Here is a 256,637-nt window from a genome sequence, read left to right as displayed (position 1 = left end):
CCCGAAAGAAGCCAGAGGGGAAAGGCCTCACCTACGGAGGAGCAAAGGGATGGGTGACGTTCACTCTCTCCCCAGAAACCCCGGGAGAAGGAGGGGTGTGGGGGGGAACAGGCGGAGAGTCGGGAGGAAACCGCCAGCCCGGGGGTCTGTGCACGTGAATTATCCTTCGGGGGTGAAGGAGGGATGAAGACTTTCCCAGGAAACCAAAAACGAGGGGATTTGTCACCAGGAGACTTGTCTTGCAGGAAACATAAACGTTCTTTACGGAGAAGGAAAATGATAGTCAGGAACCTGGATCTACATTTTAAAAAAAGGAAGAGCACTGGAGAAGCAGGAAGTGAAGGTAAAATAAAACTTTCATTTTCCTTAATTGATCCAGCAGATAACAGTTTGCTCAAAATAACAGCAGCAACAGTATATCTGGATGTGCCTGTGTACATATATTTATATGCTTACATACAAGTGAAGTGAAACAAAGGACCAGGATACAAGGGACAGCACAGGGAACTTAGGATCCCTTTCTGACTACAAGGCACTCACACCTGCCATGAAGCAGTAGAGCGTCATCTGAAAGTCGACTTGGGTTAGTTGTAAATGTAGACTGCAAACTCCAGGGCAACCACGAAAAAAAGTCAAAACAGAAGCGTAATGCACATGCTAAGAAAGGAGAGGAAATGGAATCACAAATGCTCACTAAAGGCAGAAAAATAGGAGTAGAATACAAAAATAGGAACAAAGAACAAGGACAACTCGTAGAAAATAGGAGCGAGTACGGTAGATGTTGGTCCATGTCAGTGACCACGGAGTGTCCGTGGCCTTCACGCACCAAGTACAGTCGGCATTTGTCAGAGGGACCAAACACAAGACCCAGCTCTTGTCTCAACTAATGCTGCAAGACGAGAACATGAACAAGACGTACATAGATGGGGAAGGAAGAGGTGAAACTGTCTTTGTTCACAGGTGTAGAAAAATCAAAGGAATTGACAAAAAATCCCTAGAACTAATAAGCAATTACAGCAAGATTGCAGGGCACACAGTTAATACACAAAAGTCAACCTCTTTTCCTATACACCAGCAACGACAATGGGATTTGAAGTTAAAAACACAATAGCATTTGTCTTAGCACCCAACAATGAAATATTTAGGTATAAATCTAACAAAATATGTATGAGATCTATATGAGGAAAACTACAAAACACTCATGAAAGAAATCAAGGAAGAACTAAATAAATGGAGAAAAGATTCAACGTTCATGGATAAACGGCTCAATATTGTCAAGGTGTCATTTCTCCCCGACTTGAGCGATGCACTTCCAATCAAAACTGCAGCAAGCGATTCTGTGGATATCCACAGACTGATTCTCAAGTTTATACGGAGAGATGGAAGACCTAAAACAGCCCACAGGTTGTTGGAGGAGAAGGACACCACCAGGACTTCGTGTAAAGTTACAATAATCAAGACGGAGTGCTCCTGGCAGAGCAAAAGGCACACAGATCAATGCAACAGAATAGACAGCCCAGAAATGACCCTTGTGAATTTAGTCAACTGACCTTCGGCAAAGGAGAAAAGGTCACACAATGGAGAAAAGCTAGTCTTGTCAGCAGTGGTGCTGGAACACATGGGCCTCCACGTGTAAAACAATGAACCAACCCACAGACCTCACACCTGCCACGCGTGTCAACTCAAAGTGGATCCCAGGCTGAAGTGTAAAGAACCCTTAGGAGACAGAATAGCAGAAAATCTGATGACGTTGGCTTTGTTGATGACGTTTCAGGCACATGACGGCAGGCAGAACCTATGAAGAAATCACAGCTGAGCTGGGCTTCATTAAACTTCCGTAGGCTAGCTCCTTCAAAGACGTCATCGAGAGGATAAAAAGAGAACCCACGGACTTGGAGAAGATATCTGCAACAGATACATCTGATAAAAGGCTGCTATACAAAAGGACTCTTAAAACCCAACAGTAAGAAAATAATCCACCTGATGGAAAATTGGGCCAAAGAACTTGAAAGACACTGCATCAAAAAAGATAGGCAGATGGCAAGCATGCACGCAAAAAGTTGCTCTCCATCGCACGGCGTCAGAAAAATGCAAATTAAAACACCAATGAGAGGCCACTGCGACCACGAGAAGGGCCAGAGTCCGGAACTCCGACAACATCCAGTGCTGCTGAGGTTGTACAGCAGCGGGAACCCTCCCCCGGTGGTGGTGGGGCGCAGCCACTTCGGAAGGCGGGCTGGCTGTTTCTCAAAAACGTAAGACCCAGCGGTCGCACTTCTCGGACTGGTATGGACCCGAAGGAGCTGAAGCTTATGTCCACACAGAAAACTGCACACAGGTGTTTACAGCAGCTTCATCCATAACCAATGAAACCGGGAAGCAGCCCAGATGTCCTTCAGGAGGTAAATGGATAAGTAAACTGCGGCACATCCAGACAGAGGAATGTTATTCAGAGCCAAAAGGGCTGAATTATCAAGCCGTGAAAACACATGCAGGAAGCATAAATGCCTATATTACAAAGTCAAGAAGCCCGTCTGAAAAGGCTACGTACTGTACAATTCCAATCCTATGACATTCAGGAAAAGGCAAAACCAGGGACACAGTATAAAGACCCGTGGTCGCCAGGAGCACAGGAGGTTCTCAGGGTGCGACTTTTCCGTGTGATGCCACGATGGCGGACCACATCATTACACAGAGGACGTGTGACGCCAAGAGTGAACTGAGAGGTGAACGGTGCACTGTGGCTGATGCCGAGATGTCGCTGTCGGTTCGTGACTCGTAACGAACGTACCGTCTGGGGGTGGATGTGGATGACTGGGGGTGGGGGCTGTTATGTGGGGGCGGTGGGTATACGGGAAGCCTCTGTACGTTCTGCCTAACTTTCCTGTGAACCTAAAACTGCTCTAAAAATTAAGTCTATTTTAAACATTTGTAAGCCCCAGAACAAGAGGGCCAGCGCAAGCCACGCCTCCCAGGTCCAGCAAGACCCCGCCCTGTGCGGCACTGCTGCCCGCGGGGGCCCATCCCCCTGTGAGTCTGTGCACCTGCTCCTGCCCTGTTGGTCACCCAGGCTCTGAAATGGCCTGGTATCCTGAGCTAGAGAGACAGGGGACACTCCTCAGACACGCGGGGGCCGACACTACATTCAGATCTGCAGCCGATCAGAGACGATGGAGAAACCTAGGCAGTCACGTGAGTCTCTAAAGCAGCCCAAAATGGAAACTGAGGAGCGAAGCAGGGAGGGTGTATCCACTGCCCCGGTGATGGAAGCCTCCTGATTTCCAAACCACTGCAGCCCAGCAGCAGACTTGGAAATCAGTTTTGTGGGTCACACCCAGAATTTTCTAAATAATCAGAATAAAATAGAGCTAAAATATCAGAATGCATGGCATTTTGCAAGGTATTGCTTTGCATAGGTTTTGTTTCAGATACTTGTGTGTGGGGGGGTCACAGTATAAAAAGGTCAAAAACATTGAGAAACTGCAGTTTCAGAAGTTACCGCTGACACGAGGTGGTGGGAAGGTGACCAGGCTCAGAGGGGCCTGTTTTGTCTCCTGTCCTGATGCCAGTTTTATGAAGTTGCCTCCTCCTTCCTGCCCTACTTTTGTCTTTCACCGTCACGGCCCCGGAAGTCAGGAAAGAGGAGTTATGAAGCCCCTTAGACTAGAGTGAATCGGGGGAGCTGAAAGGTGGGTGGCGGGCAGTGCCTGAGGACCAGCTCCCGGGCTTAGAGCATCTTGAGGTCAGAGCACCAGCCTTGTACGTCCCGAGAGCTTCCACTCCCGCCCCTCTGCCCCCAACCTGTCGCCCAGCTGCAGACGTCGGGATGAAATCAGTTTTGATGTTGGCCAAGATAGGATTCTGTCTTTGTCCGCCGAAGGCCTGCTTGTGGCCCAATTACCTTAATAAGCTGGGTGGGGCGTGATTACAGGTGAGGCGTCCTGAATCCCGAGTCCCAGGTTTATCTCTGCACCAGTTGGCCAGTTGACCCCTGCAAGGACATTACCCCAGTGATTTATTTTCTTCAGTTACAACAAAAGGATTTTGGCCTTTGTCTCCTCCGTGTGAAAATACCTGAGCTTTGTTTGAGGATATAAGACAAGAGCCATTCGACCCAGTGGATACATCACGTTGTTATCGTGTTGTCCGTCTGAGGGGGGGTCACTGACGTTGACCCCAGTGTGAATTAAAACAAGTGACATGCTTCACAAACTCCTTTGTCATCAAATGTCAGAAGTCGCCTGAGTCCTTCTGCTAGGAACATATCTTTTTAAGCAGTATCACCTCTATAAGTTTTAGTGGAAACTCCGGTGGGAGGAAAAGAGAGAGAGAATAAGGGGAAAAGAAAAATACTAGGTTTAATGTCAAGGGCTAAACCTGAAAACAAAAACCACCAGCAAGTTGTGTGTGGGGGGAGGGGGGTGGATAGTCTAGGAGCAAAAAGCAGGAGAAAACAATACAAGATAAAGACAGAATAAAAAACACATTCTTCTTTTCAATGATCACTTTTAAATATCAAAAATTTTCTCCCTGGGGCTTCCCTGGTGGCACAGTGGTTAAGAATCTGTGTGCCAATGCAGGGGACACGGGTTCGATCCTGGGCCGGGAAGATCACACATGCTGCGGAGCAACTAAGCCCGTGCACCACAACTAGTGAGGCCTTGAGCCACAACTACTGAAGACCACGCACCTAGAGCTCGTGCTCCACAACAAGAGAAGCCACCACAATGAGGGGCCCGCGCACCACAAACGAAGAGTAGCCCCCGCTCGCAGCAACTAGAGAAAGCCCACACACAGCAACGAAGACCCAACGCAGCCAATAAATAAATAAATGAATAAATAAACTTATAAAAAATTTTTTCTCCCTTCATCATGGGGCCTCCACACACCTAGCTTGGGAACCCAGTGCAGTGAAGTCTGAGAAGTCGATCTGGAACACAGGAAAGGCCCTTCTCTTCTGACGTCAGGCTGATAAGACGTGTAAGCCCTTCTTCCAAGACGTCTTGTCCGTCGAGGAGTTTGTGACATTCATCAGTAACGTCGGAGACGGGCAGATCTCAATGACCCTGTGTTCCCTTTCGCCGTCACTCTGTGCTGGCTGGTACTGAGGAGGAATCACTGAGCTACTGACACAAAGGATGCAGTCAGATGCATCAAAGGGTGCTACCTGCCAAGTGAAAAGGCGCCCTACTGAATGGGAGGAGATATTTGGGGGTCACGTATCTGGTAAGGGCTTAATACACAGAATAGATACAGAAGTCCTGTGACTCAACAACAAAAGAAAACCCAATTTAAAGAGAGGCAAAGAACTCAGATGTATCTCCAAAGAAGGTACACAAGTGCTAAAGAAGCACGTGAGAAGTGCTCAGCATCACCGGTCGCCAGGGAGACGCAAATCAAACCACAACGAGGTACCAGCTCACACCCATCAGGATGTGGGAAAACCGGAACCCTTGTACGTGGCTGCTGTGAATGTGAAGTGGTGCAGCCGCTGTGGAAAACCGCTTGGTGGTTCCTCAAAAAGCTAAACTTTCCACGTGATCCAGCAACCCCACGCCTAGGGATGTACCTAAAAGGATGGAAAACAGGAACTCAGACGATGCTGGTACGCGAATGCTCACAGCAGCCTTCCCTGTAAGGAGCGGTGGAGACGACCCGTGTCCATGTGCAGGTGACGGGTACACGGGGCACCTGCACACAGGACCACGGCACGCGTGACGGGCAGACGCACCGCCAGAGGGTGAGGCTGGAAAACAGGCCCAGCGAGACGCCCCAGACACGAGAGACCATCCTGTGTGAGTCCATGGATACAGGGGCCCCGGCACAGGCAGACGCACAGAGGCGGAAAGCAGAGGGTGGCTGCCAGGGGCGGGGGCGGGGGGCTGGGGAGCTGGTGTCTCACGGTCGTAGGGTCTGGGCTGAGGACGGTGACTCGGGAACAGAACCAGCGGTGCTGGTCGTAGACACTGTGAACGTATTTAATGCACTCACTGGGTCGTACACCGAAAATGGTTAAAATAGCAAATTTTATTATATGTGTATATATTTACCACAATTTTAAAAGTTAATAACACAGTACTCCCCAAACCACGGAATCATACACTTGGAATTGTTTGGTATGTAAGGTAATCTCAACAAGCTGTTCTTTTAAGAGATGTGAAAGCAGAGCTTGGGTAAAACAAAGGCTTGCTCTCGCTGAGCTTTGTAACCTGTGGCCGGAGGGGCCCTGAGGCTGGGCCGTGGCCGGGTGGGTGCGGTGTGTGTCCCTGGGCACTTCCCCGTTTCTAGCCTGTATTTACTTTTAAAGATACTGCTGAGTGAGGCAGAATTTTCTGCAGCCACTTGTATTTTGCTTGGTATTCACTTTCTTACAAAAATGGACAATCGAGACAAAAAAAACAAAGGGTCCAATTACCACTCTTCATTTCACCCCAAAGCAAAACAAGATGAGTTTCCAATTGTTTTCTTTGATAGAAAGCAATGCAGGTCCTATATTACCTCCTTTTCATAAGAGATGTGCTTAAAATGCCCAAGAGCAAAGCATGTTCTCCGAGGCCGAGGGCCTCACCTGTGAAGTGTTGGCTTCCGTCAGTGGGACCCGGCAGGGTGTGGGGGTGCCCCTGGGCCCCGGTCCGGAGCTGTCCCGCTCAGCAGACCCCCCGAAGCAGGACTCTCGGGGGTGCTTGTGATTCTGGGGGCGGCATCAGGCGTCCGCGCCTCTAACCAGTGGTTTCAGGCACCGCTGAGAGCCTGGCGTGAACGCGTTTGCTTTCTCTCCAGACCAGGTGGATGCAGTGACTTGGTGACTTGGTGGGGTGGCGTGCGAGGGTGCCCTGGTGGGAAACCTGCAGTGATGTCTCTCTCCCCCCTGCCTCCCACGTGCTCGGGACCCCTGGTGCCTGGTCGGATCCAGTTAGAACACCTGGAGGCAGCCCAAGCCCCGCTGCCCTGGTACCTGCCCTGGTATCTGTCCTGCTGTCCTGGTACCTGCCCTGGTATCTGTCCTGCTGTCCTGGTACCTGCCCTGGTACCTGTCCTGGTACCTGCCCTGGTACCTGTCCTGGTACCTTTCCTGCTGTCCTGGTACCTGCCCTGGTACCTGCCCTGGTACCTGTCCTGCTGTCCTGGTACCTGCCCTGGTACCTGCCCTGGTACCTGTCCTGCTGTCCTGGTACCTGCCCTGGTACCTGTCCTGGTACCTGCCCTGGTACCTTTCCTGCTGTCCTGGTACCTGCCCTGGTATCTGCCCTGGTACCTGCCCTGGGTCCCTGCCCTGGGGCCTTAAGCATCTCCAGCCCCAGCTCGGACCACCTGCCGTGTCCCACCTTCTAGGCCCCGCCTGCTCCCGGGAGGCTTCCGTGGGAAAGTCGTTACCAAACTGTGACCTGGGGTTGAGCAGGATTTGAAACCAAAGGGCTTTCCTCCTCCTTCAGCCATCCAGCCGTCCCCCATCCCAGCCCTGGGATGTTCTCACGTGGCTCAACAGTGAGACTAGGACGGGTGTGGTGCCCGACTCCTGGAGCAGGTCCTCCGGCCCCACAGCCTCCCTGCTCGGGGCGTCTCGCAGTTGCCCCCAGAGCCTCTGCAGAGGTGCCTCACGCGCCCTCCCCCGCCCCCAGCCTCCCTTTCTCCTGCCACCGGCCCTCCTCGGGCTCCTAGCGCACAGTCTTCCTGAAACGGAGCTTCTCCCCCTTTTCACAACAGGAGGGCTTACTCCAAACACGTGGGGAGAGTAGCCCCGGGGGAGTCACCGCTGCCTGCCGGGGGTGACTGCGCCGGCGACTGCTGGTACGAAGCCCCACGTTTGCATATGAAGACACTGTGATAGAAACGCCTGATTTAAAGATGGGAACATCCTCCCCCTTGACAACCTCCATCTTCAGGTCCCCTGCAGGTGCTCCCAGTTCCAGGAGAAGCTTCCAGCAACCTGAGCTCAGGAAGCATCCAGGCGCCTCCTGACTGGTGACAGTTTGAGTTTTACGAATGTCATTTAAAAACTCACTTATCAACAGATGTTTCCATGCCCTCCACGCGCAGCTACTGAGCTCGGTGCTCAGACGTGGGCGGGGCGGGTGCAGACGAGGAACCCAGGCCCTGGCGGGTGACGGAGCAGAACCTCGAGTGGAAGGGGTGGGGTGCCCGTAGGGTCCTCGGGCCAGGCTGGGAGGGGTGACTTCCCTCCTGGGAGGAAGGACCGCTGGAGGAGGTGGTATCCAGACTCTGACCTGATTCAGATTTTAATCCAAATGACCTTAGATCCAACCCATCCCCCACATAGGAGCTCAGTAAGCAGGATTCTCCAGGCTTTCTTTGCCTTTTTTAAATGAGTCATTAACTAAAGTCACCGTATCTACTCAAATGTCACTTGGATTAATGAAAAATATTTCAAAGTTAAAACATCCGAACTCCTGGGAGGCCATCGGTTTCCCCAAAAGTGGAGAATTTCCCTTCCCGGCTCCATCATTTCTCTCATCTTTGAAGAAGCAGAAAACAGTTGTCTTTAAGGGAATGAGTTTGCAGTGTTTCGTTTTGCTCTTTAAAAGCAAAAACAAAACCCAGAGAGAGAGAATTAGCCCTCATAGAACATGGGACTACTCCCTGCAGGTGATGTTCTCTCTAGGGAGCACTTTGTTCCTCGGGACGAGGAATCCCAGCAAGGAAAGTGTGTCATCACCCACGAAGTTGCTTTCACAGCTGCCTGTTGTTGGTGAAGGACGCACAAGCGGCATTTTCGGAACTGAGTCTGTGACTATTTAAAAAACCACAAAATTAAAATCCTAAGACTCTCAGTCCCCCTGAAACAGCTACTCCAAAGTGTGTGTTTTACGGCGCTCAATAAAAATGCTAAAAACAGGGACACAAAAGGAACCCGCCACCTGGGAGTGTCACCTGACCGCCTTCTGCTGCGCGGCCTCCGCTCCTCCTGTCACCTCGCAGGCTTCAGGACGCAGGCTCAGCCAGGCCCTGTGTGGCCGGATGACGCCGCGACACGTGAGAAGACGTGCCGGCTCCTGAGGTGCTTTCCAAGCAGAAAAACCAAACACTCAGGCCCCGCTTGACATAAATGACCACAAAATGCTGCAAACCAGGAAAATCAACACCCACCGTGACACACGGGGCCTCACAGAGCCACGCGGTCCTGTGGGTCCACAGCCCCCGTCACGTCGCGCCCCCACACGAAGCGCAGGGAGAGCCCAGGAGGTTGTCTTCTCACCGAATCCACCGTTTCTTCAAGAATCCGTGCGAAAATACTGCTGAGGCGAAACTCCATCTGGCAGTCAAGAACTTCACTCAGCACGTTCTTGTCAGGGAGACGTTGCTTTACATCGTCTTCAGTTGTGTCAAGCTTCTGGAATTAGCTCTCGGGTGAAACGCAGGGCCTCGACCTTGGAAGTCCTTTGAAAGGCAGGCACGGATCCTCCAGGCTTCCTGGGTGGCTCCAAGGGTGAGAAATAACGACCCGGCGGGCTGGCCCTGGGCGCTGGCTCTGTGCCTGGCGTGGCCCTGAGCGCGCCCTGCAAACCCACTTCTCCTCCATCCAGAGCCCTCCTCCAGGACGCGCAGTTGGCGTCACCCTCCCGGGTGAAGAGACTCCAGCCATCACTCAGAATCTACAGGGATGCGGGTTTCAGGCCGGGTCTGCTCCAGCTGCAGTGCTCTTGATCACCCCCGGGGCTGCTGTTTCCCCAGGAAGTTGGCAGTTCAGGGCAGTAGAAATGGGTCTCTGCCTCCCGTGTTGGTTCTCGTGCCAATTTGTCCTCTGGCTGGACAGCTCTTCGGGCGCCCTGTTCCTGTGAATTCTCTTCTTCTCCAGCTACTTGTCCCCAACCATCCAAGATTCCTCCAACACTGGAAAGATCAAGCCCCTTTGTCATTGCCCAGGACACACACCTGTACAGCTTGAGCTGGGCACCCAGCACAGCCACACCCGGGATGCAGGACGACGTCTACACGCTGTGATGGAACCGGGGTGGGGGGGGCACTGTGGCCCAAAGTCACAGGCAGAACTCTCCAATGGCATTTACTAAAAACAAACAAAAGTGTGTGTTTCTTGGCCGCGCTGTGCTCTAGTTGTGCAGCTGGCTTTGTGGACGTACGGGTAGGAGCTCACGTTTGCATTTAATCAAGCGCACCCTGAGGCTTTCAGCACCATGTTCTGATGTATCTCAGGATTTAAAAAATCCAATTCTGTGACTCTGTATTTTCCACATTTCTAGCTTTTGGCGTATACAGCGTTGCATAGAGAAAAGGACATCGTTCAAGGTCATCCTAACCTGGGTTCAAATTTCAGCTCTGCCGCTTGCGAGCTGTGCAACCGTCCGGGGGCCCCCTGTAACCTCCGGGGCGTTGTTGAGACAATGCTGCTCTTTAAGAGCGAAATGAGTAAATCCGCCCCCACGGCCGAGTCCCGGGAGCAGCGCTGGAGGGACTGGGGTTTAGGAAGCAGACAGCTGAGCCCCTCGGGAGCAGTGTGTTCAGAGAGCGAAGCGTGACCCTGTGGGGTGTGGGGACACGGCACTTGCTGGAACGGGCCTCTCCCGCCTGCAGGAAGCAGCCCTCCCCAGCGTGGACGCCGTCACTGCCGCCTGGAGGGCGCAGACCAGGGTCGGGGCTTCCTGTCCCCCGTGGACACTGCTGGGCGGCTGCCTGGTGAACACGCTTCGTTCTCGGGTGGGACTAACCGTTGGGGGTGGCCCCCCATGGAATGGCTCTGGGACCAGCCGGGACCCTCCCCCCCAGAGGGAGGCCTCCTGGGGGACCCGCGTCCACCTGGCCTCATCCTCCTCTCCTTCCCCCCTGCGATTCGCTGCCCTTTGCTCACCTGTAGAGAGGAGCCCCCACAGGAAATGGGGCACGCGGGCCTGCGCGCAGCTCTGCCGGAGGGGGGCCGAGACCACGGGCTCCTGGGCCCACTGCCCCCGCCCCGCCCCCGCCCGTGGCCGCAGGACCCCCACTGCGCGGGACCCCCTGCCTGGGCACCGGCCCCGGGGGAGGGGGCAGCCAGCGCCTCCGGACGGCATCGACCCACTGGCGCCTGCCCCGCGGACACAGAGCGTTAGAGCACCTGCTCACCCGCCGCGGCCGTGCCGCCGTCCAGGCAGGCTGGCTGCAGTCCTGACGGGCCGGATTCACACGTTCCTCTGCTTTTCCTCGTCCTCGGCCTTCTGGTCAGCCCAACGCCCTTGGGTCTCCTCGGACGTCGGGTGCCGTCCCAGCGTCTGTGGGGACGTCAGAGACCACACTGACTGGGGGGGGAGGGGGGAGCGTGTGTGTGTGCTGATGTTTTTGCCCGACGTCTGTCTGAAGAATCCTTTCTTTACCTTGAAGGCCGTGAGTGTTCTACACCGGAATTTCCTGAAGTGTGGCTCTTCTGGTGCAGAGTTCTGTTTTTCCACTGGGACAGTGTTCTTGGGTTACGTCTTTGAACCTGTCTTCTGTTTCACTTCCCCGCGTTCTCTCCACCTCGGGTCCTGCGTGGACTCCCTTTTCACTCTCATCTATTAGCTTCTTTCCAGTTGAATTTTCTCCAAGGCGGTACCGGGCCTTTGCAGCGCTCTTGGTCACTCACGTCCGTCAGCGTCCAGCTCTGTCCGTTGCTCTTCTGACCCACGTGTGTGTTGGTGAGGTTTTGGTCCTCCGTGTGTTTCTGTACATCGGCAAGCTCCCTTTTCATCTCTTTCTGTAATGTTTTTCCATGTTGATTGTTCTGTTTACTTCACATGCTTAAGTGATTTTCCTGGAGTTGGAGGAACAGGTGTGAGGAACGTAGTCTTGCTCACTGAGCTGAGTGACCGGGACGTGAGCACGGGGGGAGTTTGTGTTTGCACGTCGGGGCGTGTAGGGCAGGCGAGCCCTCCGTACCCCGTGGGTGACAGCGAGGTCCCGGACACGGAGAACAGCAGAGCCGGGGACGCGGGAGCCTCGTGGTCGAATCCGCTCGAGCCGACCCGGAAGGCACGTTTAGGACTTGACGTGAGGGAGACATCAACTCTGCAGCCTAAATCCACCCCCAGATCCCACCCTGGGGAGAAGGACAAGGGGAAGGCAGGTAATAGAGAGAATCTGAGCTTTTTCTGGAAGGAGAATTTGTGTTATTTTTATAACCCGAAAACTCAGCAATGGGACTTCCCTGGTGGTCAGTGGCTAAGATGCCACACCCCCAGTGCAGGGGGCCCAGGTCCCATCCCTGGTCAGGGAGCTGGATCTCATGTGCATGCCGCAGCTAAGAGCTCACATGCCGCAACTAAAGAGCCTGCATGCCGCAACTAAAGAGCCTGCATGCCGCAACTAAGACCTGGTGCAGTGAAATAAAAATAAATTAAATAAATAAATAAATACATAAATACATAAATGAATGAATATTTAAAAAAAACACCACGCTCAGCCGTGACAGCGGGTCTCCCCGCATCTGTCTTGGTTCCTAGTCCTGACGGTTCCCGCCAGCGTAGCGGGGGCTCCTCGTCCTCCCGTGGCCCTGAGTCACGGCAACCGCATCCCAGCCCGGGCTCCGCTCCATGATGCAGGGGACTCCACGCTGGACACGAGCGTCAGGGGCCCAGGTCTTGTGCGACCCCGGGGGCTGGCCTCCCCGCTCTCCTCCGAAGAAGGGCAGTGCTAACCCTGCAGGAGGAGGTGGCCCTTGGTGGGGGCGCCCCTCTGCCAGCGCCTTCTCCTGAGCCCGGGCCCACAGGCTGCTTCCCTTCTTGCTGGGTCTCCGGTCTGTGCCCGGGGGCCAGCTTACACAGCGGAGGGAACCGTCGGCCGCGGGGGGCGGGGACCGCCCTTGGCCACCGTGGCCGAGGGAGCAGGGCTGTCTGACCGCTGGAGGGGGAGGGGCACAGGGGCTGCCCGTCCCATCAACGCCAGAATCCTCCTGGGCCTTTTCTCAGACAGGGACTGAACACCGCCGGACCTCCCGCTTCTCCACGACAGCAGGGGCCGCATCGTAGACTTTGGAGTTTTTAACGGATTCCGTATAAACCCTGACTCTGTAAATCCCCGAGACGGCAACTCTACAGCAACAAACAAACAAGCCGATTAAAAAAGGAGCGATGGAGGTGAGCAGACATGTCTCCAGAGAAGAAGGACACGCGGCCAACAACCACGTGGACGGGGGGTGGGCTGCGATGGAGAGGCCCCGCCTGGAGGGAGGGGTTTGCGGGGAGGCTGGTGGGAGGGAGGGGACGGCCGGGTCCGCCAGGAGCACGCGGGGGCCCGGGCCCGCGTGCGGCTTGGGCCGACGGCCTCGCGGCTCGGCGCGGCCCCCTCCGCGTGAGCGGGTCTGCCCTCCGGTAGGCGGGGGGCCACCAGGGGCCCGTGGGAGATGCGCTGCGCCGTGCGGGTCGCAGGCCACGACCCTCTGAGGCCGCAAGATCAGCCCCCGGGCTGCAGCCAGCGTCTCGCTCACACGAAGGAGGGCGGGCGAGGCAACCTCCCGGGTCGCGGCGCGCAGGGCCTCGTGTCTTGTGCCTCACCCCCCCCCCCCGACGACGTTTTCGAGCCACCGCTGCCGAGCTGCTGTGCCCCCACGAGGCCCAGAGCGGAGCGGGCGCCGCGGGCTCCCCGGCCCCGGCCAGGGCGGGAGGCGCGCTGGCCTCCGCGGGCGCGGGGGTGAGGGCAGGCCCGCCAGGGGGCTGCGAGGAGGCGCTGGTCCCGCGCGGCCCCCCGGCGCCCTGGGGCCCGCCAGGCGCAGGGGGAGGCCGCCGCCCGGCCCGGCCTGTGGCTGCCGCGTCTGCCTCGCGCCGTGTCCGGGGCGAGACCTTGCCAGCCCTTCGCGGGGCTGCTGTGGGCGGCGTCGCGGGGAGCCGCCTTTGCAGTGAGTGGCACGCGTGCGCGCGGACTGTCCCTAAGCCAGGAGGACGCAGGCGGGAAGGGGACGCGCCTGGGGCACACGGGCGGCCTCCAGACCCGGAACGCGCTTGCGGCAGACTCTCTGCCCTGCAACGTCCGCGCCTGCAGCTGCGCGCCCGGCCCTGGTGTGCGGGGCCCCGGGCTCGGCGGCCGCCCCGGGCGCTGCCCCGCAGTCGCTCTCTCGCCGGCCACCCGGAACCAGGTGCCTCCCTCCTCTGAGCCTCGGATTTCTCATCTTTAATTGGGGGTGATTACACCGGCCTCACCCGCCTCTCCGGCTGTGAAACAGGGTTGCAAGTGGTAAACTGCCGCAGTGCGGCTGTTATGGCTACTATTAATCCCAATCACAGCCTTGCCAGGCAGGCAGGACACTCACTCATGCTGTACGTGGGGAGACGGGGCCGGCCGTATTGGGGTGGGTCAGATGGTGTCACAGCTGCCGGGGAAAACAGGACAGAACCCGGGCTTCCGGAACGTAGTCCAACGCTGTCTTCCCTATAACACGGTGGATCTTCAGCTGACGTTTTATTTAGGTTGATCATTTAAATGTAACCAAGATGGTTCGGTGTTTTTTTCTCTCCTAAGCCATGATAAGAGACTTGGAGAAATGTGCTCAGTTTCTCGCCATAATAGTTTTTCCATCATAACTGGATATAGTCGTGTTCTAGATATCGACTTTTACAGCTCAGTGGCCAGGAAGAGACCAGAAGAAGACACAGAAAACTCACAGACAAGACCGCTAGCAGTGGGGAGTGATCACCAACTATCTCACTCCTCTTCACGTTGCAAACTTCCTTTTGAGAAGTTTAAAATCCCCGGAAAAAGTGAAGCCACGATATCCACCCTCTCCCCCTCTCCCCTTCTCTCTCCCTCCCACCCCCGTCGCCCTCTCTAGTTGAGTTTTGATCTAGCCCATGCTGCCTGGAAAAGCGGCCTGGCTGGCACACTGCCTGGTACGTCGTGGGCTCTCAGCACCTGCTTATGAATAAATGACTGGTAGAGCTGGGTCGCATCAGCCCTAAAGGCACGAGGGGGACGTGGACGTGGACGTGGGGCGGAAGGTCAGAGGCCTCGACCGCAGTGCCGGCCCCGCCGCCCACCAGCTGTGAGGTCCTGGCTGCATCCTGGTTTCACCATGTCATCTCCCCAGGTGTCCACTGCTTCTCTAAAAGGAAAGCGCAGGACTCGATCAAGGGTGGCAGATATTCCAATGCCAGCTGCCGTGAGTTGGGGCTGAGAAGGCCGCTGAGGGCCGTGGAGGGGCGGTCTCCGGGGGCCTGGACACAGGGCAGACACCACCATCGTGGACCGAGTCGTCTCTAAGACCTTTCAGTTTTATAAGTCTGTAACCAACAGGGCGCTTGGACTTGGTAGAAACCGAATTTTAGAATTAACTCCGGTAGCACTGTGTGATTTCCGTGTTTTATGTCTGAAAGCTTCTTTTGCTGTGGTTCTGGGATGCAAGAAATGAAGACTCAGAGGACTGTACTCGGGGCGTAACTGGGATTGGGGGTTAAGACAACTTCTGCGACGTCTCCCCCGTCTCTAGGATGTAAAGGGAGTGCAGTATTGTTTGCCCCATTTTACAGGGCGAGGATTTGAGTCATAGGAAGTAGAATTATTGCCCCGGGTCATTTGTAGGTCTGGGCATATATTCAGGTCACTTAACTCACTCATGCTTTCCCTCCCAGAAAAACGGGTTCTAGCTAGTTCAGCGCACGCCCGCCTCAGCACCGCTGGGTGGATTCTCACCACTCTCCCCCGGACCCTTCATCCCGGTCGCGGTGATGACCTGCGGCTGCTCCTGAGAAAGGCCTGGGTTTGTCCCATCACCACCCAAGACTCCACCCCGTCGAAACTCGATTCTGCTCTGGAGCTTTGGGGATCAAACCCAACACCCTCCTGCCTTGCTCAACTTTTTCCTTTCACACCACAACTCGCGAGGGAACACCTAGTCAGCAGCTCATAAATGCTAACGGGCCACTTTGTACGTCAAAGTGAAGCTTGGCCCCTGGGGAGTGACCGTCACTTGGACAAGCTACATGTTAGAATGTGCGAAGACTTTAAGCTAACACCCCTGGAAGCCACAGCTTCGCAGCAGAAAACAGATCAGAGTTAGAGCTGAATGTCCACCTTGGTTTGACTATGTATCACCTATATGATTGGGTTTCCTCAGGAGTAAAATGGGGATAATAAGGATGGTTGTGAGGGAAAAAAGGGCAGAATTATATAAAGTACCGGTTACAACCCTGTGCATCACAGGGATCCAGTAGGTGCTAGTTTCTTTCTCTTTATAAAATAACTTCAAAACGTCACACACCAAAAAGTCCCCAAATTAAAAACACCTGGGGCCCTCACGTCCGGCGATTCCAGCTGTGTCCCCAGAACCCTCTGGAGCCGGCCAGGAAGCCAGGTGGGGGCCGGCGATGCCGTTGCAGGAAATCATTTAAACAAAAGCCCATGAGTGGAAATCCGCCCTGCGAGTAGGAGATGAGCCACGCCGGCGGGAGGGGTGCTAGGAAGTCGTGTCACTTTAACGCTCTGCTGAGGTGTCATCCGTGGCCAGGAGCAGGACAGTCTGCGGGGGAGGCCTCGGGGGGATGGCCGCCTGAGCCCAGCAGAGGGACCCTCTGAGCGTCACGCTGCCCATCTGTCCTGCTACAGGGACAGGTCCAGCTGTCCCAGGAGTGGGTCTGGGTGACCTGAGGGGCGCATCCTAGAGAGGACAGGGGCCCCCAGGATGGAGGGAAAGGTGGAAGGAACACTGACCTTGGCCCAGGCTCACGGCCACCTGGTCCCCGTGCGGCTCCATCCTCTGTAAAGGGAAGGCATGGGCGGGTGGGCTGTGAGGTGCTCCTGCGTGAAGCCCCGTGCTTTTCTCCGTCAGCATGGGCTTATGTTCCGCGAGTCAGAGCGTCGTCTGTGGTTACCACTGGTGTGGGATCACGTGAGGCTGTATCATTTTCTTTTTCTTTTTTTTCTAATTTATTTATTATTTTTTGGGGGTACACCAAGTTCAATCATCTGTTTTTATATACATATCCCCGTATTCCCTTCCTCCCTCGACTCCCCCCCACCACCCCCATGTATCATTTTCTTTAAGTATCTTTATTTTTAAAAATTCTATTCTGCACTTAAATGGTTTAAGTGACTATAAAATTTAAAATTTGAGTTAGTCTTTCTCAACTCTATGTATGTTGATTTCCTAAACCCATATAAAATTTGTGTTCGAGAAAGAGACTGTATCTTATTTTACTCAACTATTTCCACAAAGAAAGCTTATGTGAGATAAGGTTAAATGCCCGTGGTTTCTGCCCCGACCCTAAACCTCTAAACATATTTTAGTGAGTTCTGGGGCTAATGCGTGTAGAGGTAATACTTGCATTATTTCTTATTTTTTCTTTTTAATTTTATTTATTTATTTTTGGGTGCAGCTTGTGGGATCTTAGATGCCCGACCAGGGACTCACTGTGTGCCCTCAGCACTGAAATTGCAGAGTCCTAATCACTGGACTGCCAGGGAAGTCTTTTTTTTTTGGATAATTACATTATTTCAAACACACTGTATTCCTCTGTTGACATGGCCCATTGGTGACTGATTTATTCCAGCAATGCTTTCTCGGAAAAAGGAGCACGTGCTTGGGAGTCAGATGCTTGAGCGTGAATCACAACGTTTTCACCCACGACCATGAGATCTGAGTCACCTCACCAGACAATGGTTTATCAGTGAGCCTTGGTTTGCTTGCTGGCAACAGGAATAATAATGTATGATGTGTAAAAAAAAAATCAATCAATCCATTAATGTGAATTACTCTGCAAATTGTTATTTTTTTACATCTTTCTTACATTTGAAATCTTCACTAAGACTATATTGTAAGTATGTTTTATATCCCTAAACTCCGGGAAAATCTGAGCACTGGCGTGTTCAGTGTGAGTAACGACATCCTCTGTGCTGAGGGCTCTGTGCGCAGCTCCCCCACGCGCAGCGGGGCCTCCGGGAGCCTCGCGGGGACGGCGTCCAGGCCTGAGGGGGACACGCACAGCCCTGGGCCCGCAGGGGCCTGTGCTCACCTGGGCGGCGGCCGCAGGTGCTCCGGCGGGTCCTACCTGGGCCGCGGCTCAAGCGCGAGGCCCCCACGCGCCGCTTCCTCCCGCGGGAACCCAGCGCATCCCTTGTGCGCGGCGGGCGCGGGGCGCAGGCGGCCTCCGCGCTCAGAGCGTCAGGTGGGGACAGAGTGCGGGCCGCGCACCTGCGGGGACACGAGGACCTGGGGCGTGGGGGGGACGGTGTCTGGAGAGGCGGCAGCCGGGGACCCCTCCTGAGAGGGGAGAAAGGAGAGAAGCGCCCACTGGGCGGGACTGCGGGCGCTCTGGGCGCAGGGCCGGCAGCCCAGCTGCAGCTCTCTCTCCTCCCGGCTCCTCCTCCTCCTCGTTCTTGTCTTCAGTGTGGCCAAATGGGCATAAAACCGACCATTTCAACCACCTTAAGTGCACAGCTGAGGGCGTGAAGTACACGCACACGGCTGTGCAACCATCACCACCTTCCCTCTCCAGAACCCTTTCATCAGCTTCTTTTAAAAAGCTCTTCCTGTCTCTTTCTTCCTCCTTTCTACACACTCAAGTAAAATTAATGGAATTTGTTTAAAATTGTATTGTTGAATGTACCTAATAAAATTCTTTGCAGTCCTTCACTTTGAAATCGTCCAAACAAAGCCCCCGGTGAGTTCAGTGTACACTGCTCAGTTGGCTTTTTCCCCCGGGGAGAAGGACCAGCCTCTCCCCAGGTGTAAAGCCAGTTGTTGGAGGGGGGACATTTATCAGTTGCATTTATCAGAAGGAGTCTTTCAGAGAACACGACTCCTCCCCGCCCCCAGGGGACACAAGGCTTCCTGGACAGGATGCAGGACCGCGGGCATATTTAGCAGCTGGACAGATGGTGGGCCAATGCCCAGAAGACACGTTACTCCCTCTCACACGCTGACGTCCCCTGGCCGTGCAAGACCACAGCGCTGACGGATGAACTCACAGTTGCGTTGCACTGCGTGCTGAGAACACCTGGACCGCACACTTGTCCCGCCTTTTGGGTGACTCGTTTTCCAAACGACAAATCAGTTATTCCAACACCACGTACACTGTGAGCCATTATAAAAACTGAATTACCATATATACCTAATTTTGTTTCTAAATTTCCTCCTCTAGTCTGTTGATCTAGCTGTTTCTACATGAGCACCATCTATTTTATTATTACAGTTTTAACATTCAGTTGAAAATATGATTCTTCTTTTAAAACTTTGATGGAATTTAAATCTAGATTCACATTACAAAAGCATCCCATTGGGATTACATTAAACAACTATAGTATAATGTGGAATGTTTCCATTTTTGCAACATTAAGTCTTTTATTTACCAGCATGAAACGCGGCTCTCCAGTTATTCAGGTCGTCTTAAGGTTGATCCAGTAGATGTGACTTTTACAATCTAGTGAGGAGACTAACAATGAAAAAACAACTTAATAAACTGCGATGAGGGTCCGCAGGGGAGTGTCCACAGGACTTTGCAGGTCGATGACCGATCACTTGTGTGGCCACACACACGTGTGCACATGCGCGCACACACACGGACACGCGTGCACATGCGCGCGCGCACACGGACACACGCGTGCACACACGCACGCATCTCTACGCTGGTCGCCCTCACGCCCCTCGCCGCCGCACCGGCACCCGTGCCTGTCCTGCTCCTTCGACGTGGGGTGCCGCCCCTCCCTCCCCCGTCCTCCTCCGCGCCCCGGTGCTGTCCCGCAGTGACCCCTGTGGCGCTCCCCGCCCCCGTCCCTGCGCGCAGGTCACGGCCACTCGGGTCACCTCTGTGCTGGCCGCAGCCGCACCCGCACCAGGCGCGCGTGGGGCCCGGGAGTGCTTTCCCTGCTCGGACCCTCTGTGGCCCGCGGGCGGGAGGCGCCCACATGCAGCCCCCGCCCAGTGCCCGCCCTGGGGGAGGCTTCAGGAGAGGCGGCTAAGAGGGGCCGGACCAGGTGAGTTCAGCTTGCTTCCTCCACGCTCTCTGCGGTGAGGGCTCCACGGGGTCCGGGCTCATGGCCGTGCTGTCCTTGGCCGCACCTGGAGGAATAGGCCATCCTGGGTGGAGAAACGGGGGGGTCTCCAGAGCAGACACCCCACCGTCTGCTTTACTTCCAGAACCTCTCCCTTCGCAAAACTCTGCCTAAAACAAGAAGAGCGCGGTCAGGCTGGCCCTGCCCTCCCCCAGCCAAATGCCCCTCTCCCCTCAGGCCCAGCACGAGCCCTTTGTCTCCGATGGGACCGGCCCAGGCCTCAGCGGGAAGGATGCCTGCCGGCCCATCCAAATATTAGCTGTGGACACGTTCCTCCTCTGAAAACAGGAGGTGCTGCGCCGGGAGCCTCGCCTTCCAGAGAACACAATCGCCTGCTTTCCTTTTTCCAGTGGACTGAGGCTGACACCGGCCGTGACCTTCGCTTCACTTTTCCCAAGGTTTGGAAGCCAGGGCTTTTCCCTGCCTGGGCCCAACAGCAGGAGTGAAACCCGAGAAACAGGAGAATGCCCAGAGGGTCCACAAACTTCATCATGTCTCTGACGGGGAAACCTGCCCTAAACTGATGTTAAGTTAATGTTGTGCCTCCTGCACACCTGGCCTGAAGATTGATTCCAAGATGCGGCTGTAGCCTGTCACCAAAACCAATATTTTTCATGTCACTATCTGATCATACAATGCAGCTCAATTTATCAAGTTAGAAAAATGTTGCACAATGGGGCAATGTTGAGTCATGGCTTTTTAAAAAATACTAGACCTGGTTAAAGCTAGACTGTGGCCTGTCAGGTTGGATTTTCTCAGGGTAGATTTTAAAGCAAGTCGACAAGTGTGTCAAGAAAAGTGAAGCTGACGTCCAGCCGTGCGCAGTGTTCCATGGGCAGGATTCTCTGTCACGGGAGGGTCCCTTGTAGCAGCACTTGCCGTGCTCTGGTGCAGAGTGCCTCCTTCACGTGTCACCTCCCCCGACCCCCAGCTCCGCCCCCTTCCTCGTCTCTGTCCCCTTCGCAGACGGTCTCCACTGGACGTCTGTGATCGCTACCCCCTGCCCCCTCCTGTCCCTGTGGCATCCCTTCCCTGTCCTCTTGGTTGGCCACTCCTGTTTCTCACTACACTCTTCCCTGTTTCTGTCCCATCACACTCTCCTTACCACTCCTCCGCGGCCTCCTTTCCTTTCTTCCTTTTCCAGCCTGACCTCTAAACACTGGCGACCCTTGGCCTTGGTCCCTAAGGCCCCCTCAGGCTCCGCTGCTAATCTGGATGGGCGGGAGGTGGGCGAGGTTTCTTTGTATCCAGGGTAATCTTGGTAATCTTAGTTTCAGTATTCGTATGGAGAAAGGCTAACAGGCCGGGACACAGATAAGACAGGACTTTAACCCTCTATGCGGCCAGTGGCCTGATTAACCCCCGTGTGCTTCAGGGACAGCCGGCCAGGAGGGGAGATGGTGAAGGATGTGGCCATGGTCGGGTCTGGAGAGCCAGGGGGGCCCAGCGAGGGCAATGCTGGCACCAGATCAGCAAACCCTGAGAACCCAGCACGCAGCATGGGCAACCTCGCAGAGGATGGTGTGTCTGCTTCCGGCGGCAGCCCAGCTCTGAGGGGCGTGCTTCCCCGTTAGACCCGTTGCTCACACGTCAAGTAACCGAGTACAGGGCTGCCTGGGCACAGCACTCACCTGCCCTCACGTTCTCTTCTCCTGCTCGGACTGGAGGCTCACTTGCTGGGCGACACGGAAGAAGGATGCCAGACACCCCACTTGAGTTAGGAATTCGACTGTGTCCCCCTCCCCGCCCACCAGAGCCCCAGACAGAGCAACCCAGGCTCTGAAGATGGGAGAGCGAGAGAACGGCCTTCCCTCAGTGGTTAAATTAGATCAGGTGGAGGTTCACCTTCCCTCTCACCTCTGAACGTGCCTTCAGGGAAGCTTTTAATTGTCTTGGTACCAAGCCAACAGTGAGACCACAGTGGGTGGGTCATTGTGCTGATACTGCAGATGCTCTCGGTTATGCGCCAAGAGGCTGGCTGGGCGGCCATAGGCCTGGCCCAGTTTTGCTATGTCTCAGCTCCCAGGATGAATTCTGTTAAGAGCTGCCTTAATAAAACCTCCTTCTCTTCCCCGAGGGGAGCGACGAGCTTCGTGTGTGACTTCATTCATCCTCAACTGCTGAAGATCGTCACTGCTGCTCGTGTGTGAGACCAGGGTTGGGCTGTGTCAGGAGGGCTCAGCTCCAGAACAAGCCACTGCAGCTGAGTTTTAGCAGAAGGAGATTTATTGTAGGATACACAACAGCTTACAGTAATATTCATGTAAGTGCTGAAGAAACAGGCTCAGGTTCAGGGGTGATTCCCAAAGCCACACCTCAGAACCTGGCAGCCAAGGAAGCTGCTGCCTCTCCTTGGATCTGGAAGCTTCTGGCCCAGAAAGCCTCTCTTCTGCCTCCATCAGGCCCAGAAGCCACACCTGCTCTCCTGGCTGTGACTCACATCACACTGTTGGGACCTGCAGCAGCACGCAGACACCTACCTCCCCACCTTCTCCCAGCCCCCAGCTTGTCCTGGGCTCCTCGCCTAGCTGGGACCCCTGTGACCATGGCTGCCAGGGCACAGAGGGGCATCCGCCTCACCCAGGCCCCAGTGCCCACAAATCAGACCCAGGTCCCTAACGTCAATGGGGCTAGAGAAGGAGATAATGAGCCCTGTCTGCTGACTTTTTAATTTGGGCACCATTTTTTTCTGATTCTAGAACTTCCATTTGTTTTCTTGTTGAAGTTTCTAGTTCTCTGCCAAGATTCTTTATCTCGTGGCTCCCTTCACCGCCTCTTTCTTGTGAATCCTTTAACATATTGGTAATAGCTGTTTTAAATGGCTCACCTGCCAAATTCAAATGCAAGTTGTCTGTAAGTCTGTTCCTATTATCTTGATTATGGGTCACACTGGTTTTTTGTTTGCTTGCTTTTGCTTGTCTAGTGCCTTTTTAAACATGACTGTTGTTTGGGAATTATGAATGATGTGCTGTGGAGACTTCAGGTTGGATCATCTTCCTCTCCCATGGGTTATATTTTGCTCGGGGAATGGTCAGTTCCTGGCTGGGCTTCAGGCCTGTGGGCTCCAGCTGTCACCTTTCAGCCACTGCTGGGGCTGTGGTCCATCTTGTTTTTCAGGAACAGCCTGCGAGCTCACTGAGCCCTGTCCCTGAGCTCAGGCTCTGGGCACCTGGGCCTCTGCATCGCCCTTCCTGATGGGCTCCTGGTGTCTCCCCACACGGGCTGCTGAGGATGAGGACGGAGAGGAAACTCGCACTGATTCCATGCTTCCCCCTCCATCCACCCTGCTTCTTGGGATGTTTACCCTCTGTCTTCAGCCTGATTCAATGACCACTTTCTGCTCCAGCACCTGGGCGGCATCCCGGGGAAAGGCTGGTCCGTGTGGAGCCGGCCGGGGTCCTGTCCTCCCTTCAGGGAAGAGGCTGCGCCTGCTCCTGCCCTTCAAGCCATTCGTCTTCATATTCTGCCCAGTTCATCATGGTCATGAGGATGGTTAGTCCTATATGAGCTCCCCTCCCATGGCTGGGATCAGAACCCACCTGAGCAGCTTCGAAAAGTCTGGATGTTGTGTCTACACCCCAGACCACCTACATCGGAGTTTTTGGGTGTGGAAGCCAAGCGTCGGTATCTTTTAAAGCACCCGGTGATTTCTGTGTGAGCAAAGTTACTGGAAACGTTTATTGAGCCCTTGCACGTCTCAGTATTCTTCACGAATCATTTTTCTCAATTCTATGGTAGCCTCATTGTTTTCATACAAGGGTACTGAGAGTTACATGAGCAAATGTTCCAAGGTCACGGCGAACGTCCCAGAGCCAGGACTTGATGTGGCCAGTCTGACCTCAGACCTGTACGTTAACTCCACGCTTCACCGCGCTGCATGGGGAGGGCAGGCTCGGAGGGGACCAAAGCTTAGTTTTGAATGAATAGGACTCTGTCACGTTGCCATCATTTACTCTGGAATTTCCCCTATTGTAGGAGAGTCAGGATTTGTCAACGTTTTTACTATTGTAAATTATTTGGCATAGAATATTTTGTACCTAAAGCTAAGTATGTCTCTAATTGTTTACTTGGGATAAATTATCAGAAGAGGAATCAGGTTGTCAATAGATAGAAATGTGTAAAAATCTCGGTACATATTACCAAAACCCTCCAGCAACGTACACGACTGCTGGCTATACCAGACCTCTGGGGAAATTTTTCACTGGGAAATAAATAATGGGATTGTTTTTATTTTAACCTGGTCATCTGGACTGGGAAATTTGACCTCTAGCACATCTTTCTTGTAATGACCTTAAATTTACTGAGCTTCACATCTGCCCGTTGGAATGTGCGTGGGCTTCCTGGTGGGACGGTGGCAGCGAGAAGAGCGTGGAGGGGGTGTCCGTGTCCACAGCGTGAGCACACCTGTCCTCAAACAGGAAGGTAGGTCTGCAGCTGGGGCTGAGTCAGCCAGGGCCAGGCGTCCCTGAAGCTACCTGAGTTTCTTTGTCATCGTTACCTTTTCATAATCCTTTGCCTTATTTACCCTTGGAGTGATTTGTGAGTGTTGATGAAGTAATAAGATGAGATTAAAAAAACAAACAAACTTGTTCCACCCTTTCTGGACTGACTGCCTCCTTGTTTAGTGGTGAAAAGCAAGAAAGGAAGGGGAACAGATGGCAGGTGTGCGCAGGTCTGATGTGCCCAGGACGTGCTCGGGAGAACTGACCGGTGCTCTGAGTTCTTCCTTTTTAAAAACATGTGTATGACAGACAGATAAATGGCATTTGTAGATATTTTCAAAGCACTGTTTCACGTAGAAAATACAATGTAAATCGAGTCAAGTTTTCAACACACACAACTCTGCAGTGCAGTGTCCTGAATGTTCCTTCCTTTTCCCTTTTTAAAATGCCCTGTTCTGGAGCAGCTCCTCCCGGGCAGAGCAGCGTGACACGGAACACTTACAGTCAGGCTGAAAGTGCTTCTACGGGTAAATCGGGGATCTGCCGAGAAATCAGAGCAGCTTTCTGGCTCTCAGTATGAACATGTACTAAAACCAGGTGAAAAGGAATCTGTTCAATATTTTTTATGAAGTTTACTAAACTCAGAACCAACCTCTGTCACGTCCACAGACGTGGAGGAGGTGGTGCCTTCCCCGGATGACCAGTCACAGAGATGCCGCTGTTGTGTCCATCAGCCTCACGGACGTGTGGTTTACATACAGCCAAGCGCACACGCTGAAGCCTGCAGTGTGAGTCCTGGCGACGTGTGTGCCGGGGACCGCCACCCGCCCAGGCGAGACGTGGGCACCCGCCATCTGTGCCCGGCCCTGTGTCCCAAGCGCCGTCAGCAGACACAGGCCTATGTTTTGGTTACAGCACATGTTTAAAGCTCGGGGTCTGCCACCCCGTTTGTGTTCCGGGTCTGCACTCAGAACCGAGGTGCAGGCATCTTGGCGGACACCCTCTCAATAAACCTGTGACGTACGCTGCGTGCTTCAGGTGTACTTTTTAAAGCAGCACCACCTCACCTTTTCTGGGGAAAATACTTTCTGCTGAGAAGGCAGAGCAGACGTAAAGGACTTTGGATGAATTGCGGTTTACGTTGCAGACAGACACGCCAACCTTTCAAAAGTCGGCCTGCCTCCTTTTCCTCTGCTCCGGGGTGCGGCGGGCGCTCTGGGGAGGGGGTGAGGCCTCCTCCCCTCCCGGCGGGACCCACCCCCGCCTCCTCCCGCGTCTGCGGAGCTGGGACGGGCCCTCCCTGGAGAGGAGAAGGGGGCGCCGGGCTTCGGAGGCTTGAGGCTGCCTGTCCCGCCCGTGCTGTGGAGGCGGCGGCCCGGCGCCCCCGGGGCTGCAGCACCCGCCCGGGTGCGCTCGCCTCCCGGGACCGCGCGTCCTGTCCGGGTCCGCGGCGCAGGGAGCCCGACGGGAAGACCCCGGGCCAAGCCTCGTGGGCCAAGCTCTCGGGTGGTCCGCAGTGGGCTTTGGGAAGGGGGAGGCCTCGGGGACGTCCCGCAGCCCCGCTCTCGGTGCCGACCCACCGCCCAGGGCGGAGGGAACGGGCCGTCCTGCGGGCGCGGGCGGAGGGGCCGCTCCGTCTCAGCCCTGAGCCGCGAGCCGCCCGCAGGACGCGACGAGCGCAGGCTGGGTCCCCGTCCCCTCCAGGGCTTGGTGAGCCCGTCACACGGGGGGCAACCAGAGGGCCGCTGGTGTCCCCGCAGGCTCGGGGGACGCACACGCCCAGGGGTCTGCAGGCGCCTGTGGGCACAGCGGGCGGCGGGGGCCTCGAGGGGACACGGGGAGGGGGCCGTGGCCCGATCGGAAGGCCGGGCGGGTCCGGGCGGGGCGCCGGGGAGGCCGCCCTCCTCCCCACGTCTGGGCGCGGCCTCCCCGACCCCGCGGCCTGGGGCCTGGCGCTCCTTCCCTGTCCTCGCACGAAACGAATCACACGACAGCTGTGTTGTGCCGCGAGGGAGAGCACACGGCTGTGACCCCGGGAGAAGAGACGGCTGCACCCTCCTGCCCGCGCACAGCGGGCACGGGCCCACCAAGCTGGCAAGGCCGGCGTGCGTGGCCGGGCGCTGGGAGAAGGTGCAGACGTCCACAGACAGGAGGCCTTCTCCCGGGCCGACGCCAAGCTGAGCGCGCAGGGGGAGCGAGGCCCCGTCAACCAGAACCCGTCTCTGAGGCTCGCGGGCATGTGTCCCGGCGGCCGCCCTGGGGAACCAACCCCTGGCCCGGCCCGTCAGGAGTTCGAGCGGTGCCCTGTTTCCTGAAACAAGTCCTTCGGAACCAGAACACTCACTTTCTCATCCTTCGTGGCCGCAGAATAGCCACCTTTGTGCATTTCTCCCCGGAAGACCCAAATTTGGAGAGTGAACTGCCCGCCAAGCTCTCTTCCTACCAAACTCCCGATCGGCTGAACACCAGTTAGACGTAACCCAGGACCCCGTAAACCGTGGAATCAGTTGGGAACACGTTTGTATCAAATAGTCCCACCCACGGGGGTCATTTTCTGTGAGGCTTCGCCCAGAGCAAGTCACACATCCTATCTCACGAGGATGCCCCAGCCCCAAGAGAGCTCAGATCCTGTCCTGTGGTCTCACAACGAACAGTGCCTTCCAGGCTGTGACAGAGGACCTCGCTCATCCTCCCAGCTGTTGTCCCCACGATGCCCAGGCACTGCCTTCTGAGTGACTCTGCCATCGATGGGAACGACATGTGGGACCTACAGACAAGGGGCAGGCAGCCCCCGGGGTGGGGACGTGGATTCCACCACCAGTGCTCAGCCCTGCGGCGGTTCTTCACAAGTGCTGCCGCGAGGACTCAGATCAACAAGAGACAACCTCTGAAGCAGCTACTTTGGGACAAATTCTTGTGCTACCTCGTTCAGGCTTTCCCCTGCTCACTGTCTTTTTTAACGAACAAGGCTTGATTTGGGGAATTTGGGCAAGAAATTTGCAGTTACAGCAACAGAGATGCTGAATTCCTGCGAGCAATTCCTGAGAATTGCTGTGGTGTTTCTGCCCCTAGAGAAGGACTCACTCAACAAAAGGACAGGCCGAGACTGACAGCAGGAGAAGCACCTTGCGATCAGCTTGACGCAGATGGCCGGCCACCCGGGAAGCGCGGGCCTCGTTCAGGGCCCTCCCCCTCTTTGCTGTTAACCAGTCCCTAGGTTGCCTGGGAGACACATCTGTGCTTTTCCTAAAAGTAGAGCACAGGAAAGAGAGGAAAGAACAGGCTTTGAGGACAGACGGGCCCGGGTTCTGGTCTCCTTTGCAAAGTGAATAAAGTCCTTCTCTCCAGGGCTGCTTTATGGACCAAAGGTCACGTGTCCATCGCAGTGTCAAGAACATGGTCGGTGTCAGTCAAGTGGGAAAGATTATTATCTGGGGCAAGGAGGCCACAGGTTAGGCCCGGCTCCTCCACTGGCCAGCTCTGTGACCCAGTATCTTAGTTCCATCTGCAAAGTGGGAATAAAGATGGTGAAGACAGACGGGGTCATCGCTGATAAAGTATAAAGCGCTGCACCTCGCAGGGTGCTATCTGACCTTGGAGACTCCTTCTGACTCCAGCAGTGTGATTTGGCGTCTGATAGAAGGGTGGTCTTGGCTCTACTGTGGTTTAGAGTGAGACGAGAAGGTTTACCAACTACTAGAGCTCAGTTGCCATGGCAACGCAGATATTACTTTCAAAGTAAGAGCGTTAACATCGAGATGCCTATCTTCTGTGGCATCCCGGTGGGTTCTCCGCTGCTGATAAAGAGGAGAGACAAAGCTGTGTTTTACGATCAGAGCACTAGAGCGAAACTAACACTCCATTAAGCTGGGAAAACTAGCTTCCTGTGGCTTTGGTAACAAGACGTAAAACACTCTACTTGTAACGCTTTGAAAACACCAAATTCTCTTGTAGAAAATGTCAAGCACCATCGAAATATTGTGCTTTTTCACCCTCTCCTCACAACACCCTCTTACCACAGCAAGCAAGGCCATCCATTATGGAGTGAAAATAAGGTGACGTGGTTCTATGGCTCTAACAACTTCTGAAGCTGTTCAAGAGAAAGAGGATGTGATACGTACACGGGAAGAGAAGGGAGCGGAGAGAGAGCATGTCATATACAGAGACATAGTTATATGCAGAATACCCTATATATGATACGGATAGAAACTGTGTTATATGTAGTTATATAGGCGGTATATACTGCATGGGGAGGGATACGGATAGATAGACAGTGACTATGTTGCGTGTATATCATGAGATCTTCATTATTGGGAGGACTGAATGTCCATACGGTCCTATGGGAAAGAGGAAGAGAGCTGAGCATCTTCCCAGCAGCTGAACAAGGCATGCTTTACTCAGCTGTGCAGGGCGTCTGAGTGGAATAAGCATTTTTCTAAAGGATTTATTGTGTTAAGCACAGTAACAGCAGGGGCCCTAATACTTGGAAGGATGCCTAGTTCAGGTGGCTTGTGTTTTCCTACGCTATGTCAGAAACAGTTCTCCCAATTCTTAGTCTTATAGAAGAATTATTGGCTCAGTTTTCAAAGGTTCGTTAGTATCAAAGGTAAGCTTTTCTTGTGAAACGTGAACTTTCTCACTTGGTCGAGACCGTTTCCTTAGCACGGGCCCTCACGGACACTGGCTTCCAGATCCCAGACTAAAAGAGAGATGCTTCTTTACACTCTTTCTCCTTCAGGTCACGCTGCCAGCGGCAGGTCTCTGAGCCGTGTAAATGTCAAACCTTGAACCAGGTCCAGCTGGACAAGGCTTTCATGGCAAGTGTAACACGACAGGACTCAAAGTTTCCAAAGAGCTCAATTTACTCGCATCCCACGTATTTGGAGAATTCCTTTTCTTCCCGATGGAAAGTACCATCTTCTTGAAACATAGCTGCGCTTCCGACTGCATAAGAAGAATCCCATAATCATGAGGGAGGAGACCGCTCGGATCTGCTGTAACAGGGGGGTCTGGAAAGGCCGGGAGCAGAGATCAGCAGGGCAGGAAACTGGTTCACGGACTGACAGGGAACCAAGGGTTCTCAACTCAACATAAGAAAGAACTTCCTAGTCAAGGTCCCCAAGGGTCAAGGGGGTAGGAACTTGTCTTTGCGGAGATTTCAGGAGGATGTCAGGTGGGTGGGGGCACTGATGTGTCACTTTGACACGAGTCGTGCTGTAGCACAAACTGGTTGCTTTTCTAACTGACGCAGAGCGAGTCCAGCTGTCGGCTCTGGGCCGTGCACACGTGGCTGCCGAGGTTCGGGAAGCGTCCTTGCTTGTGTGCCCTTCCTGGGCTTTTCAGACTGTGGCCCAGATTCCTCACATCTTGTTTTGGCTCTTCTACATTTCAAGAAGATTTTTGTGTATGCATTTCTTGTTTGTGCTCAGTGGAGGGTTGTTCCAAGTTACCCAGACAGTCGTTGCCAGAAGTGGCCCAAAGTGCACACGTCGCGTTCATTTGTTGGTGGGGCCAGGTTTGTTGGGAACCTGTTCTGTGCAAGATGCCGCCAGGAACGAGAGGGTGAGCGACCCCTTGCCCCCTGCAGCGGGCCAGGGGTCGGACGTGCGACTCCGCAGCTGCTGCACAGAGCAAGGAAGGGACGCACGCGGGCTCAGGCGGAATCTCACGGGAACCGGCAGAGGGACAGGAGGGCTTCAGGGAGGAGGTGGCACGTGGGTGCGCGCTGGGCAGGGCCGCACACGTGAGGTGGGAGGTGTTACCATCCTTGCCTTCAGCCGCAGCTGGTCCCTCAACCCCACAGAGACTCGGGAACACAGCCTCCCAGCACCAGCGGGACCGGCCCCACGACCCTGTCCGCGAGGGGCTCTGGGCCCAGCCTGTGGGCCCGTGTCTCCTAGGCCACACTCTGCACGTGAGTGCAGCCTCCCCCAGCAGAGGACACGTCTGCCGTCCAGTCGCCTCTCTGGGGAGCCTCGTAGGCGCGTCCTACGAGAGGCCCGAGGGTTAGCAGGCAAACTCGCGTGTGCTGCGTGTTTCTCTCCAGTAGCTTCTGGAGGGGAAGAGGTGGTGGAAGTGGAGTTAGTCAGGAATTATTCAGGTTAAAACCACACCCCTCCCCTTCCCGCCCAGAAAAAAAAGAGACAGAGAGAGAGACAAGAAAAGAAAAAAAGAAAAGAAGAAAGGAAAAGCACGGTGTATGTAAGGACACAAAATTAAAAGGCATTTTTTCCAAAAAGGTGAATGGGTCACTTCAGATCCTCATGGAAAAGAACGGAGCGTGTCCGCTGCCGGCCCGGGCCTGGGCAGGACCCCGGCCCCCGCGGGCCAGGCTGGTCGGGACCCAGAGCTCGAGGCCCAGGGCCGGCGGTGCTCCCGAGCCCCTGAGCTGCAGGCCAGCAGGTGCCGAGGGCTCGGGGGTGGGGGCCGGAGGGGAGCCAGGACTCCAGCCAGAGGAGTGAATGCTGAGTGCTGTGTTGGGAGAAGGGCCGTGAGATCTGAAAAAAGCAGAAACTCCAGGCCAAAGGGAAGGGAACAGAGCTCTTATGTCAGCAGAATACAAACGACCTCCCTGCAGAGCAAGGAAACAGAAAGTCACCACCTTGAACGTGCCTTGGGGACGCAGGCGCTTCCCCTCCCCCAGCGCTGGATGGGTGACACTAAGCCCTTTAAAGGACAGGAGGGACTTCCAGGCGAAGCGCCGGGCGTCCCTGTGATGCTCGAGTCCTACCTGTCTAGAGCCTTCTGGGCAGGTGAAGGTTTTTTTTAGGGGGGTGGGGAGCGGGAGGGGTGAGTTCTCTGTTTGCTGTAGAGCCGAGTGCGGTTTGATCCAGCCCAGAAAACCTCCAGGGACGCCCGGCCCGGGCTAGACCGAGCCAAGCAGGCGCTGTCCGAGCCTGGGGCCGCGGGACCCTGTCCAGGAAGGCGCCACGCGGCAGCTCCTCCAGAGGCCCAGGTGGCCCCGTGCGCTGTCCAGGAGCAAGGCCACGGCCACCGCGGAGGGAGGGCGGCGAGGGGGTCCAGCCCGGGAGGGTCCCCAGGGCCAGGAGGAACCTGGGAGGAGCCCTGGGCTGGCTCGGGGGCGCCGACAGGCTCGCCCAGGAGCGCCCACGCCCTCCCAGCCCTGCAGCTGGAGGGGGCCCCGGCCCACCCCCTCCTCCTGGCTGGGCCGGCTCGGGGGACGCAGATGGAGGACGCACGGGGCGGCCCCGAGGGAACGTCTGCAGGCCCTGGCCCCCCTCCTGCCCAGAGCTGCTCTGCGACACCCGCCGGCGGACCCAGGGCCTCTGCCCAGCCCCCGTCCTGGGCGCGGCCCCACAGCCCGGGGTCACCCCGTCCCCCTCACAGGCGCCGAGACCGCAGGGCTGTGTCATCGTCACGTGTCTGCTGTGGTGGCGTCCGTGGGTCGCCCGCTACCCTTGGAAGGGGCTTCCTAAACACAGCCGACCGTGGGGCCGACGGCACGGTGGCTTCTCACCAAATGACAGAGCTCAGACCACAGTACCTGCCTACGTACCACGTGACCACCGTGGTCACTCGAGGGACGGCGTCATCCGGGTCACCGTCTTCCTCAGAAGGAGCAGAAGAAAAAGCCGTCTTTACGGAATCGAACACTTTTATTTGCAATAAACATGAAGAAAGTGAGGGGAGTTGCCTGATACATGCAGGGCCACAGAGGCCTCGGCAACAGCTCGGAAAGTCATTATGAGAAGATTCTGCAGCAGATTACAACAGCGTGAAACCACATCACCGGCTGTGAACTGTATCCACGTGTGCTCACACTAGAAACAGTAAAATCTTCAGACGATTTGCTCTCTCGCCTGCGGGGAGGTGGCGGGGGCAGGGGACGCACAGCCCGCAGACCCCACTGCAGCCGTGACCCCCGCCCGGGCTCCACCGCGTCGCCCGCCAGGCCCCGGCGCCAGGCCATCGGGGGCCGGTGATCGCAGCCGACGGGCTCCGGCGCGGCGCCCGCGATCGCAGGGGCTTCACTGGGGCTGCAGCTGGCTCTTCAGCTTCGAGAGGCTCGCGAGGCACCGGTCCCGCCACTCCCTCCGGGCAGCCAAGTGCGCGGGGTCATCTGGAACGCTCCCGCTCATGGCCTGGGATCAGGAAAAGAAAAGAGACGCAAGGGAAAAGCAGCATGAAGAGCAGCGCGTCAGCAGGAGGGACGCGACTCCCGCGGACGCAAACTCTGGGTCTGCCTCCGGAGGCACGGGAAGCCTGGCACGTCCTCGACGGACGTGACTTTCCAAACCCAGAGAGGCTGACGGCTCCTCCCGTCCAGGCAGCGTGAGCTGCCAGTTCCCCGGTCACAGCGCTCGTGGGTCCCCCGCGACCCTGACAGCCCAGGGCTGTGGACAGCCGGGAAGGTGGAACCGCAACGTCACGGCACAGATCCTGGCTACACACGAAACCTCGCCTGCCACCTGGCACAGAGTCTACACACCTGGTGCATTTTTTCAGCTGTGGCCCCGGAAAACTCTGGAACGGGTCCAAAAGTCTTCAGGACACGTCTCATGCCTTCGGCATACCTGTCGCAGTAGTTTAACATACCTGGAAGCAGCGGAAGCAAGAACCCTCACGTCAGAGAATGTCTCCGCGCAAACCGAGGCTGCGTCGCAGGGTCCGGCCCCGCGGTCACCCTCCCATGGGGGCAGCGGGACTGCGGGTGCGGCACGGCCGCTGGCAGCACCGGGCTCCCCGCTCAAGCTCCTCTTGGCAAAATCCAGTCCAGAGAAGCCACCTGCCCTGCGGGCCTCGGTCAGCGCCTCTCAGGGCTGCTCGGTCGGCCCACGTTCCGGCGCTGATTCCCCAAATGTCACAGTCATCCTGTTTCCACCACACATGTCTCCTGCAACAACGTACCTGCGAGGTTACTTGTGTACGTGGCTCGAATGCATTTTCTAAGAGCCAAAGATGTCACGTTCAACTAAATCCACTTCCCACTCCTCTCTCATCCACAGAGTCTCGTGGGCACTTGACCTCCACAGGCTGCTAACCCCACGGCAGGCCTGCATCTGCTCCCCACCCCCCGCCTTGGCCACACCGCTTCCCGCTACACCTGCGGAGAAGAGGCTTATCCTGAGGTGGGGGGGGAAGGGGAGTGCCACACTTAGGAGCAACGTGGGGCGTGCGTGATCGAAGCCGATTTTCTTTTTCTTTTAAGAACTTTTATTGAGATACAGTTAACATACAATAAACTGCATATATTTATTTATTTATTTTTTTTAATTTTATTTTTTTTGGCACACGGGCTTCGTTGCTCTGTGGCATGTGGGATCTTCCTGGAGCTGGGATCGAACCCGTGACCTCTGCATTGTCAGGCGGATTCTTCACCACGGCGCCACCTAGGAAAGCCCTAAACTGCATATATGTAGAGTGTACAACGTGGTATCCCAATCTCCCAGTTCATTCCCCCCGATCCTCCCCACTTTCCCCACTCGGTGTCCATATGTTTGTTCTCTACATCTGTGTCTCTGTTTCTGCCTTGTAAACCGGTTGATTTGTACCATTTTTCTATTTTCGAGGCCGATTTTCCAAGAGGAAGCCCGTCAGCAGCCCACACGCAGGGCAGGCTTGCCTGGACGGGCGCCGGGCACACAGACCGGCCATCCCCCGTCTCCCGCCCCTCCTCCCTGCCCGCCAGGCGTGGGGCTGGGCCAGCGCGGGCCTGTGCGCTCCAGGCAGGTTGCATCAAGAGCCCGGCCCCGGCCCCCGCCCCACTGAGCTGCCCTGGCCCTTTGCCAACCTCTTTCAAAACCAGGGAGACTCAGCACTTGGTCCGTCAGGGTAAAAAGATAACAAGGGAAACAAAACTGCAGGGTTTGCAGAGATCCAGAGCTGGGCTCTCCCCCACGCCACGAAAACTGTGTGATTCATCTAAAATAAAAATGATCTCTACTAGATACACCTTAACAACGAGAAAGAAGAGCCACTCCTGTGGGGCTAGTTTTGGTGCATCTACACTGACGTGAAAGCCCAAAGTCGCTGATTTCAACTGCGTTTGCCTCAAATCGTTTTCCCTCTCTCTGAGGGGGATACCGTGATACCCACTTTGCCTTAGAAGAGAAAGTGGTTCGAAGGGTGGAAATTCAAACATACAACTTTTCTGGCACCTGCAACGAAGGGGTGGACACTCCCTTTTACAACGAGGGGTTTTACCACGTTTGCCAGACGCACAAGGGATGATCCGGAGCTCAGGAACGCCCCCCAGGCGCTCCGCATCTCTGGAACATGGAAAACGCCCCAGACACTTACGCACTTCTGGAAATTAAGTCTATGGACGCCACTGTGCATATTTGTTGGTTTATTCAAACTAAAGGGGATAAAATCCAGGCAGAAACCTAGCTGACTCGTCTTGGGGAAGCAGAGACATTTACCTGAATACGCTGGAAGGACTGCGTGAGGAGAGAGCGGCAGACGTGCTGCAGCTGTGAACTCACCCACTTCTGGGGAAACAAGCTGCCCTGACCCCCGCCTCCCCACCCCCACAATGAGCCGTGGGACTCCGTTCAGGGGCTGTGTTTCACCTCTGGGTTACTTTACGTGTTCTGAACCAGTGTCCCTCTTTCACGGCCCCTGTGAAGTCATCTGAGTCTCCCTGGGGCTTTCTGGAGCCTTTTTTTCCCTCCTGCCTTTTATACAATTTGTAGTTTTAAAAGGGCTTTTATTTCTTCTGAACAGAATAAAATATGGTGAAACTCTTTACAAATCATCATTTCCCAACTTGTTCAGAAAACCAATTAAAATGTCCCTCTCGTAAACGTAAGAACACTTTCTCTAACACGCACTCAGCTCTCGGGGAAACAGCCTGTGTCGCGGCGGGGCTGGGAGCCTCCCCTCGTCGGACACAGGAAGTTCACGGCGACGTGCAGTCCGGCTCCGTGTCTGCCGGACCCACCGCTTTCCAATGAAGGTACCGCTGTGACGACTATGTGCAACACCTCCCCTTCCGTTAGAGAGTGAAAAAGGAGGGTTTTAATTATTTTCAACAATAATTTTGGCTTCCCTACACCATGAGAGGTGAATTGAGTGGGAATATTTCTAGGAGAACAATTTCATTGAAAATGGAAAGGGAAAAAACCTCTCTGCCATTTTTGCCACTAGTCTGCCCTTCCCCCATGTCTTCTTTACCTCTGCTCTGTCAATAATATCCGCTTCCAGAAACTCGCAGAGCTTAGGTTTTTAGAAGACTTTGAGGGAATTTCCTGGCGGTCCAGTGGTTAGGGTGCTGCGCTTCCACTCCCTGCTCAGAGAACTAGGATCCCACAAGCCACAGGGCGCGGCCAAAAAAAAAAAAAAAAAAAAAGGGAGGATGAAGACTGAACCTAACTTCTTAAGAGATCTTTTCTTAAGAAAAGATGCGGGGAAACAGATGCTCATGAGATTAGATTTCACTCATCTCACTGATTTCTAACTTAAGCCCGTGTCTCCACCCAGTTTATTCTCATGCCACCCCCATGAGGGGTTACTGCTGCTACACCCATTTTACAGGTGGGAAAACTGAGGTGCAGTGAACTGACCTGCACAAGGTCACCTGGCTTGCAGGTCTGCGGGGCGCCAGCTGGCTCCACCGGCCAGACCCACCACTCTGAGAGCTGCTACTGCACACGGCGCTGCCTTAAAAAGCAGCCAAGGGCGGAGCGGGCATGCTAGTCTCCTGCTTCTCAGGTGCTATTTTATTAGATTAGAAGCAAATCCTAAAATATCTCCACCACTTCCAGATAGACTGTAGCTTTTAAGACGAGCAACTAGCCTTAACCTGAGATGCTGGCTTTATGAAAACTATATCCAGAAAGAAGCATTCTTGATATATTCTGCTGACACTGTGGGGAACAGCGAAGCTTCCACAGGCCCCGAGCCAGACCTCGTAACTGTCTAGCTGGCCTCTGGAACGCTCTGAAGTGGAGAAGTCCGTCTGTCCACCACTCTCATATTAAGCCAATTAGGTTTTCTTATCATTTCTGCTTTGTTTGGAAAATTGTTGTGGGCCTCCTTCCTGTCTGCACACTATTCGATTCTTGAGTTTCTGGTTTCATCGGCTTCTGTTTCTATTTGTTTGAGCGTTAACGCTGTTCTCAGGCTCTCCCTATCGATTTCTTGTGATACCTGAATTATCTTATTTTTCTCAAGAAAAAAAAAAAAGGAAGAAAGAAAAAGGAAAACATGACGGTTAGCAGGCAGTGTCTACGTACATTTCAAATGCTTAACTATGTTCCTCACTTTTAATGTTCTGGTTGGAAAAACACTGGAAATTTCCCCAGACTTCATTTTAACGAGCGTGGGAGCCCCTGCGCGGCCGCGCGCGCAGCGCTGCCCTCTCCCGGCTCCTCCGCGGGGAGGACGCACCACTCACCGCACCGCTCCTGCAGCCGCGCTCGCCCAGCCCACTCGGGGGCACACGTGCGCGGCCGGGCACCAATGCGTCGAGGAAACTGTGCAACTTACTCACTGGAAACTATATTCCAATAATTACTGTGGTGAGAAGGGACTGAAGTATCATGAAAACACCAAGGAACTCTAAAATCGACAGCAAGGCTTCCCTGGGGGCGCAGTGCTTAAGAATCCGCCTGCCCATGCAGGGCCCACGGGTTCGGGTGCTGGGCCTGGAGGATCCCACATGCCGCGGAGCAACTAAGCCTATGTGCCACAACTACGGAGCCCACGCACCACAACTACTGAGCCCGAGCGCCTCGAGCCCGTGAGCCCCCACAAGAGAAGCCACTGCACTGAGAAGCCTTCACAGCGCAACGAAGAGTAGCCCTCCTCGCCGCAGCTAGAGAAAGCCCGTGCGCAGCAACAAAGACCCAACACAGCCAAAAATAAATAAAAAATAAAATTTTAAAATAATAATAAAAAAATAAAATCTACATCAAATAGACGTAGGGGTCACCTCCTCCGACCCCCGACCCCTTTCCCCTCAGCCTAAGCGTCCGTGGGTGGGCACCAGCTCCCCTCCCAGCAGGGCCTCTCTGCACATCAGCTCCAGGTTCCAGAAAGTTCCGGTTCCACCCCCCACAAAAGACACGGACAGAAAGACAGACACATACTACTCCGGTCACCTTCTTCTGGATACGCTCCAGTTTCTCAATATTTTTGTTACGTGCAGACCATGGAGCCGAACACAGCATTTGTTTTTTCTTTCTACGCAAGCTTTACAAGGTAGTAACATAATAATGAAAACAATACACGATAACTGTAGAAATTTATGACAACATGAAAAAGCACAAGGGTCATTTCAACATCGAGACAACAGCAGCAATAACATGTAGGTGACACGTTACCAGATTTTTATGCATAGCTTTTAAAATGTATTTCGTTTTAATTTATGGTAGGTTTTATTGCTTGTTTCTCAAATGATGCCTTTTTTTCCCATTGATGAACGTCTGGTGAACGTTTCATTCTTGGGAGAGTCTCACCTCCTCAAGCGATGCTTCCTTCAGAGTCGCCGCTCGCCAGCTCTCCCCCCCCGCCCCCCAGCACCGGGAGGCCGGCTTCCGGGGCAGCTGCCACAGCCCCCCTCCCGCAGGAGCCCCCCTCGGGACGCGCCCGCCGTCCGGGCGGAGACCCACGCCCGGCAGACACCGCCGGGAGCTGCTGCTCTCTGGGCAGAAAGTGTGTCCGGGAGAGGGTCCGGGGGTCCCGTCCCCAGGCCTGTCTTTCTTCTTCTTGCCTCTCTAAAGCACTCTGCCGTCTTCCTCAGGAAACACAGCTCTGCCCGCCCCGGGCTGGAGGGGCCGCGGCAGCGTCGGGGGCGTCTGCCCCCCACCCCGCCCCCACAGCCCCCGGTTCTGGCCCCACGGAGGCGGGCGGAGCCCACGGGGACTTCCACCCCAGCCCCTCCCTGGGAAGGACCAGACGGGCCACCGTCTCCTACGCGATACGTTTTCTATTCCGTTATAGGAAAAGGCGAGATGGTTTACAAGACCCCGAAAGCACCAAACAGCACAGGACCCCCAGCTCAGCCCCGACGGGAAGAAGCCTACCTTCTGCGTTGAGGTGCATGGTCTCCAGGGGCCCGATGAACGCGTACCGCATGCCCAGGCCGTCCGACATGACGAGGTCAAGGTCGCCCGGGGACACCACTCCTTCCTAAGGGGAGAGGACGGGGCAGCACGGAGGTGAGTTCTCGGGAAAGGCACGACCCCTGCCCCCGCGGAGGGCCCCGACCACGCGCCAATGCTCTGCGACAGGTTTCATCACACGTGGCCTCACAGAACCACAACACAGGGAACAAATGGACCCTGAAAAGAGTATGCTGTGAAAGGATGGAACCCCAACTCAACGGCTGTCCCCTAGGCCCCCACCTCCACAGCCCTCCTCCCCTCGCAGCTCTGGGGACGCGACGGGGGCGCGGGGGGCACGGGGCGTCGCAGGAACAGGCCAAGACGGGCGGAAGAGCTGGAGACCGTCCTCCAGGCTTCGCCCGCCTGCAAGCCCGGCCTTGCTCAGCTTTTAATGCGTCTGTAAAAAAGTGATAATCTTTGATGAAGTGCAGCTTAGACCAGGGAGCGGGTCTGCAGAGGTGGGGCCTGCTGCCGCCCCGGGCCTGCTCCCAGGACGTGCTCTCCCTGCACCATCGCCTTCGCTGCCGGGATGCACCCGCCCACCCCGCGCCCCCACACCTCCGCAGGCAGAGGGCGGCAGGTGGGGCGGGACGGCGGCGCCTACCCAAGGGGTACCTGCCAGGCCGGCTGCCCCGAGCGGCGGGGGTGGAGGGGAGCCGGGAGTCGGGGTGGAGAAAGCCCCCCGCCCGGGCCCCCAGCCCCAGCGCACACGCCCCCCGCCCAGCGCCTGCCCCTCCCCCGGGCAGAGGCGCCCCCGCCAGACTCCAGGTCCCCACGGGCCGCGCCCCCCGCCCCTGCCGCCTTGCCATCCAGCCCGGGGAGAAAGCAGCCCCTCGGCCCCTGTGGGTGTCTGGGAGACTGGGGGGCGGGGGGGCACGCAGGGCAGGGAGATTCGGGGCGACGGAGGACGTCGGTGAGAAGCCCTTTCCGCGCGGCTGTGCGTGTGCCCGTCTGCACGCACGTGTGACGTGTGTGTGACCCAGGAGGACAGCAGAGGTGCACGCGGAGGGGCGCGCCGCCCCACCTGCACGCCGTGGCCCGGCCCCCCACCTCGCCCGCCCGACGCACACGTCCGACCCCTGGCATAAGCAGTCCCCCACATTCCTGGGCCGTGCAGGCTGCATTCTGCCCGTTTTTCATCTTCTTGGAAGCGAAGTCAGAGCGCGCGCTCTGCGGGCTTGCATCTTCCCCTCAACCGCGTGCCCTGAAGGTTCCCGCGAGCCACGCGCTGCTGGGCGTCCATCCTCATCCCCCCTGCTGTCCCTGGACGCCTGGGCTCCTCCAGCTTCCCCGGGAACGACCGCAGAGCCGCGTGCTCCCGGTGGGCAGATGTAGCTGCACCCACGTCGCCGTCCCCGGTGCCCCGCGCCCGCCCGGTGGTGTCAAGCCCTCCCCGCGAGGCGGCTGGAGCAGAGTCTCCGGGGCTTCCTCTTGGTTCCAGCCCAGACCGGGGGCCACTGGACGGCTAATGAGAGCAGATCAACTCACTTCAGGCAGATGCTCACCACGCGCCCTCCCTCCAGTGCCCGTGGCAGAGCTGGGCGGGGGGACCGGCAACGGGAGGAAACAGCGCCCACAAGGCCGTGGTGCCCCCCAGAACCACCGAGACGTGACTGCTGGAGCGCAGGGCACCGCCGCCTGCCTGCCCCCTCCTCCCTCCCTCCGTGCCGCGTCTTGGGCAGGAAGGGGGGCTCCTGTCCTCGCCCCAAGCCGCCCGCAGCCCCCTGCCGCGGCATCCCTGTACCCGAGGCTCAAGGCTCACTACGCCACGAGAGGAGCCCCCTCGCCCTGGCCCCCGGGTCAACGTTCCAACAGTGTCCACTGCAGCACCGGACTGTGAAGGACGCACGCCTGGAAGCCGGCCTGGGCCTGTGATGCTCTCTGCCTTGGCTCTCCCACAGCTGTGTTCAGTACGTTCCGAGCCGCCTTCCAAAGATTTCAAAATACCCAAAAGTGAGCCACCCAAGAGTAGTTAATTTTTGATGTGTAAGTGCTAACAGTGACCTGACGAATTGGAGCATTCGCAGGCTTCTCCATCCCCCGGCACCTGCACGTCGGGGGGGACCCGGGGGGGACCCGCCCCGCCCTTCCCCCCGGTCCCCCCGGCTCCGGCTTCCTCCGCAGAGGGTGGTCAGTTTTGTATTAGTTGCTGTTCATTAGCTGAATAAGTTAGAAAAGGGGAAAAGTGTTAATATCTCCTCTTCTTCCTAACTGCTTCTTTCTGCCCCATTTGGATTTCCCGTGGTAGATTTTTACCCAGAAGCTAAAGCCAAAGAAAAGAAACAGCTGTGAGTCATTTGGCCAAGATGCTCACGGATCAGGGCTCCACCTCGCTGAGGCTGCTGCACTCGCACAGAACGAAAGCTCCACGTTTGGGACAGTCTGAAGGGCAAGATGTGCTCTGAGCTCCACTCCAGCCAGAGCTTTAGTGCCACCTGTGGCCCAGATGTTAACATTATCATTCATAACTAAATAAATCCTTGCGATGGCATAAAAGGCAGGCCAAGTGCTTGAGCTGAACAGGTCTGGTGATGCGTCCTTGGACAGAGACAGGGCCCCCGCGGCCGTCTGAGGACTGGAACCCCCTCATTCCAGTGTGTCTGTGGGGTCGCTACAGCTCCTGGTACTTCCTCCATCTCGTGGTAAAATTCTCAAGTCACACGTAGAAGGAAAAGCCCTAAGTGGTAAGAAGTTTCCTAACTCTCAGAGCAACGAACACTGACCACTGCTAGGTCAAGAGCTGGTGTGCGTCACGTCCTGAAGAACCACGGGGCGAGGAGGGCACAGCCAGAGCGGCAGGAGCCCGTCCCGCCTCCACTCCCCGCCCGTAGCTGACATCTAAGCCTCGCCGCCACCCGCCGACACGGCCTGGGCACACGCTGCGCGCCTGGCCCGCTCACAGTGGGCGTCCAGACCGCCACCCGCATGCAAGGTGCGAACTTCAAGTGCAGTGAAAGGCCTGGGGGTGTATCGGTTGGGGTCCCGCCAGAGAGACAGACCCCGTCAGTTATGGAGACGCAAAGAGACTCGCGCCAAGGCATCGGCGTGCGGGCGCCGGCGCGTCTGAGATCCGGGCAGCAGCCGCTGGTGGAAAGCTCAGCTCTGCCCTTAAGGCCGTTCCACGGATCGGATGAAGTTTGCCCAGATTACTGAGAATAGTCTCTTCACTCACGTCGACTGACAGCAGCCACTAATCCCATCTATAAAACACCTTCAGAGAAACAACAGCAACGCCAGCCTGTGCGGAACTGAGTGACCAGCTCTCTAGCCCAGCCCGGCCCAGCCAACCCGCACAGCGGACAGAGCAGACGTTCAAAGCACGGTCCTCACCCTCGGTGTCCTGGGTCTGGCAGCGCGCGGCCAGGAAGAGGCGCAGGGGAGACACGTCTACGACAACCACCGTGGCAAGTGGCCCGGGCCACGTCTACGACAACCACCGTGGCAAGTGGCCCGGGCCACGTCTACGATAACCACCGTGGTAAGTGGCCCGGGCCACGTCTACGATAACCACCGTGGCAAGTGGCCCGGGCCACGTCTACGATAACCACCGTGGCAAGTGGCCCGGGCCACGTCTACGATAACCACCGTGGCAAGTGGCCCGGGCCACGTCTACGACAACCACCGTGGTAAGTGGCCCGGGCCTCTGGGGAGGCGGCGGGGGTCTCGCCTAGCTCAGGAACGCGAAACCCGGGGAAGGAAGGCCTGGGACTGTTTCCTCTGCTGATCACCAGCTGCCCTAAAGTATTTCTCCTTCCAACCACCCCATTTTCATATTAAATTTTCTTGCTCAGTTCACGTATTTTGGGCATGACCTCGTATTCACTGGCTTTTCTCACGTTGTTCATGCCATCTTTCCCTGTCTGGTTCTTTTTTTTACTAATTCCCAGCTTTTGAACTTCTTCTACGTTGTTCTGCTCTACTTTCACTACAGTTGCTTCTGAATTTTCAAGTTTTTCTTGTGCAAACACTTCTGCACCTTAGCACCATCACCACCAGGAACAGACCTCCTCCTCCCCCCGTCCCCCCGCCGCCCCCAGGAATCTGGACGAGGTTATACACAAGTTCCCCCAACCAGAGCTGTCCAGGCTTCAATCCGATGTCTTAACTGAGACAAAAAAAGTTTACGCGTCAGATGATGAAATGCAACATCCGAGGGCGTGAAGGACGCCTGCGCTGGCCCAGCACCCCCGTCGGAGGCCCAGGAGAAGGGGCTGCGGAGAAGGGGCCCCCTCAGCCTCAGCCCCGGGTCCCCAGAGACAGTGAGCCGGGCGCAGAGGTGCTCAAGCGAGTGGGAGCACTGACCCTGCTTTAGAAAGTCCATCCCTGCGGCCCTTACGAGCAAACAGGACAGAGCGGCGTGGCTACGACCGTGGCGTTTAAACCTGGGACTATCACGATGTTGGGGGTTGGGTTTTCCTCACCAGAAACCAGCTAGAACCACGAGTGGGTTCCCTCCACTCACGCACACACACGCGATATGAAACCGGCTGCAGAGCAAGAGTGAAAAGCCCCATCCGCCCGTCCCCACCCACACTCCCCTCCGGGCGAAGAGGCGCGGCAAGGAAGCGCGGGACCACGGCCCGCCGGCCTCTGAGCTGCTGGGCGCCGCGCGGCTCCCTGGAAGCGGGGCAGGGCCATTCCTGTGGGATGTGGTGGGCGCGGCGTGCGGCCCGGAGAAGAGCTGACTGGACACGTTTAGCTGATGCAACAGGACACTGAATCATGCGCGCCCAACACCGGCGCTCAGCCCCGCAGCGCGGACGCGGGGGAAGGCGGCGAGAGCCCGGGGTGGGCGGCCCGGGAGCGGACGGGCCGGATCCGGCGGAGCCCGGCCTGACCCCCCTGCCCGAGCCGTCCTGGGAGACCCGCGTGCAGACAGGCGCTGTAAGGCAGAAAACCTGAAATGACCTTAAAACCACCCACAGCCGGCAAAGGATGAGATGTTTTCAAAAGGATCAGTGACATGAAATATCATGAAGCCATCAGAAACGAATAAAAACTCGAGGAGAGTGTTCTTAACAGAGACAGGAATGCAGGAAAAAAAGCAGTTTGACTCAGGGCAGGGAACATAAGCGGTATTTTCCCTTTGAATATTTTTAAGAATAAAGCTTTTAGTGGAAATAGACCCAAACGTGAAAGGGCAAGAGAGGAAAGATCTTGTCTTAATCCCAGGGACAGTCCAGCGCTAACTGGGCCACAGCGCTGACACCCTCCTGTGCTCCTTCTTCCTCCGCTGTGCTTGGAACAAAGCGTTCAGGGAGAAAAACACCAGTATTACAGAGTCCAAAACAAAGAAAAGGTCTGGACCTGGATGACAACCACAGCAAGAGGAATCCCGTTTGTGCAAACATAAGTGTACTGCGGCTCAGTGAGGCGGTGAGGCCACACCTGGGGGCCTCCAGGAATGGAGCTCCTTACAAAGAGGTTTGAAGCAAGCACTAGAAGCCCCCGGCCCCCAAACCGGGCACACACAGCCCGGCCCTGCCCGCCCCCCGCCACCACCCAGAGCTTCGTGCCTCCAGGGCCCAGCCGCCCTGCACCTCGGGAAGCAGGATGACCTGCCCTCGGGCTCCCCGTCCCCGCTGCCTCCTGCAGCCTCCCCTCCCTGCCTTCTCTCCTGGGGACGCCTTCCCTCCTCCGGTCCTCCACCAGAGGCCCAGCCCTGCCTGTTAACTGCCCAGCCCACACCAGGGGAGCTGAAGCCCATCACGGCCGATGCCCTGTGGGGGAGGGTTAGCCGCAGGTGTGAGCGTCATAGCATTTCATTTCTTTTTGTTTTCCTTTTTAAAGTTTTTTTTTTTTTGGATGTGGGCCATCCTTGACGCCTTCATTGAATTAGCTATCATACCGCCTCTGCCCCGTCCCCTGGTTTCCTGGCCCCAAGGCATGTGGGATCCCAGCTCACGGACCAGGGATGAACCTGCATCCCCTGCAGTGGAAGGCAAAGTCTCAACCACTGGACCGCCAGGGAGGTCCCTCTTTTGTTTCTGAGTTGTTAGAGTTGTTAGAACGTGGGCATAGATGCTTCGGCTTTAAACACTGCCGAAGTGATCCCAGGCACGCCAAGCAGGTTTTGTAACCGAGTACGCAGTTGGTGTTTTCGCTATGTTTATCTGTTCATGGGGCCGGAGGTGTCTCTAAAACAATAAATCAGCAGGTTCTCTCTTTTCAGTAGGGTTTTACCGCCCGCCAGCGTGGCTCCTCAGAAAGTCACCTCCCATAAAATGATAAACGCTGTTATAAAAATGGTCTGCTTCTTACAGACCATCGCTACTGGATGACTTCTAAGTAACTGATGATTCCCAGACAGCAGGTCACGTTTCACGGCTGGACCGCTCTGGGAGGCCCTCACAGGGTCCGCGGGCCGCAGCCGGGCCGGGCCGGGGGGAGGCTCGGGAGAGCTGGCCGTCCAGCTCCGCGCACAGGAGGCACCAGCTTCAGAGATCAGACACCCGTCTGCACAGAACCACGGCCAGCAGCCCTCCAGCCCCACAGTCTGTCACCCACACGTCGGCTATGAGGGGCCTCTAGTGGATCTGGTCACCTCCCAGGGGTCCGTGCAGGACATTAAACACGTGCGGAGCCGTGGGTGCGGGTTCTGATATAGTTCGGGGCTCCTTGAAATGCTGAGGCCCTGCGTCCTTCCCAAGCCGCCCCGTAACGAGAAACGTCTCCCTCCCCAGCGCAGGAGGCTCTTCCAACTTACAGCCGAGAAAGCAGGTCTCAGTTAACTTGGAGGATGGTGCTGACGAAGCGGGGGGTGAACACCTGCTGCAGAGGCCCTGTGGACCCGACAGACACGCCCGCTGCCGCGCGCCCCCGAGAAGCAGGCTGTGCGGAGGAGGACGGCGGTGCTGGGTCCACCGTGGGCTCGGTGAACTCCACGGGAGAAAGAGCCCTGCAGCTGGAACCCGGAGCGCTCTTCGGTGTTCCCTGGGGATGGACTTCCTGCCACGGACAAGCTGACCCAGGCTTCAGGAGGCAAGGCTGAGGCCGGGTGGGCACAGGGACGTGGACCAGGGCTGCACGGTGAGCTCCAGGTGCCGGGGGAGGACGGTTCCCTGAGCCTTGTCCAGGCGATGTTTTCAGGAGGGAAAATAAATAATGCATAAGGGCCAGGAAAACGTCTCAGAAAAGGTTTCGCTGGGTGAATTTTGACCTAGGGCGCCTGGCCACGGGCAGTTGGAAGACTCGTGGACGTGGGAGCAGATGACCTCTGAATAGGGAAGGACGGGGCACTGGGGGCGCAGGGAGCCAAGCCCCACGTGAGGCGGGAGAACCGCCCGGGCCCCGGGTGAAGGCCGCTAACAGAGGCAGCATCCTTCCTGGAAGGACTGAGTCTCAGGGCCATGGGAGGAACAGGAGCCACAGGAGAGGCACTCACTTTATATGCTACGTCCTTAGTTTAAAAAAAAACCTAGGGAGTTTCCTGGTGGTCCAGCGGTTAGGACACGGCGCTTTCATGGCTGGGGCCTGGGTTCAGCCCCTGGTCGGGGAACTGATATCCTGTAAGCCGTGCAACACAGCCAAATAAATAAATACACACATGCATAAAATAAAATAAATTTATTTTTTTAACCCCTAAACTTTTTTCTTTTTCCTTTTTTTTGGTGGGAGTGACAGCTTGCGGGATCTTAGTTCCCAGACCAGGGATTGAACCCGTGGCCCCAGCAGTGAAAGCACAGAGTCCTAACCGCTGGAGCGCCGGGGAACTCCCAACCCCTACACTTTTTAAGTTTAAATTTTAAAAGACGTAAAAGGTAGAAATCCTGTGGCCAAGGGTGTGGTCGAAGGGCAGGAGCCTGGCCCTCTCTTGGCTCCTTTAACTTCCCTTCACATCCGTTCACAGGACCCTTCGTGCCAAGGGCACCGACGGTGTCGGTAAGGTCTGTTCCGTGCCGTTTTGCTCAAGCCTCAGCCTTTTCCTACTGGCCGCACTCCAGAGGCACCAGGCCTGAGGCGGTCCTGCGTTTCTGACATCTTCCCTCTAAAGAAAGCCTTCTGAAGTAGCCCCACCTTCCACCTGCCTGGACGCACGGCCCTGAACGTGCTTTCTCTTGCCGGGCCGCTCAGGCCCCCGAGCGTCTGCAGCCTCCCTGACCCCAAGCCCGCGAAGCAAGTGACTCAGCCCGACCGGCTCCTCTCCTCCTCCTCACGGCCTGCTTCTGCCATCTGCTCTCTTCCAGGGTCAGTGGCAGGTCCTGCACCCACGCGGCCGCAGGGCACCTACTCAGGGTGACATTCACGGAAAAAAGCCCCCCGGACTCGGGAAAGGACGGCTGCTGTCTGACATGGCTTCCTTCTCAGAAGGCTGCGCGTGTGAGACGCAAACCTCCGGGCATGAACTTCAACTTGGAGAACCGGGCCGAGGCTCACCGTGGCTTCTAAAAGGAGGGCAGGAACCCAACCCCTGCCTCCCTCCACGCGACCACAGCCCAAGCGAGAGGAACCCAAGAGGCCACTCGGGCAGTGAGTCTACAGTGGCCGGTCACCTTCCCCCAGACTCCGCTCAGCCCCGTCGGTCCCCCGGCGTCGCCCCCCGTGAAGGAGCCGGCAGTCCGCTCCAGATGAAGTGCGGCTTCACGACGCGGCTGGGGGAGCTCGCGGCCCAGCCAGCGGCGCCCGCCCGGGAGCGCCGGACGCTCGGTGGCTGGGGGGCTGCCTCTCAGGCCAGAGCAGCCGCCGCCCGTAGAGGGACCCCCTGCTCACGCAGGCTTGGGACTAGGTGAGGGAACCAGACCACGCTCGGCGTCCCTGCTCTGGAAATCAAAGGCTACACGGGGATGGCTCTGGTGTGACCGCGGAGACGCCGTACGGGGAGCCTAGCGTTTGTTTGTTCTGACGTGTTTGTGCTTTCACCAGAAGCGAGCTACAGCTTTTTAAAACATCAATTTTCATATCTCTGGGCGGATATCAGGGGTACTCAGTGCCAGAAGTCCGGGACTAGGAATCGGGGCCACGTAGGTCTTTCTACGAAGCAAAGCTGATGAGAGCCGCATGTTTAATGATCCAGATGCTGCCAAGAAAGCGACGATGTTAAAATGCAAAATAAATAAATAAATACACAAAAGTTTATCTTAGAAGAGATGGAATTTGATACATCAAGACTGAGCCAAGGGGACTTCCCAGGCGGCACAAGGGCCCAGAACCCGCCTGCCAGTGCGGGGGACACGGCTCCATCCCCGCGCCGGGAAGATCCCACATGCCGCGGAGCAGTGAAGCCCATGCGCCACAACGACTGAGCCTGCGCTCTAGAGCCCACGTGCCACAACGACTGCGCCCGCGTGCCACAACGACTGAAGCCCACATGCCTAGAGCCCGTGCTCCGCAACAAGAGACGCCACCGCGCTGAGAAGCCCACGCACCACAATGAAGAGTGGCCCCTGCTCGCCACAACTAGAGAAAGCCCGTGGGCAGCAACAAAGACCCAAGGCAGCCAATACATAAACAAACAAACAAATAAATATTTCAAAAAAGAAAAAAAAGACGGAGCCAGGGTCTCGGGGAGGGAGCCAAGGCTCCTCCGCTTGTCCTGTGCACACGAGCCCAAGTGGGGTGGGGCTGGGGGCTTGATGAACGCAGAGCCCAATTCTGCAGGGCTGGCGGGGAGCGGGGAGAAACGCCGAGTCTCCAACAAGCCCCCGGTGAAGCCCGTGCTGCCATCCTCGGGCCTAGGACCTCACCTGTGCCGCTGGCACGTGAGTGCTTCAGCTCCGAGCTAACTCACCCGTGAGCCCTTACACCCCTGGACTCCGGGATTCAGAAAGCTCGGTGGTCCCTGTCATCACTGGAATGCGTAACAGCGACTCAAGCTTTACTCCCCGCCAGCCACATTCTGAGCCCGTCACACACATAACTCACCCAGAGCTCGTGGATCTCAACAAGGAGCAGCCCACTCTCCCCTCCACGTACACGTGCAGACGCCGCGGCACGGAGGCCGCACAGCTCTGAACCCCCGCCAGACCGGGACATGGGTCAAACCACTTACTGTTCTTATTACTAATATTTGGCTGTGTCCAGTCTTCATTGCTGCGTGAGGGCTTTCTCTAGATGTGGCGAGCGGGGGCCACACTTTAGTGTGGAGCACGGGCTCTAGGCATGCAGGCTCAGTAGCTGTGGCATGCGGGTTCAGTAGTTGCAGCACGCAAGCTCAGTAGTGGTGGCACACGAGCTTAATTGCTGCACGGCATGTGGGATCTTCCTGGACCAGGGCTCGAACCCGTGTCCCCTTCGTTGGCAGGCAGATTTTTAACCACTGTGCTACAAGGGAAGCCTTAAATCACTTAACACATAAAGGCAAAAATAACAGTATTTCTCTCATGGTTTTAGGACTGGATGATCTGAAAAAGTTGAAAATCACGGGACGTGCAGGAAGGCACTCTGCAAACTCTCAAATATTATATCAAACTGAAGTCACTGATGAGCAGTGATTCTGCACGGTCTGTGCTGCGACTCCTCGTTCCTGGGCCTCACAGTCAGCCCTCCGTATCCGCGGGTTCCACATCCTCAATTCCAACCAATCGTGGATCAAAAATATTCAGGAAAAAAATCCAGAAAGCTCCAAAAAGCAAAATTTGAATTTGCTAGGAAAGGCAACTATTTACACCGTTGTTACATCATATCTAGGACTAAACAGCACTGACATTGTACCCAGAGCTGTTTACACAGCACTGACGTTGTATGAGGTATCGTAAGTAACCTAGACGTGATGTAAAGTGTGCTGGAGGGACCACTGTACTCTCCTAAGTTACATCCAACAGAAACCCTTCTATGACTTTACTACGAAAAGCCTTGTCTGTTAATTTTACCACATGATCCTTGAGATGCACTTTGGCAGCTGAAACAAATCCTCACAACAGCTGCATTCGTGTCCGGAATAAAGCTGGACCACAAAAGTCTGGACTCCCTCGAAGGGTCCCGTGCAGGCTGCCAGCCACAGCCCCTGAGCAGGCCTCTGCAGCTCAGGGCCCAGGGAGCAGACGTCTACTTGGAGGTTACATTTCTCAGAAGGGTGAGCAAAACCTGAGCTGAGCAACTGAGAGCTCGTTACCGCCCGCATTCCGACGGGCTGAGCGTCCACGGGAGGCGCCGTGATTCACCCTGCCCGCCCCACGGACCCTCCCTCAACGGGGCGAGAATCCGTGCGCCGTACAAGCTCGGCTATTGTCTGGGCGAGAGTTTATCATCAACGCTGCTTCCCTCAATGTGCTCATCAGCCTAAGATTGACTGAAAACCACTTGCCTGGCCAGCAGGATCCCGTCACCCAGCGACCTAACCTCGGATGACGAGACGGTCGCCGCCGGCGTTTCCCAGCCGACAAGGCTGCTCCACCCAAATGCTGCAGCCAAACGGGCCAGAGGAAACGGACTGTGCGGCCGTGAGCGCCCCCAGGCGCTCGGTACCAGGGCGCCTGTCCCGCTCCCACAGTCCTAGCCGCTCGGGGTCACGGGCCGGGATGGGGCAATGCGCCCTGTGCAGCCTCTTCCCGACCCTCCGCTGGGCTCCCCTGGTTCCCCGACAGACGGGCCCGTGCAGGGACCCCCTCCAACACCAGCTCCCACCCCGTCTTTCCTAGAATGCCCCTCTCCCGCTTGGCTGCAAGGGTGCAGAGGCACACCCTCCCTCCGGAGTTACTGAGACTGAAGACAGGAAAACCACAGAGGGGGAAAAAAATCAGTGAAACCAAAAGTCTTCTCTTCAAGAAACTGACAAACCTCTAACAAGAAAAAGAAAGATAAAAAGAGGAAAGACGTGAATCACCCACAGCAGGAATGACCCCAGGGATGTCACTACAGGCCCTGCGGCCACGAAAAGGCAGGCCACCACCGGCAACTTCACACTCATAAATCCAGCGACGCAGAAGAAACGGGCCAATTTCTCAAAAACCACAAACCGCCAAAACTCAGCCAAGATGAAACAGGCAGCCTGAATGGTTCTCTAACCGCTAGAGCAGTTCTGTTTGTAATTAAAGACCAAAAAGGAATTCTTCAGGCCCAAGTGGTTTTACTGGAGAATTCAACTAAGCATTTAAGGAAGAATTAACAGAAAACAGAAGGGGAAGGAAAACTTCCCAAGAACACAGAAGGGGAAGGAAAACTTCCCAACTCCTTCCCTGAGGTGGCTTGCCTCATTTAGATGAGAGGAAGCACAATTCAACAGCAGGGCTTTTCTTTATCGCTTCCAGGCACTAAGACAGCTTATAAATAAAAGTGAAAGTTGCCCTAAAACCTCCGCAGTGTTTTACTGCAACTGTGAATTTTTCTTGTGGTCTATTAAGTTGTTCCCGTGCTCCCATATTGTAAACAATCTCCAAGGGGGTGTTTTCACGTCAGTGTTTCTACCCCCGATTGACATTCCAACACATTCTCCCGTTGCCAAGAAATTAAAGCTGCAAACTTCGGCGTGGGAATCCCAACGTGTATCTTAAAGATGCAGGAGCGTTCACTGGATTCACACAGTGAGGACGCAGAATTGCAGCTGCTGTGAGCAGTCAGGCCAGCCGATGGACCCAGCGGGGATGTGCCCCAACACCAGGGCCGGCGCGCTGCGGGGGACCGTGTGCCTCCCGCCCGGGGAGGCCGAGAGCCAGAGGCGCCCGCCCGGCTCCCCCCGTCTGTCCCAGGCGGGGCTGGGCAGGCGCTGCGGGAGTCAAGCCTCGGGGCTGAGGACCCACGGCAGGCGAAGACGACCGAGCCCAGCGCCCCCCTGCCTCGAGCGCCCGGACAGACCCTCGCTCGCTCTGCCGTGTCCCGGCGGCACAGATGTGGGCGGAGGCTGAGGACGCATCCGGAGGCGAGGGACGGAGGCCAGACCGGCTGCCCGCACCCCGGACCGTCCGCTCCCGGCGGAGCTGCTCTGAGGTCACCAGGCCCGGGGGCCCTGCACGCAAACGCTGACGGGCGTGCGCGCGGCCAGGCAATTGCTTAAGTGACGCGTAAAATCTTTTAATTCAAGGATGACGTTAAATATACGTGTAAAAAGATGTATATAAACTTAGTGTGTACAATCTCCTGTCTGTATGTTAGAGAAGCAGACTCCTAACACGCTGAAAGGTCATCCGCTGTTTCTTCCTTGAAATACATTGGGTTCCTTCAGAGGATACACGTTTACTCAAAATAGCATTTCTTTTCCCTCCTGAAAAACTATAACCCAGGGGTGGGCGGGGGGACAGAACCCGAGACCTTGGGAAGACGCAGCGCGTCACGAGACGGTTCCGCGGTGATGACAGGGAAGGGAGAGAGCAGGGTCCGTCGTCATGTCCGCGTATCAAGGGACTCGCCCTACAGAGGCTCCCGGACACGCAGAGAGGAACCGCTGGCCCTGGGTCTCCCCCCACCACCCGCCCCCAGGACGGCGGCAGCGCACGCACCTCCACGAGCCTCCAGGCCTCGCCGATGACCGCGAACTGCAGGCGGTTCAGAGCGAAGCCGTCGACCTCCTTCAGGAGCCTGACCGGGGACTGCCCGATCCGCCGCATCAGGGCGTAGGTTCTGTCCACCGTGGCCGGGGCCGTCTCCGGGTGCGGGACCAGCTCCACCAGCGGCACGTGGTAGGGGGGGTTGACCTCGGGAGAGAGACAGAGGGGCGCGTCAGCTGGGGGGGGCAGGTTCAGCGCTGGAACGAAGGGCCCCTCGGGGTTCAGCGCCCAGCGACAGGAAACTCGAGGAGCAGAGTAATTCACACAGCGCGAGAGGAAGAGAGACGCTGAGCGCAGAACTGCCTGAACCGTGACCAGCCCTGAGACTGATTCGGAGGTGCAGACGGCCGTCCCGCACGCGTACCGCTCGTCTCCAACCCCCGGCCTCCCTCGGGATTTCTCTACCAGCTGCCTAGACCCCGCGGGCATCTACCTACCCTGCCCCAGCCATCCTCTTCCCACAACAGCCATTGCCAGCCTACTGTGTCCGTGTTAAAACTACTGGCAGTGTCTTCCCTAAACCTTGTATTTCCATAGCTTCTCCATGTTGAGCCTGAAACACCTGCTTCCCCAGTCAGATCTTACCGAGAAGTCACACCCCATCAGAAGCCGTCTACAGCCTCAATACCGCGATGGGGTCTAAGGCACAAAGAGAGTCTGTCCACAGTGGACATGTTTGCCCGCCCAGCACTGAACCCCTGGCTCTGGTTTTCTTGGTTTGCTCTGAGAAATCATTCTTGAAGATTCTCAAAGAGAATTCTCCCACATCTAAAGAAAAGGCTGTTTGAGGGACGTCCCTGGCGGTCCAGTGGTTAAAACCCTGTGCTCCCAATGCAGGGGGCCCAGGTTCAGTCCCTGGTGGGGGAACTAGGATCCCACATGCTGCACGGCGCAGCCAAGGAAGGAAGGAAGGGAGGGCTGTTTGATAAAAGGCTGCTGGCTAGCCTTACCGCTGAGCAAATGCACACGGAACCGTTCCCCGAAGGATGCTTTCAATTGTTTTTCCTCCAAGTATGGGTGAAAATTGGTAGAATCTCACATTTACCAAATAACTTCAAGAAACATCCATTTTGAAATGACTTCTACAGAACACAGAAGCATTTATTTCCCCTGGGACTGCCTGGAGGGCAGAGGGTCCACACACTTCAGAGGCGTCCTCTGCTGCCAGCCTGTCCTGGTCACGCTGGCTCAGCCTCTTAGAAAGCAAGCGAGGAAAGCACCTGTTTCAAATACACCATAAACCAATGCCTTAGATGTGTCATTGTCTCCTGCCTATAAGCACGGAATCCTTACGAAAATGTTTAACCTCCGGCCCTTTTAAAGATCAGAACTGTAAGAACTGGAAGCACGTCTCCCCTCGCTGATCTTTACTATAAAGCAGGGACGTGAGGCTTCGGGTCTCTTCAGGGGTAACTCTCGTGGGGAAACGAGCCGTGAGAAGGCATCCGTCCGCCTACGACGCGCTGGGCTCGTCGCTGTCTCCCCCGCAGGCCCTCCTCCCGCCCCCGCCGGGAAGCGCGGGGGCTCCCGGGCCGCACCGCGGGCCGCCGTCCCCGTGTCCACTCTCAGACCCGCGCGCGAGACCTCGTCCGCTCCGGGGCACTGCTGCCCCCAGGACGCTGAGATCTCCCCGGGGGCCCGCCTCCCACCCCGGCCCACGGCGGTCCCCGGGCCCGGGACACGCTCCCCGGGCGTCCCACGTGCGCGCGTCACCTGCCGGGGGGGAGGGCGTCCTGGGAGGCCCGGGGCCGCTAAGACATCACAGCCCCTGAGAGAGCGGTCCCTGTTGCAGGCTCGTGGACGGATCCGACGATGACGGCCGGTGCCCCTGAAGCGCGGAGCGGAGGGGACGGCGAGACGACGGGGGAGCGGCTCCACAGCGCAGGAGGGCGCCTCCCGGGACGCGGCCGCCCGCGCGGGTCTGAGAGCAGGCCTGACACACAGGCTCCCGAGAAGCAGGCGGGGTCCTGCAGGGCTCAGGGAGGCGGCCCCGGGCAGCAGCCAGCAGGGCCGGGCCTTGCCGGAGGCAGGGGAGGGGCCGAGGCCTGCGGGGCTCCGGGGGCTCCGGCAGAGCCTGCCCAGCCCCGGCCCGGCGCCCGGGGCGCCTGTGGTCCCTGCGGTCCCTGCGGCGCAGCGGCTCGACGCGCGCTTCGTGGGTTTCCTCTGCAGCAGGTGAAGCAGGCTGAACCCTCAGGGAAGACGGACCGTCCCCGCTCCCAGGAAGAGGCCGCGGGCATCTGCCATCCACTGGCGGGGGCAGGGGGGCGTCCCACGCCGGTGAATCCTCGTCCTCAAGGAGGCTTCTTGATGGCAGCTGGTCGCGAGGAGTCAGCCCTCGGTGTTCTGATAACTGACACGGTCCTTCCATCAGCGACATCTCCACCCCCCACCCCCAACTGTCTGCCTCTCTCAGAGAGAAAAAAAGCAGCCCCCCGCATGGCGGGAGCTGCCGTCTGGGGACGCGCAGACACCTACAGCCTAGACAGCAGACCCCTGACCAGGACACTCCAGTTGCCACCAGCACGCGGGCAGGTGGTTTCAGGGCCGGGTGGGCGCACAGACACGGCTGCAGGCGTGGGGGGGACACCCCCGCAGGCAGGGCCACGGCCGACCGGGCACCGGGTCAGAGCTGCGCCTGCAGGAGCTGCCTCCGCTCGAGGCCCCAGTCCCCGCACATCCCCCCCGGGCAGCCCCGGCGGCACGGCGTCCGTGAGAGCGGGAGCGGCTGCGAGAGCACCTGCCCGGCTAAAGGGGCCCCAGCACCGCCCGCTGAACGCGCCAGGGACGACGGGCAGCAGCCTCTGTGCAGCGTGGCCGGAGCGCCCCGCGGAAAGCGGTGCCGTTCTGACCGACCGCTAACACGGTTCCTGCTTCCCACACAGACCCGCGCTCAGTCTCCAGCAAACACCTCCTGCCACCAGATGCCCCCCCGGCCCCCCACCTCCAGGGAGACGGGGAAAGGCAACAAAACCCCCGGCGGGGCGATGTCGGGGCAGAGGACGGGCGCATCACAGCTCTGCCTGAGCCGGACGCTTCTCCCGGCAGGAGGCCGGGGCCCACGCTGAACCCCCTCGGGAACCACCTGGGCGCTGAGAGAAGAGCCCACCCGCGCTGGGGGGACCTGAGGGCCCCCCCACCAGGAGAGGCAGCCACGGGAACCCGCAGCGTGGCCGGCGGCCCCCGCGTGCAGCTGAGACGGCGGCGTTGGCCGAGCACCCGCGCTGCCCGTCCTCCGGAGGCGCGGGCCTGTGTCCCGGGCCCCCAGGTGAGGGCAGCGCCCGCGAGCTGACGCCCCAGCCCCTCCGTCCACCCGGCCTGAAGGTGAAGGGACAGCTCCGCGGCTCTTCAAAGTCGTACGTGGTTCTGGATCACTCGGGTTCTGCCCGTCCGGCTGAGACTGAATTTCTCAGGACACCTTTCTCCGCTCCGCTGGCGGTCGCTAGAATGATCCAGAAGTGGGCAGCGTGGGCACAGAAGGGATAAAAGTCCAAGGACAGTCAACTTGAGCCATTCGTTTTGCCTTAACTAGTGTCGGTTTTGGTTTTAAATTATTTATAAAAATAATGAGAGATTAACTTTTGAAATAAGGTCTTACTTGGACTGCGCTGTTTGTGTTTGGTTAAGTAAAAGCCAGCGATACTAGAAACAGGAGAAAGGTGTGGCTATTCCACAGCGACTGCCTGGGCTCGTAGTCGGGGGGCCCTGCCTGCCACGTGCACCAGGCAAGAAGGTGAACGGAGTGTGGTCTCGCCCATCGGTGGTTTGAAATGAAGACACGGGGTAAAAGTCTTGTCGGAGGACTTAGGGGGTGTTTTCTGAACAATGTGATTCAGTTGCTCTTTAAATTGACTTAGAAGTAAAAACACTGGTTAGAAATGGAAGCTCTTGACTAAGAGACTCGCACCTTTCACTGAAGCAACCAAGTAACAACCTAGTAAGCGGCTCACGTGTCTAAGAGGCTTTTTATGGACACACACACGTCACAGGAGCAGAGACGAGACGTGCTTTGTGGGACGTGGCATTTGGATGCTGCAGTTAAGGCGCCTTTGGTGCCGTTCCCACCTGCATGGAGTGGCACCTAAACGCCTGCTTTTCTTCTCTGTTCCCTGGGTCTGAGTCTCCTTATTTTATGACCATTCCTTACCCTTTCAGTTAAACCCCCGCGTGAGGACATTCGAACCACGCAGTCACGTAAGCGGTGGTCCAGGCCGTCCCTGTGCTCAGCACGTGAGACCCAGCACACGAGGGGCACCACAACCCTCTCGGTCTTCACCACCGTCACGCGGGAAGAGGACCGTCCCTGCTCTCCATCCGAGGGCCCCTTGCCTCCGTGCGCCCTGGTCCCGCGTGCTGGGACTCTTGCCCCAGGTTCTGTGCAGGAGCTGCCCGTCTCTCTGAGCCACCCCAGTCCAGAAGGGACTTTCGGGTCACCCTCCAGAGGTGTATCTCCACCTCGTCACCACGCTGCTCTGTACCTAGGCCAGTTCTCATTCTTCAGAGTAACTCTCAGGATTCTCCACGACCCGAGCGTCCCCGAGCCTTCCACCCTTCTCCTGCTCTTCCAGGCAAGCTGGGCTCAGGGTGATTCCGCCCCCATGCTTCTTCTTGGCCGGGGTCTCTGCGTACGCGCCTCCCAGCCTCCCTCATCAGTCCAGTCCGGCCCCAGCTTCTCAGTGCAGCCCTGCTCAGCCTCACCCCCTGACGGTCGGTCATTGCCATCTGCTGTCACACGGACGGTGGCTTGAGCTACATCCGCGTTTCTGTCCCAGCAGGCCATCCCGCTTCTCCAAGGTCACGTGAGCGCCACTCGGTTCTCAAACATCCACCGAGGGAGCCCAGAATCCCCACTTCAACTCCCCTTTCCTGACACTGACACGTTAACTGCAAAAAGATTTACCGAGTGCCTGCATGAGACTTGGAACGCGTGGTCCATCACGCCTTGCCGCGCACGCCTGGTGGGTGAGCCGGCCCGGTCAGTGACACGCCGGGTGGACGGGGCCACAGAAAGGAGGGTTTAAGTCAGAGCTGCTGCACCAGAACCTCTGCACATCAGCACAAGCGACCCCACGCTGAGCTAAGTTCAGGAAGCCTCACGGTACAGGTGGCCCACCTGCCACGTCCCACGTGGTCTAGGCTTGCTGTTAACATAGCACGTCCCCCGGCAGGAGTCTCCCTCCTCAGCCGCACGGGGAGCTACTCGCAGGTGGAAGCCTGTACGTCCTGCTCAGTCTCCCCCCGGTGCACAAGGGACGAGATACGAGTCAAGGAATTTGTGGATAAAATTCTTTGTAAAATGCTGATATTGTACAGCTCTCTAAATATACTAAAAACCACTGAACTGTACAAGCTGAATTGTGTGACACGTGAATTATATCTCAGTGAAGCAGCTGAAAAGCACTAGTGGATTTGTCCAAATGTGCCCCCCCCCCCCGGGAACCCAGGTGAGACTGAGGCCCCTCCAGGCCTGACACACTCACGGGATGGGCCACGAGGCACTGCTGCACGTGCGCCAGGCCGGTGAACAGCTTGGAGGGCAGCAGGCAGGAGCTGGAGCTGCTCAGGACCACCTGGTCACCAACGAGTCCATCCAGCTGAGCGAAGAGCCGCTTCTTCAGCTCGAGGTTTTCCGGAACACACTCCTGAAAAGGCATCTTCCCGTTACTACTCAGATCACCGCACTCGGGCCCCAAGCAAAGCCTCTCACAGCTGAGGCATCTCTAAAATGGACCGATTAGAAAACCACCAGCAAAATTTGAGAACAGGGGAAAAAAAATCCTGCCGAAAGGTATGACACATCTTGGTAACTCTGGTGACTAGGTGAAGCGTATGTGGGAACTGTATTTTTTAGTTCTGTGTCAGGCTGAAAAGCCTCATAATAAAAAAGTCCTTCATAGACATAGATACCCTACCAAATGTAAAACAGATAGCTAGTGGGAAGCTGCTGCATAACAAAGGGAGATCAACTCGATGATGGGTGATGCCTTAGAGGCCCAGGACAGGGAGAGCAGGAGGGAGTCGCAGGAGGGAGGGGATATGGGGATATATGTATAAATACAGCTGATTCACTTTGGTGTACCTCAAAAGCTGGTATAAGAGTGTAAAGCAATTATATTCCAATAAAGAGGTTAAAAAAAAAAAAGAAAGAAAGAGAGAGAGAGAGAGAGAGAGAGAGAGAGAGAAAGAAAGAAAGAAAGAAAGAAAGAAAGAAAGAAAGAAAGAAAGAAAGAAAGAAAGAAAGAAAGAAAGAAAAAGAAAAAGTGCTTCTACTGTCTGGGGGTGGATTCTACAAACGGAGCACACAACAGCGCTGCCGGCAACGTGCTGTAAACATCACTGGTGTCACCACGACTTGTTTCTCCTGCTCATCAGATCAGCGTATCCCCAAGGAAACAACCCATCTTCATGAAATGAGCAAACACGTTACATCCATAATTCCCAAAAGGCTTCTTGAGAGTCCGCTGCTACCTGGAAATCCTTTGGAAAAGACCCTTGTTTCTAAAAATCTAACATTCCTTTAACGGGTCAGGGAGGAGAGCAGAGAAGAAAATTCGGATTAAACACCCCAGATAACAACGGCTCTGAAATTCTGATTCTGCGCAGAGTGGGGGTGGGGCCAAGAAGACGTTCTCAGACCCCAAGCGCAGCATCCCCGCCCCAGGTCCCCGGGCGAGGCACGTCCCGGGACGGGGACGGGATGCTCAGCGCAGGGCTGCCCTGCAGCGGAAGGACGGAAGGGGGTCCTCGCCGCGCGTTCCAGAGCGTCCTTCCCCCCTGCCGCCGCCGGGAACTCACACCGGGGGTCACTCCCACCCGAGAGGGTCCCCGAGCCCCCACGGCCCCTGCGGAGTCGGGGTCTCGGTGGGCTTGCAGAGCAGGCTCGACGGGTGCTCGTTCGAGGCGAGAGCTCTCGGGCGCCCCCGCCCCGGGCCCAGACCCGCCGGCTCAGGCCCTGGGCCCGCGGCCCCGGCAGCTGCATTTTCACCCGACACCCTGATGGCTCTCGTGCGCGGACGTCTGAGACCCACGGCGCGGAGGAGGCACCCCGCGTGGGGGCCGGCAGGACTCTCGGGGGTCGGCTACCAACCCCGTCCTCGGGGGCCTCCCGCTCCGGGGCCGGGCTCGCCACCGCCTTCCCCGCCAGGCACCGGCCGAACGTGCCCGGCTGCTCCGCCAGCGCAGACGGCGGCAGACCACGGGAAGCCCGCAGGCGGCACAGCGCCGCGCACACCTACTGCCAGGGACTCTGCCAGAATCGCCCCTCGGAAACAAACGGTTTTCCAGCTCAAGGATATCTAATAGCTGATATCTAATATAGCGAAATGAGCTGCGTAAATATTATCACATGAATTCCATTTCTATTACCATCTGCAAGATTTTTAAAGTTTTCCGCTAAGGGTAAGGAGTCAGTACTGTGTTTGTTGGTACTGTGAAAAAATATATTCAAAGCATGTGAAATTTTATTCCGAACAAAAGGTCCCATAAGCACCACATCTCAAAGACAGGAGAAAAAAAAAGGAGTCATTTAAGAACTGTGAAGCCCATTGTGTGAAGTCCCCTTATCACAGAGGAAAAGCTACAGTAGCTGGCTGGTGGTATTGAATAGTTCCTGGGTCAGTTAAGCCTGCACGTTGGGTGAAGGCTAAATGGGGCCTTGTAGTAAAGCCAGGGGCGAAGCGTGATGTAGATACTGGCCTAGCTGCTAAAAGGGTCCTGTGAATGGCCTCATTGTGCGCCTGTCCCGCAGATTCTCCCCTGAAACTCTACGCCTTTCTTCAGATCGTCTGATTATCAAAGAGGCAAGAACACTTGAACCAGAGGAAACCCAAGCCTGCTACAATTATGTAAGGGTCTGACGGCGCGTCTGCTTGAAGTTTTACTGTTGTGCTGCTGTTAACAGTGACCCGACTGTGTCCCGTGGGCTGGGCCAGGCTCACGGCGCCTCTGCCCGCGTCAAGCCTTGGGCTCACCTCCTTGCGGTTGCTCTCGGCTTGTGCGAGAAAGGGGGTCTGCAAACTGTCCCCAGGAGCGTCATCACGTGGCTGGACCACAACGCTGAGAGCGGCTGCCGCCCTCTGTGCCCAGGGCCGGCCGGGAGGAGGGCAGCCGCGAGACACACGGCGCGCTCCCTCCCGACCTCAGCCGTGGGCCGGGTGAGAGGCCTGTCTAGGGAAAGCCACCAGATGAGACGTGTCAGCGAAACTTCTCTCACTGCTGAAGGTAACTAGCTGGACTTTGCTTCATTAAACTCTGACAGCATTTTCAAAGCAACAGCTCTTATTTGTTTGTGTTTCATTTTGAGGTGGGAGATGCAACCCACAATAAGGGATATTCTCACGCACAACCACCAGCTCAGATTCCGACAAGGCTCTAAGGAACTCTCCAAGCATCACAACTGCTAACAGCACATCGGAAGCGGCTCACTCGTCACAAGCAGCACCAGACACTTAAAAGGGGGGGTTACGTTTAAACACCCCGCTTCCCCTCCATTCTTGAAAGGAAGAGACTGAGTGATGGCGTTACAGGTCTAACTTTTCATTCTCTCCCATTTACCTATATTTTTCAAGTAAATCATTTACACACTTTAGTGTTTTATTATCAGTAGACGTCACCCATGACAGCACTCGACTGTTTTGGAAAAGCGAGGCGGCCACGCGTCGGCGGACTGCATGACCCCAGGCGAAGGAGGCGCTGGGCGAGAGCTCACAGCTGAGGTTTACCCACTCGCGAGCATTTTCCAAAATAAATACTTTCATGAGGAAAATGAAATTCCATTGATTTTTTAAAGTCAATTCAGGCATTTTAGATAGGAATCCTGTTGCTAAAAAATCTACATTTGCTGATGCAAAATATCTGGAAGCAGTCTTCAATGTTCTTTCCAGAAAGAAAGAAAAACTAAATTAGAAGACTTCGGTACTTAAGGTATTTTAAGGTATTTTAACTTACGCAAGTAAGTTCTTTTAGCCAATTTTAGCGGGAAAGACATGGCAAGAAAGGAAATTTGAGCTAAAATCCCATTGTAATCACGGCAGAAGGGAATTCATTCTTAACTTGAAGATGGACATGGTCTACATGAAAAGTACTGTCTCTCAGCACTAATTACATCTCTTGCTTCGAGCTGTTGAATCATCAGCAATTCCTTTCCACTATTTCTTGCAAGAGCACAATCTTTAAAATCTACCAGATCAATAGACCACTGTGACTAGTCTTCTCAAGAGGTGAATGTCATCATTACAAAAAAAAAAAAAAAGACAAACCTTCTTGCTCTAGGAGAAAGAAACAGTATGTGTTAAAGAAAAAGAAAGGAAAAGTACACATTTTCAATATCACAGGCTATAAACGGCACTGTGCCCTAACCAGAAGCTCATAATTTTCCTTAAAAATCAAAATAAAGTTTTTTTGAAGCATATTATAAACCCTAAAAAGAGTTCTACAATAATCTAGAACAAATTACGCCCAATCAAGAGAGACCTCTCCAAAGTAAAAACCAGTGCGGACAGTACTGAGGAACGCGACTTCCTGGGAGTAGGTGTCCGGGTGACCAGGACGACTGTGGTTTGCTTTACACAGCAGCCCTTTCTTGGGTGACTGCAGGGACCGGAGGCCAGGAGAGGGGCACAGACATTACTTGCTGTCCTGACGGTGTGTGTATTCCCATCCTCATTCCAATGATTTTCTGTACCTTTTATGACATCATTTATTTACAATTAAGTTAAAATGCTTGACAGGAAAAAAATATGATAATTTAAACTATCCCACGTAAGCCCACCATTAGCATATAGTTCTACAGTATTTCTATATAACGTGAGTACACGTTCTTGGGGTCACACACGAATCACTGGGGTATTACGACTGCCCTGCCCGTCCTGCTAAACGTTCAGGAAGCCATGTGCTTCTTGCCAGATGCCGAAACAGAGCCACGTCCTCTCGCCTCTGGCCCTTAAACATGAGTCTTCCCATCCCAAACCCGGAGGGTCCGTCACCTGCAGCACTGGGCCTGACTCAGTCCTGCAGCCCTGATATGCTACCTCCCAGTCAGAAAAGACAACAGTGTGTGTAGAAAGATGGTTAATGTAAGCGTGCGTATGCACTCATTTATTTGGTTTGTCTGTGTGTTTGTTTACTGAAAACCGATCTGTGGCCTACAAAAGAATTTAGATAAAAATAGGCCCTCGTCAGATTTCTCCAATTGGTACCACAGCGACTGTTAAAAAAAGAAAATGTAGTGACTTCCCTGGCGGTCCAGTGGTTAAGACTCCTCGCTTCCACTGCAGGGGGCGCAGGTTCGATCCCTGGTCAGGGAACTAAGATCCCGCATGCTCCGCAGTTGCAGCGAAAGAAAAGAAAGAAAGAAAGAAAGGAAGGAAGGAAGGAAGGAAGGAAGGAAGGAAGGAAGGAAGGAAGGAAGGAAGAAAGAAAGAAAGGAAAGAAAGGAGGGAGGGAGGGAGGGAGGGAGGAAAGAAAGAAAGAAAGAAAGAAAGAAAGAAAGAAAGAAAGAAAGAAAGAAAGAAAGAAAGAAAGAAAAAGAAAGAAAGAAAGAAAGAAAGAAAGGGAAGGAAGAAAATGTATATAACCCTGAAAAACAAAGGTGCATAGGCAAATTTATGCTACATTTTTTAAAAGTTAAAAAAGACAGTATGTGTGCTAATAAGAGTTTCTCCCGTAAGCTGATGGAGACCCCTGCTTCTGGTCACGTGGTGATGGACGAGGAGACCTAAAAGTGCTCCCTCCACAAACTGGGTCACTCCATGGAAAAGACGTCATCATTTTCAATGAATAGCTGAGCTCTCAGGAATGTGAGGAAAACCAGAGCGGCCAGCGCTGGAGGGATCTGTGACCGTCAGGAGAGGGGGGACGTTCAAATGGCCTCAGGAAGGGCCACGCCAGGGCCCACAGCGTCCGGGGAGCTGCAGTCAAGGTCCCTGGGATACAGCTGAGACCCTCAAAAGGCTGCACTTTGAGTGAACCAGCTGAGAAAGTTACATGAACACCCTCCCAGGTCAGTGATAACAAGACCAGGAGACACACACTCAAGAAAACCCTGGAGGGGGCTTCCCTGGTGGCGCCGCGGTTGAGAATCCGCCTGCCAATGCAGGGGACACGGGTTCCAGCCCTGCTCCAGGAAGACCTCCACATGCCGCGGAGCAACGAAGCCCGTGTGCCACAACTGTTGAGCCCACGTGCCACAACTACGGAAGCCCGTGCGCCTAGAGCCTGTGCTCTGACACAAGAGAAGCCACCCCAATGAGAAGCCCGCATACCACAACGAAGAGTAGCTCGCCGCAACTAGAGAGAGCACACACGCAGCAACGAAGACCCAATGCAGCCCAAAAAAAGTTCTCAAAAACAATAATAAAAAATTAAATTAAATTAAAAACAAAAAACAGTACTGTAAAATAGAATTCAAAGATGAGAGCTCCGTGAGAGCAGGAATTTTTACATTTTGTGTACGGCTCTATCCCCCGCTCCGAGAACAGTCCCTGACACAAAGAAGGCAGTGAGCAAACGTCTGTTGAATGAATGAATGAACGGATGATAAATTCTGTGCCGCAGTGATCAATTTAACACAACCTCAGCGGTCGAGTATTCACTGCCCTCCGTCCTCACAGTGCTTGAGAGGAAAGGCGGGAAGTGGGCTGAAGAGCAAGCACAGGTGGCCCGTGGGGCAGCCCTAGCCGCGCCTGGACCTGTGTGTTCAAGACAGACTCCCACCTCCCGAGCACCGGAGCTCTGTTCTCTCCCCCGGCGTCTTCCTGACCTACACTGCTGCTCCGCTGACGTCCAGGCGCCTGCCTGCGCTGCCCTGAGGCTTGAGGGGGGCCCGACCCCCGCCTCCGGGACACGGGAGCGGATGGGCGCTCAGCCGCTGGCACGGCCCGTGAGCAGGGCCCCCGCGGCCTGCGGACGCTCCTCCCATTTGCTCAGCTCCGAGCCCCGCTGCTGGTCCCACAGACACGTCTCCACTACAGGCGCGACCTCTGGCATTTTTTTAACGGAAGAAAATTCTCTCGCCTGCGCCCAACGCAGGGACTTCCACTGACTCTACAGCACAAAACAGCACACTGTGCCCCGTCCCACGGAGAAGCCCGTCCTGGTGCACGTGACTGCGTCCTGGTCTAGAAACACCCTGGAACCCTGAAGAAGCCGATTCACCGAGGCGACCGGGGGAAGGTGGAAGTATGAAATTGACTGACAAGGCACGCGACATCAGCTTTAACAAGCGAATTCAAACACAACGCTGCTGAGGAATGAGTCTATGCGAGGAACTTTGCCAGGAAATAGAAAAAGAAGACGCAGTCCCTGCTTTTCAAGAAGCACAAGTGCTGGACTTCCCTGGTGGCGCACTGGTTGAGAATCCGCCTGCCAATGCGGGAGACACAAGTTCGATCCCTGCCCCAGGAAGATCCCACATGCCACGGAGCAACTAAGCCCGTGTGCCACAACTACTGAGCTTGCGGTTTAGAGCCCGTGAGCCACAACTATTGAGCCCATGTGCTGCAACCACTGAAGTCCACGCGCCTAGAGCCTGTGCTCCGCAACAAGAGAAGCCACGGCAATGAGGACCCCGCGCACCATAACAAAGAGCAGCCCCTGCTCACCGCAACTAAAAGACCCAGCACAGCCCATAAATAAATAAATAGATACATAAATAAATTTATATTTTAAAAAAGATTATAATCGTAGAGTGATGGCATTAAAAGCGATTTTTTTTCTCTATGTTTCAAGTTTTTTTATACTAGTTTTAAGGGAGGGCCATGTTTAAGGACAGTGTCGGGAACGATAAAGAGCCGAGATTTTTGCTCTATCTGCAGGCCAAAAAGCTAACCTGCCACCGCTTCAGATGCTCACAGACGACACGAGACTCGGGTCAGAGACAAAAGACTGTTATGGCTATCAAGCAGCACAGGCTTCACATCACATTAGTTCCCTTCATCCCCAAGTCCCACGGGGTGAGGCAAAGGGACCCCAAGTGGGCTCTGGGTTTGTGCCACAGCCTAGGGAACACAAATCCTTTACACCTAACCACAAGCAAGCTGGGTGACCTATGGCCCAGAGCAAGACACTGCCTCTGTCTTCCAGGGCGGAGGTGTTCGAGCATCCCTGAAAAGCTGGTCCAGACGAAAGGGCCTCCGGCGCCTCTGCTCACAGGATGTGCAGAAACACAAGACCCGTGCGGAGTCATCTCCCAGCGGCCAGGTCCCCGTGTAACTGAGAAAAAGGGTTTTCTGGTCTCTTTTTCCCATGTGCACTGAAAAGAAAAAAGGCAGTGCGTCTCAATCTAAGATAAAGAGTGTCGGCCCAAGGATGACTTTGAGAATAACCTGCAGTCCTACCCGCGCCCTATGCCTCTTGTCTGAGGAAGGAAACGCTCCCTCCCTGCCGAGGATTTTAAAGGGTTTCACAAGCACTCGCCGTTCCCCAATCAGAGGCTCCGGTCACCGCGAAGCTCGTCTGGGAAAACAGGTGACGAGAACGCACACCCCACCTGCAGCCACGCGTTCCATCAGAGCCTCTGAAGTAACAAGACTGCAACCGGTCCTGATTCAGAAACAAAGCAAACGACACAACACAGAACTCCTGAAGCCCCGAGTCACAGCCTTAACGTACAAGGGGACACGCTCTATTTGAAGAAGGGACAGCCCGGTGTGAGAAGCAGCTGCCGGCAGCCCTGCTGCCCACTGGCCACCAGCTGGTGCCCGGGGCTGGCCGGCGTCCCCGTGCGGCCCACGGAGGAGGCCGCCTCCTCCTCCAGCGAGGCCCTCGGGCGCAGGCGCGAGGCCGTGCGGACCCTGGGGCGGCGCGTGGCCGCGGCACCACTGCACTAACTTCAGCCACGTCCTGGCCACCGACCCCTGCGGCCAGCTCCACGACAGGCCCCGCCGGCCTGGCTGCTGACGTCCACACACCTGCCCCCTGTTTAATCCAACCGCAGCGTCGGGAAACCTCCTTGGTACGGCTGTGATAGGAAAATATTAAATATTTTAAGCTATTAAAATGGTGCTTACTAACTACTTAAAAAAAAAGAAGTCCTCTGTTGTGCCAAAACCATTTTATAATTTAGCGTTTAAATTTTTAGCAATCATTTCTTTCAAGTCTACATATATGCCAAAAAGATTAACCTGCAGCTGAATTTTTCTGTTCATGTTACAACAGCTTCTGGTGCTGAGAACAGACCGGCAACATTACTCCCGTGGCACGAGAGCTGACAGCCCTACGAGGACACGACGAGGGCCCCTCACGTCCCAATACTTAGGACTCGTCTCAGACATCAAGTTCTCAACGTTCAAACGTCAACAAGAAAAATCTAAGGGAGATAATCGGGAACAGTTGCGGTTCAACATCTGACTCACTCAATACGTGATAGAAATACATCTTCATCCACTGACGTGACGGCGGACAAAAGCACAGAACCCTGCCACTGCTGAAAACCCACTGTAGGTGGGGGAAGGGAACTGAAATAAAAACCCGTATCCCTGGCGGCGGAGAGGAATGCACGCTACATCCCCCTCATCTCTGTCCCCCCCCCCTCCATCCCCAAGCCCCAGGGACACAGTGCCTGCCTGAGACGGAGGCTTAATTGGAGCCCCAAGGAAAGACCCTTCCCCAGGCCAGCAAGTATTAAGTAACGAGTAACAGAAGAACACTTCTGGGAAAGGACGGCGGGGAGAACGTGGAAAGAGATCCCCTCTGAGGGCAGTGCAAAGGGAAGAAAAGCATTGAGGGGAAAAGCCCCTGGCCAGCCCGTCCTCATCTTAATCATGAAGTATTGCTAAAGGAATCTGAAACCTGTATGCACCAAGGGTGACTACAGCCATTTACAGCCCTTAAAGCCTGCCCAACTCCTAACTAGATTAACTCAAATCCTCGCAATGAAAGGCCTACGGGGGAAAGGCATACCAAATCCCAGGCGTAAATCTGCTCTCCTACTCAAGATGTCTGGCTTTCAAAAACAAAAAATTACGAGGCACAGAAAGAAGTGCACACCCAAGAGACAAAGTGAGCATGAGAGCCGGACTCAGGCATGATTCAGAAGGTGGCACAATCTGACAGCGGATTTCAAATGACTGTGATTAATACAGTAAAAGCTCTAATGAAAAATGAGGACAACATCATATGGGTAATTTCAGCAGAGAAATAGAAACCAGGCGAGGATATCAAAGAGAATGCTGAAGACAAAAAACGAAGGAACAAAGGTGGAGACTGCCTTTGACTGACTCAGCAGTAGACTCCACACGGCTGGGAAAGAATCAGTGACCTTAAGGATCAGCCAATGGAAATTATCCAAAGTGAAAAACAAAGAGCAAAAAGACTGAGAAGAACGTATAGAGCATCCAAGCCCTGTGGGAAAATGTCAAATGGTCTAACAGATGTGTAATTGAAATTCCAAAATTTCTAGAGGCAGGGAATGGGGCAGAAGAAAACATTCAAAGAAATAATGGCTGAGAACGTTCCAAAATGAATGAAAGTCCCAGAGCACATAGTCAAGACGCGCAGAGAAGGATAAATACCCCTTTACCCCCAAATCTACACACATCTAGGTGTATTATATTCAAATTGCTGAATATAGAAGAGGAATACTGAAGGCAGTCAGAGAAAAAGTACAATATATACAAGGACAAAAGTAAGGGTTGCAAGACTTTTTGAGAGGTCATGGAAGATGGAAAGTCATGGGGTGACATTTCTAAGTGCTAAAAGAAAAAAAGCCTGTCAACTCAGAATTTTAGAGCTAGTAAAAATATCTTCCAAAAATGAAGAAACAAAAACTTTTCTGAGAAAATCAGCAACTTAGGGAATTCATTGCCAGCCAGCCTGGGCATGCAGAAGGGGAAACGTACCCAGACAGAAAACTGGATCTATACAAAGAAATGGATAAGCACACTGGAAATGGAATAAACAAAGGTAAAATAGGTGTTTTGCTTTCAATTGCTCTCAAATATAAGTGACCGTCCAAAACAAAAATAATAGCAGTGCATTGTAATGGATTACATGAATTCATTTTCAAGTACTGGACAAGCCTTGCACACCTGGGATAAATGCCACTTGGTCATGATACAGAATCACCTCTGTATTTTTTTAGATTGGATTTGGCAATATTCTGTCAAGGATTTTTACATCTATGTTAAGGAGATATAAGTCTTTCCTAGACCTCCTCCTCCTACCTAAAATGTGTTTTTGTAATAAAGATTGGATATAAAACTCTAACACTCGCTAAGTCACCGTCAAAACAACAGTGCCGTATACAATATATCCACCAGCCCCAGAGAAGCATCTCTGAAGGAGGTAAAACAAAACTGGTCAAGAAGAAAATACTCAAGAAGGTTCTCAAAGGAAATTGTAACATCCATTGGAATTAATCTTTAGACCAGATTGTGCCCAGAGGTCACACACAGTCACCATGTGATTAAGAAAATCTGAGCCAAGATTTAAAAGTCAGAAATAAACCTTCCAACTCCTCCCTTGCTTGGTTAATGTGAAAAATCAGAAGGTCCGGGCCATTCCAGGTGTCCTTCCCAGGGCTGAGTGCCACCTGTTCCCGCTGGAAGGGACAGCGGTCAGGCCCCCTGCCCACCTGGTCGGTCTTTCTAACGCTGTGAGGACAGCTGCTGTGGAAACGAGTTCACAGGAAATGCAACGCACATCCAGTCCCAGGATCACGATGGAAAACACATCACTCGGGCCTGGGGCACTAACGGAGCCTAAGACCTTACATTCGTCACTTTCGCTCATAAATCCAATCCGATACGAGAAGATAAATCCTGACATAAGCTTGGTCCGCTCGGCTCCCTGGACTGTAAGTGGGGATACAGCCCCCCTCCGAGGACTGAGGGATGAGCGCGCTTTGCCGGGCGCTGCTCGAACGCAGACACTCAGCTCTGGTGACAACGCGTGACAATGGAGGGGCTGTGGGCTCCGCTCTCCCCTCACCTGACAGAGGACGAGGCTGAGGCACAGAGATGCTGGGCGAGGCCGCCGGCCTCCAAAGCCAGGCTCTTCAAGTCCACGGACACCGAGTCAAGTTCTAAAGGTCTTTGCAGAAAGCTACAGAACATTTTGATTCATTCATTTACAAATTAATTACAGAAAGAAACTCCAAGCACCAAATAGGTCAAGGGTCAGATAATACTGTGTCATCTAATCTGCATTTTCCCCTTAATGTTTCTCACGCTGGAAGGTGCCTTACAACCAATAGCATCGTCAACACGGTCCCATACAGCACGTTCACAGGGAATTCACCCAAGCATATTCCCAGAGGTTTGAAAACAAATGTGCTAGCAGAACCACAGCGCACAGCTCTGGGCAGAGGCTTGGTCAGCCGTGCGAAGGTGAGTCAAACAAGTGCTTCTTTCCCTTTAAAAAGGGGCCAGAAGGGCAGGCCCTGCCCAGGGGACGGCGGGGACCATGGGTAACGGATCCAGCCCAGCGCCAGGGAGGCCCTACGCTCCCGACCAGCCGCCCCGCAGAAATGCAGTCTGAGCTACGTACGCAGCTCTCCGCTTTCTAGCAGCCTCACTGAGGAGCAAAACGAAACCAGCAAGCTCTATTTACCTGAATATACCCAAATATTGTCATTTCCACATGGACTCGGTACCATACATTACTGAGATGTTCTACATGCTTTTCTTTTTTCCTTAGAAAGTCTTTGAAATCCAGTGGGGACTTTACACCTGCGTCAGTTTGACCAGCCCATTTCAAGCGCTGGAGCCACTCAGGACCTTCAGGGTCCACCCGGGGGCAGGCAGCCCTGGGCCCGGGGACACCTGCTAGCAAAGCAGCCACCGGCGTCCCTTCTGCCGGCAGCCACAACCAAGAGTCACAGGGCAGATCTCTCTAAGCCACTTAAAACACGTGTTCGATCTCACCCTTTAAAAAAACGCGTAAAGAGGGCTTCCTAGGTGGCGCCGTGGTTGAGAACCGGCCTGCCAACGCAGGGGGCACGGGTTCGAGCCCTGCTCCAGGAAGATCCCACATGCCGCGGAGCAACTAAGCCCGTGCACCACCACTATTGAGCCTGCGCTTTAGAGCCCGTGAGCCACAACTATTGAGCCCGTGTGCTGCAACTACCGAAGCCCATGCGGCTAGAGCCCGTGCTCCGCAACAAGAGAAGCCACCGCAATGAGGAGCCCGTGCACCACAACGAAGAGTAGCGCCCACTCTCTGCAACTAAAAAGAAAGCCCACGCACAGCAAAAAAAAGACCCAACACAGCCAATAAAATAAATAAATAAATTTATTAAAAAAAAAACTAGTAAAGAAACAGACACTGCAACAAAATCAGAGATAGAAAGTAAGGGTCCATCTGCCTGCCCCCATAACCCAGCCTCCAGTGTTAAAACACTTTAGTTAGCGGTTTTTTCTAGTTTATGCAGCATATCAGTACACATACAAATGACTTGGATTTTTTTTTCCACAGAAAAGTTCCTACTGAGTATCTCATCAGCACCGGAGCAGGCACGCGGCCCCCACGATCGCGTCTCCCTGTGCGGACGTTCGGGTGGTGTCCTCGTCTTTGTCATCACTGACGGCGCTGTGATGACGTCTTTGCACGACAGCGTGAGGTCCCCAGAAGCACAGGGATTCACTGTTTAGTCTTTGCCGCTACCTGCCAAGCGCACCTTCCCAAAGGCTGTGCGGAGGGCAAGGGGGTGCCGAGGGCCGGGCGGTGCCGCCCCGGGGGCGGGGGCAGGGCCGCCCCAGCAGCGCCCGGGCCGCCTGTGCAGGTGCGAAGACGACAGGCACGTGTTGACCGCCTTCGGAGAGGGGGGCCGCGTGCACGGGTGTGCGGCGAGCCCAGGCCTCCCGCCGCCGGGTGCCCTGCCTGCCGGCGCTCGGGGCTCGCTGACCACGCGGCTCGCCGGTCTGCGGGCGGCCGTTGCCCTGGGGGGCTCTCTGCCTCTTCCCCACCGAGGTCTCTCTTTTTCCTGGGACTCGGACGTTGCAAATATACTTCCCAGCCTCCTGCGACACGGAGGGTCTTTGGTTTGGTTTCGTTTTGCTTGGTTTTTGCGTTTTTGGCAGAGGTTTAATTTTTATCCACCGGGCACTGCTCCCCCGGGTGCAGGGGGCTCGCCCCTCGCTGGGTGCGGCCCCCTGCGGCACCTGTGTCACAGGAGCTTTACTGCTGTATCTTCTGGGACGTGACTTGCTGACTCCACCTCACGTATATACGGCACCCAGTACGCTTTGTCGACCCTCATTCACGCGCTGGCGGTCCCCCTAGACACGGGGCTGGGCGCCAGGGCATCACACACGGCGAGCTGACGCGGCCTCGGCCTCCAGCAGCTCATCACCAAGCAGAGAAGCACCCGAATAACCAGACCGCCCGGGGCCGCAGGATGCGTCCGCAGCGAGGGTGGCTGGCGGGCCGGCGGCGGGCCGGGCCTGGTGCCTCGGCCGGGAGCGGAGCCGGAGGGAAAGCAGCAGCTCCCCCGGCACCGGCGTGTCCGGGGCCCCTCCCGGGCTCAGGCTGCGCGGGGGCCGGGGCGCGGGAGCGGGGCCGGGGCTGGCAGACCGGGCGGATGGGGGGGCTGCTCAGAACAGAGACCCTACAGCAACAGCGCGGCGAGGAGAGCTGCACCCAGAGCCACCCCAGGAGGAGGAGCAGGACCCGAGCTGGCCCTGGGGGCCGGGGGCGGGAGGCCAGGGAGAGGCGGAGGCGCGGCGGCCCCGGGGCTCTGGCCTGGCGCCCGGGAAGCGTCCGGAGGGTCGGGGTCGCAGACGCGACCGGCGCGCAGGTGGGTGTTTAGTCGCAGGGAAGCGGTGGCCACACCCGCTGCCTGAGAACAGCAACAAAATAAAGGACGGCAGGTGTGAGCGCTGCCCTGAAGAGGGTCCGGGGCCCCTGCCCGGCCTCCGGGGAAGGCCGTGGGGAGGTGCTCCTGGCGGCTCCGCCGGCTGCGGGGCCCGCCCAGCCCAGGCCGGCCGGTCCGCGCGCGGCGCTGGGGAGCCGGGCCCCCGCCGGCCACCGCACAGGAGGCCGCACGGAGCCCCAGGCTGGTCAGCTCCCTGGTGCTGTCACCCTCCTGGAGGAGCGCGGTCCTCCCTAAAGCGACAGACCCACCACGTGGCTCTTCTAACACGTGCAGGAAAGGTACGTTCACACACACGTCATGATCAGAAGTACAGCCAAAGTTGCCTACCTCAAACCTAAATACAAAAAAAGCTTAAGAAGAACCGCTGGCCTGAGAAACCCGGGTATTTCCTGAGCATGTCGACCAGTACCTGGTATGTGGTAGCCACTTTGTAACCTTTTCATGTAATTCTCAGAAAAACCATCTTCGCCTATTATCCACGTTTTAGAAACGAGAGGCCTGTTTCATGCAGAGCTGAGAACTTGCCGAAGCGCGTAACTAGGCAGAAACAGAAGTGGGACCTGAACCCACGTCTGTCTGTCCCCTAAGGCCGGGTCTTGACGGCTCCCCGCTCAGCTGCCCTCAGCGAGCCTGCCGGAGGACCAAGGAGAAGGACAAACCTCACAAAACTCCGCCTCCAAGAGATAACCATTTATTGGCACTTGTGTCTTTTCCCAGCATTTTCCCTGAAAAATCAGATCTCTGCACAACTTGGTTCAGGCTCTGCAACTTTCCAGTCATTGTAGCAGAAGTTTGGTTAAGACACGTGGCTTAATTGCACTCAAGAAGCAGATGTAAGAAGACTCCTCCTCCTCCTCCCCCCACCCCTTGTGCGCCCCGGAGGGAGGCCGTGACAAAGGTCGGAGGTCCTTCACCCTCGTCCCCCCGCAGCCGGAGACGCCCCCCCGGCCCCTTTCTGAGCCACGGTTACATCTGCTCCCAACCCCACTCACTTCCCAAGGGGAGGCGGAAGCTTCTCAAAGGCAAAAGGCCCCACGTACTCGCCAGGATGAGGGTCTGTCCCCCTGTGTCCTTGAACAAGGACAGGTGACAGCCGGGCAGACGTGCTCTCCATGCCTAAGTCATCTCGCCCCGATAGGAAAGGTGCCAGAGTGACGTGACCCTCCTCTTCCGTCATGTGAGAGCTGGGCCCCAAAAGAGAAAACGGGCTTTCCCTGGAGAGAGTCCTTTCCAGCCGAAACCTCCCTGCGTCCCCGGGCACAGCTCTCAGGCCACGAGGACATCGCACACTTGGTCCCAAGGATGCGACCTCCTTACTCTGTGAAAGAAAACGCACCAGGGAGACAGCAAGGCAGCTCCGACCCGACGCTGTCCGCAACTGCAGACCACAGCCCTTGCTGCATCGTGTGTGACCTCAGGGCAGTGACGTAAAAATCTACCCAAAACTGACCAAACACGTTACTGAAATCAGTGTCATAACCATGGGCGGGGAGGAAATGGAAAAGAAAGTACAACCAGTTTCTAAAAAAGCACTCGTCAACAAGAAAAGGACTAACAACCCAACAGGAAGATGGGCAACAGGTAGGAACAGGTGCTGAACAGTGAACAGCGGAGGAAAGACACCCAACCGACCGAGAGAACGCTGAAAGCTGCACCACTGGAGTGTTAACCGCGGAAACGCCATGAAAACCATGACCTGTCGTTTCACCCTCGACAGACGGTCAAAAAGTAAACGGAGTGATGGTACCAAGTGCTGAAGAGGATGTGGGGAAACTAGGAAACCCAACCCAGTTGGAAACTGTGAAGTGACGTAACCACGTTGGCCATCGTGACAATACGACAGTGATATATGACAACACCTAGCGGAGCCGAAAGGGCACAGACCCTACAAGCCGGAAACGTCCCCTCTGAGCGCATACGCACGGCACTCCCTCCCGTGTCCCTGAGGCCGGCGGAGGCCGTAGGCAGTACCGTTTCTAAGAGCAGGAGGCTAAAACGACGTCTCCATCATCAGAGACCGTGGAAATTGTGGCATTTTCATAGTAACCGAAATTAACATAACTAAGATTAAAATGAATGAAAAGGAGTTCCTGTGTCAACAAGAATAGATCTCAAAAAAGCATAAGACTGAGTGGAAAGAAATTTCATTTCTGTACCTATGAATATATGCATTATGAAAATTACATGTTACGTTTAAATGAAACTTTAAAGCACACAAAACTTGTCTACAGCTGTCAGAGATAGGTACTGGGGACCTCCCTGGTGGGCCAGGGGTTAAGAAGCCGCCTTCCACTGCAGGGGACATGGGTTCGATCCCCGGTCGGGGAACTAAGGTCCCATGTGCCGCAGGGCAACTCCTGAGCCCTCGCACCACAACAGAAGATGCCACGTGCCGCAACTAAGACCCGAACGCAGCCAAATAAATAAAATAAATTCTTTAAAAAATTTTTTTAAAAATTAAAAAAAAAGGAGATGTGTACTAACAGTACGAAAGTAAGGACAGAAACGGTACTCATCAAACGCGAGGTAAGATTTCCTTCAAGGAGAAGGAAAATGCCATCAGGGCTTAGAGGGAACGCTGGCTATATTTACGGTGTTTTCCTTCAAAGAAATAAAGGAAGGATTCGGGAGCAAAGAACACATGTCGGGCATCTGTCAGTTTAAGGTGGTGGGTGAGAGGCCATTCTATTTTTAAAAGTTTTTCACAATTTACAAAAAAATAAGGCAGTAGGGTAGAGGGTGACGACAGAGAACTACTGTCCCCCAAGAACACGTATCCGCACATCCCATCAATGTTTTGATGCGTCTCCTGTAAAGCAACCCAACGGATAGGAAGGACGTCTCGAGAAAGGGCCGCTCACACAAACAGATGCCTTCACTGCTCAGTCTGCTTTCAGAGGACGACTCCCAACTGTGTGCAGTGGGGTTTCTGCATCGTTTCTTCTGTGCTTAAACATGACACACACACACACACACACGTCACACACACACCCAAGGCGGCGGGCCCACCTTGGAAAGAGGGACCGGCCAGGTAGGCGGAGAGAGAGGAGACGGAGACGGAGATCGCTCCTGCTCTCTGGACCCACGACATCCTTCCGCGTCCGGCTGGACGGGCGGGGATACCTCACTCCTCAGGGCTGTATAATACGTCATCAGATAACTACCCCACGGTTGTCGACGCTCCTTGTGAAAGACGTTAAGGTAGTTTTCAGGTTTCTGTTACTACAAACAATGCTGTGAGCAACAGCCTTGATCGGATTCTTTTGTGTAAACAGGACTATTCCTCTGGGGCAGAATCCTAGGGGTGAGGTTATAGCCTGTCCTGGGTTAAAGCAAACGGGTGCAGTGGGTTGAACTGTGCCCCCAAAAGATACGCTGCAGTCCTTGCCCGGCCCTGGTGGACGGGCCCTTATCTGGAGATAGGGCCTTTGCGAACGTCATCGAGTGAAGACGTGGTCACAGTGAGTGGCCCTAGGTCCAGTGACTGGTGCCTTTACGACGGACAGGAGAGGGAGGCTCGGGGAGACGCGACGGGGCAACAGAGGGACGCGGCCCCACCTGCGCCTTGACCTCCAGAATTATGAGAACAAATCAGCTGTGGAAGGTCTCCAAGTCTGCGGTCACCTGCTAAGGCAGCCGTAGGAAATCACCGCAAATCCCCCAAATGCACCCAGGGTGGAAGACCACTCCCCACGCTGCTTTGCCAGTTTCTGATGTTTCCAATTTTATGGGGAAAAAAGGCTTAGATCTTTATACTTTCTTTCTTTCTTTTCTTTCTTTCTTTCTTTCTTTCTTTCTTTCTTTCTTTCTTTCTTTCTTTCTTTCTTTCTTCCTTTCTTCCTTTCTTCCTTTCTTCCTTTCTTTCTTCTTCCTTTCTTCCTTTCTTCCTTTCTTTCTTTTTGGCTTTTGTATATATTTTTGTGTGTGACTCAGCAGTTCATAACATCTGACCCTTTTTAACACGGGGTCTCTGATGTCTTCCATGATTTGGGCAGTTCTTTGTGCGTTCACCTTCCTAAAGCATGTTTTTTCTTCTATGAATGTTCTCCTAACCTGCCATTTGCTCTCTGCTTCTGTTTGCTGTGTCTGCCTCACCGTGTTTTAATCGAACGTAGGTTTGTAAGATTCCATTTCACGCTTAGGAAAGATCTTACAGCTTTCAAGAATATAAAAACCCTTCTTTAGGACAAAAATGTCCTATACGGGGGCCACCTTCACCACAGCCCTGAAGGAAAGCCTCGATATCATTTTCAAAGCCACGTGCACAGCTCCGACAGGACTTCCCTGGACGGGAACCCTTCGGTCAACTAAGATTTAGAACGTTTACTCCACGTTCAATTTGCTCTCCTTTTTGGACAGTTTAGAGGAGCAGAGTGATCTACCCAGCTGTCCCTTACAACATCTGAAAGCTGGACAATTTCCACAGCGTAAGAGACACCAGATTTTTCCATCCCAACTATTCACTAAACATATCCAGAAGGGACCTAAAGGCCAGATAAGCACAGTTTCACAGCAGGAAATAGCTTGGAACTAAACAAAAAACTAGCCTGGGCGTCACAGAAACCTGGACCCACTCCCCCGACCTGCTGTGTGGTCCTGGGCGGGTCACCTGACCTCCACGGAGCTCTGAACATCAGAGAAGTAAATACAGAGTTATTTAAGCAACAAACCAAAACACAGGGATGTCAAAGTCTCCCCAGGGCTGGACTTTGATAAAAAGCTCCCAGGACCCCCGGGGAGTAACCTGGAGGTTCGGCTTCCTTGCTCCCTTGTGAAAGGAAGTCATGGGCCAACGGCTGAAAGCATCACTGCAGGATTTTAGCAAGGACGAGAGAAAGCAGAGGCAGTGACCACGCGTGGCTTCATCATTCAAGGGCAGGGACCCACTGTGCCCCACTCTGCGGTTTATTTGAAGACCCTCTACTCAGCCAGGCCTGGCAGGGGCATTTACAGAACACTGAGCACAGGGACACAACATGCCTTCCTACAGGCAGCCCTCCAGGTGCCCCGACCTGCAAACAGGGGACAAGGATTCTTACATAAGACTGAAAAGGCACAAGATATAAAGGAAAAGGCTGGTAAACTTGACTGCATTGAAATCTTTTAAAAAGTATGTTCATAAAAAGACGTTATAAACCAAGCAAGAGAGCCTGCAAACTGTGGATGAATATTAAAGGATTTTGCACCGGAAGTTTCTACAGAACTGCTACAAATCCATAAAGAAAAGTGAAAGTGTTTTGCTTACATGGGCAAAGAGGACAACAGGCACTCGGGGAGGGGGATGGAACGCAGGGCGCGCCTGCTCGGACAGGGAGCACGTGTGCTGAGCCAGCGGGTGTGACGTGCACAGTCTCCAATCCAGTCTCCGCTTTCCTGAGATTCGGATGTAAGAAATATCCCACTTTCCTCTCCATTTTAAGGAATACCATGCAAAACCGTACCATCGGCCTCGGGGCTCAGGATGAAGGAAGCACAGGGCGACGGGAACAGCCTCACAGATGCCAGGTCGCCCGATTCTCAAGAGCCCCTGGAAGACGACACTGGACGTGGAGACACCCTGAGCCTCGGTCTGGGCGGGGGTGGGGAAACGCAGTAAGGACCAAACGAAAACCAGGTAATCTGCGAGGGTGGCAGGACTCAACTCATTTTCCACTTCTCACTTTCAAAACAATGACTCTCACCTCGTCTCTCTAAAATGTGGGGAATAACGTCTCCGGAAAGTACCCGAAACACATCTGGTTAACTGGATCTAAGTAACAGGGTGGTTCAGGTGTGCTCACAACGCTCTTAATAAGAGACATCCGTTTCAATGATGTCTTTCAATTAAAAGTTTCGATGTTTCAACTTTTAATGTCTAAAGAAGGGGACTCCCTGCTTAGGGGTGAGGGAGACAGCAGACAGCTAATAAAAGCATCAGGGTACAGACGGGAAAGCGCGGCACGCGGCCCTGGGTCTAGGAAGAGCGGCAGTGCATCTCAACCACCGCAGCTGAGAGTTGCTCCGCTCCAGGACAGAACACAGTTGGAGCTGCAAGGTGGTGACAACGTGTGTTTCATATTTTTCTGCGCTTTCAGCCGTAACAGCCAGCTTTATGCAGAATTAACGCGTGGAATTCCACTCACACAAGTGACTGTCCCTAGTCACGCTTTCCCACAGCCAAACCCAGTACTCCAAGGGTCAGTTTAGCAAAGAACTAGAGGACGACTTGGACTAAACACGGCCTCCTCCCCTCAGGCGTGGGGGAGCTCCCGGCAGGTGAGGCCAGTGGCTCCCACAGGGGCGCAGGAAACTCCCTCTCCCCCCGCAAAACCCCAGCCCAGAGGGACCTTCTGCAGAAACCCTCCCCTGCCTCTTACCTGGGCCCCCCAACCTCCTGCCCGAGCTGCCCCCACCTCCAGGGAGACGGGCGGCTTGGCAACCTCGCACCTATGGGGTTTTCCTGTTCCGAGCCCAAAGGCTCGGGAGAGGCCACGTGGCCTCAGGGTCAAGTCAGCTCAGAACCCCTGCTCTGCCCATCCCCCCAGCTCCTTGGCCACGGGTCTGGCACCCGGAGCCACGAGGGGCCCTGGGCACACGGGGGTCACTCAGTGTGGGGGGGCCTCCCCAGGAGGGGACAAGCCCCACCCGGCCACCAACTCACATGATGAGAGGTGGTGGCTCACTTGAAGCAAAGCAAGGAAGCGTAAACGGCCCAGGACACTCTCCGTAAGACATAGATTAACAGCAGGGAGAGTCGCCCTAAAGGGCTCTAAGTAAGTGTGCAAGTGCCTCCTCCAGGAAGGCCTCCACCTCGGCCTGGCCGAGTCATGCCCTTCGCAGGCCCCCCCATCCGCACACAACACGCACCATCGGTCAGGGCAACCTTGGCCAGGACAACCTTGGCCAGGACGACAGGTCCTCGGTGTCACGTACAAACGTGCGGCTCAGCGCGTGCTGGTGACCAGGCTTCGAGGGACAAGCGGGCAGTCTCCCCAGGAGGCCGGGTCTGACCCAGCACAACCCAACTCCTGAAAGGTGACCGTCACCAACTCAAAAGAAACCTTCTGATTTCTTCCCCAGCTGTTCAAACAGATACGCTGGGCAACAAGTCCTCGCATATTGACTTTCAAATGAAAATACTCCTCACAGTGGCTCAGAGCAAGCAGATCCAACCCTGACGCCTGTGCCCCAGGAGAGCTGGCGGGAAAACAGACGCCAGCCCGAGCCCCCATGGCTCCCGCTGCGGGACGCCGCGCCCCTCGGGCTAAAGCCCCAGATTCCCTCGTGTGCTCACAGCACACCCCTGAAACTGGCAGGACCCCTGGAGGTGCGGCGTGGTACCTAAGGTTCCCGGAAAACAATGACCGCCCGCCACCAACAGCAACAGGGGAACAGCTAGAGGCTGACATGACAGTTGTGGAAGTGTCTGCTATTTCCCAAGTATTAAATATGCACGCCGAGGCTACTTTCAAATGAACTCACCATGTTTTTAACTGAGCGATAAGATTAAAAATCATTTCCCTAGTTGGTATCTATATACTCCATCTAACAGATTTCATAAAACAAAAATGTTTATATTAGACACTTGATTGACTCTGAGTATTAATTTAGCAACCTACAACCTCTAAAGCACAGGGGATAACTAAGCTTCTATCTATAGAAAGAACAGTGTGGATACATATAGATACCTAGGTTTCTATCTACATTTATATTACATACAATCAGTGCTATGTCAGCTCTCCAGTGTTTGTTATAATGTCATCACCCCATCTTTCCAAAAGAGTCCTGCAGTGCTCTTTTAAACAGAGATCTGAGCTTCTATTTTTTTAAAGTTTAGGGGGAAGTAGGACCACTCATTCAGTTTCACAGTAATTTTGGAACCAAATTAAAAATGCCAATGTTGGGACAATGACATGTTTGTTGTTACAAATCTGGATAATGAAACGCCTGTTTTCAATTATCAATTTAATAAGCATCTTAAAGATCAAGTACCCAACACTGGCGAGCCTGAAATCCACTGCCTTAACGAGCTGCTCTTACAAGGGTGCAGGGAATTCACAAGCCCAGCAAGAGGCCACCGAAGGCCAGAAAGGGGCCTATATGTCGTGGTTCCACTTTTCATGAACCTTCCCTTTCAAGTGTAACTCAAAATACAGAAGAACGACACACAGTGACGATCAGCCGAGTTACACGGGTAAAAGCAAAGCACTGGACGCAGCAGCGAGGTCGCCGTTTCCTAAATGGCGTTTGATTTCCATTGACCGATCCCACACGTGCAGGGGCCTCACAGAGAGAGAGCCCGAGACGGACGTGGACAGACGGGTCCACCTAGGGCACTGGCGCGGGCCGCCCCGACATCCAGTTCTGTCCAACATCCGGATCTCTCTCTTTTGTCGTCAGTCTTACAGTGACATCATCAAGGTGGTGGGACAGGAAGCCAGAGACCAAACCACGGCAACAGCCTCGGCCCAGAAAGCCGCTGTGAGAACGCCAGAAGCCAGTGAGGGAGTCGCAGGGCCGGCGGCGGGGGTGCGGGGATGCAAAGCCAAGAACATGCGCGTGGAGGCGGCCGTCACCTACGAGACCCCTGCCCTGAGCCGGCACCGCTCAGGACCAGGGGAAAAGGCCTGACCCGCAGCCTCTCCTCCCGGGCAGGACGCTGCACACCCACGTGCTGCCTCCGGGGGCCGCGAGGCGCTGCTTTCCGTCTACCTGCCTCCGCGCGCGGACAGGCCGGCACACCTGGGATGCTGGGGGGGCCACTGAGAGCAAAGGGGGCTCAGTCCCGCTCACTGAGGCGCCGGGGGCCCTGCAGTGCCGCGCACGGACCCCCGGGGGGGGGGTGGAATGGGAGGGGAGAGAGGACGAGGGATGTTGCGGAGAAGACGCCTCTCCAGAGAAGGACCGAGAGGCCCCCAGCCTCCAGCCAGGCCGACCGGCGAGCCCTTCCCTGCTTGGAGCCAGGCCGCAGCGGTGGGGAAAGAAAGCCCTCCAACACGTGGGCGCGGGGCCAGCAGACCATCACCAGGCCTGCTCAGCCCGTGGCCACAGCCAAGAGTGGCCTGTGCAGTTCTGAAGGCTGTGCTCAGCCCTCAAGCCTGCAACAGTCACTGTCTGGCCTTTCAGTTTTAAAGAATTTGTCAACCCTTATATGAGCGTAAACCTCCTTAACACACAAACATTCAGAGGCCAACAACACACGATGTGTACTGCCTTACTTTTTATTCTTAACCTTCCAACTATAGAGATTATTTCAACGTGTTAAACTGTTTTATTTCTAAACATTCATGTTCAACTGTGAAAACACATTATTTAGCTAATAATTGAACAGTGTACAAATAAATGACTTCCTAACCTATAGAAAATACATGACTAGGTAGATCAGTATGTAAGGACATGGAAAAAAACAGCCATAAAATAATATTATTAAGTATAAAAATCAAGTCATAACACACGACATCATCATAGGATTCCTATTATGAAAATGTTATGATTACAAGCATTGTAGAACTCTGGATAAATAAACTCCAAACTCTTCACAACAGTCACCCCCAGGGATTGTGAGGTGAAGGGAAAAGGGATTTCATGTTCAACTTCATATACATCTTTATGCTTCTTTTTTTTCCCCCAAGTCTGAACCATTTCTGAAATTTTAGGACAACAATAAAATGTTTGAAGAAATGCTATTCCTGTTTTAAATATAAACGTGTTCCCGTTTATAAAAACAAGGGTAATAAAGACCCTGTGAGGACGTGAAAGCTGGGGAGAACTTCACTCCCACCTTCAAAACGAGGAAAAGCCAGATAAATGACCAAATCATAACTTTTCTTGGACGTAGCTGGGATCACAGAACAACCCAACAGCCTGGAAGCCAAGGAGAGGCCGGAGGCTCGGTGCCTGGGCAGAGCTCCGAGGGAGACGCTGCAGGCACCAGGGAAGCAGGTGAGAAGTCAGCCCAGGTGAGACGTCAGCCCAACGCCCGCCCAGCAAACTGCTGAGCGTGAGCGGGCGGGAGGGCCTCGGCCACCAGGCGGCACAGACAGGGCGCAGCTCGCGCCACTCGCAGGCGGGGCAGGACAGCAGGGAGCCCTCCCCCCACACCCCGCAGGGCAGGCCCGGAGGGGCGGCGGCCACAGCTGCGGGCGGGCACCAAGCCCAGCAGCCCGATTCCCGGACAAAAGTCAAGCCCCTGTGCGAGGGGAGCAAACCCTAAGGGCCCCCTCCCGCTGGGGGTGGGGGTGCGGGGTGGCAGGAGAAACCCTCACCAGGTAACGGAGAGTCCCAGGCCGTCAGGACAGTGGTCCTCGTCCGCGTTATGTGACGACGTCAGGCGGCATCACCGGCTGTCAGAACTGGAGGGGGGGCCTGCCTGCTGGCCCCATGGCCAAGACGCCGCGCTCCCAGGGCAGGGGCCCCGGGCTCCCTCTCCGGTCAGGCAGCCAGAGCCTGCACGCCGCCGCTACGGCCGCACGCCGCAACTGGAGACGCCCGCACGCCGCAATGAAGAGCCCGCGTCCTGCCACGAAGACCCAGCACAGCCAAAATGAATTAATCAGCTAATTAATTATAAAACAGGGACTGGAGGGGGTGCTTCGTCACCTGGTGGGCGGGGGTCACGGGGAGGCCCCACCACAGAGAACGGCCCAGCCCCGCTGCCAGCAGCGCCGTGGCCAAGAGGAAGGGGCAGACAGCTCTGCGTGGGTGAGGCTCCCCAAGACTCCAGGTAGGACTTGGCTGCCGCAGGGAGGAGCGGCGGGGCCCCTGAGAAAGCTGCACCCAGAGGCAGGGTGCACGGAGCCGGCCCAAGACCACAGCTGACCTGACGGCAGTGCGCCCTGGGGGAGGGGAAGGGCACGGAGAGAGAGAGAGACCCCCCCCCACCCCACCACGGCGCCGGGGCGACAGAGAAGCTCAAAGCTGAGAGCAGGCCGGGAGCACCGAGAGAGCCTCCGCAGGCACCAGACGGCGCTCCAGGAGTGTAAAGCGGGGGACGCGCTAAGGGGACCGCGGACGACACAAGCGCAGCCGCGTCCTGACCAGAGGGACGCAACCCCACACCCACCATCCAGCAGCAAAAGGCACGTCCACCGCTCAGCCCAGGCTCTCCTGCTCCACACACCACGTCCGCATTCAGCGAAAACGCGTGAGGAACACACAAAAGCAAGAGAAACCACCTCTTGTCAAGAGACAAAGCACGCGGCAGAACTATCAGAGAACTGCAAACAACTGTGACTCTACGCGTTCTATACTCCGGTGGCAAAGTGTACAGACGGGGACTTTCAGCAGAGAGATGGACACTGAGCCCTTCCTCCGTGTACCCCCCATGCAGCCCAGGCCTGCCCCGGGGAAACTGGCAGCACGTGACTCCGGAGGCCAGCGTTCAGCATGTGCTCTCCGCAATCCCTCGCCTGGGACCCTCCGGGCAGACCCACAGGGAGGTCTACATGGGGAGGAACCACAGCTTCCTGCCCATCAGTTTGGCAGCCAGGGCAGTGACCGATCTGGAAAGCGAACCCCCAGCCACACCAGGTCTTGGACGACAACCCGCCCCTCGCCAACATCGTAACTGAAACCTCAGGAGACCCAAAGCCAAGGCACTCCCGAGATTATACACGTGTGTTGTTGTTTGAAATGACAGACAGGTCAGTAGAAATTACCTAAACACAAACGCAGAGAAAAAAAGCTGGGGGCGGGAGGCGCGAGGTGGGGCAGGGGCAGAACAGAGAATCCAAAAGCTCTGGCCATCATGAAATAACTCACCTACATGTCACTGAAATCCCAGAAGAAGAGAGAATGGGTACCAATAAAAAAAACTTGAAGAGATACAGGCCAAGATATTTCCAAAATGAACATAAAACCACAGATCCAAGAAGCTCAAAAATCCAGGAGAAGTTGGGGTTTCCACATCAACAATGAAGAGTGTTGGAACAGTGAAAGTACAGGCACGTGTGACGTTTACTCTTCGTTGCTCTGCATGTTAGCTGCCTACGTGAAGAGAGAGTGGTGCTGAATGTGCTGCCACAGGACGTGTGAAAGGAAGATCTCCGACAGCAGCACAGAGGGGGAGGTACTGTGGTCAGGTTCTCACACGACACAGGAAGGTAGACCACGACCCGTTAAAAGAGAACTGCAGAAATCCTGTGGTGATCACCAAAATAATGAACCATCATGGAAATTAGATGATATGATAAAAAATATTCAATCTAAAAGCCAGGCAAAAAGCAGCGTGGGGAGAAGAACGAAAAACAAATGGAACAAATGGAAAACAAGAAGCAAGACAGTAGGTTTTAATCTGCTGTATTAATCATGACATTCAATCTGGGGACCTCCCTGGCATCCAGCGGTGAGGACTCCACGCTTCCACTGCGGGGGGCATGGGTTCCATCCCTGGTCGGGGAACTAAGATCCCGCACGCCACGCGGCCAAAAAATTTAAAAAATAGAAAGTAAAAGACAGAGTCTGTCAGACGGGATAAAAGCTCAAGACCCCACTATGTGCCTAGTTTGAACTAATTGAGGAATGAATCCGTAATTACAGATGTCAACACTTCTCTCAACGATGGATAGAACAGTAGGCGGAAAGTCCGTCCGGACAGAGCAGCCCCGGGTGAATCAGTAAGCAGCGTGACCAAGCTGGTGTCTACAGCTCGCTCCTCTCAGCGACAGCAGAACATGCATCTTTCTCACCTGCACATGGAATAGTCACCAGGAGAGACTACATCCTGGGTGATAAAATACGCCTCAACAAATTAAAAGAACTGAAATCACATAAAGTATGTTATCGTGGATTTAAGCTGGAAATCAGTAACAGAAAGATGAATGGAAAATCCTCCCAAATTCAAGTGAATTAAAGAACCCACTTTTAACGATGTCACTGGGTGCAGCAAGGTACCCTTCACAGCAGCAGCCTGAACCCTGACGTGTTTACGTGTGAGTCTCACACAGCACGTGCTGGCTCACCTCGGGAAAGGCCGAACCACAGGGGCAGGACCAGGCCGGCGGCTGCGGGCCTGGGGCGGCGTGGGGAGGCTGCGGGCCGAGGGGAGGGGAGCTTTGTGGGGTGACGGAGCTGCTCTGAGGCTGGAGGGGGACACACTTCTCAAAACACACAGAACCGACCACCAAAACTGCCGGATTTTATGGTATGGAAGTCACACCTCCATTAACCTGATTTTACAAATTAAAACACACAGACAGAGCAGGAAAAATGAAATTCAAGTTTCAGTGTGCACCCTCAGTGCTGGCCTCCCGCTGCGCCCACCCCGCCCCCGAAAGGAGGATCATTCTGAGCCCCAGTGGACCTAGACCAAAAGTCCAACAAGTCTGCATCCTTGAAGAAAATGTACAAACTTATCAAAATGACGAGCATTTTCTAAATTTTACAGGTAAGGTTCAGATGCACATTCTCACATCTACGTGCATACACATCATTTTTACTTCTAGATCTCAGCTGCTGTCCCGCGTGTGTAAGGAAAGTTCACGTAAAGCTCATACTTCATTCTGTGACCGCTCCCAGGGATCCTACCAGCTACCTCGACCTCAGGTCTGAAATCACAGAGATACAGCCTCTGTACCACAGCGAATGAGCCTCAACCCTCTTGAACAGGCAACGCTTCAGACGGGCTTTCAGAACAAACTTATTTTCCCGGCACAGTAGATTTTCCGGCCAGGCAAGATTTGATTTCAAAATTGCACTATGTTCTAGAAATTCAGGTTCCATTCCTGCACACTCCCACATTTCAGCAGGGTGTGAGGAAACCTTCCGACTCAGGCTCCCGCCTGCTGGGCTTTGGGTAGAAGACAAACCGACCGCAGAGAACTAGGCTCACATTTCTGGGGCTGTGACCCTCAGGACTCAGCAGATCCCACAGCTGCATGGTTTGTGGTTGAAGAATTGTTTGTAGGAATTCACATGCTCTGCGCTTCCTGCCTTTGGACAATTCCCTGAAGCAATGAGTCTCCAGATAGCCTAGGTTAATTTTTCTACCATAAGACTTTTTCCTTTTATAAACGGGAAAAAGGGAGGCATAAAGAGTTGCTAAGAAGAGGCGACCAGCAGGACGTCTCCGGGCACCAGGACGGGGAGGTGCCACGCGGGGAGCAGATGCAGCCCTGGCCTTGGCCCTTCAGCTTCAAGGTCATTTTTAGATGGAAGGTTCTCTCAGGTTAGATATCCCGTGATAAACATAACAGTTTTTTTTAAGTCCAGAAATTATACTTCTATCAGATAGAGTCAGGATGACAAGAAAGGTTCTAAGTCTTCAATAAAAAGCATGAGACAAAATTCTATGTATGGTATTAAGTATGTTAGAGAAAGAGGGAAAATAAACAGGAGAAATGGAAAGAAATATAAACACACAAAAAAACTAAAACACTTCTGGACCTAAGCAGGATTCTCCTAAACTTCTTTATTCTTTAAAATAAAAATTTAACGTCCCCAGAGTGTTGGAAACTTAATATAATTTAACAAACACGTGGTATCACACCAGGCAGGTTTGGATCTGGGCGACTTATTTTCTTGTTTGTTTGGTAAACATATGGTGAAATTAAGACGCATTAGTTGCAAAATTTGAAAAACCAAGTTTGCCCCACGTCACAGAAAAATGTGTACACATGCCAAGAAAAGCAGTCAGGGCAGCGGAGAGAAATGGAACTCTGATTCCTCTCAAAGCCGCTTCCCGCCTGCCGTGGCCGCACCGCTCCCAGCGCCGCAGCAGCACGGGCCCTGCACCTACGAGGAGGCGTCCACGGCGCCTCACATCACGTCCCCAAGACCCACAGCAGCCCCACCGCCACACACGCCGCTCCTCTCTTCCTGAGGCACGGCCCCGCCTCTGCCCCCAGCCCCCACGTCCCACCCTCCCTAAGCCTCCCCAGTCCTGCCCTCAGAACTGTCCCCTCCTGGCCGCTCTTCGTGGTGCTGCAGGTAGAAACAACCTGAAGGGCAGTCTCCCACCAGCATTAAACCAGGGGCACCCACACCACCTCCCCGCGTGTTCCTCTCCCCACGGCCTGAGCCAGGGCTGCCTGGCATCGAGGACGGGGCTGGACACGTAAATGTCGCGTAGACACAGCCACTTAGTCCACGCAGTCGGGACGGCCCTTGAAGAGCCGTTTTCCGTACCCACGCTGCCCAGAACAGCATATATCACCCCATATCGTTTATCTTGTAAATTTATTCAGCATTTCCTAGGAGCTAAGCACTCTCCATGCACTAGACGTTGAGAACAGCCCCCAAACTGTCCTACAGAAGAACTGGCCTTATATTCAGATCATTATGTTCTCAGATGATGGAGGGCTCTCCATTTTTTGAAAAATAATATACGCTTTCTTGGGGAAGAAACAGTAGGCTGAACTAATTCAGTTGTGCTCGTATGGAAATCATCAGATAGAATCTTTTTTTTTTTTAAATGGGACCAGGAGACAAAGGAGTTTAACAAGGACATGTTAACTACTTTCGGGGCGTGACTTTGCAACGCAAGCGCTGGAAAGTTTATAAGAAGCTTCATAAAAATCACTTTAGAAAAATAACACCGCCAGCTGTGATCACGGGGAACATATCACGCTGCTGCAGGGAGGGAGAGAAACACCTGAGGCTTGAGAATTCGTCGTGGAGGCTGGAGATGAAACGTCCAAAGCCGTCATCACACACGGATTTAAAAAGCACGTAGCAAACATCTCAGAGGAGAGCAGGAGGCCTCTGGAAGCCGTGTGGAGAAGCAGCCCGTCTCTCCCGCGAAGACCGCCGCCGCCCGGCAGGCACCGCTCCAAGGCGGGACGCGCGTGCTGCGAAACGCGCGGTCCCGCCGCACGTGCCCGCGTCAGGCCACGCGACGCGTGTCGTTACAAACGTTCGTTTCCACCGTGCAAATATTATACACCAAAGTGACCCCAAAAAGGAATTTCTTAATGTTCTCATTGCAAGCAGCGTGGCCTTGCATTCGGGTCACTTGAGGTGACCACCACCTCCCAGGGCTGGGCGTCGCGCCCTCGGCGGACCAGGACGAGGGGCTCAGGTCAGGACGCCAGAGAAGGGCCCCGGCCGCTCCGTGCAGGGTGGGCAGCTCGAGGTCTGCTCTGGGCCCCGCGCCGCCCCCGCGGGGGGTCTCTGAGGCCCCCCTCCTCCAGCAGGATCGCAGAAGAGCTGACGCTCTCCTTAACCTCAAACTAGCGGTGCGTGGAGACCCTCCTCCACGGGGACCGTGCTGGGGGGACCCCTGGGCGCCCACGGCCACGTCAGGAAGGTGGGCCGGACCCTGCGGGGGCACCGAGCTGCCCCCAGGACCCCCGAGGCCACCCCCCACAAGGCCTGGGGCGTCCTCGGCGGCGGAGACAGGGCCCCCCGAGAGCCCGCTTTTTTAAGTGACGTTGTTGGAAACACTAAAGGCAAACGCTCCAAGAAATGAAAGGGGCTCCTTTAGGTGATTTATGTAAGCTTTTACACAGTTACATATGAGAACAAGAACATAATCTCTCATTCAGCGAGAAGAAACACAAGTGTTAGCTATCCAGAAAATGTATTTTTGCTGGACATTGTAACACCCCTGGGAGATAACACTATTCCAGCGGTTTGACGAGAGCCCCGGGACAGCCGCTGAAAGACGGCGCCCTGACCTGCACGCACACGGCGCCCACGCCTTCCTTCCACGGCCTGTGACCCAAGATGCTGGCAGACGAGCTCGCCCAGCCCGGCGGCCGGTCCCACTCACCTGAACGTGCAGGGCGCCCTCTACCGCCTCCCGGATGTCAGAACAGCCGCGGATGAGTGACAGCTGCTCCTCAGCGCCCAGCGGGCCTTTCAGGGAGCCCGACTGCTCCAGCAGCTCCATCTCTTTTCTGGAAAGCAGTGGAGAGCAAACATCAGGGACAAGTCAAAATCCACAGAGGTCTGCGTCCCTCAGCCGGGAACAGCATGTCAGACCCACGTCACACGTTAGGGGGTGACAAGGAAACGAAGAGGGAAGAAACCAGTGCCGGCCAGGATGTGGAAAAGCCGGACCCGGTGCACTGTGGGCTGGAAAGTAAAAGCTGCAGCCAGGAGGGCCAACGTTGGGCGGTTTCCCAAAAAGTTAAAAATAGGACTATCAGGACTTCCCTGGTGGTGCAGTGGTTAAGAATCTGCCTGCCAACGCAGGGGAGGTGGGTTCAATCCCTGGTGCAGGGAAGATCCCACATGCTGCGGAGCAACTAAGCCCGTGTGCCACAACTACTGAGCCACGTGCCACAACTACTGAAGCCTGGGCACCCAGACCCTGGGCTCTGCAATAAGAGAAGCCACCACAGTGAGAAGCCTGTGCACCGCAACAAGGAGTAGCCCCCGCTTGCGGCAACTACAGAAAGCCTGTGCACAGCAATGAAGACCCAACGCAGCCAATAAATAAATAAACAAAGGTTTCTGTTTTTGTTTTTGTTTTTAAAGGTCTATCATAAGCCAGTGACGCCACTTCCGGGTCTATACCCCCCAAAAGTTAAAAGCTGGGACTCTGATATGTGTACCCCCACGTCCAGAGCAGCAGTGTCCACAGGGGCCGAAGGGTGGGAAGAGCGCAGCGTCCACAGACGGGTGACCGGGTTCACAGCCACGCGATGTGGTGTCAGTCGGCCTTGAAAGGGAGGAAGTCCTGACACCCGCTACGCCACGGACATACCTCGAGGCCACCGTGCTCAGTGAAACACACCAGTCACAAAGGCACAAGTTCTGCGTGACTCCACTTGTACGAGAGACCAGGAATAACCACCTTCACAGAGACAGAGAGAGAAGGGGGGCTGCAGGGGCTGGGGGGGGGGGCTGTTGTTTAATGGGACAGAGTTTCAGTTTTGCACGATGACCAGAGCTACGGAGACGGATGGCTGTACAACAGGGTGCCTGTACTCAACATCACTGACCTGGACACAAAGATTATTAAGATAATAAATTTTAAGTTATGTGTATTTTACATTTAAACTTTTTTTTATTTTTAAAGGGTGAAACAAGGCCCGTGAGGGGTAAAACCAGAACGCAGTGGTTGCTCAGCCTCAGTGGGTCCCTGGGGAGAAGAGCGCTGAGGAGGCACCTTGTAACGTGGACCAGCCCCCGTGGCCGTAACTCACGACGCGTTAAATACACAAGGCGAGCACACACGTGAACACACACAGGCTTTCCAGAACATTCTCAGCCACTTTCACATGGTTTCAGGCCGCGGGTTTTATCTTCAAGCCGTCAGAGTCCTTCAGAGGGAATAAGCTGGGCTTGCACCCCCGGGCGCAGGGTGTCACTGGGGGTCGGGAAGGCCCGAGGGTGGGGCGATGGCTCGAGCGCGGCCGCTGACCTGCAGGGTGTGGGTCTCGGGTCAGTGGACCCAGTGCTGCAGGAAAGGGAGGCCTCGGGAAGGCCAGGCACCAGCCGTGTGAGCGTGTGGCCTGGACGGCAGAGACGGCCCCGGCGCTGGTGTCTGCAGGGCAACCCTGAGCCCAGGTGACCCACAGGCGGCCCTGCTCATCCTGTCCAGCCGTGTCCAGCCCTGTCCTGTCCTGGGGAGGCCACTGCTCTTGCAACACCAGGGCCCACGTGGGTCGGCTGGCTCCCTTGTTCTGTTCCTTCCTTAAAGCTGTGCATTTTGCATTTTGTATTAGATTTAAATTGAGGAAGAGAAACTTCCCTGATGCTGTTACTGTGAAAAAATGGAAAGATGCGCTGAAATACAGATTTCTTTATTATCTTCAAAAAAAAGAAGTTCCAGGGCTTCCTAGGTGGCGCAGTGGTTAAGAATCCGCCTGCCAATGCAGAGGTCACAGGTTCGATCCCAGCTCCAGCACAATCCCACATGCCGCGGAGCAACTAAGCCCGTGTGCCAAAACAAAAACAAAAAAAAAAGAAGCTCCAGGCAAAAAGAAGGAGCCCACAACCTGTCAGGCGGATGCAGCCTCTCCTGCTTGTGGGACGGCTGCGTGGAGAAGCCCTCAGGCCATCACCATGCAGGGGACTCTGGCTTCAACTTTTTGAAAGGAGACAGAATCTGTGAGATTTTTGTCATATAATCATTTGGGGGACTTCCTAGGTGGTTAAGAATCCACTTGTCAATGCAGGGGACACGGGTTCAATCCCTGCTCCGGGAAGACCCCACATGCCACGGAGCAACTAAGCCCGTGTACCACAACTATTGAACCTGCACTTTAGAGCCCATGAGCCACAATTGTTGAGCCTGTGTGCCACAACTACTGAAGCCCGTGTGCCTAGAGCCTGTGCTCCACAGCAAGAGAAGCCACCCTGGTGGCACAGTGGTTAAGAATCCGCCTGTCAATGCAGGAGACACAGGTTCGAGCCCTGGTCCAGGAAGATCCCACATGCCACGGAGCAACTAAGCCCGTGTGCCACAACTACTGAGCCCATGCGCCACAACTACTGAAGCCCATGCACCTAGAGCCCATGCTCCGCAATAGGAGAAGCCACAGCAATGAGGAGCCCACGCACCACAATGAAGAGTAGCCCCTCACAAGAGCTGAGCTGCAGTTCCCTGTAAGCCGTGTGGACCGCCTCCTGCGACACGGTCCCTACGCCCATCGCTTGAGCTCATCCACCCCCGTGTTCCTGACCGACATCCTCAAGTACCTGACGGCCAACATCCAGATCTACTGAGTAGAGAGGCCCTCAACAACCACAAGACGCGCATCACCCTGGAGCACGTGCAGAGTGCGTTAGACCACAACAAAACCCTCAGCAGCCTCTTCGAGCGCAGTGCCTTCTCTCAGGCCCCTGAACTGCCCCCGCCCCCGCCCGAGGAGCAGTGATGCCCAGGCCCCGGAACCCATCCAGACCTCAGCAGCAACTTCATTTTGCCCCGAAACTGCCCCCCAGATGAGGGAGGCCTGGTCTTTTGCCATCCGCATGGCTACTAAAGCGTTTAAGCCCATGGAAAAAAAAAAGAGTAGCCCCTGCTCACCACAACTAGAGAGAGCCCGTGTGCAGCAATAAAGACCCAACGCAGCCAATAAATAAATAAATAAATAAATAAATAAATAAATAAATAAATAAATAAAGAGGTGCTTTCTTAAAAAAATAATAATAATAATTTGGAAGAGCTGTAGTGTATCAGCTAAAAAAAAAGTCAGTTACACTAGTTCTTATATTTTTTCACTGAGTATTCTGGAAGAACTTCTGCCTCAAGCTCTGCAGAGAACGAACATCAACATCTGGAAAAGGTAAGACTCTAAGCCGGCTTCTCAGCCTCTCGCACCACCTGCTTCAAGGTCAAGGATGCTGTTCGGCCAGAGAGCCTGGTAAGAGGCTGCAGTGCACCAGCTTCTCCTCTAGAGGTCAGCCCAGCACCAAGACAAGACAATTGCCTCAAACTTCAGCAAAGTTACATTTTTATTTTCAATTTGGAGGAAAGGAAATATTAGCAATGGTCGGCGTAGGGTACCATATGGGTGGCCTTTCTGCATTTCTGTTTCTGAGATTGTATGCAAAACAGGCGTTTATTAATTTTAAAAAATAAGAACTTATCAAAGAAATAAAACACAAATATTTCCCAAACAGAAGAATGTGTTTCCAGGTCAGATCCTAAGCCCCAGTGTAGGGACAGCAGACAGAGGCTGCAGGCTTGGGTTATAAACTGCAGTGACAGCCGCCTCCATGCATGCGTTTCCCTAATTACATTGTTTAAAATGTAACAATCTTGGCCTTTGGCTGTGCTAGAGCATCCCTGCTGTCCCGACCTCTCTGTGCTCTGCACCCGCCCGCAGGCCCATGCCCCAGCCCTCACTGCCTGCTGCCTGTCTGTTGTCAGCCTGTTAGCAAGGCCCAAGGAGACTTCTGGCAGGCTTTTCTGCTTCCCCCTCTTCCCCCAGGGCTGAGGCGAGGAGGCTGCGGACGATGGAGAGAGTGTGGGAAGGACAGAACCGGGCGGGACCGAGCTCACGCACATGAGTCCAACTGGCCTCCGCCAACAAAAACCCTAACTCACAGGCACAGGGCGGAGGCTGGGAAACGAGAGGCCGGGCCAGCGGGGCCCCAGGGCCCAGGGATGCTCGAGCCCCCATGAAGGATCAGAATCCCGAATCCCGTTACGTCGCTGCGACGGAAAGCGTGGGGACAACGTCCAGTGCTGTCCACTCCTGCGGTGGAACGTCGTGTGGACACTTTTTTTTCACTCTTTCATCTCATTTTTATCATTTTGAACGTTTTTTAAGTGGGAAAAAAGAGGCAGAATACGAAGGTTTATTAAAAATAGGAGCCCCAGACTTCTTTTGTTTGACAGCACCAGGCCTTTAAAATCTGGAATCCCTTCCACCAAAGCTGCCCCCCACCCCCCACCGCTGGCCAAGGGCTGCGCCTCCCCGACCCCCTCCTCTCCCCATCCCTTCCTCACCCGGTTACAGGCCCAGCCCCCCAGGCGCCTCGGTCTGAAAACCTCTCAGGAAGTAAAGTTCAATCTGCTGTAGGAAGAAAGTCCCTCGTCTGTCCCACTCGGTCTCGTCCCTCGGGCGGGAGACACCCTGGGGGGCAGAGGGCCTGCTTCAGCCTCCATCTGTCGATTCCAGCAACGTTTTCCCTGGAGTATCAGGCCTTAGCCCGGTTAATAAACGTGTCCCCTGATCTCCCGTTTGTTGTTGCGGGAAGCCTCGCGGGGAGACGTGACCGATGTCCACACGCTACTTAAGTCCACGTGCCCTCCCTGGGAACATGTATGTCCACATGCTCAGGCCCCGAAGGATGAGGATGTCACGTGAATCCCCGAAACCCAGCAGCAGTCACGCCTGACCCTGCCCCCCACAGACAGCCAAAGTACTCTGATTTCTCCCCAAGTGTCAATGTACAATTAGCATATGCAATGTTGACAGATCAGAGAAAGCAAAGCCACTCCTGATTGGGAAGAAGAGTAAATAGCTGACGTGAAGCAATCATTTGAACAGTCTTGGTGACAGCCAAGGGACAGCATGACCCGTAAACACACAGACACATCAGGTCCAACAACCCGCCCAGCCCACGGCCCAACAGGGTCAACCTGTGGCGACAGTACCTGGTCACTTCGGAATGTCTCGGCCCAGGTAGGTCTGGTCCACCGCTCCCTGCGCTGCCTTGTGAAACCCCTGCAGACAGGCTCCTGCCCGCTGCTTGAGTCTCCTTTACTGGCCTGCAACACACTTGAAAAATCTCTCCGTGGATGTCTTACACGTGTTTCTTACAGTTACACCTGGCTTGCATGCATTTTCTGGTAAGTGCAGCCGACCCGGGTGGGAGCCGTCTGTCCCATCCTGGCATCTACGACCCTCAGTTACTCCAGCCAAAGCTCTGTGGGCAACGAAAAGTCAGTCTCAAACCAGCACAGACCAACCCAGAGGAACCAAGAGCAAAACTGGGTTCACGATGTTGAAGGACGTGCAGAGATCTGGGTGGCGAGGTAAAGACGGGTTCAGAGGACCAGTTACTGGGAGGTTCAGTTACTGGGGACCCGGAGCCCAGGCAGCTCCCCAGCTTCAGAGGTCACTTCTGCTGGTCTATTAGATCCGCACCCGTGTAGAAAACTGACTCATTTTAGTGGACTCGCGTTCAGAATGACCATCTCCACATGGTAGACACGGCAGTAAAGAAACTGAGAAGAGTTCACCCAAAGACAGCGATTTCCAGCCAGACGGGCAGCTGGTCCCCACTCTGCAGTGGGTGGTCACTCAGGGTCGCGATGACCCAGCCAGGGGTCCTGGTCCCATGAGGCTAGAACGGCCCCGTCACCACGTGGAAATGAGACTGAACCCAAGTCATGAGAAGTCCCGATCCCTGGGTCCACATTACGACTTTGTTTGCTTGGTTTTTGTTTTTCTACTTAAATTCTTGAGCCCTAATGTGTGCCCAGCATCAAGCATACAATGGAGAAGAAACGCCAAGCAGCGAAGCCTCTGCTAAGGGGTTTTCCAAGGTCAAGTTCCCGTCCTATTACAGGAGTTAAACACGTGAGGTTTTAAGTGGCTCATTTTGCCACCCTGTTAGAAAAAGATTAGTCTTGGATGACAGCTTTCTTATTTTTTTTTAAATTCACTAAGAACTCTTGGCATGACATGAGTTGTGATAATAATTTCTTTAATCTTCTAACGTTTTAATAGTTCAAAAATCAACTTCACCCAGTTTAAATTCAGTTTTACAAGTTCAGAATCGAGATGTACCATTTCAACCCACGTAAGATTTGCGTTTAATGGGTCTAACACACGTAGAATGTTCATGCAGGAGTAATGCGTTTCAACATTTTATTTTCTACTATAGGGTGTTCAGAAGAACCTGAGTATGGTGAGGGAGCCAGACTGCAAGGGCGGGACACGTGGCAGAAAAGTCTGAGAAAAACATAGCCACAGACTCTAGGAAAGGTTCCTGTGACTCAATTAAAACAATTACTGAGCGAGTGCACATGTTCTAGGCTCTGGGGACAAGAATCGCTCTATTTCTTGGCACAGCCTGGCTGGCACACAGCTAAATACCAAGGGGCGTCAAGAGGAAGTCACAGCTCTGTCCTCACCTGTGTGACAGCGAGAACAGGGGCCACAAAAGGATGCTCCTTGAGCACAAAGATGACCCAGCAGTCAGTTCAACCCCGTCGGGAAGAGACCCTGTTTATGCTTCTTGACTAGAGGATAAAGTTGGTTCTCCTTACACCTCGTGCCTAAGATGTGGTCAGGGACACTGCATCCTGGGGTCCTGAACCTCTCAGGACCACAGCCAACACCCAGTGCTGCTATCAGTGTGAGCCGACAGCCATTGCAGCCTGTGGGCTGACGGTTTACTTACTGAAAGAGGCAGCGATAATTCTTTTCTGGCTGAAAAAATTGTAACACTAGGAACTCCTATTCCCGACCAAAATATTCACGCAAGTAAGGTCTGGATTCGAACCTCTTAACTTGGTCTCCCTGTGCAGCGACGGCACATTTGAACATCTCATGATTTAAGAAAGGGGAGGGGGCTTCCCTGGGGGCGCAGTGGTTACGAATCCGCCTGCCAATGCAGGGCACACGGGTTCGAGCCCTGGTCTGGGAAGATCCCACATGCCGCGGAGCAACTAAGCCCGTGTGCCACAACTACTGGAGCCCACGGGCCTAGAGCCCGTGCTCCACAACAGGAGAAGCCACGGCAATGAGAAGCCCGCACACTGCAACAAAGAGTAGCCCCCGCTCGCCACAACTAGAGAAAGCCCGCCCGCAGCGATGAAGACCCAACACAGCCAAAAATAAATAAATAAATAAATTTAAAGAAAAAAAGAAAGGGGAGCAGATGGCCTTACATAAGTCACAAGACCTAGAAAGGAGAGGTGCTCCCTGGGAGGTCCCCCAGGAGGACCCGACGGCCTCACCCGCCTCTCCCAGAGGCTCTGCAGTAACACCCTGGGCAGAGCGGTCAGGTCACGAGGCCTGGAATCCACTTCCTGCCAGAGAAGCACAACCGGTTCTGCATATCAAAGCGAACTCAACTCACACGCATGTGGGTTATAAAAACAAAGCCACCCTAGGAGGAAAGAGCGGTGGTACTCAAGTCTCAGACACAGAACAATTCAGTGCATTTGCTTTTTTATAACAAGCCTGCTAACAGCAATTATTTTGATTTGGTTTTTTTGGTTTGGTTTGGTGTTTTGGTTTTGGTTTTTTCTTTTTGGTTTCAAAATCTTATAGACTGATATCTAAAAGTTCAATCTAATTGGCCACTAATAATATTTAAAAACATTAGCTCTTAATTAAGCAAAGTAGTAGGAAAATAGGAAAACCTTTAACCTGGCCTAAAAAAAAAAGAAAAAAGAAAACCCTATTTTCAATTTCCCCACGTTCTCCCTGATGGCTGAAAGGACTTTAAAAGGGGCCAAGATCTTTAATGAAACACCTAGAAAATAAGGCCTATCAATACAAATACCCCAAGAAGTAGGACAAAGAACTTTTCAAGTAGGAATCCTAAGAGTTTTCTCTGGGTTACAGCTGCGTTGGGACCGGGTCTACAAAATAAAAGATGACGCGATAACAGAACTGAAAAGTGCAGAGGTCAGCGACCGCGGTCCGCTGTTGCCAGAAGGCCGGAGAGAGAAGGATGATTTGTACATTTTTACGTGGTTGAAAAAAATAAATCACGTGTGAAAATTTTGTGGACCCCAAAGCTCGCGCTGACGGCCTGCGTGTGCGGACGCGGCCGGCCCTGGTGCGCACGCGGGCTGGCGGGCCCGGCTCCACGGGGCGGGGCCACGGAGGCCACGGAGGCCACGGGGGCCACGTGACCCGGGAGCCCAAAGCCCCGCCTCCGGCCCGCGAGCGCCCCGGCCTGCAGCCCCCACGCCCGCTGGCCCGGGGCAGCCTCTCCAGCCTGGGCCCCCCCAACGCTGGGCCGGCTGTCGAGCTAACATCTCAGCTCCAGCCCCCCCACCAACACGCTCCCCAGAAAACCAGGGGAAGGCCCCGCACGTGCGGCCCAGCACGACGGTCCCCACCGTCCCCACAGGGCCTCCCTGTGCGCGCCGCAGAAAAACCACTAACGTGGCAACAGGAGATGAATTTATCGCATTTGGTGTCATTTTGCCACCAACTCCCCCACGTTCCCTACCCCGTGTCCCCAATGGTGTCTACACGGTCAGTAAGCGCCTCCTGCTCCCTACGTCACCCTGATGAAATAAAATTCATGTTATGACAAGACAAGGACAATCTAGACATAAACGTCCCTCTGCCCGACTGGGCCTCCTCCCTCCCCTTTAGTGCTTCGTGCACCTGAAATAACCTCGTCTCCTCAGCACGGAACCCTCCTTCCGCTCGCTTCAACCCGGAGGACCTGCACTGTGTGAACTGTCAACGCGTGTCCCCGTTTCTCCTTTGTAGGAAACGGGCTTCCTTCAGCCTCCTTGACCTGCCCTGAGTTCCAAGGGGCAGGTTCAAACGGCTGCTCATGAGGGAAGGGAGGGGGGCGGAGACAGGGGAGGAGCCGTCCGGAAACATGCGTGCAGCCTTGGGGCAGCTCCTGGTACCCCCCCCCCCCCCCAAGGGACACACAGAGCTGTATCTTCAGCTCTCCTACGGAGCGAAGGCCCCCACCCAGTGGAGGATGGTAACTTCAGGCTGAGCTCAAGATTCCTGGATGCGACAAACAAATAAATATCGTATGTTAACGCATGTATGCGGAGTCTAGAAAAATGGTAGATCAACCGGTCTGCAAGGCAGAAACAGAGATACGGATGCAGGGAACAAACACATGGACACCAAGGGGGGAAAGCGGGGTGGGGGGGACGGTTACATGGGATGAATTGGGAGATTGGGATTGCCATATATACATTACTAACAGGAAAAAAATATCAAATTGTACACTCTAAATATATGCAGTTTATTGTATGTCAATTATATCTCAATAAAAGTCCTTAAAAAGATTCCTGGAGTCCCGGCCTTCACCTCACCACCAACCAATCAGAAGGAAGTCTGCACACAGTGGGAGATGACAAAAACTCTGAACCCCTCTCCAAAGGATTCTCCCTTTAATAATGTCACGGTCAAGGAGACTCTTCAGGTATTTTTTTATTTTTTCCACGAGTCCACCTTCTCCTTACATTGCCGGCCTCCTGAATAAAGCAATCTTTCCTTTCCAACCAACACCTGTCTCTCCAGTACTGGCTTCTGAGCAGTGAGTTTGGTAACAAATGTGTCCTTTGGTGTGTAACCCTTCATTCCAAAAACTTACATAACTGTGCTCTGACCTCTAGCGGGAGGAACAATCCTCAGACTATCTTTTATTTTTAAGCTCTTTATTGGAGTATAATTGCTTTACACTGTTGTATCAGTTTCTGCTGTAAAGCCTCCCTCCCACCCTCCCTATCCCACACCCCTCTAGGTCATCACCCATCATCGAGTTGATCTCCCTGTGTTATGCAGCAGCTTCCCATGAGCTATTTTACATTTGGTCGTGTGTATATGTCAATGCTACTCTCTCACTTCGTCCCAGCTTCCCCTTCCACCGCCCCCCCCCACCCCCGCTGTGTCCTCAAGTCCATTCTCTACATCTGGGTCTTTATTCTTGCCCTGTCACTAGGTTCATCAGTGTCATTTTTTTAGATTCCATATATATGTGTTAGCATACAGTATTTGTTTTTCTCTTTCTGGCTTTCTTTGCTCTGTATGGCAGACTCTAGGTCTATCCACCTCACTACAAATAACTCAATTTTGTTGCTTTTTATGCCTGAGTAATATTCCATTGTATATATGAGCCACATCTTCTTTATCCATTCATCTGTTGACGGGCATCTAGGTTGCTTCCCCTCCCGGCTATTGTAAATAGTGCTGCAATGAACACTGTGGTACGTGTTTCTTTTTGGATTATGGTTTTCTCTGGGTATATGCCCAGCAGTGGGATTGCTGGGTCATATGGTAGTTCCATTTTTAATTTTTTGAGGAACCTCCATACTGTTCTCCATAGTGGCAGTAACAATTTCCTCAGACTTTCTGAAAGATTGTCTCCTGGGTTATAATCCTCAGGTTGGCCCAAATAAAATTTTCCATTTCTTTCTTAGATTAACTATCAATTAATTTTTTTCATCTACAACCTCCACTAAATCAAATACTAAGTTCTTTGTGCTACCTTGTTCCTTCCATACCTTTGAAACCATGCACCTCAGTTTGGAACTTGAATCCACGTGGCTGGGACTCGAACCTGGCCAAAACCCAAGGTCTTCCACCTGAGATCACACACCTGGTTTCAGGACTTCATGAAGCTCAGGTTCACAGAAGGAACTCAGTGAGAGACAAAGTGATAGGTAAGAAGTTTATGTAGAGATTTATTTAGAGAGAAATGCACTCTGCAGACAGAGTGTGGGCCATCTCAGGAGGCGAGAAAGGCCCCAGGGGATGGTCAGTTATTGTAAGGGGGAGGAATTCCATAGGCTGATCGGTGGGCGGAGGATTCCAGAGGTGGGCCACCGCCCACTTTCGAGCCTCATGGTCCTCCTTGGAACCGTCATGGCGCCTGGAAGTCGACTTGTCCACCATCTTGGACCCATTTGGTTCTAATCAGTTTATGTCCTGTCCTCAGGCTGTGTCATTCTTTCAGAGGTTGTGCCCTGCCTCCTTCCCTCCTATTTCACCTTCATGCCTTTTAAAAACACGCTGACTCAGTCTGAGGTTTATGATTGGTCAAGAGGGTACTTTCTCAAGAGGGTACTTTCTTCTGCATCGCAACAGCATTTAAAGACTTTTGAAGACTCCCACTTCCAACGCAATGGTGGACCAGAATCTCTGATGGGCCTCTGTTTACAAGGTCACAGGATCCTGCATAAGAATAACGTCTGTGCATCAGGGAGTCACAGAAAGCAAGGAAAATTTTCAAGGCTCCCCCTTGAAATAAAGGATAAAATATAGAGAAAGAACTTGATATACAAACAGCCAAAAGACATATGAAAAGATTCTCTACATTTGTCATCGAGGAAACACAAACTGAAACAATGAGATAACACTTCACACCTCTTAAAATGGCCAAAATCCAAAACACCAACAACACCAAAGGCTGGTGAGGACATGGAGCAACAGGAGCGCTCATTCGTTACAGACAGGAATGCAAGATGTGCAGCCACTGTGGCAGACAGTGTCACAATTTCTTACAAAAGCAAGCATACTCCTACCCTATTGAAACAGGAGGGAGGGGCAGGGCACAACCTCTGAAAGAATGACATGGCCCAAGGACATAGACCTATTAGACCCAAACGGGTCCAAGATGGTGGAGAGGTCGACTTCCAGGCGCCATGACGGTTCCAAGGAGGACCATGAGGCTCGAAAGTGGGCGGTGGCCCAACTCTGGAATCCTCCGCCCACCGATCAGCCTATGGAATTCCCCCCCCTTACAATAACTGACCATCCCCTGGGGCCTTTCTCGCCTCCTGAGATGGCCCACACTCTGTCTGCAGAGTGCATTTCTCTCTAAATAAATCTCTACATAAACTTCTTACCTATCACTTTGTCTCTCACTGAGTTCCTTCTGTGATGAGACATCAAGAACCCGAGCTTCATGAAGGCCTGAAACCAGGTGTGTGATCTCAGGTGGAAGATCTTGGGTTCTGGCTAGGTTCACTCGTCCCGGCTGCATGGATTCAAGTCCCAACCTGAGGCACACGGTTTCCATGTGACCCAGCAATCACGCTGCTCGGTATTTACCCAAAGGAGTTGAAAACATGTCCACACAGAAGCCTGCAGGGATGTTTATAGGAGCTTTGTGTTTGTCAAACGTGAGAGCAACCAAGACGTCCTCTGGGAAGTCAGTGGATCAATAAACTGCGGTGCGTCCAGACAAAGGAATATTACTCAAGCCGAAAGGAATGGTTATGAAAAGACATGGAGAAAACTTAACTGCATACTATTAAGTGAAGGAAGCCAGGGTGAAAAGACCATGTGCTTCTAACCATATGACATTCAGGAAAAGGCAACACTACTGAAACAACGAAACAGTATCAAGATCAGTGGTTGCCAGGGGTTTGGGGGGAGGGAGCCCAGGTGAAACGGAGCTCGACCCTGTGGGGCCCCCCGGGTACAAAAGCCTTCCTGTGTCCCCTGTTCTCGTTGGCAGGAAGAGTCCCTTCAGCCTCACAGACCTGCCCAGAGTACCAAAGGGCAGTTTCAAACACTTGCTAATCAGGAAGGGAGGGGCAGCCTTAGGGCTTTCCTTGTCTTCCAGCAGGTAAGACTCAGAGCTCCCAGGGCAGGGGCTCCATCCCTGGTAGGGGAACTAGATCCCACATGCATGCCGCAACTGAGAGTCCACAGGCCGAAACTAAGACCCAGCGCAGCCAAAATAAATAAGTAAATACTTTACATTAACTAAATAAAAAGTCATGGCTAAAAAATATTAAAAAATATATATATGTATTGCAGCCTTGGTGCAGGGTCCCAGTTCCTCCTCAAGGAACATAACGCAGCAACACCACTGTGCCCTTCTGCAGAACCCAGGGGGTGGGTGATAACCTCAGGCTGCACACAAGATTCCTGGAGCTCCAGCCTGTGACCTGTGATCACCAACCAATCAGAGCAAAGTCACACACCCTGAAGCCCTCACCCCAAATTTTGCCTATTAAAAACTCCCTAAAGGGACTTCCCTGGTGGTGCAATGGTTAGGAATCCGCCTGCCAATGCAGGGGACTCGGGTTCCATCCCTGGTCCGGGAAGATCCCACATGCCACAGAGCAACTAAGCCGTGCGCCACAACTACTGAGCCTGTGCTCTAGAGCCTGTGAGCCACAACTACTGAGTCCACGTGCCACAACTAGAGAAAGCTTGCACACAGCAATGAAGACCCAACGCAGCCAAAACAAACAAAGAAAGTCCCTAAAAGCCACCAGGGAGTTCGGGTCTTTGTGAGCCCCCCACCCCCATCTCCTTGCCTGGCCCTGCAGTACACCCCTCTCTGCTCCAAACTCTGACCTTTGGTTTACCGGCCCTCACTGTGTGTCAGGCACACAAAGTTGCGTTTGATAACACAGGGAATTTTCAGGGCAGTAACTTTTCTGTATGATTCTATAATGGTGGATACACGTCCATTTGTCTGAACCCACAGAATGTACAGTAAGTCCCCTATGTGCGAACGAGTTCCATTCCGAGAGCGCGTTTGTTAAGTCCAGGGGTAGCCTGGGTACCCAACTAACACAATTGGCTGTATACCGCTGCTTTTACGCTTGCTTCCAGACATCCTGGGCTAGAAATAAAGATACCGTCCTTACTACTGTACTCTGTGCAGTACTGTATAGTAAAGCACACGAAGGCACAGCCACCTGTAGACGGTGCACGACGTGACAATGTACGCCAGACACCTGAACTAACTCACGTGACCGGACAGGCAGACACACGCTCACATCTTTGAAGTTCACAGCTGAAGGTTCACACGTAGGGGGCTTCCTGGGCAACGCGAAGCGTGAACTGTGACGTAAACTGTGGTCTTTGGGTGAGGGTGATGTGTCACTGCAGCTGTCACACACGCACCCCCGGCGGGGGATGTTGATGACAGGGGCTGTGCGTGTGTGTTTGCGGCGGGGGGTACGCGGGACGCCTCCGCACCTCTCCGCAACTTCGCTGTGAACCGCCAACCGCTCTAAATAATAAAAGCTTTTTTAAAAAGAGAAAACCTAGGACTTAAAAAGGAGCTATTTAAAAATATTTATCAACTAAAAGAAATAAAAGAACTGAAGCCAGCAGAAGGCAGGGTTGCCCTGAGGGTGCACGCACGAGGGGCCTGTGCCTGAGACCCCGGGTCAGGAGTGAAGGAGACACCATCAGACCCCAGTCAGTCCCAGAGCCAGGCGGGCAGAGAGAAACCCCCAGCGGGGAGTTTACGCTGCCCTGCACGGCACCAGGGCCGGGGGCGGCTCTCCACAGATTAGGGCTCAGAGACCACCAACCACACAAGGCCACAAAGGGGAGCAGCTTCTTCTCGCCCCAAAACACGCCCCCTCGGCACGAGGGCCCAGCAGGTTCAGGGAAAGCTCCTTCCTTCCCCCTCAAGGACCTACAGTCACACTGGAAGGCGGGCTTGGGTCAGAGAGATGGTTCTGCCTGGGAAACACTTGCACCACTGGGCAGCCTTAGTTACCCCAAGGTCTCCCCTCCTTCCGGGGACAGGCCTTCCCTCCTCTGTATCCTGATCCCCCCCCCCACCCCCCAGGCAGGGTTTACAGAAGCCTCAGCTGCCTGGCTGCCCAGTCACGGCTTTCTCTCCCGTGAATCGGTCTTAGATCAACTTAATCATTAGACCAGCCAAAGAACCTAGAAGGGAAGACGGGAACATTTTTCTGCCCCGACCGTGGAAAACCACCGCCAAGTTTATTTTTCTTCTTAGCCCTGTTACTATGGTGTGTTTGCTCTTCCAAGAACTGGCACAGAGCTCCTAAAAACCCTTGGAATTTCCTGCGAAGAGAGCACCCAAGGTGACTTTGTTATGTTGATGAGGTGACCTTGGAAAGCTGCCGCGGCACCCACCCAGTAAGGACAGTCCTGCCCCGGACCTGGGGGAGGGAGAGGAGCGGCCAGTGATTCAACTGATCTCACCGACAGTGCCTGAGTGATGCAGCCAAATAAAACCGATGTGGGGGTGAGAGAGCCTCCGGGCTGAACGGGTGGAGATGGGGGGGGCGGGGCGCCCAGAGGGCAGGAGAGCTCCACGCCCCTCCACACGTGCCCCTGTGCATCTCTTCTTCTGGCTGTTGATCGCAGCCCTCATACCCTAGCACCTGCATTACCGGTACTGAGAAACCCGTCGTGAGTGCGTCGCTGGTCTCCGGAGTCTGTGAGCTGCTCTAGCCAGCTAAGCAAACCCAAGGAGGGGGCCGTGGGAACCCTGGACCCACAGGGCGGAGCACAGGCGACCACTGGACTTCGCTGGTGTCTGAAGTGTCGGGGGCTGGGGGGGGGGGGGCAGTCCCTCGGGACCAAGCCCCTCACTGCGGAAGCGGATGGCATCTCTGAGCTGAGCTGAGCTGAGCTCCGGGACGCACAGCTGGGGCCGGAGGGCTGCTTGGTCTGGGAAAACCCACGCTCAGGGGTCTCAGCTGTGACACACGCGGGGGGAGAAACGTCTTCTGTAAAGGGTCTCACAGGAACATTTGAGGCTCTGTGGCCGCATGAGGTCTCCGTTACACATTTTTCGTCTTTTTTAATCCTTAACAATGTAAACCCATCCTAGCTCGTGGGAATTACCGAACTGGCCGGAGCCCGGATCTGGCCGGACGTCGCCCCGTTGGCCGGCCCTGCTGCCGAGACGCCAGGCACGTCAGGGACTCCGTCCGGACCGCGTGCTGCCCTCCTGAGGGCCTCCGTCGGCTGTGTTTACCACTTCATCGCAGCCTCCGTGCCCAGCACCCAGGAGGGGCTCCGTCAGCATTTGTGAATGAATGAAAGTGGGACTACGTCGGTCAGGAGAGAAATGTTTCCCCCTCAAGCTCCCCTCTGATATCTTCAGTGCAGGCGCTGGGGTCCCCCCAGGTCTCCCCGAATTCCCTTTACCAGCCCACCCCCCCCAGCCTGTGAACCGCACCTGCCCCTCCCTCAGGGCCCCGCCCTGGACCCGGAGGCCGGGACTCGCCCCAGGCAGCAGTGTGAAAGCAGCACCCTGCTGAGCCTGGAGCTCCTCCCCAGATCACACCTTCCTTATCTGACCCGGTCTCTCAGGGGTTTCTCCCAGAAGCACTTTTTATCTCAGGAATCCAGGTCTGAGGAACCTGATCTAAGACAACCCCAGGGATTGATTGGAATTATCAGGTATATGATATAAACCAATCATATATTGGTTTTAAATGCTCAAAGCTTTGAAAAAATGGAACCACAAACAATCAGCAAACAATGAAAAACTATTAAAAATCAGTAGGTATAGGGACTTATGGTGGTTTCAGGTTTTGGCTTTTGCTCCTTTTGTTATGTTTTTCAACTTGACATTTCACCTCGTCAGCAGCTACAAGTTACTCTAGGTAAGAAGCAACTTGACTTCTCTGGGTTTTGGGTTCTTATCCATTACACAACAAAGTTGGACTAAGGTCTATAATTTCTTGATGCTTGCAGCCTGACATCATACCCTATATATTATTCCCTTCAAAGAGTCAACGATAGGGCATCTTTTGTTACACAGAAGTGCACGTTCAAGTTAACGATCATGGCTGTGCCCCGGAGAAGGAGAGGAACCACCCACCAAGCCACACCTGAGCGGGTCAGAACCACGATTGGTGATGGTATCCTGGCGAGGCCGAGGGTGGGGGCGGCAGGCGGGGATAATGTCGTGAATCAGTTTGGTTCTTCTGTCTTTGGCCTCCCTGTTTCGGCCTTTTCCCTTTGGTTCCTATTCTTCCTCTTCCTGGGACGGTCCCTAAAATGCCACCCTCTGCGGGCTGAGGGCTCCGCATTTGCTAAGTCCACCTACCGTCGCGCCTTAAACAATCGTTATCACAGTTGATTCTGGTCCTGCCAAGTCGGAGCAACAGGTCAGAACAAGCCTCGGGGCCTCTGCTGCTGAAACGCAGAGTCCACGCAGCATAAAGGGACACAGGCCAGCAGTTCATCGACTCACTGGGGCTGGACACCAAGGGTCTACACTCGGTTCCTCTACTCCCCTCACACGTCTTCACCACCCTAGGTCCTGTCCTCACAGTCTGAGCCCCTGCTCTGCTGTGAACCCAGTTCCCCATCAGCCCGGGCTTCACCAGCTCCAAGGCTGCGACACCAGAGGAGAGTGAAAGCGCAGGGCTTCACAGCCTCGAGGACCCGGGAGACGAGACCCCCTGAGGCCACGGGCCGCGGTGCAGGGACTCACCTGATGCTGTGCAGGGCGTCGGTGACCTGCCGCTGCTCTATGTCGTACAGTTTCACCTTGAAGCCTGCGCTGGTGAACAGCATGGCCCAGCTCCGACCGATGAGGCCGCTGCAGGGAGAGAGATCCAGAGGCCGCCGTTAGCTTGAAATCGGAGCCATTTCCATTCCTGGCCCAGGAGGAAAGTTTCAGATTACACGGCATCGCATTCCTAAAATATTTGATATCTCAAAACTACACATTTTGACAGCGGTATTTACTCAAAATGTTGCTTCCACGCAAGGGCTCCTGTGTCCTCACTCCAGTGCCCGCCCAGGCCCCGCGGGGAGAAGGGCTGAGACAAAACCCCAGCAGGGAGCGGGCAGGGCCTCCAAGCCCTGGTGACCCCCACTGACCACTCAGCCACATCATGGGATCTGAAGAACAGGGACAGCATCTTCCCTCTCCTCTTCAAATAATTTCTGCTACCACCACCAGCACTCGAGGCAACGCTGAAACTGTAAACGTCTTGCCTCTGCCAATCTTACGACAACCCTACAAGCTTAAGTGCTATTGTTATGTCCATTTTACACGTGGGAAAACTGAGGCACAGCAGGGTCCCAGCTACACAGGCTCCACGTGCCAAGGTGGACCAAGGGGTCTGGCTCCTGAGTCCTACCTGCTGGTTCCTCTGCCCACCGTTTCAGACCCAGCAGGAAAGGAAAAGATAAAAAAAGGTTAGCAGTGCCTGTGTGGAGCCCTGGGAGCCCAAATCTTGGTTTCTGGCATCATCTCCAGTGAAGGAAGCGGGCTCAGTGGCCCTCCCCTGAAGCATCCTCTCCGCAGGGATCCGCCTGGACCCTCCACGTCGCCCCGTGGGACTCTGGGGAAAGGGGCTGCTCAGCTGCCGGCCTGCAGTGCTCTCATGTCTCCCCAGCACTCGGGAAACGGTAACAAGGCACATCATTAGTTTCCTGGTAGACGGAACAGACAGTCCACAGGCTTCACCGTGGTGACCATGTGAGCTGCTCGGGGAAGGGTGCTAGAGCCGCAGCTAGGGGATGGGCCCCAAGAAGGGCTCTCTCCACCCTGCCCCTCAGCCCGCCTCCCCCCAGCTCAGCTAATCTACGGTTCAGGTTCAGGTTCAGGTTCAGGTTCAGGTTCAGAAACGTTCCCAGCCTCAGAGCAGTTGAAGGGAGGAGCCTCCTGGTGACCAAGCTCCTTCCTCAGCTCCCGGCTGCTCAGCCACAAATCCACGCCAGGTGGCCTGGGGAGGTGTCTGGTTACAAGTTACCTACATGAAGCCACTGGTCCCAAATACCGAGTGCAAACAACTAAAAGCACCTCTACTCAACTCTTGGAGATGGGAGCAGCATTCCCCAGCAGATGGTACCCCAGAATCTACTGCACGACACATGCCTTCTAGAATTGAGGTAAATGTACTTATTATGTATGTACAAATTTTTTGTTAAACCCTCAGTGCCCTCCACCTGCACTGTCCAATAAGGGGGACTCCAGCCACATGCAACTATTTACATTAACAAAAATTCGATTTGAAAATTCAGTTCCTCAACAGTACAGACCCGTTTCAAGTACTCAACAGCACATGTGATCGTGGCCACCTCCTTGGACAGCAGGGGTGGGCAGAATATTTCCATCCTTGCAGAGCTGCTCTAGAGCATAGGAGGGAAAAAGAAGCCCTGCAGAGCACAAGCCAGAGTCTGAATGAGGTAGTCCTGCAGGAAGACATCCTCCACCTCTTCACACACACTCACTCTCCAAGCTGCAAGGCCCAGGTAAAGGCCAGGACCATTCATGCTGGTCACCCCCGTTGACCTGCCAGGGACTGGCTGGTCTGAAGCAGGATGCACTGCAAGTGTAGAAACATACTGGATTCTGAAGACTGTGCCCAAAAAAAGAATGTGAACTCTTTCATTAATACTCTTTATATCACTTATTCATTGAAACTATAACACCTTGGAAATATTTTGCTAAATAAAATATATTACAATTACTTTCACCATTATTTTTTTAATGTCACTACTAGAAAATTTAATTACGCATGTGGCTTGCATTGTTGGTCTAAGGGTCAGTGGCAACTTAAACGATGTCTAGAACTGTAATTCCATCATTTATCCTTGTCTTTTGTCATCGGGACACCTAGTTCCTCCCTGACGATGCTCCCAGCCTGGGCTCACACACAAGTAAGTCACGTGTCACATCTGCAGGGGGCGGGGGGGGAGGGGACAACGGGACAGGCCCCCTGGAGATGTGTTTCCAACCCCCCCATCAAAGATGTTTCCACAACACTCAAGCCACCATGGTGCTCCCGTTTGGATACCGGCTGCCAGGTACATTAACTGGTCTTAATAACCTTGTTTATGGCTAAACGATCAACATGAGACAAATGGCCAAAAGGAAATAATGTTTACAATTGATAAATACACACAAATAGCAACACACTCAGAAGTAAAAGATGAACATGCCAAACAGAAGGGGGGAACCTGAATAAAGTATGTGAACAAACTAACTGAAAAACATACTCTACTGCTTTAGTTCAAGGATAGCAGACAAAACCCTGTCAGGTGACACCCCCTCGCCAGCTCTGGGGGTGGGTGGGGGCGTGTATACATTGTCTAAAGTCTCTGGAGGCAGTAGAACAGTGTATCAAACTGTGTGTATGATACTGGACCCAGGGATTTTACTTCCAGAACTTATCTTAGGTTAATATAAGCAATGCACAAAAACAGTCACTCACAGTAGAATCTATACTCGCAGAAAAGTAAAAACTACCCATCTCCTATTCAGAAGTGGTTAAATAAATCACATACAGAAAAGGCACACATAGCAAACTTTTTAACCGTTGTTGACTACAGAGGTGGGAATGTGGCTATATTCTTTTTTCTGTATTTCAGCTCTTCTGTGTTTGAGAATTTTCATAATAAAAAGCTGGGGAGAGATGAGTTATATACCACACAACAGGCATTAAAGACAAAGTGCGTTTATTTTTATTGTCATGGGTTTCAAGGTCTGAATGGCCCCTGTTCCTCTAGAGGAGGGACCATGAGCAGAAAGCCTAGCCCTGGGGACCCCCCGCTGTCAGTTATGATGAGTGGACGAGATGTGGACACCAGCACCCTGTGCTCGCAGAGGCCCGAGCGCCGCTCTCCTGAAAGCTGGAAGTCAGCATCAAGCAGTGGGGTTGAAAGATGATGACGTGGGGGAGGCAGCGATGGGGGGGGACCAGGGGGTCTCCAGCCAGACCCGAAAGCGGGGCAGACAGGCTCACAGCTGGCTCGCCAGTTTCAGACGGCTTTCTGGCCCCCAGCACCACCTTACCTGGGGCCCAAATACAACTAGCTTCCCGTCCTTAGAGCTAACGTCTCCTGAATCCCTACAAACCTGGGGACCACACAATGAGCCCTTATCATCCTGACGAATGCCTCAAAGCTTCCAATGCATAAACATGGATTGTACTTCAAAGGCTACTGCCAGGTGAATTTACCCTGTGGCATAGCAGCAAAGCCTCTGGGGAGAAAGGCGAAGCAATAAGATTGGTTCCATTCTGATTTTATCATTAACGGCACTTAGCTTTGAATAAGTCCACCCTAGATACTTTCTAAAGTAACTTTCCTTCTGCAGTTACTTAGTTACCTGGCAAAAGCTGAAGTAAAACAGTTGATCTCAGTCGGCTATGGAATATTTGCCAATGAGAGCTATTAAGGGGCTTCCCTGGTGGCACAGTGGTTAAGAACCCACCTGCCAAGGCAGGGGACACGGGTTCAAACCCTGGTCTGGGAAGATCCCACATACTGCGGAGCAGCTAAGCCCACAAGCCACAACTACTGAGCCCACAAGCCACAACTACTGAAGCCCGCGTGCCTAGAGCCCGTGCTCCACAACAAGAGAAGCCACCACAATGAAAAGCCCGTGCACGGCAACGAAGAGTAGCCCCCGCTCACCACAACTAAAGAAAGCCCACGTGCAGCAACAAAGAGCCAACACTGCCAAATAAATAAATTAAAAACAATAATAAGAGCTATTAAATATTTCTAGGAAAGGCTCGCTTAGCACTGAATTGACAACAGAGGTAGCTGGAGTGTCCTAGGGTTTGCTCTGTGTGTCTGTGTATATGTCTGTGTGTCTTGTCCTTTAATGCAGAAGTAGCAGGAAAAAAATGTACGCCTCAGGAAATTTCTTATAAAGAATGTACGTAGTCACCCCAGAGAAAAATTCTGGAATAAGTGAAAACAAGTTCAGGGGATGCGTAACTTGATACACGACAACACCCCAGCAAGCCTTCCCGCTACACATCTGCTATAATAGCTCAAACATCTGTCTACTAGGACCAGGCATGAGGGACATACAACTGGCGATGACACAGTTTCTACTCTAAGGGGAGAGGCCCAGAGGCAGAACTTTTCCTGGAGGAGGTGGTCCCTGAGCTCAGTCCTGAAGGAGTGTGCCCAGCCAAAGAGGGCAGCAAGAGGGCACAGGAGGCCCTAGGAAGACAGGCTGGGACCTGGGACCCACGCCCCTTTGCCCCAGTGTGGACACTTGAACAAGGTCTCCTCCAGCAACAGGATACAAAGAAACTATACGGGGCCAAAAATACCTGCACGCAGGGGCAGAACAAGATACACAAAGGCCAAAACCCAACTGCCGCTTCTGAGGTGTTGGCACAGAAGCAGGTCCTACGCGTGACCGCTGCGCACACACCTCCAAGGGGGTGGGCTGACCACCGAAGCCGCCCCTCCAGCTGGCCACGGATCTGTCCCCATCCTCACCCTATGAAAGGGACCTGCCCCCACCCCCACCCCTCCCTGGCTCACCCTCTGCTGCTGCAGCTCGAGTCCCAGTGAAGCCTGGCCTGAATGTCTCCTCTGGCCTCTTATCAATTTCTGCTGATTAAAGAGCCCAAGGACCCTGACGGGTAACACCAGGAATACAGCCACGCGGGCCCTCCTGGGCAGGTCCTAACTTAAAACAAGCTCAAGGCCTAAAACCTCGGTAAACACAGGGCAGCGTGTGTCTGGACGCAGAAATCACATTCTGGCTGCGAAACACCAGGATCTGGTGAGCTGAGGGGGCCCAGAAACGAACGCCCAGCAGCCCCACGGAGATGGCTTCGGGAGACGCATGTCTACTCCCGTTTTGTAACGTGCCCTCGCCAGATCTTCCCTCTTCCGTGTTCACACAGCCCTGGACCCAAGGGGCTTTTCTCTCCTTTCTTCATTCTTCAAAAACACACTCTTACTGTCTCGGGCCCACCGCTCTGAGTGGGCCCGCCTTGCATGCTCTCCAGAAAGCTAAGTGCCCTGAGGAAGAATGACCTTGACGGAAAGATCAGTGGAAAAGAGCTAAATAGAGGCCGTATTCCTAGCAAGCACCTTTAAGAGGGACTCTGGTAATTATTAAGAAAAAATAGAAAAACAATGGCCCAATATGTTTCCAAAACTTTGAAATATGTTTATTTCGGTCTGTTGAAATCCAGGAACAAAACTCGACCAGGTTCTAGCCAGTTAATTCACACTCCCCAGCCCCATCTTTTAAATGTATGTTTCTTGGAATCACATATGGGCTTGAGAGAGAGAGACAAGGGGTACAGGAGGGGAGACAGGAGAAAGAAAGGGACCAGAGGGGACGGAGGGGCAGGGAGGAGGGAGGAGGAAGGGGAGGAAAACAGGTGATGGGTGCTTTCTGAGGTGCTAAAGGTGTGGGGGAGACAGGACTTGTCTCCTAATTCCTGCGGTCAATAAAGTTTGCCAACCGTGTCTAATTCCTTGTCAACCTCCCTCAGTCAATCAGAAATAAACTGACTCCCGAATCGCAGGGCCTTCCGGCAAGAACCATAGCCGCAGATGGGCACAGCTGACCCTGGAACGACAGGGTCTGAACACCACAGGGCCACTTATATGCAGGCTTTTTAAAACAGTAAATCCTACGGCACTTGGGATCGGCGGTTCGGTACCGCTGGTGAGAGGGAACCGGCGGTCAACCACACGGGCTTTGCCGGTGGGCATGCACGGGGGCGGGTCCTGACCCGGGAGTGGTCCAAGGGCCACCTGTACAGTCAACGCCACACTCCACTCCACAGTGCTGGGTGTGGGCAGGACACCAGCCCCAGGCCGTGCTTGATACACACTGGACCCTGGACAAAAGGTGCAAGGCAAGCACAGTCACCTCGCCCGGGACAAAGTACACTTCTTTCTATATTTCATATCCCTCCAGGAGGCTGCCGCACGCCCACGTGCCCGGGAAGCGCAGGCGCACGGGTAACTCCACGCCTCCGTGTCGAAGAAGCAGACGCACAGCATCCTGGCTCCTTCCTCTGAGGGGCCCTAAGGAGAGACGGGGCCCTCGGGGACGGGGCCAGGCAGGCCGGCACCTCGGCGGCGGAACCGGGCACCGAGCCACCCACCAGGTGCTCCTCACGACCCGCAGCAAGTACTGACAGGTGGCTGGATTGCTGTGCTAGCTCACCCACGGAAAGGTGCTCGTGGTCGCCTTTCTTAAAAGCTGAAAAGAGCAGTTGTTTTAAAAGAGGGACGCAGCACAAACCGCGGATGGAACTGAAGCTGCTAAACCGACACACACGTCCGGGCGAGCCCGGATGCCCCCCGGATGCCCCCCGCACACCGCCCCCCGCCCCCCGGGTGCAGGGGGGCCCGGCGACAGCCTCGGGCCCAGCGCGAGACCCTCCCGCCACGCGGCCCCGCTCGCCGACCCAGACCCGGGCCCCGCGGCGCCTCCGCGCGCCCATCCCTCCGACCGGAACACACTCGCGCGGCCCCGCGGCCCGGCAGCGCTGCGTCCACGCGCAGCCCCGAGCGCCGCCGTCGCCGCCGGGCCCGCATCTCCCAACCCCGCCCGCAGCCCGGCCGCCGCAGGAGCCACACCGAGCCGCGCCCCGCCGTGCGCCCCCGCCCGCGCCCCGGGCCTGCCGGGTCCCGGGAAGGCGCCGCGCCCGCCGGAGCCAGCGCCGCGCCCGCCCGCCAGCCTCCCGGGCGCCCGTGCTCGAGCCCCTACCTGCCGATCACCGCCACCCCGCCGGGCGCCGAGGACGCTGGGGACGCCATGGCCCGCGCGGTGCCAGAGCCCGCAGCTGCAGCGCGCGCCACCCGGGCACTGGCTCCGCCCGCCACGGAGCCGCGACCGGGCCCGGGGGCCCGGCCCGTGGGTGGGGCGCGGGCGGAGCCTCCACCTCTCCACGCCCCGCGGGCGCGCGGGGCTCCGGGCGGGGCTCGGGGCGGGACTCGGGGCGGGCAGGGCGCTTGGCACCGCGCAGGGTGAGGGGGGCCGCCCGGCCCGTGGCGGGCGCGCGGAGCATCCACGTCCCCTCGCTCCGGAGCGCGCACGGGAGGAGCTGCGGGGAGGACCACACGCACCGGGCGCCGGGTGGCAGAGCAGCCACTTCGGGCTCCAGCAACTCACTTTGTTTTGGCCAATTCCCAACCGCGCCCCTGAAGTCGGTGCACGGGGAGGGGACACCAACAGACCAGGACAAGGCGCGACCGCTAAAGGACTCCCCCAAGTTGCCCCTATAATTCCCTTCCCGTGTGAAGACATTAGCAGCACTTCCGTCCACGGCCGTTCAGGCTGAGCGGAGCACGGTTGTTGCTGGGTTCTCACTGGTAGTTTCCAGGAAGACCCCGCCTTTCTCCGCAGACGCGGCCCAGGCCCCCGAGCCTTGGGACGGCAGATAGACAAGCTGGGGGGCGAGGGGGGGCGAGGGGGGGCGTCCACCCGGCTGGAAGGCCTGGAGCCCCTGCAGCCAGGCTGCGCTCCTCCGCCCAGAGGCCCAGCTGGTTTCTGTTCCTGGAGAAGGAAATGTCACCGCGCCACCCCCGGCTCTGTTGGAAAGTGCATCACATGTCCGGTGACAGCCACAGGCGCGCGGCGCAAGCGGGGACGGTTAGGCAGCGCTCGAGCGGAAACACATGGGAAATGGAGCCCTTCCTCTGTCCTCCCGGGTCAGGAACGGGGAGGGCACTGTCAGGGCCAGAGCCGTCTCACAAGGTACCAACAAACATTCGAGAAGGCGCTCAACTCACTTAAGAGAAATGAAACGTGACACCACAAAGATGTCCCCTTTCGCCCATCAGACTGGTTGAAATTATGAAGACTGATGACGGTCCTATATTGGCAACGAAGTCTTTCAGAGGCAACTCTCCTGCACAAACGCTACAGTACGTGCTTGGGAGACGTCAGGTCCGCATCTGGCACCCGGTGCTGAGTGTACCAGACTGCAGGGCTTCCCCAGCCCAGATCCGAGCCCTCCCTGTCGCCACACAGGAAGCAAGCGGGTCAAGGCGGTGCAGAGTGAGTCCCCTGCAGGGCACACTCGGGCTCGGGGGGGGGGGGGGGGGGGGGGCGGGAGAGGGGGAGGGGGGCAGCCGCTGGCCTGCGTGCTGCTGTGCAGTGCTGGCTCAGTGCTAAGAAGGTGCTGGTCCCTGGGCCTGTGGCAGTGACCCATCACGCAAAAAGGCAAACATCGAAAATAGTGCTCAGCCTCCGGTTTTCAGCGAGCCGTTATGGGGGCAGCGCACACCCCAGGCCAAGCCTCCTCCCCAGAACTGCACTCAGCCTCTCGGCATCAGATGCCAGAGCTCTGAACTGTGGCTGTGAGCGTCAGTGCTTCATCTCCCTGCATGTGGTGCATCCTAAGGTAACGGCTTCTTCGATTTACCGATTTCGGCCTATGGAAAAAAAACTCATGGGAATGCTCTACTTCCACAGAGTAGGAAACTCAGACCTATGATTCATGTCACATGTGACTCAAGAAGAGACTTATCTAATATGTAAGGACCGGAGATGAGGGGCTGTCTAGCCTGAGAGGGCAGGGGGAGGTCGCACTAGGGGCACAAGGGAAATTTCGCATCAGTAGAAGTATTCTGGGTTTTTCCTTGGTGGCGCAGTGGCTAAGAATCTGCCTGCCAGTGCAGGGGACACAGGTCCAAGCCCTGGTCTGGGAAGATCCCACATGCTGCGGAGCAACGAAGCCTGTGCGCCACAACTTCTGAGCCTGCGCTCTAGAGCCCGAGAGCCACAACGACTGAGCCCATGAGCCGCAACTACGGAAGCCCATGCACCTGGAGCCTGTGCTGTGCGGCAAGAGAAGCCACCGCAATGAGAAGCCCCCACACCACAATGAAGAGAAGCCCCGCTCTCCACAACTGGAGAAAGCCCGCGCACGGCAACGAAGACGCAACAGCCAACAATAAAGAAATAAAAATGTTGCCTGTGGTGAACTGTGGCTCCCTGCCACCAGCGCCACCTGCTGCCCCACCCCCCCTTTCTCTGTTACCTGTGGGCCCTGCTCTGCAGCCCCCCAGCCTCGCTGTGCGGTCCCCACCGGCTCCTGCTACTCGGGTGCTGCCTTCACCTGCCAGGCCCTTCGGCCCTAGCTTGGGGCGAGCAGAGCTGCCCCCCGTAGAACTAAAGCCGTTCCAGGAGTATCGAAAACTAAACAGCAACCTTGGGGGACCTGGGTCATCACAAACTCCTCCAGCTGGAAGGTCTTTCTCTGGCCGCAATTCCCGTCTCAAGGCCCCACCTTCCACCGACAGCGGAGTTTTCTGCACCCAGCGCATCGACCTCCACCAGCAGGCCTCCCCACCAGCTGCCCTGCGCTGGATGCCAAAGCCTTGGGAGCGGACGGGGCCACCTTCTTGAGAAGGGCCGCCCCGAAGGGCAGAGGAGCCTGGGTCCCGGGGGGACAAGGAGCCTGGGTTGCCCCCACCCCGCTGAGGGGGGTCCCTTTGCCCCCCACCCCCCGGGGCTTGTATATAGATTATAAATACACAAGGGGGACAGGGGCGGGTGCGGAAGGGTCGTGGGGCTGGGGCCTCACTTCCCCTCCTCCTCCCTCCCCTGGTCCCCTATCCCTGGGGCCCTTTATTAAAAAAGAATAATAAAAGGATTTAAAAAAAAAAAAGAAATAAAAATGTGTAGTTGAGAAATTAACTTAGACAATTTTTAAGATGAAATCTTCCTAATTTTTGGCACATTTTGGGAACATCTGAGAGAACTTTAGAATCACTTCAGGATCATTTGTAAGGTTTATTTACTAGATGTAAGAATTATTTAATATTGGGGATTTTTTATGATGTCAGACCGTTGAAATATACAGAAACTAATCAAATACTGTAAAGTTATGTGTAGTTTTGGAATGCTGTGAAAGTATTCAAGTAACTTAATAAATTCAAAGGACTCTTAAAAGTGATTGTTTAAAGTTTTGATGTATTTTTAAATAAGAAAAGCTAGCCTGGGACTTCCCTGATGGTCCAGTAGGTAAGACTCTGTGCTCCCAATGCAGGGGGCTCAGGTTCAATCCCTGGTCAGGGAACTAGATCTCGCACGCTGCAACTAAAAGATCCTGCAACTAATACCCAGTGCAGCCAAAATAAATACTTTTTTTTAAAGGAAAGCTAGCTGACCTTCAAAATCTAAGGGAAAATTCCGATATTGCAACTTTAATAAATTGAATATTAATTATTTAAGTAAAAAGTAAACTATTAAATCATGTTTGCTATATACTAAAACAACCCCAAAACTCCTATCAATGGTGGAAAATGAGGCTACTTCCTGAAGATAAGGCCCCAAATCCCAAGGACTGCCCTTGAGATAAAGACTGATGCAAACCTCCTCCATCACAGAGAAGCGACTGTCACCACGCCCGCCCCCAGCCTGAGGAAGCAGAGCTGGGCAGAAGGGACCAGGTCAAAGTGTGAAGCCCTTGCAGACACGGTGGAGACCTTGACCCAATGTCCAGCCTGCCTCCTCACCTCGGGGCAGTCAGGGCCAGGTGCACGCAGCTCAGCATCGTTCCACACAGGCAGACCAGCCCCCCTGGGAAGGGAGCCCAGGACAGGATCTGTCCACCTGTGTGCCTTCCAGGCCGTTCTTGTGGGGAAGGCGGGGCCGTGGCCCAGGGACTAGGAGGAGTTCACTGGGCAGCCTACGGGCGGAGGTCCAGGTGGGGCAGACTGCAGCTGCAGCCTATGGGCCCGGCTGCGTCCGAGGCTCTGGTTGGGGCCGCGACTCTCTGTGCGAGTGCATGGTGTGGCTAATTTGCATAGGTAAACGGGCACATTTACCCATGAGAGGGCCCCTGGGGTGGCAGCGGGGGCACGAAGGACTCAGCGTGGTCCATTCTCCCTCCGTGCCCTCCACCTGGCCAGGTCCTGGGGAGAGAGGCTGCAGACCGAAGGTGACGGGGCTGGGATGGTGATGACGGCGTGGGGCGGAGGGCTCCGTGCCGCTGGCCAAGCACGAGAAGGGCTGGGAACGTGACGTGCCTTCTGGTTGGTGTGGAAGATGCCAGGCCCCAAGGAAGACTCGATAAGCAGGCATTGTTTCGGGTCCCGCAGGCTTCTAGGGGGGTTGATGCTGGTTGCATCTAGCCCTCCAATTTGGGGGTTTATGACGCGTAGATATTTTTTAAAATTGTGATTCTCAGTATTTCGGGGGATAGGCCCAAGCTGTGGTCACCGGCAGGAGTGACCAGGCAGCAGTGACCAGGGAGGGGCTCTCCCACCTCCAGGGCAGACATGGGGGACTGGGGCGGGGGGGGGGGGCCTCACGGGAGAATCCAGGTGTATTATGCAGGCAATGGCCCGAGCCAGTGAAATGTGAGTCCTTTCTATTTACATAATCACGTTTGTTCGCATAGTTCCAGGTGCCCGGGGAAGCCAAATTGCAAGACTACCTCACGCTAGTGTTGCTCTTCTAGTGTAAGTAATGTCACTTCCGACCTCGTCTGAGCGTCAGGATCTTTTAGCTGTTGTTTTCCTCCTCTTACAGAGGAGAAAACAGGAGACCTAAGAGGCAAGTTCATCAACTTTCATGTATTTAACCTCATTCACTAAACATTTATTGAGCACATCCTGTGTGCAGCCACTGTTGTGAATCAGTGCGTCCAGAACATCTCTGCTGATGTGGCTTATGACAGCCGTTCTACTGTATTTAGTTCCAGTTAATTCTGATTTGCATTAAATAGCCACGTGTAGCTGCTGGTGTCCTGTTAGACACCTCGGTTCTCGACATCAGAGACATGGTGAAAACAGCAGATAAAGATATTCTGGTGAAAGACACAGAAAACAAACAAGGAGACAAAAAAATAAATGCTATGATATGTAAGGAAATGAAAATTCAGGTCATGATAAGTGCTGTGTAGGAAGGAAGGAAGGTTGAGAGTGATGGTAGGGAGGCAGATGTGTTCTGAAATCAGTGGTGGGGAAAGGCCTCTCCTCTCTTCTAAGATAAGGCTTTTTTTGTTATCTTTTGACAGCGCCAGCCACGTGGCATGTGGGGGTCTTACTTCCCTGATCAGGATTCAACCCCACTGCCCCCTGCGGTGGAAGCTCAGAGTCTTCATCACTGGACTGGCGGGGAAGCCCCTAAGATAAGGCTTTAAACGTTCAAATAACTATACGGGTCTATAATGAAACCCCAGCTCCTATGCTGTCTTCACCACAAATTATCCAACAATTTCTCTTCTGTTAACGAGCCAAGCCCCACTTCGTCTCTGAGGCTGTGACTACTTGATGTGATGATGGGCGACCACCCTTTTCCTGAGCCCCTGAGCCTCCCATAAGCACTTCTTGGGACAGTGAGTCATTCATTCACTCAGGGTTTTATTGTACAAGCCATTACGTTAAAAAAATGCTTTCTGTTTAGTCTTCAATTAAATTGTAAACTTCTTAAGGTTAAGGACCATGCCCCCTCTCTCCTTGCTAAGCACATACTCTTTAATGATGGTTTTGAAAGCTTCCTTCTGCTTATTTCCAAAAGCAAGGGAAGAAACACTTAATTCTCCCCATTTTCTTGTGTTTATTTTTTCAGTTTGAGATGATGCTGTACAATACAGGACATGGATTCCAACTTCAGCTGAAAGCAATAGATTCCACCTCCCAAAAAGAATGCAAAAACAAACCAACAGCCTCAAAGCAAAATATGGAACAGAAAATGGGATACAGAAAAAGAACAAAGGATGATTTCCAGCACAACCTGAGAAGAAATAAAATTCAAAATAATGAAAAGTAACTTGTCTTTCGGAGCCCTGCTTAAACACAGAGAATGAAACTGCTTCAGAGTAAGTCTTTTTTTTTTAATTTTATTTATTTATTATTTTTTGGGGGGTACACTAATTTCAATCATCTGTTTTTATACACATATCCCCGTATTCCCTCCCTCCCTTGACTTCTTCTCTGTATTGTTCCAATTTCAGTATATGTGCTGCCAAAGCAAGCACTGGAGTAACAGTCTTAAGAAATAATACCGCCACCGTAAAAAGAACAGGGACAAAAAATAGGTCATATTAGCAAAATATTATACCACTTTAATGTACTATAGCATTATTTTAATAATTGGAAGACATTGTTTACATTAGATGAAACAGATGTGGGGTATGTTATAGCAAGAGAAATGTCAAGCTTTGTAAAATGCATCTTTTTCATAATAATAAACACATTTAAGAAAGTAAACTGTAGAACTCATTTATAGAAATTAACTGTTTAGTGTAATGTAAAGCTCTCTGTACAGCACATGTGAAGTTCATTGAACAAGAGCTATTCATGGATGTAATCAAAGCTCAACTATAGGGAATTCCCCGGTGGTCCAGTGGTTAAGGCTCGGTGCTTCCACAGCAGGGGGCACAGGTTCCATCCCTGGCTGGGGGACTAAGATCCCACATGCACACCCTGCAGTGCGGGAGGAAAAAAAAAAAAAAGAAGCTCAACTTTATTTTTGTTCTCCCCTCCCCCCATTAAACTTAGTGGCCCTTGCCCTTAATTAAAGAAACTTCAGGCCCTTGACTTTTCCAGCCACATTCAGGGTAATTTAAGTTGCAAATATAGTGTTTTTGTTTTTTTAATGAATGAATGAATGAATTTATTGGCTGCATTGGGTCTTTGCTGCGCGCAGGCTTTCTGTAGTTGCGGAGAGCAGGGGCTACTCTTCACTGCAGTGCTCAGGCTTCTCATTGTGGTGGCCTCTCTTGTTGTGGAGCAAGGGCTCTGCGTGCGTGGGCTTCAGTAGTTGTGGCTCAAGGGCTCAGTAGTTGTGGCTCACGGGGTCTAGAGCTCAGACTCAGGGGTTGTGGCAGATGGGCTTCGTTGCTCTGTGGCATGTGGGATCTTCCCCGGCCAGGGATTGAACCCATGTCCCCTGCATTGGCAGGAGAGTTCTTAATCACTTCGCCATCAGGGAAGTCCGCAAATACAGTCTTAATTAGGTGGTGAAGTGTCCCTTCCCCAGCTTTGAAGGTGAAGTGGTCAGGTTCTTTGTCCCCCCGTCACCTCCTGCCAACACTCCCAGCTGTCCTTACTCCTGTCCCCAGGCTTGGAGGGGAGGTGTAACTGAGCAGGCCCTTACGGGGCCTTCCCGGGACAGACCCCCTCTCCATGTCCTCTGCTGTAGCTCCTCTCTGAAGAGTTTTTCAGATGCTAAAACCACCACCAAACAGAAGAAATGACCTACTTGAGGACCGGGAGCACGTAGCCCCCAGACCTCCTGGCACCTAAGGACTGCCCACCATCAACCAAGCAGCCCCTCGTGCTCGAGCTGATCATGTACCCGGGAAGCCCCCTGCCTCACCTGGCCTTAAAGATGCTTTGCTGAAACCTTTGGGGAGCGCAGGTGTCTGGGGCATGAGCCACCCCTTCTCCTTGCTCGGCGCTCCAGTAAACCTTCTCGGCTCCAGACGCCCGCCTTTTGGTCTGTGTGGCCTCCCTGTGGGAGAGGCACACAAACTTGCTCCCTGCAACACAGGGTGGGCAGACGGAGTGGGGGTGTGTGTGAAGATGATTCTTACTCTGCTGGTACCATCCTAAGACGGCTTTGTGATTTCTGAAACTCCTGGATATTTAAAGCAGACTCTTCAGAGGGGTCCCTCTGGCCGTTTGGACCGTAACTCCCACAGTGGGGGAGCCCTTTGACCCTAAACCCCCGTGCCCGCAGCCCCAGATCTACAAGCTTCTCCCAGAGGGAGTCCCACTCCCGGGGTTTCCTTGCTCTGCAGATGCAGGCAGCTCTGTCTGCCCACGTGGCCACATCTGTGTCTGCTGGGCTGATGCCAACATCAAGGCTTTTATCCCACCCATGGCTTGCCCCACAGTTTCCTGCCTCTAGATTCCCCTGGCAGGAGTCAAACTCTTATCCTTTCTCTCCTGAACCTCAATTCTCTGGGTGGTCTGTTTCCATCCCCTTGCCCCTCTGTCCACGCACAGTCCCCGTGGGATGTAGGAGAGCGTGGCAGCTGCTCCTCTCCCAATCCTCCTCCCGCCTCCTTGGAGTCCCACCTCTCCATCCTTAGCCCCAAGGCTGGTCAGGGACCAAAAGTTCTAAAACACTCTTGACAGCCTACTTTGGAAAAAGATAGACTTGGTTGGGCAATCCAACTTTACATCTGATATCCGCTGTCAGAGTATTGGCTGTAACCCCCAACTGAACAACTTGCTACGCAGGTAATATCAATAGTTACACGTCAGTATCAGAAAGGCCAAGTTGTACAGTGGTCAGAGATGTGGGCCCCAAGGTCAGCCGCCAGGGCTTCAGTCTCAGATTCTCCGTTCACTACTGTGATTTGGACCAGTTAATTCATTCCTCAAAACTCAGTTTAATTCACTCCTCAAAACTTTTTTTTTTCCACACTGTGTGGCTGTGGGATCTTACTTCCCCGACTAGGGATTGAACCTGAGCCCTCAGCAGTGAGCGCGCAGGGTCCTAACCACCGGACCACCAGGGAAGTCCAAGACTTCGTTTCTTCCAAGTAGAATGGGCACAAAAAAGAGCTCCCTCCGAAGGTGGTTACTGTATTAGCTGATGTAGATGCCGTTGAAAACATGCGGGTGGTCAGTGTCATGAGACGTGTGTCCACGCCCTCCTTTGGCAGTGCTTCCCCCTGCTCCTCCGGAGGCCCCTCGGAGCCTCCCTGCAAAGCTGGGAAGCTGATTCAGCCTTTACCCTTCACCTGAGTGTCCGGGACTCTCGGAGGCTGAAGGAGATACTGAGTCAGTTGGCCTCCAAATCTTGGATCAGAACTTTTCTTTCCAGTTAAGATGCCCTGAGTTTTGTATTTATCCTAAGATTGAACAATGTTTCTCAAAAGATTTGAAATTTGAAGCTCAATTCTGAATTTTAAAACTCAGGAATAGTCTCCAGGAACATCCAAAGGCATTGCAGGATCTTAGCAGATGGTTTCATACTGTGCGCCCAGGACACTGCCTGCATCTGCTCCTGCCCCGGGAACACCCCGGGTACGAGCTTCACCCCCCCATCCCACTGCTCCACAGCCTTTCAGACATCCCAGCTGACACCATACATCAGTATAGCACTTCACAGTTTATACAGTTTCCTCACCACCCATTGCCTATATTTATTTTGCTTAAAAGAAAGGAAGGGAGCGAATTCCCTGGCGGTGCAGTGGTTAGAACCCCAGACTTTCACTGCCAAGGGCATGGGTTCAATCCCTGGTGACCCCACAAGGTGCACGGCACAGCCAAAAAATATATATAGAGAGAGGGACGATAGATTCTGAAAGTGGATGAATTGTAAGAGAAATGTCACCATGGTAAACGTAACGTCATTCACTCGGTGCCTGGCCAGAAAGACCATAGTTCTCATGACGACAAAATGCTTTAAACATACCACAGAATGAATCAGGAACTTTTTTCCTCTACAACCTTTTTCTCCTTGAAATCACAGTAGTTTGTTTGTTTGTTTGGGTTTTTTTGCCACCCCTTGTAGCTCATGGGATCTTAGGTCCTTGACCAGGGACTGAACCCTGGTCATGGCAGTGACAGCACCGAGTCCTAACCACTGGACTGCCAGGGAATTCCCCAAATCACAGTAGTTTATATATATATGTATATAGTGTGTGCGTTTTGGGGGGGAGGAACCAAAGACTCAAGATCGTTTGTATATTAAGGGGGAGACTTTTGGGGAGACAGAAACATGTACCTCAAAACTAAAGGGTTCCTCTCTATTTTCATAAATCACATTTCTACCCATGGTCCCATGAGGCCTAGGAAAGCTTAAATTACACGATATTATTCATACTGTATAACATATAATATATTGATACTATTATTTTAACAAAGAGTTGGCATTTTGGAAGCTAGAATTTTAAACATCTTTGATTCATTTTCACCAGTGATAGAGGACTGATTCTGTACAGGACCTGAAGCAAGTGACAAGCCAGTTCACACCTTCGTGTATGTGACGAAAAGGTGCTTCTTCCTCAAGACACAGTATTCCCATCTGCAGAAAACTGTCGTAATACACTGATTTTTTAGAACTAGATACTTTACTGCCATCTTCTGGAAAATTGTTTTTATTATTATTACAAGCACCAAATCTATGATACCTATTATGTGCAGATCCCTCCTTAGATGTGTCCCCCTTGTGCAGTGCACAGCCTGCACAACCATACGTGACAGACGCCGCGATGCATATAACACTGTCTAGGGAATCCACAGGCTTGAATGCAACTGTGTCCAGATAGATCATAGCTCCTTGTCAGAAACTTGTTTCATAACCATTATAATCACTATGGCTTCTTTCCAGATGATTTCTGAATTCACTCAGAGAAGATGTCACTCAAGGATTTTACCTTTGTGCTCAGGATTCTGGGGGTGGCAGGAGGCTCAGGGTGAGAGACCAAGACAGAAGATAAGGGACTCAATCATCCAGCAGGGGGTCTCACTTAAGCAAGCAGGACAATTAGGACCCTCACCCTGAGTGACACTTGACCTTCTTTACTGGGGTTTTAGAGAAAGTACTTACATCTCCCTTTCAAAGTTATTGCTGGAGAGAGACACATTTGTAATAAAAAAAAGAGAGTTTCTTCTCACCTTTTGGCACAGTTCAACAATGTATACCTAAGCCACCTCAAAAAGACAAAAACCTGGACTTCCCTGGTGGTGCAGTGGTTAAGAATCTGCCTGCCAATGCGGGGGACATGGGTTCCAGCCCTGCTCCAGGAAGATCCCATTTAGAAGAAAAAAAAAAAAAAAGAATCTGCCTGCCAATGCAGGGGACATGGGTTCAAGCCCTGGTCCGGGATGATCCCACATGCCGTGGAGCAGCTAAGCCCGTGCGCCACAGCTACTGAGCCTGTTCTCTAGGGCCCACAAGCCACAGCTATTGAGCCCACATGCCCCAACTACTGAAGCCCACTCACCTAGAAGCCTCTTGCTCTGCAACAAGAGAAGCCACCGCAATGAGAAGCCCGCGCACCGCAATGAAGGGGAGCCCCCGCTCGTCACAACTAGGCAAAGCCCATGCGCAGCAACTAGAGAAAACCCAATGCAGCCGATAATAATAAAAAAAAGACAAAAAACTAACATCTTTCCAAACCACCCCCACATTCCCCTGGAATTAAACAAACTCACCCAAACAGGAACCAAATGAATGTGGTGACTAACAGTGTTGCAGTAAAACGACACCTAGTTCTTCATACGGAGAGCTTCGAAGAGCACATGCAAACACAGCAGTAATTCATTTCTCGGAAACTCCCTGGCGGTCCGGTGGTTAGAACTTGGCGCATCCACTGCAGGGAGCACAGGTTCGATCCCTGGTTGGGGAACTAAGATCCTGCAAGACGCACGGCACAGCCAAAAAAATAAAAAAACAAAAAACAAAGCAATAATTCATTTCTCAACACTCTGTGTTGTATTATTACAGATATTTAGAAGAATTTATCTCACACTTCTCTAAAAAACTACTATCAGGTCACTAACGATTCTTTAGACCAGGCTTGGGCTTACAAACAGCTACAATTTATTCCAATTGTTTTCAGGTGCAATCAGGTGATTTCAATGTTCCCTGCATCCCGTCCGCCCCCCCCCCCGCCCCCAGCACTGCCCGCAGGCCCCTCTGTGACGATGGGAAAGTTCTGTACATGTGTCTCCAACACGCACCTGTGGACTGCAGGTAATGAGACTAAGGAACTAAGCTTTATATTTGATTTAAATTGATTTAAGTTTTATTTTAAATAGTCGCCTGTGGCTGATGTCACCATATTAGACAGTGCAGGTTACACACCTTCTTCCACCTCCCCGGAACGCCTCATTTCTGGCTTCTCCATCGGTGAAACCCCCACCGTTGAATAAATGAGTGGACAACTGTTACCGTGAGGCCCTGAACATAGCTGACACAGAGCGATGAAAATACTTAATGCTGACAGTAGAAAGCACTTACTGTCACTGTTTTGTGCTGTCAAATATCCTTGGACATACTCTAAAGGAGTTTTGGTTATTTGAGCTTACTTGCCTTTTTGCGATTTGGATGAAAGAGTGAGTGCTTACTTTGGATTGAATAAAAGTTACTGGTTTTCTCCAAACCACATTCCAGCCTTCACTGATCCTACTTTGGTGCTGAAAAGCTAAATCCCCCTCTGTCATTCTGAAACATTTAATTAGCAATTCATGCAAGTACAGACGATTGACCTGTCCCACAAGGCGCAAGGCTTCTGAGAAGCAAGCTCCTGAAGCAGAATAAGGAAAGCGGAGAGACAGAGGTTTACCCTGCACACACGCCGCGCAAACCGCCCTTTAGAACTGGGCTCTGGTGAGGCCCGAGCGCGAGGCTGGGACAGCGGCCGGCGTGTGCAGCTGGGGAAAGGGCCAGGCCCGCCGCTCTGAAGGGACTCTTTCAGCCCGTCCTGCTTGGCGCCTGAGCCCGGCCAGGACCACGTGGGCCACGATCAGAGGTCCTCGGTTCGCCTTTTACTAGTTTCCGTCCGTGAAAGTTGTTGGAACGTTTTTGGTATTTTTTCACTTTTCTTTTCTCCCTCTGCCCTACTCCCCTGTGTTAATCAACGATCTCCTTTCACGCTGAACACAGATTTCTTACCTTAAAACTCGGGCTCTCTGCTGACTTTTAAAAGTGAGAGATTCCTGTGAAGGGAAATCTTACTTTCGAACTTAAATATATGTTAATACTAAGGAAATTCCCCTTAACCATAGTTATGTAATTACTGTATAGAATTATATGCTTATATAGTTAGTTATATAAACATTATCAATCAAGAATGTCATGGTTATTGCTAATTATTATACTCAGTGTAGTGGACTCGAATTATTACGTGTGTTTGGACTCAGATAAACAAGCTTCAAGGGTCAGATGAAAGAACGTTCAGGTCTGAACATTTTATTGAAGCTGTCTGCAATCCTTTACCAGTAAAATTTTTTCAGTATTTTTTTAAAACTTCTAATTTTCTGGGACTTCCCTGGTGGTCCAGGGGTTAAGACTCCGTGCTTCCACTGCAGGGGGCGTGGGTTTGATCTCTGGTTGGGGAACTAAGATCCCGCATGCCGCCTGGCCAGGCTGAAAAACAAAAGCCAAAACCAAAACAAACAAAAGCTTCTAATTTTCTTTTTATAGTTGAAAAGCCAGGACAAGAAAAAAATTATTCTACATACGCACGGAGTATGCCAAGAAATATAAGGCCCGGCCCCTGTGGGTAGAAATAATCAACAGACGATCTAGAATAGCAACAGAAAACAGTTTTATTTGAGCCAAACTGAGAACTATAGCCCAGGAGACAGATCCAAGAAGCACGCGAGTCTTACAAAGGCAAAAACTGCAAAGCTGCACAAATTGTCAAGGATTATAATTAGAGCTGGCAAGAAGTAAAGGTGCTTGTTGAGCAAGGATGGGTTGGGGTCTGAAAGAGTCGCATAGTTACGAGGGGAGACGTGGTGGCATAAGGTGGCAGTTACTGGCTGATACTGTTTTGTTGTTGTTTTTTTATAAATTTATTTATTTATTTATTGGCTGTGTTGGGTCTTTGTTGCTGCGCACAGGCTCTCTCGAGTTGCAGCGAGCGGGGGCCACTCTTCGTTATGGTGCGAGGGTTTCTCGTTGTGGTGGCTTCTCTTGTTGTGGAGCACAGGCTCTAGGCATGTGGGCTTCAGTAGTTGCGGCACACGGGCTCAACAGTTGTGGCTCACGGGCTCTAGAGTGCAGGCTCAGTGGTTGGGACGCATGGACTTAGTTTCTCCGTGGCATGTGGTATCTTCCTGGAGCAGGGATCGAACCTGTTTCCCCTGCATTGGCAGGCGGATTCTTAACCACTGAGCCACCAGCGAAGTCCCGCTGATACTGTTTCGACAAGGGCTGGTGGTGACCTTGAATCTGACACAGCTCAGAGAACTCACGTTCTCAGTGATGCAGGAAAGCGTCTGAAACCACATCCATAAGGGCCACCCAGCTCCATCCCAGGTGCCTGAACCTCAGTTCATTTTGATTTTTAAACGCATTCTTTTCTTGAACGGCTAAAGCAGATGGACAACGCACATTTGATAGGCCACACACCAGGCTGTCCTGCTTAGCCCCAAGCTTGAGTTAATCCTGTGTAAGGCAGAAGCACTTCTCCATGCCTGACACGTGAAGGCCTCGTCCATCCCTGCCACCTCCAGAAACGCACACTGATAATATCAGTGAGGACAGTAACTGACGGTATCACCTGGGAGCGGGAGGCAGAGCAGAGTGGCTTCTTCTAAGGTGCCTGGCGGGCTGCCGCATCCTGAATGAGCAAGCACAGCAGAGGCACCAGGGCCCTGACCCAGCACCTCACACCCGTAACAAGACTGCATCCTGACAGACACACGGGTGTGCCCACACGACGCCCGGCCAGTTTGCCCAGATTTGCCCAGAGCTCAGAGACTCTGCGCTCCTAACAGACCTGCTTCTCAGAGTTTCTCTCTCTCTCTGTTTTTGGACATCTTAGTTCCCCAACCAGGGATTGAACCTGGGCCATCGGGCAGCGAAGGCGCCAAGTTCTAACCACTGGACCGCCAGGGACGCCCCTGAGTCTCATCCCCAGAGCCCAACTTCCGATCTGGACCAGGTTCCTTGCTTGACGGTACACCTGTGCTCTACACGTCACCTTGGCTTCCAGGGTCTTTACTCTCCTTTACCAAGAAAATAAGGCTAGAACTACATTTAAGTGGAAAGATTTTTTTTTTTGTCCAGGAAAAAAAAAGAGAAAAAGAGAGTAAAAGAGCAAGAGAGAGACTCAAAGAGAAAGAAGAGGCAAAATGCTCTGTACTGATTGCGTGACCAGCACGAGTGATTTCGTGGCCAAGATCACTCATTTACTTTTGTTTATTTTTTGGCCATGGGGCATGTGGGATCTTAGTTCCCAGACCAGGGATTGAACCTGTGCCCCCTGCTCTGGACCGCCAGGGAAGTCCCTCATTAACTTTATTTTTATGCGTATCTTCAAGCTGGGTTATTTCACCATCAGAAGGCGAAGAGCTTGCCTTTTCCATCCTTTAAGAGCCATTCTTTAAAAAGTCATGATGTTTAGTCGTCAGCTATCTTGACTACTAACTCCTCTTTGGCCAACAATATACTATGAAATTAATGGTCAGACTTTAGTGAATACTCCCTGGTTATAAATTAGGATTCCTTACATGACACTGGGCTTCATTTCCTGTGCTGCCACCGGGGCAGGTGACGGTGTGGGTACAACTTGAAGTGCCTCACGCTGCCTTGTGTATTACCTATCGATTTCAGCTAGTTAAGGACTGTGGTTTCTGTGGTGTGAATGGACACGGGGTAATTCACAGTCCGATGTCCATTTATTTTAGAACAGATTGAAATTATTGGCAGGGTCAAGTTAATTTGTAACTTGCAACTAAGAAATCTTGCGAGCCTGAGTACAAACCGTCTACCCACAACTGAGGGTTTAAGGGTCCTCCCTAAAGTCCCTGAGGATGAGTTCTCTGGACTTGGTCCCAGTTAAAATGCTTTTCATATTAAGGAATATGACTCTCACTTAGGGGGCTCTAAAGGGAGACAGGACAGTACATGTGACGTAGAATATGCAAAATTAGGGCTACTCACTCTTTCTCTTGCACATTTCAACCCAAAGAGAACCCCCGATAAAACACCTGGTGGAGTACAAGTCGCTGCCGTGTCTCACAAACAGCAAGATTTGAAAGAGGGTCTGGAACTTCAGTGACTGTATTTTCATGACATTGAGTGGCAATGATCCTCTTAAGTATTGAAAGGATGATAAGTTTTACTGGTCATCGACCTCGGAAAAGTATTGGTCTCAGTTATTCAAAAGATGAGGAGAAAAAAATTTGCTCTACTTTTTCAGGCTAATTTGCTTTTAGCCTTTAGGGTAAAAAAAAAAATCCCATGATAATTTTAAATATGTAACAGGCAATCACTGCATTTCATGGTATTGTTCTGGGCAGCAGAGGTGAAAGGCTTTCACAGTGCCTAATAAATTACTTATTAGATACACCAAGTGTTGCCAAGCTGGGGTGGGAATCCAATGGTGATAGCACCTGCGGTGTACCTGAGTGAACTTTTACAAATCAACACTCACTGTAAAGCTGGGTTAGGAGCCCAGACAGTGGCTGACCCACAGGAGCTCACATACACCAGGTGTTAGGGACCCAATCATGTCCCCTAAATTCAAATGTGGAAGCCCGGGAAGTCACGGCATTTGTCTTAAACATGGCTGGCTGGCATTCCCACTGGGGGCTCTGACCCAGGAGGGAGGCAGACAAAGGGCAGGACGGTGGGAAACGCTCACGGTGGCTCTGATGGGACCAGCGTCTGCTGGGAAAGTGGAAGGTGCCAGATCACAGAGCACGGCGGGTGGCAGTGCGCCCACCGGCGAGAAGGCGGGTCTCACGGGGCGGAGATGGCTGGGCCTGCAGCAGCAGACCAAGCAGGGTGACCAACTCGTCCTGGTTTGCCCGGGGGTTTCCCAGTCTGACCCTAGGGAATCCCACGTGAGTCCTGAGCTAATGGGGAGGGTTGGTCATGACTTGGGCAGCGCGCTCCTGTGGGATGCTTTTGGCTGTCTTATCTCCCTGACGTCCTGTTGTTTTTCCAAACCTTGTTCCTCATCCTCTCTGACAATTCTGAGTTACCCGATATCGTACCAAAAAATTCCTTTTCTGCTTCAGTTAGGGAGAATTGATTTTTCTTGGCTGCAACAAAGAATCCTGTGTCCTGACCCCTAAAGGGCCTTGTAAGTCACAACACGGAGTTTAGACTTTGTCCGGAGGTCAAGGCCAGGAGGGAGAGAGACACCAAAAGGTGGCGAGCAGAGAGGAAGGTGATCAGATTTTCACTTAGGAATGATGACCACTTCTGCTGCAGAGAATGGACTGAGTGACAGCAAGAGAGAGGATGGAAGAGTGACGAGGACGCAGTGAAGAGTCGGGAGGTGGAGGAAACCAGGCAGCAAGAGCCCCCTCAGGGCCCCCTTTTAACTTAATCCCTCTTTAAAGGCCCGTCTCCCAATACTGTCACATTCTGAGGTCTTGGGGGTGGGGGGTCCCACACTGGCACGTGGGGGACATGATTGGGTCCCTAACACCTGGTGTATGTGAGCTCCTGTGGGTCAGCCACTGTCCGGGCTCCTAACCCAGCTTTACAGTGACTGTTGATTTGTAAAAGTTCACTCAGGTACACCGCAGGTGTTATCACCACTGGAGTCCCACCCCAGCTTGGCAACACTTGGTGTATCTAATAAGTAATTTATTAGGCACTGTGAAAGCCTTTCACCTCTGCTGCCCAGAACAATACCATGAAATGCAGTGACTGCCTGCTGCCCAGCCCTCCAGGTGGGAGGGACGGAGACAAAAGTCTCTGTTCTCCCTGGAGCTTATATGTTAGCAATACAAGCTATGTGACCTTAACATTTTGTCTGGCGACGTGGCTGCGTGCTTCGTGAATGGTCGCTTCATCACAACATTTAAGATGAAGGAGATGACAGAGCAGCCCCTGGGCCAGGGACTGTATCACACGCTCGAAGGGCAACCGAGTTTAAAGGAACTTGAATTTGTTTCCAATTAAAAACAAATTGAGGGAGCTGGAAATGTATAGCCTGGAGGTGTAAAGAGATAATGAAAATGGTTTCCACGTATTGCAGTGCAGTGATTGGAAAGGCTCTACAGTGTTCAGGAATTAACTCACGAAACATGCAGTGAACAGCTGCTCTGAGCCGGGCTGGCTAGGTAGCTACTCTTAAGAACGGTGTAAGACCTTACCGCTGCCCAAGCTGACCAGCTGGCAGGGTGACCTGAGTGCTGACAGAAAGCACCTGCTCAGAGACAGAGGCCCTTGTTGTCACACTCCCTCCGCCCACTCGCCTCCCCATCCCCATCCCATGGGCACAGCCCAGGTGGCTGCCGCCCACATGCAGTGAGTGTCACAGCTCAGGGACCGTAAACACAAAACTTCAGTCTTTCATTTTTTATTTTTTAAATATTTTATGAATTTAATTATTTATGTATTTATTTTTGGCTGTGTTGGGTCTTAGTTGCGGCACACTGGATGTTCGCTGCGGCACGTGAGCTTCTCTCTAGCTGCGGCAGGCAGGCTTAGTTGTCCTGCGGCCTGTGGGATCTTAGTTCCCAAACAAGGGATGGAAACCACATCCCCACGTCCAGGCACAGCAGAGCAGGTGCTTCACCACTGGACCACCAGGATGTCCCTAGGAAACCTCAGTCTCTTATGGTGAAGTGCAGGCCAGCAGGGTGCTCAGCCTTGGCCCTGGAGGCAGACATTACCCCTAACATACCAGAGGGCCACAGCCCGTGTCAGCGCTGCTGGCAGAGAACTATCTCGGTCTTCCAAAGCTGCCCCTATGCAGACATCGACAAAAAACAGTGGCAGAGTCAGGGTTCTGCAGACACAGAGTGGAGAGAAACTTTACGGAATCAGCTCACGCAGCTGTGGGAGCAGCTGGGGACCCGGCGCAGTGCTGGCCTTGCAATTAGGTCTTTCAACTGATTGGATGAGGCCCGCCCACATTACGGAGGACAATCTGCTTTACTCAAAGTCTACTGATTTAACTGCTGTTAACTGATTTAACATCACATCTAAAAAACACCTTCACAGCAACAAGTTGACTGCTGTTTGACAAAAAACTGGGTACAGGGGCCAGTTGACAATTACATTCACCACCACAATGTCCAGAACAGAAGCAGGAGACTCATGGAGAACTGTCTTCCAACACGTATTTAAAGTGTAAAACTCGCTAATTACTGGTATCTTTAGACGCCTCCCTGCCAATTTATCTTTCTTTTTTTTTTAAAGCCATGTGAAATTTTTTTAAATTAATTACTTAATTTTTGGCTGCGTTGGGTCTTTGCCGCTGTGTGACGGCTTTCTCTAGTTAGCAGAGATCGGGGGCTACTCTTCCTTGTGGTGAGAGGGCTTCTCATTGCGGTGGCTTCTCTTGTTGCGCAGCTGGGGCTCTAGGCATGTGGGCTTCGCTAGTTGTAGCACGGGGGCTCAGTGGTTGTGGCTCGGGGCTCTAGAGCGCAGGCTCAGTAGTTGTGGCGCACAGGCTTAGTTGCTCCGCGGCATGTGGGAGCTTCCCGGACCGGGGCTCGAACCCGTGTCCCCTGCCTTGGCAGGAGGGTTCTTAACCTCTGCGCACCCAGGGAAGCCCCCATTTATGTTCCAACTTTCATGACGTGCCCCGGTTAGGAGCTTCACCTCCCGTTCTCTTGTTGAGCCCGCTCTGAGCTGGGTGCCGGCCTCCGCCCGTCTCAGGCCGCCCTCGAGGTGCCCAGAGCAGGGGCACAGGACAGGCCCCCGAGGTGCACGGGGCCCACAGGCGGCCTGGGCTCCAGCCGGGCACTGGGGCAGCCGCCGGGGAGTCCAGACCGCCAGCGTGGGCCGCACGCGCTTCCGGGCTCGCAGGCTAGGGCGGCGGCCCCCGGAGCCATCCACGGCAACCAGCAAGCTCCGCCGGTATCCGCCTTCCAGCGAATTCATCAGCGTCTCGGAGACGTGGGCTTCCTCCCGGACCTGCCCAGCGCAGCGCCCGCCAGGACCGCCCCCGCTGGGTCCCCCGGCGCCGGCCCCGCCCCTCTCGGCTCAGGCCCCGCCCCTGGACCGGCCCCGCCCCGCCCCCAGAGGTTCGGCCCCGCCCCCTCGCGGAGCACTGTGGGAGCGGCTTCCTTGGAGCCGCGCGTGGCAACGCTGCGGCCGCGCAGCTCCCTGCCGAGTACCAGGAAGGCCGCGCCGCCCCCGCCGCGCTCGCGGTGGCCCTGCTCCCTTCGCCGCGAGGTAGGCGAGGGGTCCGGGGCGGCGCGGGTGCCCGCCGCCCTCCGAGGGGGCCGTGGGAGGCGGGGCGCGGGGGCTCTGCCCCTCCCCCGCCCCCAGCCCGTCGCCCCTCGCCCGCCGCCGCGCGCGGCCCTCGAGTCCCTCAGCCCGGCTCCGTGACGGGAAGCTCCGCGATCCCCGGGAAGGCTCGGCGGGCGGGGGTGGGGGGGGGGCCCGGCGGCGGGCGTTCCCGCGCTCAGCCCCGGCTCCCCGGGCGCCGCGTCCTCTCCGCGTGGGTCCGGCCCGAGGCACCCTCGGACGTGCGCTCGCCGCGCCTGGTGGCAGCCGGGCGGAGGGGCGCTCGGCTGTGAGAGCGGCGTGTCTCCTGAGGGGCGCGCAGGCTCGACGGGCTCGGGCGGGACGTGCGGCAGAGGCCCCCGGCCCTCAGCTGTGGCCCCGGGCCGCCGCGTCAGCGGACTCGCGCGCTTGTCAGGAATCCCCGGTCCGAGGGTGGGCGGTGGTGATGGCTCCCCCTGAGGCTTGGGGAACTGGAAAGTGGCGGTGCAGGGCTGGCAGCCGACGTTAACGAGCCCTTGGGGTTCTTCCTTTTTAATTATGAGTGCAGTGTAGACGGTGGTGGTGTGTTTTGGCCACGCGGCGCGGCACGCGGGATCCTCTGTCCCGGACCAGGGATGAGCCCACATCCCCTGCAGTGGAAGCCCCAAGTCCCAACCACTGCACCGCCGGGGAGGTCCCAGCCCTTGGGTGGGACACACGCTGACCTTTGAGAACCCCTGGTTTCACGTTACCTGACCTAGAGCTTTTTTTTTTTTAATACATTTATTTATTTATTTATTTATTTATTGGCTGTGTTGGGTCTTCGTTGCTATGCGCCAGCTTCTCTAGTTGCGGGGAGCAAGGGCTTCTCTGTGTTATGAGCGCAGGCTTCTTATTGCTGTGGCTTCTCTTGTGGAGCACAGGCTTTAGGTGCACTGGCTTCAGTAGTTGCGGCACATGGGCTCAGTAGTTGTGGCTTGTGGGCTCTAGAGCACAGGCTTAGTTGCTCTGCATCGTGTGGGATCTTCCCGGACCAGGGATCAAACCCGTGTCCTCTGCATTGTCAGGTGGATTCTTAACCACTGTGCCACCAGGGAAGTCCCTTTTTTTTTTTAAACTGGTAAATTTATTCGTTTATTTACTGGCTGAATTGAGTCTTTATTGCTGCTCACAGGCTTTCTCTAGTTGTGGAGAGCGGGGGCTACTCTTGGTTGCGGTGTGCGGGCTTCTCATTGGGGTAGCTTCTCTTGTGGAGCATGGGCTCTAGGCATTCTGGCTTCAGTCTTTGGGGCACGTGGGCTCAATAGTTGTGTCTTGAGGGCTCTAGAGCGGAGGCTCAGTACTTGTGGTGCACAGGCTTAGTTGCTCCACAGCATGTGGGATCTTCCCAGGCCAGGGCTCAAACCTGTGTCCCCTGCATTGGCAGGCGGGTTCTTAACCACTGTGACACCAGGGAAGTCCTGGTGTAAATCTTTTTGACCTTGGATTAGGCAGTGGTTTTTTTTTAGTTGTAGCACCCAAAGCACAAGCAACCAAAGAAAAATATGTCTAAATCATCAAAATTAAAAACTTGTGTGCTTCAAAGGACATTGTCAAGAAAGTGGAAAGACAGTGTACAGACTGGGAGAAAATATTTGCTAATCATTTATCTGGCAAGGTCTAGTATCAAGAATGTATACGGGGACCACAGCTGGAGAGGAGCCTGCATACCGCAACGAAAGGTCCCATATGCTGCAACTAAGACCCCACGCAGCACGCCCCCCCCCAAAAAAAAAAAGAATATATAAGGAATTTTTTTTTTCTTTGTCCATGCTGCATGGCTTGGTTTATGGGATCTTAGTTCCCTGTCTAGGGATTGAACCCAGGCCCTTGGCAGTGAGAGTGTGGAGTTCTAACCACTGGGCCATCAGGGAATTCCCAAGGGATTCTTATATATAAGAGCAAAACCCCAATTTTTTAGAGATGGGCAAAGCATCTGAACAGACAAAAAGATACACAATTGTCAGTAAGCATATGAAAGGATGCTTAGCATCTTTAATCATTAGGGAAATGAGAATGAAGACCATAGATAGCATTTTACACCTCCTAGCATCGCTGTAATCAAAAAGAGGGACGAGAGCAAGTGTTGGCTAGGACAAGGACAGATTGGAACCTGCAGTCACTGCTGCTGCGGTGTAAGATGGTGCAGCCACTTTGGAGAAGTCTAGCAGCTCCTTCAGAAGTTAAACATAAAGTTGCCATGTGACCCAGCAATTCCATTCCTAAGTATATACTCAATAGAATTGAAAATACATGTCCACGCTAAAACTTGTGCATGGATGTTCACTGTTTATAGTGCAATCTTTTTTTTTTTTTTGCTGAGCCTCAAGGCTTGCAGGATCTCAGTTCCCTGACTGGCGAGAGATTGAACCTGGGCCACAGTAGTGAAAACGCCCAGTCCTAACCACTGGACTGCCAGGGGATTCCCCATGGTGCAGTAGTTATTTTTAGTAGTCAAAAGTGGAAACAATCCAAGTGGTCCTTAATTAATTAACAGACAAAATGTTATATATCTTTATGATGGAATGTTATTCAGCCATAAAAAGGAGTTGAAGTACTGATACGTCCTATACTGTGGATGACCCTTGAAAAAATGCTGAGTGAAAGAAGCCAGACACAAAAGGTCACATATTGGATGAGTCCATTTTCATGGAATGTCCAGAATTGGCAGATCCTCTGAGACAGAAAGTAGGTCAGTGCCATGGCCGGGGAGGGGGGATGGAGAGTGACAGCTGAAGGGTCCCACGTCTCCACGGAGGATGAGATGTTCTGGAACTGGGGAGTGGTGATGGTGGCACAACCGTGTGAACATACTGAAAATTAATGAATGCTACACCTGAGAAGGGTAAATGTTGTGGTATGTGAATTATATCAAAAAATTAATAATTTTATTAAAATAATATTAAAAGTTGATGAGTAGCTGCATGTGTTTGGCATTGTACTGGGCAGTAAGATTAAGCTGAAAGTTTTGTAGGAATTTACTGACACACTTAATATTGTACAAGCTTTAAAGAAAATATGTATTTTGAGTTACACAGAGTAATTCAGTAGTACATTTCTTGGGTAACTAGACACCTCCTCTCCCCAAATTGCCAAAAATATTGACTCAATTTGAATGATTGTTCTTCTGGGAAGCCTTCCCCAGTTCTCTAGTTATTACACATTTATAGTATATACACACAGTAATTATGAGGGTGTCAAAAATTATCCGCACCCTGGCTGTAGAATTTATGGAAGTTTTAATATAACTGGAGTGTGGATAATTTTTGACTCACTCGCATACATTTCTCCCTTACTTCTATTTTACTTTGCTTGACATCTATTTCATTCTGTTTTGTAATTTTTTCACATTTTATTATGAAAATGTACATACCTGCAAATCTACAGCGAAGTTTAAAGAATTTTTCAGTGGACATCACACCTGCTGCATAGATTCTAGCATTAACATTTTTCTCTACTTGCTTTATCATTATCTATCCATTTATCCATCTTATTTTTACACATTTCAAACTAAATTACAGATATTAAGCTTGCCCTTAAATACTTGAGTATGCATATTAATTATAGTTCAATATTTATAATTTTTTCTTTCAAGAAAAAATTTACAAACAGTAAAAAGCAGAAATCGCAAGTATGCATTTACTGAGTTTTCGCAAATGCATACATCCGTGTAACCCAAGCACCTGTCGAGATATATAGAACACTTGAGAAAATTCTGTCATGCCCTTTTCCATTCGTCCCTACCCCGCCTCTAAGAAGCAACCATGTTCTGTTTTCTGCTACAGTTTTGCCTGTTCTAGGACTTCAAATCAATGAAACATACACAAGGTACTGTTTTGTGTGAGGCTTCTTGCATTCAGCATAACAGATTTTTACATATTGTTATAAATGTCATTAGTGCACTGTTTTTTATTGCTAAGTGGTATTGATCCTTCGTTGCATTAAATATGCCACATTATGTTTATCCATTCTATTGATGGGTACCTGGTCTGTTTCCAGTTTTTGGCTATTGTGAATAAAGCTCCTGTGAATACATTTATACAAATCTTTTCATAGACGTCATTTCTCTGGGTAAATACTTTGGAGTGGAATTGCTGGGTCATAAGAGATGTATGTTAATTTTATGAGACCGTCAGAGTTTTTCCCAAAATTGTACCATTTTACACTATCACTAACAATATATGAGTATTCTGATTGCTCCGTGTGCTTGCTGACATTTTGTGTTGTTGGTCTTTTTGATTTAACCCTGTGGTAGGTGTTCAGTGATGCTGCCTTGCGTTGTAATAGACTATTACATATCTTTCTTCTGCATTTGATACTAAACTCCTTGAAAATCAGTACAATCAGCTGTGCCTGTCACTTTCCTTTTAATGTAGTGGGTGTGGAATTAATGTGAAACAAGGGCAATGAATGAATGTTTTGACACCTAGTTTTTTGTTTGATTTTGTTTTTTGAGGTGTAATTGATGTATAACATTGTATTATTTTCAGGTGTACAACAAAATGACTAGATAGCTGTACATATGGCAAAATGACCACCACAATAAGTCTAGTTAACATCCATCACCATACATACACATTTTTTTTCTTGTAATGAGAACTTTTAAGATTTACTCTCTTAGCAACTTTCAAATATGCAGTCAGTTTGTTAACGTATAGTTACCGTGCTATACTTTATATCCTCATGACTTATTTATTACTGGATATTTGTACCTTTCGACCACCTTTACCTATTTCATCCACCCCCTCATTCCCCACCTCTGGCAACCACCAGTCCCAGTCTGCACTCTGTATCTGTGAGCTCAGTTTTTTGGGGCTGTGCTGCATGGCTTGTGGGATCTTAGTTCCCCGACCAGGGACTGAACCCAGACCCCGGCAGTGAAGGCGCCAAGTCCTAACCACCAGACCACCAGGGAACTCCCTTGCTTTTGTTTTTAGATTCCACAGATAAGTGAGATCATGCAGTATTTGTCTGTATCTGGCTCAGTGTCACGCAGCATAATGCCCCCTAGATCCATACATGTTGCTAATGGCAAGAGTTGCTGCTTTTTTTGTGGCTGAATAATGTTCCATTGTGTGTGCTCTTGTGGCGTGTGTCTGTGTGTGTGTGTGTGTGTATCACGTTTTCTCTTTCCATTCATCCGTGGATGGACACTTTAGGTTGTTTCCGTATCTTGCCTATTGTCAGTAATGATGCAGTGAACATAATGGAGCAAGTACTTTTTTGAGTTAGTGTTTTCATTTTCTTCAGGTAAATACCTGGAAGTGGAATTGCTGGGTCATATGGTAGCTCTAGTTTTAATTTTGGAGGAACCTGTTTTCCATAGTGGCTGTGCCAGCTTACATTCCCACCAACAGTGCATGAGGGTTCCCTTATTTCTAGTCTTTTCTTTTTTTGGGGCCATGCCACACAGCTCATGGGAATCTTACTTCCCTGACCAGGGATTGATCCCAGGCCCTTGGCAGTGAGAGCAGGGAGTTCTAACCATTGGACAACCAGGAAGTAACCATCTCTAGTCTTTTTGATAATAACCATTCTAACTAGTGTGAGGTGACACCTCCTTGTGGGTTTGATGTAATTTCCCAGATGATTAGTGATGTTGAGCATCTTTTCATGTACCTGTTGGCCATCTGTATGTCTTGTTTGGAAAAATGTCTATTTAGGTCCTCTACCCATTTTTCAGTTGAGTTTTTGTTGTTGTTGAGTTGCATGAATTCTTTATATATTTTGGATATTAACCCCTTATCAGATATATGATTTGCAGATATTCAGTAGGTTGCCTTTTCATTTTTTTTTTAACATTTATTTATTTGTTTATTTTTGGCTGCATTAGGTCTTCGTTGCTGTGTGTGGGCTTTCTCTAGTTGTGGCGAGCAGGGGCTACTCTTTGCGGTGAATGGGCTTCACATTCTGGTGGCTTCTCATTGCAAAACATGGGCTCTAGGTGCTCAGGCTTCAGTAAAAATGGCCCGTGGGCTCAGTAGTTGTGGCTCACAGGCTCAGTTATTGTGGTGCATGGGCTTAGTTGCTCCACAGCGTGTAGGATCTTCCCAGACCAGGGCTTGAACCAGTGTCCCCTGCATTGGTAGGCGATTCTTAAGCACCACGCCACCAGAGAAGTCCCTGCCTTTTCATTTTGTTGATGGTTTCATTTGGTGTGCAAAAACTTTTAATTTTGATGTATTTATCTCTTTAGTTTTGTTGCCACTGCTTTTGGTGTCAAATCCAAAAAAATATCACCAAGACTAATGTCAAGGCACTTACCATCTATGTTTACTTCTAGGAGTTTTATGGTTTCAGGTCTTACGCTCAAGTCCTTACTACATTTGAGTTGATTTCTGTGTATGGTGTAAGGTAGGGGCCCAGATTTATTTTTTGCATGTGGCTGTCCAGCTTTCCCAACACCTTTATTGAAGAGACTTTTACCCATTGTATATTCTTGGCTCCTGTTTCTTAAATCAGTTGACCGTTTATGCGTGGGTTTATCTGGGGGCTGTCTGTTCTGTCCCATTGACCTACATGTCTATTTTGATACCTAGTTTTAAGAATTTGACATGAAAAACGTTTAAGCCATAAACACATGTGGAGATAAACCTGACGGAAAAGATTGTTAAATAGTTACACTTTATTTCAGTTAAGAGTGAGCCCTTACTCCAAGGCTGCCGCACAGCAGCGGGTCTCATAGGCGCAGATGATGCAGAATGTGCACCTGGCCCCAGAGACGGATGAAGACGATCTTTACTCTGGTTACAATGACTACAACCCAACCTACGATGCTGAGGTAAAAAAAAAAAAAAAAAAAGATTGTTTTTTTTTGTTTGTTTGTTGTGTTCTTTTTTTACATTGGTCTTTGCTAACCAGCTGGTTCATGAAAATTTTGGACTTGAGGGTTCTGCTTTAGTGTGCTTTAGATTAAGTTAATTAAAAGCCTAGAGAAGTGCTATTACTGAAGACTGTACTAACTTCTACCAATAGTAATGATTGCAGCAGAAGGGAAAAGCATAGAGACATGGAAAAGGTTATGGAGAAGAGTTAGGATCAATTATGTACTTGTATTCTTCTGCTTTAGTTATCTGAATATGTAAGTTAAAGACCTAGGTCACTTGAAGTACCTAAAATCAGTTTTTTTTTAAATGCTCTAAATTTGAAATATATAGAGTTATTTTTCTTTTTTGTATTAAATTATACAAGTATTTTATAGAAAAATTAGAGAATAGAAATATAAAGAAAAATTAAAATCATAGGAACTGTCACCACCCAGAGATAAACTTTAACTTATAGTGCTTAACGTTCAGTGTTTCCCTCTGCATGTACATGTGTGTGTGTGTATGTATACTGTATCTCTATATGTTTTGGATAAAATGGTATCATATGGTATGCACTGCTTTGTAACCTGCTTTTTCCCTTTTATGAATATCCACTTATGTCAACAAACCTATATTTGCTTAATATTTAGTAGTATAGTAGTTATAGGGTGAAAGTGTTACTAAGACAAATACTTGAATATTTTAAATCCGTTTACATTGTCGTGAGAGTTACAGTTTCCAAATTGTAAAAGACAAAAACCAAAACAAACCTCTTTATAAAGTTATCTTGAATTAGTGTGTGAAAAAAAGTAAGGATGAAGGATGTGGGCATTAATTTACTTGCCAGTATATAAGAATCAAATATTAGCATTTAGAGGACTTTAATTCAGGAAATCTCATTCTATTCTTGAGTTTTTCATATGGCTTTCAGTCATTTTTGAATTGTTTTTTCCTCTGGAGAAAAATGATGGCCTGTGAATTTGAGACCTAGAAGAAAGCGAGAAAAGAAAATAGAAATCCTTCATTTACTCTCTATGAGAAAAATCTAGGAGGTACTATTCATCATAGAAAATTTGAAAAATACATAAGATTGGAGAAGAAAATAAAATGACATAAATACTGTTACCTGAAGACCACCTGTGTTAGCTGTCAGCTGATGTTCTGCTGTGTTCACCTCCCTGTACACACACTTACACACACACACAGGTATGGTTGTATAGACTAGTTTTCAAAAATTTGTATTAAAACATGGACAGTTTCCTAAGTTAGTATAAATTATGAAAACCATTGAATCTCTCCCTTTCTCCCAGTCATAAAAGTTATATGTATAAAAAAAAGTATATACTCATTGCTGAGAAACAAAATTACCCATAATCCCAGCAGTTGGAAGTGACCACAGTTGGCATTTGTTGCTTTGTCTGTGCCTTGTGCATACACATACAGTTTTCTTTCAGCAGGTTTGGAATTGAACTAATGTTTACTTTTCTGTTTGCTTATTTATGTTTGGCTACATCATAAACAACATCTCATGGTACTAAAAATCTAAATATAACTGTAATGGCTGCATGACACCGACTATATACAGTTGATTATTTTCTGACTATAGGATAATTATTTATAGTTTTCTGCCCTATTAATAACAACAGCACAATGAACAATTTTATGCATAATTTTCTATATTGTGATCAAACATTTCCTTGGGTAGAGTCCCACAAGTGGAATTAATAGATGATCATGATTGTTTTTAAAAACATCAAAGGAACTTCCTAACTCTTCAGGTCATCACAGTGTGGCTTCATTATTTAACTTGAAGCACATATTTGGAATATCATACACAAAAATAAATTATACAGTAAAATAAAAAATTTGGTTTACCCATGGTTTTCTTTTAATTAATTGGAATAAGTTAATATATAACTGAGTTACTTGAAACAGTTGCTAAGGTGTTCATAGATCATGCAAATTGTTAAATCATGAACAAAGAAAAAAATGACAAGTTGTGTTAATTTGGTATTTGTAGTTGGAGCATTTGTTGACGGCTTTTAGTCTGTCAGCCTTCACTGAGCTGATTAACCGAACTTTACTAATAATTTAGGAATATTAGAAGACTTCCTTCTCGAAGGGTATTCCAGAGCAGGGTGCTTACGCTGAGGGGAGCCCTCGGCTTGTGCTTCATGTGGGAGTAGCCTGGTCCTGCGGCTGCAACGTGTGCACTCACTTCATTTTATGTAGTTGATATGGAGAGCTATGAAGATTATTTGAAGTAAAGTTAAAGAAGAATGCTTGTACATGATCATGTTTAAAGCCCATTGTATTAGTATCCTGGTTATATAAACATTTTACTTTAATTGTCTCCAGGGTTTTAAGAAGCTAATTGAGGGCTTCCTAGGTGACACAGTGGTTGAGAATCCGCCTGCCAGTGCAGGGGACACGGGTTCAATCCCTGCTCCAGGAAGATCCCACATGCTGCGGAGCAACTAAGCCCGTGCATCACAACTAGTGAGACTGCGCTTTGGAGCCCGTGAGCCACAACTGTTGAGCCCATGTGCTGCAACTACTGAAGCCCACACGCCTAGAGCCCATGCTCTGCAACAAGAGAAGCTCTAGCAATGAGGAGCCCACGCACCACAATGAAGAGTAGCCCCCGCTCACCGGAATTAAAAAGAAAGCCTGCGCACAGCAAAAAAAAAAAGACCCAACAAGCCAACTAAATAAACAAATTAATTAATTAATTAAAAAATTTTAAAAAAGCTAATTGATAATCAGCTATTTTTTGTGTATTGTTTGTGTTTGGGTTTTTTTAATTAATTAATTTATCTATTGGCTGTGTTAGGTCTTCGTTGCTGCGTGTGTGCTTTCTCTAGTTGTGGTGAGTGGGGGCTACTCTTCATTGTGGTGCGCGGGCTCCTCATTGCTGGAGCTTCTCTTGTTGTGGAGCACGGGCTCTAGGTGCATGGGCTTCAGTAGTTGCAGCACATGGGCTCAATAGTTGTGGCACACGGGCTCAATAGTTGTGGCTTGAGGGCTCTAGAGCACAGGCTCCGTAGCTGTGGTTCACGGGCTTAGTTGCTCCGCGACATGTGGGATCTTCCTGGACCAGGGCTCGAACCCGTGTCCCCTGCATCAGCAGGTGGGTTCTTAACAACTGTGCTACCTAGGAAGTCCCCTCTGTTTGTTTTTAAATAATCAGCAAGTATGTCTGTGTGGGAAGTAGATTGCAGTAAGTCAGGCGAGTGTGAGAACCGCGCACAGATGTGTGGGGGCTGGAGCCGGAGCGCGTGCTGGTGAGGAGCAGAGAGAAGGCTGGCAGGACTAGCAGTTGGAGAGGCTCGATGCTTTTGAGAGAGGCTGCAGTGCCGTGTTGTCCAGGAAACTTGGGGACACTGGCATCTTGCCCTTGACTAACGTTGCTTTCCTCAGATTCCCGAGGGAGAATGTGAGCATAGGTCAGGAATCAGCAAAGCACAGTAACGTTTTATTTCAACAGAGGCTTTGGTTCCAAGTGGCATCACAGGTTGGACCTGATGAAGCCTAGGCTGGCTCCAGTCTGGACCTCAGACTTTTCCTCTCCCGTGAGATGAAAAGCTATTTTCACTTGGGCAGGTCGAGGGGGAACCAGAGAAAGTGTTTGCCCCATTTCTGGGAGAGGACGCAAAGGCTTTCTCAGGTCGGGCTTGTAGCCACCGTCCCAGCATGTGGAGTTAGAGAGCAGGGGAGAGAGGCAGAAAGATGGGGTGTGAGTGCTGACTCTCTGTTCCTACTGCTCCAGCTGCTTGGAAGAGAGAAGCGGAAGAAAGGCCACATCCTTGCGGCCCTGATCTTTTAACCAGGACTTGATCTTTTAACCAGGCGTCTTGATAGCACCCACTTAAACAGTAGCCAGTGAGATGGCCTTAAACTTGGCTGACATTGTCAATCTCCTCTCCCTAAGGGAGGAAGGAAGAGGCTTTGGCATTCCTCCCTAAGGGAGGAAGTGTGAAGGGGGGTTTGACGACAGAAGTCCTTGAGCCCTACCTGGACGCCAGCAGGTGGAGGAAGGTGGATTGTGGAGGGTTGTGAACACCAAACAGTAGAGGGTAAACAGTTTTTAAAAACTCACTTCATGTTGAATGTTAAGTTTGCCTTTTCATTTTAGGAATTGGAGAATGACACAGCTTTTCAGCAAGCTGTGAGAACTAGTCATGGCAGAAGACCTCCAGTAAGTAATTTTTTTGTATTGTGGTAAAAAACACATGACATAATTTACCATCTTACCTGTTTTTAAATGTACACATTGGTAGTGTTAAATTAATTCCCATCGTTGTGAAACAGATCCTAGAACTTTCCATCTTCCCAAACTGAACCTCTGTCCCCATTAAGCAGCAACCGCCACCTCCCTCCGCCAACCCCTGGCCCCCACCGTTCCGCTCTCTGTCTTTATAGATCTGACTATGGTAGGTGCCGCATGTATGTGGAATCATGCAGCTCGTGTCCTTTTGTGGCTGCCACAGTGTCCTCAGGGTGCATCCGTGGTGTAACCTGTGTCAGGACCTCCCTCCTTTCTGAGGCTGAGTAACGTTCCGTTGTTTGGATGGACCGTGGACATCCACGCACATGGACGTTGCTCCCACCTCTTGGCTGTTATGAGTAGTGCTGCTCTGAACGTGGGTGTGCAAATGTCTTGAGACCCTGTTTTCAATTCTTTGGGTATGTGCCCAGGAGTGGGATTGCTGGGTCATATGGCAGCTCTATTTTTAACTGTTTGGGGACCCTCCACACTGTTCTCCATAGTGGCTATAGCATTTTACGGTCTCACCGACAGTGTCTCTACATCCTCAGTAACACTTGTTATTTTCTGTTTTTTTGATAGTAGCCATTTTCATTGGTATGAGGTGATTCTCATTGTGGTTTTGATTTGCATTTCTCTGATTAGTGATGTTGACTATCTTTTCATATGCTTTTTGCCCATTTGTATATTGTCTTCGAAGAAATGTCTGTTCAAGTACTTTGCCCATTTTTAACTGGGTTTTTTGATTTTTTATTGTTGAGTTGTAGGATTTCTTTATTGGATATATGCTTTGCAAATATTTTCTCCTGTTCTATAGGTTGCTTTTTAAAAATTCTGTCAATTGGGTTCTTTGCACAAAAGTTTTTACATTTGAGGTAGTCCCATTTGTCTGTTTTTGCTTTTGTTGCCTGTGCTTTTGGTGTCATCTCCAAGAAATCATTACTGAGTCCAATGCCATGAAATTTTCCCCTCATTTTTCCTAGGAGTTTTATAGTTTTAGGTCTTCTTATGTTTCGGCCTTTAATCTATTTTGAGTTCTTTTGTGTGTGTGGCATAAGATTAAGGGTCTAGTTTCACCCTTTTGTGTGGATACCCCATCTTTCCCAGCACCACCTGGGAGAGACTGACCTCTCCGCTATGTGGTATTGGCCCCCCTGCTGAAACTCAGTAGACCGTAATTGTGGTTCTCTGGGCTGTTTCCTTCTGTTGGTCTCTTGGTGGTCTTACGGCCAGCACCACATTGCTTCCCGTGCAGTTGCTTTATAATATGTTCTGAAATCAGGAAGAGTGAGTCCCCCAACTTTGTTCTTTTTCAAAATTTTTTGGCTATTCATGGTCTCTTAAGGTTCCAAATGAATTTTAGGATGGATTTTTCTATTTCTTCAAAAAACGATGTTGGGATTTTGGTAGTGATTGCATTGAATCTGTAGGTTGCTTTGGGTAATACAGATATTGTAACAATATTAGGTTTTCCAACCATGAATACTGGAAGCCTTTCTGACTTCCCTGGTGGTCCAGTGGTTAAGACTTCCAATGCAGGGGGTGTGGGTTTGATCTCTATTCTGGGAGGTAAGACCCCACATGCTTCAGGGCCAAAAAAAAAACCCAAAACATAGAACAGAAGCAATAAAGACTTTATTCAATAAAGACTTTAAAAATGGTCCACATCAAAAATCTTAAAAAAAAAAACAAAACAAAACAGAAAGAAAATTTGCCTTTCAAACTTTTCAAGTTATACAAATATTGATCCTTCAAAACACTGGGGCTTAAGTTACAAGTTCCTCCTTTTATTTTTTTTTTAAGAACTTTTATTGAGATATAGTTAACATACAATAAATTGCATATATTTAGAGTGTACAGTTTGGTATTTTTTTTTTCTTATTAGTAATGCATGTATGGCAACCCGAATTGGGAGATTGGAATTGCCTCCTCTCTGGCATAATGACCGTCCATCAATCTGTCTTCCACCAGTACACACGTGTAGAGCGATTTTTTTCAGTATTGTGATGAATGTTTCTATGTCACACAGAGAATAAACTTCTGCCTTCCACAGTCGTGAAGCCTGCCAGGCTGCTTTTGTGGTTGAAAATAAGCAAGGTTGGCACTCAGTAAAAGAGCAAAGTCCAGAAGGTTCTGTGCCTGATGATCCTTTTAAAATTGCTTCTCCTCCCAGCCTGCAGCTCCACAGCAGTGGGTCTCAGTACTCACCTCCCACCTGCCCTGGGGCACCTTGGGCCTGGAGATGCTTTTGGTTCTCACACCTTGGGCGGATGCCATGGCATCTCGGGGGCAGCAGGCAGCCCCGTAGTAGAGAGTTACCTGGCGAAGGGCCAGGGGTGCCCAGTTGAGAGGCCGCTATGGAGCATGTCCTCTGCCATGGATGGCGTGTCCTCCACCCTCACTGCGTCACGGTCTACTCTCCTTCCCCCCCCCCCCCCCCCGCCACACTTACTATTCAGCAGCAGTAGATCAACATTAAACCACTTCAGATGGAAAGGATCTTTTTTGTTTGTTTGTTTTTTGGCTGTGTTAGGTCTTCATTGCTGCGCATTTTAGTGTGGTGGCTTCTCTTGTTGTGGACCACGGGCTCTAGACACGCAGGTTTCAGTAGTTGTAGCATGCGGGCTCAGTCATTGTTGCTCCCAGGTTCAGTAGTTGTGGCTCTTAGGATCTAGAGCACAGGCCCAGTAGTTGTGGTCGTGGGCTTAGTAGCTCTGAGGCATGTGGGATCTTCCCAGAGCAGGGCTCGAACCCGTGTTCCTTACATTGGCAGGCGGATTCCTAACCACTGCACCACCAGGGAAATCCCAATGGAAAGGCTCTTGCCTGTCATGTTTGTGAGGCTCCCTCCTCACAGTTAGAGGACACAGCCGTCTGCGGGACGGTCCTCGCTTCTGACACCAGCTGCAAAACCCCCTTCAGCATCGGTCCTTTACTGAAAGGACCTGCAGAACTCGCTGAAAGCTCTTATACTTATGGTTTATTACAGGGGAAGGATACAGGTTAAATCTGCCCAGAGAAGAGAGACACGGGGCAGAGTCTGGGGGGGTCCAGACATGGGTGGTGGCGTATGTGCGGAGTACTGCCGGCACAGAGGCCCCCCCACCACAAGGTGTCCAGCGTTCTCGTGGGGCTCCACCACGCACTGTCCTCAGGGCTGCCCCGGGGGTCTCCAGCTAATTCATCCGGAGGTTAGACTGTGTGGTGGCCAAAGCCCCCAGGCAGACAGGGGTGTGTCAGGCAGGACATTCCAGGGGCCCGCACGTCTCTTCCTAATGGTGAAGGGCAAAGCCAGACCCCTCTTTGGGTGAAGTCAATTCTTGACTACACATTCCAGAAGCTATATTTTAATTTTAAAGGTACCTTCATTATGGAAAGAAAAATTGTAGGATAAGTTCTTGTACTTGGCTAATGACAAGACTGTGAGCTTTTTGAGGAGGCAGACTGTCTTATTCATTGATCTTTCTTTGCCTGCTGTAGGTGCTCCACAGATCTTTATCACATGACTTAGTAAGTAAGCAGACATTGTCTTCAGTTTAGTGATTCTGGGTATCAGACAGGTGATCATGTCTCCAGGCTGGCCCTTCATCCATATTTAGAAGTGACCTCAGAGATCCTCCTGCTGTAGATGAGGGAAACAAGCCCGGGGAGGCGAGGTCTCGTAGTCACCTGCAGTTCCCTATGGCCAGGACAGAGCTCAAGTCTCCAGCCCCGTTGAATGATTGTTTCATCACCCTACTTCCTACATTAAATGGGAAAAAATTGTGGAACTTGTATATGAAAGGCACTGGGCTCACTTAAGAGGGATGAAATTCCAGCTAGCTCCAGAGGAACTTAAGGAGGAGAATAAAACGGACAGAAATAGAAAATACAAGGCATAATGTAATATGTGTTGTAAAAAGAGTATAAATTGCTGTGGGACCACAAAGAAGTTTTTAACACTGGTTGGGACAATCAGAGGAGGCTGCTTAGAAGATAGATTTACAGTTGCATATTTAAGGATGTGTATAATTAAGATTGCCCTTGGAATCTGTGAGGAAAGGCACAGTGGGTGAGGAGAAGGTGAATGAAGAAGGAGGTGACCGGGGATGCAGTCTGACTAGGAGATCCATCCTCTGCCAGAAATAACCAGAACCACAGGTCTAGTCATTAGTGAGGAGTTACCGAGAAAAATGGTCTCTTTCCTTCAATCTGTTCTCACAGAAAAATATTGCTGAGACCCACATCCTTCCTTTCCATGTTTTTCCAAGACCTGTTGTGTCAATTAGGTCAAGTTTGTTAATGGTTTTGTTCAAATGTTCTATATTTTTACTGATTTTTTTTTGTTCTATTATTAATGAGAAAAGTGGTTAAATCTTACACTATGTGGTTTTATTTTTTTAGGTTTTTGATTTACATATTTGGAGTAAAAGCATTTAGAATTGTTGCACTTTTGTGTTGCATTGAGCCTTTTATTGCTGTGAAATGCCCTCTGCCTCTGGTAGTGCTGTTGTCCGTTCTGTCAAGCGTCAGCGCGCTGCTGTCGCCGCCTGGGCTCCCTTCCGTTGCCTGTGTGCCTTTCCCGGCTTTTTACTTTCAGCCTTCTCATGTCTGTGTATTTATTAGCAGCGTGAATACAGGTCTGGTTTTTGTTTGTTTGTTTTTCATTTTGTCAGATAAGCTTATTCTTGTAGTGAAGCATTTAGTCTGTTTACATTTAATGAAATTACTGATTTGGTGTAAATTTATTGTCTTAGTATTTGCTTTTTTTGTTTTTTCCTGCCTTTTTATGTTTCATTTTCTTTCATTTCTTAGCTCCTTTTGTTTGATTATTTTTTATGTTTCCATTTCTCCCTCTGTTATCTTGGGAGCTTACATTCTTTAGCCATTCTTTTAGTGTTTTTTGTAAAGATTACAATACTCATCTTTAACTTAAATCAAAGTCTAATATAATTTAGTATTTTACTACCTTCTGGACAATGCCAGAATTTTACATTCAGTTTTCAGTTCTAGAATTTTCATTTATCCATTTTTTATAGTTTTAATTTCTCTACTGAAATTGTCAATCTTGTCTTTTAACTCGCTGAACGTATTGGCCATAGTTGTGTAAAGTCTGCTGTTTCCATCGTATGTTTTCCCTTCTGCGTGTCTTTCCATTTGTTTCTCTTGGTTTGGGGTTAGGTGGTCTTGTTCCTAGGTGTCTGATTGTTTTACACTGAATTTCAGGCTTGTAAATGAAAATTTTTAGAGATAATTTAAGGCTGTCTAGTATGTGGCTATTTACATTTAAATCATTTAAAAGTAAGTAAAAATTTAAAATCCAGATCCTCTTGCCTGAGCCACATTTCAAATGCTCAACAGCCACGAGTGGCTAGTGGCTGCCTTATCAGGGCAGATACCTTTTACTAGAGAGAATTTACTTTTTCTGATGGCCGCAGAGATGCTGGCAGCCCTGAATCACCTCAACACAGTTGAGTCTGAGATGGTTCTGTGTTGGCTGCAGGTCTTACCAGGGCTGGAGGGCTTCTGACCCACCTTCCAGTCTGAGTGTAGCCTTTTGAGGCCAGTCAGGTCTGCAGCCTGGAGGAGTCCTGGGGCTGCCCCCTCGGCAGGCCCCACTCCTGGTGTGTGCCTTCAGCCGCGGGAGTCTGTGGAAAGCTTTGTTCAGCCTTGGGGCCAGGCCTTTGGGATTCACAGACACCCCCGAGAAGAGCAGCCCAGAGGTGGCTCAGCCCTCGTCTTCCGTCCTGTCCCTCATCTGGAGACCTTCCTTGGCCTCTATGGTTCTCTAATGCATTCAAATTGGTTTTTTGCAAAAATACTTTTGTCCCCAGCTGCCTTAGTTGTTCTTAGAGGTGAAAATGTTTAAAACAGCAGTCCATGGAGCCAGAAGCAGAAGGCCTCTAAAACTGAGGTTTTAATCAGATGCTTAAATACGCCCACCAGCTAACATGTTTAGCACACTTTCACCTTCATGGGCCTATTTCATTCCAATTACAACTTTGTGATCAACATACTTTGTATCTTTATTTCAGAGGTGAGAACATTTAGGTTCAAAGATAAAATAAACACAGCAAATAGAGGGAGAGCTGAGATTCAAACCCAGATCCCCTGACTTCAGATCCTGTGTCTGTCGTTAGACCCGGTGTCTAACAGTGATAACCATGTGAAGTGAGCGGTAGGTATGACCACAAGGACTCACCTGTATTATTGGTCCCTCAGGTCGTTCCAAAGTCCCTTTTCTCCTCTAAGATGAGTTCCAGGATAGGCCTCCTTCTCAATACTTAAATACTTCAGCTCCTTAATATTTAGAATAATTTAAAAGAAATTATTCTAGATATTATATAAATATTTCCTGTAGATGAGCCTATATTTTCTATTTCTTTTCCAGTTTTATATTATATAAGTTGATCTGAATTCTATTAACTATGTTTTTTTTCCTCCCCAAGATAACTGCTAAAATACCAAGCACAGCAGTTGCTAGACCTGTAGCTACTGGATGTGGGGTAGGTTTCCTTAAGCTGAAGAAATGAAGATGCATTTTCTCGTACATAAGTTCACTGTAGGCAGTTAGTTCTCAGTAAGTTTGGCTACCTCTCAGTCATGACCTGGATGTACTTTCCATTTGGGTAGTGATGAACATTATAAGTTGTTGGTTCATAGCTTTGAATAGTTTAGTCATTTTGGTTTTAAGTAAAACAGAAAATATTTTATTATCTTTTCCTATCTGTAAACCTTGTGTTTGTTGATTGACTTTTCATTTTCTATATAATATAACCAAGTGTCACGTGTATTCCGTTTGTATACTTTATGTGACGTTAGATGTTATTTAAACGTAATGTTTATAATTTTTAGAAACTTACTAATTAATACATGAAAAGATAAAATTTAAGAAAAATTTCAGAGGCATATATTTGGGTCTTGCTTTTATTTGAGATCTTTGCAGGAAAGATGCTGTATAAAAATCTGTAAAAGAAAAATCCTTTAAATCTTGCCCAAATTACCTACAATTTGGATATTTTAGCTTACATGAAATAATAGAGGAATGGGAGAAAAATGGAGGCATGAGGTGAAATAGCGTTTCTTAGTCTTTATGATAATATTTCTTAGGGGTCATAAAAATGGCTTCAGAACCTGGAGGTCCCAAGCACTTGTCCTCCAGTTGTCCCTTCCTGTGAATGTAGTGGCCTTATGCGTATGATAACAGTGTATCCTGTGACGCACACCAAAATGGGTATTCGAAATTATTAATACCTTATCATTAATATTAGTAATAAATTAATATTAATAATAAATCATTAATCAACCAAAGTAGGTATCACTCATAAATTTGTTTTTTGGTGATGTTTCAGAACAGGAGACAGCAAGTTTTTCTGTGAAGGGCCAGATGGTTTAGGTTCTGCAGGGCCCGGCTCTGCATTTGTAGAGAAGCAGCCACAGACGATGTGTGGACAGGTGGGGTGTGGCCGAGGGGCTCAGTACAAAGGCTGAGGGTTGTAGTTTGCCGATGCCTGCTCTAGAGTTTTATTGTTTGATCCTATACCCTCGGGAGATAAAAGCAAAAAAATTATCTTTAGGTTTACTTGCCAATAGAATGAAGGAAAAAAAGTTATAAAGAAAACTTTTATACCTTTGTTTATAAAATTAAATGTAGGTGTTTTTTGGAATCTTTTTAACTTAGTTTTTTGTTTACTAGTCCAAGACATCCCTGGCATCATCAATGGGAAGACCAATGACAGGGGCTATTCAGGTATCACCATTGCGTGGGTGTTCATTTTGGGCCTTTCCTGTGACTTAGAATATTATTACCAAAGTGTTTTAAAGAAGATGTTACTTATATAGTGACCCTGATTCTTTAACTGTGGGCAAAAGTTTCAACTGTTTGAAATTTTTGGTTACAGAGTCTCTTTGGATTTATTTACTCAGGTCTCAAATGAAATCCCACTGGGTAGTGGACGTAGGCTTGACAGTTTGCTTGTAGGATGTACTCTGGGACCCAGTTTTCCTTTGCTGTCATTTACAGCAGTTTCTGTGGTTTCTCTCATAGGCATATAGGAGACCAACCAAAAGTAGGGGAGTAACCAGCTAATAAACTATATAAGGTACTATCTAAAAATCCACGAGTGTTTTTCTTTTCCAACTGGGAGTTAGTCCGGTTAGATCAAGGAGTTGAAATTTGATAGGGGAAAGGGAAAGTAGGACAGGGTTGGTGAACAAGGAGGCAGAGTGCGGAGCAAGTAGGTAGGGATTAAAAATCACCATTACAGACTGGGCTTTATTACGGTGTGTTGTGTGCAGAGCCGTAGAGGTAGGTCTTATTTAAGAATGCTTTTTAAATGATTCTTATTCTCCTAAGGATGGAGTTACTAGACCCATGACAGCAGTGAGAGCAGCTGGTTTTACCAAAGCAGCTTTGAGAGGTTTGTTATATTATTTCAGCTATTAATTTTTTACAGATCTTTTAATTTTTTAAATGTTTTTGTATGTGTAAATATGTTACCATGTTAAATACAGTCTCCCATACCATTGATTATTTTAAGTGCTGTTAAGAAAGGGACGGGGTGGTGAACATGTCCTACACCGCAGATGAGGATGGTGGTAACACTGGCACGTAGTCGGTCAGTGTGCACCACGCTGCACATTTAAAATCTGTATGTTTGTGAGTTAGAGCTAAAGAATTAAAGGTGAAAATAGTATTTAAATATATGACAAGTTAAGTAATGATGTTAAGATAAAATTATTGTGACAAAAATTAGTGTTTATTATACCAGTAATGGAAAATTAAAAAGTCAATACTAGGTTATTAGTCACAGGATTGACAGTTTAAGAGTTCCTACTAGGGATAGATTACTGTGGGAGAGAGCATTTATTCTTGTTTTTGCGTGGTAACACACAGTTTTATTTACATGGTTTTATGTATGTTAAAAATCTTACCAGTTTCTCAATATATAAAATATTTATGTAAGCATAAAAACTGTCCATTCCATTTAATAAATAGGTAAATTAAATAACATGTGCAGGTTTCACATTTCCTTTGATTGTGTTGGATTGCACATTAAACATGAACTCTTGACTGTCTCAGGCTCTGCGTTCGACCCCCTCGGTCAGTCACGGGGCCCTGCACCACCGCTGGAGGCCAGGAACGAAGACAGGTACGCAAGTCCTGGCTGCTTTGCTGTGGTTGTTGCATGTTTCCAGTTTTCACTGCTCAAATACATGATCCTTACATATTTTAAAAGTTTGCGTCAGCAGAATAGTAGTGAAAGCATCCTCCCTGGTTCTCGGAACTAGCTAAAGAATCAAGTCTAAGAGAAGCAGCCGTGTGCGTCCTGTGCAGCTTTACTGTGATGTCACTGACTTGGTGTGTCTGATTTTTGTGGGTGCCAGTGTTGAGTCTCTTGAAGGCCACATGGGCTTGTGTACGTAATAAGATATTCTTACTTTAGAAAGATATTTCAAAGAAAAAATTAAGAAAATGTGTAAGTTAGTTTGTCTTATTGATATTGAGAAATTTAATTTTATTAGCTTAGTTTGGTGCCCGTGGCTATAGAGTAGCTAAAAAGCTGTGGTGTGAATTCCGCTGTGTACGTTCACTGGTGTGTAGGCGCCGTTAGTTTACACCCTTCACAAGTGGGGACAGCAGCCAGCATCTGCGGAGCCTCACTGTGCGGTCCCTGCGCGCTGGCTGTGCACCGCTTCCCTGAGGTTCGGGGGAGGAAAGCGTGGCGTGCTCATGGGGTCAGGCTAGCACATGGCAGGACCAGGACTGGAACCCAGGCGGTGTGCTTCCAGGGCTCATGTTTTTAAATTATAATTCTTAAACCCAATATTTGGGCTGTTGTATAATTTGCATAATTACCCTTTTTGACTAATAAGGAACTTCCGTGGAAAGTCAGTTTACCTTGTATCCTAGTTAATGACAGCAAGTTTGCTAATATATGTTATCTTATTTAAACACGTCATTTAGAATCCTTTCAGCTGCTAACAGCTGAAAACATCAGAAAAACACACACAACAGGAATGTTTATCATCTCCCGAAACAGGAATTCTGGAGGATGGTTAACTTAGCTGCTCAGTAACCTCACGTGGCCTCAGCTTCTCACTGATTCTCTTGGCTTTTCTCAGGAGCCTGCCCGTCCTCACGATTCCAGGGGGACCACAGGCCTTCAGAACCTTCCTATAGTTGATAAAATCTAGAGTCAGAAAGTGCCCGGTCTTAGGTCCCCTTTAAAAAGCAAAGATCTTTCCGGGAGACATCGGCCCCAGGCAGACACGTCTTCATGTCTCATTGGCAGAAATTCGTCACACACGCCTGATGGAACCAAACAGTTAGCAGGAGAGTGAGACTCTTCTGTAGCCTAGCTTCCGGGTGCAGGGACGCAGGGTGGGTGGCAGACTCCTGTAGGGGGTGTCCAGCAGTGTCTGCACAGAGTTCCTTCTCCTGGCATTAGGGAGGGATGGGGGAGTTACTTTGACTGTCTTCATAAAGTTCTCTTACAGATTTTTAGCTTTAAAATTTTATATTGATATTTTAGGCTTAATAATAACAATTTGTAAGCAACATTTAAAGACATTTATTAGTGTTTCAGACAACTTGAAAATGGAATTCTGTGCTTTGAATTCTGAAGTTTCTAACCTTTAGAGAGCCACCATCTATCATTAGAATTGTGCAATGTCTATAAACTAATAAAATTTGTTGTCTTAATCCCAGGTTTTACTGAGAAATATGATTTTATAGATAAACCTATACTATTAAATTTATTCCTGTATTTTTTGACATACAATGAACTGCATATATTAATTTATTTTTTAAGAGCTTTTATTGAGATACAATTGACATACAATAAACTGCATGTATACAATTTGATATTTATTTTCTTATTAGTAATGTATATATGGCAATCCCAATCTCCCAATTCATCCCACCCCATCCTGTATTCTTTTTACAGGTCCATTTGTAGAGAATTAAGGGAATTGATGTTTATTCTGATATATTTGTAGTAAAAGTTTATTTAGGCAGTCATGTACATTTAGAGTATTGTATTTTGTTGAAAGAAAGTGGTAGTAAAACAACACTGATGTTACTTTTGAAATATGACTGATTTGGGGATACTTCATTTGCTACTAATGGAGTCAGGATTTTTAGACTTCTTCTCTTCGTTAGAAGTCTCTGTGGGGATGTCCCTGGCGGTCTAGTGGTTAAGACTCGGTGCTTTCACTGCCATGGCCCCAGGTTCAGTCCTTGGTCGGGGAACTGGGATGCTGCAAGCCACGCAGCACGGCCAAAATATAAAAAAGTCTCTCTGGTGTCTATTTGGTAGTAAATAATAATAATAATAATAATTTTGTCTGTTTTGTGGGGGCTTCAGTTTTTCTAATCATAGATAAAGTTTTCATTTGCAGTAGGAGCTGCTTTCCTTTGAGGATGGGGCCCTAGAGTTACCTTGTTTGTGTTTAAGTCCTGGCTCTGTCAACCACTAGCTGTATGATTTCAGGCATAGTACTTAACTTTCTTTTTTGGGTTTTTTTTTTTTTGGCCACTCTGCATGGCTTATGGGATCTCAGTTCCCCGACTAGGGATTGAACCTGTGCCTCTGCAGTGGAAGCAGGGAATCCTAACCACTGGACCTCCAGTACTTAACTTTCTAAACCTCAGTTTCCCTGTCAGTGAAATGAGATAATGATAGTACTTGTATCATGTTATTATGAAGATTAAGTGACATAATTAGGGTAAAGCATTTAGCTCAAAATTAAATTACACTTATGCTAAATCAGTTAGCTATTTTTACTATTATTATGAATAATTACATAATGTAGTTATTAAAAACGGTGCTACGTTTATTCTTTAATGCCATTTATGTATTTGCCATATCTGTGACCTCCTCTTAAAGTTTATAAGCACACGATGGGCAATGTTAAAAGCAAGTTAAATTTTGTCTGTATTATCAGTGGTTGAATGATTCAAAATATACTTGCTTTTTTAACAGTCCAGAAGAAAAGATTAGACAGTTAGAGAAGAAAGTAAATGAGCTGGTAGAAGAAAGCTGTATTGCTAACAGCTGTGGAGACTTAAAACTGGTAAGTCCATGCACTGCTGAGGTCCAGGATTAAGACGCATGTGCGCATGTATGTGCTTTTACGTGTACGCCCGTACAGACATGTGTATAGACACATGTTTTCATTTTGCTGTGGACTGGCCTTAGAGTTTTCACTGAAATAATTAGTTTGAGAACCTGCAGTTGTAACTCTGCTTCATAAACTCTGATGTCAGAACAGTTGCCTGATTTTGTAATTTTTCACATGGTCATTTAAAGAGGGGAACAAATTTTGATGTGTCAGTTGCCTGGTGAACTGTTGGATTGGACTCAGCCTGCTGGAGGCTGAGCTGCCATGATCCACACACAGTACTATGGGCTTTTTCTTATTTAAGCCCAACCACCCTAAAATATTTTGTCCTGAGAAAACTGCAGAATCATGGTTTGCTTTTTGGGAATCCAACTCTGCCGCTTTTTTTGGTTAATTAAATCTTTTCTCTTAGTTTGTTTTGTTTACATTACTTTGATCATCACACCACACAAATATAATTTCTGTGACTTAGTTTTAAGATTAATGGACACCATTAGAAAGAAATGTGCAGTATAAAAAGCTACTTTTATTGCTCACAGAACCTGTGCTTTTTTATCTAGTTCTTAAAAAAAATTCCGTGTTGAATTAATGTGACTGTGGTCAGCCTCTCAGTGGGTATCAGTAGAGGGTTTTCGGCCTCCTGAGTGAGATCTGAGCGAAACTGAGGATCTGTTGTCATGTTGGGTCGCAGTTACCCAGGACGCGTCTGTATTTTGAGCATCCCAGAAACCAAACAAACCCACCTAATTCCAATCTCATGAGATTGGATTAAAACACCAAAGATTCAGGAGTTGGGAGGAAAGAAGTAGCTGGACATGGTCAGACCTAAAGGTGGTGGGAGGTGAGGTGATAGAGCTGGACGTGGGGCAGGTGTGCTTAGGGAGGGCTCCCGTTTAAACAGCAGGAGGGGAGTTTCTGGTAGGAGCACGTCAGGGAACCCCGGGATACTGCAGCCGCCCCGCTTCCCACAGACACCTCCCGAATGAATGCACGAGTGCCATGTGCATACTCGACAGCGTTTACATGGTGTGCACTCGATTTCAGGCCTTAGAAAAGGCAAAGGATGCGGGAAGAAAAGAGAGAGTGCTGGTGAGACAACGAGAACAAGTCACAAGTCCAGAAAACATCAATTTGGATTTAACTTACTCGGTAAGTATGAAGTGCCTGTTGAGTACCGTTATTTTGGCGAGAATTTATAGATTCCAGAAGTCTTTTTTTCTTTTTTCTTACTTGTTTTCTCTTGTTCTTTAAACCTTATTGGACTTAAGGTGCCCAGAATAGATTAATAGTACTCTTTAGTTCATGGGACTGCTTTCATCTTCGTACAATGATCTTTTTAAATTTAGTCATTTTTAATGTAGTAAGTACTTGTAAACCCACCAGCCAAGGACTCGAAGATTGCTAACACTTGGGTTCTATTCAGTGTTGTTACTTTAACGAGAGATTCGTTTTGTTTTGTTTTGAGGTATAATTGGGATACGGTGTTCTGTTGGTTTCAGGTATACAACACAATGACTTGATATTTGTATATATTGTGAAATGATCACCATATCCGTCACCAAACATAGTTAGAAAGATAATGAGGTTCTAATATGGACTTTTTGGCCTGTGATTTTAGAGAACTTCAAACTATGTGAGTAAGGTAATATTCTGTGAGGATAGTAGGGAAAAAGAAAACAGCTAATTTCTAGCCAAATTTATTCAATTCTGAAAAGACTGTTCTTTGATATTTACACTGCTGTTTAAAGGAGTGTGTTTTCAGTAGGAAAAGTCTTCATATACTAAACAAGTGGAAAAAAGGACATTGGAACTTAGAGTAGGAAGAATTTTTAGATGTTTACTATATATAGCTAATATTTTTAAATTTCATGGAAATTTAGATTTGGGGGTAATTTATGATGATCATTTTTTCCCTCTAGGAACATAATTTACTGTAACTTAATGATTTAAGTTATAAATTTGCATATATAGTAGTGATACTATACAAATTAAGGTTTAGGTTATTCCACAAGCTGTTTTACAGAGAGTTTGGTCCACTGTCTTCCTTATTCCTTTTATTACCAGAAATAATAATAATACACATTTATTCTTTGTGGGCCTTCCTGAGATTAAAGGGTAGCAAATCCATTAATTAGGAAGAATACATAGAAAATTAGGTGAAATTTAGAGGGACGCTCCACCTGGCTTAATGTTCTGATTCATATTGGAACGCAAGATATGCTCTGTGTAATTCATTGCCTAATGAGTTGGGAGTCTTGACAGAAGCAGGTAACTTTGTTACAGTGTTTTAATCTCTAGAAAGACTAAGGCAAAAGGGGCCTAAAATGATCATTGTGTGTCTCTTTGCAATAATTTTTTCCTTAGGTTCTTTTCAACTTGGCCAGTCAGTATTCAGCTAATGAAATGTATGCTGAAGCACTAAACACGTATCAAGTTATAGTGAAAAATAAGATGTTTAGCAATGCAGGTAGGTGTGTGTAGTCAGTTTTCCCAATAAATATTGTTCTTTTGTATTATTAAATTACAGTTTCTTCACTTTATGCTTTCTTATAATGAAATGATCTGTGCTCTAAGCAAATTTGTGATAGAGGTGTCCTGCTTAAAGATATAAAGATTCACACAAATACAAATGAAGAAACACAGTTGGTATAAGATATATGGCCTGAAAGTAAATGAAAACTGTATTCTGCATCACAGGTAGGATGAGCCGTGGCAGCCCCACAGAACATGCTTTCCCTTGTGTAATTTATCTACAAGACTGTTGTTTATATTTAGCATTTATATTGTTATAATTTTTTTGTCTCAGTATTGAAGTTAATCAGAATATCATTTTCTTTAATATCATATTAAAATAATACATCATATAATTTAAACTAGGTGTGTGCACTCTTTTTGTTCCTGGGCTACAGGAGTCTTCATCCTGGGCCCTGGGGTGGGCCCTGTAGAGCTGGGGAGGGGGATCAGGGTTATGGAGAGCTAGGTGCTTTCTACCTAAGATCCCCCGAGTCTCGGTGAGAAGATGTGTGGGATTATTTGAGTATGAGTATTCATCAGTTTTTTTTAATTAGGTCGGTTGAAAGTGAATATGGGAAATATTTATTTAAAGCAAAGAAATTATTCCAAAGCCATTAAATTCTACCGAATGGCCTTAGATCAAATTCCAAGCGTCCATAAAGAAATGAGGTAAGTTTGTAAACTTTAAATGTCGTTCTTCTTCTTCTGACGTTGCCAGTGGCCTGAGTGCTTTGCCGTGTGTGTACGTGAAAATGTCAGATTCTCGTTGTAGCTGTGGCGCTTTGGCCTGTCCCCTCTGACTCCTTGTGTACGTCTGTGTGATGGAAGTTAAAGGTTGAAGGCATAAGATGTGATCAGTTGGAATAACAGTAAGCTGATGGGCGTCTCTGGGGAATAACCCTGCAGGCCGTTAGCTCCGTGATGCAGTTACTGCCAGCACCAGGTCAGGCTGACTCCAGAAGGCAAAACTGGACATCAGGACCTCATTGCATTCTTACTGCCGCCTGGGAAGGGAGTAGTGAAGGGGGAGGGTTACTGCGGGCTCCTGAGGGGGTGGATGCTGGGGTGTTTCCTGTTCTCTCAGTACTTCAGGAGCAGAAGCAGTAAGTCACCGTGTGGCCTGGTGGTGGCCCTGGGGATGTAGGAGGTTTCCAGGCCGGTTGCCGGTTGTGGTTTCTCCTGGGCGCTGACAGCACAGTTTCTCTGTGAGAGCGGCCTTGTTTGTAGAAGCCGCTGTCTGCGATCGTTTGTTTCTGAGTTATATCTCATTGTCATCAGCAAGATCTAACTTACAGAACACCCTTGAGGTACTTCTAACCCAAGTGAGGCCAAGAATTTGAGCAGTTTAGGAAAAGGTAATAGTATTATATAGTGTCTGTTAAGTGCTTACTGATCCACAGTCAAGAGGTAGGATAGTAATTAAGTTGAAGGAATGATTCGTGAGAACAGGAGAGGTCACAAGAGGCTTGGTGAAGGAGGTGTACTTGAGTTGGCTACTAAAGTGAAGACAAGCAAAGGGGTCGCATTCCCGACAGAGGGAGCACCTGTGGGAAGAGTTGGGGAAATATTGTGAACTGATCAGAGAATTAGGAATAAAAGGATTCAGTTGAAACGGGATTATATTGAGGAGTGGTTAGAAATAAGGTAGGATCACATTCATTAGAATGGCTATAATCAAATACAGATAATACTTAGTGTTGAGGAAGATGTGGAGAGATTGGAATCCTCATACATCGGGATGTAAAATGGCACACACACCTTGGAAAATAATTAGGTTGTTTTTTAAAAAAGTAAACACAAATTTACCACGGGACCAGTTCCATTCCTAGGAATATACCCAAGAGAAATGAAAACTTATGTTATCACAAAGGATTGTACATGGATGTTTATAGCAGCATTATTCATAATAGCCAAAAAGTAGAAGCAATCCAAATGTCCATCAGGCCATCAGTGGATGAATAAAGCATGGCGTGGTCATACCACAGGGCACTATTCAGCAAGGAAAGGAATGAAGCACGCTTACGTGCTGTAACACGGAGGCGCCTCAGAAAGATGAGGCGAGTGGCATGAAGCCAGACACAAACTATCGTATATTGTAACTCCATTTATATGCAGTGTCTAGAAAGGCAAATCCAGAGAGACAGAGAGTGAGTTACGGTTTGCCTGGGGCTGGAGGTGAGATTGGAGAGTGACTGCAGATGGCACAGGTTCTCCCCTCGGGGACGGAAGTGACTAAGAATGTGGTTGTGGTTCCACAACTGTGTTAATGTAGCTATAATTATTGAATCATAAACTTAAAGCAAGTGAATTTTATGCTGCGTAAAGTAAACCTCAGTAAAGCTTTAACAAAAAAACCAAAAAAGTAAACTGGGAAAGAAAAGAAGGAAATTATTTGTGGAATGTCTTGATTGCCATACTAGGTAGGGAGTTCAGACATTTAAAGCAAATCCATGTTTCTTTTTCTTTAGGATTAAAATTATGCAGAACATCGGGGTTACATTTATTAAGACTGGGCAGTATTCTGACGCCATCAGCTCCTTTGAGCACATCATGAGCGTGGCCCCAGACCTGAAGGCAGGCTTCAACCTGATCCTCAGTTACTTTGCCGTTGGAGACCGAGAGAAGATGAAGAAGGCGTTCCAGAAACTGATTGCCGTTCCGTTAGAGATTGACGAAGATGACAGATACGTGTCACCGAGCGTGAGTATGAGGAAGGCCGGTCCGCGGCCAGCCCCTCGTCACCTGTGCTTCCCTGTCTCCGGGAGTCAGAAGGTTGGAGCGGAAGACGCTTCAGGTTTCTCCCGCCCTGTATTAATGTGTTTGATCGTTTCCATTTGTTATTTAAGTTAGGTTGACAGTGGGACTGTTGAAGTAGGGCTAGAGATTATGGTTACATGGACTGCATGCTTTTAGTCAAAAAGCAAAAAGGAGAATCTTAGGAAAAATTGTCGTTCTTTAGTGTTATTTTATATGAAGTCACACCGTGTGAAGTTAATTGCCTGAGTTGATAGATCACAATTGTATGGTAATGTCACTTCCATATACTGAACTAGTAGGTTTTCTTGGTAGACTATAGGGATGTCACAGTGCAGTGGTTGGGCTCCTACTCAGTGCTTATTCTTCTTGTTCCTTTCTGTTTAAAATAGCACCAATGACAACTACCTACCGTGTAGCATTGTGAGGGTTAAATGAGGCAATGCGTGTGAAAGGGTTAGAAGAGTGCCTGGAACGCAGTGAGTGCTAAGCAGGCGTTAACTATTGTATGTAACTGTCATAGTGAGCAGCAGCCAAGTTGTGAAAGAAATCATCTGTGTTTTCAGTCAGAAGCAGCGATAGGGACCATACTAAGGAATTGGTGATGATAAAAGCATTTATATTTGAGTTTAGAATGTATGATATCACACATTTGCACTAACAACCACAGCTTCTGTGTATGGCCCTGTGCCTTCCAGCCTGACCTTGTATCAGCTGCTAGAATCTATGTTAGTTCAGTGGAGAATGTGATAGGTAATCAGAAGTAAGAAGAAAAAGTTCTGCTTTACATAAGGGAAAATAGAAAGATTAATTTACTCTCCATTTGATACAACTAGGCTTGTAGTGAGGTTGATTAGAAATCTAGTCCTTGGTTCTTATTCTGAATCACTCATTTTCCCCCCACCAGGATGACCCACATACTAATTTAGTGATTGAAGCTATAAAAAATGATCATCTAAGGCAAATGGAACGTGAAAGGTAATATTTTGGGTGCTTAATGATTAAAACTCAATAATGTCTTAACTTCTGTAAGAGAGTTGAATGTGCATTCTGATTATTTCTTTCAAAACTTGTTGTATTCAGTATATTTCTTGAATAGTGCTGTTTGTTCACCGTTTCTGTACTCTACTGGATTCTCTTTTCTCCTTCAGGTTAATCTCAGTCCTCATGCTAATCCCAGTTATTTTTACTCAGTTACTCTTACTATCTCTCTGTAATTTGCTTTCCCTCTGCCTCTGGTGCAATATTAGAAATTTGTTCATATTACCTTTGTTTAAAAATTTGTCTCTACACTGCAAAGAAAAGTAACCCCCACTCACTGCAACTAGAGGAAGACTGCACACAGCAACAAAGACCAAACACAGCCAGTAATAAATAAATAAATAAATAAATAAAGATATTGTAGTAGAAAACATTTTATGTCTCTGTATTTTTTAATTTATTTATTGGCTACATTGGGTCTTCCTTGCTGCGTGCAGGATTTCTCTAGTTGTGGTAAGCGGGGGCTTACCTTTCATTGCAGTGGCTCTCTAGTTGCGAAGCATGGGGCTCTAGGCACTCGGGCTTCAGTAGTTGTGGCACATGGGCTCAGTAGTTGTGGCTCATGGGCTCTAGAGCACAGGCTCAATAGTTGTGGCACACAGGCTTAGTCGCTCCATGGCATGTGGCATCTTCCTGGACCAGAGCTCGAACCTTTATCCCCTGCATTGGCAGGCGGATTCTGAACCACTGAGCCACCAGGGAGGTCCAGGATTTCCTTCCTTTTTAAGGCTTAATAATATTCTATTGTATGCATGGAGGATGCTCAATCTTTAGGATTTAGTTTAACAATAAAAATTAAACTTACACTTCTGGGAAGATGGCTTAGCTGTACTTTTCCATGTTCTTCCCCCTAAGTACAAATAGAAACCATGGAAATTGTATATAAAACCAAATGAAACTTGGTGTACCCCCCCCCCCAAAAAAAAAATATACCAAATGAGAAGAAAGGTGGAGACAAGAGGGCAGATCACAAGGGACCCGGGGGCTTGAGGACCAGCATGGCAGTGATTCCCTCACGTTTCTCAGACTCGGAGCTGAAGAAGCTGGCAGTCAGAAAGCCAGGGACTGCATTTTTTAAAAGGTTCTAAGAAAAGCCAGAGGACAAGGTGAGGGGTAGGCTAGCAAGACAGAAAACTTTTAGACAAATACCACAGAAAAAAGCTGTGGTCCCACCCCACATGTGCCAGCAAAAGCCGTGTGGCAGCCCAGACTTCCACCCTCACAAGGCTGTCAGGAGACACTCAGTGCCCCAGGCAGGCCCGCCGCTGTTACTCTGGTGTCGGTGGACTGCACGCGCAGGGCCTGGAACTCCACCCCACCCAGCGGTAACAGGGCAGTCCTGACCCTCCCTCCTGCATGGTGTCGCAGGGGACAGTGGGGAGCCAGGGCTTCCCTCAGACTCAGCGGTAACAAGGCCACCCACCACGGTGTCGGTAGGGACCAGGGGACATGGGCACTCCCATCCCACCCAGCAGAAACAAGGGCTCCTCCCACCTGGGTGTCAGAGCAGGCTGCGTAGGATAGTGGACCTCTCCCTTCATCTGGCAGGCGGTGTGGTGGTGTCAGAGAAAGATAGCTAAAATAGGAGATTTAAATAAAATTCAGTCTTTTTTTTTCTTCTACATATCACTTTTTTTTTCACAATAAAATACAGAAGTGTTCACCTCTGTAAAATACATTACTTCCCCAAATCCTCAAAATCAGGGTGAAAGTAGTATTGAAGAGCCTGATGCACATTATTTTATTTTTAATTTTTTATTGAAATGTAGTTTATTAACTGTATATATATTTATTTTAGATTTTTTCCCGTAGGTTATTACAAGATATTGAGTAGAGTTCCCTGTGCTATATAGTAGGTCCTTGTCGGTTATCTGTTTTATATGTAGTGTGTGTATATTTTAATCCCCGACTTCTAGTTTATCCCCCCCTTTCCCCTTTGGTAACCATAAGTTTGTTTTCTATGCTTGTCAGTCTATTTCTATTTTGTAAATAAGTTCATTTCATTTGTATCATTTTTTTTAGATTCTACATACAAGCAATATCGTATGATATTTGTCTTTGACTTACTTCACTTAGTATGATAATCTCTAGGTCCATTCAAGTTGCTGCAAATGGCATTATTTCATTCTTTTTTATGGCTGAGTAATATTCCATCGTGTATATATACCACATCATCTAAAATTTGGTCTTATGATGCAAAAACGTCCAAGTTTCCTTTTCTTTCCTTCTTTCTTTCCTCCTTTCTTTCTTTTCTTTCTTTCTTTCTCCTTCCTTCCTTCCTTCCTTCCTTCTTCCTTCCTTCCTTCCTTCCTTCCTTCCTTCCTTCCTTCCTTCCTTCCTTCCTTCCTGTCTCTCTCTTTCTCTCTCTCTCTCTCTCTTTCTCTCTCTCTCTCTCACTCTCTCTCTCTTTCTGCCATGCTGTGGCTTGTGGGGGATCTTAGTTCCCCAGACCAGGGACTGAACCTGGGCCATGGCAGTGAAAGCCTGGAATCCTAACCACTACGCCACCAGGGAACTCATCATGCCAAGAACCAGGAAGATCTCAAACAGTGAAAAAATAGGTCCATAGGTGCCACTGAGATGATAGAGATGTTAGAATTATCTGACTAATTTTAAAGCAACCATGATAAAAATGGTTCAATAAGCAATTATGAACACGCTTAAAATAAATGACAGAGTAGCCTCAGGAAAGAAATAGAGGGTCTCAGCAAAGAAATGATATAAAGAAAAACCAAATGGAAGTTTTAGGACTGAGAAGCATAGCAGCTGAGATGAGCAGCTTAGTGGCAGGCTCAGCAGGGGAATTAGGGAGCAAGGAAAGAGCCGGTCCCTGGAAGGGAGAGTGGAAGTTATCCGATCTGAACAACAGAGAGAAAGACTGGAAACCAAAATAACCAGCGCCTCCGGGACCTCTGGGACGATTACAGAAGATCTAGCGCTTGTATCATCAGGTGTGGGAAGGGATTAGGCTAAAGAAATAATAGCTGATAACTCCTAAATTTGGCAAGAGAAATAAACCTGCAGTTCAAGGAGCTAAAGAAATCCCAAGGAGGACAAACCCAAGAAAATCCATGTCAAGATAAAACATGATTAAATTTCTGAAAATTAAAAACACAAGGTCTTTTTTTTTTAATATTTATTTATTTTATTTATTTGGCTGTGCCAGGTCTTACTTGCAGCATGTGGGATCTTTGATCTTTGTTGGCATCATGCGGGATCTAGTTCCCTGACCAGGGATCAAACCTGGGCGCCCTGCACTGGGAGCGTGGAGCTTAACCACTGGACCACCAGGGAGGCCCCTAAAGACACAGAGTCTTGAAAGGAGGCAGAGAAAACAGCGCATAAGGAAAAAGCAAGTAGCATGACAGTGGGAAAGTCTTAAATCAATAACCTAAGCTCCCAGCTCAAGAACCTAGAAAAAGTATAAAATAAATAAGCTATAAGGATGTATTGTACAACACAGGGAATATAGCCAATATTTTATAACTGTAAATGGAGTATAATCTTTAAAAATTGTGAATCACTGTGTTGTACACCTGAAACTTATATAATATCGTACATCAGCTGTACCTCAATTAAAAAATAACCTAGAAAAGGAAGAGCAAAATCAACCCAAAAGAAGCAGAAGGAAAGGAGTAATAAAGAAAGGAACAGAAATCATTGGCATTGAAGAGAGAAAGTGGAGAACACGAGTGGAGCAGCCAAGTCTTGGACTAGGTCAGCAGAGCTGACAGACTTCAGACAGGACGAGGAAGACACATTACTGGTGTTAAGAACAAAGTAGTGGCTATCACTGCAGACCCTGCAGACGTCAGAAAGATAATAAGGGAACCCTGCAAACAACCCTGTACACGTGCATGTGAAACTTAGACAAAAATGGGCCACTTTCTTAAAAAATACAGACTACCACAACTCACTCAATATGAAATAGATCATTTGAACAGCCCTATGAATGTTAAGGAAATTGAATTTATAAGTCAAATCTCCAGATCTATATGGTTTTACTAGAGGATTCTACAAGGGTAAGTCAAAAATTATCCGCACTCTGGCTGTAGAATTTATTTTAATTAACTTTTAGAAAAGATAAATACATCATTTTTGACACAATCTCCTTGCTTTTCAGTACACTTTGTCCATCTGTCAACAAGCTCTCATAGTCCCTCATTAAAAAATGTTTCAGGCTGAGCCGCGAGCCATGAATCCACTGCTGGCTTCACTTCTTCACCAGAAGTGAATCTTCGTCCCCATAGGGCTGCTTTCAGGGGACCAAACAGGTGAAAGTCCAGTGGAGCAAGATCAGGACTACAAGGAGGATGCTTTAACTCCTCAAAACGAAGTTTTTGCAGAGTGTTGACAGTGTGGGCAGAAGTGTGCGGGTGTGCATTGTCACGCCAGATCACAACGCCCTTGGAGAGCAGTCCTCTGCGTTTAATCCGAAGTTTAGGCTTCAGCTCTTCAATAAGCATCTCACTGTAATGAGTACTGTTGATGGTTGAACCTTTTTCCTGATTGTGTTCCAGTACTGGCCCTTGAGAATCCCAGGAAACTGTAAGCAGCGATTTTCCAGCTGATGGTTGACTTTTGAACTTTTTCATGGTTGACAGTTGGGGACGTTTCTGTTCCATACTTTGCCGTTTACTCTCAGGATCATAGTGATGAATCCATGTCTCGTCACCAGTAATGATTCTCTTTAAGAAACTTTCACCTTCCTTAGGGTATTGGTCCAAATTTTGTTTGCAGGTATCCCCACGCTTCTGTTACGCTCTTCTGTGAGTTGTTTTGGTACCTACCTCACACAAATGGTTTGAAACCTAAGTCTGTCGTGGATTACTTCCTTTTGAGGTGTTAAAGCATCCTCCCTATAGTCCTGACCTTGTTCCATTGGATTTTCACCTGTTTGGTCCCCTGAAAGCATCCCTACAAGGATGAAGATTCATTTCTGATGAAGAAGTGAAGATAGTGGTACATTCATGGCTCGTGGCTAAGCCTAACACTTTTTTTTTTAATTTTATTTATTTATTATTTTTTTGGGGGTACACCAAGTTCAATCATCTGTTTTTATACACATATCCCCGTATTCCCTCCCTCCCTCAACTACCCCCCCACCCTCCCTCCAGTCCCCCCCACCCTCCCCGTCCTAGTCCTCTAAGGCATCTTCCATCCTCGAGTTGAACTCCCTTGTTATACAACAAGTTCCCACTGGCTATTTTACATTTGGTAGTATATATATGTCTGTGCTACTCTCTTGCTTCGTCTCAGCTTCCCCTTCACCCCCCGCCCACCCCCCCAAACCTCGAGTTCTCCAGTCCATTCTCTACATCTGCGTCCTCGTTCTTGTCACTGAGTTCATCAGTACCATTTTTAGATTCCGTATATGTGAGTTAGCATACAATATTTGTCTTTCTCTTTCTTACTTCACTCTGTATGACAGATTCTAGGCCTATCCACCTCATTACATATAGCTCCATCTCATCCCTTTTTATAGCTGAGTAATATTCCATTGTATATATATGCCACATCTTCTTTATCCATTCATTTGTTGATGGGCATTTAGGTTGCTTCCACGTCCTGGCTATTGTAAAGAGTGCTGCAATAAACATTATGGTACATGTTTCTTTTGGGATTATGGTTTTCTTGGGGTATATGCCCAGGAGTGGGATTACTGGATCATATGGTAGTTCTATTTGTAGTTTTTTAAGGAACCTCCAAACCGTTTTCCATAGTGGCTGTACCAGCTTACATTCCCACCAACAGTGCAGGAGAGTTCCCTTTTCTCCACACCCTCTCCAACATTTGTCGTTTCCAGATTTTGTGATGATGGCCATTCTGATTGGTGTGAGGTGATACCTCATTGTGGCTTTGACTTGCATTTCTCTAATGATTAGTGATGTTGAGCATCTTTTCATGTGTTTGTTGGCCATCTGTATGTCTTCTTTGGAGAAATGTCTCTTCAGGTCTTCCGCCCATTTGTGGTTTGGGTTATTTGCTTTTTTGGTATTAAGCTGCATGAGCTGCTTGTATATTTTGGAGGTTAATCCTTTGTCCGTTGTTTCATAGGCAACTATTTTTTCCCATTCTGAGGGTTGCCTTCTAGTCTTGTTTATGGTTTCTTTCGCTGTGCAAAAGCTTTTAAGTTTCATGAGGTCCCATTTGTTTATTCTTGATTTTATTTCCATGATTCTAGGAGGTGGGTCAAAAAGGATCTTGCTTTGATGGATGTCATAGAGTGTTCTGCCTATGTTTTCCTCTAGGAGTTTTATAGTGTCTGGCCTTACATGTAGGTCTTAGCCTAAAACATTTTTGAATGAGGAAATACGAAAGCTTGTTGACAGATGGACAATGTATTGAAAAGCAAGGAGATTATGTTGAAAAATGATGTATTTGTATTTTCTAAATGTTAACTAAAATAAATTTTACAGCCAGAGTGTGGGTAATTTTTGACTCACCCTCACAGAAAATGTTTAAAGAAGAATAAACATTATTTCTATATAATCGCTTCCAGAAAATAGTTCATTTTATGAACTAGTATTACCCTGATACCAAAATAAAACAGGAGACAGAAAACTACAGAAAAATATATCATGACTATAGATTAAAAATTCTCAAGAAAATATTAGCAAACCAAAAATACTAAGAAAATGGAAAAAGAATTATGCACCATGACTAATTGGGATTTATCCCAAGCCTGCAAGATTGGTTTACCATCTAAAATTCAATTAATATGATACAGGGTATCAGTAGAACAAAGGACAAAAGCCACATGATTGTCTCAGTAAACCAAAAAAAAAAAAAAAAAAAAAAAAATTGGGCGGGGGGGCCAAAATCCAATATGCTTTCATGATAACAAACAAAAAAACCTCAGCAAGTGAGGAGTAGGAAGGAAGTTGCTCCATCCGATAAAGGACGTCTCTGAGAAGCTCCATTTGACGTTGTAACACTTAGTGGTGAAAGACAGAAAGAAAAGTAAGTAACAGACATCCAGATTGAAGAGAAGTAAAACTCTCTGTTTAAAGATCACATGATTTTGTACGTAGAATCTCCTAAGGAATCTACTAAAAAAATTTACAACTAATAACGAGTCAGCAGGGTTCCAGAGTAGGAGATCAATATGAAGAATCACCAGGATCCTGTAGAAGCGTAGTTTGCACTACCAGTGAGCCATCTGAAGTGAAGACAACAGTTACATTTACAACAGCATAAGCAATAAAGGATTAGGAGTAAGTTTACACTTGATGTTAGCCTGAAGGCCTAGAAGCAATAGGAGCAAGTGTAACAAATGAATGCAGCACTTGTACTCTGCGAGTGATAAAACATCATTGGAAGAAATTCTAAATAAATGGAAAGACATCACGTGTACGGATAGGCACTTGGTGTTGCTTAGATGGCAGTGCTCCCCAGAGCACAGATTCAGTGTGTGTAATCCCTGTCAAAATCCCAGCAGTGTTTCTGCAGAAACTGACAAGTTGATCCTAAAACTTATACGGAAATATAAGGAGTCCAGAATAGCCAAAACAATGTTGGCAAAGAATAGAAAAGTTAGAGGACTCAAACTACAAAGCCACACCAATTAAGACAGTGTGGTAGGGACTTCCCTGGTGGCGCAGTGGTTAAGAGTCCTCCTGCCAATGCAGGGGACACGGGTTTGATCCCTGGTCCGGGAAGATCCCACATGTCATGGATCAGCTGAGCCCGTGCACCACAACTACTGAGCCTGTGCTCTAGAGCCCTCAAGCCACAACTGTTGAGCCTGCATGCCACAGCTACTGAAACTCATGGGCTTAGAGCTCGTGCTCTGCAACAAGAGAAGGCACTGCAGTGAGAAGCCCGCATGCCGCAACGAAGAGTAGCCCCTGCTCGCTGCGACTAGAGAACGCCCGTGTGCAGCAATGAAGACCCAACGCAGCAGCAGCAAAAAAAAAAAGACAGTGTGGAGGTACTTTATGTTAGAAGCATAACAGTAGACATAAAAGTCAGTGGGATGGAACTGAGAGTCCAGAAATAAACTCTTATATTTATAGTCACTAAAACTGTCGGGACAGTTCTGTGGGGAAAGGATGGTCTTTTCAGCCAACGGTGCTGGAACAATTGGATGTGGTCGTGCGGGAGAAGGAAGGCAGGGCTCTCACACTAGACACAAAATCACTTCCACATGTATCACAGACCTAAATGTAACAACCAGAATTACAAAATTCTTAGAAAAAACAACGAAGCAAATATTATCGACCTGTGTTAGGCGATGGTTTCTTAGGTATGGCACCAAAAGCACACCAAAAGAAACAAATAGGTAAATTGGACTTCATCAAAATGAAAGACTTGCGTTCTTCAAAGGGTACCATTAAGAATGTGAAAACACAGCCTCATGAATGGGAGGAAATATTTGCAAGCCATGTATCCAAGAAGGTATGTACTTCTACAGTAGGTAGCAGAACTCTTCCAATTCAATTACAAAAAGGCCAAAACCTAATTAAAAATATACAAAGGATATGAATAGACATTTCTTCAAAACAGATACTCAGATGGCCAATACGCACATGAAAAGGTGCTTAACTTCAGTACTCACTAGGGAAACGCAACTCAAAACCACATTGCGATACCACGTCACAGCCACTAGTGTGACTGATGAAGAAGAGAGCAAGCAAGTGTTGATGAGGCTGTGGAGAAGCTGAAAACGTGTACACTGATGGTGGGAGTGTAAACTGGTGCCGCCACTTGGGAAAACCCTCTGCAAGTTCCTCACATACTTAACGTGTGACCCAGCAGTTTCTCTCCTGGGTACATACCCAGGAGAAATCAGAGCATACGTCCACGTGATAACGTACACACGGATGCTTGTCACAGCCTTACTCGTGTCCATGTACAGTATATGATCCATCCATACCGTGGAGTATCATTTAGCCGTGAAATGAATGAAGTACTGACATGCTACAGTACACACGAACCTTGAGGACATTAGGATAAGTGAAAGAAGCCAGTCACAAAAGACCACATGTTTTGAGATTCCGTGTGTGTGAAAGGTGAGGATTAGGCACATGTAGAGAGATGTGTAGCAGTTCAGTTGTGGTATTTACCAGTTTCTGTAGTGGCAGTCTTCACTCTTTCCCTTCCACAGACAGGGCAGGTTATGCAGCTTCAGCTGCAGAGGCCTGTGTCCGCCTCTCCCGCCCCCCGCCCCCATCCCTCCTCAGAGTGCATCCCCAACCAGGGACTGCTGCCCGCAGGCCCTCGTGGCTTGCTGCTCGCATTTCCCAGCCGTGGTTTCCGACCTGATTTGTGAACAGATCGCAAGGCTGCCTGGACACACTTTTTACACTTACAGTTTAAGAAATTGAAACTCTTTTTATACTGTGTTTCTAAATAAAACTTTTTTGTTTGCTATAGGAAAGCCACGGCAGAAAAATACATCATGACAGCTGCAAAACTCATTGCCCCTGTAATTGAAACATCTTTTGCTGTAGGTTATGATTGGTAAGAAAAGTTCAGTGTCACTGGGTGGACACGGTGTTTTCTAGTTTATACTTTAATTGATTTAAAATTTTGTTATTACAAAAGTGAATAAATAATTGTGAATGTTGATTTCTACTTATGAAACAATATTATATGGTAAGACTAGTATAGGCTGCTCTAAAAGTTCTAACATTTTTATTGTTCATGTCATTTTGTAAATTAAGTATAAGGCAAGCGTGCTGCATTTGATATGTGGATACAGAATTGTTTTCTTGTATAAATTCCAGGCTGTGCCCTCATCCTCTTTATCTTTTCTCCTTATCTCCTTTTTCTACCTTAAATTTGTCGGTACTACTACACTGTTTATCCTAGTAATACCTGTCACACCTACAAAGGTTGTTGTCTGTGGATAATATATTTCCCAGATAGGAGTGGAGGGTTTTAGAGCTGGAAACATCTTAGGTCGTTTGTTGAACGAGTATTGAATTTGTTTCTTACCTCCACCCAGCCCGGGAACCCCCTTATAGCATCCCACGTGGGTGCCATTCACCCTCTGCTTGGCTTCTCACAGCGTTCAAATCATTTACTTCATTTCTGAACATCTCTAAAGGTTAGAAAATTCTTCGTTGTGTTAAATCCATAGTTGCCCTTTATGAAACTCTTTTCTATCGTCTTTCGAACAAACGTCGAGCGAGTCTGTGACCTCTTCTGCATGGTGCTCTGCCAGGACTTTCAAAGTCCAAGATGCATGAGCGTGGTTAGGAAACTAAGTAAGAACAGAAGAGTCACAGCTCCATTTTCTAATTACTTTTCACGTTTCTTCTTGGTGGAAGTCGCACGTGCCTTCTTTCCCACATCCGTACGAAGACTCAGATTCTTGCCTTGGAATCCGTTGTCTCCCTGGTTTAGCCTGTACCAGAGGCCTCCTCTTTGTCCCAAGTTTGTTCTTACCGGTATTTTCTGTGTGTCATCCATCCTTGCTTCTCTCGGGTTACGTGGTGTTCTCCCGGAGCCTCCCTGCCGCAGTTGCTGTGAGCTGTTTGCTCTCGTAGCCGGGTGTTGAATGTTATCTGGGGGTTTACCTTCATTTCTCTCCCAGGTTGGGTCCTCTTTCTTCTTGAACATTTTATTTTTTCCTTGATTTCATCCTGAATTAACCCCCAGGATCTGTCTGTGCATGTCTGTAAATGTCTAATTCTGTCCTCATTCTTTTTTTTAAGTATTTATTTTTTTATTATCTATTTATTTTAAGCCATTAAGTTTTTTTAAGGACTTTCATTGAGATATAACTGACATACAATAAACTACATATATTTAAAGTGTACAATTTGATTTGTTTTCTTATTAGTAATGAATACATTTTTGTTTATTTTTATTGGGTGTGTTGCCTTTTCATTGCTGCGCATGGGCTTTCTCTAGTTGCAGTGAGCAGGGGCTAGTCTTCGTTACAGTGCACGGGCTTCTCAGTGCGGTGGCTTCTCTTGTGCAACATAGGCTCTAGGGTGCACAGGTTTCAGTAGTTGTGGCTCGAGGGCTGTAGAACGCAGGCTCGGTAGTTGTGGTGCACGGGTTTAGTTGCTGTTTGGCATGTGGGATCTTCCTGGGCCAGGGATCGAACCCGTGTCCCCAGAGGATTCTTAACCACTGCGCCACCAGAGAAGTCCCTCTGTCCTCATTCTTTTTTTTTTTTTAATAAATTTTTTAAATTTATTCATTTATTGGCTGTGTTGGGTCTTCGTTGCTGCACTTGGGCTTTCTCTAGCTGTGGTGAGTGGGGGCTACTCTGTTGCCGTGCTCGGGCTTCTCGTTGCGGTGGCTTCTTTTGTTGCAGAGCATGGGCTCTAGGCACGCAAGCTTCAGTTGTTGTGGCACGTGGGCTCAATAGTTGCGGCTTGAGGGCTCTAGAGCACAGGCTCAGTAGTTGTGGCGCACAGGCTTAGTTGCTCTGTGGCATGTGGGATCTTCCCAGACCAGGGATCGAACCCAAGTTCCCTGCCTTGACAGGCAGATTCTTAACCACTGTGCCACCAGGGAAGTCGCTGTCCTCATTCTTGATGGATCACTTATTTGATCAGGTATAATATTCCAAGTTATAACTTATTATAGAACTCAGAAGGCATTTCTTCATTGTTAACTAGCACTGCTGCCGATTAGAATTCTAATGCTAGTCTCATCCTTGTTATTTGTAGGTAACCTGTAGTTTCTTTCTGGTAATTTTTATAGTTTTCTCTGTAGCTTTGTTGTTCTGAAATTTCATGCTGTGTTTAAATTTGTCTTTTTTTTTCTATTTTCCTCCTAAGCACTTAATCGGCCCCTCAATTTGCAGTCTATGTTTCTGTTCAATTTAAGAAAATATTATATTATTTCTCTGCTAATTTACTTCCTTCTCCAGTTATAAATTTATATCAATTGGATTTGGACTTTCTTGTCACTTATCTTTCTTTTATTTTCCAACTCTGGTTTTGCTTTGCTTTCTGGGAGACTTCTTTGAATTTCTCATTCAACTCTTCCGTTGTTTTATTTTACATTTCCAAGAGCACTTTCTTTTTCTCTGGCTGTTCTTTGTCACTGTTGAGTGTGAGGGGAGGTCTGCAGGCTCCTCTGTCCACTGTCTGGAGGTGGCGTTCAGTGGTTCCGTCACAGCCACTGCCGCGCTCAGTGCAGCTTTCCCCGTCCCTGGAACCCAGGCTCCCCCGGAGCAGGAAGCACACGTTCTTTTCCTGCTTCATAAGCCAGCGGGGTTTCCTCTTTGGGAGATGGTATTGCTCGTGGGGTAGGAATGGGAGATGAGTGCATGTCTGCTACCATTTTGCTACTGTTTTCCGATAAACAGTTTCAGTTTCTTCATCCATTTCAGATACGGTGTGTTTTTCTAGAATGGCTGGTTTTCTCCCTGACTGGTTGCCCACCTAGTTTTTAAACAGGTTCCTTAAAATGTGTCCCTGTATCTGTACACATACTCCACATGTGTTTTGATCCATGTATAGTACAACAAAATCACAGTATCCCTTTCTGTGGACCCCAAATGTTGGTTGTAACCTAAGATCTCCTTGATTTGGGAGACAGGCATCTCACAGTAAATGAACTCTGTTCATCTTTAATTATACTGAATAGTAAATGTTGTTTTACTATGCTAAATCTAACTTGGATTCTCTTAATGTTTCCTAAAGCATGTACATTTAATTTTCTAATGTTTTTAGCTTTTTAAAAAGCTGATTATAGCTGTGTCTTTGCAATCTAGGAGTTGGTATGTAAGTGAAATTTTAAGCCTTTATAGAATGCCAACCAGTCTGACTGAAATTTTCCACTAAATTAACATTTTAACTTATCAAAACTATTACTTTTGTCATATTAGACTTAAGATCAAGCCATGCTAGATGCTTCTACTCATGTATCATCTTATACCTAAGTATGTGTTTATCTGAATATGTCAATTGTAAAATGATAGCCTTGCATAAAAAAATGGTAAGTTTGCTTAAGAAATGTTGACAGCCATTATGAAGTATGAAAGTGAGCATATTAGAATTTATTTTAAAAGATAGATTTCAGGAGGTTTTTGGTATGGATGTTGATATAATTGAAAGAAGGAATTTAAGAAGACCACTAAACAAACCCTTTTTTTTTTTTTTTTTTACTGAGGTTTCAGATTTACCCCCACATATTGTTTTATCACAGCTCATCTTTCCCCTTTATTTTCTTCAGCTTTATTGAGATATTGTTGACATATAATATATAGAAGTGTAGGGTGTATAATGTGACAATCTGATACATATATACTGCAAAATAATTACACACGAAGCTTAGTTAACACCTCCGTCCCCTTACATAATTACTTTTTTTATATGGTGGTAAGATTTAAGATCTAAACTCTTAACTTTCAAGTACATAATACAGTATTGTCCATTATTGTCATAATCCTGACATTAGATCCTAGAACTTAGTCATCTTATAGCTGGAAGTTTATACCCTTTAACCACTACGTCCCTATTTCCCCCACCCCTTCAGCCCCTGGCAATCACCATTCTATTCTGTTTCTATTTTAGATTTCACATATAAGTGTGATTTTTACAGTATTTGTCCTTCTTTGTCTCACATGTTTCACTTCACGTGGCGTGATTGCCCTCAAAGTCCATTCATGTTGTTGCGAACGGCAGAATTTTCTTCTTTTTATGGCTGAGTAATTTTCCATTGTGTGTTTGTGTGTATATATCAAATTTTCTTTATCCGTTTATCCATTAATGGACATTTAGGTTGTTTCCATGTCTTGGCTGTTGTAAATCGTGCTGCAGTGCATGAGTTCACTTCCTTTGGCTGTAGGCCCAGGAGTGAGACCCTGGATCATGTGGCAGCTCTGTCTTTGACTTTCTGAGGAGGTCCCATACTGTTTTCTCTAATGGCTGCACCAACCTGCATTCCCACCAGCAGTGTACGAGGGTCCCTTTTATCCACATTTTTGCCAACACTTATCTCTCATCTTTTCTATAATAGCCCTCTGACAGGTGTGAGGTGATAGCTCACAGTTTTGATTTTCATTTCGCTGATGATGAGTGGTGTTGAGTATTTTTTCACGTACCTGTTGGCCATTTATTTGTGTGTGTTCTTTGGGAAAATGTCTATTCAGATCCTCTGCCTGTCTTTTAAACTGGCTGTTTGTTTTTTGGCTCTTGTGTTGTTTGATTTCTTTATCTATTTTGGATATTAACCTGTTATCAGATAAGTGATTTGCAAATATTTTTTCCCATTTAGTGGATTGCCTTTTCATTTTGTTGATGGTTTCTTTTGCTATGCATAAGCTTTTTAGTTTGATGTAGTCCCAGTGGTTTATCTTTTATTTTGTTGCTTGTGCTGTAGATGTCGTATCTGAAAAAGTCATTGCCAGCGCCTATGCCAGGGAGCGTTTTCTCTGTTTTCTTGTAGGAATTTTATAGTTATCATTTCTGATTTTCTTTATTTGAGTCTTCTCTCTTTTTCTTGTTAGTCTAGCTAAAGATTTGCCAATTTTATCTTTAAAAAAATCTCTTCATTTTGTTGATATTTTCTTTTGTTTTTCTGGTCTTTATTTCTGCTCTGGTTTTTGTTATTTCCTTATTTCTGCTAACTTTGGAATTTTTCTAGTTTCTTATGGTGTAAAGTTAGGTTATCTGTGATCTTTCTTTTCTACCTATGCATTTCTTGCTTTAAGTTTCCCTCTTGGAACTGCTTTTGCTGCATCCCATAAGTTTTGGTCTGTTGTGTTTCCATTCTGTTTGTTTCAAGATTTTTTTTTTCCTTTTGATTTGTTCTTTGGCCCATTGGTTGTGCAGGAGTAGGATTTTTATTTCCTGCATATTTGCAAATTTTCCAGTTTTCATCCTGCTGTTGACTCTGTGTTTTATAGCATTGTGGTCAGAAAAGATGCTTGATATGATTTCAGTCTTCTTACATTTGCCAAGGTTTGCTTTGTAACCTGACATATGCTCTGTCCTGGGAAATGTTCCTGTGTGCTTGAGAAGAAGGTATTCTGCTGCTGTTGGGTGAAATGTTGTGTTTGTCTCTGTTATGTCCATTTGGTCTAAAGTATAATTCAGATCCAGTGTCTCCTTACTGATTTTCTGTCTGGATGTTCTGTCCATTGTTGAAAGTGGGCCATTGAACTCCCCTGCTGTTACTGTTTTGTCTCCTTCTGCCTTCAGGTCTGTTGGTATTTGCTCAGTACATTTAGGTGCTGTGACATTGAGCACATACATAGTTACTGTTGCTATATCCTCTTGATGAATAGTCCCCTTTATCATTTTATAATGACCTTCTTTGTCTCTTTCTACAGTTTTTGCCTTAAAGTAGGTTTTGTCTGATTTAAGTATATCTACGCTTGCTCTCTTTTGGTTTTCCATTTGCATGAAATCTCCCCCCACCTCCCCTTCACTTTGAGCTGATGTGTGTCCTTAAAGCTGAAGTGGGTCTTGTTTTTTAATCTATTCAGACACTCTGTGCTTTTGATGAGAAGTTAATCCATTTACATTTAAAGTAATTATTGATAGCTAAGGACATTGATAAGTAATTCTTAGTAATTGTTGATAGCTACTTATGCCATCTTACTGCTTTCTGGCTGTTTAGTTCCCTTGTTCCTTCTTCCTCTTTTCCTTTCTTTGTGGATTGAGTTTCTGCAGTGGTATGCTTTGCTTCCCTTTTCCTTATCTTCTGTGTATCGTCTATAGGTCTCTGCTTATATAAACATCATATATATGTGTATATGTATAAAACAGTCAATATATATGTCTTTTTATACTGTTTATCCATCAACAAATTATTGTAGCTATAGTTGTTTTTAATACTTTTGTCCTTTCACCTTAGTACTAGAGTTAAGTGATCAACACAGCACCCCATTATAATATTAGTCTGAATTTGACTATACAGTTCTTTACCATTGTGTTTTGTATTTTCATATGTTTTCATGTCACAAATCACTGTCCCTGTATTTCATCTCGAAGAGCTCCTTTTAGCACGTCTTGTGAGGCAGGTTTATTGGTGATGAACCCTCCCAGCTTTAGTCTATTTGGGGAATTCTACCTCTGTCTCATGTCTCAAAGACCACTTTGCTGGGTAAAGTATTCTTGGTCGACAGTTTTTTCTTTCAGCACTTTGAATATATCGTTCCAGTCTCTCCTGGCCTGCAAGGTTTCTGCCGAGAAATCCACTTTTAGCCTCTGTGGGTTCTCTTATATGTGAGGAATTTTTTCTCTTGCTGATTTAAAAGTTCTGTCTTTGTCTTTGATTTTAGATAGTTTTATTACAGTGTATCATAGAGAAGATTGTCGAGTTGAAATTTCAGAGTTGTCTCTTAGCTTCATGAACTTGGATGTCCACATCCCTCCCCAGATTTGGGAAGTTCTCAGCCATTATTTCTTTCTTTCTTTTTTTTTTAGAAATAAATAGTTAATCTTTTGTCTGTGTTGGGTCTTAACTGAGGCATAAGGGATCTTTTGTTGTGGTGCGCAGGTTCTTCGTTGCAGTGTGTGGGCTGCTCTCTAGTTGTGGTGCACGGGCTTTTTTAGTTGCAGTGTGTGGACTCTTTAGTTGTGGCATGCGGGATCTAGTTCCCTGATCAGGGATTGGACTCAGGCCCCCTGCATTGGGGGCATGGCATGTTAACCACTGGACCACCAGGGAAGTCCTAATTTTTTTTTTTTTCTTTTTTGGCTGCATTGGGTCTTCATTGCTGCTTGCAGGCTTTCTCTAGTTGTGGCAAGCAGGGGGCTACTCTTCACTGTGGAGCACGGGCTCTAGGCGTGTGGTCTTCAGTAGTTGTGGCGTGTGGGCTTCGGTAGTTGTGGCATGTGGGCTCAGTAGTTGTGGCTTGCGGGCTCTAGAGTGCAGGATTAGTAGTTGTGGCGCACGGGCTTAGTTGCTCTGTGGCATGTGGGATCTTCCCAGACCAGGGCTCGAACCCGTGTCCCTTGCATTGGCAGGCGAATTCTTAACCACTGCACCACCAGGGAAGCCCCCCAGTATTTTTAAATTACCGGTCTACACCAGTGGCTTCGAAACAGTTTTGAGCTGACCCTTAGTGAGAAAATGATGACGCACCCTTGCCCTTGTCGTGCACAAGGCCCTTTGGCATCTTTTCTCTTCTGTTGTTTGAAAGGTCATGAGCCTCAATTTGAAAAACATTACTCTTGGTGCAGTGGGTTTTGGGAGCAACAAAAATTGGGTTCAGATTCTTACTTGGCAGCTTTCTGCCTGTGCAATATATATTATTTATTTATTTATTTGCTTATTTATTTATTTGGCTGTGTCAGGTCTTAGTTGCAGCACGCAGGATCTTTCGTTGCAGGCGCATGGCTCTAGAGTACGCAGGCTTCATTGCTCTATGGCATGTAAAATCTTAGTTCCCCAACCAGGGATCGAACTCACGTCCCCTGCATTGGAAGGCGGATTCTTAACCACTGCACCACCAGGGGAGTCCCTGTGTGATCTGTGTTTGTATCTGTGATGTGAGATAATGCCTGTCTTTCAGGGCTGTGTTGAAGACTAACTGTGATGGTGCTTCTAGGAGCTGGCATGGTGCCTGAAGTTTAGTTAACAGTAGATGTTCTGTGTGCCCTGGGCAGCAGATCTGTGAGCGTCTGTTCAAGTTTGGACACAAAAAGTTAAATATATTCTCAAGTTCTGTAGAATTTTTCTCACCATCAGAGCATTTGAGATGAAAAAAATATATAGAAATAGTTTTACCTGTTACGAATTGAAGTTGTTTTATTAGTTAATTTTAAAATGAGAATTTTATTTAAAGTACCATAAATAATTAGAAGTGGCAACAGGCTAATGAGAAATTGGTTGAGAAAATTGGTCTGGAACTGAAGTTGTGTAACAATGCCTGCGTAGAAGGAGTCAGGTGCTCAGTCCTACAGAACACCAGGGACACTTTTAAACACTTTTGAAAAGTCACATTTAAGAAAACCTAGATAAATTAAAACAAAATAAAATAACCTTCTTTACACTCTACTTTATAGGTGTGTGGAAGTTGTGAAAGCCTCTCAGTACGTAGAGCTAGCAAATGACCTGGAAATAAACAAAGCAGTTACATACCTGAGACAAAAGGACTTTAATCAGGTAAGTTCAGAACACGTTTGGATGGAGTTTCACGTGACTGGTTGAAGTGAGCTCACTGTGCAACTCCTTTCTGGAATACCTGTGTTTATTCCCGAGTTGAGTAATATTTTTATTTCTGTCTTAACAGAATTTCCTTTAATATAGCGCGTTTTTAATTTTGACGTGTTTGTCCTGTTTCTTTTTTTTTTTGGCCACGTGGCATGCAGATCTTAGTTCCCCGACCAGGGGTTGAAGCCGTGTCCCCTGCAGTCCTGCAGTGGGAGTGCAGAGTCCTAACCACTGTCCTGTTTCTTAAAATATAAATACTTGCTGCGTAAAACATGGCTGCTAAATCACTAAACCACATTCCATTCCAGAGATCCACTTTCCCCAGAGGTTTTCAAAGAGCTCCCTGAAGCTGGGAGGCTGTTGAGAGTCAGGGGTGGTACCCGGGCAGTTGGGGGGCAAGAGCCGGGCAGAGCCTGGGGCCTGAGCACCTCTCCTGCCTCTCTGTTGCATCTGTGATTTCCTCGTTGACACTGCATTGGGCATAAAGGACTGGTCCTGCCACTGGGGTGGGCTGGAAGGGCGCGCCCCTTCCACAGTCTGCCTCGCAGGAGACGTAGCTGTGACCAGAACAGAACAGTGTTTTAGAAGGTGGGGGTGGGGGGGGGGAGTGGAATCGCCAAGGAGAATAAAGAGAATGAAACGTGATGCCCTAGTTTATAAACCAGTGGTTAGTGGCATGTGTGCCTGCAGTGTGGAAAACTCAGCTTCTCCATGTTTAGACCCAGAGAGTGTGGGCCAGAGGGAGTCCCCAGTGTCTTTCCTGCATACTCTCCTGAGCCAGTTTCCTGGTTTTCTTCCTAATTAAGGACCTTCTTCCATTTCCCCAGAGACAGTGGAAGTAACTGCCCCCTTGTCCGAGCGGAGGGAGGAGGGCATCTGTCCTGAGAATGTGAGTGTAGATGAGGCAGCCTGGTGCTCACAGCCTCGTCGAGGTGCATGTGAGCAGCACACGGGCTGGTCCACTGTGTGCATGGTTCAGTGTTTTATTCTTTAGCATTTGTAAAGCATAAAAAGACTGTTCAGGTGTCTTTGTGTCTGTTCTGTCGTTTGGTCATCACACCCTTGGTCATTAAAAGTGCCACAGGTAAAACTCTGATCCTGTTAGGATGCTGGAAAGGGGAAGTGAAGTGAGACAGCTTGGTCTTTGCTGTCTTGCTGGAGTCATCTATGCATCCAAAAAATAATTTTGTGTGTGTTTGAGAAGTGCTGTTGTTACAGATGACAGGATAGAAAAAGCCATTTTGTGAGTTTTCTCTTGATACTTTGAAGTGGTTTTTAGAAAGGCTCAACACTGTGTTATCGTCCATGTTTTAAAACTATGTTCACTAAGGAATAAACCCGCTAATTTCTTCATATTAAAATTCATTTAACCCACATCATATTGTTTGCTGCTTTCCTAGCTATTCTCATTCAAAATATTTTTTGTTCCATTTGCCTGTATACGATTCTTATATGTTTTCTGATGTTTTAAAAGTCATTTCTGCTTGCTTTTACATCGTTGCTTGTACTTTGCGTTTCTTCTGTTGTGTATTATAAGTATGACGAGGTGGGTATAGCACACCCTTAGTTTGGAAGGAACACTTTTAGGTTAAAAAGGATCAGGTTGACATCACTCATAAAGATCATTGATGAAGACACTTTATTTACAAATTGGCATAAAAATTATGTCTTGTAGAAGAATATGATTCTCTAGTTAACTCTAAATACATTTTTTAAGGAAAAATGCTGAGATTGAAATCTCAGTATGGTTTTTTGTGGTGATCGTGTTGTTTTGTAGTCACCTTTGTAGCAGAGAAGGAAGTGCGTTGAAGCCACGGGCCGGTGGGGCGAGGCCGGTGGTGGGGTCAGACGCGCGAGGACAGCTGAGGCCCATAGTGCACGGTGTCAGCAGGAAGGGAAACCGAAACGCGATTTATCTATTTTCCTAATGCTTCTTGGGGAAGAAAACCCAAACTGACAATGTTTATTATCATTATTTATTTTGCCATTTACCACTAAATTTTATTAAGGGAACTTTCATCTGTTTCATTTATAAAGATTTATGTTATTTTACTTTTAAAACCAGAAATATTGGAGATGCAGCCATTGAATGTGTGAGGAACAGTATGAAGACAGCCTATTTCAGTAAAGCAGAGATACCTGAGAATGACCCTTCTGTTGGAGCAGTTACTCAGCCTTTCAGGGCAGTTACAGTTTAGAAACTTAAAGTACAGAACATGTCCTAGTTCTGCCGCCTGTGTTGATCTCCTCGTGATGGTGCTGGGTTGCGTTGTTCGGGTTCGTGGCAGCCTTTTGTGGGGAGAATAGGCAGTAGTGCGGTGTTGTTATTGATGAGCCACAGGTGAACAACCAGAATTTAAGATCCAGCACATCCCTTCCTACAACATGAAGAGCTGTTGTGGAAAGAAATGACATAAACTGCTGTTTTTAAAAAATCATCGTTGATGTTAGTTTGCTTTTGTCTTCTGCTTTGTGGATGTCAGAACTATCAGAGAGCAGCCTTCTCCCCTCTGCACTCTGCACACTGCCTGAGTCAGAGAACTTAATGGATGTGTGAGTTATGCCTGTTCACATGCCTTATATTTTATTTTAGTAATTAATTAAATTTTTTTTGTCCGTGCTGCACAGCTTGTGGGATTTTCGTTCCTCCACCAGAGATTGAACCCATGCCCTCAGTAGTGAAAGCGCTGGACTGCCAGGGAATTACTTATATTTTAAATTAGCCCATGCATTTATTGTGACACAATCTGAAAGTAAAGATGAAAACATCTCAATTCTTAATATGCAATGCAGCTTATACAACTGAGGCTCGGAAGAGCAGGGGCTTTTATGTAAGGGCTCGGGGTGTGCAAAGCGTTGATGAGGTGGCTTCTGCAGGGGAGCACTTCCAGGTAAGTTGTAGGAACTTCTTGTTATGGGAGAGCCTTCCATAAAGAAAGTGAGAAAGGGGGTCTCAAGACAGAGGGTGCGGTGCTTGGGTTTTTCTCTTCCAGATTCTACTTCTTGGGGTTGTAAGTGAATGACCTGGAGACTTCCAGTGGTTTTCTCTCAAGTCATCGGGACCCTTTGAGAGAGCAGGTCTTCACGCCTGTGAGCGGGTATGCAGGTCTCCTGCCCTTGGCCGCAGGGGTCACGTGCTCGGTGGCCCAGCGCAGGGCTCAGACCACACGGGTGTCCAGCAGCAGTGGCTGCGGCCCCTGCAGAAGCTGAGAGGACTCTGCTTGGACACAGCTGTTCCCCAGGAGGCAGCGGCCATGCATTTTCTATTCAGTAAACATATTTTAAAGGAAGGAAGGAAAACCACGTCTTTTTATTGTTTCCGGTGCTTCTCCGTAACTTCTAGGTGGAGAACTCATTCCAGGTGTCCTGCCCAGTTGGGACATCTCGACTTGCCAGGGGGTAAAAATGTGCTTTAAATTCCTGGTGGCTTCAGAGTGTAGTTACATTTGGATCTGCGTCAGGTCACTGCGTGATGTCCCAGAATCGCTCTCTGTCCCAGTTTTGAGAGTTCTTTCTCACCAGTGCTGATCATCAGGTGGAATACTCACCTGTCCTGAGCACACTGGGCACCCCTCTGTGCCCTCCTTGGTCGTGTCCCCAGACTTAAGCCTGAATGCTGTCACATTACAAGGGTCATAACTTGCAGATATTTCATTTCTAGGCTGTGGAGACCTTAAAAACGTTTGAAAAAAAGGACAGTAGAGTGAAGAGTGCAGCTGCAACCAACCTCTCATTCCTGTATTATTTGGTGAGCTCTGCTCTTCTCAACTACGTGTTGATACTGTGATATTTTTATGTTGCTGCCCGAGGAGAAGCTGGGTGCAGAAGGACATTGGGGGGTGGGGTCTTGGTGGGGCTGGGCTTGTGGACATGGGTGCCAGGGGCCGTTTCAGGAGTGGGGCGGAGGGAGGAGCTGTGCAGCTGATCTCGGGTGGGGAGGCAGGGTTAGAGACAGAACGGGTGGCAGTCTTTGTGGAGGGTCAGGCTTTGAGAATAGATGCCACGACCGGGATGCTCATCTCCCCAGATGCGAACTTGAAGCCCTAACACCCAACGTGACTGTGTTTGAAGGTGACTTAGGTTTAGCTGAGGTCGTGAGGGGGAGCCCCCAGGATGGGATTAGTGCCTTTATAGAAGAGGAGACCAGAGCCCTGTGCTCTGCGAGGACACAGCAAGGAGGCTGCCTGCAGATCTGGACGTGGCTCCTCGTCAGACACCAGGCCTGCTGGCCCCCTCGTCTCTGACCTCCAGCCTCCAGAATTGTGGGAAGTAATTTGTTGTGGAAGCCCCGTCTCTGGTTCGCAGACGGCAGGTGGTGTCTCCAGGGTGCGAGCAGGGCAGACATCAGGGCCCGGAGGCGAGGAAGCCAGGGTGCGTGTCAGTGGAGGAGACAGGAAAGGAACTGACAAAGCCTGACAGCTCTGAAGGGAGTGGGGCAGAGAGACAGGGAGGGAGGCCCCGGGGTGGAGGAGGGCCCCCCAGGGTGGAGGAGGGCCTCTGGGGTGCAGGAGGCCATGGGTGGAGGAGGCTGCGGGTGCAGGAGGCCGTGGGGGTGCAGGAGGCCCCAGGTGGAGGAGGCCCTGGGTGGAGGTCTGGGTGAGCTGCGAGGGGAGCGCCTGGCCCGCCCTGCAAGACGTCCTGCTGGAACAGTGCTCCCTTGGGTCTCACAGCAGTGTTCGTGGGCCAGGGTCCCCGAGAGCAGAGCCTAGCATGCAGGCGCTCACCCGGCCCTTGTGCGCGTGGGGTTCGTTGTCAACTTGTTGGGGAGCCACGGGATGGGGGGATGGAAGGCTGGGGCTGGTCCTCGGCGGCTCCTGTGTCCCGCTCCCCCCCCCCCCCCCGTCCTTTCCCTCCCCTCCCCTCCGTGTGCAGCTGCCCTTCCCTCCCTGGACCAGAGGTCGTCCAGTCACAGCACAGGCTCAAAGGCTGCTTCCCACCTCCGCGAGTGGCTCGTCCCCTCTCCAGCCTCCATCCGCAGCCCCTCACTGCTTTTCTAAGCTTTGCCCGCAGCCTAATCTAAAAGGCAGCACTACCCCGGCCAGTGTTCATGACCGCAGCACCCTGCTTTGAGGGAGTCCACACGTGCACGTTCAGAGCAGCGTTACTCATGGTAACCAGAGTGGGTGGAAACTACCCAGGTGCCCGTGAACGTGGCGGAGAGGTCTGTGGGACGCAGCTGCCGTCTGTGGTCCACAGCCCAGCCCGGTGCAGATCTGGGAGGAGGAGCTGGATGTGGGGGGTGGGGGGTGGGGGGTGGGGGGCGAGGACGGGCCGGGGGCAAATCTGCACCAGCCCTGCACCTGGAGACCCGGAAGGGCCTTCAGAGAGTAAGGTGCTGCCGCACATCCACGCCCACACTCCCGGAGTTCCCCTGGCCGCTGGACAAGAACCACGGGGGACGGGAGGTGGGAAGCAGGGTCCTCCCTCAGCCAAGCTGACGAGGCACCTGCAGCTACAGCGTGAGCAGTGCCGGCCGTGTCCTCATCAGGCACTGGCGGTGGGGACGGCGCAGAGGCCCTGGACTGTGCCCGCGCAGCCGGGCAGGAGGGCAGTGGGGCGTCCATGGCTGGGTGGGCGCTGCCGGTGGGGGATCTCACACCTGCAGGCAGTGATGGTGTCTGAGTGGCGTTGCTGTGCAGACCAAGACTGTGGAGAGGTCAGTCCTAAGGAACTTCTTGATGATTAAAAACCTTTTGTAGAATGAGTCCAGCAAGACCAGGATGTGTGAAATATGTGTCTGTAATCTCAGAAGAGTCAGAAAAGGTATGATGAACTTCAGATAATTGGTATGTTTTTGTACTTTATTTAGGAAAATGAATTTGTACAAGCCAGTAGCTACGCAGATTTAGCTGTGAACTCTGACAGGTACAATCCATCAGCTCTTACTAATAAAGGGAATACAGTTTTTGCAAATGGTGATTATGAGAAGGCAGCTGAATTCTATAAAGAGGCTCTAAGAAATGATTCTTCTTGTACGGAAGCACTGTATAATATTGGTAAGTAAAACAGGCAGAATTGCCTTTTTTTTTTTTTTTTGCTTAAAGAGCTCCAGTTCATTGAGAGGAATAAGAAGTTGAAGACTCTTGGATTATAGACTATTTTTAATGGAATTAATGACTCAGAATCTGTACATGTGTGAAATTTTGGTAGATGTTGCCAAATTTCCCTCCAAAAAGACTTCCAGGTTCTTCCCACCGTGATATCAGACTGTTTCCCAAATTCCTGCTAATACCAGATATTATACTTCAACTTTTCCCAAACCGATAGGTGGGGGAAAAAAATCTCATTTTCTTCCTTTTTAATTATAAACAATTTCAAAGGCTTTAAAAAAAAGAGAGAGAGAGAGAAATAGCTCTGTACCTATTATAACATTTTGTCATTTTTACTTTGGATTTTGTTTTCCATAAATGGTTACAAGACCTGAAGGCTCACACCACCCCATCCCTCCCCTGCTTGTCAGAGGTCACCTGGCCCAGGCGATGCCGTCTCCCTGTCGTGTCCCCGCCCCGAGTCGTGTCCCCGCCCCGAGTCGTGTCCCCCCGTCCTGAGCTCTGCTGTTGGAGACACACATCTTGATGCAATGCAGGCTCACATCTTGGCTTTTTAGTGAAGTTTCTTCAGAAGTTTCCTCCCTGCTGTTTTTATCCTCTCTCTTTCCTGTCACGACCTTTCCTGCGTGTCTGACGAGCCTGGCGTGTCTCCTCGTATTTAAGAGTTTGCAGCCGAGGCTGAGTGGGGCCTCTGAGGCCTGGTCCCCCCTCCCCCCCCCATGGGGCCGTCTGTCTGATCTGTGTCCTGGGGGAATCCAGGCGGCTGGATGTCTCCTCCCCGGGCTGGGGATGGGGCGGGGGAGGCAGGGAAGAATTAGCAACTTTACCTGGAAAACAGGGTGAGTGTGGAGGCCTGGGTGCAGGAGGTCACTCGCCAGGCGCCTGTCCACTGAGCCTCTTCATATGTTTAAACGCCTCTCCTAGTCCATTGCTTAGAGGAGCTTTATAATTTCTTTTGTGAAACACAATTTTCTCTTCTTTATGGAGTCAGGTTTGGGTTTTGAAAATTTGTGGCTTCATTTGTTTATTGCTTTATGAAGCCCTTCCCTACCTCAGGACTACAAAATCATTTTCCTGTATTTTCTTTTCATACTTTTATAGCTTTGTTTTTTCTTTTTAGTTTTAAAATAAAATTTGAATTTATTTCAAAAAGGAATAAATTCAAGAGAGGAATCTGTGGTATTTTTGTCACGCGTAGTTACTTGTCCTCGCACCATTTACTACTTGTCCCTTAGTCCTCCTTGACTTTATTTTTTAAGTTTTTAAAAATATTTATTTATTTATGCATGTTGCACTGGGTCTTAGTTGTGGCATGTGGAATCTGGTTCCCTGGCCAGGAATGGAAGCCGGGCCCCCTGCATGGGAGCGCGGAGTCTCACCCACTGGATCGCCAGGGAAGTCCCAGTCCTCCTTGACTTTACGTGCCCACTAACTAGATTCTGTCACCCAGCCCATCTCTGAATTGTTTGTTCTCTTCTTTTAATGTTTGTCGTTCCTGCTCCCCCTCCAATACTTCAAAACATGCCCTAAAGCTCTCATGATTGAGTGTCTGCCAGACATTAGTGGAATTTCCTGCCGTGGCCTTGTTCTTTTTTTTTTTTTTTAATTGTGTTCATCTTTATTTTCTCTTCTGGGTGAATATTTACCTATATTTAAATATTCATTCTGTTACTTTGAGAAAATTACTACCAGTACCAGTGCTTGTAGCTTATCTCTTTTTCTTTTCTTTCTTTTAAAGGCCTTACCTATAAGAAGCTAAACCGGCTTGATGAAGCTTTGGACTGTTTCCTGAAACTTCACGCAATCCTAAGAAACAGCGCCCAAGTCCTTTACCAGATAGCAAATGTGTATCTTACATGAAAAACTTAAGGACAGTTGTTAATTCACTCAGTTGGTGCTTAAGTACCACTTATTAAATAAGCTGAACCAGTGAAGTAGTTGGTGGGGGTATATTTTAAAACCTAACCATCAGACTCATACGTGATGAAAATGTGATTTGCATGATCCTGTTTGAAAGGGTCATTTGCACTGTGGGAGGGATTATTTAGAAGTTGCAACTATTATTAATTTTTAGAGATAATAATTGAAGTAATTTGGGGTGATGTCGAGTCCACACAAGATGTTCACTGAGCATAAATTAGACCCTTCAGGGAATCCCTGGTGGTCCAGTGGTTTAGGACTCCAAGCTCTCACTGCCGGGGCCTGGATTTGATCCCTGGTCAGAGAACTAAGATCCCGCAAGCGATGTGGTGCAGCCAAAATAATAGTAATAATAATAATAATAATAATAATAATAATAATAATAATAAATGTAAAGTATTGTCTCCTGTGCTCCTGGTAGGGTAGATAAAAATTTTTTGATAAAAAATGTTAGTCTTAGGGCATATAGTGCCACAGTTATTTCTTTTAGACTTTTTATTTCATCCATTTCATTTCTCTGAAGGGGCCGCTGTTGTGACCTGCTGGTGCCCAGCTCCTGATCAGTTTGGATCCAGTTTGAGGCTGTTTAAATACATTTCCTTATTTTTGTTTTTCTTGTGGTATCACATTTGTCATCATTAAAAATAGAAGGCTTCTTTTTCAGTGAAACTTTGGATTGAAATATTTTCATTTCATTAAGGCAGCTAATATAAAATAAATGTAGTCAGTAAGTATTGGTGTGAACAAATTATTTGAGTGTATGCAGAGGACTTACTAGGCACGAAAGCTACAAAAAACTGTCATGGGCTTGTAATACAATTAGGGAAAACTCACTGGAAAACATGTGGAAGCCGTTCCTTGGAAATGTCAAGCGCGTTCAGAGAGGTGGGGTGATTGAACACAGCGTTCAGGCTTTTTCATTAAGGACACGTTTTGGACAAAGCTTTGAATAAAACAGCGCACTCTTAATTCTACTGGAGGTGTGGCAGCTGATTGTGGTGGGTGCTGATGAAGTGAAAGGAGAAGCAGGGTGTGGATGTGTGGATGTGTCTGTGGGGCAGATGTGTTGTTTCCAGCATGACCGCATGTTCATTCTCATCCCTGACAAAATCCAGAGTAAACAGTGCCAAGTAGCCCATTAGTATAGATGAAGAAACAGTTTTTCATAAATTTATTTATGTTTTATTTATTTATTTATTTATTTATTTATTTTTGGCTGCGTTGGGTCTTTGTTGCTACATGCGGGCTTTCTCTAGTTGCGGTGAGCGGGGCTACTCTTTGTTGTGGTGCACAGGCTTCTCATTGCAGTGGCTTCTCTTGTTGCAGAGCACGAGCTCTAGGCCTACGGGCTTCAGTAGCTGTGGTACACAGGCTCAGTAGTTGTGGCACATCAGCTTCGTTGCTCCGCAGCATGTGGGATCTTCCCGGACCAGGGATCAAACCCGTGTCCCCTGCATTGGCAGGTGGATTCTTAACCACTGCACCGCCAGGGAAGCCCCTGTGAAACATGTCTATGAAATGTTGGTTTTACGTTTGCTTGTCAATGAATGAATTTAGAAAGCTGTGTTCGCCTTAATTGCGCTGCCTCAGATATGAGCTGATGGAAGACCCCAGTCAGGCTGTGGAGTGGCTGATGCAGCTCATCAGTGTCGTCCCCACCGACTGCAGGGCCCTGTCCCAGCTGGGGGGCCTGTACGACAGGGAGGGGGACAAGTCCCAGGCCTTCCAGTACTACTGCGAGGTGGTGTGCTGGCCTGCCTCTTGCTGTTAGCCTTTCGTGAACTGTTATTAAAAAGACAGTGGGCCTTTAGTTTTTAAAAATTAGAAATGCTTATTAGCTTTTAAATGAATAATGATTTAAAATAAAGCATTTGCGGAAGATAAAGTTAGTTTTTGATTATTTTAATAAAAAGTAAAATAAAAGGTACAAATGCATTTTTCTCTTGAAGGGTGATTTTGTCCCTTTTGAGTCTATTACATATTTAATTTGACTCAGATTATTTATCAGTACATCAAAAAGATGTTTATAGATAATTGAAAAATGTGTCAAAGAAATCTTAAGTTTTCCAAATCTCATATAGTTTCAGAACTTGAACAGTGCTTGTGACAGCTCGTACTTTTTAACTAAGAAATGTCACACTGTGTGAATTAATGCAGCTGGTAGGCAGAATGTTGGGGAGTGAACTGTGTGTTGTAACTGCAGTTCTGTTGTCGCACCTCACTCTCCAGTCGTACAGGTATTTCCCGTCCAACATTGAAGTCATCGAGTGGCTCGGGGCCTATTACATCGACACCCAGTTTTGTGAAAAAGCCATTCAGTACTTTGAAAGAGCTTCTCTTATACAGTAAGTAACTGTTAGGATTTTATGTTTAGTTAAATGTCTACAATCTGATAGACATACTGAGTTCATGAGCAGTTATTAGTGAACATTCACGTATCATTTCCATTTTCTTGTATTATATTTCATTTGACTTGGTCTTTATGATGATAAATATATTTCCTTTTTACGCAAAAGTTTTTTTAAAATACCTTCTTTAAGGTACTTTTCTGTGTTTATTTTTCTTTTTCACATATGAGCAAACAAGTATTATTTCTTTATCAATCAGAAAATAATATCAAGTATTATTTCTTCATCTCAGTCCAAAGACAAAGTTTCATTTCTGAAAGAGTCCTAATCGACATGTTTCATTGGTCTCAATTTATAATTGATATACATTATGTATTAAAAATTAAACTTTTAAAGATATCTTTAAGTTCATGTTAGAATGTTTTACACGTTATTTGAAAATACTTGGGATATATCATGTTGTGCTTTGTACTTGGCCACATTGAGTTTTAACATTGAATGTGGGGAGGGGGGAAGGACAAGGCAGGGGTAGAGGTTATGAGGTACAAAGTGCTGCATATAAAATAAGTAAGATGCAGGGAGGTGCTCTGCAGCACAGGGAGCACAGCCAGTATTTTATAGTAACTTTAAATGGAGTACCATCTATAAAAACTTCGAATCACTGTATTGTACACTTGAAACTAATATTGTAAATCAGTTCTACCTCCATGTGAAAAAAAGTAAAGAGAAGTGAGGAGAGCATTGAATTATTCCCTAGTCTTTTATTTCTCCAAATTTCATTTTTCTTAGAAATTTTTAGTAGTAGTCTAGAAATTCTGGTCATGTTTATTTTATTTTATTTTATTTTTTTCTTTAAGAACTTTTATTGAGATACAATTGACATACAATAAACTGAATATATTTAAAATGTACAATTTGATTTTTTTTTCTTATTAGTAATGGTCATGTTTATTTTAGGAAAGAAATTCTTTTTTTTTTTAAAGGGGAAACAAAAACGATGAATTATTTTTACTTTCTTTTAAACTGAAGTCTGATTTTTCAAACACGAGGTCAAAAATTGCCTCTTGCATACTAAATTTGCAGGCCTAAACCTAGGTTTCTAAGTCTTAGGTACTAAGTACAAGATATGGCAAAGGTAATAAAAGTGTTTAAAATGGGATACTGTGGTCTTTACCCAAACTGGTGAGGCGGTTCTTATAAGAATATCTAAATAAAGGAGTGAATTAGATTGAAGGACTCTAAATTTAAATTTCCTAATATAAATGACGAAAATATATGCTATTTTAAATAATAAAGATAATCGAATGTCAAGAAGTAAGTGAAAGACAGCACAGATGTGTAGCTTAGCGTTATATAACTGTTTGACCATCACAGATTATTTTTGTTTCATCTCTAATTTCATATAATTTATTTCTTTTACAGGCCTACACAGGTGAAATGGCAGCTGATGGTAGCTAGTTGTTTTAGAAGAAGTGGTAAGTGCTTTAATTCTCTTCATTTTAGTACATGTCGCGTCTTTCCATTGTTTCGGTGGCTGTGTGTATAACTGTCCCAATTGCGCACTTGTTTATGAAGATTGACTTCTGATAAGTCACACACCGAGCGCTGCATGAAGGACACAGTGGTCACTGCACGCAGGAAAGCGTCATGTTCACAAAGCTGGTCTCAATCCTGTTTTCTGCCGCCACTGCCAAAAGTCATTTCTCAGAGTTAACACGTACTCGTTTTCAAAAGGTAGCTGCTGAAAAGTAGGCATTCTCTACACAGTGACTCATGTGTTCATTTCTAGTCACCTTGTTCCTTTTTTTTTTTTTTGGCTGCGCCGTGCAGCATGTGAGATCTTATTAGTTCCCCTATCAGGGATCGAACCCACTTCCCCTGCATTGGAAGCGTGGAGTCCTAACCACTGGGCCGCCAGGGATGTGCCACCTAGTCACCTCATCCTGAACATCCTGTGTGCTCTGCCAGACTGTGAGCCTCTCTCACACCTGAGAAGCCGCCGGAGCCCAGAACTGGGGCTGCGGGACTCGATTTTGTGCAGTAGACGTCACCCGGCATCCTAGCGGTGTTGCCAGTGACTGTCTGCTCTCCTTCCTGAGCTGCTGGCCCTGTTCTGCACTGCCCTTGCGTTCATGGTTTGGGACTAGCTGTGAAGTGAGTGACACTGTTAAAATATCAAGATTAACTAGGAAATAAATGTTTTTTAACATTATTTTAACTAACATTAACATAAATTATTTAACATTTAAATAACTTTTTTTTTAACATTTTAACACTGTCGTTAAAATGTTTAATGTAGTTAAAGTAACACGTTAATGTAGTTAAGTATTAAAAATGCAGTCCCTCTTGTAGAGCAAACGGATGGCCAGGAGGAGAAATTCCTCACCCAGGGAAGCACAAGCTGTGACGTGCTGGTAGTGGTCCCCGAAGGCTGCTAGGTGCCTCTCTCTGACTCTGAGAGCCCCTTCAGGCAGCAGTGGGACAGGGCTGCAGTGTGGCCTCCAGTCATTTAGCAGGTTGATCTCTAATGTTACCGTGTTTCCTGTTGGTGGAAATACTGTATATACACATTTTATCTACATCAGGGCAAGTTCGGAGTTACCTGCGTTCGTGGAAGGTCTGTCCTGTGAGTTCCTCTGATTTGAGCTCTGAAGGGCAGGTTAGCAGAAGAGGGGCTGCCTTAGCCAGCCCACCCCGTGCTGGGCGCTGCGCCCAGGCCTCCGAGGTTTGCAGGGCCGCCCTCTTGTACGGTGAGGCCCAGACAGGAGGGCGTGACTCTCTCCTGAGGTTTAGCAAAGATCTTTGATCCAAAATTCCTTTTTCCTATTCTTTGCTGCCATGTGAAGCTAAATTATTTTATTACAAAACAATGCTTTCTATAAACTTTTCAGTGTTTCAAAATAAAAACTGCAAACAAGTTATTTTTTCATCTTTTCCAAGTGAATGACATTGAAATTAACGTGAGTCTATCACTTAAATTATGTTAAGAAGTAGAACTAAGTTTCAACCATCACCCATTTACTTCCATTCTACCCCCTTTTCAAATTTATCTTATCTGTACATTTTCTTCCAGAAGTTATATTGAGGGACTTCCCTGGTGGTCTAGTGGTTAGGACTCCACGCTTCCACTGCGGGAGGTGTGGGTTCCACCCCTGGTCGGGGAGCTAAGCTCCCACGGCCAGGTGGCCAGAGCAGACAAACAAACAGCAGCCACAGGTTATGCTGGGAGCAGCCATCTGTGCTTGTGGCAGACATGCAGGTCCTCCTCCTAAGCCAGTGAGATGGGGCCGGCATGTTGAATTTAAATTAGTGTTTTGCTGAATCCTGTTAATTTCTGTAATCTGCTACTGTGTTTGTTTTCTCTCCTGTACTTATAGGTAACTACCAAAAAGCATTAGATACTTACAAAGATATTCACAGAAAATTTCCAGAAAATGTTGAATGTAAGTGAGACTACATTTTGTAACTTTGAAAGTATAAGTTCTCACATTTTATGTCCTAATATTCATTTGGCCATATTAATATTAACAGTAATCACATACATAGATACCAACCTATAATCTGTGGTACATATGTTTAAATATGTGGTTATAGGATCAGAAAATTTGACTGTGCAAACACACATTTGTATAGAATTTAATTGTTAATGGACTTAAATATACCACTGAAGTCGCTTCAGTAGTAAACAGATCTATATTTCAAAGCTTTATAAAATTTTAAGAAAAAATTTGGGTTTATTGTTTATTTTTTAAAGTTCTTAAACTGTGGTATTTTATAGAAAAGGCATTTAAAACTATCCATTTATTTATAACTTTTGGAGATTGAAAAAAATCCCTTTAAAGTTTATGGTAATAGAACACTAGTAATCTCGCTGATACTGATAGCAAATTCATTGTTGTTAACATTAATTTTATTCATACTTTTTTTTTTTTTGGCACACGGGCTTAGTTGCTCCGCAGCATGTGGGATCTTCCTGGAGCTGGGATCGAACCCATGACCTCTGCAATGGCAGGCGGATTCTTAACCACTGCGCCACCTAGGAAGCCCAACATTAATTTTAAAACGTGTTATATGAACTGATTTTCCTTTCATAAGGTTGGCTTTGTAGAAAATACTCATTTGTTCCAACCTTGTTGCTCAGGGCGCATGTTCTCACTGAAGTGTGTCTGGCCTTGAGTAGCTTTGTGGCTAAAGGAAAGACAGAAAATGCAGTTGGTTGTATAATGTTTACTATTTATGAGGAAATAAAAAGCAGTTCCTTGGGAAGAAGAAAATGCTTTCAACTCTGCCGTCAGTCGTGCTGAGACAGCGGAGGGTAGATAAGGTCATAGCTGCTACCATACTAACATCCTTGCAGCAAATAATTAAGGCAGTGGTTTGAAAAGACCATTTCAGATGTTGTCTTTCAGTGCCCAGGGGTTAGATGTGCTGCATGTTCCTTCAGTAATATTTTTCTCAATTTGGCTTTTGTGAAAGCAGAGAGCTTAGAATTACAGCCTTTGTAAGCGCCTGGGGTGAGAGCGGTTTTGTAATGCTGCTTAGATGTGGGTCCATGAGCTCACAACAGTTGCCAGATGCCAGTCAGAAAACAGGATACATGGGAATTACTTGTAAAACTTGTAAAAACTGCAAAGCTGTAGCCCAGCCTACAGAGATTCTCATTCAGGTTTTCAGTGGACCTGGATATCTGATTTTTTCTATTTCTTTTATAACAGCTTTTAATGTGATTCTTCTTAACCTTGGTCACATGGGGGAACTGATACTGTAAGGTTAAACGAGAGCAGTAGTAGCTTTGGGGAGTGGAGACCCAGCTGTCCACTAGGCAGCGTTTCTCAGCTTCTGCACCGTGGACATCTGGGATCAGATAGTTCTGTGTCGTGGGGCCGCCCTGTGGATCCTAGAACATTCTAGCAGCATCCCTGGCCTCCACCCACTGGGTGCCAGGAGCACAGCTCCTGTCACGACGTTGCCGGGTGTCCGCTGGGCCGCTGTTGCTGCGGGTTGAGAAGCCCTGAAGTAGCTGCAGTACCTCCACACCAGACAGCAACGGGAGCCTCTCCAGCAAGGCCACTCTCCTTTCTGCAAAGACAGTTTGAGACTCACTGTAAAAGCTGAATGATTATCTGTGCCATGGGGAGTGTCCAGGATACTTTGGCCTGTGTAACTTTCAAAACGGGTGTCATCGGTAATCTTTCTTAATGGTAGTGTAGGAGAAACACTTGCACCCGTGTCAGGTCTCACTTTGAGCAGAGTACTTTTCTGATGAACCCAAAGGGTGATTGTCTTAAAATACATTCTTCAGTTATCAAAAATTGACCTGCTCTATAGTTACAGGTGACATACTAAGTTTCAGAGGACATCTACTAAAAACAGTGGTTTTTATTTTACATTAAATATTCCTAAACCATGCTTTCTAAGGATGGGTAGATAAGAGAGATAGGTGAGTAGTATTTGTAGAAAATATAAATTACCTTCTTGTGAATTATCAAGGTAAATGTATACATAGACAATTTACACAGTAATAGTGTGTGACATTTTAGGTTATTTTAGTACCATTACTTTTGTAATACATTAATGGCCACGAATTAGTCCCTTACTTACCAATTCTCACGGGCTGACTGCAGTGCTAGTGCCCAGCGCTGCTGCAGCCCTGTGGACGAGGCAGAACACCAGACAGACGAAACTCCTGGCCTCGTGGAGCTTGGATTCTAGTGTATAATGTCAGCGGTCGTAAGCGGTGGGAAGGAGAAGCAGGTGTGGAGAGAAAGGCTCGGGTTGTAGGTGCTGAGGTCTCGCTGCAGGGCAGGCAGGCAGAGGCCCCCCCAAACCCTCTTCCAAGGAGGTTGGCGCTCCCAGGGCCAGGAATGCAAAATGTAGCGATTTTTCAAGAGAAACAAGCAGTTTGTGAGCACCACTCCTACCTGTGTCCCAGAAGACTGTTTATTAATTTATTGCTCTTTGAACAGCATGTATAAATACTTTTCTAAAAAATATTTTTCATAATTTAGGTCTGCGTTTCTTGGTTCGTCTCTGCACAGATATTGGATTAAAAGAAGTTCAAGAATATGCAACAAAACTCAAGAGACTGGAAAAAATGAAAGAAATCAGGGAACAGGTATCTTATGTGAGCCAAAAACCGCTGTCAGTGTTGAAAATGTCAGCCTTCTGTAGCCTAGCTGAGTGATGTTGGGGCTTCTGTCAGTAAACCTAAGGTGAAATTATTTTTCTGCTCTGGCATAAGAGGAGGAATAACTAAAATTCTAGTTTTAGGATAAAATTCTGTCAAAATCTGGTTCCTAATTGGAGAAAGTGTAGTGGATTCAGTGTAGTCTTTAGTGGGTGTCTACTAACAGAGTAACGATTGTACTTTTCCCCAGTACAAAATAACTGCAGGTTAGTTGAGAGACCTAAGTTCAGTCGGAGGGTCTCGCGGCCTCGGAAACTGGGAGGCAGCTGCTTGCGTCCAGCAGCAGTTCTGTCTCGTTGGGCTGCTCTGTTGTCTAGGGTGTGGCTCTGGGAATAGTGCCGATACACAGAGGCTTTGAGTGTATTTCTGTGTTCCCTGCAGTGTTTTACTTCTGTAAGGGAATAATCTCCTGTATTTGAACTTAGAATATTTAAATATTTAACAGGATTTCTGAGTATCTGTCTTTCATAGAAAATTCTTTAAGCTTAAACTTTTTCAAGAATTTAATTACCTTGGATAATTACATCTAAATTCCATATTTGCTTCAAAATGTGGTTATCTTGTTTTTACCTTGAAGATGTGAGCTGATTGTTTTATTCTTTTTTTTGATCTGATTGTTTTATTCTTTTTTTTAAAGTATCAGCTGTAAAAGCATTATGAGCACAACCTAGATTTTTACATTAAAAATCCTATAAAACATCAAGTTGCTATTATAGTTAAAACCTGCTGTGAAGACCAGCTGAATACCACATATCAGTTGCTTATTTAATTAGATATCGAGTGTGAAAGTTTTATAAAATTAATCTGGTACAAATTAGAAGTTCAAATTCTCATAATTATCATCATTATTATTACATTTGTTTCATTAAAAAGAATCAAAAAGAAGTGTGTGTGTATATATATATTTTTTTTTTTAACAATTTGAAGGAAGTATATATTTCAAACCACGAAATCCTTTGGAGCTCAAAACTGGTTGTTCTGTGAGTTACTTAGTATTGGTCCGTGGGTGCGTGTGGAAGTCTTTGTAAGTTTAAGCATCCGTGGTTTGTCAGCTGCACTGAATGGTGCACACAAGCTAATGCAGGTTCTGGATCCCACGTGGGGCCTGTGCGCTGCCCCCGCTGCGCCTGCCCCCGCTGCCGGGTTGTGGGGGTGGGGAGGGGGCCTCCCGGGTGCACCCCTCCCCATCCAGTGAGGAGCTTTCCACCTCCCTGCTTCCGGGGGCCTCACTCAGGCTGTAGGAAACACGGATGCCAAGGACTCCCTGGGAAGTAAGCCTGAGGAGTAAAGACAAGACTCGTGCCCCCCAGGCAGCCTGCTCAGGGCCCCCACCGAGCCCTCCTCTCCTGCCGAGGCGGCTCCATCCCCTCCTCCCCTTCTCCGACCCCTTCCCCCTGCCCCGACGGCTCTCTCTTACTCATGGGACCTGTGATTGTTCTGCTGTAAATGAGGAGCGACTGTCATTGAAACTGCTTTTCCTTTCTAGTTGCTGCTCAGCCTCCTGGTTCCTTGTTACCACAGCATTTGTACGTTGATACAGTCAGCTTTTTTGTGTGTGTCCATAGACCTGACCTCCCATCCTTATGCTGTACTCTCTGTGGTGTCATCAAGAATGCTTAGCAAACTCAGACGGGTTACTGCTGATGCGTTTAAGTTACCAGAGCTTATCCTACCTACTTACCAAGTTAGTGCTGTCTTGCTGTGCTTGAGTGGTGCTTCTCTTGGTAACACCTTATCCCGGCCACCTGTGCCTGGGTACAGAACCCAGCGTCCCTTAGAGACTCCCCTCATCTTAGCGTCTCTTTCCCTCAGATGTTGCCATTCCTTAGTCTTGCCTTAAGTCACAGCACTTTCTTTGAGTTTCCTTGAAATCGGTTTCTCCATTGTTCTTCGGGACTGCTAGCTAAATCTCACATAAAAAGAAACATTTTCTTGATGTTTTCTCACGTGTATTTTGCTTGTAAACACAAGATGGAGGGGGAACATTAGTGGCAAAGTTCAGTCCTAGGAAGAAGAGTGGAGGCTTACAGAGAAAGAGTCCTGTGGGTCCAAGAGCAGCTTTCTTGGGAAGTTGCTGCGCGTCCCTGTCTGTCTGTCTAGATTGTGAGCCATGGGGCTGGCACCCTGTTTCCTGGTTGCGTGGTACACGAGACTATTAGTCGTGAAACAGGGTGTCACAAATAAACTCCTGAACTAAGGGTGCTGTCCTTTTCTAAATTTGAACTTAAAACTTCTTGTTACTCTTCCTATGTATTTCCTGTTTAGAATCTGTCTCAATGCAAATACCTAACATTTTTCTTCCGTAGTCAGGATTTCTTCATAAAATCATTGCTAAGCCCTGTGTAATATCTGTTGTACAGGTGTATCTTGATTTCTTTGAACATTTGCACATAGGTATCTTTTTTCCAGTTGTTGACTTTCTACAGTCTGTCTAGTTTCCAGGTGTTTCTTGCTAAAGCTCTGTGGGCCTCTGAGTGTGTGTAGGCGAGCTCGTCCGTATTTTTAACTGGAGATGTTTGGGAGATGGCCACGGGGTTGGGGCTGGGGATGTCCCGAGTAATCACGTCACACCTTCACCTGAGTTGCTAGGAAGAGTGCAGAGCTGAGCCTCAGTCTTCACCCCGTCTTTTCCCTGCAAGCGCTGACAGTGGCAGAAGCCTGGCAGCAGAAAGGAAAAGCCAGGAGGCTGGGTGGCCCTTCCTGATCTCCCCGCTCTGGTTGGAGTTTCCCCTCCTTCTGCCTGATGACGTCTGCTCAGCTGGGCATCAGCAACCAACAGTGCGGCACGCAGCGCGCAATGGCCGCAGGCCCCGCTCTGGCCCTTTGCACGCACGAGCTCATTTAATCATTGCAGGAGTCCTGTGCTGTGATGGCTATGATGTTGGATGTGGTTTTATTATTACTGTTTTTTAAGATGAGAAACCTGAGGCCATGGTTGCAGAACGACCTTCTCCGGGTCAGACAGCTGTTGGGGGCAGACCTCGGGGTCCCATCCAGGCCGGCTGGCTCTGGAGTCTGGGCTCCTGACTGCCGTGTCCTGCTGCCTGACAGGCAGTAGAAGAGAGGGTCATTCTTCCCCGTCGGTCTGTCGTCCTTCCTTCCTCTGCGTGCAGGGAGGTTGGTAACGCATTCCATGAACTAAACTAAAATGTGCCCCCCTCACTCGCTCTCATTTCACCAGGAGCGAGGGTCTCAGAACATGCGTTCCAGGTGTGGTCTGCAGACCATCAGCACCTCTGAATCGTGGGGACTTCTTACAATTACAAAGTCTTGGGCCCCACCCCAGACCTACCCCAACCCCAGAGTTAAAATCTCTGAGTATGGAGCCCGAGAATCTATGTGTTTTTTAAACCAGTTCCCAAACTCACTTTTGTTCACAGACACTCAGGAAGCCGTGGCCTGGGCTCCCTAGAGTCACCTTCAGTGACCAAACACCAGCTCAGGATGTGAATCTGCTTCAAGGGGAAAAGTAAACACGAATAAATCAGGCCGGGGACTCTTAAAAGCTGTTTTTAAATGGAAAGGGATCTGTGTAGACCTAAGGAGGAGAGGGGAACAGGAGAGGGGATCGTGTGGACTCCCCCACCCTTGCTCCTGTTGTGAAGTAGTAAAGCGAGAAGTTTATTTCTATGGACTGACTTTTCAGAGAAGTGCGTCTTCTTCTGGAATGTTTATGGGGAAGGGGACGGTTCTCTCCTTTCTGCTGGGGGCCCACGTTCCTGGACTAGGAGAGAGCTTTGCGCCCTGTTCCCGGGGCGGCAGCAAACAGTCCTGGGCACGGGGCCGAGATGCATCTGGACGCCGCAGCCCCCGAGCAGTGCTGGGTTTTAAGAGATGTTTGTGTTTCCACTTCACTGAACAAAAAAACATTAGCTGCAAGGAATTCTTCAGACTGCATTGTAGAACTGGAAAAGAGCAAAATGGGAAGGCAGGAGTTGAAGGCTAAGTATTTTATTTTTTCATTTTTACAGATTTTTTTTATTGGTAATCTTTTATTATTTTATTTTATTTATTGGCTGCGTTGGGTCTTCATTGCAGTGCATGGGCTTTCTGTAGTTGCAGAGAGCAGGGGCTACTCTTCATTGCAGTGTGAGGGCTTCTTATTGTGGCTTCTCTTGTTGCAGAGCACGGGCTCTAAGCTCGTAGGCTTCAGTAGTTGTGGCATGTGGGCTCAGTAGTTGTGGTACACGGGCTTAGTTGCTCCGCGGCGTGTGGGATTCTCCGGGCCCAGGGCTCGAACCCGTGTCCCCTGCATTGGCAGGTGGATTCTTAACCACTGCGCCACCAGGGGAGTCTGAAGCCTGAGTATGTTAAATATGACAAGGAAGAGAAAAATACCTGCCCAAACTAAAGAGGATTAGAGAAGAAAAGGAAACAATTAGGGGGCAAAAGAAAATGGGGAAAGAGAGTATTCACAAAATACAGAAAGTTTTAATTGCTCATCCACAAATGAAGTATGTGAATAATTTGTTCCATTTTAAAAATCGAATTTCTAAATTTTCAGAATATTTAAAAAGACAATTCCTGTCCCAAAGTCTGCCATTCCTCCCCCCGCCCCCCCAAAGAAATCAAATAATTTCAAGAAATTCTTTCTTTTGGCCAACTTAAAATAATATGTGACATTCAAAACTAATGTAAAATATAGTTGGTACTTATCCCCAAATTTCTAGTTAGTACCAAAAACTAGTTGAACAGAAACCCTTTTGGTTATATTTCTTAGGATGAAAAAGATTCTCTATGAAGGTCTCATAAAGGCATAGCTTTAAATTGTGAAGGAAAAATGCACAAATTTTAAAGTTAACATGGTAATGAAAGCTGCAAGAATGTTTTGCACATTTTATATGTTGTTGCATTTCCAAATTCAACAGAAATACAGAAGATGACTCACAGTGTTCCTCCCGGGTATCAAGTAGGTGGTGATCTGGGCCTTGGCAGGTTCCAGGGTGAGACTTCGCGATGTCTCCTGGTAGAGGCCACAGGGCCCTCGCCTGCTCTCGCCGCCCTGCGCGGGGCCCTCAGGTCACCTGTTTGGGAGGCACTCGGCGTGGACAGGGTGCTCCTGGTGCTCCTCACGTGGTGGGAGAATGAAACGAAGGCAGGTTGCTTGTCGCCCGGCACAGAGACATGCAGCCTGTGTACTGGAAGGGGTTCAGCCCATGACCGGGGGTCCGAGTGGTTCCCAGGGGAAGTGTGGCTGGACCTCGGGGCCTGGCGTGGAGACAGGAAGATGTGAGCAGAGCTCTGAGGGCAGGAAGGTTCGGCCACGTTCGTGGGTTCTTTGGAGTTGAAGCTCCAAAAAAGTGTTTTCTCTTGAAGTCACAGCCAATCTTCTTAAGGATCCTTAACTAGGTAACAGCTGATCCTTGTTCTAAGACAAAAATCTAATTTTTATGGGATAAAAGCCCAGAATGGGGGTTGGAACCCTGGGCTTTTCTCCTTCTTGACCTGTCTGCTCTGGACCTGGTTCTCATCAGCTGTAAGATGAGAACAGTGTTCTCCATTGACCTTTGAGAACTGTCCACAATGAAGTTAGGTTTGTCCCAGTCTGTCACCAGCGTTGCTAGAAAATGATCACATACTTGAATGTCAGAAACGTCAAATCGCTGTGAGAGTTTTCAGCCTTCACCCTCGGGTCCTGTGACCACTCTCTGGGGGCAGGTGACGGCGGCGGGGGCGGGGGCATGGGTCCAGGAGGCTCTGCCTGTCCCCCTGAGGGAGAGCAGTGTCGTGCGTCCACGGTGGGGAGGAGACACTCTTCCAACACTTACCTGTTTAATTGTCCCATCATTTTATTTATATCTGCTTTGCTCCTCTGTGTACCTTCTTCTTTCATTTTCTCCCCCAAAGCGGGAATGGCATCTTTTTTTTTTTCATATTATCGAAAAAACAAATGTTATTCTAAAAATTCAGGTAGGTTACTTTTGTAAGTAACATTTCAATTCAAATAAAAATGTATAAAGAAAAAAGTGAAAATCATTCATCCACCACTTTGAGGTTGCTGTCAGCATTTGCTGTTTACCATCCCAGGCACTTTTACAAATATATACGAACAAATATCAATAAATTTTTTAAGTTTTTTAAACTCTTTTTTTAAAGAAAAGTGGAATTTTACAAAAATACTGTCTCGTACCCTGAGTTTTCCCCTCACTTAGCAAAATAACCGAGGCAGCTTCCCGTGTCAGCAAGGGCCGACCTCTGTTGTGTCTGCCCCTGTCTGAGGCTGTTTCCTTCACATGTCCGTGTTGCTGTGATGAGAATCGTCCTGTCAGTCCTGCCTCCATACCTCACACCCTGCAAGTGAGTCTGGATTCCGGGAACTTTACGAGGTGTTGAAACTCTGAGAAGGTGGCACTGTCTCCTGCTGGGCATGGACGCGTACCACCTGCTGAGAACAAAATGTGACATGTGTTACAGTCGCTGAAATGCACCTTTGTGGGAGGTGTGGGCCTGTGGTCCACCGCCCCACCCCCCAGGCCCCGCTGCGTCCGTGGAGGGGCTGGGGCTGCTCCCGTTTACCCCAGCCCCTCTCAGTAACGTCTTGTTGTTGTACCTACTTTATTTTCAGAGTTTCGTGTTCTCTTTCTCGAGAAGGTTCTCCCAAACTGGACCTCACCCTGACTCCCTCCGGTCACAGAGCTGAAGCGTCCCTCCCCCAGACCCACGATGGCCGTGGTGTGAATGTCGTGGGCACTCCGTACTTTCCACCCTGCCTGATGGAGCCCTGCCCTGTCACCCCCTCTCTGCCCCTTTAGTTCCTCGGGCCCCATGGGGGAGGATGGCGGGGCCTGACCCCCTGAGGGCTTCCCCTTTCCATCCCCTGAGGAGGGAAGCAGGCGGTGGCTGAAGGCCCCGCCACCCGGCCTCTGGGTGTGGGTGGTCTGAGACGAAGGCTTGGCCAAGTCTCCACAGGCCACGTTTCTCTGAACGTAGAGCCTCATCAAGCCTGTGTTCTCATCTGACTTGTGACCTTGCTGTCTCTGTAACCTCCACGCGGACTCACTGCTCCGGCTGCCGTAGTGATGGGGACACAGATTGGTCACAGTGGGGTTTATTGATTTCCAGCGGCACATGGGTGGAAGAGGATAAGAACTCTGACCTCACCCATAGGCGAGTGAGTGGCGTCGCGGGGCCCCGGGGAGTGAGGGGGCTGGCTGGAGTGGCCATCAGCGCTGGGGGATGAGCCCACGGGGAGGAGGCTGCACCGGGGATGGGCACGTGGTCCCGGGGCGAGGAGCACAGAGTCTGAGCCCGTGGCAGGCGCCCGTCCACGGGGCTCAGCTGAGGCAGCCGGCTCTGGTTCTCCCGGGGGTGAAGCAGGCCGCTCGGGGACCTGGGGGTCCTAGTGCAGATGTGCTCGTCGTGGCAGGAGGCTTCCAGGCTGGAGAAAAGTGAGGATTTGAAGGGGTGAATGAGGCAAAGATGGGTGAGAGCCAGAGCACTGGGAAGTCCTAGATGAGAGCAAGGAGCAGGGTGACGGGGAAAGGCGTGGTAATCGTGCAGCGTGCTCGCTTTCCTAAACTGTCCTGTCCTGAGCGTGCGGTTTCTTAAGCAGGATGTCTTTATGGGTTATTTTATCGTTGTCTAGGTGTTACAGACATGCTGGCAATTACTAATCTATGGATAGATGAAAACCAAGTTTTGAAATAAAATCTGATTAAAGATATTAAAATTTTTATTTTCTTAACATCATTTTCTTTCATTTGTGAAGGCAGAGGAAGAGATGGGGTTCCAGGAGAGGTTTCTTTTTAATAGAAAAAACTCAAGAATGTTTACATATATTTGAAAGTCCCAAGTTTTTGAAGAGTATTTCATTTTACAGAAATGAATCTTAAATCATTGAAAAAAATTGTTTTTTCTTTCTTGCACACTACAATGTCAGTAGCCCCATCCATGACCTGATAATTTATAAACACCTGGGGAGTTGTCAGGGCTGAGGGAATAAATGGTGTCCTTTGAATTAAATATGAAATTATGTGTATGTTATTGAACATGAGAATAAGATATCAAGCTATGTTAAGAAATTTTAATTCAATTGTAAACAGTTGTCAAAAGCCATCTGTTTTTGTTCCCTGACCACCCTCATCTCTAAACGAACCATTATGCATACAAAAACCATTATATATACATACAGTGCTAGAGGCAGATTCAGTGTTTATACAAAAATTCTAACTTAGGCAAAACACAGAATCACCATAAAATATAAAAAGAAACCTGAGAATTCACAGTTCGGAGATAATTCTTATGTTTTAAGGGTGAGTTTGTATCTAAGAAAGTAGGCCATTGGGCAGATCTCAGGTATTTGGTGAGATTTAATAGTGCCTTTATTGTGGCAGTTGAATTTCAAAACCCCTGAGCTAGTGAAGGTCCAGTCCTGTCACGTGGGGCTACAACACAAGCACCTCCACCCCTTCAGCTGCTGCTTTAAGACCTGAGCTCTCACATCTGGGAAATACTTGGTGTTGAAGTTGTCTGCAGAAGCAAGGGCGACCCTGCTTCGCGTGTTTGGTGGGACTGGCCCTTCTCAGCGTCTCCCCCTTTACTTACAAGACAGCCCGGGCCTTCCACCTGTGGGGCCGACTCAGGGGCCACTGTGAGCCCTGCCTCAGGAGCTAGGACAGTAAGGCTCGTTTCATGTGTATTTTATTTTATTTTTTTTTCGTGTGTATTTTAAATGCCCTTTAAAATTCAGTGCTTGGTTGTAGTTGACCTTGAAGGAATATCATTTGGTCCTATTTTCATGAGAGTGAAGTGGCTGTCCGGTGTGTCCTTGTTCACTGTCGTCTTCTTGCTCTAGCGTGTCAAGTCTGGCCGGGACGGCAGCGGTGGTCCCCGCGGCAGGAGAGACGGGAGCGCTGGCAGTGGTGAGTGTCCCCGAGCCCTGGAGGTGCTGGGCTGACAGAGTTCCGGTACACGGGCTTCCAGAAGCACCTTGAAGCAATCCAGAAGCGTCCTATTTGTTTGTTTTATACACAGTAAAGCCTCAGTCACTCTAGTTACTGTGCGAGCACCGGCCTGCTGTGTGATTGAGTGTTTATAGGTGTTAGTGGGTGTTGGTTCTTCAGTGACCGGACCTGTTCCTGCTAACAGGTGAGCACAGGTCACGTCGGGTGGACTCTCAGGGGTGTCCGTACCAGTGGATACTGCTGTGTCACGTTTGTTAGGTTTACGTTGTAAGGAGGCCCCACGGGAGGGGGTTGGTCTGACAGAACGTGACAGACCTTTACACGTTGGGTGTAGAAGTGGTTCTGGCCTGGGCACTGGGCAGCGTGGCCCTGGTCCAGCCACGCAGATGCGGTTGCTTTGGGCGATTCTGTGACTGCTTGTCATGTGGTTGCTTAGTAAGAAGGTTTGTTACATTTTCCTCAGCTTTTTCCCCATCAACAAAATCTACCTTCTTTCTCTACTTCAGGGAGTAGTAGAAGTAGTATTTAGGGGAAATTGGGTGGTTTTAAAGAAACTGATCAGAAAAACAAATGCTGAATTGGGATCCGTATCACGTCCACACTTAGCACCGTCGTGTGTGCAGGGCCCGACTTCATCCTGTGTTGTCTGCGTGTGGTCCAGGAGTCACAACAGACAGATGTGGCCCTCGGTCAGGAGGCCTTTCTTTCATTCCTTCATTTATTGGATGCACGCTGGGTACCAGGGAAGTGGGATGAACGAGACGGGGCCCCTGCCCGTGAGAAAACCAGGGTCGACTTGGAAAGACACTGAGCCCTGGTCTGCGGAGGGCGCTGCCTGGTGGGGGTGGGGACGCGGCTGGACAAGACGGTCCTCGAGGGTGCGGTTCTGCTCTCCAGGTGCCCGCAGCCCACGGGACCTCTGGGTTCTCCGAGGCTCAGTCCCACTGCTCCTGGCCTGGCCTGTGTCCCTGGTGCCAGGGGCGTCACCCGGAGCATGAGGCGTTGGAGGAGCGGCCCTGAGCCTGGGCCCCGCGTGTGCCGGGGCTGCCCGCACCTCCCCACTTCTGCCCCGCCCCACGCTGCTGGAGGCAGCCGGGTCCTGGTCTGCAGCCCTGTCCCAGCAGCTCTCCCTCAGCCGGAGACAGCCACGCGGGCGGCAGGCAGCCCCTTGTGCCGCGGGCCCGCAGGGGGTGGATTCCAGCACTTTTTGGAGTTTAGAAAAGTATGTGTTGTGTGCTCGTCACATACCCTGTGACACCCACGGGGACCCCTCAGGATCAAAGGCGTCTCAGGACTTCAGTGAACCGCAGGAGCATTCACACGGAGGGTAAGTGATGACCCAGATGAGCGTCAGGTCGCATCCGGTTTCATTCTTGACGCGAAATTGTAGTGCCGCCTGGAAGCTGGGCCTTAGGCTCTTCGGGATTCGGATTGTAGGGCAGGGGCCTGGGCCCGCATGTCCCTGAAGCGGCTCGGAGGCCAAAACGTCACGCAGGCCCTGTGCGTCCTGCGGAAGCAGCTGGGGGAGGGTCCCGCCCGCCCTCCTAGGAAGCTGGGCGCTCTTCTGAACTCAGTGTCCCTGCAAGGAGCAGCCGCCCGGGAAGTGCCAATCATTCACTCAATTCTAGGACCAGACCCACCCTCCGCCGAGGACCCCACATTCCCGCTAAAAATCCTGAGTTCAGAGTAACCACGGGCCCCCCACACCCACCACCAGCCCTGCCTTCGGTCCGCAGGGCCTTCCCTGGTCACCATGGGCTTGCGAAGGTCCTCACCTTGGAAGCCTACCTTGGAACTCTGGTCCTCCTAGGAGGTGCCCCGAGCGCTGCTGGTGCTGAGCTGGGGACCAGGGCGGCGTCCACCCCAGAGGGTGTCCCCAGGCCCACCTCCAGGCCCGCGGGGGGGGGGGGGGGACATGGGGGGAGGGGCCTCCCGGCCGCCTGCTGCCATTTCAGTCAATGTTCCTTTCTCTCATCCAGCCCGTTTCAGCAGTCCTGGTGCACGACAGCCAGGCTTCCCTACGGGCCAGGGTCGTGGGCCTGGCTTCTCTCTCTGACGCTTGCCTTTTGCTTCCTGGTTTCCCACCGTCGCCGACACCTCACTTCCTCCCGGGGCCCCACACGGTGCCCAGAGTCAGGCCGTCGGCCCCCCTCCAGCTCTCACAGGCCGGGGGCCAGGCCCACCTGGCTCTGGGGTCTGAGCCCACCGGGCCTCCTCCTTGCTTCACCTTGTGGTCCCCAGAGCACCCTGGGCCCCGTGGACGCGCCTGCCCTCAGCGTCCCCTCCCCACAACCACGCGCCCCTGGGGGGCTCCCCGCACAGCCTGCCTGCTGGAGGGCGCCAGGGCCCACCACTTCCACCTGTGCCCGGGAGACCCAGCGACCATGTCTCAGCCTGGAGACCTCTGGCCCTTCTTTAAGTACTTGAAATAAAAATGCATTATTCTTAAAAGCAGAATTTTGGCTTCATGTTTTAACAGCTCGGTGCTAAAACATCGAGAAAAACAATCGAATCAAGTCCACGTGCACAGGTGGAGCTGAACTCCCAGGTTCAGGGTCCAGATGGCCGCCCCTCCTGTCTGCGGGCGTGAGGGGTGGGGGGGCGGCGTGTTCCCCAGGCTGGGAGCCGGCGGGTGGCCTCTCCTGCAGCCCGGTCTGTCGAGGGACAGCAGGTTTGCTGACTGACCCTTGGTACTGGGCTCATGTTGAGATTGTTAGTTGTTTATTATGTGTGACATTTAATGGTTTACTGTGTTTTTAGTCTAATTTTTATTCTGTTTGGGTGTGAACTTCTCTTATGCACTATTTCCATTCCATATTTGGACTCTATAATTCTTTTAAGGTTTTTCCTTGTATTGGGCCAAACTCTGTCCTCCTCTGCAGTGCAGATCTGACCCCTCTGTACACGTTCCCCAGACTTGTGAAGAGAGTTGGTGGGGTGTGTCCCTGGCCAGACTTCTGGTCTCTCCTTCTCCTCACCTGCCGAGGCCAGTGGCCCCTTCCCACCGCCGCGCCTTCTAGCTACGGGGTGTCTGCTGTGTTTCCGAGCACCCGGTGGGAAGGACCTCTGTAAAGACTACGCTCAAGTGATGCTGTGACTATGTTACAGGTTCCCAACAAGAGATTTCTTTTAAATTTCAGAAAACAAGAATTACATCCCTCAGAAATTGGTGTCAAATGAAACAGCCTTCCTGTTTCTGGACAGAGAAGTAGACTTTAAGACACATGATGCAGTGTTGAACACGTGTGCTTTTGTTTCAGTGTTTCCAGACAGCGGCCATAGCTGCAGCGCCGGGAGCAAAGGTGAGCGACTCAGCGCCCAGCTCCGGGCCCTGCCTGGGACGGACGAGGCTTATGAGAGCAGCAGCAACAAGGAGCTAGGCAAGTGCGGGCCGCAGGTCTGGGCAGGACGTGGGGGCGGGGACACGTGTCTGCCTGGGCGTTAGTGAGAGTCTTCCAGCACAGGCAGAAGTGTCACATGACCCGGGAGAGTGCTTCCTGCATTCTGGGGTGCTCAGTTTTGATGCTGAGACTCATGGTTTCACGTCTGCTGTTTTTCCCTGTTCCTCTGCTGTGACCGTCTGTTCTGAAACCTAGATGCCTCCTACGTGGACCCACTTGGCCCTCAAATAGAAAGACCCAAGACTGCGGCCAAAAAGAGAGTCGACGAGGATGATTTTGCTGATGAAGAGTTAGGAGATGATTTGCTTCCAGAATAGTATATATTTTAATATATTATTTATTAAAGGAAAGAAATTGCCTTATAATATGTTAAACTTTGGATTAAATATCCAAACTTCAATTGTGCACACTGTCAAAACTTTAAATACGTGTATTCTGTTCTATGAGCATGGATTTAGGTTTTGTTTTGCTTTCAATGGAATAAAAACATATGAAAATAGTACTTTAGGCCATCGACTTGCCCTTTTGAAAACACTGACCCACAGGAAGAAATAAATCTTGTAGCACTACTTTGTACCTCCACACAGGTGTAAGTATTGTTACTTATTATGACAGTGTGCTGCTATTTTCTATAATTTCATTAAAACAAAGTATGAATAATGAAAGCATTATATATATATTTAACATATCAGCATTTAAATATTGATCTTATATTTTGGCTGCCTGGGGCCTTAGCTGCGGCACGCAGGATCTTCGCGGTGGCGCACGGGCTTCTCTCTAGCTGTGGCGTGTGGTTTTTCTCTTCTCTAGTTGTGGCACTTAGGCTCAGCTGCCCCGTGGCAGATTGTTTACCACTGGACCAGCAGGGAAGCCCCCAAAACACTGCATTGATTTCACGGTTTGCAGCTTGCTTGGCCGTACCCTTGACGAGCCTCTGTTGAAGCTACATTGCTTGGAGTTTGGACACTGAGTCTTGGAAGGTCTGCTTGGTGGGGACTGTGACACTAGTAGAGCAGCTGTGTTTTGGAGGCGGTAACGGGTAGTGAGGGAGAACTCAGGCCACGGCCCCTTGCTCTTCCCTGGAGTCCCTTCAGCCCCGAGTGACCGGCAGCCTCGAGGATGCTTCCTGTTGAGACGCAGGGTGTGGGGTCGAGGCCAGGACGGCCTGCGCCCTTCTTAGCAGTGTGTCGGGCTGGCGGGCACTGTCCAGAGGACCTGCAGAGATGGGCAGTCAGGGGAGACGTGGCTCGTCTGTAAGACTTCACGAGAGAGGATGTTCCCTCCACCTCCGTGTGCGTTGTTTCTGCAGTGCACACAGCCATTAGGTGCCGGAGAGGAAGCACCAGAATTAGAGCGCATGCCCTGCTCCCAGGGAAGGTTATGCTCTGATGGGGCAGGCGTTCACCAATGACACTAAACGTCTAGTGTGTGTGAGATTCTGGGGGTACGGTCATGACAGCGAGGCCCTGCCCTCAGCTTGAATCCTGGGGAGACAGACAGTGGGTGTGTTTTTAATGGGTTTTTAGGTGTTATTAAGGGCAGTTAAGAAAATGAAGTGGAGGAATGCCACAGGGAGTGCGTGCAGCGGGGGGAGCCCCTCCAGGAGAGCACGTGTATCAACACCAGGAAGATGCCTGAGGGCAGCGGTGCCCTGGGCAGAAGGAGTCGCAGGTGCAGACACACGGACCAGAGCTCTGAGTGTGTTGGGGGCGTCTGTGTGGGCAGGAACGCAAAAGGGGGTGGGGTCCGCCAGGAAGGCAGGGGCACGTCATGTAGAGCCCACAGGCAGAGTTTGGGTCTCATTCTGTTATAGGAACAGCAGAGACGCCCTTGGAAGGTTTTGCTCAAGGAGGGCGAGTGCTGTGCTTTGGTTTCACCTCTAGAACAGCGGCCAGCTGGCTGCCACGGCGACGGGTTGACTGAGGCCTGAGGCAGGCAGGTGGGTGCAGGGGGCTCGGACCTATTGGCTGCGGCCTGGCCGAGAGGTGGGGGTGTCGGCCAGACTCAGCACACAGTGAGGAGGTGGAGCGCAGGAGGTTCCCTGGCAGGTGGGGGTGGGGATGGGTGGGGGTGGGGGCCGTGAGGACCAGAGGAGGGAGGCTGAGGCAGCCAGTGCAGCCGCGGAGCTGAGCGCCTGACGGCGGTGCTGCTTCTGTCAGGCCCGGGGGCAGCAGGTCAGTCACGGGCCGTCCGTCACAGGAGGGCTGGGGGCAGCGAGGCCAGAGGGAATGCGTGGGGAGCACGGGTGAGAAATGGGGAGTAGAAACCTGAGGAAGGAAACGGGAATCCGCCATCCTGGAGAAAGAGAACGTGACTCAGAGAGTGTGGTGGACACGTGTGCGGATGGGGCTCCGCGTGTGCGGTCCGCCCCGGGGTGTGAACTGAGCAGGCTTGGGGTTATTCCAGGCGGACGTGGCAGTGCTAAAGAGGAACGAGGGACCAGGGGGGTCTACAGGGACGTGGTAATAGTGTCGAACCACGAACTCTATCCCAGACGGGGACGGAAACTAGGACTCGCGTCGGGTGGCTGGTAAAGGGGCAGGATCGGAAAGCGAGGTTGGAGGCTGCAGGACAGATGCGGAGAGAAGGTGCTGGGGCGGATGGGGAGCAGTTATCGGTTCTGATCCCATGGCGGGGCAGTGAGCTCGTGCTTCCAGAGTTGAAAGGTGATGGGGGGGTAAAAGGCAGGTGGGGCTGAGGTAGCCAGTAAGAGGCCAGGTGCGGGGTGACTCCTCCGCAGGCGTTACAGGTGCGGGAATAACGTGCAGGGGTGCTGGGAGCCCCAGGTGCTGACCGAGAAGACGGCAGATGAGCAGAACTTGCGGCGGCAAGACCTGACCCTTACAGGAGGGGAGGAGGCCGGGATCCGTCAGCAACCTGGGAAGGTAAGTGGAAGCAGTCACCCCTGCCCCGGCCCAGAAGACTTTCCCACCCGCCTGGCCCCTGCCAGGGAGCTGCAGCCGCCTGGCGCTGGGGGCTGAGGGTGAGGTTGGGGCGATCACGCCTTCAGCGGAGAGCCCTGGAGAGGCGTGAGCTTCCAAGGGGACATGCTGAGGCTGCTTCTGAGTATTTTGTTGTCTTTTTCTCACTTGTCTTAATGTTGGATTTAACTATTAACATGCTTATTTTACATGTTCATCAGTGTGTTCAGGTTTGAGGGCAGTTGATTAGGGACAGCATTTTGCACCTGTTGAGAAGATAGTTTCTCACCTCTGCTTCGTACCACAAAGACGAATGTTATGTTCTATCACGTGGGTGGGCATTTTCAGCAGTTGATGATCTTTCACAAAATGAAAACTGTTGGAAAGTAAATATTTTCCTTTCCAAGTAACAAGGGAAGAGAGAGAAATTGCCGTGGTATGAGACAGGGGAAGGCATTGTGTTGAACAATATGCAGAACGAGCAGCCTGGTGCTATATCGCCTTACCTTTCAAAGGATGAAACTGCCGTCTCTCCTAGAGGAGTCCCACACTTCTACCAAATAAGAAAAAAAAGTGTGTTTGTGCACTGATATGTTTATTCCCATTCTACCAAAAAGAACACAATTTATCGACTAACCAGAAAAAGTTCTGTAACCTAAAAACAAACGTTTACTCACCAAGCTGTAAATTGCTTAAAACGCTTTAATTGGAGATTTCTGTGGGATTCTTAGCAGTAAATAGGACAGTTCCGAAACTCTTCAGTTATAGAATGTTCAAGGCTTACAAAAGTGTTTTTCTACACAGCATAACTGAAATGTAGTTTAACCAGTGATTTACAAGGCAGTCAAATACCAAAGCTGGAAACCATTTAGGGAACATAAATTGTGTATTTTCTATCCCTTCAAAAACCTTTCAGCTGTTACCGATCTTTTGTTTTTATTGGTGAAGTACGACTGCTGGGTTTTCACAAGCCTGCCACCTAAAAAGCATTAAGCGTTAATTTACAGAATGAACGAACCAGCACGTTTGCTTCTGTTCTTGAAATAGAATTCCTTCTGTAAGTAGACTTTATTTACAAAGTATTGGGCTTATTTTACACGCTGCTCGCGTGTATAGTCCCGTCGCCACGAAGAATCCCCGACACCGTAGCGCCAAGGATGCCCGGTTCCAGCCGTCAAAGACCAGGTTGGGTAGAATGTTTGGTGTTTGGATTTCGGAGTTGCTGAGGGGGCAGAGAAGGGCCGTTCCCTGGCGTTTGCGGGAAGGAGAAGCGGCCTCCCCACCCTTCTCAGAACCCTTTCCACCTCCAGTCCCTCGGAGGAAGTCGTGGTGAAGAGGCTGCTTTCAGGCCCCGCGCGCCTCTCCAGGTGCCGTCCCGCTCCCGCGGCGCCTTCGTCCGGGAGGCTCTTCCCGGCGGCCGGACCCACCGACTTCCCTTCCAGCCGAGGCGCCTCCTTCCGCTCGGCGCCGCGCGGCTCCGCTCGGGACGTGTCCGCGCCTCCGCGACCACCGGAGCCACTTTGGGGCGATGCTGGGGCCGCCGGTGAGTCCCCGGGCGCCGCCGCCGTCCGACCCGGGCCCGGGCGGCCTCGTGGGGCCCGCGCGCCCCGGACACGCGGGGGCCGCCCAGGGGCCCGGGCGCCGTCAGAGGCACTCGCAGCCCGCGGCGCAGCAGCCCGGCCGGCACACGCACACGCGCACCGCGCACCCGCGCCCCGGGCGGACCCCGGCGCGGGGCGGCGGCGGCGGGGGGCGCGCGGGCCGGCGCGGGGCAGGGCCCCGGGGTCCCCGCGGGCGGCGCGCGGGCGGGGAGGGCGCGCGGGGGCCGGCGTGGTCCGCACCCATCCTCCGGGCGGGGGCGGGGCCCCGGGGGCGCGGGACCGGGGCTGGGGGCGCGGGGCGCGGGACCGGGGCTGGGGGCGCGGGGCGGGGCGGGGCGCGGGCGCCTCCTCCGCGCGGCGCTGAGCGCGGCCTGTCCCGCAGGTCTGGGCGCTGGCGGCCGGCGTCCTGCTGGCGCTGTCGCCGGGCCGGGCGGGGGGCGCCCCGAGGGCGGGCCGGCGGCCGGCGCGGGCGCGGGGCTGCGCGGACCGGCCCGAGGAGCTCCTGGAGCAGCTGTACGGGCGGCTGGCGGCCGGCGTGCTCGGCGCCTTCCACCACACGCTGCAGCTGGGCCCGCGCGAGCAGGCGCGCAACGCCAGCTGCCCGGCCGGGGGCAGGCCCGCCGACCGCCGCTTCCGGCCGCCCACCAACCTGCGCAGCGTGTCGCCCTGGGCCTACAGGTGAGCGGGCGCGCGGGGGGCGCGGGGCGCGGGCGGGGGCGGCTCCCTCCCGGGGGGCCCGGCGCCTCCCTCCCCGGGGACGCGCGTCCCCTGCTCACCTTTCGGTCTTCCAGACGCCCCAGTTGTCTCGAGCACCTGCGCTTTGCCAGGTACGTGGCTGAGTGGGGTCCACGCGGGCCCAGCCCAAGGAGCCTCGGTTAATTGTCACAGGACTTCGCGCGGGAGGCCTGTGCGGGGTCTGACGTGGGGGTTCGCGGCCGTTTCTCGGGCGCCTGTGCTGGTCAGGCTGCCGCCGGGCACGGACCCTCGGAAGCACACGCTCGGGACCCGTGGTCCACAGGAGGGGTGGTGGCGGTCATCGGGGGGGCAGACGAGGCGGGGCGTGATTGGACACGAAGAGTTAAGTGTGCGTGGGGTGGGGGGGGCGTGAGGCCGGACCGGCATCGAGCTCGCGCTCGCTGGAGAACTGGCGTCCTTCCCGGGTTGCTCGGGAGAGCGGTCACCTGCGAGGAAGGGCAGAGCGTGGCTGGGGTCCCCGGCACACGTATGACCGTCCCCTGCCTTCCCCGCTACCGTGCGCGGTGTCACCATCCCGAGGGCTCATAGGCAGGCTGGAGAAGGTGGGCCCCCTCACCGCCACAGCCTCGGGAAAGGGACGGGTGATCCGGAGGAAGGGAAGAGGGAGGAGCCCAGGCGTGTGTGTGTGTCTGTGGGCGCGCGTGTGGCGGGGAGCGCGAGCGCGGGCGCGGGCCTGGGTCTGGGTCTGGGTCTGGGTCTGGGTCTGGTTCTGGGTCTGGGTCTGGGTCTGTGCTTAGCAGTGTTGCAAGGTTGATATTTGTCCTTGAGGATGTTTTTCGGTCGAGGAAGCCATACTGGACACAGGCAGCTGGAGTCGTGGAAGAGGTGAGACCAGGACCAATGTGAACGATATTTAAAGAAGTGAAAGTGGCAGGATTCAGTGGAGGGAGGGGCTCGCAGTGTCCACGTCCACACTGTGGGGATGTGCAGGGAACGTCCAGAGAAGCCTGACTTCGAGCCTTAGCGCCCGGAGTGGGGCCCAGCCCCCTGGCTCCCTCCTCCGTGTGATGCCCTCGGGACACTAGTGGTGCCTCGTCTCCGCCTTTTCCTCTTTCTCCCCACTATTCCCAGGGCCACAAAGGGTGGGTTTTGTCCCGTTCTTCTTTCTCTGGCCTCATGGGACACCCTTGATGCACTACCTGGCATCGCGGAGCAACACACCACTCTCTCCAGGCGGGTAGCTGCCTCCCAGGCCAGGCTGAGGCCCGTGGACCACGAGGACCTCCAGGCAGCAGAGTGACTGTTACTCAGGACCTCCTGTTGGTGTGTCTGCCACGCATCTGGCTTGGAATGTTGATGTATGTTAGCAGCAGAGTGGGGAGCAGGTTCTTTGGAAGGAGATGAGTTCGGGGCTGGGCCTGCTGGATTTTCCGGCCCTGAGAGCGTGCGGTGGAAGTGTGGCCTCGGGAGAGGTCTGGGCTTCAGCTCAGAGCAGGAGTTGTCTGGCTAGAGCTGCGCTGTGGTTGACTTGCCCTTGCACCTTCCTGGGGACGGCCGCCTCTGTCTCCCCAGGAAAGACCCCCGCACAGAGGGAGAAGGGCACGGCTGGGCAGGTGATTGCCAGGAACCCAGTGTCGTGTGGTCCTGCCTGGGAGCCTTTCAGCTTCCTGGGCCTGGGAACAGGAGCCACTCCTGCGTCATTTTTCATGCATTTGAAGGCTAGTGAGAGTGCCCCTCGGGGAGCACGGGGAGGCCGGATGGCTCCACCCCCTGCAGGAAGGATGATTTCCAGGATGGGCACGGGGCAGGGCTGCAGGTGGGTGGCTGCTGAAGCTGTGCCCTGCCCTGCCCGGTGCTGCCGGGAGACCCGCCCTGTGCCCTGACTAAGCATCGCCTCCCCACCTCCTGAGTTTCTGGCACCCCGGAGCCTCTTCTAAGGCGGCGGGGAGAGGGGAGGGGAGGCCCTGGTTGGCTGCTCAGACGTTACTGCCCCGCAAGATCGGAAGAGCAGAAGAGCGGCCTGACGTGTGTGGTGTCAGCTCAGACTCAGAACTGGTATTTACAGCTACAAACAGAACTCTTAAAGATGCATGGGGAAACTTTTGGACTGCACGTCAAACCTGAAAGGCCCAGAAAGGATCACTTGAGGTGGATAAGGTAGGCTTTAAGATGGAAATTTGGAATATAAGGTGGCTTTCTGTATCTTTAGGGGAGAGACACCATTTGATGAACAGCATTGGGACTGAGCAACCAGCTGGAGAAGATACAGCTGGATCTCAGTCTTGTAGGAAAATAAGTTCCAGATGACTCAGACTTAAATCTGAAAAATAGAACCACAAAAACACATAAAAATGCGGTCAGTTATATTTATACTCTTGAGAGAAGGCCTATTTAGTAGCTCACAGACCCCCAAAGTCATAAAAGAGGAGGTTGATAAATTTAATTACATAATTATATGCCATTTCTTTTTGGCAAAATTGAGAAAAAAAATACAAGGACAAGCTGGGAGAAAATACATGCAACCTATGTGACAAAGGGCCCGTTTCATCAAGAGCTCCTGCAAACCAAGAAAAAGACCTGATGAATTGGTAGACAGTCTTATTTATAGACGCAGAGAGCAAATGTATGGACACGGGGCAGTGGGGGGGGGGGGGATGAATTGGGAGATTAGGAGATTAACATATATATACTGTTGACAATATGTATAAAACAGATAACTAATGAGAAGCTACTGTATAGCACAGGGAGCTCTACTCACTGTGCTGACCTAAATGGGAAGGAAATCCAAAAAAGGGGATATGTGTATACATATAGCTGATACACTTTGCTGCACAGCAGAAACTAACACAGTATTGTAAAACAGCTATACTCCAATTAAAAAAAAAGACCCAGTGAAAGGAGGACAGAGGCGGTGGTCAGTCCCATGGAGGGAAGTCACAGGACCCAGCTCTGAAAGGTGGACACACCTCACCCTGAGGCATATTAAAACAGTACTGGGACTTCCCTGGTGGTCCAGTGGTTAAGACTCTAGTGCAGGAGGCCCGGGTTCAATCCCAGATTGGGGAACTAGACCCCAAGCGCCACAATGAAGATCCCACGTGCTGCAACTGAGACCCGGTGCAGCCAAATAAATATTTTAAAAAAGAAATCCATTGCTAATTAAAAAACAAAAACAAAACTGTACCGAGAGACCTTTTTTGGTGGGGGCACCCATGGGGCCGAGCTCGCATGGTGTGAGGGGAAGGCCCTCCCACACAGTGGGAGTGCCGCGGCACAGCCTTCGTTACAGAAGAGAGAGAGGATTAACTGTGACAATGTAAAATCCCTGTGTTGCCCCCTTCCCTCTCCCCATTGGTAACAACCACAAGTTTGTTCTATTTTCTTATCTTTATGCTTTTCTTCTTTTAGATTTCACATACAGATGACAGCATGGTATTTGTCTTTCTCTGTCTGAATTATTTCACAAAGCATAATACCCTCCAGGTCCGTCTATGATGCTGCAAGTGGCAAAATTTCATTCTTTTTCTATGGCTGATATCCACTGCATGTGTATGTACCACATCTTCTTTATCTGTTTGTCTGTTGATGGACATTTAGGTTGCTTTCATATCTTGGCTAGTTAAGAAATGTTGCAGTGAACATTGGGGTGCATGTATCTTTTCGAATTAGTTTTTTCATTTTTTTCTGGATATATGCCCAGGAGTGGAATTTGCTGGACTGTATGGTAGTTCTATTTCTTTTTTTTTGTTTTTTGAAGAACCCTCACACTGTTTTCCATAGTGGCTGCACCAATTTACATTCCCACCAACAATGCACAAAGGTTCTCTTTTCTCCACATTCTCTCCAGCATTTGTTGTTTGTGTGTTTTTTTTAAATTTATTTACTTGTTTTTTATTTATTGGCTTCATTGGGTCTTCGTTGCTTTGCGAGGGGGCTAGTGTTCATTGCAGTGTGCGGGCTTCTTATTGCGGTGGCTTCTCTTGTGGTGCACGGGCTTCAGTAGTTGTAGCTCACAGGCTCCAGAGTACAGGCTCAGTAGTTGTGGCGCATGGGCTTAGTTGCACCTTGGCATGTGGGATCTTCCCCAACCAGGGCTCGAACCTGTGTCCCCTGCATTGGCAGCCAGATTCTTAACCACTGTACTATGTGTTCTTTTTGATGCTGGCCGTTCTGACAGGTGTGAGGTGATATCTCATTGTGGTTCTGATTTGCATTTCTCTAATTAGCAACGTTGAGCATCTTTTCATGTGCCTGTTGGTCATCTGTATGTCTTCTTTGGAAAAATGTCTATTCAACTCCTCTGCCCATTTTTTAATTGGTTTATTTCAGTTTTGTTGGGTTTTTTTTGATATTGTGCTGTATGAGATCTTCATGTATTTTGGATAGTAAACCCTTATTGGTTATAATACTTGCAAATATCTTCTTCCATTCAGTAGATTGTCTTTTTGTCAGTAGTTTCCTTTGCTGTGCAAAGCTTTTAAATTTATTTTTGCTTTTGTTTCCTTTGCCTAAGGAAATAGATTGAAAAAAATATTGCTAGTTTATATCAAAGAGTGTTCTGCCTACTTTTTCTCTAGGACTTTTATGGTTTCCAATCTTATATTTAGGTCTTTAATCCATTTGAGTTTATTTTTCTAAATGGTGTTTGAGTGTTCTAATTTCATTCTTATACATGTAGCTGTCCAATTTTCCAAACACTGCTTATTGAAGAGACTCTCTTTTCTCCACTGTGTATTCTTGCCTCCTTTGTAATAGATTAATTGCCCATAAGTATGTAGGTTTATTTCTGGGCTCTCTATTCTGTTCCACTGATCTGTGTGTCTGTTTTAGTGCAGTACCATACTGTTTTGATTACTGTAGCTTTGTAGTATAGTTTGAACTCAGGGAGTTTGATTCTTCTAGCTCTGTTCTTCTTTCTCAAGAGTGTTTTGACTATTCAGGGTCTTCTGTGTTTCCATACAAATTTTAAAATTGTTCCAGTTCTGTGAAAAATGTCATCAGTGTTTTGATAAGGATTGCTTTGAATCTGTAGATTGCCTCAGGTAGTATGGTCATTTTTAACTATAAATCCTTCTAGTCTTTGAACACAGTGTATCTTTCCATTTGTGTCATCTTCAGTTTCTTTCATCAGTGTCTTACAGGTTTCCAAGTACAGGTCTTTTACCTCCTTAGATTTATTCCTAAGTATTTTTTTTGATATGGTTAATGGAATTGTTCCTTAATTTCTCTCAATTTTTTCCACATTTTTTTGGAAAACCAGCTCTTTTTAAGGTGAGAGTTCTATTTTTTTTAATTTATTTTTTTAAATTCAAGTATAGTTGATTTACAATATTGTGTTAGTTCCAGGTGTACAGCAGAATGATTCAATTATATCTATCCATACATGCACATATATGTATACACATATATACATATATGTATGTATACATGCATTTATATACATATGTATGTATATAATATATACATATGCAGACATATGTACATGTATATGTATTATGTGTATATATATATAATTTTTCAGATTCTTCTCCCATATAGGTTATTATAGAATACTGAGTATAGTTCCTTGTACTATACAATAGTAGGTCCTTGTTGTTTATCTACTTTATATATAGCAGTGTGTATATGTTACTCCCAAATTCCTCATTTATCCCTTGCCCACCACCTTTCCCCTTTTAACCATAAGTTTGTTCTATGCCTGTGAGTTTGTTTCTGTTTTATAAATAAGTTCATTTGTATCATTTTAGATTCCACATATAAGTGATATCATATGATATTTGACTTTCTCTCTCTGACTTCACTTACCATGATTATTTCTAGGTCCATCCATATTGCTGCAAAATTCTTTTTTATGGCTGAGTAATATTCCATTGTATTTATGTACCACATCTTCTTTATCCATTCTTCTGTTGCTGGACATTTAGGTTGTTTCCATGTCTTGGCTATTGTAAATAGTGTTGCTGTGAACATTGGGGTGCATATATCTTTTCGAATTATGGTTTTCTCCAGATATATGCCCAGGAGTGGGATTGTAGAATCATATGGTAGCTCTATTTTTAGTGTTTTAAGGAACCTCCCTACTGTTCTCCATAGTGGCTGCACCAATTTACATTCCCACCAACGTTATAGGAGGGTTGCCTATTATCCATACCCTCTCCAGCGTTTATTGTTTGTAGAGTTTTTGATGGTGGCCATTCTGACTGGTATGCATGTAGTTTTGATTTGCATTGCTCTAATAGTTAGTGGTGTTGAGCACCTTCTCATGTGCTCTTTGACCACCTGTATGTCTTCTTTGGAAAAATGTCTATTTAGATCTTCTGCTCATTTTTTGTTGTTTGGGTGTTTTTTGTTTTTTGTTTTGTTTTGTTTTTTTAGTATTGAATTACATGAGTTGTTTGTGTATTTTGGAACTTAATCCCTTGTTGGCGGCATCGTTTGTAAATATTTTCTCCCATTCTGTGTGTTATCTTTTCATTTTGTTTATGGTTCCCTTTGCTGTGCAAAAGATTTTAAGTTTAATTAGGTCCCATTTGTTTATTTTTGTTTTATTTCGATTACTCTAGGAGATGGATCCAAAAAGGTAATGCTCCAATTTAAGTCAAAGAGCGTTTTGCCTACATTTTCCTCTAGGAGTTTTATAGTATCCAGTTTACATTTAGGTCTTTAATCCATTTTCGGTTTATTTTTGTATATGATGTTAGAGAATGTTTTAATTTTATTCTTTTACATGTCTTTGTTCAGTTTTCCCAGCACCACTTAGTGAACAGACTGTCTTTTCTCCATTGTATATTCTTGCCGCCTTTGTCTTAGATTAATTGACCATAGGTGTGTGGGTTTATTTCTGGTTTTTCTATCCTGTTCCATTGATCTATGTGTCTGTTTTTGTGCTAGTATACTGTACTGTTTTGATTACAGTGGCTTTGTAGTATAGCCCAAAGTCAGGGAGCGTGATTCCTCCAGCTCTGCTTTTCCTTCTCAGTGTTACTTTGGCTATTTAGGGTCTTTTGTGTTTCCATATAAATTTTAAAACTTTTTGTCCTAGTTCTGTAAAAAATGCCATTGGTAATTTGATAGGGATTCCATTTAATCTGCAGATTGCCATGGAGTAGTTATTTTGATAATATTGAGTCTTCTAATCCAAGAACATGGTATATCTTTCCATCTGTTTCTTTTCTTTTCTTTTCTTTTTTTGGCCACCCGGCTTGTGGGATCTTAGTTGCCTGACCGGGAATTGAACCTGGGTCCTTGGCACTGAAAAGTCAGAGTCCTAACCACTGGACCACCCAGGAATTCCTTGTTTGTGTCATCTTTGTTTTCTTTCATCAGCATCTTGTAGCTTTTGGAATACAGGTCTTTTGTCTGCTTAGGTAGGTTTATTGCTAGGTATTTTATTCTTTTTGATGTGATGATACATAGGATTGTTTCCTTAATTTCCCTTTCTGATCTTTCATTGTTAGTGTATAGAAATGCAACATATTTCTGGGCATTAATTTTGTATCTTGCAACTTTACCAGATTCATTGATTAGCTCTAGTAGTCTTCTGGTGGTGTCTTTAGGATTTTATACGTATAGTATCATGTCATCTACAAACAGTGAAAGTTTTACCTCTTTTCCAATTTGTCTGACTGCTGTGGCTAGGAATTATAATATTATGTGCAATAAAACTGGTGAGAGTGGGCATCCGTGCCTTCTTTCTGATCTTAGAGTAACTGCATTCAGCTTGTTAGCACTGAGTACGATGTTAGCTGTGGGCTCATCATATATGGCCTTTTTTAGGTTGTAGTATGTTTATTCTATACCCAGTACTGGAGAGTTTTTATCAGAAGTGGATGTTGAATTTTGTAAAAAGCTTTTCCTGCATCTGTTGAGATGATCATAATGGTTTTTAGTCTTCAGTTTACTAGTGTGGGGTATCACATTGATTGATTTATGGATATTGAAAAACCCTTGCGTCTCTGGGATAAATCCCACTTGACGATGATGTATGATCCTTTTAATGTATTATTGAAATCAGTTTGCTTGTATTTTGTTGAGGATTTTTGCATCCATGTTCATCAGTGACATTAGCCTGTAATTTTCTTATTTATGTGATATCTTTGTCTGGTTTTGGCGTCAGGGTGAGGCTGGCCTCATAACATGAGTTCAGATGCATTCCTTCCTCTGTGATTTTTTGGAATGGTTTCAGAAGGATGGGCGTCAGCTCTTCAACTCTTCTCTGAATGTTTGGCAGAATTCACCCATGAAGCCATCTGGTTCTGGACTGTTGTTTGCTGGTAGTTTTGTTTTGTTTTGTTTTCAAATACTGATTGAATTTGCTTACTGGTAATTGCTTTGTTCACATATTCTATTTCTTTCTGATTCAATGTTGGGAGATTGTATGCTTCTAGGAATTTGTCCATTTTTTGAGTAAGTGTGTGTCACTATAAACTTCCCTCTTAGAACTGGTTTTAAAAAATTTTTTTTATTGAAACATAGTTTATTTACAATGTGCTAGTTTCTAGTATATATAGCAAAGTGATTGAGATATATATATACACACATATATCTGAAGATATATGTATGTATGTATATATATCTGAATCACTGTGTGTATATATATATCTGAATATATATATATATATTTTTCATATTCTTTTCCATCATGGTTTATTATAGGATATTAAATACAGTTCCCTGTGCTATACAGTAGGGCCTTGTTTATCCATTTTATATATAGTCATGTGTATCTATTAATCCCAAACTCCTAAGTTATCCTCCCCCCCTTCCCCTTTGGTAACCACAAGTTTGTTTTCTGTGAGTCTGTTTCTATTTTGTAAGTAAGTTCATTTGTACCATATTTTAGATTCCACGTGTCACATGATATTTGTGATATGATCATATGATATAGTGAGGTCATGATATTTGTCTTTTCTCTGACTTCACTTAGTGTGATCATCTCTACGTCCATCCATGTTGCTGCAAATGGCATGAATTCATTCTCTTTATGGCTGAGAAATATTCGATTGTATACACGTACCACATCTTCTTCATCCATTTGTCTGTTGATGGACATTTAGGTTGCTTCCATGTCCTGGGTATTGTCAGTAGTGCTGCTGTGAACATTGGGTGCATGTGTCTTCTAGAGCTAAAGTTTTCATCTTTATTTGTTTGCACCAGGTCTTAGTTGTGGCTCTCAGGCTCCTTAGTTACAGCAGGCAGGCTCCTCGGTTGTGGCTCCAGGGTTCCTTAGTTGCATGCAAACTCTCAGTTGCAGCATGCATGTGAGATCTAGTTCCCTGACTAGGGATGGAACCTGGGCCCCCTGATTGGGAATGCAGGGTCTTATCCACTGCACCACCAGGGAAGTCCCCTGTAGTTCTTTTTTGATCCTTTCTTCTTTTGTTCTCTTTCTGTGTGATTTGATGACTGTCTTTAGTGTTATGTTTGGATTCCTTTTTTCTTTTTTGTGTGTGTATCTATTCTAGATTTTTGGTTTGTGGTTACCATGAGGGTTTTGTTTTGTTTTTAGCTGCGTTGGGTCTTTGTTGCTGCGCGTGGGCTTTCTGTAGTTGCGGTGAGCAGGGGCTCCTCTTCATTGTGGTGCGCAGGCTTCTCATTGTGGTGGCTTCTCTTGTTGTGGAGCACAGGCTCTAGGCACTCGGGCTTCTGCAGTTGCAGCACGTAGGCTCAGTAGTTGTGGCTCACTTGCTCTACAGCGAAGGCTCAATAGTTGTGGCGCACGGGCTTAGTTGCTCCGTGACATGTGGGATCTTCCCGGACCAGGGATTGAACCTGTGTCCCCTGCATTGGCAGGCAGATTCTTAACCACTGCGCCATCAGGGACGTCCTACCATGAGGTTTATATATAGCAATCTATATGTGTAAATATATATGCATGCTTGTTTTTTAAGTTGCTGATCTCTTAATCTCAAAAGCATTTTGGTAACCCTGCATTTCTACTCCCCTCCCCTCACAATTACCGTTTTTGACATATTTTATTACATCTTTTGATTTTATTATTAACTGCTTAGTGCAGGTATAGATGATTTTGCTACTTTTGGTTTTTAACCTTCCTATTAGCTTTGTATGTGATTGATTTACTACCTTTGCCTTTACCAATGAGCTTTTGCCTTTTGTAGTTGTCTTTTTTCTAGTTTTGGCCTTTTCTTTTTCACTTAGAGAAGGTTTTTTAACCTCTCTTGTAAAGCTGGTTTCGTGGTGCTGAACTCTTTTTAATTTGTCTGTAAAACTCTTTTTATTGCTGTATCAAATTTTAATGAGAACCTTGCTAGGCAAAGTATTCTTGGTTGTACCTATTTCCCTTTCATCACTTTAAATACATCATGCCACCCCCTTCTGACTGCAGGGTTTCTGCTGAAAGTCAGCTGATAGCCTTATGGGAGTTGCTTTGTATATAACTTGTTGCTTTACCCTTGCTGCTTTTAATATTCTCCCTTTCACTTTTGCCGTTTTAATTACAGTGTGTCTTGGTGGGGTCCTCTTTGGGTTGATCCTGTTTGAGATTCTCAGTACTTCTGGACCTGGATGTCTGTTTTCCCAGGTCAGGGAGGTTTCCAGCTAGTATGTCTTCAAATATATTCTCTGCCGCTTTGTCTCTCTCTTCCCCTTCTGGGACCCCTGTCATGTGACTGTTAGTATGCTTGATGTTATTCCAAAGGTCTCTTAAACTGTCCTTATTTCTTTTTTTTTTTTCTTTTTTGCTGTTCAGCCTCAATGATTTTCACTCCTCTGTCTTCAGCTTGCCCTTCTGTTCCTCTGTATTATTTAATCTGTCCCTTCCTTTGAGGGTATTTTTTGTTTCCGCTGTTGTATTCCTCATCTCTGTTTGGTTGTTCTTTATATTTTTTAACTCTCTGTTTAAAACATCTAGCTGCCCGCTCTGTGCATCTGTTCTTCTCCCAGGTTCTTTGATCATCTTTATGATAATTGCCTTGAAGTCTTTACTGGGTAGACTGCCTACCTCCACTTTCTAAATTCTGTGTTTTTATCTTGTTCTTTCATTTGGAACATTTTCCTCTGTTGCCTCATTTTGCCTGATCAGCTGTTTTTATTCCATGGGTCTGGTAAGTTGGTTTTGTTTCCTGACCTTGGAGAAGTGGCCTCTGGTAGCAGACGTCCTATGCATCCCAGCACCACGATACCCTCTGGTCACCAGGGCCGTACATTCCAGGGGTGCCCCACGTGGGCCGGCTGCCGGGGGCAGTCTGGTAGGCATTGCTGGCCCCTGGTGCAGTCGGTTGCTAGGCCCTGTCTGTGTGGAGGCTGCTGACTGCTGTTTGTGGGGTCAGGTCACAAGGAGCATGTCTTCAGGGCCCTGGGGGTCCCAGGGACAGCGCTGCCCACGGGTCGGGGGAGCCAGGGTCTAGGTTGGTTGTTGCGGGGCTGGTGTTCCTGAATCTGGTGTCGGTCTGCGGGTGGACGGGGCTGGTTCCTAACATGGCTGGCTGTGGGTTCCGGGGTGCCCCGCGGTGGTGCTGTCCCACTGGTGGGTGGGGCTGGATTCTGGGGCAGCTGGCCGAGGAGCCAAGGTGTCTCAGGGACGGCACTGGCCTGCCAGTGGGTAGGGCCAGGGCCCAGGGCTTCTGGGTTGATTTCCTGCTGACTGGTGGGCTGGGGTGTGTCCCAGGGTCTTTGGTTGCAGGGCCCTGAGGGGCCCAGGTCTAGCGCCTGCTCACTGGTGGGTGGGGCTGGGTCTTGGGCCCTCTGGGGGGCATCTCTGTGTACAGGGGTGGCTGTGGGTTCAAGGACTCATGAGGCAGCCTGTCTGCTGGCAGGTGGTTGGGGTCTCTGCAGTCAGTTGAGTGGCCTGAGGCGTCCTGGTGTCAGTGCCTTCGGGCTGGTGGGCAGCGTAGGGCAGGGCTGGGGGCTCATGAGCTGGAGGGTCCACCGTGGCCCCTGCCAGCACCACTGTCCACCTGGCAGGAGGGGCTCCGGGAAGTGGCTGCGCCAGTGTCTGTCCGCAGGGGGCACTGCGGTCACCTCCTGCCTCCGGGAGATGCCAGGAGATCAGCAGGTGCATCTGGCCCATCACTGCTGCCCCAGGGGCCTGGGGCCTGTTGTGCATCCTTTAAGAGTGGAGTCTCCGTTTCCCACAGCCCTCGGGGCCCCCAACCTAAGCCCTGCCAGCCTTTAAAGCCAGACGTTCTGGGGCTCGTCTTCCTGGCACAGGGCCCCGGGCTGGGGACCCGACGTGGGGCTCAGACCTCTTGCTCCTTGGGGAGGACCTCAGGGATGTACTTATTCTCCCACCTGTGGGTCGCCCACCCCGGGGGATGGGGCCTGACTGTGTCGTGACTCTGCCCTTCCTGTCGCCTCATTGTGGCTCCTTCTTTCTGTCCTTAGCTGTAGAACGTCTTTTTCTGGTAGGTTCTGGCCTTTTCTGTCAGTAGTTCTCTGCAAACACCTGGTCCCCATGAGCGGAGGAGCGCTAGGGGTCTTCCTGATCCACCATTTTGGCCAAGCTCCGAAAAAAGGGCCAAAACATCTGAATTTTATTTTATTTTTAAAATTTTTCTTTCCTATTGGAGTATAGTTGATTTACAGTGTTGTGTTAGTTTTAGGGGTACAGCAGAGTGATTCAGTTATACATACACATATTTGTATTCTTTTTCAGATTTTTTTCCCATTTAGGTTGTTACAGAATATTGAGTAGAGTTCCCTGTGCTCTACAGTGGGTTCTTGTTGGTTATTTTGTATGTAGTCGTGCCTACATGTCAATCCCAAACTCCTGATTTATCCTCCCCCTCCGGTGGTAACTAAGTTTCTTTTCTAAGTCTGTGAGTCTGTTTCTGTGTTTTTTTGTTTTGTTTTTTTAGTATAGTAGACTTACAGTGTTGTGTTTCAGTTGTACAGCAAAGTGAATCATGTGCATATGATTCACTCTTTTTTAGATTCTTTTCCCAGATAGGCTGTTACAGAGTAGAGTTCCCTGTGCTGTACAGTACGTCCTTGTTAGTTATCTATTTTATACATAGTGGTGTGTATATGTCAATCCCTATCTCACAATTTATCCCTCCCCCCATTTCTGTTTTGTAACTAAGTTCATTTGTATCATCTTTCTAATATTTATTTATTTATTTTGGCTGTGCCGGGTCTTTGTTGCAGCACGTGGAATCTTCGTTGTGGCATACGAGATCTTTTAGTTTTGGCATGCGAACTTGTAGTTGCTGCATGCAGGATCTAGTTCCTCGATCAGGGATTGAACCTGGGCCCCCTGCATTGGGAGTGTGGAGTCTTACCCACCAGACCACCAGGGAAGTCCCTTGTGTCATTTTTTTTAGATTCCACATATAAGTGATATCACTCAGTATGATAATCTGGTCCACACATGTTGCTGCAGATGGCATTACTTCATTCTTTTTTATGGCTGAGTAGCACTCCATTGTATATATGTGCCACATCTTCTTTATCCATTCATTGGTTGATGGACACTTAGGTGGCTTCTGTGTCTTGGCTGTTGTAAATAGTGCAGTGAACATTGGGGTGTGTGTGTCTTTATTTATTGGCTCTGTTGAGTCTTCATTGCTGCGCGTGGACTTTCTCTAGTTGCAGAGAGTGGGGGCTACTCTTCATTGCAGTGCGTAGGCTTCTCGTTGCAGTGGCTTCTCTTGTTGCGGAGCACAGGCTCTAGGCGTGTGGGCTTCAGTAGTTGTGGTTTGTGGGCTCAGTAGTTGTAGCTTATAGGCTTAGTTGCTCTGCAGCATGTGGGATCTTCCTGGCTCAGGGATCGAACCTGTGTCCCCTGCATTGGCAGGCGGATTCTTTTTTATTTTTTTATTTTTTACAATAAACTGCATATATTTAGAGTATACAATTTGGTATCCCAATCTCCCAATTCATTCCCCCCCCCAACCCTCCCCACTTTCCCCACTTGGTGTCCATATGTTTCTTCTCTACATCTGTCTCTATGTCTGGCAGGAGGATTCTTAACCACTGCACCATCAAGGAAGTCCCTGCATGTATCTTTTTGAATTATGTTTTTTTTTCTTGGATATATGCCCAGGAGTGGGATTGCAGGATCATATGGTAGCTCTATTTTTAGTTTTTTTTTAAGGAAACTCTGTACTGTTTTCCATAGTGGTTGCACCAATTTACATTCCCACCAACAGTGCAGGAGGGTTCCCTTTTATCCACACCCTCTCCAGCATTTATTGTTTATAGAGTTTTTGATGATGCCGTTCTGACTGGTGTGAAGTGAAACCTCATTGTAGTTTTGATTTGTATTTCTCTAATAATTAGTGATGTTGAGCATCTTTTTATGTGCTTTTTGGCCACCTGTATGTCTTCTTTGGAGAAATGTCTATTTAGATCTTCTCACTTTTTGATTGGGTTGCTTGGGGTATTTTTGATATTGAGCTGCTGATGTGTTTATATATTAATCCCTTGTTGGTTGCATTGTTTGCCAATATTTTCTCCCATTCTCTGGGTTGTCTTTTCATTTTGTTATGGTTTCCTTTGCTGTGCAAAAGCCTTTTAAGTTTAATTAGGTCCCATTTGTTTATTTTTGTTATTTCCATTGCTCTAGGAGATGGATTCAAAAAGATATTGCTGAGATTTATGTCAAAGAGTGTTCTGCCTTTGTTTTCTTCTAAGAGTTTTATAGCATTCAGTCTTACATTTAGGTCTTTAATCCATTTTGAGTTTATTTTTGTGTATGATATTAGAGAATGTTCTAATTTCATTCTTCTACATGTAGCTGGTGCAGTTTTCCCAGCACTACTTATTGAAGAGACTGTCTTTCTGCCATTGTGTATTCTTGCCTCTTTTGTGTAGATTGACCATAGATGCGTGGGTTTGTCTCTGGGCTTTCTAGCCTGTTCCATTGAGCTATATTTCTGTTTTTGTGCCAGTACCATATTGTCTTGATTACTATAGCTTTGCAGTATAGTCTGAAGTCAGAGAGCCTGACTTCTGAGCTCCATTTTTCTTTCTCAAGATTGCTTTGGCTATTAGGGATCTTCTGTGCTTCCATACGAATTAAAAATTTTTTTGTTCTAGTTTTATGAAAAATACTAATGAAAAATGCCATTGGTAGTTTGATAGGGATTCAATTGAATCTGTAGAGTGCCTTGGGCAGTATGGTCATTTTGACAATATTGATTCTTCCAGCCTAAGATGTTATCTCTCCATCTGTGTCATCTTTGATTTCTTTCATCAATGTCTTATAGTTTCCTGAGTACGGGTCTTTTACCTCCTTAGGTAGGTTTATTCCTAGGTATTTTATTCTTTTTGATGCAATGGTAAATGGGATTGTTTCCTTAATTTTTGTTTCTGATATTTCATTGTTAGTATATAGGAGTGGAACAGATTTCTGTATATTAATTTTGTATCCTGAAACGTTACCAGATTCTTTGAGTGTAGCAGTTTTCTGGTGGCGTTTTTAGGGTTTTCTATGTACAGTATCATGCCCCTGTGTATATTCTCTGCTCCTTCTACTGTCTCACTGCGGCTCCTTCTTTATATCTTTAGTCGTAGAACATCTTTTCCTGGTACGTTCTGGTCTTTGCTATCAGTAGTTGCTCCATAAACACCTGTCATTTTGGTGTTCCCATGAGAGGAGGTGTGCTCACGGCTTCCTGCTCCACCATCTTGGCCAAGCTCCGAAAAAAGGGCCAAAACAAGACACGAAGCTCCAGCGGGTCACGGGAGCCTTGCGTTTCCCGGGAGCCTAGGCTGGGAGGGAACTGCTTGCTCCCAGGCTGAGGGCTCCCGACTGGCCTCCCTCGCCTTCACGGAGGTCACAGCCCGGGACCCGCAGCCCTTGGAGAATTGGGTGGGGACAGAGCCGGGACCCAGGTCTAGACCGCTCTGCTTCCCTTGGCTGTGAGCCCCACAGACAGGCTGTGAGACCCACAGACAGGCTGTGAGAAGAGCAACATTCAGCCTCCGGAGTATAAAAATATTTTATTTACTTTGTGGCCTCCTGCTTGCTTTTCTTAAGCTTTAGAAACAAATATAACAAAAATAAAAGCAATGTGATTGCTCAGTGAGTTTTTAGGGTCACATTGACATAGTAAGGTATGTAAGAACACGGAGGTTTATTAAGGTGGAAAGATACACATTGCTTATTTGTGTGGACACCCCAAAGATACACACCCACCAACGCTAATTTTTGCTTGTTTGTATTTTTCAATTTGGGGTATTCGTCTAAAGATAACTTTTCCTAGGAAGTGAATAATGCACGGCAATTTATTTTTAGGCTTTGCTCCTTGTCTTTAAAAATTCCTCCTGGGAATGTAAGCAACTGCTGCACCTGTGTTTGTTTTGCAATGAACAGCTCCGTGGATCACAACAGCAGCAAGGAAACACCTGGAAAGAGGAAGAAACAGGACAAGGGGGCGCGGAGAGGGGCGGGGGCCGCGCGGAGGAGCCCAGGTCGCGGGGGCGCGGCCGGGCTGGGAACTCGGGGAGGCGGGCTTGTCCGGAGGCGGAGCCGGCTCTGCCGCCCGTGCCCGGAGGTCTCAGCAGCGGGCTGCGGGAGCAGGGGCGGCGGCAGCAGCAGTTTACAGCTTTGGGGGGGGGGGGGTCACCCCTGTCTCCGGGCCGCCGCGGGAATGCCCTTCGCGTCCGCACGAGCCCCTGGGTGGGCGCTCAGCCAGCTGGCCTCAGGAGGGCTCAGACAGACCCGGCAGCCGCCCCTCCCCCCACCGCGGTGTCGGGCTGTGCTCCCCACGTGTCTTCATTATGCAGTTCCTAAAGTCGTAAAAAAATATTAGAGAAAGGTAAGGAGCATCGTGTTACAGAAGGTCCTCCCGCTTTTTCACGTTCCAGCCTCTCCTCGTCTCGTGCGCCCCTCCCCCACGTGCACGGCCAGACCTGCGGCCCCGCGGACGGGACCTCGGGGCCCCGCGGACAGGAGCCCGGGTCCCCGCGGACAGGAGCCCGGGTCCCCGCGGACAGGACGGGATGGGACCCCGGCTCCCGGGGGCGGCCGGCAGGGGGCAGCAGCGGCCTGCCTGCCTTGCGTGTTTCTCCTCCGCAAGGTCACGGCCGCCCGGGGCCCGGCTTCCGTGTGCTGATGACCTGAGGGCGCCTGTGCTGTCTCTGTGCGTCCGCACAGGCGCTGTGTCCCTCCTGGCACCCGGGGGCGCGGACGGGGCGGGGGGCTCCCCGGCGGGGGAGGGGCGTCGTCGGGCCCCGGGGCGCTTCCTCCCCCGCACGTTCGGAGGGAGGGGGGACCGCAATGGGTCAGAGCGGCGCAGGGCGGCCTGGGGCTCGGGACCCCGCGGGGCAGCCGCTGCGCGCACTCAGGGCGAGACCCGCGGGCCCCGTGGGCGCTGCCGGGGGCGGGGGCTGCTCTGAAGCCTGTGCGCCCCCCTTCGCCCGGCTCCCCGGCCGCGAGGTCGAGGGGGCCCGGGATGTGCGCGGCCCGAGCTCCGTGTGCTCACCCTGCGCGCCCGCGCCCCAAGGACGGCCGCAGCGGACGTGGCTCCGACCCCAGATTCTGCAGCTTCCCTGGACGCAGAGTCCGCCGGCCGTGGCAGGAGCTCTGTTTTTCCTTTGAAGAGAGTCTTCCCGGCTGCCCGGAATGCGCGGCATCTGCCCTGAGCTAGAAGAGGCTCCTGAGAAGTTCTGTTTGTTCCCTTTCTCTGTCCCTCGGCAAAGCTTTTGTCCTGAATCATCTGCCAGGTTCTTTCCAAGTTCCTGGTCTTCCCGGGTTTCCCAGGTGGACAGAGCTTGCGGGGACTCAGTGGCTGCACCTTTCCCACGGCCCCCCGCGGTGGTGGGGCTGAGCTCCTGGGGGCCTGGGTCCCTCGTGCAGGGCTGGGGGTGGGGAGTCGGTCCTTCCAGGCTTGGGGGGGGGCGGGGGCAGCCTGGCGGGCAGAGGAGCTGGTAGGGCTGGATCAGCCTCCCTGGCTCAGGGTCAGGGCTGCCGGAGTCCAAGCTCGGGATCACAGCGCGGTGGCCTCAGCCCACAGGGACTGCCCTGGCTGTCCTCACTGGCGCAGGGCCAGGTGCACCCAAGGGGATGGCCTCAGGGTCTGAGGGTCAGGCCCCTCTGCCTCCCAGCTGGTCCCGTGTCCTCTTCCCCAGGACAGGAGGGGGCCATGTTCAGGACTTCCTGGCAGCTGTGGTAAAGACCCATTGGCTTGGCCTGAGCCACAGACGGGCCGGTGGGACTGCAGATGGGGCTATGGTCTCCTGTCCCCATGTCCCCTGGCCTTAGGGCCTGCTCCACAGGGAGCCACAGACCCTGTCTCGGTGCCTTGTGGCCTCTCCTGGGGCTGCTCAGGAGTATCCAGGGGGCTTTCCAGCCCCACATGGGCTGTGCCCACCTGCGCTCTGCACCCTGGGGAGGGGACAGCGTCCCAGCAGCTCAGCGCCACCCCGTTCGCTCTGGGTTAGCAGTGACCTTGTGCACTGACTAGACTCCTTGCTGTGGCTGTCCTGGCAGGAGGGTCCTGAGGTGGGCACGTATTGGGGAAACACCCACAGTGGTGTGCGGTCATCCCCTCAGAGGCGCCTGGGCCTGCGGCTGCAGGAGTCAGGTGGTCACTTGGTGGCCAGTGGGTTGAGCTTCTGAGTGTGGGTGAAGTGTGAGAATCTGGGGTTTAACAGGCCCCAAGCCATGCAGTTCTGAAAACCAGAGTTTGGAAACCTTGTTTCTGCCTTTTCAGCCCACATCAAAGAGAAATCCTAGCTCTCGGAAAAGGAAGGTGTCCCCCCTCAGCTTCTCTGAAGGCTGCCTGGAGTCTTCCCGTTACCGGCCTCTTGCTGGCTGGTAGAGCAAGTCCCTCCTATTCTTCCTCATAATCACCTAGATTCTTCTGGGCCCTTGTCTCTCTGTATGAATTTTAGGATCAGCCTGCCAAGTTCTAAGAGAAACATACGAGAATTGCACTGACTTCATAGATTACTTTGGGGAGAGTCTCTGATACCTTGGAAACTAAGGGGATTTATAGGCATCTTTTCTAAGCAGGAAACATTGATAAAAACATCACTGTGTTAGTCCTGCTGTCAGGAAGCTAGAGGAAGCAGCCTGCCCATCAGATCCACCCCCTGCACTTTGCAGACAACCAGCAGGGGCCATGACTCGCCCAGCGTCCGCCGTTGGTGACCAGATGGGACCAAAATCGTAGGTTCAGGATTCTGACTCCAGGCTGGCCCAGTGCTTCTGAGCAGAGGGGCCTTTCCCCACTTCTTCCTGGCTTTGGGGCCTGGGGTCTCAGGGTTGCTGTGAAAGAAATGATCACGCAGCCTCTGCTGTTTGAGATTAAACTCATTTGTGTTTTGCAAAGAGGGAGGATGGGTTCATGCATCAGTTGGCCCACGACCTGCTCACTGTCCTCGCGGAGCCGCTTCGAATTGTTTCCTACCGCCGTCCAGGGCCCAGGCGGCTCTTTTTCTGGCCCTGCCGTCACTCACATTCCTCTGGGCTCGGTTTCCATCCCATTCTCCTCACGTCCTTTGTTCCTGGATTAAGCCGGGGCCAGCTGTCACTCCCTGTGGCCAAGCTTCACAAGTGGGGTCCCTGCAGAGGGGACCTGGCCTTCTTCCTGCCTGTTCCCTTCAGCTCGGCGCACACGGCGGCTGAGGGGCTGGGCCATGGGGGCTGCTCCATCGTGTGTGCTTGTTGGCAGCTTTCTTGACCTAAAAGCACTCCTAGCTGAGAATTTCCCCAGAATGTCAAGGCGGGAGGTTGGGTGACATACTTGAGCCTGCGTCTGTACCTGTGTCCCAAGGCTTCTGAACTTGTCTCCTGGCACCTGCCCCCGCCACCTCTGTGGTCCCCGCTGGCCCCCACCTGCAGTGCTGGGTGTCGGGTGGCATGGAGGTGTCGCACCCCCTATTAGCACGTTTCTATTTTGAGATGAACCCCCGATGCTGAGCCATCCATGTCTGCGTCCCAGGTGGGGCAGGCAGGGGTCTCGCTGTCACCGTGCCTTGGCCAGAGGTGTCCCTGTAACAGGGGAAACGTCAGTCCCCTGGGCTGACTGGCGGGGGTGGGGTGGATATTTTTAGTCTGATGAGGCTTCTGACCCGTCACGGCATCCAGGTGACCGAGAGGTCCGTCTACAAAACCAGCACTTGACGTGGGGACTGTGACCCACGTAGAAAGAGAAACCCCAGCTGTTTGAAAGGGATCTTTATGCCCTTAGGTTGGGGCCTCTCTCCCACACCTGCTTCTGTCCCGTGGCTGCATCTGCACGGCCGTCTACACTGCACTGGGCATGGTGCAGTGTCAGCCTGAGCCTGTCTGCGGCTCACAGCCCCTCGTGGCTTCCGGGACCTGTAACTCCAGACTCTGCTCTGGGCTCAGGGCTCCTCCTGCCTTACAGACTTCTTAGCAAGACCCTGCCTCACCGCACACACGTGTGTACACACACACCCACACGCCACTCCCCCAGGTGTGCTGCTCCCTCCCCCACCTCCTGCGAGCCCAGACCCCAGTCCTCTGGCCTCCCCTGCGTCCTCTGCACAGGTGTGTCCTGACCCCTGGCTGTGTGGCAGGAGCTTGAAAATCAAGGATCGCGGCTGACCCCCCGAGACAGGTTCAGCGGCACATGGTTACTGTGTGTGTGTGTGTGTGTGTGTGTGTGTGTGTGTGTGTGTGTGTGTGTGTGTGTGTGTGTGTGCGCGCGCGCTCATGAGTTTGGTAGTTTCTCTAAAAGATAAACATTCTTTGTTAAACAAAACCACAATACCATTAACACACCTAAAATTGGATACTTCCTTCATATTTTCAAATACTTCAGATTTTCTTGTATTTTTTTTCTAATATTTTTAAAACTTAAAATTTTGTCTTTTATTACTTCTTTGCCTTGAAAAAATTTCAAAGTAACAGGAAGGAAAACGTGAAATTAGTACAAGGAAATCCCTCTACCTTCTACCCAGATGCCAAATGTCAGCATCACAGAATTCCCAAGAGGAGATGCGTGGATGCAGTGCTGCATCCTGACCTGTGACCTTCAGAGGGTCCCACTCATGCCCATTCTCTGCCCCAGGGTCCAGCTTCTGCAGCCCAGGGCCCTTTAGTCTGCAACAGTCCCTCATTCCTTTGTTTCTCAAGGCTGTGAGACTTATTTATCTATTTATTAATTTATTTATTGGCTGCATTGGGCTTTCTCTAGTTGCGGTGAGCAGGGGCTACTCCATTGCGGTGCGTGGGCTCCTCATTGCTGTGGCTTCTCTCGTTGCAGAGCACGGGCTCTAGGCACACAGGCATCAGTAGTTGTGGCACACAGCCTCAGTAGTTGTGGTGCACAGGCTTAGTTGCTCTGTGGCATGTGGGATCTTCCCAGACCAGGGATTGAACCCGTGTCCCCTGCATTGGCAGGTGGATTCTTAACCACTGCACCACCAGAGAAGTCCCCATGAAACTTTTGAACAGTGCTGGTCCATTGTTTTGTCCAGCGTCCCTAAGAGCCTTATATGTTTTTTAAGCAACGATGTAATTTCTCATCCAATGAAAACACGTGGGAATTGGGGCTGCCTTCCTAGCTGCACCCGGTCGGGAGTTGTGAACCAGGTCAGCGATGCCCAGTACTTACGTCACTCTGCTCAAGGCCCTCCATTTTTTAAAACTGAGATGTAATCCATGTTATATGAGTCACAGCTGTGCAGTATTGTGATTTCATGTTTGCACATACGGCACGATGGTCACCACACAGGTGTCCATCTTTGTGTGTGATGAGAAATGGTAAGATCTGCTCTCTCGGCATGCTCAAATATGCCATCCATTGATGTCACCTGTCGTCACCGCTGCTGTGCTTTACGTCCCCACGACCTAATCACTTCATGACCGGAAGCTGGTGCCTGTGGACCCCCTTCAGCGTTCTGCCCACCCTCTATTCCCTGCCCCTGGCAAACACCAGTCTGTTCTCTCTCTTCTCTGTATCTATGACTGGACTGGTTTTTGTTCAGATTTCATATATAAGTGAGGTTGTACAGTATTTGTCTTTCTCTGTCTGACTTATTTCACTTAGCATAATGCCTTCAAGTTCTATCCGTGCTGTTACAAATGGCAAGATTTCACTTTTTATTATGGCTGAGTAATACCCCATTGTATAGGCACCACATCTTCTCTGTCCATTCATCCCTTGGTGGTCACTTAGGTTGTTTCCATGTCTTGGCTGTTCTAATAATGCTGCAGCGAGCATACATCTTTTCAAGTTTGTGTTTTTGTTTCCTTTGGATAAATACCCAGCAGTGGAACTGCTATATTGTATAGTGGTTCTGGTCTTAATTTTTCTGAGGAATCTCTGTATTATTTTCCAGTGTCTGCACCAATTTACATTCCCACCAACAGCACACGAGGGTTCCCTTTTCTCCACATTTTCACCAGCACTTATTTCTTGTCTTTTTGATAATAGCTATTCTGACAGATGTGAGGTGGTTTTGTGGTTTTGATTTGCATTTCTCTAATAATCAGTGATGTTTGAACATCTTTTCATGTGCCTGTTGGACGTCCATAGGCCTTCTTTGGAAAAATGTTCGGACCTTGTGTCCATTTTTTAATCAGATTGTTCTGGTATTGTTTTAGGTGTTCTTTGTATATTTTGGATATTAGCCTCTTATCAGATACATCATCTGCAAATATTTTCTCCCATTCAGTGGGCTGCCTTTTCATTTTGTTGATGGTTTACTATTTAGGCTCCCCTGCCTCTTTTTTCCCTCTTGGAATGAAACCTCTGTTGCGTTTCTTTTATTTGGTCTCTCTCTGCACACTGTAGGTGAATGATCTTCCTCAACTGCTATTCACATGCTAATAATGTAGAAACCTCCACCTCTAGCCAAGATCTCTTGTGGGCTCCACACCGTCTTCCACTTTGTAGTCTGAGGGATCTGGAATTCCATCTGATTGGGTCACTTTTCTCTTTAACATCCTTCCTGTGGCCTTCAGGGTCAGATCCAAATTCCCGCTATGAGTCGGAGGCCCCCACAGGTGGCTCCAGCCCCGTTGTCTCTTAGTTCTCCTGTGCCACCCTTCCTGACTCTGATGGGGTCCCTCCAATCTGGGTTTTGACCTCTGCCCTTCCCCTCCTTCATCTGGATGAATGCACCCAGGTGCCACTTGGCCAGGAAGCCGCCTCTGCTGTCATGGCCGGGTTTAACTTTGTTTCTTTGTGCATTGATCCCTCCAGGGGGTGAGTCCTTGGGCGATAGGTTAGTATCTCATCTATATTCCTACTGCCTGAAATGTCACTGGCACGTGGGTGTTCAGTAAATGTTGAATGTGATTGCAGATATAAATTCCTTTTCCTTCTCATTTTAAGTCAGGGTCTCATCTTGACCCCAGGGTCTGAAGGACAGGAAGCTGTGTCCAGACTCGCCGCCCCTCGCCGTCTGGGCAGGCGCCGCGGTGGGCGTGGTGGGGCATGAGGGCCGTCAAGACACGGTCCTCACCCTCCCCTCCAGGGGAAGGCGGGAAGAATGTGCACTTCTGAGAGGCCCAAGGCGTGGGGAGAGTGCGGGGAAGAGGTTGAACCTGACTGAGGAAACCTGAAGGCTCTAAGACGATGGCTCACCTTGGGCCTTAAAAAATGGGAGGTCTTTGCTGAGTCGAGATTGGTTTTGGGGAGAAGACAGGCGTTGGGTGCGCGGGAAGCTGGGGAGGCCTGTGGGTGGGGAGCAGGTCGTGGAGGCCTGTGAAGGCACAGCCGAGGAGCTGGGATTGCTCCTGACATGACCCCCCCCCCCCCCACCGCGGCCGCCCTAGGGGGGTTCTGGGAGGGCCTGTGCCCCTGCCAGGGGATGGGAATGAAGCGCTACAGGGCGTGGAAAGCTGGGAAGGTAAAGTTCCTGCAAAGGCAGGACTGAGGAACATGACGAGACGTTTATAAGATATATTTTCAGCTGCTGATGTGCATGTTGGAGGGACACCTGGCTGGGTGGGGTTGGTGAGGTTGTGTCCTGGGGGCAGACAGGGGCATTCGCAGGCTGGCCCTGCTGCCCCCCCCCTCCTGTTCACACACGGCACCCTGCCAGCGCCCCCTCCTCGCACAGCAGTGACAGGAGTGGAGAGGGGTCCACCCCTGAGCCGGGCCTCCCTGCTCCCCCACTGCCATCCTTCTGGTCACCCCGACTTTTCCTCTGACCGCATCCCCACATCCACACGATGGCCAAGGACTTGGAAACGTCGCCCTGGGATGCTCAGAGGCGGGGGTGGGGGTGGGGGTGGGGGGCATGGTGCACCGCCCACCCGCCCGGCCAGCTCCCTCTTCCCCTCTGACTGCAGGCCTCACCCCGCAGCCGCCCAGACCGGCGTAGTTTGTTGCTGCCTGGAGGTACCATCTCTGGGCCTTCCCATCTAGTCGTCCACTCCATCACTGTCTAAAGATGCTGGACCCCAAGGGGAAGCAAGCCACGGGCCTTCCTTTCGCGTCCGGGCCAGTGGCTGTCCTTAGGCCTTGGGCAGTCAGCCTGGTTGACATGGTTTCCAGTCCCCCAGGCTGACAGCCGGTCAGGTTCTGCCTCCCTGTCCAGTTCACCCATCACATGCCTTCTTGCCTCTGCGCTTCTGTAACTGGTGGTCTGACGGTCTTTCTCATCTGGAAAGGTCTTAGCTTGGCTGGTGCCCTGTAGTCCTGCGTGATGAGGACCAAGGCAGATTAGTCTATAGAGGTTGCACCTGAGGGACAGGAAGCTTCTGGAAGCCTGGCCACCCCCCACCCCCCGAGCCCCAGGTCCCTGGGGTGTGCACTCTTGGGAACGTTTTGCTTGGTTCATTCTATCCTAGGCTCCATGAGGCCAGCACTCAGGGGCCTTCCCGGGGGGTGGCGCGTCGTGGGTTTAAGGGTGTGTGTGTCCTTTGAGAGGTCGGAAGTTACGGCTGTGACTCTGAGACTTCAGGGTCACAAGGACTCAGCTCCAGAAGTAAGAGGGCAGTTGAATGGAAATGACAGTTTGGGGATGTGACAATCCCATGAGGTGGGGCCAGTGTCCCCCTGGAAGAGGACATTAGGGAGGAGGCCTAGGCCCCCATCAGTGACCTCCTGGCTTCCCAGAGGTGGGGGCAGAGTCCGGCCAGCAGCCACGGGCTTGTCGTGGGTGCTGACACTTGATGTTGGCGTTTGACCAGGAAGTAGAGAGATTGGGAGGAACACGGAAGTGATCAGGTTTAAGGCATCCTCGGCTTTCCACGTGTCCTAGGGGGCCAGTCCTGTCTGCCCGACCCCCGCGCCCTGGTGTGACTCTGCCTCTTTCACATACACAGGAGGGCACACGGGCCTGGACGGACAGATGGACGCTGGCCTGCCTCAGGGCCTCCCGGACAGGTGTCCGGCGACCGCCTCTGCTTGAGACTCTGGCAGCCGCGCGGAGGCCAGAGTCGGCCCGGCTGGGGCTGGGGGTGGTGAGGCCCCAGCGCAGAGAGGGCGGGGGCGGCCCACGGGCGCGGCCTCCCCGACCTCCCCGGCGCGCGCACCCGGGGCCCGCGGAGCCCGGCGCTCGGCTCAGGGCCCGCCCTCTCCCCGCAGGATCTCCTACGACCCCGGCCGCTTCCCGCGCTACCTGCCCGAGGCCTACTGCCTGTGCCGGGGCTGCCTGACCGGGCCGCGCGGCGAGGAGGATGCCCGGCTGCGCAGCGCGCCGGTGCTGGTGCCCGCCGTGGTCCTGCGCCGGGGCCCGGCCTGCGCGGGCGGCCGCGCCGTCTACACCGAGGAGTACGTCACGGTCCCCGTGGGCTGCACCTGCGTGCCCGGCCACGACGCGGACGCGGACGGCGCCCACGCCCGCGGGGCCCCGCCGGCCCGGCCCTGAGGAAGCGGGCGCGCCGCGCATCCCGGCCCGGCTGCTGGAGGCGCCGCGGGGACCGCGCCTCGCACGACAGAGGACAGATGCTCAGCCACCGTCTGTTTGAAAAAAGCGGACTATCTTCTTGTTGATTCCGCTGTTTTCCGTAGGGGCAGAGACTGTTTTTATGTGAGCCATTTTGAGCAAGTATATTAAAAAAATGTTACTGGACATGTAACCTCATATAAACATTCAGTTCGCGCTGCCTCGGCAGGAGTTTTTAGAAGCGCGGGGGAGCCCTCACTCTCCAGGCCGCCGGTGGCCCACGGTCACCAGTGGACACGGCCGGACGCGGCCTGCCCTCCCCCTTGGGTGGCTCCGCTCCCCCCAGAATCTCACGCTCGCTTTGTTCACAAGGATGTGAACTGCCGCAGGTGTATACAATTAAAAGTTTTTTTCACTTTTGAAAGTTGGGGCGGGGGGGGGGGGGGGGGGCAGCAGTTTGAGGGTAAAAGGTAACGAGATCTTTGCCAATTCCCAGGAAAAAACCCAAACCTTGGCTTAGTTTTAAGGGCTTTAGGAACTAGCCAAATAGGAGAAAGTGGACAGACAAAATTTCCAGGTATCAGGAGTGGAGGCTCTTCTGCAACTGCAGCTAAAGCCTTACTCTTTTCTTTATGCTTAATGAAGTCTGTGCCTGAACACAATTATTTGTAAAAGTGAGACGTTCTTAACCCAAACAGCTGTGGGTGAAGGGCATGTGGGCTGTGTTTCTCTCTGGACTCTGCTTTAATGGGCTTGACTGACTTTCAGAGGAAGCAATACTGAGGGCTTTGCTTTATCTTAATTCTGCGGTTGAAGTTTAGGGAGATCAACTGCAGAGCCAGCCTCTCTGCAGCGTTGTTTACATGGTATGCTCTCACCCCCACTTACAGTCAGCCTTGGTCTGATCCGGACGTGAGGTTCAGGGAGAGAACTTTCAGTTTGTACTAAATGTTGACAGAGGTTGTGCATGAAAAACACTGCTGAACAGAATTCATATTTTCCAAATAAAAAATTCAAAATTGAAATTGATAGCTGTGGGTAGTTCTCTACAGTTTGGGGAATTTTACTTGTCCGCTCAACCTTGGGGGAAAAAAGGCAAGCCTAGCGCTGGTGTAGCTAGAATACATTCTTGTCCAGAAAACAGGAGGTTCGGGTCAATGAGGAAATCCACAAAGAAAAATTGCCTTTCAAGTCTTGCATAATAATTTCAATCATCACCACTGTTGTGTAACATTTTCCAGCCACTCCTCAAATATAAATAGTGCAAACATCAGAGGAGTGGACTGAAGGAGAGTAAATGGCTTGCCTGGGGAAAGTACCGCTATTCTGTTATCTGTGAATAATGTTTCACCCTAGCTGTAAACAGGCAGCACTTCCCCAATGGAAGAATCAGCTTTCCCTTCCAAGCTCTAGAAAGGTAACCTGTATTTGCGTTTTTCCTCTTAAAGGAACATTCATCCACTTAACAAATACTTATTGAGCACGTGCCCTCAGCTCCTGGGAGACAACTGTGAACTGGACATAGTCCTCGGCCTCAGCTACAACTCCAGACCGCACAGCTGTCAAAGCACACTCGGGTGTCTGCAGCACCCGCGGCCCTGGCCAGGGCCTAGGCCGCCTGTACTTCTGCTCTTTACCTGTGTTAAGAGAGGAGAGTAAGGGTTCTAAGACTCCTTCCAAATATAATTCCACAGATTCAAGTTGGCAGAAGCATCCCAAGCTCTAGGGACGCCCTCAATAAGGAAGTCAAAATGAGAGGTTGTCTTCTCCATCTTGAGAGTTAGGCTCGGGAAAGCCCCAGTTGGTGGGGGAGGAGGGGAGGTCATAGCTTTTCAACCTACTAACAAAACAGAGGGAAATGTCACGTGGGTCCTTTACTGCATTGTATTACCAGCTGCATTCACAGTTCACGGTCCAGCCCAGAATCATAATTCACGTAACAGCGAAACTCATTTCCCAAGGTTCGCGTGTGTTTTGGAATAAATTTGCACATCTTCACTCCAAGAAGTTTTGCTGCCTCTTCCTCCATGACAGCACCTGAAGAGAACAACCAGATGCACCTGGTGACTGAGGTAACCAACCGTCTGGAGAGGGATTCTTGACTAGATGAGGGAAGCAGTGAGTTGACGGTACCACTCAGCGATAAGGGGAAGCTCAGTGCTCTGTGTTCCGTTTTTATTTCCTCCAACAATTGCAAATTATCTTTTTTTCCTTTTTTCCTTTAATAATTTTCCTACCTCCTCAAGGCTGAGACACTTAGAAATTTAGAAAATAATTATATTCCACAAAGTAACATAAGCAAGACAACAATTACAAAAACTACCGTTTTCCAACTTTGAGTCAAGAACCCCTTTTCCAATAACATCTAATCGTGCAAACTCATACCAGTACGTGCACAGCAGCCCTTGGCTGACGAATCCCATTTCTCCCTCCAGCCCCATCCTCAGCACCCGCTGCACTGGGGCTCGGGGGGCCTGGGGCACCGGGGCAGGGCCTGCGCTCCACACCTGGATGCCAGGCTGCCCAGACGTAGGGAGGCCAGCAGTTAACGTTTCCGTCCTCAGTCAGATGCCAGTATGTCCACCTTAAGAACACATACCCACCTCAGCAGTGTGAAAGTCTTCTGCTTTGATAAACCCAACGTCTAGCTCTGCAATCTCTGGCATCCACTTTAACCCCCAAGATTCCACACTTCTCTCATGAGCCGCAGAGGCCGAGTCTCCTGGTGCACCCAGCCCGTGCCCGACGGCACTTGCCGGCACCGTGCCACCCGATTCTCACCAACCCCGAGCGGCAGGCAGCTCTCAGCCCCAAGGTACAGATGAGGCGATGGCACGGAGAGGGCAAGTACCTTGTTTAAGGCCACGCCATGCGTGTGGTCAGTCGGCACCTACCTGTGCACAGCAGAATCTTGCCCCGGGTTAGGTACTTGATGGTTTCTGACGTTTTTCTAAGACATTCCTCAGAGAGATAGGGGGGATCTGCTATTACGATGTCAAAACTGTGTGCAGCAATTTTCTCAGGTAAATCCACAGGGTTATTGTAATCATAGAAGATAAACTCCTCTCCGTATATGGCAAACCTGTGGTCGTATTCGAAGATGTAGACAGAAAAGTCCTCTCGGTGCAGCTCTCGCAGCTTCTGGTAAACGCTGGGGGCACTCACACACGCTATTCTAGAACAAGAGAAGCCGCTTACACACGAGCCTCATGGCAGCTCACACCTCCACCGCTGCGAAGGCACAGTCCCCGCGTGCAGGTCTTCTCGAAGGAAGAACAGTGCAAACTAAAGGCATCTAGTGTCTACAAACCTACAACTGGTGGTTTTACAGTATGGAAGGATAAATGTGCTTTTATGTTAGGACAAGGGTTATGCAGCCCGTGGCCTGAATTTACCTAGTATTTTCATGTTGGTCTCAACATTTACTTCAAATACTTTTTAGCCTCAAACTAAATATTTTGAAGTTATTTTGTAAGATTCATAATCTTGAAGAACAAACTCCAAATAACTGCCTAAACTTCAACTTTCCAAAAAGATACATTATTTAGGTTTCAGTGCAGACAGATGACTTTGAATTTCTGCTTCTTTTTTGTATAAGTAAAGAATCTGTCTCTTTACAAGCATCTCTAGTTTATAAATGGGTAGTGTTCCAACAGTTAACTTTTAAAGCCAACTGCTAAAAATGCTAGAACTTAAATGTTGAATTACTCAGTGGACTGTGCTACATCTATTACAATGGAATACTGTGTTGTCATTACTCTCCAAGATACTCAAGTTCTGGAAAGTGTAAACTCACTGAGGGGGGGACGGGGGAAACCTGAAGACAATAGGAAAAGAGACTTTTTGTCGCCATCCCCTTTGTCACATGTATTGATATCATTCAAAAAACTACTTCCCTATCATATTACCAATGGCACCCTTCACAGGATTAGAATAAAAAATTTTACAATTTGTATGGAAACTCAAAAGACCCCAAATAGCCAAAGCAACCTTGAGAAGGAAAAACAGAGCTGGAGGAATCAGGCTCCCCAACTTCAGACTATACTACAAAGCTACAGTGATCAAGACAGCATGGCACTGGCACAAAAACAGAAATATAGATCAATGGTACAGGATAGAAAGCCCAGAGATAAACCCACACACCTATGGTCAGCTAATCTATGACAAAGGAGGCAAGAATATACAATGGAGAAAAGACAGCCTCTTCAATAAGTGGTGCTGGGAAAACTGGACAGCTACATGTAAAAGAATGAAATCTGAACACTTCCTAAATACACAAAAACTCAAAATGGATTAAAGACCTAAATGTAAGGCCAGGCACTATAAAACTCTTAGAGCAAAGCATAGGCAGAACACTCTATGACATAAATCACAGCAAGGTCCTTTTTGACCCACCTCCCAGAGTAATGGAAATAAAAACAAAAATAAACAAATGGGATTTAACAAAACTCAAACGCTTTTGCACAGCAAAGGAAACCATAAACAATGAAAAAGACAACCCTCAGAATGGGAGAAAGTACTTGCAAACACAACTGACAAAGGATTACTCTCCAAAATATACAAGCAACTCATGCAGCTCAATATCAAAAAAGCAGCCCAATCCAAAAATGAGCAGAAGACCTAAATAGACATTTCTCCAAAGAAGACATGCAGATGGCCAACAAACACATGAAAAGATGCTCAACATCACTAATCATTAGAGAAATGCAAGTCAAAGCCACAATGAGGTTATCACCTCACACCAGTCAGAATGGCCATCATCAAAAAAACTAGAAACAATAAATGCTGGAGAGGGTGTGGAGAAAAGGGAACCCTCCTGCACTGTTGGTGGGAATGTGAGTTGGTACAGCCACTATGGAGAACAGTATGGAGGTTCCTCAAAAAACTAAAAATGGAACTACCATATGACCCAGCAATCCCACTCCTGGGCATATACCCAGAGAAAACCATAATCCAAAAAGAAACATGTACCATAATGCTCAATGCAGAACTATTTACAATAGCCAGGACATGGAAGCAACCTAAATGCCCACCAACAGATGAGTGGATAAAGAAGATGTGGCACATATATACAATGGGATATTACTCAGCCATAAAAAGGAATGAAATGGAGCTATATGTAACGAGGTGGATGGACCTAGAGTCTGTCATACAGAGTGAAGAAAGCCAGAAAGAGAAAAATAAATACTGTATGCTAACTCATATATATATATATATATATATATATATATATATATATATGGAATCTAAAAAAATGGTACTGATGAACCCACTGACAAGGCAAGAATAAAGATACAGATGTAGGGAACGGACTTGACACGGGGGGCGGGGGGGGGAGGGCGGGCAGGGAAGCTGGGATGAAGTGAGAAGAGTAGCATAGACATATACACACTACCAACTGGAAAATAGACAGCTAGTAGGAAGCTGCCGCATAGCACAGGGAGATCAGCTCGGTGCTTTGTGACAACCTAGAGGGGTGGGATAGGGAGGGTGGGAGGGATGCTCAAGAGGGAGGGGATATGGGGATGTATGTATACATATGGTTGATTTACTCTGTTGTACAGCAGAAGCTAACACAACACTGTAAAGCAATTATACTCCAATAAAGATTAAAAAGAAACAAAAAACACCACCACCAGATGTGGAAAAATACACAGCAAAAAAGCCCCCAAGAAACAAAAAACTACTTATTTAGAAAATTAAACTCAGCTTTAAATCTGCGCAATGCATTTCTTCAGAGAAGTGTTACATGTCTGGTTAGGTGCCCTTGCTGGACTGAAAGGCTTCTTGGGCCAAATGCACGTGAAGCGTGTAAGGAAGTCTGCAGGCATCCTGACCACGTCTGTGGGGACCAGAGGCCCAGCCCAGCTGCTGCCCGAGCTTCGGGGGGGGCGGGGGGGGGGGGGGAGCAGAGGACTTGAACCACATCTTCCCTCCGCTGAAAGACAACAGGCAGCACGGCCTTCAGTAAAACCCCAAAGGATGTACTTCAGGCAGAAGGACAGTGGCCCAAGGCGTCGGAAGGAATGAGCACGGAGTGTGGTGACACGGGTGGAGGCGGTGTGGCTCGCCAGCTGGGGGGCCCTGCGCGAGTGACCTAATATCTTGGGCCTCAGCGTCTGTCTTTAGGATGGAGAGCAGAACAGGAATTACCTCCAGAGGTGTGAGGGTTAAACGAGATGGCCCTCGTGAAGCACGTACCCAGCAGACAGCGCACACAGTAAGCACTCAACACTACTGTTATTACCCACCTTTAAAATCATGACATAACTCCTAAAAATAATGAAGATGCCCTTCAGAAAAAGTAAGTTGCTTCCAAACTCATATATGAAAATAAAATACATATGAAAACACTGTCAATAAGAAAAACATAAAAAAAAAAAAAAAAAAAGAAAAAGAAGAACATAAACAACTACATATAATTTTAAAAGAAAAAGAATGGAAGAAAGGAAACCTTAGGACTTCCAGGTAAAGACGGCAGAGGGGACACAGGCATTTAGATCTGCTCCTTCATGAAAGCCTGCTAAACAGAACACGAGAAATAAACCTCCAACAGCAGGACAACCTGAGGGGAGACAAGACACTTAGGACGCGGACAGGCAGAGGGGTGGGTGGTTTCTGACTCAGCAGACCCAAGAGAGCCAACTCCCAAATGGGCAGCCAGGAAAGCTGAGAAGCAGCCTGGCTGACGCCACAGCGCCCGCGACTCGGGAAGCTGCAGAACCAGGGGACGCGACAAGTGGGGGTGAAAGTGGGGTGAACGCAGGAGCACAGGTGTTGAAAGGCCTACGTAAGAGGAAGTTCACCCCCAGGATTCTCTTCCGTATCCCAAGCCTCCACAACGTTGGCAGAAAACTGGAGGGATGTTCTCTGGGTTGGGGGGCTTCGAGGGCGGGTGCCGTGTGGAAATGGCAAGGATCACGTTAAACCCACTGGATGCTGGGGACGCCCCCCTCTTTCAGAAGCATGCCTCCTGGGATGAGCTTAAAGAGATGTGTGACCCCCAGGCTCTGACCAGCCCGTAACGAAAGGCCTGAACACACGGACCCCGGGTGTTCCCAGGGAAACAGCTGACCCAGGCCAGCCATCGGCAGACACCAAAGCAGAGGAGGCCTGCCCAGGTGTCAAAGCACCCAGCCTCAGAGCGCCCCTCCCTTAACTATGAGCAGACGGCACAGGGTCAGCAGACATTCAAGAAAAGCATCTAACACTAGAGGCCCAAATAAACAGAAGAGGCATGTTAGAGTTAGAGACGATGTAGGGAGAAGGCTTTTTTAAAAAATCCTGTAATTTAATGTCCTCACGAAGAAAAATTCAGAGACCCAAAAAAGAACTACAGTACCGTTGATTAAGTACATGACAGCAGAAATGATAAACTCAGTAGAAAGTTTCAAAGATAAAGTTGAGGCATTTCCCCGGAAGTTAAGGTAAAAAAGACAAAAGATGGAAAAAGGACAGAAAGAAAAGTAGATCATGTCCAACATTCAAATAACAGGCATTCCAGAAAGAGGAACAGAAACAAACAGTGGGAAGGAGGGCAAAGAAATAATTTAGGACAAGTGTCCCAAACAGACGGACCTGAGTTATGAGAATGGAAGGGCTTTCACCCAGTACAACAGATGAAAGCTCCAGCCCAAGACACATCGAATACCGGGATCCGGAGGAAACCCTAAGCTGGCAGCAGGCAGGGATGGGAGGAAACAAGAAGGCAGGATGGCAGTCTATTTCTCAACTGCGCTGCCGAAACGTGGAGTCAATGAAGCAGCGCCCTCAAGACGAACACATCAAGAGAATGGGTAGAATAAAAACATTTTCAGACGTGAAAGGTTTTAAACATTTCCCTCCCATGGAAACTACTGAAGGATGTACCCCACCAGGAGAAAGCTGTAAACGAAGAACAGAGGTACTGGACACAGGAAGCCCAGGACAAGAGGGAGGCAGGAGGATGCCTCAGCAGGATGGTGAAGGGCAACACCAAGCCCAGAGCTGCAGCAAAACCAGAAATCAACCAGCCCAGGTGGGGCAGGTGGCACAGAACCCTGGGAGCGACTTTTTTCAAGGAGCTGAAGTATGTCTGAATTTGGTGATAAGACATTTACACCACTGGGGAGAATCTGAGAGTTAATTAGTGATATGGACATAGAAATACTTTTAAAAATAAAGAGAATTCTTTTCTGCAGGGGAGATGAAAAATTGTCCTGAGAAGGAAACGTAAAAGACTCAGCTGTAAAGAGCTGTTCTAACCAAAATTAGGATATAACTAACAGCAGTTCTACACAGTCACTTCCAGGAAATAGAAACACACGACACGTCCCAGCTCATTTTATGAAGCTACCATTCAGCAATATGAAACCCAAACCAAGGGAATAAAACAGAACTTAAAACCGATATCACTCATGAACGTAGAAGCAAAAATCCTCAACAAAATATTACTGAAGAGTCCAGTAACTTAGCTCTACTGGGCGCGTGGACAGGGCACACACGTACCCTCAATCCTCACTCTCTTAAGGTGAGAAGTCAAGGAACACTGTCTGTGAGCGACACGTCAAGCAATGCCAATCTACACGCGTCACTTAGAAGCGCTTGTAAATACCAGGAGAATCCGTGAAAGGGAGCTGAGGCGGCGAAGGGGTGCACAAGGGGGAAGTGAACAATGGATGATTTTTTTTGAACAAGTCTTCTACAACCATTTGACTTTATATACATGCAAAGGTTTAATAAAAACAAAAACCAAATTAACAAAAAAGAAAACCTATATTCTTAAAACTTCAAAAAGGTCAAACATTAAGATTTTTTTGTTTTAAAGCAAACTCTAGGGGTATAAAAGCCATAGGTAGAAAATGGTAAAATAAGGAGCAGAGATAAGACATCTCACACTGAATAGATTTCTGCATGTGTCCCCTACACTCGCTAGTGAAGCAGTTCTTACGTTCTCATGTTCTGCGAATCATGACCTACAGGTTTTGCAGGTTACAGTTCAACCTTCTTATCAACCATCTCTCATCTAGGAAGGACATTTGAAATATTACTTTAGATTGAAAGGCAAAAGAGAAATGAAAGTGATCTGACCTGCCACCTTCCCCCGCAGCTGCCACAGCTTCCTCTGCAAGGTGCAGCGCCGTCTCCGGACTGTACCAAAACTGGCTCAGCTGCTGCGACAGGAGTGAGTGAGATCATTTTAGAACTGGCATAAATTTTATCCATTTAACTTCTATCTACTATACCAATATATACTATATCAATTGTCAGTGTTCACTACAGGGCCAAGTAACAGACCGATTGCATTTCCTTCTGGTATGGTACCTCCTGTTTTTCCTAGAGTTGATAAACGAATGATTGTTTCATTTGCTTGGGTTCTTTGAACCTATCCCTAATTCTCCCAACATCTTCTTGCAGCTTCTGAGAAGTGGTGCCTGGGAGGTAAGTATGTTGTGAGACTTACCATGTCTAAAACATTTTAATTTTATCCTCACATTTGACTGATAACTCAACTAGGTATATACAATTCTAGGCTGAACAAAATTTTCACTCTAAATCTTGAAGGCATTGCTCCACTTTTTTCTAGTTTCTTATAAAGCTGTTGTGAAGTGCAATGTGACTTGTCGTCTGAGACTCTGTAGGAGACACACGTTTCTCTGGGGGGTTCTAGGATGTTCTGTCACCTATATCCAGAATTTTGTCATAATAATCACGTGTCTTAGTGAGGGTCTTTGTTCTGGGATATTTTCTAATATTATTCTTTGAAGAGTTCTCCCCTCTTTGTTTTCTGTTCTATTTTTCTGCAACTCCAGTCAGTTGAACATTGAGACTCCTGGATTTATCCTCTAGTTTTATGTTTTCTTTCTATAGTTTGTATCATTGTCTTTTTTTTTAACTTCCTGGGAGATCTCCTTAATTTTGTAAACAAGACAAACCAAAATAAAGTGTCAAAAATATACAAATAGTTAATTCAGGTAGTGGAATTATTACTTGTTTTTTGTTCATGTTTTCATAGATTTTCTACAACCGTGGATTACTTTTAGAATGAGGAAAAAAGTATATAGTATTTAAATAAGCAGAAGGAAGAGAAAAAGACCACCTCTAGAATAATAATGGGCTTCAAGTTTCTAACATTTACTATTCAAAGCATCAAGCTAAAGACAAAAGCACAGAAAGAAGGGAAGCACTGTGGGACATTTAGAATAAATATAAAGAAACATTTTGGTAAACAGGAAAATTTTATATAACTTAAGAGATCTAAACTTGACACAAAATATAAAAGTGCTTAAACACACAAACACACACACCCACCCACCCACCCTCCTTCCAGCTACACAGTGACGGAGAGAGGCAGATCTATTATCAAGGGGTAGTCAAAGACAGAAGTTTCAATCCTCATCTATTTCTCAGCTATCTCCTTCAAACAATGTGAATTTCTACATTCCAGCTTAGGTTAGTTTTCCTCAACTCACTTTTTTTTTATTCCTATTTTTATCTGGACCATAAAAATACAATTAAAATACATAGTGTGCACCAGAAACTATTACTATGTTCTTAAAAAATCCCTTTCATCATTTTTGATTACAAGTTTAAGTCCAGTTACCCCATTACTGCAATGATCGATTCTTCCCTTCCCACAGGATTGCTGGGCTCCGTGAGAACCAACAGAACAACCTGTATACAAGAAGGAAGCACGGCCTGTGCTGGACATGATGCTGTTAAACGTCCCCTCCTCTGATCACCAAGCGGCCCGCGTCAGAATTAGAAAAATCTGCATTTATACTGTCTTAACATGTTCATGGACTGCTTTCTGTCTTAGCTCCTGAACAGCTTATCAGCTTCCTAGTGACAAGTGAGATAAACCTGGGTGTTAGGTGGGACACAGACAAGCACTGGCCTAGGTGCAGAACAGGCTCCGCACCAACACCTCCTGATGGACGTGGAGTGCATTAACTTACCCAGTTCTCGTCTATTATTCCAACGTTATACTTGCCATCGCCACCGAGGTCAGCGTGCTGCTTCTGCTCAGCGTAAAATTCCTGCAGAGCTGCAAGGGCATGGGAAGAAAGCTGTGGGAGGTCCTCATCTTCCGAGTCACTCATTTCACACCTGCAGGGAAACGAGTATAGGTGATGTTTGTTTCCTCCTTGCCATCAAACAATTTAAAAAAATTTATCTCACAGCAAGGATCCAAACTGGAAGTGAGTTGTGCAAGGGAAACACATTTAAATTTCTGAGATCAAACATCTCCAGAGATCTTCCACTGAACTACAGTTGAACAAATGCAGGCATTTTTTTTCTCTAAGCGTATTCAGTTTTTACAATGAGATTATCATATTTTTATGATTCCTTGCAGAATGAACTCTTTACCATAAATACTATAAAGACGTTTTGCTTTCCTCTGGTACCCCACTGGCCACATACAGATAATTTGCAATAGATTCTCTGAATAAGATCTTTTTCATGTGTGAATGTCACTGTTTAGGTGACCTAAGGCTCCTGGGTGTTACGGACAGATAAGTGAAAGATCGATAAAGGAGGGATACAGGAAGAGAGATGAAAAATAAAAGCGAGGAGAGAATGCAAATTATGATCATAATGAGATACCACTATAGACCTACCAGGCTGACTAAAATTAAAAAGACTGATAATACCAAATGTCTTGGGGGATGTGGAGTAATGGCAATTACCTACTCTGCTGCTGAAATGTAAACTGATGAAAACATTTTGGAAAACAACTTGACCTTACCCTGCTTCAATATAGCAATTCTGTACCTACATATACATACAGACCATTTAACTATATGAAACTCCTTCAGTTCACATAAATAGACATGTAAAATATGCTCAAAGTAGAAATGTGTACCAGCAACAATTAAAATTACTGAAATGTCCACCCACTGGACGTTACCCAATGTACCACTATATATTCCTACAGTGGGATACTATATAGCAATAAAAACATTTTATTTCATTCTCTCCACCTTCGTTGGCTTGCTACCTAGAACTCTGTTATCTAAGTGGTTGCTTTAAGGTTTACAGTGTATGTATCACAGCATGCATTCAGATAGCGTATCACTTCTCATATGATATAAAAGTCTTACAACCGCACATAACTTCCACTTCGCTCCTCCAACCCTTTGCATTACGGTTGTGCAACATCTTATTTTCACATTTGTTATAAACTCCATGCCACGCTGTTAAATGAAAAAATTGTATATGTTTGTCTACACAGTAACCACTTACAGTGCAGTTCATCTTGTTGTATAGATTAGGTATTTCCATCTATTGTTATTTTCCTTCTGCTCAAATGACTACTTTGAACATTTCCTGGGGCGCAGTCCTACTGCTGAGACATCCTTTCTGCTCATGTGTCTACAGCCGTCTTCCAGTTGCCTTACTTTCCTGGGATTCTAGGTTGACAGGTTTTCCCTCAGTCCCTAAAGAGATCCACCCACGGTCTACGAGCTGCATTATTTCCAACATAGAATCTGCTGCCACCCTTGGTTTTGGTACTTTCTGTTCACGTCTTTCTTCCCTGCAGCTTGTAAGGCTTCCCTCATTATTGCTGGTTCTGAGCGTTTGGTTGTGACGGGCCTTAGTGCAGTTTTCTTCATGTTTCTTATGCGTTGGGTTTATTGAGCTTCCTGGGTCTGTGCGTTTATAGTTTTCCTCAGATATGGGAAGTTTTCGGCCACTATTTCTCAAATATTCTTCTGCTGTCCTTCTCTTTCCAGGATCCAAATACATGTATATTAGGTAGCTTGAAATTGTCCCAAGCTGTTTGATGCTCTATTCATTTAAACAGTAAAAAAGAAAACTTTTTTCTTTGTGTGTCATTGGTGATAGTTTCTACCTCTGGTCTTCAAGTTTGGTGATTTTGTATTCTTCAGTGTCTGATGTCCGTCACGTCCAGTGTATTTTTCATTTCAGATATTGTAGTTTCTATCTCTAGAAGTTTGACTTAGGTCTCTTATTGGGGTGGCCAAAAAGTTCACTTGGGTTCTTCAGTAACATGGCTCTAGTAGTGCTTAGTTCTGTCTTTAACTTCATTTGAAACAATTGTTAGGTTGTATTGTGACAGCTGTCATATCAAAGTACATTTAAAAAAAAGAAAAACGTATGGACCTGGATTTGGCGTATCCTCACAACTAGGGCACCTATCAGGTGCTGGTGGGGACCTCGGACATCTAAGGGGATGAGAGGAACCCCGAGTGACAAGGCAGGATGTGGAGGGGTAGGCAGGAGAGGAGATGTGGAGGCAGGGTGGCTCCCCTGAGGTCCCGGGCCCGATTCTCCTCCTTCTGAGGCCCCCTCCAGCCACATGGGTCCTGGGGGCATGGGAGGGAGGGAAGGGGGAGGAAAAGTAGAGGTGTGACAGGCCCAGTGCCCTCGAGGGATGGGGTGGGGAGAGGAGGGGTTCCCACGCTGGGGAGGGACCCACCCACAGGGAGGGGATCAGTGGGGATGTGGAGAAACCCTCAGGGGATCAGAAGGGAACCTGGCCAACACGTGCCCCGCCCCCTCGGGCCCCAGGGAGCCTGCTGAGGTCCCGGCCTGATCCCCGGCACTCCCAGGCCGCCTCCAGCCACCGTCTAGGCCCCACCCCTGCCCAAGCCCTGCCTCTTCCGCCTTTTCTTTTCTTTTGGTTTTGTGGTTCTGTTTTACCTTGTTGTTGTTTCATTTATATTTTTGTTTTTCTTATCATTTTTAAACTTTTTCTAATTTTACTTTTCATCCTTTATTCCTGTTCTGCTCCTTTTGGTTTGTCCACCCCCCACCCCCCTTTTCTCGTTTGCTGTTGTCGTTCTGTCTTCCCTTGTTGTTGTTTCACTTATATTTTTATTTTTTCTAGTATGTTTTTAATTTTTCTAATTTTATTTTAGTTTTTATTCTTTGTTAAGTGTTTTTGTTTTTGTTTTTTTGTTCTTTTTGCCACACTGTGCATCTTGCAGGATCTTGGTTCCCAGGCCAGGGGTCAGGCCTGAGCTCCTGAGATGGGAGCACCAAGTCCAAACCACTGGACGAACAGAGAACCCAGACCCCTGGGAATGTTAAGCAGAGTGACGTCTCCCAGAGGTGCCCATCTTGGCACCAAGACCCAATTCTACCCACAGGCCTGCAAACTCCAGTGCTGGATGCCTCAGGCCAAACAACCAGTCAGACAGGAACACAGCCCCACCCATCAAAAAAAAAAGTGAGGTAACAAAAAAATGTTACAGACAGGGGAGCAAGGTAAAAACCTACAAGACCAAATAAATGAAGAGGAAATAGGCAACCTTCCTGAGAAAGAATTCAGAGTAATGATAGTAAAGATGATCCAAAATCTCGGAAACAGAACGCAGGCACGGATCAAGAAAGCACACGAAAGGTTTAACAAAGACCTACAGGAACTAAAGAGCAAACAGTGATGGACATCACAATCACTGAAATGAAAAACACACGAGAAGGATTCAATAGCAGGATAACCGAGGCAGAAGAACAAATAAGTGCACTGGAAGATAGAATGGTGAACACAGCTGCCAAGGAGCAGAATAAAGAAAAAGAATGAAGAGAATTGAGGACAGTCTCAGAGACCTCTGGGACAACATTAAATGCATCAACATTCAAATTCCATGGGTCCCAGAAGAAGAGAAAGAGAAAGGATCTGAGAAAACATTTGAAGAGACTGCAGTCGAAAACTTCCCTAATGTGGGAAAGGAAATAACCACCCAAGTCCAGGAAGCACAGAGAGTCCCATACAGGATAAACCCTAGGAGAAACAAACCAAGACACACAATACTCGAACTAACAAAAATTAAATTCAAAGAAAAAACATTAAAAGCTGCAAGGGAAAAGCAACAAATAACATACAAGGGAATTCCCATAAGGTTATCAGCAGATTTTTCAGCAGAAACTCTGTAGGCGAGAAGGGAGTGGCACAATATATTTAAAGTGCTGAAAGGGAAAAACCTACAACTACGATAACTCTACCCAGCAAAGATCTCATACAGATTCAATGGAGACATCAAAAGCTTTACAGACAAGCAAAAGTTAAGAGAATTCAGCACCACCAAACCAGCTTTACAACACATACTAAAGGAACTTCTATAGGTGGGAAACACGAGAAGAAAAAGACCCACAAAAACAAACCCAAAACAATTAAGAAAATGGTAATAGGAACATATCGATAATTACTTTGAATGTAAATGGATTAAATGCTCCAACCAAAAGACACAGACTGGCTGAATGGATACAAAAACAAGACCCATATATATGGTATCTACAAGAGACCCACTTTGGACCTAGGGACACATACAGACTGAAAGTGAGGGGATGGAAAAAGGTATTCCATGCAAATGGAAGTCAAAAGAAAGCTGGAGTAGTGATACTCATATCAGATAAAATAGACTTTAAAATAAAGACTGTTACAAGAAATAAGGAAGGACACTACATTATGATCAAGGGATCAATCCAAGAAGAAGATATAATGTAAATATTTATGCACCCAACACAGGAGCACCTCAATATATAAGGCAAATGGTAACAGTCATAAAAGGGGAAATCAATAGTAACACAGTAATAGTGGGGGACTTCAACACCCCACTTACACCAATGGACAGGTCATCCAGACAGAAAATAATGAAGAAAACACACGCTGTAAGTGACACAATAGACCAGACAGATTTAATTGATACTTATAGGACATTTCACCCAAAAGCGGCAGAATACACTTTCTTCTCAAGTGCACACAGAACATTCTCCAGGATAGATCACATCTTGGGTCACAATCAAAGTACATTAACTATGTTTAAGGTAATTATCAATACGTATGTTCCTATTACTGTGTTTCCCACCTAGAGAAGTTCCTTTAGCATTTGTTGTAAAGCTTTAAGAAAATTTAGAAACTCAGAAACTTGGTATTGAGCATCTTTTCTGACCACAATGCTATGAGATTAGAAATCATTTACAGGAAAAAAAACTAAAAAACACAAACACATGAAGGCTAAACAGTGCGCTGCTAAATAACCAAGAGATCACTGAAGAAATCAAAGAGGAAATTTTTAAAAAATACATGGAAACAAACGACAATGAAAACATGACAACCCAAAACTTACGGGATGGAACAAAAGCAGTTCTAAGAGGGAATTTTATAGCAATACAATCCTAACTCAAGAAGCAAGTAAAATCTCAAATAAACAATCTAACCTTACACCTAAAGCAACCAGAGAAAGTACAACAAAGAAAACCCAAAGTTAGTAGAAGGAAAGAAATCATAAAGATCAGAGCAGAAATAAGTGAAATAGAAACGAAGAAAACAACAGCAAATATCAATAAAAC

The 256,637-nt window shown here is 49.8% G+C and overlaps 4 protein-coding genes across 17 annotated transcripts; 2 read left to right on the top strand and 2 right to left on the bottom strand.

Annotated features, from left to right (window-relative positions):
• Window positions 1-32,004: 32,004 nt before the first annotated feature.
• On the bottom strand, window positions 32,005-113,070 carry CRYL1 (crystallin lambda 1). 2 transcript variants are annotated; one of them, XM_057707343.1, is made up of 8 exons: window positions 112,925-113,070; window positions 105,920-106,027; window positions 88,383-88,509; window positions 57,366-57,527; window positions 51,841-52,035; window positions 38,390-38,495; window positions 32,851-32,957; window positions 32,005-32,503 (listed from the first exon to the last, which is right to left on the bottom strand). In XM_057707343.1, the coding sequence occupies exons 1-8, from the start codon at window positions 112,972-112,974 to the stop codon at window positions 32,390-32,392; spliced, it is 969 nt and encodes a 322-aa protein (XP_057563326.1). In that variant the 5' UTR covers window positions 112,975-113,070; the 3' UTR covers window positions 32,005-32,389. The 2 variants fall into 2 exon arrangements, with proteins under 2 accessions (XP_057563326.1, XP_057563325.1); XM_057707342.1 differs by lacking the exons at window positions 32,851-32,957; window positions 51,841-52,035; window positions 57,366-57,527; ... (1 more) ...; window positions 105,920-106,027; window positions 112,925-113,070 and adding an exon at window positions 38,647-40,523.
• Window positions 113,071-132,817: 19,747 nt separating this feature from the next.
• On the top strand, window positions 132,818-212,503 carry IFT88 (intraflagellar transport 88). Of its 9 annotated transcripts, none has more exons than XR_009049000.1 (27): window positions 132,818-132,955; window positions 139,662-139,808; window positions 143,969-144,031; window positions 150,529-150,585; window positions 151,776-151,829; window positions 152,436-152,499; window positions 153,162-153,231; window positions 156,067-156,157; window positions 157,250-157,354; window positions 158,570-158,672; window positions 159,274-159,388; window positions 161,188-161,419; window positions 162,381-162,451; window positions 171,893-171,979; window positions 180,445-180,544; window positions 184,254-184,340; window positions 186,402-186,588; window positions 188,381-188,489; window positions 190,153-190,306; window positions 190,792-190,907; window positions 192,333-192,385; window positions 194,288-194,353; window positions 196,919-197,034; window positions 205,892-205,958; window positions 209,261-209,376; window positions 209,593-211,340; window positions 212,170-212,503. XR_009049000.1 is itself a non-coding variant. In XM_057707305.1 (26 exons), exons 2-26 carry the CDS (start codon window positions 139,719-139,721, stop codon window positions 209,716-209,718), a joined length of 2,487 nt encoding a protein of 828 aa, XP_057563288.1. In that variant the 5' UTR covers window positions 132,818-132,955; window positions 139,662-139,718; the 3' UTR covers window positions 209,719-211,405. The 9 variants fall into 9 exon arrangements, 7 of the variants coding, with proteins under 7 accessions (XP_057563288.1, XP_057563286.1, XP_057563287.1 ...); XR_009048999.1 differs by having other exon boundaries at window positions 212,142-212,503; XM_057707305.1 differs by lacking the exon at window positions 212,170-212,503 and having other exon boundaries at window positions 190,153-190,303; window positions 196,919-197,025; window positions 209,593-211,405.
• Window positions 212,504-213,718: 1,215 nt separating this feature from the next.
• On the top strand, window positions 213,719-241,922 carry IL17D (interleukin 17D). Of its 2 annotated transcripts, XR_009049001.1 has the most exons (4): window positions 213,719-213,865; window positions 214,306-214,601; window positions 240,038-240,727; window positions 241,787-241,922. XR_009049001.1 is itself a non-coding variant. In XM_057707313.1 (3 exons), the coding sequence occupies exons 1-3, from the start codon at window positions 213,851-213,853 to the stop codon at window positions 240,318-240,320; spliced, it is 594 nt and encodes a 197-aa protein (XP_057563296.1). In that variant the 5' UTR covers window positions 213,719-213,850; the 3' UTR covers window positions 240,321-241,753. The 2 variants fall into 2 exon arrangements, 1 of the variants encoding a protein (XP_057563296.1); XM_057707313.1 differs by lacking the exon at window positions 241,787-241,922 and having other exon boundaries at window positions 240,038-241,753.
• A 78-nt stretch (window positions 241,923-242,000) lies between these two features.
• EEF1AKMT1 (EEF1A lysine methyltransferase 1) lies at window positions 242,001-251,419 on the bottom strand. 4 transcript variants are annotated; one of them, XM_057707309.1, is made up of 4 exons: window positions 251,276-251,419; window positions 249,408-249,490; window positions 243,233-243,513; window positions 242,001-242,375 (listed from the first exon to the last, which is right to left on the bottom strand). In XM_057707309.1, exons 1-4 carry the CDS (start codon window positions 251,417-251,419, stop codon window positions 242,239-242,241), a joined length of 645 nt encoding a protein of 214 aa, XP_057563292.1. In that variant the 3' UTR covers window positions 242,001-242,238. The 4 variants fall into 4 exon arrangements, with proteins under 4 accessions (XP_057563292.1, XP_057563293.1, XP_057563294.1 ...); XM_057707310.1 differs by having other exon boundaries at window positions 249,408-249,487; XM_057707311.1 differs by lacking the exon at window positions 251,276-251,419 and adding an exon at window positions 250,921-251,042.
• Between the last annotated feature and the right edge of the window lie 5,218 nt (window positions 251,420-256,637).

This window comes from Hippopotamus amphibius, chromosome 14 (assembly GCF_030028045.1).
Source record: "Hippopotamus amphibius kiboko isolate mHipAmp2 chromosome 14, mHipAmp2.hap2, whole genome shotgun sequence".
Taxonomy (NCBI): domain Eukaryota; kingdom Metazoa; phylum Chordata; class Mammalia; order Artiodactyla; family Hippopotamidae; genus Hippopotamus; species Hippopotamus amphibius.
This window is presented reverse-complemented; position numbering and strand designations above follow the sequence as displayed.

Coding starts and splice junctions, on each gene's coding strand:
- IFT88 (XM_057707302.1), top strand. CDS start 139,719: ATGATGCAGAATGTGCACCTGGCCCCAGAGACGGATGAAGACGATCTT. Junction 157,355..158,569: donor ATTTGGATTTAACTTACTCG/GTAAGTATGAAG, acceptor TTTTTTCCTTAG/GTTCTTTTCAACTTGGCCAG. Junction 190,307..190,791: donor TCCAGTACTACTGCGAGGTG/GTGTGCTGGCCT, acceptor CTCACTCTCCAG/TCGTACAGGTATTTCCCGTC.
- CRYL1 (XM_057707342.1), bottom strand. CDS start 39,594: ATGCAGCCTGCACGGCCCAGGAATGTGGGGGACTGCTTATGCCAGGGG. Junction 38,496..38,646: donor CACAGCATACTCTTTTCAGG/GTCCATTTGTTC, acceptor CTCTCCCCTTAG/GAAGGAGTGGTGTCCCCGGG. Junction 32,504..38,389: donor CATGCACCTCAACGCAGAAG/GTAGGCTTCTTC, acceptor TCCTGATCCCAG/GCCATGAGCGGGAGCGTTCC.
- IL17D (XM_057707313.1), top strand. Junction 214,602..240,037: donor GTGTCGCCCTGGGCCTACAG/GTGAGCGGGCGC, acceptor CTCTCCCCGCAG/GATCTCCTACGACCCCGGCC.
- EEF1AKMT1 (XM_057707309.1), bottom strand. CDS start 251,419: ATGAGTGACTCGGAAGATGAGGACCTCCCACAGCTTTCTTCCCATGCC. Junction 249,491..251,275: donor GAATAATAGACGAGAACTGG/GTAAGTTAATGC, acceptor CTCCTGTCGCAG/CAGCTGAGCCAGTTTTGGTA. Junction 243,514..249,407: donor GCTGCGGGGGAAGGTGGCAG/GTCAGATCACTT, acceptor CTCTTGTTCTAG/AATAGCGTGTGTGAGTGCCC.